Here is a 281,686-nt window from a genome sequence, read left to right as displayed (position 1 = left end):
ATAACACGTGTAGGCATGGAGAAGGCTTTTAGTATCACACCCAAAACGCCTCATTTTGGTAAGTATCTGAAGGCTTGCATTAGCCTTGTGGACGGTTAAATTAATATGGGCACTGAAACTATAGTCACTAGTGAAAGTTACTCCTAAGATTTTTATTTCGTTCACAATCGGGAAAGGGACTAGAGGCATATCTATATTCCGCTTCAGAGGGTTGAAACGAATTATCTTCGACTTGGCTACGTTAATGGTAAGATCATGACTTGAGCATTCGGTCTTTAGCTGATCAAATAACTGGTCTGAAAACTGCTTTGTTATGATAGTGTTTTCGACCAGGTAAGCGAGCACTATGGACAGATCATCTACAAACTTGTAACGGTCGTCGTGATGGTTAAGCAGGGAATTAATTACAGCCAGGAAAATTATTCCAGCTAATTTTGTGCCTTGTGGGGCCCCGCAAGAAGTATCTGACCATGATGAATCCGAATCGTTTTCGTGGAGTGCAAAGACTTTTGGTTTTCGGCCAGTTAAGAAGTCAAATACAAGGCCAAGGGTGCATCGTTTGGCCCCCATTTCCTGGAGATTCATGCCTGCAGTCCGGTGGCGGATTAGGTCAAAGGCCTTTCGGAAATCCACTGCGCAAATGTCGACAAAACAGCTACCTTTTTCAAGCCATTGGAGGACGCAGTCAAACATCCGTACTAGGTAGATTGTAGTACTACACTTGGGGAGTCCACCGTACTGGAATTTATCAATACACCCATGAATCTGTTTCAGAAGAAACTTGAGTATAAAGGCCTCAGTTATTTTCGCCAAACAAGGTGTGAGTGAGATCGGGCGGAGATCGTCGCATGCACTAGGGGCGCGCTTTTTTGTTGACGCAGAGGAATGGTAATACATTAACTTTCCAAACTTAAATAGTTTTCTAATTTCTAAAGAAAATAGAGTTGATCCTTTGCTCTTTTCTAAGTAGTAATATTAGAAAGTATGTCCGGAGCAAGAAAATAAACTGTTCAAACAGGCTAGATTGGTCTTGTCAATGCAAATCAATAGGATCAGATACACCGTCTTAAAACTTTTAAAGAGAGAGAGAAAGATGGGTTTATTAATATAAATAACAAAACAAGCAAATGGCCCGAAGCAAAGCTTGTTTGGGCTTACAACCCCAATACACATACAAATAAAAACAATACGAAAAAGAAGAAGAAAAAAAAGGAAAGATGAAGACAAAAAATTCAATTACCCTGCATTTCAATCGATACGGAATTACACTTCAAAAAAGACAAAACAAAAAGAAACTAAAACCACTTGACCAGTATCGCCTAAAACAAAGCCAACATCTTGGCTCCACTTGAGGTCCACTCAACTATCAAAACAAAAAATATTAAGGCAAAATAGCTTTAATTCCCGCCGAAATTCAAGAAAATTATCCATTTTTCTCAAAGTCGTAGGTAAACAATTCCATGCATAGGGTCCTAGGTGCCGAATAGAAAATCGAGATATACGGGTAATAGCAAGCGGACGACGAATTATATCGGACTGTCTTGTAGAATGTGTATGAATATCACTTCCTAATTCAAACATACTTTTAAAACATATTTGTAAACAATTTTAAAATATTTATATATAAACAGGCTTCGATAAATAGTAATAAGTCCTGCTAAAGGCAAGATTTTGCAATCTATATACGTCGAAACCTCGGGAAGACGGAGATAATGATCTTCAATAAAGGAGGAAGAAGGAATTTAGTCGAGAACGAGAAATTTCGGTTCAAAGGACAAGAGATTAAGGTAGTGGAAAAGGCGAAATATCTGGGATTTACCCTGACACCTAACTGCAGTTGGAAGGAACATGTGAGCGAAATGTCAAAGCGAGGGAAAGCAGCAGTGGGTGCAATATTACGTAATGACCTAGTGAAAAAGTCGAAGTCATTAAAAATGTTTAAGCAAATATTTGATTCGAAAATTAAACCAGCAATCCATTACGGAGCTGAGCAATGGGGCCTGGAGGCCGCGGAGAAGCTAGAATCAGTCCAGTTTAGATACTACAAAAGACTTTTCGGGGTGCACCAGACAACACATAACCAGCTAATCAAAGGAGACTTCGGCATCTTCTCACTGAAATTGCACCGGGTTTATCAAGTATTTAAGTTTTGGCTGATATTAACCCAACTTCCTGAGGACCGATTGGCTAAACAAGCTTATAATGATTTGCTTCGAATTATTAGGAAAACTACTTGGACTCAACAAATCAAGAAATCTCTTGACAAACTAGGCTTCTCTTATTTGTGGATGGAAGGAAACGGACCCGGAAACACACAATGCCTTCCAGAAATTATGCAGAGATTGAAAGACCAAGAGATACAAGAGTGGGGTTGTTTAGTACGTTCGTCGGAAACACTGAAGGAATATAGTAAAGTAAAAGAAATTTTTGGGGAAGAATATTATTTTAAGGTAAATTTACCTTTTAGATATTTAAAATCATGGATCCAGTTGAGGGGAAATTGCCTTCCAGTACATTGGGGACAAAAAAAAATAAAAAAATAAGGGTACAAATGGTAAGTATGGGTATTGCGGAAAAGAGGATAATAATTTAGCCCATTTCCTCATGGAGTGCCAGGAGCTTGAAAGTCTTAGGGATGAAATTTGGGGGGACCATCGGTTGGTGCTGCTTTCTGATATCGTGAGGTCTTCGATGCCTGGAAACATATGCAAAGTGGCATGATATGTGGAAAAGGCGGGAGAGGCTCAGTCGAGCCCGAGTGAATGAAAATAAGTATTGTTTTATATTGAGTGTGTGTTCTGTGCAGTGTTGTATTATTAAATCATGTTGTGTATGGCCGTAGGGCTCAAATAAAATTTCTTTCTTCTTCTTTCTTTCTTTCTATACCTCTTTTGTACCGAGTCTTTAAATCCTACACCACATAACACTCGAAGCGCTTTACTCTGCAAAACTCGAATACGATGGAGATGAGAAGGAAATGTACTACCCCAATCATTACAACAATATAGCAGATAAGGATGAATTAAGGAATAATACAGTGTTCTTAAAATATCGCTTGGGAAAATATGCTTCAACTTACTTGAAATGCCAACATTCCTAGCGAGTTTAAGACTAATATAATCTATATGTTCTCTAAAACTGATAACTTCAGTAGAAAAAGGGTCGATAACTTCAGTGTAGTGGATTACATATCCCAATATGTATATTGGGAAACAAATCTGAAAACTTTTAAGAAAAGGGAGGGACATTCAAGGAACAATTGGTCGTTGTACCATGGTAATGTCCCGTGATGAGGGGTTACATCTTTTACTATCACGAAGAGGAACACACAAACAAAAATGTGTCGTCAGACGAAGGTCGTCTTCAAGGGTAGAAACATGTGAAAATTAGTGCACTCTCGGATATTATTCACCTGAGGGTAAAAAGAAAAACGTATGGCGTCCTTGATCGATAATTTTTCTCCACTCTTAATTTGGTGCAGAATTCTGCATCAGTAAATGATCTATAGGACCATTATCGTGTTTTTTTTTCTGTATTTAGCTCTAAAAGATGATGAGTAGGAGGACTCCTACTTTGGCCACGACTGCCTTTAAATTTGGTACGAATGAGTTAATCCTCCTCAGATTTCGGTTAACAGAGACTCAATGCGATATTTTTGACAAGAGATATGAATCTTTGCTTACAGTTTGATTTCTTTTTAACAGAGACTCAATGCGATATTTTTGACAAGAGATATGAATCTTTGCTTACAGTTTGATTTCTTTTTATTAATCCGTTAAAACTTCTATAGTTAATGTATGAAGTGCATCCATTTGTGGTTCCAGGTCTAGGATTCCTTTCTTTGAATCCATGGATGACTCCAAGGCCTTCTTTGAAGTTGGAGAAGGAAAAATCATTTCTTCAAGTCTTATAAGTCAAAAAAAATCCTCGTCGAGTACAGGTGTTGTTCGCCTTCAGCGTTCCAAAATCTTTAGGAGTCTTTAATATTCTTTGATTCGGAAGGCTATAGGCTACCCCTATACTACATTCAAGAATTTTCGAAGCACGGAAAGGATGCTGGGAAATTTAGCCATTGATAGATCCTGTCCGTAAGTCTTTATCCCCATCTTCATGTAATCCTCCAAGTTTGATAGTGATAGGCGAATCTAATGTTCAAGAAGCATTTACCTTTATTTCGCTAATGTTGGAAAAACAGCTACTTCTTCAGTAAGCTCCTCTCCTTCTAAACCTGATTTTAGATTTTTATCTTACTCCAACTGGCTTGAAGTCGATGGCTCCAAAGCCAGTTTTTGAGATTGAGATAAGTAGACTTGTTAATAGATTCAAAGGTTCAGCGTTCAAGGTAGTGAAATTCTTCCTTCCTTCATCCTTCAATTGTAGCTCCTTGGACAAGCTTTATAAATTCAACTTGTTATCGACCGATATCGACCTTTTTAGAAGTAAAGGGTATTTCAGCATGGATTTCAGTTTAGCTTACGAGTGAAGCACCCAACAGAGCATGTATGTGCTGTACTTAAAGTTTTCTTCATTCGGCTCTTGATTCTGGTCTGATCACTGTCGCTATTTTCAGGATGTCCAAAAAACTTTTGATTCCTTGACCAGTCAAATTCTACTCACCAAATTATCTCATTACGGTGTAACTTAGTTTGGTTCCTATTTGGCTGGAAGGGTTATGTTCACGGATCATCTTTTCCACTCACCCTCTCAAGTTGATTTTGGTGCCCTCTTCTAGGACTAGTTCTGTTCAGAATTTATGTTAATGATAGTAATGTCACCGTTATGAATCAAAACCAACAGTTTTTTATAGTCTGTTTTTACCCCAAATATTTCATTACTCCAAATTTAGAATTCCACCAATTAATCAGGAAACTCTAATTACCTTCGCTGACGACAGTACCACTGGTACTATTATCAGAACGAAGCCCCATACCCATATCAAATTGACTTTTTCGTGTGAGTTTACTTTTACCGAGAGTAATGCTATGGTTCCAAGCCAATCGTCTGGCCCTGAAAGTCTTGCGAAGTCGAGCTTCGTGATTTTCTACGGAATTCCTCGGGCTGACTCTCACCTATCAAAAATTCATCTCTCAAATAATGACCGGTATATCCGGTATCTTTCTTGACAAGAATCTCTCCATCAGTACCATATTATTCTAATTTAAATGTAGATATCAAGGAATCTTGGAATTTCTAGGATATTTAAACACAATTTTCCTGGGTCGGTTCAAAAAATTTTGTTTCATTGTTTAATTCAGTCTTACGTCTCTTATTGTCTCACTGTCGGGGCGCGAATTTTTTCTTACCCCTCTCTAAGGTATACGGTCTTACCCTTGAAACAAACAGATCTGTTTATAAGTCGTTGATTGATTTTAAGTCCTTTTACATTCTTTCATTTTCGTCCATCCTTCTACTTCAGTGATGTCTTTGGGGGCCTAAGAATTAATCCTTCTCTTCCTTATTATCATTACACACCCAATCTTGGGAATTCTGTTAACCTCGAAATTCCATTCAGTTCCTCAGTCCGATTAGACTCCAATCCCTTGACAATTTCTCGTCCTGTTTGGAGTGCTCTGCCTAACTCAACTAAAAAGCATCACTCAATTGCTGCCTTCAGAAAAATTACAAAGACATTTTGATTATTTCTGGATAATTTGTTGTTTTTTTTTGTTTTTTTTAAATGCCCTGTGGGATTGATGTCCTTGGGTCAAGTTAGAATGTTTTTGTTTTCCATTTGTTTATTGTGCATGGCGCTCCGTACCATTTTGTCGGGTACTCAGTTGAGGGAGGCTGCTGATCATTTTCATTTTTGGTGTTGTTTTTTTTTCTCCCTGTATTCGCAATCACAGAGCTTTTTATTGTTTTCTTGTCGTAGCTGAATAAATATCTATCAATCTATCTAAGAAGGCTTCAGAAATGTTGATGAAAAATCATGTGTTTAAGATCCAAGTTTAAAGAAAATCGAAAAAAATAATAATGATAAGTTAGATGTTATTTCCAGAAGTTAAAAGGTGAATACCGTTTACACCGTTTCAATTTCCCTAACCAGATCTACTGATTAGGTGTATGGCACCAAATCAAATATGAAAAGAACCAGCACGTCACTTATGGATATATCGTCTGTAGTTCATAAACAAATTCCGCAAAAAGCATGTTAATAAAACAAAACTGCATTTAGGGTTGATCAACAATAAAAGGTAAAAAAACTATCAAGAAAATTTCTAAAACAAGAAAAAGTAAGGCAATACAACCTGCCCCAATTCTCTTTTGACCATAAATGACTTTCCCTTCAAATTCATCAACAGGTACTTTTATGTCGCTTCCAACTTGAGGAACAGTGACACCCAAGTGATCTTCTATCTCAGCCAAGCACTAAAATAACAAATAATTTTACCTCTAGTTATAAGAAACTACATTTTTATAAATCAATCTCGAATATAAAACACTATGAAACAGTCATACGCGAAAAAGTCACACTTAACTAAGTCTTTCTTCCTGTACAAATGAACGTTTCTGCATTCTAATGTGAAAGAAAAGGAATCTGTGCTCTTTTTCGTATTTCGCAGTATTCAATATAACATAGTTGCCCAATATGCTGCTTGTCCTTTACTCACTTTAATCACTAGGTATTATGCATTGGCTAATCTTTACTTAAGGCTGGACGGACTCGCAAAGAATCTTCCTATACCTCCCATGTTAAACATTTGGAGTTTGCCTGACGTTCCTGAATTAGTGATTTTGGCGGTTTTTATGTCAATAGAAGTAAAAAAATCTGGTGAATATTTTGGCATAACCAAATCTTAAAGCCGACAATTATTTTTTTTATAATTCCAAAATAATCATAAAACCTGTTTCGGGTTTGCATTCTAGATTGCTATGCTTGACATTGTTGTTGTGGGGTATCAAAAAATAGAGCAAAAAATTTTCTATTCATCAATAAGAAGCTTTTTTCTATAATATATACCTCCTGGCCCTTCAAATACTTTACATATTTGTGTTCCGAAATCAAAATTTCCCCTCAAAAGGTTAGATTGAGCTGTAATCGGAGCATCTAAGAATGCAAAAATTACACCAAGGGGCTAACCACTCGGATTGTTCAGGAGCGATTCAGTCAAGCATTATTTAATTCTAACCTGTTTAAACAGAGTCTAGAGAAGAAGTAAGGTGCAGACACCAAACTGCCGGTTAATGAATATATAAGAAAATTGTATTGTATAAATAATTAAGGATAAGCTGCGTCTAATCCTAGAGATAAATTGAACACAGCACAAGGGCCGAATAAGAAGCAATGGTTTTATTTTAAAAAGATTGATCTATCGTTTTGGTTTAATTAAAATAAATTCAGGACAAATTTATGTATTGTAGTATAAGTACAATTTTCCATAATCTTCGTACTGAAATAAGAATTAAAAATATATAAAACAAGCTAATTAATAACTAATGAATGAAATAAAATAACTAACGAACGAAACAAAATGTCCCCAGAATACTTAAATTTGTTATAGCAAAACCCGAGTCTTGCTGTAGAACTACCAAAGCAAACTACAAAAGCAGTCAATGACCAGTCTCAAGTCCAAGGCCTATCCAAGAAACAATCCCACCCCTTGGTAAATAAACCCCAATAAAAATTACCCATACTAAAGCAGTCAAATGACCAGTCTCAAGTCCAAGGCCTTTCCAAGAAACAATTCAACTCTTTAGTAAGTGAACCCCGATAAAAATGGTCAAAACCCTAATAAAGTTCTTATATAGTTCATGTTATTGACCACAGTAACATGGGAAAAAAAAAGAAATATACGAGGGCTCCATTTGCCAAATGTGCAGGCCCATCGTGAAAAGTTGAAATTAAATTATCGGGCTAGAGGCAGACCGCGTTTACCAAAATATATGTTAGAAGACTTAACGGATGCTTCGGTTCACGACGAATCAAGTTCCGAAGGAATTGGAACAAATTCCCCTTTTGTGTTGAAAGTTATCACTTCTGGAAGAAATTTGGGGTCAGACCTTCTAAAAGGCTCATGCTGGATTGTGGATCTGCCTTACCTTTTTGAGAATTATGAAAAGCTCGTGATTCGCCACATGTAAGTTTTTTCTTTGTCTTTCATTTTACGTCATTGATTTACTGCTATCAAAATTATTAGGATGGGGAATTATTCTGGGTTGCAATTAATACAACTTGTACCTTATTAATTCTTATAATTGTCTTTTCTGCTATAGAGAAAGAATGTTCGATAACTTTTAAAGATATTTTCATCCCAAAACAGAAAGTTAAGAAAGTAACACCATCAGATTCAGCGTATCACAGAACCTTATTGTACAAGTTTCAAGCTCCTATCTACAAGAATGTAGAATTTTGTATATTTTGCCAAAACACAAATCCCAGATGCGTGTTTATTTATTTAATTCTTTTTTCCAAGGGTGATTGTACCGACCCATTGGTCTTAAAATTTTGCGAGAGGGCTCATTCAAATGGAAATGAAAAGTTCTAGTGCCATCAAAATCCTGATATAGCCATTTTATTCAGCATAGTTGAAAAACCTTATAACTATGTCTTTCAGGACGACTTACTCCCCCAAAGTCCCCATGGGAGAAGCTGCAAGTTAAAAACTTTGACCAGTGTTTGCACATAGTAATGATTATTGGGAAGTGTACAGACGTTTTCAGTGGGATTTTTTGGTTGGAAGGAGGGGTTGAGAAGAGGAGGTTATGTTGGGGAAACTTTCCATGGAGTAATTTGTCATGGGGAGGAAAATTTTCCATGAATGGGAGGGGGCAGGATTTTCTAGCATGATTTAAAAAACAATGAAAAAATAAATATGAAAAAGTGTTTTCAACTGAAAGTAAGGACCAGCGGTAAAACTTAAAAAGAACAAAAAATATTACACGTATAAGGGGTTCATTTCCTCCTAATCTCTCACTCTTTACGCTAAAGTATTTTTTAGTAATTTCAATTATTTATTCTACGGCCTTTGTGATTCAGGGGTCATTCTTAAGGATTTAGGACAAAATTTAAGCTTTAGTATAATGAGCGAGGTATTGACAAGTGGGCGAGCCCCCCCTTATATACGTAATAGATACCTGCGAATATAGAAGTTCGTTAGGTAAGCTAATTCGTAAGTTACGTATATTTTTACTAATGAAAACAATCGTAAAAAACTAAAAGCTCTAGTTGCCTTTTTAAGTAGCAAAAAATTGGAGAGCAGCTGGGCCTCCTTCCCCGCTCATGTTTCTCAAAATCGTTCGATCAAAATTATGAGAAAGCCGTTTAGCCAAAAAAAAATATTCAAATTTCGTTTTAATTATTCATCTGCGCAGAGCCGAAATCAAAACATGGATTAACTAAAAAAAACATTCAGAAATTAAATAAAAAACGATTTTTTTTAAATGAAAGGAAGGAGTAACATTAAAACTTAAAACGAACCGAAATTACCCAGTATATGAAAGAAGCTGTTCCCTCCTCAACGCCCCGCTCTTTACGCTAAAGTTTTTACAGTATTAAACAGTAGATCTTTTAAATTATATTTTTGGTAAAAAATAAGGAGAGGGGCACATTTGAAGGAAGGCCTAAAAATTCAGAAAAGAACTTAAAACAACCATAAGTAGCTACTTATACTATTCCTAAGAGCAAATGCTTCGCTATACCCCACCCCTCGCCCCTCTTTAAGCGACAGTTTATAGCCCCATTATATATTTCCCCATTACATTTTGAAATAGCCCCACTTTTTACTTCTGTATTAATTTATGACAAAAGCTAATCAATCGGCGGAAAAAATGAGTCGCGCTATTCTGAAATAAATAAAAAAAACAAGTTTTTTTTAACTGAAAGTAAGGAGCAACATTAAAACTTAAAACGAACAGAAATTACTTCGTATATGATAGGGGCTGTTCCCTTCTCAACGCCTTGCTTTCTACGCTAAAGTTTGACTCTGTCTCACAACTCTCCATTTAAAAAAAAAAAAAAACTTGCCAATTTGAAAAATAAAAAAATATACTACGACGTTTAGGGGTGTTTCCCCTTATTTTCCAAACTCGTAACTCGAAGAAGAGGGGGATATGTTGGGGGAACTTTCCTTGGAGGAATTTGTCATGGGGGAAGAAAATTTTCATGAAGGGAGCCCAGGATTTTCTAGTATTATTTAAAAAAAAATAATGAAAAAATAAATATGAAAAAGCTTTTTTCAACTGAAAGTAAGGAGAAGCATTAAAACTTAAAACGAACAGAAATTATTAAGCATACGATAGGCTCACCTCCTCCTAATACCTCGCTCTTTACGCTAAAGTATTTTTAGTAATTTCAACTATTTATTCTACGGCTTTTGTGATTCAGGGGTCATTCTTAAGAAATTGGGACAAAATTTAAGCTTTAATGTAAAGAGCGAGGTACTAACGAGGGGGTGAGCCCCTTCGTATACGTAATAAAAACATGAGAATACAGAAGTTACTTACGTAAGCTAATTTGTAAGTTACGTATATCTTTTACTAATAAAAAGATTCGTAAACAATTAAAATTTTTAGTTGCCTTTTTAAGTAACCAAAAAATCGGACGGCAACTAGGCATCCTCCCCCGCTCCATTTTTTCTCAAAATAATTCGATCAAAACTATGAGAAAGCACTTTAGACAAAAAAATAAATATTAAAATTTCGGTTTAATTATTCATCTGCGGAGAGCGAAAATCAAAACATGCATTGATTCAAAAACGTTCAGAAATTAAATAAAAAAAAACAGTTTTTTTAACAGAAGTAAGGAGCGACATTACAAGGAGCCCCGCTCTTTACGCTAAATTTTTTACTGTTTTAAAAAGTAGAGTTAAGAGAAAGAGTCAAACTTTAGCGTAAAGAGTGGGGCGTTGAGGAGGAAACAGCCTCTTTCATATACGGGATAATTTCTGTTCGTTCTAAGTTTTAGTGTTGCTCCTTGCTTTCATTTAAAATGCTTGTTTTTTTTATCTAATCATTAAAAAGTACGGATAAAGGTTCTGAAAGAATGTCTGCAAAGGCTTTAAAGGATTTGAGAAATAAACTAGCTAATTTGATCCTCCTAACTCATAAAAGCATATTGGTATTTTTAATCGTACTAATAAGAACTTTGTGAATTACTCGAATAAAAGTTTAAATGATAGTTGAGATGCAACTGAATTTGGGGCACGGATTTTTACTTTGAATTTGATTTTAGGGAGTCAAGTGAGACTTAATTTTTCTTGGAATTCGGTTAGTAATTTCCGTTGGAATTTGGTAAATCGACACGGGTCTGTTTAGAGGGCATTTCCTGTCATGCCCCAAAGGATTTTGTATAGTTTTGAAATACTTGGCTTTCCTGATTGGTAGTTCCAGGACAGTTTTTGGCTTGGTTACATACATAAATAAAATTGGGTGGTTTAATCTGACAATGAAATACAACAAACTTTCGGTTAGATCGTATAATTTCCACTTCTCGCCCATTTCTAGCTATATTTTATATTTTATTTCATATTTTAATTACCCTACATCGCTCACTACTCTACATACTACCTATCCTTTTTGAAGCTATAGCACTTTCCTTTCTACCAAAACAATAAAATCGCTACTTTACTATTTTACTTCCTCACAACCAATTAGCATTTTATTTACAGGTGCCAAGACATCAATTTGGTTTCAAATATGATGTTTTCTAAAGAACATAGAGCTGGATTGCGCTCAAGACTCATCTTCAAATGCGAATCATGTCATGAGGAAGCCACAATTCACACAGAAAAACCCCTTGCTCCTAGAAGGCTTAAAAAAAAAAGACTCAACGAAAACCGTAGTCAAAAAACGGAAAAGGACTGATTTTGATAGTGTGAATACTATCAGAAAGAAACACAAAACAGAAACAGGAACAGTAAGTGTCAACAAAGAGGTAGTGGTTGGTGCAATAAATGGTGGAATGACTCACGCCCAGGTTCAAGAACTTTTCTCTACCATTGGAATAAATACCCCGTCTCAAAAAGTCTTTACGAAATTTGAGAAAGAAATTTGCGTAGAATTGGAAAAAGTTTTCTATGACTATCTTATCGAAAATGGGAAAACCGAGCGAAGGATGGCACTGGAAGCAGGTGAGAAAATTCACCCAAATGGAGCTGTAGAGACATGTGTTATAGTTGATGGAAGCTGGTGTACACGAAGTTATGGGAATAGATATCGTGCACTCTCAGGCTGTGGAGTGGTGATAGGTTTCTATTCGAAGAAACTCTTAAATCTAGGAATTAGGAACAAATATTGCTGTACTTGCGTGAAATACAGGCATCAAGTAAATAGATCTGTTCCTGAACATACATGTTTTATGAACTGGCAGGGGCCCAGTACAGGTATGGAGTCAGATATATTAGTTGACGCATTCCGAATAGCAACATCCATGCACAATCTAAGATATACTCGATTTGTTGCCGACGGCGATTCAAGTACCCATTCTGAAATTATAGCAAGGGTACGATATGGCAGAAATGTAGAAAAAATTGGGTGTGCTAATCATGCTTGCAAATGCTTGAAAAACAGACTATATAAGAAGCAGCATGAAAATGCCGAATGCAGAAGATTTCTTAGTGCCGCAATAATAAAGAAAATGTGTGATTTTGCCAGAAATGCAATTGTATGTGCCACCACAGAGAAGAAAAGCGTGAAGGATCTCATCAGTGCGCTGAAGGCAATTCCTCTACATTTTTTCCGTGGCGACCATAGATTTTGTCCTACACGCTGCTCGTTCTCCGGGAAAGTTCTACAGGTCAATCCTGAAGACACCCCTAGCAAGATCTTTCTCCGCCATGTGTATTCAGCCTTTGATACGCTGACCAGAAGGGCTCGTCTACTGATAGGAAACCACACGAGCAACCTGGCAGAATATTTTATGAGCATAGTTGCAAGGCTTATAGGTGGCAAAAACATCATGGTTAGCCAAAGTGCGCTATATACCAACCGTGTTAAAGCAGCAGGAATCCGATTTACGAAAGGTCACTCAGCTCGCCTTGAAATATTTCGAAGAACTGTAGGATCTACACCAAGTAGGCAGTTGAAAAAACGTGCACAACAGCGGGCAATGACTACTGCTCGACGTAAAAAACTGTCTACTAAAAAGCGCCTTTTCACTAATGCTTCCACAAAACTCCCTTCAAAAGAAATCAGGGAGCCAACCAGAGCAGACAAAAACTACGGCTCGAACGCAACTGCTCCGGATTTTGATTGCAGTGCGCTCGAAATTGCAAAAACAGATTTTTTGACTCGTCTCCAATGTACTGCAACAGATGTCCTCAGTATCGAAAAAGCCACTAGGCTTCAGAGAAATTATATCGATAATAGCTGGATAGATTACAGAAAAAACAGAATTACAGCTTCCGTAGCTGGTGCTGTTTGTAAAAGGCGGTTGAAGACTGTGGGCTCATTAGTTCGGCAGCTGCTGTATCCCAGAAACCGCCAAACAAAGGCAATGGAGCATGGTCAGATGTATGAGCCTGTAGCTATTGCAGCTTTTGCAAAGAAAATGGGTTGCATTGTGAACTCTGCTGGGCTTTTCATTCACAAGGAATATGGGTTTCTAGGGGCCAGTCCGGACGGGATAGCAATTTTTCCTTCGGGTGAGAAGACTCTTTTGGAGGTGAAGTGCCCTTTGACAGCAAAAGGGCTTACATTGGAAGAGTGGATAGCGCTTAAAAAAAATACATGTCTAGAAAAGAAAGTTAATAGTGAAATAAAGCTGAAAAGAACACATGACTACTATTACCAAGTTCAAATGCAATTGGAATGTTGTGACATTGATTTTGTATACTTTGTAATATTTTTAGGGGAAGAGGAATTATATTATGAAAAGATTGGTCGTGAACGTGAATTCTGGTCTAACAAAATGCTGCCAAATCTACAAAAATTTTATTTTGAGGCACTGTTACCAGAAATTGTCGACGGAAGGTTGCCAAGAAGTATGGAGATACGAGAACCGTTTATATAAATCCAGCTGTGCTAGGTATGGGTAGTTATCAAGTGTCATTACAGTCTTATCCGAATACAAATTCAGATATACAAATACTCAAGCAACAATCGAACTTTAGAATATTTTTTAATGAACCCGTATGGATAAGCTAAAGAAAAAAAAAACAAGTTTTTTTTTAACTGAAAGTAAGGAGCGACATTAAAACTTAAACGATCAGAAATCACTTCGTATATGAAAGGGGCTGCTCCCTCCTCAACGCCCCGCTTTTTACGCTAAAGTTTTTTACTGTTTTAAAAAGTAGAATTGAGAGAAAGAGTAAAACTTTAGCGTAAAGAGCGGGGCGTTGAGGAGGGAGCAGCCCCTTTCACATACGAATAAATTTATATTCGTTTTAAGTCTTAATGTTGCTCCTTGCTTTCAGTTAAAAACATGTCTTTTTTTTTATTTAATATCTGAAGGTTTTTGAACTAATGTATGTTTTGATTTTGGCTCTCCACAGATGAATAATTAAAACGAAATTTCATATTTATATGGCTTTCTCATAATTTTGATAGAATCAATTTGAGAAAAAAGGAGCAGGGGAGGAGGCTTAGTTGCCCTCCAATGTTTTGGTTACTTAAAAAGGCAACTAGAACTAGAACTTTTAATATTTTACGAACGTTTTTGCTAGTAAAAGATCTACGTAACTTACGAGTTAGCTTACGTAACGAACTTCTTTATTCTGTTAGTGTTAAATTTTAATGCTGCTCCTTACTTTCAGTTGAAAAAACTGTTTCATATTTATTTTTGTATTGTTCTATTTTGAAATAGGGCTAGAAAATCCTGCGCTCCCTTCATGGAAATTTTCTTCCCCATGACAAATTCCTCCATGGAAAGTTCCCCCAACATAAACCCCTGTTCTCAACCCCCCCCCAACCAAAAATCCTCCTGAAAACGTCTGTACATTTCCCAATAACCATTACTATATAAACACTGATCAAAGTTTGTAACTTGTAGCCCCTTCCACGGGGATTCTGGTGGAATAAGTCGTCCCCAAAGACACTGTTATAAGGTTTTTCGACTATGCTGAATAAAATGGCTATCTCACAATTTTAATCGGGTGACTGTGGGAAAATAATTAGCGTGGGAGGAGGCCTAGATGCCCTCCAATTTTTTAGATCACTTAAAAAGGGTACTATATACTTCATTTTTTATATATAATTCACTTGTATATAACTTCATTTCCGTTGGAATGAGCCCGCTCGCAACATTCTATGACAACTGGTTCGATATAATCACCCCTGGAAAAAAAAATCCATATTTTTGCTGATAGAAGCTACACTTCCACGGTAGGGTTCCCTGATAGGCTGATTCGGATGGGTGTAATTTTGGTTTTATTACTTTTATCGGGTGTTTCCCTCTATTTTCTAAAATAAGGCAATTTTTCTTAGACTCGTAATTTTAGATAGGTATCTCATATATTTAAAATCAGCATTAAAATGCGATTTTGTTCATGTAGCTATTGGTATCAAAAATCCGTTTTTTAGAGTTTTGGTTACTATTGAGCCGGGTCGCTCCTTAGTACAGTTCGTTACCACGAACTTTTTGATAAAATGAAATAAATTTGTCACTTCGCTGCGAGCAATTATTTAAATTATATTTTTCTAAATATGTCTGCATGAAGTAAAAACCCGAAAATATGTACTTTTTATTTGTAATTTCCACAATTTTATACCGCGTCTCCTGGCAAATAATGATGACCAGACCACAGGCACACACGCAGGCGAGGGATTCACCCACCTTAAATTTGTATAATGCTTAATTTTGTCAGCGAAATGTTTAATTTTCCTGTGTTTTCCTGGTATTTCTTTCGTAAGAGCTGAACCCCCCTCCTCCAAAAAAAAAAATCTCGAATAATAATTTTTCTAATTTTCTCCTCGAATAATAGTTCTTTTCCAAATAAATATTCCTATTTACTTGTCGAATTACGAAGAATGAATATACATTAGTCGTAATTTTCAGTGAGAAACCCCTTGAGTTTAATGACGGCAGTGAAATCTGATAACCTTGAGTATTTGTGTAATATGCCGCGATTGAAAAAGAACTAACAGGCAGTATAATTTTTGGAGGAGCGTCCGGCCTTAAAGGAATCGTGAGACGACTTTGATAGAATAACCTTTCCCCTTGATACAATCAAATAGTACCCATATGTTTGTTTCGTTTGCGCATCTAAGGGCGAGGGAGAATGTAAATCCGAGGCCCCTGCTTTGTGCAAACTCGATTACGGATCTGAAACTGACTTTGGAGCCAAGCTTTGGATAATAATTTCGTTGAATACCTTTGCTACTATCAACTCATCACCTGAGTCGCGCCAAGCCACCTCGGGCCGACTACTGGCGGACACTCCTCATCTATCTCAGCCTCTTCAAAGCCCATGCCTTGGCTATGTCCCGAAATAACCTCAACGATTAGATTTTTTTTTCTAATGTTAACCAGCTATAAAAAGCAAGTTGCTTTAAAAACTTACTCTCTTGTCTGCCACTCTGCAACCTATCTTTTAAATAAAATATCCAATACTGTGGAAGATCCTTCCAAAATCGCTCCTATCCCCTTCCTCATGTACATGTCTGCAATGCAATCATGTCCTTTATCGCTTATAGTTGAAACTACTTAACTGCCTTGGCAGATAGCAAAAATCTCATCTCTTTTCTTTTCCTTATTTCAGTTCACCTTTTCCGTTATTTACTAGCCCTTTATTTAAAGAAGCAAATACAAAGGTGAAAACAATTTACCTACACAATTGGCAAGTTTCCATAACTCTAGATAAATCTGTTGATAGAAAACTCGATAATGTTTATATTTAATCTCGGAATCTCCAATCTCGGAATAGCGGATTCAGGCTAGGTCCTGACTTGGTGCAAAAACACTAAGCCCAATCTGTGGAAATTTGGTGACAGGGTTCTAAAAAATAGTCTAAATCTTGACATGCCCACCAAGCCAGTCTGCAGCTTATACTTAGCTCATTTCAAACTTAATTAGAACTAATTGAGTTTGTTTTTTCCTAGTATTATTCATTTGACCGATCATACATCAGCAGTAGGTGTGAAAAATTTGGTTCTATCCCGCCTTCTAGAGTTACTATGACAGAAAGGTCAAGATGGATAAGCCACGCTTCCGGATAAAGGATGACAAAGAAGTGAACGCCAAGACACCGATCAGCTTCAAAACTGAGACTCCTGAGAAGGGAGCAATCCTCCCCGATATCAAAATAGGACTGATATCCCAGTGCTTACTAGGATATCAAATCTTCTTTTTGCATCTACCAACCTACCATTTCAACATTGTATCTTCTTTCACCCCATTGACTGTCCAATTCCACAGTTAATGTGACATTTCGGTCAGTCCCAGAAAAAAATACCTAGAGGGTTTACTTGGTTCAAAAATCAGCATACTGATTCAAGAGTTCAACTGTTCATTCAAGAATAGTTTTTCAATCAGATTAGTTAAACCAATTCAGATCAATTAAACCAATTCCTAGACAATTACTTTGAAAAACTTATAACAAAGCTTCTTCAGCCTTCCAAAGCCAAGTTCCGGACTAATACTTGACCATAGTTAGAACCTTCGCTTTCTATACTCTAATTTTGGTTTTCAGAATTATCTTCCTATTCTTCAAAACGCTTCTCAACTGTCAAAAAGCACCCCGCGCTCTGTTATTATACTTTTTACATCTTTATTGCATCCACCATCTTTGCTTGTAATGCTAGCCAGATAAGTGAAGCTATCCACTTGACTGATTTTCTCGTTATCTAGGATTACCTCTTCACCCTCATGTTTTCCTATTCTAAGCGACTAAACAACAAAGTTATTTCCGTTCTTACAAAGCAAAATACTGAGATAAAGCTCTTTTTCTGTAAAAATTCAATTTGTAGTGTGAGTTAACCTGGTAATAAGTCTACCCTGTTTTCATCCCATGGCTAGGGAACCCATTTTCATTTTATTTATTTATTTCCCTCAAATACAAAAGTATAGAAATTAACGTAAATGAAAATACATAAATGAAAATCGCCAATATACTTCAACAAATAGAACAAAGAAACGATTGCTACAGGCTTAGAAACATAACTGCATAAAATATGTGAAGTAAAAAAAAAAATAAAAAATTCCCCAAGGGCTATTTAAATTCTTGAAAAAAGACAAAAAAAAACAAAACAAGAAGTTTATAGACAGAAATAATATTTTCAGATTGACGGCGAAGTTATTTATTCCAATCATAGCTAATTCCAACAAAACTTTTATTATAAATCTCGAAAGTAATTCAATGTTACTAAAAGAAACTGAAAAACCAAGTAAAAAGTAACGATATTTAAAACAGCAAACAAGAATTGATTGAAGTTTTGAAATTTCAAAAAAGAAGGGAAAGAGAAACAATATACGAAAGGGCAGTTGCATTAAAAGGAGAGCCTAAATATCACGACGATAGATACCACATAGCCAGCATCAAATGGAAAGGTAGAGCTTGCCTAGACTTAGACTATCCAGACGGTTTGAGCCTCCAAGATAAAAATATTAGCGAAATGAATAATTCATTGGAGGTTTCGAGAGTTCATTGCGCATTAAATGGGTTTGAAAACTAATTTCAAGAGGAATAAGAAGCTAGAATGTCAAGAAGAGCCAGCACAAAAGAAACACTGATTAAAATTACACAACATGTGAAGTAGTTTTTTCCCCAGGTAACTAATTGTATTCGCCTACTTGACGAATGTAAGAATTTTCGCTTATTTAGTGACTAGCTAGTATTGGATGTGTAATGTCGGATTTTGCTAATCGTAGATATTGTCAAGTAGCTCGGTCTTGGAATTACATTTTTGACCTTTTAAATCTTTATTTCTGCTAATTTTATTCTATTTGTTTGTTATTTTGTTGATTCTCCACGTTGTTTGGTTTTTAGATTTTTAATTCTTCCAATTTTGGTTTTTATTTTATTTTATTTTTCTCCTGGCTTTTGGCGTTATTTGGTTTTATCATTTTGGGTTTTATTGGAGTTGTTTCACTCATATCTTTGCGTTGTCTTCTATTGTCTCTTATAGCACTGATGAAGGGAGGTGGTTATCCACCAAAACATTCGCATTATTCGTCTTATATTTTTGCTGTCTTTATAAAACCCAACTCTGGGTCTTGATTTCTTTGATTTTATTTTTATTAAGTGAATGTTGTCCAAATTTTTGATTTGTTTAATTCTAATAACTGACAATTGGGTTTAATGAGGAAAGTCTCTTGATCTTACTATGACAGTACAAGTTGGGTATTTTTTTCCTTGCTTTTAGGTAACTGTATTATTTTTCTTATCACAACCATCTACAAACTATGAACTTACATTAAGCTCATTATACCAAATGCAACAGCCCCGTTGATCAGTGAGTCTCGTATTGCTGCAGTTCTTTCCTCTTGATGAGCACCACTCTCCATGATACCACACTTTTTCAGGTACAGCAGATACAATAGATATGGCTAGACCCATTCTTTCTGCACGTCCAACACGGCCAATTCTATGAACATAATTAGACTTTTCATCAGGAAGGGTCATATTAATCACTGAAAAAAAATAACATGTTTGAATTTACCAGCTTAAATGATAAGACTGAAATTTATATATCTTAAATTGACGTCCGCGTCAAATTAAGATATATAAATCGCTACAAAAAGTTGGTTTCTTTAAAGAAAATCTGGGACTACAGACTTTTTGAAATCCTTTTAGGAGGAAAAGACGAGAAGAAAGAATGCGCATCAGACAAAATGTGAGAAATACAAGCAAGTTTTCTTGTCCATTCTTTTCTAAAGTCAATATTTATGTTGAAAATCAAAGCTGTAGACAAGGTTGCAATACATTAATTTTGTGATCGAGTCATAATCAAATAAGAAGTACAGATAATATGAAGTAGAATTACGTGTTATGTTCTATACATGAAACAGCATTAATAGCAAGAAATATCAATTTTATATTACTAATTGTGACTGCTTTTCAGTAATATAAATTAATAAGATTCAGTACATTCAGTAATAATAAATAAATAACACACTATACCAACATCGTTATTTACTTCGGCAGCGCTATTGCGCTGCCTATGATATTCCATTCTGATATCAGAAGAAAATTAAAAAAAACAGACATCTTGTTTTGTTATACCTTGTGTTCTGGGAATTGTGCTATAGTACAAATTACTCTACTAGGCCAACTAAATGTGACTTTTCAGGGTTTTTCAATTTTGTTTTGTACACTGTTCTTTTTTTCATGTGTTTTTTTTTTTTTGGGGGGGGGGACTTTTATTTCACAATTGTACTCCGTTATCTCTTCAAACTGAAGCTTGACAGAAGCAGGGAGAAAGAAGAATGCCCCAAAATCTAACATACGTTTTATAACCTTGTTTACACAGAAACCATTATAGAAAATAAAGAAGCACTGTATAAAAAAAGAAGAACTCGCAACCACGAACTGTATCCCATACTGAGTCAATTATATCCATCCCCATAGCAAAACTTATGTTTATTGTTAATGACTGTCTAATGATGGATTGTTTTTCTATGTATGTCTTCTGTTTTCTTTTGCTTGGTCTTGTTTTTTTTTTTCGTAAAATGACACTTTTTTTTCGAGAAAGATCCAATCAAAATTTTAAGAAAATTATTTCGTTCAGAATTATTGAAAGGTCCAGTAATTATGTCTTTGGGGATGTCAACCTCCCAAGTCCTCAGACTAAGGCCTGTAAGTTGGGCTATTTGCTAATTGCTTACATATAGTACATGTTACCGAGAAATGTATTCATGTTTGAACTTCATTTTTCAAAGACACGAAGGGAAGGAAAAGAGGTGAGTCTTTCAGAAAATATTGAGGAGAGTGCTGAACCGAATCGAAACATGTTATGTGTTTACGGATTGTCAAAAGGCCGTAACTCATGAATGTGGGTGTATAAATTTGGAACTTTCAGAAAATGATAAGGGATATGATTAAAAAAGGAATATTTGTATGCTACTACAATTATTAGTTCCTGGCATCATACCTATAAGGAAAGGCCGACGCGATAACTGCTGACCGGAATTTTTTTTTCAGTCTTTCTCAAATCCCATCTTTAATTTACAACAGATTTGGGGTTATTCACGAGTTAAAAACATCACGAGTCGCTGGCTGGACGTTGGTCTTCTCCGTTATTCAGCAAGAGAAGTAGAAATTTGGTAGAAACGAAATGACTGTGGCATTTCATAACCATTGCATAAATTAATCCTAACAAAATTAATTATCAAAATTAGAAGTATTTTTTGTTCGTTGAAAATTACTGTATACAAAACTTCGAATACCGTATCACAAAATTCATCATTTATCATTTAGAGGGAGGGATACCCCCACCCCCTCACAAACCAATCATGCCCTCTACCCCCGAAAAAATTTAGATATGGCCGTAATAGAAAAACTCATAAACAAATATGTTCATTATGATTGTAAAAACTACTTTCACTAATTAAAAATTCATGGCCAATTTAAATATAGCCTAATTTAAATAATGGCCGTATTTGAAAAATCCAAAGATAAATACGTTCATTGTGATTGTAAAAACTACGTTTGATTAACTAATTAAAAATCCATTGCTAATTTTAATATATGCTCTACTTAAAGTACTTTTAGTTTCAATTTATTTCATATAGTTCTAGTTTTCTTGTTTTTTTTCTTTTTTTCAAAATGGAATAAAAACGAACAGAAATTAAATAAAAAAAATTGTTTTGACAATTAAAGAGCGAAAATATGTCTTCCGCAGAGTAAAAATACTAATTGACATTATAATGAACAATCAAATAAAAGTTAAAAGAAACAACTTCATAAAAATGAAACTAATAATGAACTTATAAGTTACAAAAAATAAAACTAATATTAAACTCAAACTCAAAACGAACAGTTCAAGTTCAGGTTCTATTTATTTTCATAAAATAACAATAACAAAAACAATATCCCAAAGGGCTCAATGGCCCGTTATTTGGGAAACGGCATACAATAAATAAAGAATCTTAAACTTATCATAAACATACTAACCAACATCTAAATATAAATATATAAGGAAAAGAAATCAACTCACCGGCAGTCCCCACGAAACAGCGACCCTCACGTCACCCGACAATAAAATACAAATTAAAATTCTCGCGTCATTGAGGATACAACACCAACAAAACAATAACCCAAAAAAGAAAAAATAAATAAATAAACCATAAGAAACATTTAATAAGAAGCCTTTAATAAGAAACTTTTCATATGTCTCTTAAAGGAGCCAAGTGTTCGTGACTGCCGAATCTCAGCGGGAACCAAGTTCCAAGCACGCCCCACAGTCACAGCCAGGCCGAAGTCTGAACGAACCGAGGGACTAGCTGGATCCTCCCCGTTACGAACCATATACAAATTTACTTCCCCTACTAGTTTAAGCACTCCCGAAAAACAACATGGGAGATCTCCCTGGAAGTATTGATATGCCAACGAAGATAGAGATAAAACATAAATATCTTTAATTTTGAGGAGGTCAAGAGGAGTGTGTGTAGCCGACTGAAGAATTCTTGCCGCTTTTTCATAAAGATTGTGAATAGGAGCAAGTACCGAGGGAAATGTGGACATCCACACAGACGAACAGTAACATATATAAGGGTAAATCAGAGAGAAGTATAAAAGACGGAGGATAGGGAAAGGAAATAAACGCTTTAATTTTCGGATGATCCCAAGTCCACGGGAAATTTTCACTCTTATTTGAACATGCCACTTAAATGATAAATTTTCATCCAAAAGAACTCCTAGGAATCGCACATATCGATCCGAGGGACGACTTATGGAGCCTCTTGGTGTATGAAGCTCAGTAATTGTGGGGCAGCTCACACCTTTACGAGAAAAAATAAGAAGGTAGGACTGTTTTACATTTAAAGTTAGTTGATTTATGTCAAACCAAAAGAGTATTTTCTCAGTCATTGCTTGAAGCTTTAGAATAAGGGATGATTCATCCGGAGCTGCAGCACCTAAAGTAGTGTCATCTGCAAATGCTATTAATTCTTCTCGACTATTGGGTGTGAACACCAACGTAGTCTGAGAGTAAGATTTGTGACACAATCTACAGCAAATATTGTTAAATGGGGTGTTAAAAAGTCGGTAGAGATTTTTCACATAGATGAGGAAGAGGGTTGGCCCAAGAATAGAACCTTGGGTACTCCGTATTCAATTGGAACCTTTTCGTCTGTAACTTCCATGGCAATAGATCTGTCAGTTAGGTATGACGAGAACCAAGACAATGCTTCCCCATGGACACCAACATGACAAAGTTTACCAATGAGAATCTTATGTGTTAGGCTGTCAAAAGCTTTCTTTACATCAAGAAAAATGGTTGCAGGAATAAGATTAGAATCTAAAGATCGTCGTATAAACTGAAGAAGTCTATTACAAGCATGTTCTGTAGAATACTTTGCGCGAAACCCAAACTGATGCTGATGGAAAAAAAATTTAGCTTCAAGAAATCTCACCGGACGTTTGAGCATTGCCCTTTCAAATATCTTAGAGAACACTGACAAAAGAGAGATCGGCCTGTAGTTCCCAGGATCCTTTCGGTCAACTCCTTTAAAGAGAGCTATAACACGTGTAAGTTTAAGACGTTGTGGAAATACTCCTAGTTGAAATGACCTATTAATCAAATGGTAAATTAGGTGATAATCGATGGAAGAATACGTTTAATTACTTTAGCAGAAATTTGGTCAAAACCTGCTGAAGAATTCTTGAAAGACAGAACAATATTTCTAATTTCCTCCACCGCAACCTCCCCAAGAATCATTGATTTCAAACACGAGGGACCTAAGAACTGCTTCCAAGACTGTGACACAGAGGAATAAGAAACGCTTTTAGCAGTTTTTTTCCCTATCTCCGCAAAGAATTTATTCATATGATGTCGAATTTGGCCTTTTTCTGTTACAAGTTGATCGTCTACAATGAGAGACTTAGGGAGACCTTTTGGTTTCATGGATGGCCGACTAACTTCCTTAATCACGTCCCACGTCTTTTTTATATTTTTACCGCAACCAACAAATCTCTTTGTAAGATATACTGTTTTAGCTCTGCGAATAATTGATTTCAAAAAATTACGGTACAACTTAAATGCTTCTAACTTGGCCTTATTTGGTCTTTTTTGTACTCCTTCCAAAGGTTCTGCTTCCTTTTTATTGACTTTAGAACTAAAAAGGGATATTAACCAGGGAGCTACAGGTGTTGATCTATTTGACCGAGGATTTTTTAAAGGAGCTTCTAGACAATAAGACGTGAATTTTCCCTTAACAGTGTCATAAAACCGGCCAAATATGTCATTATAATTGCCTAAACTAATATTCTCTGGTAAAGAAAAGTCCCATTTATATGTACCAAGATCTTCTTTCAATCTATCCAGCTCCACTGGTGAGCAACAAAATCTCGGTTTATCCTGGGGGACTAATCTTTGTGGATTTTGGAGGATTTGAAACAGGGCTAAAACTGGCAAATGGTCGGAAATGTCAGAAAGCAGTACTTCATTCTTAATGGAGTGTAGCGATGAAAAAATATTGTCAATTAATGTTGCTGACTGGTTTGAAATCCTTGTCGGTATGTTTATACAAGGAGCCAATCCGTACGAAATTAGTAAAGACAAGAGATTAGAAGACTGCCTAGATGACAATTTCGTAAGGTCAAGGTTAAAGTCACCCATCAATATAACTTCATATTTTTTAGCAAAAACTTTCCTAAGAACGTGTTCTAATGTTTCAAGAAATTCAGTCACAGATACGCTTGGAGAACGATATACTTCGCCAATTATTACCCTTTCCTTAGCGTTAATTGGGATTTCAATAAAAAGTGACTCAAATATTTTTTCATTATTTATGCATAAATCATGTCTTAGTACAGCCTGAAAATTATTTTGGATGTAAAATCCGAGTCCACCTTTTTGCCCATCTTGCGGTTAAAAAAAATCGACATATAACCGGGAATATCCAAAAGTACCTGATTACTCTCATTCAAAAATGTTTCACAGAGACCGATAATTGCTGGGCACGAATCCCTACATAATAATTGAATATCGTCGAATGAAGAATTTAGGCCCTGAACGTTAAGATGCACAACCGGAAAAACATCGCCCCACCGAGCTCCGGAGCCCCAAGAAATTACTAAATAATTGAACGAGGAAGTAATCTGTCTTGTACCCCAATTACAATCTTTAAAAACAGTTATTATAAGAGTTAAAACAGGATAAGAGATAAAAACAGTTAAAAGAAACAGATATTAGACTTAATCGAAAAAATAAACCAATAATGAACTTAGAATGTACACAAAATAAAACTGATATTCTAGTCAAACTTAAAACGAACAGAAATTACTAGATTAGATTAATTTATTTCAAAAACATGTATACAAAACATTTTGCTGCACCTGCTAAGAAAGCCCCGAGGGGCTTGTTGGCAGTCATCTCTACTCTACATATTACTAAGATTCTACTTATGACACTCACGCATTATTACTATACTTTTGCATCATTATCATACTATTCTTTTGCAAGGAAGAATCTCTTAACAACAGCCTTGAAGGAAGCCAAATGACTCGAATTTCTTATTTCAATTGGAATAATATCCCATACAGAGGGGGCAAAATTTCTAATCACGAAAGAAGCTCTAGCCGTATTTCTAAATGGGTGTATCAGATTTGATGCCCCTCGTGTATCGTGGCTATGAAGATCACAATTAATGGAGAAAAAATTTTCGAAAGAAGAGGGAAATATATTATTAATAAATTTATATGTGAAAATACTAACTTGGTAGTCTCTTGTTTTTGAAATATCAAAAAGTTGATTCTTAGTATAAAGTTCATTAATATTATGAGTAAATAAAGTTTTAGGTGATAAAAGTTTAACGGCTTTATTTTGGATTTTTTGGATTTTTTTTATAGCATGATACAAAATTACTAGCCCATAAAGAGCAACCATAGCAAATATACGGTTAAAAAAATAGCAAAATAAAGTAACCGAAGAATTTTATAGGATACTAGGTTTTTAACACGGCGAAGCACACCCAGAGATCTGGACAACTTTGAAGCTATAATATTTGAATGTATTTCCCATGATAGATTTTCATCAATCATAAAACCTAAATACTTTGTTACCTTTACTCTTTTTATTTGATTTCCGTTTATTATTAATTCTAAATTAGTTTCAATACTAGATATCCGAGAAAATAGAATGTAGTTAGTTTTATTAAATTTAATGTCAAAAGATTGAAATTTGCCCACTCAATAAACTCGGTCATTGCCTTTATCTTTTTATCAAAAAGTAGATCAACTGATGGAGCAGCTACAAGTAAAAGAGTATCGTCTGCAAAAAGGATTATACCAGCCTCTGACAAATAATACTTAATCCGATCTATAAATATTAAAAATAAAAGAGGACCTAGTATAGAGCCCTGGGTACTCCGCAAGTTATCGTACTAGTTTCAGAAGTAAAACACCCATTCACCACAACCTGCTTTCGGTCACTTAAATAAGATTCAAACCAAGACAAACTCTTTCCGGTAACACCGATTTTTTCCAGCTCAAGTAATAACTGTTAATAGTCAATCGTGTCAAAAGCCTTTTTCAAATCCAGGAATAAAGCAGCTGGAATCAGACCCGCTTCAAACGACATATTTACCCAGTCAACAATTGAGTATTTATAAGAATTGTATTATTTTCAACGTAATCAGTTAGCCTGGATCCTATCACCTTTTCATATATTTTTGAAAAAAAAAGGGAGGATAGAAATGGGTCTTTTGTTTGAAGGGTCGTCTCTCTTACCTCCTTTGTGCAATGGTATTATTTTAGCCACCTTCAAAACTTCCGGGAAAATTCCTTTTTCCATAGACTTATTAATCAAATTACATACAACTGGTGTTATAACTGATTTAACTGATTTAGCAATCTTAAGAGAAATCCCGTCTACGCCACCTGAGTATGATTGGATTCTACTGATAATTGTACTCACTTCACTTATGCTACAAGCATTAAAAACCAGCTGATTTTCTACTGGAATTTCCGACTGAACTATTTTGGGAGGCCGCTTAATTCTTTTCCGAGCATCGTCAGAAAGTTTCGCTCCCTCACTAGAAAAATAATCACATAAATGATTCGCAACATCATTTGGGGTAGTCAAATTCCCCCTCTCTGTTTGCAATTTATTAATAACTTCTATTTTACCCTTTTGACCCAGGAGTGAATTTACTGTTTTCCATGTTTTTTTCATATCACATTTATGCTTCATAAATGTGAAAAATAGCTTTTCAGCGAAGAAAAAATAGCTTTCAGCTTTTCAGCGGAAAGCTGAAAAATACATTTTTTCAGCTTTCCGTTTTAATCCGTTTAAAGTATTCCGGTAATTTTTAAACTGCTGAAAATTAATGACAGATGGTTCACCAACGTATATTTTATACAATTCATTTTTCCGACTTAGAATGCCCTGTGTAATCCATGGTTTCTTATGGAATTTCGTACTACCTCTTTTAAGTCTTCTTAGAGGACACGTATCATTCAATATCTTTGCAAATATTGCAACAAAAATATCATACGCAACCGACGGGTTATCTTCTTCAAAAACTGGAGTAAAATCTGCATCATCCATTTCTCTCTAAAATTTTTTAAAATTATCATTTCTTAAATCACGAAAATATGTTTTATTTATTTGACCACTCTTATTTATAATCCTGTAAGATTTTTTTATTTTACTAAGAAAAAAAAGATGGTCGGATCCATCCGTGAGTAGAACATCAGCATACGAACTTTCAAGCAGCTTTCCATCCACAAATATATTATCGATAAGAGTCACAGACTTATCAGTTACTCGTGTAGGAATAGTTACCAGGGGGTACTGGAATGATGAAATCATAGAGTTAAGAAAATCTAGGCGGCTTGTACTTTTAAGGAGGTCAATATTGAAATCCCCCATTACTACTTTATATTTATGATCATTACTAAATTTCTCCATTAAATGCTCCATTTCCTCAATAAAAACATCCTCATTAAATGACGGTGTCTTATAAACTAAACCAACAACTATATTTTTATCAGATTTATCTTCTATTTCAATAAAAAGAGTCTCAAGTCTTCCTTCAAGCCAAAGTGAGAGATACTCCCTTGCCCAATACGAAACTCCTTCCTTTATCAACAAAGCCAGACCGCCTCGCTCCATAACCTGTCGTTCTTTTCTTTCACTAACATATCCTGGAAACTGGAAATCCCACACTGAAAAATTATCCCTATTCGATACAAACGTCTCACATAGTCCTATTACTAACGGTGTTTCTTTCATATCACTTAATATGTTACAAAGTGTAGGGTACGCAGTCCTAAGGCCTTGGCAATTCCAAAATGCAAAAATAGTATCTTCTTTGACCGACCATTTCTTCAGCGACTGACTATCAAAAAAATTACTAGCTATCATTGCTTGAGTATTATTTCCTTTACTTAAACTATCATTTGCAATAGGGGTGGATAATAATTGGTCAACAGACAGCCGATTACTTTCTAAGTCTGAAAGCCTGTCGGTCATACTATTCATGATAATACTCTAGTATGCTCAATAGTGCGAACTCTTTGATATCTTAATGACGAAACAAACAAAAAAGTTTTTGACACGAGATTAGCGAAACAAAGCAGCCAACCCCAAATAAACGACAGAACTGAGGATGGATTCAACATGTCAGTACTTGTCACTGATCAGGTGATTCAGCGACCTAATTTTCAAGATGGCTGAACTGTTTTCCGGTTTGGCTAGCACACGGCCACCATCAGTCCAAACATTCCGAGCTCCAAATTTGTCGCGTGCCAGATTCAGCAGTTGCTTACGTTTTGGCGTTAAATACTCAGATATAAATACTTTCTATCGATTTATAAAGTTGGAAATTCCCCCCCCCCCTTTCACTCCAATCATAGCGCGACTGTTATACGCGCTTTACTGAAAGCAATATATATTTTAAGCGATTTTAAAACGAGAGAAATAAATACTTAAAACCGTATCCAGAAATAATTGGTTATCTGGCTGCAGCTCATCCCCTCTCCCCCTGTTACCCGAAAATTAAATTCTACTCAAAAAAGCTATAAAAATGCAAATACACTAATTATGATGTCTTTTGTTATTTTTTTTTTGTAGGCACCCTCAAACAAAACACCCAAAATAATGCATCCGGCCGGAGTGACGGATGTTATTGTATTTCAGCCTCCCCCCCATCCCCACAATCAAAGGTTCAATTTTACTCATATAATAAAAATGCTACAAAAAATCATAATAAATTTTGATACGTTCGGTAAAGTTTTTTTTTTAACGCACCCCTCAAAAATCATAACCTCTCCTGCCAAAATAATCCTATATATAGTCATACAAAAACTAAACTCTTCACAATACATGTTCTTTTCAATAAAATACACTTTAGATTTCATAAAACGAAAGAGAAGCGAAATAAAGCACCATTTTTTTTTGTAATTGAAACTAAAATTTCAATAGCAATCAAGACCATATTAAAGAAAATGTTCAAGTTAAAAGAAACAGTTTTATGTCAATATCCTTCTTTTAGTTTTTTTTTCTGTTTTAAAGATATAGAGCAATGGTGCCTCAATTACCTTCAGAAAATGAATAGTTTTATTTTTTGAAGAAATTTTATTCTTTGAAGTGAAGTTTTACAATAACGAATTTATTCGGCTCTTTTATGCATTTTAAAGAAATATGTTGAGAATGAAGAAATATTAATGGAACTTTAATTTTTTTACTAAGTCTAATATTCATTTCTTTTAACTGTTTTATCTCTTATACTGTTTTAATTCTTATAACCACTGTTTTTAAAAAAAATATAACTGGGGTATAACACAGATAACTTACTCGTTCAATCATTTAGTAATTTCTGTTCGCTGAGTTTAAGTTGAATATTTTTTTTTTTTTTTTTGTAACTTATAAGTTCATTTTTGGTTTCATTTTTATTAAGCCGTTTCTTTTAACTTTTAGTTGATTATTCATTATGATGTCAGTTATTTTTTTACTCTGCTGAAGACTGTTTTTTTTTTATTTAATAACGTAAAACATTCCTTGGAGTAAAATTGATTATATCGTCATACACAAAACAAAAGGGTGTATCTCGGACCTTCTTCCAGATATGAGTTAGAAAGTCATCTAAAAAATTTCCCAAGTGGATCTTTGTCTACTGGTCACGACTGATAACGCGTGTTTATTTTGCATATCAAATAGGGGAAACCTGCCATGATCACAACAAAAGCGTCCCAGTCCCACTCCTGGCTCGAACACCGCTTAAATTGCTTAAAACAGAATACAACCCCGCTATTCAGCTAACTACATTTATTTATGCTAGATTTTATATTTAAAACCTACAGAAAGAATTGTCCTGTGAGAGCATTAATGCTCTTGGCTCCTTCCCCAAAAGTTATAAAAGTATTAGGCACTCCCTTTCGGTTTCGCTTGAACATATTATCTACCAGACAAAAAAAAAAAAAAAAAAAAAAAAAAAAAAAAAAAAACTGATCTTACTGAATGGCAATCCAGTGATATCCAATCCTCTCGCTGCGACATCAGTGCAAATCAAGAATTTGACTTCCCTCTTTTTGAATTTGGCCAAGTTTTCTGCTCTCTCTTGAGGCTTTCTGTCACCATGCAGGCATACACATGTATACTTTGGATTAGGATTGCCTCTACCATCTGTAAAATGATATATAGGTTAATACTAGAGGCGTATTAACTAAGATAGCAACCTACCTGTCAATCTATAGAAGTTCTTTCTAATATTCATGCTGACAAAAGTTAGATCAACGTTCTGTCTAATGAGAAAGGCACCAGATGGGGAATCAAATATGAGAATAAACGCAGTTCTTATTTCAATTAACTTTTAATTTGAGATAGTCTCTCCCTGAGTGAATGAGAAATTGAAATTCATTCAATTTTTCCGATAAAAATACCCCCCCCCCCTTCGTAAAAATTTGTATTTTCAGCGAAAATAGCAAAAAGGTGTTTTTCAAAATATAGGGGTGCAAATGACATTGCTCCCCCAGCTAATGTCACTGGCAATATGGCAGTTACATGGCTCTGTTGTATCAAAAAAATAAGTATTTCTAAATAAGCAATAGGAAAGATTATTGATTATTTTTCTTAATCTATTTTTTAATTGAGAAACCATTCAAATAATCTTGAAAAGGCCAATAGCACAGACTCTATATGGCACAGACATGTGTGTCAATTATTTTGAGTTGTGGCGTATAGCCTGTCTATCCATAAGATTTACGATCCTTGTGAAAGATTTGGTATTTTTGGCCATTTTTCTGCAATCCTATGGTTTTAATGTTTCATTGCAAGACACGAATTTTGCTGACAAAAATTTTGCAGGATAAAAAACAAAAACAAAACAAAAACGCAAGGCAAACTTATGTTTTAGCAAAAAAAAAGATGAAAAAATTAAAGAAAGATAAGTAGTAAGTGTCTAACTAATTGACCCATAACTGGTCTGCGCATAACGTATATACTTTTCTTTCATTTTCCACCCTGTAAAAAACTTAAAAGATAATTCATTTTCTTCAATGCTTGTTTTCTTTTCTTTAATGCTTGATGTCTTATTAAAAAAAAACTATTCCCTTCCATTCCCCATTTTCTATGTTTTATTAAGAAGTTATTCATTCCCTGTCGAATCAACATAAAGAATGAAAATTAATCACTATAGTAGCAAGTTCTTGTCATCCTGTAACTTGGTAACACAGGGAAAGAATCATTCCTTAAAAAAAAAAAAAAATGCTTGCCTATTCCTTTTTCAATAAATTAAAGTTAACATCATTCCCTAATAAAAAGTAGAATGAGGAATAAAGTGGAATAAGGCTTTCTTAGTAAAACAGGCCTTTAGATATCCGCTTCTCACACTTTACCATTGATAAACTGCAGTAAAATAATGACCCTCAAATACTAATTTTAATTTTTGCTTTCCGCCAAAGTAAAGAAGAAACATAATTTACAAATTCAAATTACAGAAAACTGAACTAGGTGCGAGTAAGGAAAAGTGAGTGAACTAGGCAATTATTGAAGGAAAACAGCGTACCAACTGATTTGAAGAAGATTTCCAAGTTATCACAGTCTTGCTTAGTTCTACAAAAAATGAGAGCTTGGTCCATTTTATGTTCGTCAATAGCCCGAATGCAATATTCACCCTTCAACAGCTTTACAGCCTCAGAGAGCATCTCTAAAAGAAGAAAAGTAAAGGGAATTAGTAAAAAAAAAAAAAAAAAAAAAAAAAAAAAAAAAAAAAAAAAAAAAAAAAAAAAAAAAAAAAAAAGAGAAAAGGGCGGCCACCAATAGGTGTGTAAAGTGACAAAGCTGAAAATTTAGACCAATAAAATAATTAGCCTTTTTTTTCAAATACTCCTGCATTAAGTGGGATATTCTGAAGAAAATTATTAAAACACATCACACCATTAGGACAACTAAAGCTGACAAAGTGGCAAACCATTCTCTTTCATCTTACAAAGTTCAAAGCCACTACGTGGCCAACTCCCACGAGCCCCTAGGATCCCGGATCCCTTTTTTTTAATTTGATACCAATCTAATAATGATCGAGCGAGGTTTTATCCAACGAGTTGTCAAGAGTTAAAGGTAAGTTCCAAACAAGGTTGATGTTCCATCAAAATGTAACTTACTATGCCTGTAACAAGCACATAGCCCAACGTTGCAGCCGTTTTCTGAACACAAAAGACTTTCTGATAAATTTAGTTTTGTTGGAACACAACTTGTGACATTCATATCGCCACTATTTGCTTTAGGGAATATGACAATATTTATGATAGACCAACTTTTGGGAGTTCAGCTTGAGCTAAAAATATAAAAAAAAGTCAAAGAGACCAAGACGATATTTATGATAGAGCAGCTTATGGGAGTTCAGCTTGATCTAAAAATATATAAAAAGTCAACGAGACCATGACAATATTTATGATAGAGCAGCTTGATCAAAAATACAAAAAAGTTTACCTTCTTCACAGATATGTAAATCGCCAATGATTTTGGGGGTAGTAATCTCTAATGTCTAATTAACCCCCCTCCCCTCCTTCTGACTAATTTTTAAGGTTAATCTAACATTAAAATATACAATACAATAAAACAAAATGGAAATTTTCAATGCTGGGTTAAAAAAAGAACTTGACTTTCACGTGGCACAACATTACTTTTCATTGCTGAAATAAGTTTTCTTTTGCAAATAACATAAGGCTAAAAAAAAGTTTTAACGTCAAAGGTAATATCTGACAAAACGTCAAGCAATATTTTCTTTTTCCCAAACTATACTACTTTTAGAATAAATACTTTTAGAGTAGGTCATTATTTTTCCATTGACAGATATAGTATATACGTGCTGGCTACAGGCTGTCACAGTCATAATTGCCTCAAGTACCTGAAACTTGATTAAGATACATTCAGCAGTCTATGCAAATATGCAGTCAATTGCAAGTTGTAAGTTATAGTCTCAGCAAAAGCCCTGTTCCAGTCGTACCAAATTTACAATGTTTAGAGCTTCCTTAAAATTAGGCCCTCTTTAAAATTATCTCTGAAAAAAATAAAAAAAAACAGAATAGGGAGGTCACAAATAAGGCGAACAAAGTGATAAAACCGAAAAACATTTTTTGCTAAAAAGCGCTTCTGCCTAACATTACAATATGCTGACAAAAAATAATTACAAACGTACCACGGCACTAGTTCTCCTTAAAATATGGTTCTCTTTGAAAAACCATAGCCCTTTACTTGATTTTATGTCATTATTTAATCAACATAAGAACAAGTTTTGATGATAAGAACAAGATTTTCTTATTTTTTTCAGAATTCTGCATTAATTAGCAAAAAGTTATCTTCATTAACTAGCATTAATCAGTGGAATACTAAGAGGAAAGTATGAAGAAGAAAAAGATTATATGATTAATTATACGAGTCCATAATTATATGAACTTGAATTATGTAAACTTATTCTACAGAATTTTTCCAAGATATGATTTTCAAAGTATCTATGTTTAGTAAGTAGAATATTATCTTGTATTTGGTGTGAATTGATTTGACAATCTTTTGAAATTTCTATAAACAAATAATGACTCGGTACGTGTTGGTTATTATCTGGAATATTGAACCGGTTTTTTTGAAAGTTTTATCTTGATATTATCAAATCTCATAGGAGCCATCTTCTTTCAATTACATCTTTCTTGCAATACCAACAAAGAAAGCAGTTCTTTCCTTTGCTGAGCAACGTACAGACATTGTCTAAGCTTTTTGAATGATGATTCTTGTCTACACTAAGACATACTGTTCTTTTGTTGAATAATGACAATTATTACCTGACAATTAACAGCTAAAACTAATCAACTACTGAAGGCTACTAAAATGGCAATTTGACACCAAACTTGGATTTTTTTTTCTCTTTTACTGGATAGTGATAATTCCTTTCTAATAATAGCCAAAATTAGTATACCGCAAACGTAAATAACCAACTAATACAGCTTGCTGAAAATGGCCTTTCGACAAAAAATAAAAAAATAACTTAATTATTATTCGTTATATTAAATAAGTAATTAACCTGGAGTAAGGTTATTGGGATTTAAGTTGTCAGCTGCATGGACACCATCCGTTCTAATGCGTCTTCTTAAGTTTTGCCACCACTTGTCTTTTCTAGGGTCTACCAAAACGACAACATGATGAACAGTATCAGGCACAGAATCTTGTCCTTTTAGATCAACCCAGGTTGGGAAATGCATCAAACGCTCCTGAAAATTAATATTTGTTTATTCAGTTGAAACAGCAACTGCAAGCACTTGTGTCGTTGCAGAGAAACTAGATCTACGTTGCATGGGCAACGTGAGGTGTTGCGGCAACGTTTGTTCGGCTTCGCCGAGCAAAGTGTTGCGAGAGCAACAATTTGATTTTGTTTTGTAAATTCTTCTTGAACCATTTTACGATCGGCATCTAGGGCCACATGAATGGAATTGTATACCTCCGACTTTAAGAAACATGGATAATTTTAGTGAATTCCGGTGGGGATTAAAGCTATTTTGCCTTAATATTTATATTTTTGATAGTTGAGTGGACCCCAAGTGGAGTCAAGATGTTGGTTTTGTTTTTGGCGATACTGGTCAAGTGATTTTACTTTCTTTGTGTTTTGTCTTTTTTGAAGTGTAATCCCGTATCGATCGAAATGCAGGGTAATTGAACATTTTTTCTTTTTCTTTTCTTTTTTCATTTTCCTCCCCGTTTTCGTATTGTTTTTATTTGTATGTGTGTTAGGGTTGTAAGCCCAAACAAGCTTTGCTTCGGGTCATTTGCTTGTTTTGTTTATTTATATTAATAAACCCATCTTTCTCTTTCTGTCAAATTGGTTTACACAAAAAAAAGATTTTAATTTAAACATGACCTGACAAAGGTAACAACAAAAATATTCTTCTTGGGTTCATTTTTTTTTTTTACTTGAGTTGTCAGAACAATCAATTTGCTCTTAAATACTAACATATAAACTATTAATACAATAGTTTGTATTAAGTTATAAAATACAAATATTAAAATAAATAGGAGTGCCTATACGCAATGTCGAAGTGTCTTGTCGAAAGATTACGCCTTTGAAAAGACTGAAAAAAAATACAAAATAACAATTATGTGTAACCATCAAATTAAACGAATTAAACGTGTCTACACTTTAGATTTAGTGCGTGAAATATCTTAGATTCAAAAAAAAAAAAAAATTACAAAATAACAATTATGTGTAACCATCAAATTAAACGAATTAAACGTGTCTACACTTTAGATTTAGTGCGTGAAATATCTTAGATTCAAAAAAAAAAAAATTACAAAATAACAATTATGTGTAACCATCAAATTAAACGAATTAAACGTGTCTACACTTTAGATTTAGTGCGTGAAATATCTTAGATTCAAAAAAAAAAAAAAATTACAAAATAACAATTATGTGTAACCATCAAATTAAACGAATTAAACGTGTCTACACTTTAGATTTAGTGCGTGAAATATCTTAGATTCAAAAAAAAAAAAAAAATTACAAAATAACAATTATGTGTAACCATCAAATTAAACGAATTAAACGTGTCTACACTTTAGATTTAGTGCGTGAAATATCTTAGATTCAAAAAAAAAAAAAAAACTGCATAAAACTATGTAAAGGCAACTTTAAAAGGATCAGTTTTCTTCCGAAAAAGAATTCAGTTCTGGAATGTATAGACATGAATATGCTAAATACACACACACACACGCACACACACATATATTCGATTAAAGAAAACAGGGAGAAAACACTTAATTCCTTATCGAATGACCATTTACTCCACTTTTTAGACAACAAAAAATACTTAGTACTACACTCATTCCCCCTTCTTCATAGTTCAGGGATAAAAAGTATGCCACATACTGTTTCAACATTAATTATTATAATATTTTGATACTTACTGCCAGTTTTTTAACATCAAAGGAGTGTAGGGTAGCTGAGCAAACGATCATTTGCAGTCGCCTTCCTTCAGACGAAACCTTTGGCATTTTACCGTAGAGCCTATTGACAAGATCCCCATGTCCCTGCTGGAGTAAGCCATCAGCTTCATCAAGAATAAAAAAGCGAACTTGAGAGAGCGACATGCATCCTTGACTAATCAATTCTTCCAAACGCCCAGGAGTAGCAATAACAACATCTACCTAAATAAAAAGTACTTAATAACAGCAAAATTGGAATTACATTCATAAATGATAAGTCTATTTACTAATTTGTCATTATGTGATGATTTCTCTAGCTTCTCAGATAAAGCATATTATTTAATGAATCTAAACACATTGACTCGCGTAATGCATGTTCCATAAAGCCAATTTTGGGATTCTTGCGATGACCAACTATCACGATATGTTTTAAAAATGAGGTACCTTTTGTAAGTCCTCGAGGAGTTATGATTGCTATCATACTCAGGACTTTTTAAAAGAGGTGAAGGATTTTTAGAGCGCAATTTTTTAATCATGTTTCTCAGTTCTAGGGTGTGTTTGTTTAGTTAACAAGTATCGGAATTAATTTTAACATCAAAGTGATTTTCTAAATTACAGCTCTTTGTGAACAAGAAATTTGGGCATAGTATGCTGATTTCCGTATTTCACGTGAGGCATCACGAATGATGCCTCACGTGAAAAGTGACAGCACACAAGCCCCCCCCTAAAAAAAGTTTTACTTATCAGTTCTTGTTTTTCCTCAGTACATCACAACAGTATTTACAGTTAACGTGATGCGTTAAGCGAAGCCAAAAAAGTAAATTTCAAAGTCTGGGCCCCTTTATACACACTACCAGATAAACTAAGCACCGAAGCTAGTGTTATAGCACGAGAAATGGTTCCCGGAAGAGTCCGAAGTTTCTTCCAGATTTGGCATATTCCTGCTGGGTATCTGCCCTTCAAGCGAGTTTTCAGCCCGATTCTCAACTCACGGAGTGACTCTATTAGGAGTGATACTTCACGGTTCTTTTTAGGATGTAATTTGCGTAAATTTGCGAAGTAATTTAAAAGATCTTCTCATAAGTAGGAATTTCTACAAAGATCTTAATAACCAACGGAATCAACCCAATAATCCCGTGTCAGAAACGGTCAATAAAAATGATAATGAGTTATTTAGATAAGATTTAGGCAATTTTGAAATTAAATATAAAATTTTAAAAATGATAATTTTAAAAATGTGACAATCACAAGCCAAGATGAGCTGAATTATCATTTCGAAAAAAAAAAAAAAAAAAAAGATTGTGAAGCAAGATAAATAATTTACATTGAAGATTAGATAAATTTAAAGAAAAATTCACATAAAATTTACAAAAGAATACATTAACACATTTGATAATATCAAAGATGCAACTTCCGAAAAACGGGTTCAAAAGAATACATAATAACAACAAATGCAACAACCATTCATTAAATATTAGATAAAACATGCGTTAAAAAAAACATAACACGTCAAAAAGATTACAAACAAATAAAATTAGTTGAATTTATAAAGAAATGAGAATGATTAAAAACACAACGAAGGGTTAAACAAGGATTTAAGATAAACGAGGTGTTTTTTAAAGTATACCGGGTGTTACCGATTTAACGGGAATTTTTCCGAATTTACAAATTAGAAGTATGAGAAGGTATGAGTTTACAAGCCGTTTTAACCCTTATTTAAACCGCAACAGTGAATAGATTAAATTAACAGGGAACATATTGTCATTTTGACATTTATGTCACTTGAGAAAAAAAAGAATTAAAAGGAACGCCAAGATATTTTAGAAATTCTTTAACATATTCTAGAAGGGAGACTTACATTTTAAGAAATTTCTTGGGAGAAATCTATTTTGGAGTTTTGTTGGCCCTTATCCTATGGTTTGATTGTAATAAAGCATGGCTAGCACGTACAAATTAGTCTAAACGAGATATTTTATTACTTTGTTTAAATCCCATAAAATTAAACATCTTGGGATCCAATAGCACATCCTCGTGCCCAAAACGAAAGTACGTGCCTAACACTTTCTTTTTCGAAATGAGATTCAAAGTGACAAACACGACTAGAGAGAATTTTCATCAACACATATTTACTTAACAACTTATAGGGAACACCAGCCGCTGAAGGGGATCGAAATTTGTCAGTTCCTCTAGCTCAGTTACTACATTAAATATTGGGTATAATGTCTAATTTCTAACGAGTATATTCATACACAAATTCTAAAAGAAAAACACTCCCGCGAGATGCTTCAAAACCTTACTTCCCAGTCTCCCTTAGAACAATTAAAAATATGAAACAACCCCTTCTTTTGAACCGTGATGGTTTGACAGAAAATAGATATAAATTGCTGTACTTACTCCATTCTGAAGACTCTGTATTTGATCCTTGACAGGTATCCCACCCACGGCAACCATTGCCCTAACTCTGGGGTTCTCGAGGTATTTGGAAAAGCTATCAATCTCTTTGGCGGTTTGGATGGCTAACTCCCTTGACGGCTGAAAGAAAGAACCCGAGTTGAACGTTTGTACACTGACTTTTAAAGAAGGATATTGACAAAACCCAAAGAATGGGGTCGTCCCTCTTTATGTGTAGCGTGTATATCCCAGTTGTATTCGATTCAGTTGTACAGTCTCAGGTATCCTGAAGCTACTCGAATATGGTCATTCGTAAATGCTCACGTTGTAGCACTTTTATTTCTGTGGTACTCGGCCAGTTTTGGTAAAGTCAGATTGGCAAGGGATTACCTGAGCAGACCGATTAGACTTGTTCGAGGCCTTCGGCAAGGATCTGTGTTAAGCCCTATCCTGTTTAATACCATAACATCCAGAATAACAATAAAAAATTGCTGGAGGATTCAGTATCAATCTATACAACCTCAGCCTGCTTTCTTATGCTGAAGACTTGCTGATGTTAAGCTTAACCTTGCTTTTCTACAAGAGAACATTGACCGCTGGATAACTGGATATGAGTGTATCGGCCAGAGAATCAATGCAATGAAGACGAAGTTCTTGGATTTTTGTCCCTCGGCAAGCAAGTAGCAAAACATCTTACACATACACTCTACGAGAGAAAGACATCCGTTTTAAGATTCCAAGGTCACAAGGCTTCAATGTTTTATTATTTTTCCCTCCAGACTCACTTCACATGGAAGGGGGGGTCGCATAAACTTCGGAGGGAACTCATTTGATTGGAAGTCAAAAGTTCTAGTGCCGAGCCAAAAGTGATCTAAGGGCAACTAGACCCCCCCCCCCGCCCGTTTTTCAACAAATCCATCCAATCAAAATTTTGAGATAGCCATTTTGTTCATGAAAATTCAAACATCAGATAACAAAAATTCCAGGGTTAACACATATAAGGAACACATAAGGTTTTTATGAAAGAAGCAATAGTATAAACTTCAGAAGGGGCTCATTTGATTGGATACTGAAAGTTCTAGTTCCCTTTTTAAGAGTCATTAAAAAAAAAATAAGTTTTTAACTGAAAGTAAGGAGCGATATTAAAACTTAAAACGAACAGCAATTACTTCGTATATGAAAGGGGCTGCTTCCTCATCAACGCCCCGCTCTTTACGCTAAAGTTTAACTCTTTCTCTCAACTCTACTTTCTAAAACAGTAAAAAACTTTAGCGTAAAGAGCGGGGCATTGATGAGGAAGCAGCCCTTTTCATATACGAAGTCATTTCTATTCGTTTTAAGTTTTAATGTCGCTCCTTACTTTCAGTTAAAAAACTTGGTTTTTTATTATTTAATTTATGCATGTTTTGATTTTGGCTCTCCGCAGAGGAATAATTAAAACGAAATTTGCATATTTTTTTTGGCTAAATGGCTTTCTCATAGTTTTGATCGAATGATTTTGAGAAAAAAAGGAGCAGGAGAGGAAGCCTAGTTGCCCTCCAATTTTTTGGTTACTTAAAAAGGCAACTAGAACTTATAATTTTTTACGAATGTTTTTATTAGGAAAAGATATACGTAACTTATAAATTAGCTTACGTAACGAAGTTTTGAATTCTCATGTTTTTATTACATATATGAGGGGGTTCACCCCCTCGTCAGCACCTCGCTCTTTACACTAAATCCTAAATTCCGTCCCAATTCATTAAGAATGACCCCTGAATCAAAAAAGCCGTAGAATAAATAGTTAAAATTACTAAAAATACTTTAGCGTAAAGAGCGAGGCATTAAAAGGAGGTGAGCCCCTCATATGCGTAATAATTTCTGTTCGTTTTAAGTTTTAATGCTGCTCCTCACTTCCAGTTGAAAAAACTTGTTTATATTTATTTTTCATTGTTTTTTTTTTAAATAATGCCTAAAAATCCTGCGCTCCTTTCATGAAAATTTTCTTCCCCCATGACAAATTCCTCGATGGAAAGTTCCCCCAACATATCTCCCTCTTTTCAAACCCTTCCCGTACACTTCCTAATAACCATTACTATATGCAAGCACTGGTCAAAGTTTGTAACTTGTAGCTCCTCCCATGGGGACTGTGGGGGAGTAAGTCGTCCCCAAAGACATAGTTATAAAGTTTTTCGACTACGCTGAATAACATGGCTATCTCAGAATTTTGATCCGTTGGCTTTAGGAAAATAATTAGCGTGGGAGGGGGCCTAGGTGCCCTCCAATTTTTTGGTCACTTAAAAAGGGCAATAGATTTTTTTTTTCCGTTAGAATGAGCCCTCTCGCAACATTCTAGGACCACTGGGTCGATATGATCACCCCTGGGGAAAAAACAAACTAACACGCATCCGTGATCTGCCTTCTGGCAAAAAATACAAAATTCCATATTTTTCTAGATAGGAGCTTGAAACTTCTACAATAGGATTCTCTGATCAAAATTTTGAGATAGCCATTTTGTTCAAAATAGTTCAAAGATCAGAGAAAATAAACTACGGATGGAAACAGCCCCCATAGCCCAGAGGTGAGCGTTGTAAGTTAAGCCCAGGGGCAAATAAGGTTTTGTGTAACAGATGGTCGTATAAACTTCAAAGGGGCTCATTTAACTGGAAATCGAAAGTCTTAGTTTATCTTTTTAAAAGCGATCAATGGGCAACTAAACCCCCTCCCCTGCACTCTTTTCCCCAAACGTCTCTAATTTTTTTTTTTTTAAATAGTCCAAAGATCAGATAAGAACAAGAGCCAAGAGCTCATATGGCACTTGTGACGAGGTCGGAAGAGCCAAGAGATCGGATCTGGTCCGGTTATGTCAATAACGTATCTAAAACATGTGCTTATTCTTCCCATCAAGTTTCATCCCGATCTCTCCACTCTAAGCGCTGTCCAATATTTCCGTTTCCCCTCTCCACCCCCCGATGTTCCCAGATCCAATCCGAATTTAAAATGGAGCATCTGAGATATGACATCTTTCTATATATCAAGTTTCATTAAGATCTGATCACCCATTCGTGAGATAAACGTAACTCATTTTTCAGATTTCCCCTGCCTCCAGCCCCTCCCCAGATGGTCAAATTGGGGAAACGACTATTATCAAGTCAATTTGTGCAGGTCCCTGAAATGCCTACCACTTTTCATCATCCTAGCACATCCAGAATCATCGAGCTCGCTAAAGCCCTGGAAATAGCCCCTCCCCCAAAGAGAGCGGATCTGGTCTGTCAATCACGTATCTAGAACTTGTGCTTATTCTTCCCGCAAGTTTTATCCCGATCCCCCCAATCTAAACATTTTCCAAGATTTCCGGTTTCCCCCTCCAACTCCCCCAAATGTCATCGGATCCGGTCGGTATTTAAAAAAAGAGTTGGTAGTATAGAATTCGGAGAAGACTGATATGATTTTAAACTGAAAGTTTTATTTTCCTTTTTAAGAGTCAAAAGTGGTTAGAGGGCAACTAGACCCCACCCCCCCCGTCACGCCCTCTTTCCCCCAAATACATCCGATCAAAATTTTAAGGTAACCATTTTGTTCAAAATAGTTCAAAGATCAGGTAACAATGCCTTTGGGATGGACACAGCATCCGAGAGCCCAGGGACAAGGGTAAAAAAAAGGTAAAGGATGCGGCACTAGACCCTTAAGGTCCGAACCAGCGGTGCTGATCTCCGTCTCAAGGCCCTTCAGCCAGGAAGTGCAATGGGGAGATGAGGGCCAGTCATCCTGTGCTTTTGCACACACTTCCTGTTTACCTTCCCCAGCTTCATTTAGAGCTGGGTCGACTCTGGCTGAGCTTACAGAGTCACGCCACTGACCCCCGTCACAAACCAAATAATTGGATACACTAGGATTCGAACCCTCGTCCTCTCGGACAAAGGATCCTAAATCCAGCGCACCAATCCGCTTGGCTAGGACGGCTATCAGGGAAAAGACTTGTAAGTTATGCCCCGGGGACATCTAGGGTATTTATGGAAGTTGTATAAACTCTGGAGAAGGTTCATTTGATTGGAAATTGGGAGTTTTAGTTCATTTTTAAGAGTCAAAAGTGATCGGATGGCAACCAGCCCCCCCCCCTCCGCCCTCTTGTCCCCAAATGCAGCCGATCAAAGCTTTGTGACAGCCATTTTGTTCAAAATAGACCAAAGATCAGATAAAAATGCCGTCGGGTTGACACAACCACCGAGGACCCAGGAACAAGAGTTGCAAGTTATGCCCCGGGGGCATGTAAGGATTATATGGAACGAGTGGTCGTAAAAACTTCAGAGGAGGCTCAATTGATTGGAAATTGGAAATTAAGTTCCTTTTTTAAGAGTCAAAAGCAATCGGAGGGCCGCTCCTTTTCCCCAGATGCATCCGATCAAAATTTTTATCATATGAAATGCCTCCGTGGTTGACACAACCCCCAGAGCCCGGGGGTAGAGAGTGTAAGTTATGCTTCGGGGCAAATAGGGTTTTTAAGGAAGGAGTGGCCGCATAATTTTTATGGGAGGCTCATTTGATTGAAATTGAAAGTTCTATTTCTGTTCTATAGTCAAAAATGATCGGAAGGCAAATGGCTCCCCCCAACGCCCTCTTTTCTCGAATGCAGATGATCTAACTTTTGAGATAACCCTTTTGTTCAAAACAGTCGAACGATAGTATAACAATACCTGCAGGATTGACCCCCTCCCCAACAGCCCCGGGGAAAGAGTTTTAGGCCTAAGTTATGCCTCAGGGGCATATCAGGTTTTTATGGAACTGGGGGTCGTATAAACTTTGGAGGAAGCACATTTGATTGGAAAATGAACGTTATAGTTCCTCTTTAAGATTCAAAAGTGATCGGAGGGCAACTATCCCCCCCTCCTACACCCTATTTACCCAAAATGTATTCGATCAAAATTTTTATATAGCCATTTTGTTCTAAATTGTCCAAAGATCATATAGTGATGGCTCCAGGGTTGACAGAGCCCTGTAGACCCCGGGGATATTGGTTACAAGTTACAACCCCGGGGCATATAAGGTTTTCATGAAAAAAGTGGTCGTATAAATATTGGAGGTGGCTCATTTGATTGGAAACAGAAAGTTATAGCTACATTTTTAAAAATCAAGATCAATCGGACGACAGCCAGCCCCCCCCCCACACACGCCTTTTTTTCTAAGGGCTTCTGATCAAAATTTTGAATTAGCCATTTTGTTCAATATAGTCCAATGTCAAATAAATATAGCTACAGGTTTGAAAATCCCCCCCAGCCCGCAGGGATAGGGCTATAAGTTGTGCTAGTTGCCCATCGTTAATATATAAGGTTTTTATAGGAAGTGTGGTCGTATTGGAAGAGGCTCATTCGGTTAGGAATCCAAATTTCTTGTGCCTTTTTTAAGAGTCGAAAGTGATCAGAGGGCAACCAATCCCATTCCCCACCCCTTTTTTCCACAAAGACATCCAGTCAAAATTTTGAGACAGCAATCTTGTTCAAAATAGTCCAAAGACCAAATAACTATGCTTCCAGGGTTGACTCCCGCCCAAGCTCTGGGTAGAGGGCTGTGATATATGCAAGGTGGCTTATTGTTACTTTGATACTTTGCTACTTGTTTGATGAAACTTTGATGTTAAAAAATAACTTTGATGTTGAAATATGGAGTTCTGAAACTTTAGCAATCAAAAACGAACATAAATAAAGAAATTAAATAAACAATCATAGCAAACAAACATACAACAGGTAGTAACATAAGTGAATAAAAATAAATCTTAAGACGAATAAAACTTAAATTGAATATGCAAATCAAATTTAAAACGAACAAAAATCACTACTAACAAGAGTTTGGCTACTGCCCCATTCCCTAACTGTAGAAATATAAAACCTACTATGTCACTGGCGCTTTACAAAAGCTATGCATGTCTTGAATAGGATTAATAAAATTAAACTGATTATTTGATATATAATGATATTAATTGCTGAAAGCTCATCAGTTCAAGATTTATTTCACTGCAATTTTCATTTGGTTTTCAATGTTGTAATAAGAACAAAAGAAAATATTTTTAATATAATTCGTTTTCAATAAAGCACCAATCACGCAGTAATCTTTAGACTTTTACAGTTAGGGAAACGGGCAGCAGTCAAACTCTTGTGGGTAGTGAAAATTATATGTATTTTGAACGGTCTTGGACTAAGTCAGTTTTACTAAGTCAGTTGGACTAAGTTAGTAAACTAAGTCAGTTTTATTAGTCTTGAACATCAGTTCAAGATTTTATTTTACTGTAATTTTCATTTTATTTTCAATGTTGCAATAAGTACAAAAAAATATTTGTAATATAATTCGTTTTTTAATTTATTCTAAAGACGTTCTTAAAAGCTGGAAACAAAAAATAAATACCTCAATGATGATAGCTTGAGGAGCATTGGGCTTTGGTGGAGTTGTTTCTTTTGGTCCACTTGAAACTACCTGATTAGTGATCACATTATTAGATGGTGCTTGCGATATTGGTATATATCCTGTTTTTGGAGGATATTTAAATGGCTTGTCTCCAAAATTGACATGAATTTCTGCATTCTGAAAGACAGGCATAAAGTCTAGAGATTGTTTATGGCAGGATAGGCAATATATACTTCAAGTGAAGTGTATGAGATTCTGCGAAAAACTAAACGGTTTTACGTCATGTCTCATGGTTAATTTCATAAGAGGTTCACAGATGTGTGTCATAACGTCAAAGAATAATTGAACGCGTCAATTACAGAAACCGATCATTATTTGGGTTTAATAGGAGTAAAATGTGAATTAGTGTGTAACTTTTCACATTCTAGAAAAATAGGGGGGATGGGTTACCATTTAATCCTAATCCTTTTCTACTACCACTTTTTTTTAGCTTATATTAAGATGATAATAGTTCACCAGAAACCACAAATCTAGTTTTTCAAAAATACTGGGAAATTACTGTTACTCCCAACCTTGTTTGAACCATAATATTTGTATCCTATTATTGCCTTCTTTCTTGAGGTCAGTGCCAGGCTTTACCCGCAGAAAATTTGGTATATAATTCAAATATACTAAGAAAGAAATTTCTATGATTTTGTCAGTCATGATCTGACAACTGTTAGAAACAATTTTGCTTCTGGCCGCATCCAATTTGTGACTGTTGTGGCTGCGAACAAAACCAGTGTCGCATCTCAGCCGTGGTAAAACGAAATGCATTACGGAAAACTTTATTAAATTGACATTTAGACGTCCTCTACCATACTATAGACGCTTGATTGATTGGTATAGTTAGTTTTTCATTTGGTTCTCCAGAAATTTAGGTTTACTTAATATTCCCGAAAAGAAAGACAAAATGTCAATCAATTCCCTCTTTCTCCCATAATTAATAGAAAAAAGAGGCTCCAACACTATAAATGTTTTAGACGAAGCTTTACAGCAAAAAAAAAAAAAAAAAAAAAAAAAAAAAAAAAAAAAAAAAAAACCTTCCTCGTCCAAGCACTGTTTGTCGAAAGAAGTAAATAGAGAAACAGGTGTTTCTTTTTTGCTGTATTTCAAAACCGATGTGTTATGTCTTAACACCTTTTAAATCACCAGAACCAAGCTATTTCAGTCCAGGTATTTTCGTTTCTTTTGGAGTGACTTTATCTTCTAAAGATTTCAATTTTTTTTTCTCATATTATTTTTGGTTTAACCAGGAAAAAGATTGCATTTTTTCGAGCAGATTTCCTGCTTCTCGATATGAGAACTAAAAACTAAAAGGTTAACGAGATTCTGTAGTTTATTTCTGCGCTAAAAAATCACTAGGATTAGTATATTCAAAGAGTTTACCACATTAAATTACTTTTAATAATGTTTGCAACATCTCGGTTCACTAGAAATAAGAGAACTAGAGAAATAAATTGACAGAGAGAAAACAAAAACTGAAGTTCCTAAATCCAGGGAAATGAAAACGAAAATCAAAGATAGAAATTCCGTACTATTTCCTGAAATCGTCGGAAATTTCAAAAATTATCCACTATCTCATTCCACTGTCTTTTTTTTTTTATTTGTCCGATATGTATCATTGCAACTATATTGGACCGTCTTGAAAAAATTCAAAACCAAAAGAAAGCAAAAATTAAATCCTCTGCAGGCACTTAGACTTAAGCCATTTGACCTGACGAAAAATCTTTATGTACTTTGGCCGTTCCATACCAAAACTTATTTGGCGGTTTAACGCTCAACGCATTACATTTTACTACCGACTGTGCTATTACTATTGACAAGCACATGGAAGGCATAGTCGTGTTCCTTTGAAATTGTATCGGTCAATAACTGAGTAGTTTTTTTCACATAATCTACCTGCATTTAAACTGCAATTTATATTTTCGAAATGTTGCTTGGTTCGGCGATGGGGTAATCCAAACCAACTTCTGCAAAAAAGGGTATATAATTGTGTCAAATTGAATCTTGTCTCGGATGGTACATATATCCAAAATACTTTTACTTGACATAACTAAACTATAATGTATACAAGAGAAATCAAAGTAAAAAATAGAACAATTGAAACTGTTTTTTTTATAAACATATTAGAAATGACTAATCGGAATATCAGGAATTTCCCTGGCTAGTTTTTAAAAATATTTCTTCGTAATTTGAAAACAAAGATGGATCATTACATAAAGTGACGACGAAGAATATTCAGTCTGCTTATAAAAGATTCTGCTTGTAAAGATTCAAGATTCCAAGAAATCTCACTGAGCGGCATTTCTAGCTGCTACGTGGTATGTATACCGTGTTTCTATAGGATACTAGACCACATATACCTATTGGCAAAGTTTAGCTACACTTTCGAAAACCCAAGCTTAGATATCTTCCGGTAAGTCAATGCTAATTATTCAATGACATGAGTCGATCATGCTTGCTTCGAAAATGCTATGGAGCTTTTAGAGCATCCCTTGTACAGAAATTCCATTTTTCGCTCGGATTTTGATTATTCTGATGAGATTATGTGAAAGCGTCTCGATAACAATCCAAACAAGAAGAAGAAAACAGGAATTCCTCTCAACAATCCCCATCAAATTATAATTGTCTTGTATATGTATTTTAATTGCTGTTTGACAATGCATAGTTGCAGTATTTTGATTCCTGTTTATCAACGCAGGCAGTTACTGCAGTTGGATAACCCCCATCCATTAGCAAGTTAAGCAATACTGTTCTGGTCCAGTGAATATTGAGTGAAGTGACACCCAAGCAACCTAGTGATTACAGAAGGCAAATAACAACTGAGTGATACGAACGCACATGAACTATTGGTCGAACACGTCAAACCCCAAACAACAACAACAACAGCCCATCAAATTATTGTTTTTTTTTAATCTCAGGAACTTAAGGACAGAACCATTTGAATAAATGAGAACTTTATCAAGATAGTTACAATTAAACCATTAAATTATGATCAAGAAAAAAAATACAGTTAAAATTGTGTTTCAGCTGTATAACTAGTGTTGTCGTTAGCCAAATAAAGACCATAAAAAACTTTCAATAAAACTAAAAAAAGACTTAAGTGTTATCTCTTCCCGGAAAATCAGCTAAGCTTAGCTCAGCTTGTGTCCTAGCCATAACTGTCTTAGTGGTCGAAAAAAAGAGCACGATTTATAAATAATATATGTTTTTTTTGAAAATTTCAAAATCGCTCTTGTATTACTGAAGCGCAAACAGACAACTTTTGAGAAGCTATTCAACTTTCCAAAGTTGAGAAATTTAAAAGATCGTAAAGGAAGCTGAAGACAGAAGTGTAAGGTGTCTGATGTAAAGAAGTTTGTATGGCTCAAAAAATTCAGTATGATGAATCTGGATAATTTTCTACTATTTTTTAACTGTTCTTTCTGGCATTAGTTCTTATACCTCTCACTTATTTTTTCTGGTCAAGAAAAAAATAAAATAAGATCCAGAAAAGAAGATCAAAGAATGCAGCTGTGATAGATGTAAAATAAAAGATGGACTCTTAGAGAAGTAAAAGCCTTTGAAGAATTGTAGACAGAATGTAATTCAAAGTATACTGATTTGTGGATGGCTACTTTTGGTATTTGTTGCCTATAAAGCTCAACAGTTTGACTATGAATATACTAACTTTGATCCATATGATATCCTTAGTATAGATACTGGAGCCTCAAATGCTGAAATCAAGAAAGCTTATAAGAAAAAAGCCCTGGTCTATCACCCTGACAAAGAAACTGAGGATGAAATGCTATTTATGAAGTTAACAAAAGCTTACGATGCGCTAACTGATGAAAGTGCGAAAAGAAACTGCTGTTTAAAGTTTTCATCTTTTATAATCGTAAGAAATAACTCCTTCAATCTTCACTCTGATTGGCTGATTATAAATGATGTGCTAGGAAATTGAGCGATCTTTAACTCAAGAGATTACGAACGGGATTCATGATTTGGGCTGTAGTCGTAATTAAATTTGATATCTACAAGTGTGACCTAGGCATTACCCTCCAATAGAGGAGAGGTACTACCCACGACTCCTTTTATAAATGAAGTACTAAAACTAAAAACAGTCTTTTTGTTTCAGTTGTAATTACCGACAAAACTTTTTTGAACTTTATTGACTGCTTTAAATACAAACAGGAATATGGCTTTACGTAAATCTACAAATTATAGTTATTTTTGTTCTGTTAAATATCACTACAAATGGTTGTACCCTTCTATTTTTCCACGCAACAAAATTGCCCTCTTCCGAGAAAGAAAGAGGAAGAAATAAGGAGGTAGAACAGATGAAAAAAAAAAATTGGATAAGGTACTCGCAGCAATCAACACAGTTGACTAAGAAATTTTTAGAGGTTCTTTGGAAAATGGATAACCTTTATTTAGAAAAAGATGTTTAAAAAGTTATAATACCCTTACACCTTTCCTCAGTAGAGTCGTGGTAAAATTATGCTTATATTTTTGGCTGCTACTCTAGCAGATGGCAGCATGCTCTAGAAGAAAAGGGAGAAGATTGACTAGCCTACCACTTTCCCTTACTATAAATTTAGCGCCTAACCCCCCACATATAAATGCATCTATCACATTTTCGGATGAATTGGATAAAATGATGGTTTTAAATAATGATTAATGGATGATTTATTGATTCTGTCAATTTAATTTTGCTCTCTTTAGCTATTTTGAAGAGTATTGTTGTTTATAAACTATTTTTGATGTGTGCTTTTTGTGTTTTTTTTTCCCTGAAATACAAATTAGGTCTTTCGGGACTTATGATAGCGATTTAACTAAAATAAATGTCTCACCTCGTATTCCTCACAACATTCTAGCTAAACACTTTTTTTGTTATATAAAAAATAAGAAAGGGGCCTCCCTTTTAGCCTTAAGAGGCAGAACTGTCAGCATAGATTTCCTGAAAATTTAGCACCTTAAGATAATTCCTATCTGTAGCCAGCTAAGAATTTTGGAAGACGCTAACCTTTAGACAAATGGTTGGATAAAAAACATTAATAGATATAGGCTTTGGAATTTTGAAAGCAACACCAAAGTCCTGTCCATTTTTTGAAAAACTGATCTCTCCATCATCGAGATTAAGGTACAGTCCTATGACATCCATCATGCCAAAAGGCTCACCATATGTATCGAATTGTTTACTGTTAGACTTTTTGCCAGTGCCACCGAAGCCAAATCCCAACTTGTCCGTTCCAAGGTCCAATGATGCCTACATTAAAAACAAAGACTTTCATCAGTCACTTCGGTTGCACTAACAAATAAACTTACTTCAATTCAGATAAGTGAGAACAAATCAACTTGTGTTACTAAAGAACCACGAACCAATATTAGGCAAACAGATATCCATGGGATACATTTCTTAATTTATTTTCATGTATTTCAAAATCACCATTTGTTGCTGATGGTCCGTATTCTTTACTTCTTCAAATAAACCGAAAACAGCGTCATTTAAACATAAAGAGAAAAACCAAAGCACTGCTCCTCCAACAAAACTATCTCGTATAGGAGATGGCTAACCATCCCCTTCAAGCCCCCCTTAAAGGAGTCACGCATGTCATTTTCGCTTTACTAATAGAAAATATGTATCTTGGGCAGGTTTTTCATTCTTAGCCGTAAAAAAGAATATAACAATTGGAATTCTAATCAAACTTACTGGAAATCCATGAAAAAGTTTCTTAGAATGTATACACCCGTGATAATCAGCTTAGTTTTACCAAATGGACACATTTTTTCAGCATTGTTTTTCTTTTAATTCAACTGCATTTAAGATTTTAGTCAATTGATGCCTGAAAAGAACTTATGAAAAATACAGCCTGCTCAAACAGGGAATATTTTGAACAAACTTAAAAATACACAGTGAAAAAGCAGTATCTCATAGACTTTTCGCGGTTTATTTTTTACTTTTTACTTTTCTTTGAACCTCACTAGACGCTTTATACAAAAAATATAGCTCTTTTTCTGAGTTTTGAATTTATTCAGCAATGAGCTTAAAATTTCAAAACGATAATTCATTCAGCAACATTAGATAGCAGCCATGAAAATTTGGTCAAAGTCAGTTCCTCAGAGCAAACGTTTCCAAACTTCTTCTTTTCTGTAAAATAGGTGACTCTACGAACACCTACAGCAACAACTTCTTTCATAGAGCTCATTAACTTTTTCTTAGAGTCTGATCTAAACTTACACAAAACAGATTTTTTTTATTTTTTGGGTATTTTTCTGTCTTGTTTTCGACAAGTTTTCCAATCTCAAAAAGCAAAAAAAGGTGCAAAGTACATTTCAAAATCATATTTGAAAGACTGATGAAGTTGAATCTCAGCTATCGAACGGTAGCAAAATTTTCGTTTAACGTTGAAACATTAAAGCATTATTATGAGAATAACCAACCAAAAACTTGAACAGGGGACATAAACTTTAAGATATATCAGTTACTCCAAACTCCTTAACGAAAAACTTTTTTTCGGTCTATTACTACTATCTACATCAGCGCAAAGTAGAAATTTGGGTTTCATACCGTAGCTAAAATTAAGCTTTGGAGAATATACGAGAATAAACTTGTATTGAGACAAAACTTGTGTATGAGGAACCGACTTTTTGAATTATCTAAAAAAAAATACTTAAACCAAGTTTTATATGAAGGCGTGAAAAAAAAAGACCGAGACATTCTTAGCTTTCATCAAAAGTAAAAAATACCATTCATTTATGGGTTCCGATTCTGAAGAGAGTCTCTGTCAATGCTGATATTAGTTAAATTGAACTCAGCTCACTAGCATTGACTATGAAAAGAACAATGTCCCCATTGCGATTTCATCCGGTCAATTATCATAGACAACTTGGGAAAGGGGGCTCTTTCGAAGGCAAATTCAAAGTTCTATCTGCTCTTATATGTACTAAAAGTGTTTGGATGGGGCCCTTAACCTTCCATAGCAACACATCAAAGTTTCAAGATAACCATTTCACTCAGACTGATTGAAAGGTACAACGAATTTGTCTCCAGGAGGGACAAACTCCACGCTGCCCCAAGAGCAACGGTCCCTGGTTATTCAATTGGTCCATTTTTCATTGAAACATTTTAGCAGAAAAGGTGGGCAAGTGACACCTTATTAAGATAGGAATCTTGCAAGCACTTTAGATGATTTAGATGACCCTAGAAAAGCCGCGCAACAGCGTCAAATCAAAATTTAGAAATGGTCATGCCTCCAGGGATGAATTTCTGGAGTCTTGTATTTCTGATAAAAGTTTTCCCGGACTTGTAATATTACAGATCAGCCCAGACCAAAATGAGTTACTAAATATGGAATAAAAGACTATTCTTACACGATTGGCTTGAAACTTAAATAATACGTACCCAACACCTGGGTAACCTCAGCACAGAAACATTTACGAGAGAAAAGGGCTTACGTTTATAAAATGGATATTAACATTAAAATTAACACTCTTTCTTAAAACCGGCACTAGAAGCCAGACTGCCATGATGTGGGCATCATTCGTAAAAAGCAAAAGAAAATGAGACTGATGAAAGGTATGAAACTAGGTATGAAACTTTGAAGTCAGCTAAAGTCTGCCCTGTAAAAGTCAATGGTCTAAAATCTTTTGGAGAGATTTCATTAAGTGTAGGTGACTGTGTACCATATTTCAATTTAACCTCAGTAATTGGGTCTTTCCTATCCCTTTCCACCAACTTGTCGCAAAGGCCATTAATCCTATGTAGAGTAATAAAATAACATTCAAGTCTCAACTTCCTTTCATAATGCTATAGCATACTAACAGTTTGCTCAGAAACTTTGCAATCTCGCAACGCAACCCAGAAATGTTTTTTGATAGCCCGTGTACGTCCTTGTCATTGCTTCTTCTTAAAGTTGTAATGTATAATTAAAAGTATGGATACTCTTAGATTCATCCCCCCCTTTACCCCTACTCCTCCCAATGTCATTTATTGAATAAAGTATTTGTATTAATTGCATTTTTACATCAACAAAGGAGCTCGTGTCGAGAAAGAGAGGGATAAGAATTCAATTCACTTGTAATCATGTAATTACATATCACATTTTCACAAAATAAAATTTCATCCCTCAAACACGTTTAAGATTTCATTAAAAATTATTTATAAGGACAAACTTAACTTTAAATAAAAGTTCAAATAGGGATAAATCCTTTTAGTAGACAGTGACGAGTTCCACAAAAATACTAGATATTTCGGTTACATATGCTGTGACCGTCATAGATAGTAATACTAATGTATTACTAATGACGCAGTAATATATCAGCATTACTATATCACCTTTAGTATTGCGAAATATCTAGTATTTTTTGTAAAATTTTCCACTGTCTACTAAAAGGATTTATACCTACTTGAACTTTTATTTATCACCATGGAAAGGCAGTGTGGTCTTCGAAATTATCTGCAAACATAACTTTTTTGAAAGATGACAACACAGAATTCTTTTTTTATAAATGATCTAGACATGAATCTATTTAAACGTATAAGAAGTTAAAATAAAACACTTCATGAACAAGTCCTTTTAAGGAAATGATGGAATAGTGTATGTCTATATTCAAGGACGTTCACAGGTTGGGGTGTCAGGAGGGCTTCAATTCCACAGCAGACAAAAAATTACCCAGAATTTCTATCCCTATGATTAAAACCTCCCTCACCACCCACCTCAAATTCTTAAGTAAAAATATTCAGAAACCATTATTGCATGACATAACGGCTCACGAAGAATTTTCACTGCATGTCACTGAACCAAACCTAAATCAAAGAGAAATTTGAATGAACAAGGAAGTCAAACTTCGAACGAACAGAAATTATTACAAATAAGAGTTCAATAACCGGCCACCAAACTCCTTTTAATCTGATTTTATTTATAGGATATGTAACAATATTCATTAATGCATTTGTCTTTCTAAATAAATTCCCTTCAGGAGTGTAGAAAATCAATGGGCGAATCTTTTGCTGATTTGTCAATAAAAAATATTACTTCAGGAATTAAACACATTGCTTAAAAAATCACCAATAGATACAGATAGCAAAAGGTTGTACAACGAGGAATTATTTTTAAGGCCGTGAAATCTAGACGAAACTAAACGAACATTTCGGTTCTATGTCTAAGAATCGTCTTCAGCAAAGTGAATAAATACATAAAAAAGTTAATCTTACCTTAAAATACGTGAAATTTAAAACTAAAACTAAGGAAAGTGTTCCAATATCAAGATTTGAAGCAAGTTCAGCTGGGACTGAGTGCACAACAAAAGAATAAACAAAGCATTCAGTCACATTAAAAAAATATAACAAGAAACAAATCAGGAACAAGTTTCTAACGCAACTTCTTCCTTTTTTGGCATCTAGCTTTATCATTTTTTTTTATACGTGCATTGGAATTAACAACTGGTTTGGCCAAATAATGTGTTAAATCAGTTTTTACTAAATGTGCATATAATGTGTTAAGCGTGTATTCTCCAAAATCTCTGTTTAAAGAAGTATTATTATTTAACTTCAGTTTAATTTTTATCGCCTCTTGAACAGTTATTTAAAGCCCAAATCATTACCAATTAGGGTGTGTCACCAAAAAGTATTGAAGACAAGGGTTTATTGAAAATATGCCTCCTCAGGGCTGATTCAAAAGAACTATAGCCGCTATTAGAATTCCGAGCCTTTAATATACTGTCCTTTCGTCTTTCCGAATTTTGGCGGGTTCTACTAACAGAGTAATTACCGTAGTCACATAGCATTTGATACACCTCACTTTGACGAGTAACTGAGGTCTTGAGTTAAGGAAATTCATGGTTTTTAAAGTACTTGTAGAGACCACATACATATTATTTTGTGTAAAAGCAGTTTTTAACTTCGTAGTAATTTTTGGTATAAATTACAATTTAAGGTTTATTGAAAGCATCACACAACAAGAGATCTTTAATTTTTAAGAGAATGTCTTCTAAACCCACGACTATTTGTATTATTAATAAACAGGAAAAGTAATGGTTTCCAATACCGTGCAACTAAATTTTCTATGAATCAGAATCAGGTCTACAGATACACAAACATGTTTATATATATATATATATATATATATATATATATATATATATATATATATATATATATATATATATATATATATATATATAAATATATAAATATATATATCGAGTCTTCATGGCTATATTTTCGTTAAAAACCCTAAATTCACAAAGGTTCTAATCATCCCTCTAAAGAAAAATACCTCAGCTGTCGCCCATCCGACTCTGCACAGCCCTTCATCACAAACGGTAGCTTCGTAATAATAGCGACCTTTCCCAGACACACCACGATTTCCTCTTCCACCATGCCATTCTTTGAAGTCACGTGACTGACAACGTAGTCCATCTGGGGTGACAGCAAGCTTCTCCGTTCGATCAAAAAGACTCATACCCCAAAAAGGGGGAACTATAAACAAAAATCAGTATGAAAAATAAAACTTCTTGGCAATTAAATGATCTTGGATGACGTTAAAAAAAATCAGACCTGCTTCTTATTTCAAGCATGTTTTCAATGAATTGGGACGAGAGTTAACGTTTACATACCGACAGACGCTCACTAAACGATTTTCCCTAGATTGTATTGTAACCCGTCTTTTTGGTAAAATGCTGTGTGGTTATATTGGCTAAAGAGCCAAAAGAGGGGTTGTAAAGTTTAACCAGTCAAAAAAATAGTGCAGTTTCATTGGCTAGACGCCAGGAAAACAGAGTAGTAAATTTAAGTCATAATCTTTCTTGCCTGATTTCTAAACCCTAGTGGAGCATTCGAACATCCCTTATCTGACTTATCTGTTACTGATTTCCCCGGATGTAATCTGTAAAAGATGACAACAAATACTTATCCGGTGATTTGTTAACTGAAACGCTATGGACAACTAGGCGAATAACAGCATAAATTATATGCACTCTACTGTAAACACGGATTATTTACAAATCCCTGTAGGCGCGCCACGTTTCATAATTACTGTTCCTTTTTGTTCTCTGCACATAATTTTTTGTGTTTTCTTTATTTTTGATAGGATTGATTTTTTTTATTATCCCCACTTACTCTAGATTTTCCTGAGTTAGCACATGTAATTTATAAGACAACTAATTCAAACCATTTCAAGTAGTTACCCTCCTACCCTCTGGGGTCATTTATGATTCTAGTAAAGATTAGGATAATCATTCGGGTTTCTCGGATAAGTAATCTTGGTATACTCAATGAGACTGTGATCTTTTCCCCCCTTTTTTTTCTTTGTATCTTATGGTCAGTAACAGGGGCATTGTATCTTATGGTCAGTAACATTTTTAGAAAAAAGAATTCTTAAAAGCTTTACCTAGAAATTTGATATGTTTGTTTTCAAGGCAGGTTATGAAGCAATAAATACCATTTGGTTTTTATTTCCATCAGATGAGCTAGTATATTACAGCTGACAAGAGGCACGATAAATTTCGGAAGCATACTTTAACAAAGAGATTTCTGAACAAAAGAAAAATGAAATTTTAGGGAAAAAATCGCTAGCTTCCAAGGTAGGGATCTCAAATAATGTGGTAAAGCACAACTGATCCCATTTATTTCAGTTGCAAAATATTATTTTATTCCCACGCCATTTTTCGGGTACTATTTTGTTTCCTCAAATTCGAACTTAATCTTTAAAATAAAACCTAGTGTAGCTTTAGAATTTAGCATGTATTATTGCTTTTATCGAATATGATCAAAAGGATTAATGTCGTATATTGTACTTCTTTTAATCTACATTACATTATTTAATTGAAATACATACTACACGACAATCTTGTGTTAAAGAGACGTAAGAACTATACTGTTTGTTCCTAGTGTCCTTTGTCTGTCCCGTTGTCAAGGCTATGTTTTGGGATTCCAAAAATAAAAAATAAGGAAGAAAACAGCAAGTATTTCAAGAAAAGCGACATGCTCTCTCTCTCTCTCTCTCTCTCTCTCTCTCTCTCTCTCAGCGTGAATCTCTCTCTCTAAGCATGAATATATAATTTTAGAACAAATTGACTACTCTGAGCAATAAGAAGAACTGTAATTCAATATGGTCAGTGACCGCACGTATATGCACGATGCAAGTAGTCTATACAAAAAACTGGTTTATCTAGACATTTATTTTAAAGCTACCTGAAGCCTGAAAAAGTGCGATTTTATGATTCCAACTTTATGTGAGCTTTCAAATAACTAATTTCTTTTTTTCAATTTTAAAGCAACTCACAAAGAAATGTAGCAGAGTTAGAAGAGTTTTACCACGTTCTGGTTTCAAGGACTAAATTTTTTGGAACAGGGTGAATTCTCAAAATTTGTTTCTATGCTCTTTACAGCACTATGTTTAAGGAGATGTCTTAAAAAAATTTACGCAATCCGAGTTCTGATTCTAATTAATCCATTTACCGCAAGTTACATTAAACCTACTCTAAAACCTATTCTAGCCTTTGTTATCCTGATAAACAAAGTATTAAAATGGAAGTTAAATGAGGGTAGATCCTTACTTTCTAGTAACATCTTTCAATTTTTTCCAAAGAAACAAGATTAGAGCATTGTAACACATAAATTTTAGATGGAAAACTCAAAAGATAGCACAAGAATAATCAGCACACCTCTGAATTTTCAAACAGTCAATACATCGAAAACAAAGTTTTTCAAATTTTTCTATGTTAAAAAAATCTTCGTAAAAAAATCATTTAACCTTGTAGAGATGTGATATCTTAAGTTCTGATTCTAATTAATCCATTTACCGTAAGTTACATTAAACCTACTCTAAAACCTATTCTAGCCTTTGTTATCCTGATAAACAAAGTATTAAAATGGAAGTTAAATGAGGGTAGATCCTTACTTTCTAGTAACATCTTTCAATATTTTCCAAAGAAACAAGATTAGAGCATTGTAACACATAAATTATAGATGGAAAACTCAATAGATAGCACAAGAATAATCAGCACACCTCTGAATTTTCAAACAGTCAATACATCGAAAACAAAGTTTTTCAAATTTTTCTATGTTAAAAAAATCTTCGTAAAAAAATCATTTAACCTTGTAGAGATGTGATATCTTAAGGTCAATAAATCTCTCCTTCGTTTGTATTTAAAATTAAAATAAACCCATTATCACAACTTTCCTGAATCCTCAAGTAAAACAAATTAAGAACAAGAAAAAAACAGAATAGAAAGATAATATTTAAGCCAAATTCCTTCCTTGCTCCATGAGCCCCTTCTGTGATAAAGCGAAGTTCTTCTTCTAAGAGTGAAATTTTCTATATTGCAAAATGAATTTTTGACGGGGCAGTTAAACTGAACTACGGCCGCTGTAATGAAAGATAACGCGGTACGTAATTTTACTAGAAAAAATCCTAATTATAGAGCAAAAGAAACTGGTGACAACATGATCATGAGAACTTAAGCAAAGAAAAGCTAAATATAACGACCCAACTTGCAGAGAGCGTCCTTAGCTGTAAATAAAACCTACAGTTAAAGATAAGATAATTACCAAACCATAATTCTCTAAAAAAAAAAGCCAGAGAAACAAAAATTGTGGATAACAACTAACCATCTGACTTATCACCGGATTTGGTTCCTTTCCCTTGAAGAATGTCTTTTAGACTTTCCCATACGATCTGAAGTACTGGTAAACAAAAGGCACCAGTTTTTCCACTTCCTGTTTCTGCCGCCATGAGGACGTCACCTCCACCAAGTATGAGTGGAATAGCCTCAGCTTGAACATCCGTTGGAAGCCTTGAAGACAATAAATTGATAATTGGACAAGGTAAATACATAGGAGGCCTCCGACATCCATTACCCATGAACTAAGAAAATTAGAATCCAAAATCAAGTAAACTGCAAAAGTAAAATCCAATTAGAGTTAGCACAATAGCGTTGGCTTACTAAAGAGTGAGATGCCTCACATTAACTTGTATTTTCTTCCCAATCACTTTGTTTAGAGTATTTGGTCTTAAAACTTGGGAGAAGCCTCATTAGACCAGAAACTGAAAGTTATAATGACCTTTTTAGGGTTAGGGTGATCAAAGGGTAATACAACTCCTCCAGCATCACTTTTTGCCCCAAAACACCTCAGTAGCCCCTCTTGGCATTGGGTCAACCTTTAACCAAGAATTAAGGATTTCCAAGCCCAGTGCAAAAATGGGCAGAGTAAAAATGAACAGAGTAAGTCTTGATTCGGCATTAAAAAAGATAAATCCCTATTTAGTGCAAATCCAAGCCAACTCATGAGGAAAAAGAACCAAGTCCTGACTCGGTGCAAAATTGAGCTAAACCCTCAATCACAGCGAAAATGAAGTCCTGATCTGTTGCAAAAACTAGCTAAAGTTTAACTCGGTCAAAAAACAAATTAAGTCTAACCTTGATTCAAAATCGCTTAAGTCCTGCCTGATGTTGTGTAATGATCCGAGTCCAAGCATCAGAACTTTGGTAAAACCATTCAACAGCAGGGTAAATCTTGACTGAAAGGATAAACAACATGTCCGAGCTATGGACTGACTGGGTGCAAATATGAGCATATTATACATACATACACATACCGATTTACACTGAGCTAAATCCTTAATTCCTGTCAAAGCTGCAGAATTTGGACAACGTGGATAAAAACAAGCTAAATCCGGATGCAGTGCAAAGACGAGCTTAGTCCTGATTTGGAGAAAAAAAAAATTAAATTCTGACTCGGTTCAAAAATAGGCTATGTCCTCATTAGGCGCGATAAGGGCCAACTCCAGACTCGATACAAAAGCCAGATAAGGCTTGCTCTTGAAAAGACAATTTAAGTCTAAAATGGGAATTTCGGTGATGCACTATAAAAACGGAGCAAGTACCAACCCAAGGCGAGTACCGTGCTAAGTCAAATCTCTGAAATTTTAGTCACTTGGTGCCAAAACAAGCTGAGTCCAGGCTCAGTATAAAAGCCAGCCAAGTTCCAGCTATGTCCAGGTTTCGTTCAAAAGCGAGCGGATTCTTCCCAGGTACTAGCGCAGAATAAGTTAAGGTTGCAGAATGTTGGTACCTAAGTACAAAAAAGAGGTTAGTCCCGACCAGCTGCTAAAATGAGCAAAATCTAAGCTGTGAAATGTCAGTGAGTGGTACTGATACAAATCCCCAAGTCAGTGCACAAACAAGCTAAGTCATAGACTCAGTCTAAACAAGCAAAGCAAAGTCAAATCTAAACAACAAGCAAAGTCCTGACTTGATACAAGAATAATAAAAGACCAGGCTCGATCTTGAAATAACGTAAGTCGCAGCTGCAGAATCTTGGGGACTAGATACAAAGACGGGATAATTAAGACTCAATTCAAAAAGGGTAAAGTCCTAATTAGGTTTAAAGAGATTTAGGTCCTAATTCGTTGGAAAAACAAAGAAAGAAAAATGGTAATTCATGACTCGGTGAAAACAAGCAAAGTTGACGCGAAAAAAAAAAAGACTAAGCGTACACTCGACGCAAAAGCCAGTAAAAGTCGTGGCTTTGGGTAAAAACGATCGGAAGTAACTTGGTGTAAAACTCCAATCATCTCAATTTTCATGACACAGTGCGAAAAAAGAGGTAAGTCCTGACTCAGTACAGAAAAGAGCTAAGTCCAGACTAGCTGATACAATGTGCTATATCTAAGCTGAAGAACTTTGTTAACATTGGGCTATGATAAGCGAATAGTGCAAAAAGAAGCTAGGTCAAGGTCCGTGTAAAAAAAAGCCACGCACTAGCTTGTTGGGAAACAAGCAACGTCCCTTTTCAGTGTAGAAACCAACCAAGTCTAAACTTGATGCAAATGCTTGCTAAGTCCTCCTGATTCAATGGGAGTTGCAAAACTTCGATGACAAAGTACAAAAACAAGTTGAATATTGACTCAGTGTATGAAAATGCTACAACACAATTCAGTGCAAAAACCAGATAAGTCCGAATCCACTTCAATTTGAGCGGAGTACTGATTCTGCAAAACTATACCAAGATCTGACTCAGCCCAACAGCAACCGAAATAAACGCTTTGGACTAGCTTAGTGTGAAAATGTGCTAAATCCAAGTTCAATTGCTTTATTCTTTGCATGTACACACACACACACACATATATATATATATATATATATATATATATATATATATATATATATATATATATATATATATATATATATATATATATATATACTAGCTGTTGGTGTGGCGCTTCGCGCCACACCAACAACTAGTTGGTGGGGGCTGTTCACGCCCCTCAAGCCCCCCCCCCGCGCGCGTAAGTCGTTACGAGCCATATTAGTTACGCGCCATTGTAGTTGTGTCCCTGTGTCCCACCTGTGAATATAGATAGATATATATATATATATGTTTTTAACTACGTAAAACATGTGAATATACAATATTCTTCACTGTCCCATTGTCTTTGCATATAAATAGATTGTCAGGTTTACCGACTTTTGAACATGCAGCATATAATTGTCCATGGGAAAACAATCCGTATTCAGATCTATACCGCCCTCTTCTAATGATTGCCCTTGGGCTTTGTTGATGATAATTGCTAATCGAATATTCCCTGTGTCCCCGTCGTCATTTATATATCCCCCATGTGCCCTTCCGGCGTCCCCGTTGTAGTTGTGTCCCTGTGTCCCGGTCGTCATTTATATTCCCTGTATCCCAGTCGTCATTTGTGTCCTGGTGTCTTCGTCTGTAATTTCTCTTTGAGTGTCCAAGTCGTCATTTATATTCCTTGTGTCCCGGTCTGTAACATATGATAATAGATCAATTGTGCTGTTACTTTGTTCACGATCCCATTCTACACATGTAGAAATAGAAGCAGTACGATTAGGTGAAGGCATTCCCAAATGCTTGAGAAGTTTGTTTGCAATAGATAAGCAGAAATCTTCAATCATAACTAAAGTGCAGTTATAAATTTCTGTTGTAAAGTCCAAGGTCATATCTGACCTTTCTAGCCTGTATTCGGTGGAGTATATTCTCGCCCATTTGCGATTTGTATTTCTCCCATAACTCTGTAGGAGATGAAGGAGAGCAACTTTTGCCAGAAGACATGGGCTGTAATGTCATGCCTATGAACCGGCGATTGTCCAGGATGTAAAAGCTGTTATATCTAATCCCAAGATGGATTATATATAAATGTAATAAATGATGAATCATTAATCTATAGGCATAATATTTCATTGCGCTGCATTTCTTATCCATTTCTTTGTTGGTGGCTGGATTTATCAATTTAACATTAAAGTGATAGCCGTCAGCTCCATCCCAAAAAATTATAGGATTTTGTAGGGCATCATGGCATCGATGAGTTTAATAAAAACTTCTCTTTGAAACGCCTTCTTATATACTTATAATGACGTCATATACAAAGCCTTTGACGTCATATACAAATCACCGACCATAACGATTGCCACTTCGTTGATAGTTGCGTATCAGTAGGCATCAATTCGATTGCTGTTTTGAACAGAAGCACTAAATTATTATTTATGTGGAAAAGATATTGCAACTGGGAAACAATAGTCCTTTCAACGTCATTTTTTTTTTATCATCGGTATCACTTTCAAGTTGTTTGGTTTGTTTTACCTTGACTTGTCTTTCATCACTATGAAATACATATCGCCGAACCTTTGTTTTTTTTAACTAAAATCTGGTAGGCATTGATGACCTTATCCAAGTCAAAATCCCAAACCCAATAATCATCACTATCATTTTCAGTTTTGATACGTTTTGACTCTTGCTGTCCAGGTTGTTTCAGGTTGCTCTTGTGATTCCTCGGCACTCTCCTAAAAAGCAGTGCATTGTTGATGAAAATTATACAATAAAATTCAACCTGCCTAAATGAATATCTACAGAAATATACAAGTTCTTATTTTTCAAGAGACAAGTGGTGATGCATGCATGTTTTGTCCCAAGAGGTGATTGTAACAAATCAATAGTTGCAACTTATTGACAAAGGGTCCATTTGAATGAAAATTTAAAGGTCCAGTAGACTCTTGAAGTAACAAAAGCTATCATGCTACAGCAAAATTACAATTCCAAGCATTTTTGGCCCAAACAAAGCCGAAATACTGTTAAGCAGCTAAACTTTAATGTAAATAATGGGGGTTAAGAGGTGGCAGCTACCCTCATATTCAGGATAACACTGGATATGGCATTATAAATTGACAAAATTAAATAAAAAGCCATTTTTTTTAAAGTAAAGTAAAGAGCAACATTAAAAATTACAACAAAAAGGAATTATTCTGTATATGAGGGAGGTGTCCCACTCCTCAAAATTTACTACTGAGAGGTAAATAATCTCCTCATACTTTACTATCAAACTACAGCTCATACCGTAAAGTCTGACTTTTTGCCTCTAATACCAAAATTGCAAATGCTCAAACACAAGGGCAGTTGGTATTTGACAAAAAAAAAATATTTTTCAAAATACCTGAAGAGCAGACATACTTACTAATGTGCATATGGTTTATACAACAAAATGACTAATTCAAATATTTGAAAAGGCAATTGATAAACAGAACGCTTGCATTTGGCTACTAACTACATTTGTTGCACTATAAAAATACTTCCAGCAAAGCACTGGTAAAACTTATGCTTAAAGAGCAGTGTGTCAAGAAGAGGGGAAGCCTGCTTCATATACAAATGATTTTTGTTTGCTTGATGTTTTAATATGATCTTAACTTTTATTTGAAAAATTTGTTTTTTATTTAACCTCCAGAAACAATGGCACTTTGTCCAAAAATAGAAAAAAAAAACAATGAACCTTTTGCAATGACAAAAAAAGAAAAAGATACTAAAAGTCAATGACATAGCAACCAGCAACAACAAAATGAATTTGTAGCAAAGTGCCTGGACATCAAAATAATAGCTATAACAAGAGTAGACTACTTACTATGTAATTAATGATAAATGTGTTCCCATTTGAAGAAATAAAAGGTATACTTACATCCATTCTACTTCTTCAGCTCTTTTGGCAATTTCTGTCAACACACCCATTTCTAAAAAAAAAAACATTAGCATGAGCATCTTATATGGCTATCTGACCAGATCTAAAGCATTCATTCTTAAAGTACAGAAAAAGTTAAACTTTAGCAAACAGAGTAGGGACCAGAAGCATCAGCTCTCTTTCCTCAAATACTGTATAAGATAATTTCTGTTTGCTTCTAGTTTTAATATTCTCACTGTTTTCATTTCAAAAAGGATATTGTTTAACAAAATTATGCTTTTTTAATATCATAAGCTACTCAGGATAATATAACTCTACAGATAATAAAGAAAAGAGACATTACCATACTTAAGCACCTCTAATTGACACTAAAGTGTATCTATTTATCAGAATTATGTGAGAATAATCATTCATTTAAATATGTAGTATTTGCTTTACATGATCAAATGGAATTTTCTTAAATTGAATTAAAAAAAACAAGTTTTTTAGCTGAAAGTAAGGAGCAACATTAAAACTTAGAACAAACAGAAATTACTTTGTATATGAAAGGGGCTGCTTCCTCATCAATGCCCCACTCTTTATGCTAAAGTTTGACTCTTTCTCTCAACTCTGCTTTATAAAACAGTAAAAAAATTTAGCGTAAAGAGTGGGGTGTCGATGAGGAAGCAGCCCTTTTCATATACAAAGTAATTTCTGTTTGTTTTAAGTTTTAATGTTACTCCTTACTTTCAGCTAAAAAACTTGTTTTTTTATTTAATTTCTGAACGTTTTTGAATCAATGCATGTTTTTATTTTGGCTCTCCACAGAAAAATAATTAACACAAAATTTGTAAGTTTTTTTTTTGACTAAATGGCTTTCTCATAGTTTTGATTGAATGATTTTGGGAAAAAAAGGAACAGTGGAGGAAGCCTAGTTGCCCTGCAATTTTTTGGTTACTTAGAAAGACACAGTACCTTGCTCTTTACGCTAAAGATTATATTTTGTCCCAATTCATTAAGAATGACCCCTGAATCACAAAAGCTATAGAATAAATAGTTGAAATCCTCTTGTCTCCTCCTCTTGTCAACCCCTCCCCCCAACCAAAAATCCCCCTGAAACCGTCTGTACACTTCCCAATAAGCATTACTATTTGTAAGCACTGGTCAAAGTTTGTAACTTATAGCCCCTCCCATGGGGACTGGGGGAGAGTAAGTTGTCCCCAAAGACATAGTTATAAGGTTTTTCGACAATGCTGAATAAAATGGCTATCTCAGAATTTTGATCCATTGACTTTGGGAAAACAATTAGCATAGCAGGGGGCCTAGGTGCCCTCCAATTTTTTGGTCACTTAAAAAGGGCACTAGAACTTTTCATTTATGTTAGAATGAGCCCTCTTGCAAGATTCTAGGACCACTGGGTCAATACAATCACCCCTGGGGAAAAAAATAAACAAATAAACATGCATCTGTGATCTGCCTTCTGGCAAAAAATACAAAAGTCTACATTTTTGTAGATAGGAGCTTGAAACTTCTGAAACTTCTGGTGTGATTTTTGTTAAGATTCTATGACTCTTAGGGGGTGTTTCCCCCTATTTTCTAAAATAAGGTAAATTTTCTAAGGCTCATAACTTTTGATGGGTAAGACTAAACTTGATGAAACTTATATATTTAAAATCAGCATTAAAATGTAATTCTTTTGATGTAGCTATTGGTATCAAAATTCCATTTTTTAGAGTTTTGGTTACTATTGAGCTGGGTCACTCCTTACTAGAGTTCATTACCACAAACTGTTTGATACAATGGCAGTTGTAGTCCCACTCTTTCAACTAAAGTTGAACTGTTTAGCACAATGATTTTATATTTAAAAGCTAACATTTCATACAGACCAACTGTTCTAGTAATAAGAGTAGGATTACAGCCCTGCTTAGTAAGGGGAGCTGTAACCCACATTACATTACATATTTAGTTCAAGCATTTTCTATAAACAAAGAAAGTTCAGGAGTTTGTTCACCTTTTCATATTTATCTAGAGAGTCATACAAATTTGGGCATAGAAATGTTCTTCTTGAGGCATTAGCCAGCCCTCTTCCATAAAAAAAATTTATAAGCTCTCTCCAATTAGTAGGCAAGGGAGAGTTGGGTAGTCTGACACAGTAGTAGAACTACTGATCTATATATTGTATTTATCTGGGGTGGCAAGAATTCAAAGACATTTATAATAAATGAGAAGAAACAAGTTTTTGAGGAGCAAAAACTACCCAGTCAAGTTTTACAGTAATAAACAAAATTTTTTGACCCTCAAAGTAATCTTTTTTTGTTCAGCTACAAACTTCAGTTAGGATATGGTGGCATGACACAAAACAACCACATCTTACCAGGAATTAAGTTAGGTCTTTAGTCAGTACAAGTAGTTTAGAAATCACTAGATTGGAACACTATCTAGAAAGAAATGTAATTATTATCCAAAGTGGTGGAGTCTGGTACCCTGATGCAGTTTGTGTTGGCTTGTATGACATGTGTCTTAGTGCCTGATGGCTGAACTTTGAAACTAATGTTTTTTTTTTGTTTTTTTTTTATCTGAATGGTTCCATTAATAATTACATGATGTACTTAGTAAGAATAGTAGCAACAAATAAGCTCTCAAACTGATTTATGAATAGTCTCAAAATGATTGTTTGTGTTGAATTACTTTTTCTTTCTTCTCCCTGTTCTCTTCCCTCTCTCTGTTCTTCTTCTTTGTGCTGCAAATAAGATTGTTATGTTTCCAAAAACCCAAATCCAGAAGTAGAAAACATCATCACTACTAAGAATAATTTTAATAACTTCCCAGAAACCAGTCCTACATGTTCAAATGTTGTTTGGCCAGTGCAGCTTTGCCCATGTCAATAGTCTCGTGCTAAACAGGCTAGTAAGAATACCAAGGGTTAGAAAAAGATAAGAGGTAGGTATTGACTGAAACCCCCTGTGAAAGCTGAAATTGGTGCAGAGGATGAGATAAAGAGAGATCACAGGCAAGCAAAGAAAGACTCAAAATCTGTAAGGGGTTACAAGCCAGTATTGCCCAAAATATTCCCAGCTTCAGCAATTTCATTAAAAGCCCTCATCCTCATCTCTTGGAGGAACTGAGCTATTGTTAGAGGATGGTTTGTAACTTTCAGGAGTAGATACCACAAAACTTTCAATGGAATTCAAGAAAAATTGTTAAATTCTAGCAAAGCTGTCATCATTAAAAAGAAAATCAGTAGTGTCTTTTGTTGCCAGAGTAGTTCATCTGCTGTAGCAATGCAAATGTGAAGACTATGCAAGGGGAATTGGTAATTATGTGATTGTTGATATTAATAACTTACCAATAAACTGAACATACCACTTGATACCTTTTTTATGCTCTTTCTGAACATAATAATTGCTTTAGTCACAAATTCAAATTTAAGCACTTTTTGAGCTCTTAAAAATGACAAATTTTCAATTAAATTATGGATTATCAGTCATTTTCTCACAAAATAATACCATGTTTTCTTAGTGCTATTTTCTCAGTTGTTTTTGACAAAATAATAATACATTTTCTCAGTGCTAAAATTATCTATAATAAGGTTAGTTTATGTTAGGGCAAAAAATGCTTAAATTTGAATTTGTAATAGAAGTAATTATTATATTCATAAAGATCATGAAAAAAGGCATCAAATTGTATATTCATTTTATTGGTAAGTCAACAAATGAACAATCATATATTTACCAGGGAATCTAGAAGTTGATTTCTTGAAGAACAATCCTGATAGATTTGTAAAAAGTGGTAAGCCTGCATCATTCCTCAAAAGAGAAGATATTCTACATGTTCTACCTGACCCAACCATCAGTAGTAGAGCTAGTTATGCCAAACCACACCATTATTGGTGGAACCAGCCATCTATCACAGCAGTTTTTCTTTTCCTATTGATATGAATACCTATAACTTAGGATAGTCTAAATTTCCTGCTTTGTTTTAATTCAAAATCTGTTGATGAATATAATATGAAAATCCAAACATATATGTGCCATAGCCTACTGCATTCAGTAGTCTATGTGTCATAAAATGTTCCACTGGGAGGGGTGAGGGGGGTTGTAGTATGACATACTTGATTGTGTCCAGAATTGACCCTAGCCTATACTACTGAAAAACAGTGGCTAAGAAAAACCAGGAAAGATTCTAAAGGGAACCCAGTATATGCTATCAAGATGTGAAGAAGTAAGCTATGTATTCAGGAATAAGCTTATATAATTAGGCCTATTTTAGAATGTTATAAAGTAGGCTAGTTTCCACAGCTTTAAAGTATTTCTTCAAGGAGACTGGGATTATTTAAACAATGTCCTAATAAGCTCAAGAGATTTACTCACCTTGATTCTAAAGAGATGTAAAATTTGAAAATAATACCCATTTGGACTAAAAGGCCCAAAGAGAATAGGGCCTCTGGGAATGCATCCTCTCAACTAGGCTAGTAAGCTCATGTGCTTCAAGTGAAGAGCAACAACAATGTTATTTGTAATACCTTCGAATGCAGCCATTTTTCAGATTAAACAACTTGTGCTGCCTAATTTCCTATAATTCTTTTATTTCTTCTTAGAAATACCATACAAGGTTATGCTAGTGTCAGACGTCGCAAGTTTCGCTTTCGATCATCGGGTCGAAACGACTTTTAAGCGGGTTAAAGGTATGCTCCATACCCCAATGGAGATCGAATGAAGCCACTTTAAATACATATAAAGCCTCGGGTTGTGAGCCCTAGTGATTTATCACTATTTCTTAGGGTTCTTGGATGCCTATTGTTTTTTTGATTAGGGATTTTGCCTTGAAATAGTTTGTTTTACTGAAACTAGTGATTTTCTTATGAAATAGCACATAAATTCAAGTGAATAAATCATCCATGAGGCAGGAAATAAACTTTGAAAGTGAAAAGGGAGTTTTAATAAAAATTTTACAGAACACCAAGGTTCTGTCTCAGAAACCATACTCAATCGAAAATGTGCTAATCCCATTTGACAGAGACCGGGTCGCTAAATTCACATGCACCTACTTGCATTAAGTGGCACTAACTATTGTGTAATAATGTGTACTAACTATAAGTGTAGGGACAAATGAAGGTGAAAAGATGATGTTGGGTATCGAGAAATTGATCGAGCAGACAACTTCACTTACGTATATTGTATTTTCTAAAGACAATGAGTGCAGTGAAGATGCTAGAAGTAGAATAACCAAGACCCAGGATGTTTTTTCGCAGTTGAGAAAAGTATGGAGTAATACAGGGATAAGTCTGCGAACCAAAATCAGAATTTTGGAAGATATAGTGATGACATTAAAGAGTGGTTGCTCCGAAAGAGAGAAGAGGATTTGCTAGATGTTCCCTAAAGAAATTGCCTACGAATTGTTTTGGGTACGCAACTTACTGACCGCATTTCACACCGTAATTCCCACAAAATCGTGGCTCAGTCCTGCTCTCCAGGGCTATAATGGGAGAAAAGTTGTGATGACTAGGATAGCCATATAGGGCCAAACAAAAAGCATGTTGTCCCCGAATGGGGTGGGAAGATGTCAAAAGGAAAGATTTAAGGGAAATGTAAATTTTCTGTGAGGGTGTAAATAGAAAGGCTTTGAACAGATTGAAACGGAGAAAAGTGCGCTTAGCTGTGTTGGCCTCAGATAGCTCAATGCTCTAGTGAGTTGTTAGTAGTAGAAGTGGTATTTTGCGTTTTTTCTTATATCTAGAATCTAGTGATTTTTGTTTCTTCAAAGCACGGCTAGGCTGATTAACCCCATACACATAGTCTTGCCAGATGTAGCATCATTATGCGGAACGTAGCGTAATTAGGAACCAAAGCATCCAAACATAATCTTCCTTAAGGTAGCATAATTGAAGCATAGTTTAAGACGATGTAGAACAACTCATAACGTCACATCAATAAAACGAACACCAAAGATGGTTTATCAAATATTTCGACCGAACTAAAGGAAAATTTTTGGTACAGTGACAGACTACGAACCATCTGGTATTTTTTTGTTCTGATCCTGTGGTCTGTGGTCTATGGAAAAGAAAATCGCAAGCAAAATATTTGAATTTAAAGACATGTGCTGATTAGTTGGATTGGATTGGTGAAGATGATTGTTTGATGAAATTTTGAGATTTAGAGGGGTTTCATGTTGTTGTTGGTGGTGGTGAACGGTGAGAGAATTTTGCTGTGCAATTAGGCCTAGCCCTTTCAACCATAGGCAATGGTTCATGGTTCAAGAACTGGTTGATAGCTACTACGTACTAGGTTACTAGGTGTCGTAGTGAACTGATTTCCAAGTCTCATGCCAAAACTCACAGATATTGACTCTCAGTGGCGCAAGCTGCCATATGCTTTTAACGACTCCGAAAAGATAAATATGAGCAAAATTACTACAGACTTGAGGTGGAGAAAAATACACAAAATGAGAAACTTTACCGACGAAAGAGTTTTTCCAGATCTGGCAGAACTCGCCGAGAGGATGTTCTCCCTACCGCATTTGAATGCAGACTCTGAAAGAATTTTTTCTTGAATCAGTGATGTCAAGACAAAAAACCGGAATAGGTTGAAGAAAAAAAGTATTTAAGCCGTGCTGGTCACAAAATCGCTACTAAGAACAAAAGATACAGTTTGCTACAAATATGTCCTTACAGACAATCAGATCAAGCTCCACTATTCCGAGAATCTTTACGTAGCCATCCCACCCCCTGGTCAAGAAGTCGAATCAAAAGTGAAGATGAAGAAGATCATTGAATAGGAACCGCATTTTTTCCTTCTTTTTTTAATGTATATGAAGTAAAATTTTGATGATGATGTAAGACACTATGTTTTTCAAATGCGGCCCCCCGCTCCGAGAAGAAAGACAACTTGCAAAAAAAGACGAAAAACGTGAGCCAAATTGTAAACCAAGATCCTTCCCCTGGACATAAAAAGAAGGGTTTTTACTTATTTTTTATGCTATTTTACCTTTTTCTATGCCTCGTTTGTTTATACCCCGCTTTTGTTCCATTAGCGGGTTAAAAATAAACTATTAGGCTATTATTATCAGATTGTATTCTATTCAGAACCTTTATTAAGATAAGACAAAATTTGACTTGTCTTAACTGACCAACTTTTTCATGAAACCTGGGAAAGTATAGAAGCGTAGCATAAATCTGGCCAAAAAAGCATAATTTGGGCTCAAGGAAGCATAATCCTCTCTGTTCGATTTGGCAACAGTACATGCACATTTAAAAATATAAAAGATGGACGTGGGAAGTGGTTTTTATGATCTTGCCATTCCTGCCAAAGTGTCTCCTTTTACTACGTTGAAAGAAGTTTTGATCAGAGCTTTAAAGCGTAATTTTTTTATTGTTCTATACGAATTTACTGTCTTGTGTGAGCCTACTGTATGATTTTGAACCAGGTTATCCCAGTGGATTCTTTCCAAATTTTGGTCCAAGTTTTTGCGTTTTGACAGTTTATTGGTATTATAAAGTCTATGAGGTAGCAGTTATAAAGAAATTTTTAATAAAAGCAGTGTCATTAGCTTAGATTTCTCATCTGATGCTTCTTTTCAGTAGCCTATAGCCTAGTAGATGTTAATCTGACAAGTCACCCCATTATTCCCTCCCCCATGATTTAAGAAATGGGGTTAATTTATAACAAACAGTATTGCTGGCTTTCATATAAAGTGAATATACCACTCAATGCCTTTTTTATGCTCTTTACAAATATAATAATCACTTCTACTGGAAATTCAGTTTTAAGCACTTTTTGACCTCTTAAAAATAACCTAAATATGGGGTATAAAAAAGGCTTAAAACATTGGACTCAAGCTTACCATTTCATTATAGGCTAAATCCATTTTTTTAATGTTATATTATCCACAAGCAGTGATTTTCCATGATTAAATTGGATAAATAAATTTTACCAATGTTATAGCATTTTCCTCTTCCTTGACATAGGTAAGTAGATATATGGACTTTTGCGCAAATACAAACCCTCATAGGTTTTCCCCAGCCCAAAAAGTATTATATTTTATTTATTTAGGCCTATTTGTGAATGTTGAAATAAAAAACTTAAACTTGAAAAAACTTGAACATCAAATTTTAAATAAAAGCATGCATTTTTGGTTGAATATATGAAAGCCAGCTATTACAAATGCCAGTTATACTGTTTGCTATAAATTTAACCATATTAAATACAGCAATGGTTAGTTTATGTATTTAATATATGCTATGCTTTACCCCCACCCCCTGATATGCAAATATATATCCCAAATTTGTTTCTAAACTATTACAGATTTGCAATTTCAAATATCCTATTATTCTGTAAAAAATGACCAAAAATACATGCTTCATTTGAAATTTCAGCAACAAGGAAGAAGAAAATGCCATAACATTTATAAAGTTTATTTATCCAATTTAATTGTGGAAAATCAGTGCTTGTGGATAATATAACATTAAAAAAATGGATTTATAATGAAACAGTAAGTTTGAGTCCAATCTTATTAAGTTTGACACCAATGTTTTAAGCCTTTTTTATACCCCATATTTAGGTCATTTTTAAGAGGTCAAAAAGTGCTTAAATCTGAATTTCTTGTAGAAGCAATTATTATATTTGTAAAGAGCATAAAAAAGGCATCAAGTGGTATATTCACTTTATACAAAAGCCAGTAATACTGTTTGCTATAAATTTACCAGAAATGGTTTATAGAATTTTATAGTGTTATCTTTTTATTTTATCTTCACTAGCATACATCTTTATTAATTAGATTATCATAGTTGCTTCCCATTTAATTGCATCCTAGCCCCTTCCCAACTATTGTGTGTGTATAGCCCAAAGCTATATACAAAATATACTAATTTCATTTGTTTGTATCATTTTTTTTTACTTGCTTTTAATTAACAATTGGTTCAAAATCCCAGATAATGCCAAATTGAATTTTGAATAAAAATCATCTTTTGTTTCATATATATATATATATATATACAATATTGTTGACTCTTTACACATTTTGACTCTTTACCTTAAATGACCTTAAATTGCACCTCTTGCTGTTGCTTATCTTCTAACCACATTTTTCTTTCTTCTTCATTTTGGATTTTGATTAATTCAGAAAAATTGTCAATGTACTTTTTTTTTAGCTGCCCATATTAGTCTTGTCTCATTTGGTGATCTAGGTTTTTGATTTTCACTCATTGTGAATATAATTTGTTCAGGTTTTCTCTTGGCTTTATCATGCTCAATAGTTCAGGTGATTCCATAGAATCATCATTTGTAACAATTGCAAGTTCTCATTTTTTGGTCCTCCTATAGACAATATATAATATTATATGACAATATGTATATTGTCATATAACTGGTTGCATTGAAAACTGTAAGCTTATTGGTGTTTATTCTGCTGTATTGTTCTTCTTATGCTATAAGTAGATTTTACCTAATAGAAAATGATGCTTTTCTAAAATTTTGAGGTATTTCTTTAGGTTCAATTAAAAATTATGATTTTTCAAGAGACATCATAGATATTTTTGCAGTTTACAAAATAGCTTTAAGGATTCTTGACTGAGAACTGAGATAAAATAACATTTATTAAGAACACAAATGAAGATACTCTTTTGTTTTGTCCAATTCCAAATTATGTTTGTACATGATGTTATTGCAATACTTATAATATATATATATATATATATATATATATATATATATATATATATATATATATATATATATATATATATATATATATATATATATATATATATATATATATATATATACATATATATATATATATATATATATATATATATATATATATATATATATATAAGCTTGTTTTGGTGTTACTTGGCTGTTCTACATTTGCTTGTTTTTTCATAGGCATATATTTTGTGGGTGATACCTAACACAGGATACCATAGGGAATTTATGGTAGGCACTCCACTTGCCTGGGTAGAGAATTTAAAGTGCCAAAACCCTATAGGCAAGTGTGTATTCTGTTGAGCCCTTGTGTTGGGTTGTTGCCTCTGAATTATTTGTCTTTTTTTTAATGTTTGGTAAATGACAACTTATACTTACTGACAACATGACTGCCTGTCCATGGATTATTCTTTATGGTTGATTTTGTATGGCTATGCTATTTGACCTATGTGATTGTATGGATGAGTAGGGTTAAGGCCTCATTCAAGTGCTGATCTATATTAATCACTAATGTAGGAAAACAGTCTTCCTTTTCTCCTTTTGTCTTTATTTTTTATATGTTTGTGCTGTTGCACTGGTGATTTCTCTTTTCATTATATATATATATATATATATATATATATATATATATATATATATATATATATATATATATATATATATATATATATATATATATATATATATATATATATATACATATATATATACATATATATATATATATATATATATATATATATATATATATATATATATATATATATATATATATATATATATACATATATTTATATATATATATAAACTGGAAACAAGTCCAACATTCTGATAAATGTATACTTCTTAATGTAATGAAGTATGAATTTGGTTTTTATAGAGTTTAGTTCAGAAGAGAGTATTATCAAGACTGTTAGCCTAAATTATGTTCCTATTACTTTAAGGTATTATGCCAGTTACCATACTGTAAAGATCATGTTTTTTGACTATAAATAAACATAGGTTAACTCATAGTCTACTAAATAAAAAAAAATATACCATTTCAGAAGTCATAATAAAAGGTCTGTTTCTGAAAATATCTGTCACAAGCTCTGATGACACAAATTTACTGTTTTGGGCCAAGCAGCACACACACACAAAAAAAAAACTAATAAAATATGGCTTGTTAGGAAAAAAAAGAAAGAAGAAAATTAAAAGCATAACATTGAAAAACAATTCATAGATTTAAAAGGATTAAAAATAAATATGGTTAGTTGAAAGTATGTTATTTTTTGCAGGTCACTTAATGACTTATTAGCTTTTAAAACATCATTCTTGTTGTTGGCCTGGATTTTGTGTTGTCATTCAAGTGTTGGTATCAGTCCTAACAGTGTTGAAAATATTTGCTATCAGTTTATTTATGCTGATTTTAGAGATTTATGTTGCAAAGCATAAGAAGCTATAGTTTAATTATTCCAAGTGTAAATTTTTGATTGAATTTTTTTGAAAAATCTTGGTCAGACTGGCTTTATCAGGTTTAAACCCTGTAATGCTGTGTGCCAGTAATTTTTGAAACGAATGATTCAGTATTCTTTCTAATATTCTCACTATTCTCTCCTCTGGAGTATATGTGTATATTCTTGTTTTCTGCTTCTCAATGAGCTCAGTTTTATTTAGACTTTGATCCAAAGAAGCCTCAAATGTCCAAGTATTTTATAGGCCTTCTTTCTTCTAGCTAATATGATGAACTAATGCAAGTTTGCTTTGGTACCTATTTTTTAGTTTGTAATTTGTTTCTCCAATTTTTGTACCTCTTTTCACCATCCCTCAAGACACTGAGATGTATCTTTCCCCATCACCAGTTTTAGAGGAACAATTCATGATGATAAAATTGCTGATAACTGTGAAATTACATTTCCCTTTTGAGTCTAAATATTATTCAGTATTCTTATCTAAATTAAACACTGTTTTTGTTACCTAGTCTTCATCTCAGCCCATCTTCCAGATTTGGATGCCCATCTTTCATCTTTCAGATTTTGTTCTGCAGACTGTAAAAGCATATTCTTTGCACATTGCATTGTTTTAAAATGTTTAGCAGGTGTATATATTCCCCTCTGTCCCATACTGTTTGTAGAGATCACATATTTGAATTTTGAGATGTGTACTGTTGTCTGTAACTAGTAGCAAGGGAAATTCTCTTGCTTGTGTCCAGGGTAGCCCTCCCTGGACACTCTTTTGGAGCCCTTAGATGAGCTAGCTAGGCATGTTATTTTGAACCTTTATGCCACACCTTGGGACTTTCATTGCATTTTTTTTCATTGTAAATTACAACTGTAAGTAATCTCCCATGATTTCTGTATCAAACATTTGGCTTTTAGTTGGGACAGCTCTTAGAGTGTGATCAGTTATTTGTGTGGATACAGATGTCTATTTAAAATTGGATGAAGTTTTCATTATTGTGGTGAAATCTTAGTTCATTTTGTGTGACCCATTGTAGAATGTACATTCTCTAGCATTAATAATTTAATACAGGTTTTAGTTTGAAAACAGAAGTTATTTTATTTTTTTGCTCTGTCATTTTAAAATAGTAAATTTGTTTTGTTGATGTAGTGGGATATTCAACTGTTGCAATTGAAACAGTCCTCGATGAAGACTTTTTCACAGAATTATTGAAACCAAAAAGAAGGAAGAAAAATAAGTCAAAAGGTGATCAAACAAAGCTTGAAATGGATAAACCAAGGCCATCTGTTCCCATTGCAACGAAGTCTCCTATTCCATTGGAGGAACTTGCAAATTATACTGTAAGTATTTGACATTACAGTAGTGATTTAAAAGAAAGGAATCCCCATTATCATTAATTTCTAGATTATTTTGTACTTGAGGGGGTAAGAGGTGTGAGTTGCTTTAAAAGGTGACTTACAGGCCCACTATACCACCAACTGAAAAGTTTTTGATTGGATTTGACTGTAATATAAACTCTTTTATTGCACATTTATTTCTACTGCAAACTTGTCACATCACGGAACTGTCCAAGACCAACACATTTGTGAATATGTCCCTTTTATCTCACCCTCTTCAAGGCCTCATATTTGAATCCCCCTCCCCCTATTTTTTTTTATTAATCCTTGTCTAATTTAGATGATCTTTGTTTTCTTGTATTGCATATTAATTCAATTTGTACTTAACTTGATATATTAACTTGGAACAAACAGCAAATGCTAAGACTTTGGGAAATGGTTAACTTGCAACAAACAACAAATGCACAGACTTTGGAAAGCTCAAATGACTGCAAAGCCTTCAATTTTCATAAGCCAATGTGGGTCCTCTAAGAATTGTTCTGTCTTGTCCATTATAAACTTTTTTATTTTAAATGGCCAAGCAATTTAGAATCGATTAAGTGGTCTTGCCATAGCTTGTAGAGCTTGGAGCAGAGATCTGAATCAAAAACAGAAAACTAACTATAGAATGGGATTTGCATCCATAGTTTTTGATATAAATAATTCAAATTATAAGTTTATGGTTGTAGTAATTCATAGACCTCTGCCAGGTAATGTTGAGGAGCTTAAAGAACTGCTAAAAAATTTTTTTTGGCAACATTGCCTTGTTCAAGAATGCCATGTTTTATTTGTGGAGATTTTAACCTTTATTTAGATATGGCTGGTTGAGAAAGCCAGGCAATGCATTTTTTTTACTACAATGTAAAGTTTTGGTTTTTATTCTGCAGTTACATTAATTATCTAAATGGACATCTCAAACAGGTGTCAATGCTAATGTACAATGAAGGCCAGGTAGAGGGGATACTTGCAAGTTTTCTGGCAATACTTAGTTTAAAATGGCTGCAAAACAGGAGCTGACTTGAGAATGGCATGAAACAAGGAATGGTGATAATGATAATTGAGTGAACAAACTGCTTGTTAATCAGAAGAAAACAATGTTCATGTTTTATTGCAGAATTGCAAATTACTATCCCTGGGTGGAAGAAATTAAGGTAGAAACTTAATGTATAAAATGGATGGGTATTCTAAAGTATTTAAGTAACATGGTAAATGAGTGGCTAAGTTCAAAAGGTCAGATTGCATTTATAAGTACTAAAGTGGCTAAAATGTTTGTATTCTATGAAAGTTGAGGAACTTTTTTCCCAAAAGGTTGATTAGAATATTGTATTTTTCTCTTATTTATTCATATTTGTTGTATTATGTTATATTTTTGCTATCAACATTCACTAGCCATTTATACTTATTATGTTTGTCACAAAATAAAGCTCTAAGAGTTTTAACCAGTGATTTGTGCCAGAATTTGATAAAGTCTAGGTTTCATGAGTTAAAGGTTTTACCTTTTTTGGTTTGGTTACGTCTTATATAAAGTTATTTATGTATGATTTTTTGGATTTGTACAAAGAAAGAGGAATAGTTATGAAACTAGAAATTTCGAATGCCGGTTCTCATATCTAAATTTCTTGTTGGGTATATAAGCCCTGAAGTCCAGAACAGGTTTCCAGCAGAAGTTGAAGGTAAGAAGGCCCTTGACGAATTCATTAATGTTTTTCAAATTTTTCAACATTCCAGAGGAGAATGAATAAAACTCTTCTAATGAGTCAAGATGCTCTCAAGACCTGACTTTTAAAACTCCTTTTTTGTGCTGAAAGACGGTAATTAGTAACTTTTACCACTTCTTTCTCATGGCTATTGAATTTCTGATGCACATAAAAGTTAACAACAAGGTCACACATATTCTCTCTTCATGAAATGTCGCCTCTGACTGAACAAAAAGGCCCAAACAGCTTTATTGGAGCACTTCACTCAAAGCATTGGTTTAAGAGAATGACTTCTTGCTAAGTCTCACTTTTTTCTGCTTGCCTTGACAATTATAAGTAACAATAAAAAAAAAATGTCATCCTACATTTAAAAATAAACATTTCTTACCAGAAGAGGTAAACATTCTCGAGAAGTCAATAAGATAGATAAGGCTTATTCATAATGCAACACACATACAGTAATTTACCGTATTACCCCCCCCCCCCCCCCAAGACTCCTTGGCCTGTAAAGTAGGAGGAATATAAAACAGTCATAAGTTAGATGTATATCAGCAAATCAGCAAATTGGGTATTTTTGATAATCCCAAGAAATGGTATGCTACAAGATCTTTTGTTTACTATTGCCCCCTTCATAATGTCATTTTACTAATATAAAGATTCAGCTAGCATTAATCTTAGCCAATCTGAATTTTTTATGGAAAATTTGTTGATTTTCTCAAGCTACCGCATACTAAATCTCGTCATTTGTAGAATCTCATCGTGAATGGGCCTTAACTTTGACTACTTGTACTAGTATATCCCTGCTACTAATAGTACTACTACGGGGCAGGTGGTCTGTAGCTCCCTGATGTGTTGCACTATTCTTAGTAAGGCTTTGTTATTGTTGTTTGGGGTTTAATTCGTTCAACCAATAGGTCATCTGAGTTCGTATCACTTGTAGTAAGGCTTTACTAACTATTGTTGATCGAGTGATTTTGAGGAGCTTGGAGCTCTCTGAAGGAGTATACTGTGTGGGACTATAGCAATGATCATTGTAGGAGAGATCTTTTCGGGAACATTTTATTGTGGAAAACGATTGTGAAGACATCATGGGTAATATTGTTGAAAATTATTTGTGGGAGACATCTTGGAGGTTTTTTTGTTGTATAATAGCATCAAGGATATGTACCCCCTCCCTTTTGTTTGCGGTAATCTCATTTATGTATACATCAAATACACTGAAGTAAAGCTTGTACATAAAAAAGTTAAGTTTTAGCTGAAAAAGCATTGGGTTAAGGTGGTTTGCAGCTCTCTTGTATTCTGGACAACCTAAGTAGGATCATAGGCAGAGTGAAGAGTGATGTGGGCACAATTTATTATTATTTTATTATTATTTTTTATTATTCTTTTCCCACCAAGGCAATTTGTATGGAAGAAATTTTTGTAGAGACTTTGGAAGTGATTCGTTTGATTGAAAATTGAAAGTTCTATTGCCCTTTTTAAGAGTCAAAGGTAATTGGAGTGCAGCCAGTCCCCTCCCCATATACCTCCTTTCCCCAACTTCGTTGGATCAAAATTATAAGATTACCATTTTGTTCACAATAGTGTAAAGGTCATTGCCTTTGGGGACATCCCCCCCACAGACATCAGAATTGTGAAATTCGTCCATTCACAGATATTGCATCTGTTGTTGGAAGAGGGGGGCGTGTTTGGTCTTTGGTATTCAAAATGGCCAAGGGCCTACAGGTGAAGCTTTCAGGGACTCTTGAGGGGAGTGTTTGTGTCAGGGAAGCTCCTGAATGTTGGAGTATTCTTAGAAATACATTTTAAATGTTTTCTCTCTCTTAAATTCAAGAAATCCAAAATCCTTATGAGTTTCAAAAATGAATATCAGCATATATATTAAATTGTCAATCCATATTCATTTGTTTCTTTTCGTTATTCTAAGGAATAAAGATACAGAGCTAGAAATAAGGATTGTTTTGATTAAAGTGCGAAGCATATTCTGGGCTTTAGAAAGCACGGAGGGTGAAAGTCCCACTCCTCTTAGTTTGTGCTCGTTTTTAGTTTTATTCGGTTATTTATTGTAATTTTGTGTGCGTTTTGGATAAGATATATTCTTCGTTAAATACACATACCATATGACATGTTACTATTCCCCCAAAGGCTCATCGGCCTGTAAAGAAGGGGGAAGACAAATGAGCTACTTACTCAGAGAAGAAAAACAAAAGAAAATTTAAAATGATAACTTACTCACAGAGAGAAGAGCAAAAAGGAGAAGAACAAAGAGAAGAATAAACAAACCGAATGAATGGCACCCTCGAGTTAATTCAGGCAACTTATTCCAAACAATATGATTCGCCGTTAGAGGATTAAATCTGACCTTATACAAGGAATAAATGGAACCTGAATATAATAACAATAATTATAATTTATTTATCACCCACACGATACATAAAGTAAATATGGTGGAGTAAGAATAAATGCAAAAACACAAAGAAAAATACAAAATATACACACAAAATCAATGAAAGAAACAGATAAGTCGGTGGTGAGGGGATAGGCGCGCATAAGCTGTACTGGAGAGTTTTCTGTGTAGAATCTTCAGCTTCAAAGTTATATTAGGAACTGAAAATTTGCTAACAAGAATCCTGTTTTTTGTCCAAGGTGGAAGATACAGAAGAAATTTGCAAAATTTGGAATAATTTATCCGGATTATTTTGAAATTACCTTTCTTAAGAAGGGGGGAAAGACCTGAACATAAAGGACAGAATGATCATAGTAAGTAGAATAAAGTTTGGCCAGCGCATGTCTATTATGCTTTCATCTGGTTGCAACAATCTTTGCATAGCCAATCTGGATCTTTTTACTTATATCACAAACAGTACGCTGACGCAGGTTCGAAAGAGTGTTAGTAATATGATTTTCTGTATTGTGAAGAGCATAATTATTTTTATCAGATGTAAAAGATAGCGGAAAGGGGCCAGGAGAGGCCACCATGAAGCTGAGAAAAAGTAAAACATGCACACGAAAGAAAGTACAGTGACTCAAGATCAAGTAATGGGATAACTCTTGAATGATTAGTTTCCTGAGTGAGGTTTCTAGCTTTATTGTAAACCTTAGAAAGTGGTTTTAACAGTGAAGGAAGGGTTGACATTCATACTATTGGAGAGTAAAAAACGTAAGATTGGATCAAGCAATGAAGAAGGATTTTCAAAATTAATCCTGGAAAAGTATGTTTAAGTTTCCTTAAAATACCGAGACTCCTGTATATCTTCATTTTAATCAAATCAATGTGACGTTTGAAACATAGGGTTTCATCAACAAGAATGCCCAAGAAACGAACATATTGGTCTTTAGATCAATGAATTATCCCATTGTGTTGGTGAATTTCAGATAACTGGGGTTAAACCTGAGGAACACGCAAACAAATAAAAAAAACTCGACCTAAAAATTTAGGGTAAGATAATTAGCATCAAGCCACGATATTACTCTCTCAAACAAATTTTTTGAATTTAACCGAAGCTCTGATTCGCAGTTTCCCGACGTGCCTAGTGTGCTGTCATCAGGAAAAAAACAAGGACATCAGAAGAAGGCGAACTATAGTTGCTACCATGGGCAAGGGAAAGCTTAGGATGACAAAGTCTACAGGAAATACCAGGTTTCTGCTTTTTTACTACACAAAAAAGATTATTTACATAAATCAAAAATAGCACAGGCCCTAAAACTGATCCCTGGGGGATGCTCAGGGATTGTGAGGATGACCGGAAAAGTTGATCAACAGACATTACTTCTCAGTCGAAGCCGGACAAAAGAAGGCTTTGAGACTTGTATTTAAGGAATAACTATTGCCTTAGGCCCGAGGGATAGTTTGCGTTTTTATTTTACCCAGTGTTTTTTTTTTTTGCCGTTGCTACTCCAGCGCGCCCACAGTGGGCGCAACATTTTACCGTCACATCTACTTCAATTGATGCAATTCTTATGGTAAGGTTTTTAAAGCAGTTGTCTGTTAGAGCATAAGTAAGTTTAGGACTAAGTATTACGTATTTATTCATTGAACAAAACTTTTTGTATTTTCATTGAAATTAATTGGTGTAAAACAAAAATGTCCCCCCATACGCATTAAAAATACGTTATATGCCCCCCTTGATCCGTATTAATTTATTACACGTTCAGATATTGGGGGGGGGCAGTTAAACTAGAATTTATATTGAAAACCAATACTTAGAAGTTTTCTTAATCTAAATAAATTCAAATTTTACTAAAATAGTACGGTATTTAGTTTAGGGGACTTTCACAGATTAACACTCACTAATTTAGTTATGATAAATAAGCTTTGATTTGCTTAAGGTCGAAGGCAAGGGTTAATGCGGGTCCAGCCTCCTGGCACTTTAAGCTTTTTTGAATTCCTCGACACTTCTTAATCAAATTATCTAGTTTTTTTTTGTTTACTCTCGCTTGCTAGGAAAAGAAGCTCATTTATGACTTCCAATTTAGTTTTTTATGATCTTCTTCAAAGGCACTTTCATCAGCAGTCGTCAGCGATAAGAACGCCGAGTGTGTGCGCTTCTTTCTAGTTCTATAGGTTACCATCTCGGCGTAGGCGTTAAGATAGAGGACTGTTTATTTTTTCGTTCGTTTATTGTAGTGACAGTGGACGGCTGCATTGCTGGTATGGATGCTTGTTTTGCTGAGTTTTTTTTTTTTTTTTTTTTTTTTTTTTTTTTTTTTTTTTTTTTTTTTTTTTTTTTTTTTTTTTTACGCCCAATGTTTACATCTCAATACTCTCCTATACACCCATTAGAAAAGCTCGGTAAAAAACGCCAAGTACGTCTCGGGCCTTAATACATATTTTCTACATGAGAGGTAAATGTTCAAATCCTGACTTGAGTGCGAAATCTTTTCTGTTCTTGCTTGGGCCAGAAGACCATAGCAAATCCAAGAACAGGCAATATCTTACTGCCCATCTATAATTCTTTTTAGCCTTATGGTAAGAAATTGTTTGCCTTGTGGCGGGGAATAATAACAATTATTATTTTTTACTTTCAAGACAAAAAATAATTTTACTGTGATGATTCGATTTCAATAGTTACGAAAGCCATTTTTCGTAATATATTTTATTTTATTTAAATTCTTTTATTAATTATTTTTTCTTTTTAGGCTGACAAGCGCCAGCCCTCGGTTTTCACTCGGCTCACTGTCTACTTAGGTGAAAAGCCCACTTCGAGGTGGTTGACAGTGGTAAGTGAACTATGGTCATTGCATGAAACCCAAGAGCGTATCTCTTATTTCCATAATTTTATAACAGAACGAAATTAATGGTTTTGAGCTCTTCATGAGAGTGTTTTTTTTTTTAGCAAATCTGAGAAGATTTGCTAAAATTATTGTGCATAGCTGAATAACCTGGTGTGAACGTATAAGACGCACTATTCAAACACGTATCAGACCTAGCAGAGGATGGAAGTCCACAATACTGATCTATCTAACCCTTAGGTAAGTAGAGGTAAAGGATACGTCACTAGATCCTTGAAGTCAAAACCGGCCGTGCTGATCTCCGTTTCAAGGCACTTCAGCCAGGAAGTGCAGTGGGGGGCTGGGACCAGTGTTTTCGTTGAGAGGAAGGGGAGGGCAAGTAGGGGCAGTTGCCCGTCCCCAATAATTTGGACAAAAACTATAATTTGTTAAGTAGCTTTAAAACTGTTCCTCATTTTAAGTGTCAAATTTGCTCCTTACTTTTGAAAAGATATATTTTTTTTAATTAATCCATGCTCATTTTTAACATAAGGAAAACAAGAAAAATAGGGGTCCATTAGACTTCTTAATATGTTCAACATTTATATCTTTTCAAATATAATGACTTTGAACCGTCATCATCAAGTAAAATGTGAGGCTAGTTAATTGAAAAATTAAAAAAAAAAATTATGCTTTCTGTTTCGCCACATTTGCTCTGGTCAATTTTTTTCCCTGATATCTAAGGTGCTTTTACTTTCTAAAATCTATCAATTCAAGATTAGATTCTCTTGTTTTAAAACTTTCAAAATTGGAAATGAATACACCCTTTACATCTGCAAATAGGACAGAAATGGAATCATTAAAGAATAAGAAGATTGATATACAGTGAATATTATTTCCTGAATGAAAAGTACATCATTGAAAAAGAAAATAAGACTTAGTACTTTATATAATGATATCCGTACTATAACTAGATAGGTCAAATCGGTTGACGTTTGGCCATGGAAATTGTTAGAGGGCAATCTGCTCCAGAAATCATTTAATTGTTTTAATTTTTCTTTCCAGTATTTAATTGAAACTCTGATTCTCTTATTTGTCATTGAAATGCCTAAAAAGGGCTGATAACGTCCTATTCCTTACGTTCCGGATTGACATCCTAACCCATAAACGTAGAACTGTCTCTATGTATAATACTGTGCTGACTTCTTTCTATTTCCGTCTTTCTAAAATTTTTATTTTTAACCTGCTCCAAAAAAAGAATTGACTTAAATGTGCTAAGAAACATGACTGAAATTAGTTACATTTCATACACCGCCTTTGTATTAGCATGCTATACGAAATTTCTGCAGACAATAGATCAAAGTGAATTTAAACAAAATTTGATGTTTTTCTCACAATTTAGAAATTTTGTGGCGGTATCAACCCATTCTCTTTTTCTAACGTTATCAGTTTTATCATATATCACTAGGAGACCGAGTTTTGCTTGTGAAAGGAATTATAGACATAAAAACGATATTAAGTCTCACCTCCTTCTGGAAATGTATGCCCCTCAAGCCCTGATTTATATAAGAATAACTTATGTGTAATCTTTAGAGATTTCATTTTTTTTAAACAAAGATACAAAGGGGAAGGTAATTTTTAAACTCTAGGACTCAATTTTCCCTTCCGATTGGCATCCCTGGCAATTTTTAATTAATCAAAAGTTTCTGCCACAATGATGCCAAGAACTACTCAGATTCTCTGGATATTCTTTTTCAAACAATGCCCAACAGATAAGTTAATAATTATAACGTTCATTTTTCGAATAATTTCAAGTTTGAAATTTTGGTCGCTATGTAAATGTGGGGAATATGTCACAATATAATGTGTCACAATCTGTGGTAATACTTTGACTCATCCTGTATCTTTACTTTGACAGCGCTACTGTGATGTCTATGATTTTTGTTTCGGCTTTTTGTGGCCCGCTGATATCAATGCTATTTATTAATTTAAATTGGCGAACCCACAAATAAATCAATTTAACAAAAAATCTTGGATAATATCTCAATAAATCGCGCTTATTAAAAGTTTAGTACAACAGATTAAATCTTACAGAGTTGAAATCCATTCAGAATTACGATTAAATGAACAGCGTGATACCCGAGGTTATTTGAATTGAGTTTGGTTCAATTATGAGATTGAGCATCCCCTGCTTGGTGTGGGGGCTGGGGGAAGTGGAGGCTGATATGTACCGCTGCATTTTGGGTGAATGTTTCTGAAAAAGCCGAATGTATACGACATTTACCTTGGCCTACCCGAAAGCTTGTTAACGCCATACTACTGTCGTCTGAAGCAGCTCATTGCTGACAATTTTAGCAAAAGATAAGCACCGGCACTATATATATATATATATATATATATATATATATATATATATATATATATATATATATATATATATATATATATATATATATATATATATATATATATATATATATATATATATATGATTGTTTAATGTGTGTTTATAGTTTATAATGTATCACGTAATGTTTTTAAATTCACTGAGTAGTGTGTTTGTTAAACAGTTGCTTTTCGTCCATTGCTTCAATACCACCCCCTCTTACCCCCAATAAAAATACGGTAGTTACGCCCTTGCTGGGGGCAAACCCTTCCTGTGATTTCGCACACTCTTCCTGCTTACCTTCCCCAGATCTCTCTAGGTACCCATTTTAATACTGGGTAGACTCTGGCTGAGCTTACAAGAGTCACACAACTGACCCCCGTTTCAAACAAAATAACTGGCCACGCCAGGAATTGATCAACGATCTTAGCCAATTTAGGAGCTAATTAACTGTAAATACATCTTTGGGCTGACTCTGATTTAATAGCAGCAGGCCTATTTCGGCTTTTGACTAAACGGAAAGCTGTAGGATCCTTTTTTACTGCTAGTTTTGAATGCCATAGCTCCAAAATGAAATAATTAAGTATTAGTATTTGCTTATCTTAAAAACTTCCTTGCTTTAAAAGTTATTAATCTTGTAAATTGTATCGGGATATCAAGTGGCTCTGCTACACCCCTGTAGGTTAAAGTGTTTGCCATCCTGACTTTTGTAGAATTAAATTTTAAAGTAAAAAAAGACTTAGTGAAAAATTGTCTAGTTTCTGACAAATCGAAATATACAGTATTCATTTATATCAGCATTATATCTAAAGAATAATTGAAGGGAAAACACTAAGAAACTGATTTTCTCTCTTTAATTGTGCACAAGTTTCGCTGGAGCCTAGTCTTGATAAGTTTTTGCTTTTTTGATTAGATATAATGATTCAGTGAAAAATGGCGGTTTTTACACTGCTTGTTTTGTCAGATTTGAAGCTTTGGTTAATTTAGGCTAAACTGGGTCATCATTGTGGTCATTTTGTGAAGACACAGCGTCCCAATTTGGTGTGTGAACTACTTTTGAAGATACAAAGAAATTTTTAAGATTAACGAAGCCTACTTCTTTTAGATTAGTTGTGGATCCGAGATTAATCATGGCCTCATGAATAAAAACAAAATGAATAATACCCTCTGAACCTCTGAACTTCCTAGAAGAAAACCTCTGAACTATTTTAGAAGAAAACCTCTGGAACCATCCTGGAAGCAAGCTTCTGAATTACCCTAGAATTTCGTGACCATGCAGGGAATTGTAGCAGGTATTTAGTGAACCTGAAGAAACATGAAAAGATTTTTCTCATATCGGACTTGGTAAAAATCTTCCAAAAGGGGGCAACATACAGAATGTGGGGAATGGCAAATGAATTAAAAATTATTGTCAAAATGTGTCTGCTGAGGCGCAAGTAATTATGGATGCATATGCAGTGGCAATTATATGAAAAGTATGACTTATGACTACTCTTTTGTTGACAGCGTATTGATTGCTGATTTGCTCAAAGGGCAGTTTACACTGAAACAATGAGGACCTTGCGTCTTGCAGTTGACGCAGAACATAGATGTGGCTCATGCGGTATCTTTGTTAGACTTGTGGGCGGAGGAGCCGCATACAGTAAAAGAAAGTTTGGAACTCTCGGGAAGAGCCAAACTGGCTAACTTTGCAGCCTTAAAAAGATAACTCTCTCAATGAGTCTTCGTCTAGAGAGCTCCTGTGAACAGGGGCTTTTTTATATTTGCCATGGTGTTAGTTTTCATTTTTGAAACATTCTCAGCAAGTCCAACAGCAGCAGTGAATAAGGAGCTTCCATTCTTTCTGACTGTTTCTTAGCTCAGTTATTTCATTGGTGGGACTCCTTATACATATTTTCAATGAAGGGTTTACGTTCAACTTGATTTGGAATGCTTGTAGGGTAGTTTGTCAACACAACTGCATACGATCGATTGGGAATTGGAAAAACTGGAACTGTATGTGAGGATGCAGCGCAAGTGTGGTAGTGGTCCATAAACCCATCTAGCTTACGTGACATTTCATTTATTTCTTTAGTCACTTTAGCAGCAACAGCATCACCGATAGCAGGAGTTTCACACCGGCCTAAAATCACAAATTTTGGAATCACTTTCTTTCTCTTCTTTGGCCGATGTAACTAGAATTGTACACATTTCGGATACATTATCACCATCTTTCACGTTGGAGATGAGCCCAGTTGTTTATGTCAAGCTCACCAAATAAGTCATTTTGGCTGTGATTATCCCCCCACGATCGAAAAATCTGACTGCTTGCGATATAAACTGGATGTACATCCCATATAATGGTGCAGAAAGGTGTTTTCAACGTCATACCTTCATTACTTCCCCAAAATATTATATGTCTTAAGTTTACTCGGTATCAGTCAGAAGTCGAATTGCTGACTTGAATAACAAAAAGATGTTTTGATTTCAGCTAACCAAATAAGCTTTAACATTATCGTAAACTGTACCTACCTTGGACAAAACACTACAGGCTCTGAGATAAAAAATTACTTTACTTGAGAAATAAGAAAGGTGTGTTATTTACGAGCTACAAGCTTAAAGGCAAATTTGGCTTGTTTAAAATACGCAAGACGGAAGGCTAGATTGTTGCTGTTTCTTAGGTAAGGAAAAAGTAGAATTACATTTAAATTCTACGAGATGATTAATACTTACCCACTAATAAACGAATGAACAAATACAACTTCATTCAAGTGAAACGTTTATAATTGAAAATTAAAATAAATACATCTTTCAAATATCATTGAATTAATTCTTGTTGATTTAAATGTGGATTGAGCTGCATCAGGAAGAGTTGAGTTGACTAATGGAACTTGATCTACATGGAGTTCAGTTCAATGCGGACTAGGTTAAATAAGATTGCGTTGGAGTAAATAGTCTTGGGTTAAGTAGGGTTACATTGAATTAGAGTTGAGATGTATTGGATTTGAGTTATATGGGGCTGAATTAAACAGGATTGAGTTAAAGAGGACCAGCTATGGCTTCAATTGGGTTAACTTGAGCTACAATGGAGTCCCCACTTTCATGGAAAATCAGTTTTCTCAATGGAAAAGGGGCAGAAATGGGAACTTCCAAGATCTTACAGAATGGTGACATCGCAGTAACTGGTGGTAGTTTCTGTTCCGTTTGAACTTTGAATGTATTGCAGTTGATGTTCATTTTTGCTTCGGTTTCTTTATCTGCAGTAACGTTTGGTCATTAGAAGCTGTTCATTTAGAAATTTGTCCATTTGTTCATGTAATGTGAACTTACTTATGATTTAATTTCAATATTTACTTTTCTTAAAAGATTGTGTTTTTTCATGTATTATGAATTGAGATAGATCTGTAGGCCCTAAGGGGAGGTGACATTCCCAGCCCTGCCCTCTCCCGGTATAAGCAGATATAGATTCAAACTACTAAAATGTGATATGACGTAGATGTAGTGCTGAAGGACTGCCCTCAGTATATTCTAGCATACATTCTTTAAGTAAAAAAATTCTAGTGAAGCTGGTAATTTTTATCTTTATGCAACTTCTTTTGATATGATAGTATGAACAAAGTATTATTTTTTATTATTACTATTTAATGATAAGCCCCACTGACTTTTTTTATATAATAACCTCCACCCCCCTGAGGGAGGGTCCACAAAAACATCAAAAAATCTGTTTATTTGCATTTTTGCTGCATTTTTACGAATGGGACAGGATTTTTTCTTTTTTTTTGGGGGGGGGGGGTCAAACCCCCTATCCCCCCTAGATGCGGCCTTATTTCCTTAATCCGTCAAGCTTTGAATCGAGCAAAAATGTTCGAATATCAGCCTTAAATGTGGTCTTGATCAGGATCTTCAGTGTATTCAAGATACTACTCAAGAAAATTGAGCGAAGTATTGAAACACCCATTGAGCAAAGGATTGTTCCCAGGTTACCAGGTGACTTAAAATACATCGAGTTTGTCATGGTATTGTGCTATGTAAGGAAGTCCCTGGCAAGTGCCAATAAATATTTGTTTTATAGTCACAAATGTACAATAGCTATGTGTAAGTTTTGGAGTCAAACCTTAATAGTATGTGTTATGGTTTTGGTTTTAAAGACAACAAATAATTTACATTCAATGATTTGTTCACGTGTGGTAAGATATTTGTAAGATTTTCCTATTGGATAAGTCTGATACACAGTGGCAAAAAAATTGGTTTAATCTTTGGTCAGATAGGTATAAAAACTGTTTTTTACGGACATTTAGTGACTCTTCCTTCTCTGTCAGATGATGAAGTCATATTATTTTTGGCATACCAGGGGAAATAGCTTGTGGAGGATGTCGCCCCTCCCCCATAGCCAGTGCAAGTTAAAAATAGCAGACTGCAACTTTGAGACCTAGTGATGGATTACCTGCGCAGTATCTTTGAAATTCATTAATTACATTATATAGGAAAATTCTGAAAAAGAACTCTATAGAAGCTAATATCAGTTACTGTTAGAAAACAGTTTGTTAGATTCAATTTAGTAGGAAATGAATATTATGTGGTATCAGACTTTCCCCACGTTTCTATAAGTTTTCATAAATCGATCTCTTTTTTTGAAATTCTAGTTTTGATTGTATAGAACTCTGTTGAATTTGTAATGAAACTGTTTTTATCAGCAACCTATTTAAGATGTTACTACCTAATTGGTAACCTGTTATGACGCATGGACTTCTATCAAAAAACAGAATAGATTTGACACAAATATAAAAAAAACGTGTTTAATCAAGTACCAACGCAGCATTGTGAATTCAGGGAATTTCGTTATTTCAAATAATAGTTTTTACCCTTTTAATACTTTTTTAAATATGGTGAAAATATAATGGATGTCTTAATTTTTTTGTAAGTTTTCCCAAGAATGTTTTCTTTTTCAGATTCAAAAGCCAGAATTTAAGAGCTATGATATCCTCTCTGTGATTCCCACAACGATAGAAGCCATGAAGGTATAGTATGACGTGATCAAAATAATTATGTTCAACGAGTAAATTCAAAATACATTTATTCAAAATAGGTTGAAAACATGAGCTGTTGTGTTACACAACAGAGAGATAAAGGTATAAATCTATTGTTTTTTTTTACGACAATTTGGATTGCAAAACGAAGTTCTTGATTGTTAAAATAGATAGTTTATCAGCTACCTAAATTTATGAAAGGACGTTTCCCTTGATAGGTTCAATTTGCATTTTAGCTATCACCCTTTCTCCTGCAGGCCCTACAATCAGAATAAAAGCACGAAGAATGTAAAACTTAGCTTTAACTGCGTAGTGTTCAGCAAATTCAAGTTATCGAAGCAGAGGTTTATTTCTAATCAAACAGTTCTTGGTAACGAAATTTTTCCCGCTCCTGTAGTAAGGAGCGACCCGGCTCAATAGTAACCGAAACCCTAAAAAATGGAATTTTGACATCAATAGTAACATCAAAAGAATCGCATTTTAATGCTGATTTCAAATATATAAGTTCCATCAAGATTAGTCTTACCCATCAAAAGTTACGAGCCTGAGAAAATTTGCCTCATTTTAGAAAATAGGGGTAAACACCCTCTAAAAGTCATACGATCTTAACGAAAATCGACGAAGTTGTTGAAGTTTCAAGCCCCTATCTACAAAAATGTGGAATTTCGCATTTTTTGCCAGAAGACAAATCACGGATGCGTGTTTATTTGTTGTTTTTTTTGTTGTTGTTGTTTTTTTCCCCAGGGGTGATCATATCGGCTCAGTGGTCCTAGAATGTCGCGAAAGGGCTCATTCTAACGGAAATTCAAATTTCTAGCGCCCCTTTTAAGTGACCAAAAAAATTGGAGGGCACCTAGGTCCCCTCCCACGCTCATTTTTTCCCCAAAATTACCGGATCAAAATTCTGAGATAGCCATTTTATTCATCATAGTCGAAAAACCTAATAACTATGTCTTTGGGGACGACTTACTCCCCCGCAGTCCCCGTGGGAGGGGCTGCAAGTTACAAAATTCGACCTGTGTTTACATATAGTAATGGTTACTGGGAAGTGTACATAAGTTTTCAGGGGGATTTTTTTGGTTTGGGGGGGGGGTTGAGGGGAGGGGTTACATGGGAGGAACTTCCCATGGGGGAAGAGACTTTCAATGGAGGGGGCGCAGGATTTTCTAGCATTATTTAAAAAAACAATGAAAAAATAAATATGAAAAGTTTTTTCTACTGAAAGTGAGGAGCAGCATTAAAACTGAAAACAAACAGACATTATAACGCATATGAGGGGTTTACCTCCTCGTAATACCTCGCTCTTTACGCTAAAGTATTTTTAGCAGTTACAACTAGTTATTCCACGGCCTTTGTGATTCAGGGGTCATTCTTAAGGAATTGGGACAAAATTTAAGCTTTAGTGTTAAGAGCGAGGTATCGACGTGGGGTGAGCCCCCTCATATACGCAATAAAAACATACGATTACAGAAGTTCGCTACGTAAGCTAATTCGTAAGTTACTTATATTTTTTACTCATAAAAATGTTCGTAAAAAATTACAAGTTATAGTTGCCTTTTTAAGTAATAAAAAAATTGGAGGGCAACTAGGCCTCCTCCCTCGCTCCTTTTTTCCTCAAAATCTTCCGATTAAAACTATGAAAAGCCATTTAGCCAAAAAAAAAGTTAATATGCAAATTTCTTTTTAATTATTTATGTGCGGAAAGCCAAGAACAAAACATGCATTAATTCAAAAACGTCCAGAAAAAAAAAAAAAAACAGAACAAGTTTTTTACTGTTTTAAAAGTAGAGTTAAGAGAAAGAGTCAAACTTTAGCGTAAAGAGCGGGGCGTTGAGGAGGAAAAGCCCCTTTCATATACGGAGTAAATTAGTTCGTTTTAAGTTTTAATGTCGCTCCTTACTTTCATTTAAAAAAACTTGTTTTTTTTTTGTTTTACCCGAAACAGACAGGTTTGGTTGGCAGATTGGGATACTACCAAATGTTTAAAGATTTAGCCAATATCAATACAAATTTTTACCAATCTAAATATTTGTTCTGAATGCTACATGCTACATATATATATATATATATATACTAGCTGTTGGGGTGGCGCTTCGCGCCACCCCAACACCTAGTTGGTGGGGCGCTTCGCGCCCCCCCAAGCCCCCCCGCGCGCGTAAGTCGTTACGCGCCATATTAGTTACGCGCCATTGTAGTTGTGTCCCTGTGTCCCACCTGTGAATATAGATAGATTTATATATGTGTTTCAAACTACGTAAAAATTGCGAATATACAACATTCTTGGCTTTCCCATTGTCTGTGCATATACAAAGCCGTATGTACTAATAATGACGTCATATGCAAACGCTCTTTTTACAAACAAACAAACATGCATACACACAACTCGTTTTTATATAGATAGATAGATAGATAGATACAATACAAATTAACTGCGTAAAACTTGCGAATATACAACATTCTTCGCTGTCCAATTGTCGCTGCATATAAATTGATTGTCAGGTTTACCGACCCTCGAACATGCAACGTACAATTGTCCATGGGAAAGACAATCAGTATTAAGATCTATACCACATTTTTCTAATGATTGACCTTGAGCTTTGTTAATGGTGATTGCAAATGCTAATCGAATTGGGAATTGCAATCTTTTAAATTGAAAAGGCAGATCCGTTGGAATCATGAGAATGCGAGGAATAAGAACAGCCTCACCCTCAAAAGGCCCTGTCAAGATTGTGGCCTCTATTAGGCTTTCCATTGTTTTTTTACGGCAAGTCGCGTGCCATTGCAAAGCTTTGGTGGGTTGATATTTCTTAAAAGTATTATTGGTACGTCTATTTTTAGTTGTAGCACGTGTGGTGGAAACCCTGAAAGTTTTATGGAATTTAAAAATTCAGATGGATAATTAACCGCTTCATTTGGTTCCAAAACTGTGTCGACTGACTTGTAAAGGACTGCCTGGTCTCGAATCTTGGTCAAAACAATATTGTTGATTTCGTGGACGTCTATATTTTTGGGTGCGAGAATCGCTCTTTCACTTAGCCATTTATTATTTTTATAATTTTTTAGAATATTCGGAAATGCTTTTTCAATCAATTCATTTTTGGACGTCACTAAATTACAGAAATCAGCAGGTAGTTGTATACGTCCTGAAATTGAGTCTACTGGGAGCTTTCCGTTTCCAATTGCCAGCAATTGATCTGAAAATGTTTGACCAGAGTCATCGTTTTGCATTCGGACACGCATATTTGTAGTTAATTTTAATATTTTTACGTGTGCCCATAAATTAGAATTTTTCAGGCAAGCATTCATTTCGTCTGCAGGAGTTGATCTAGGTATTATAGATAATGTTTGCCTGAAATCTCCCGCAAGCAATATTAATGTGCTGCCAAAGGGTTTCGACTTCCCTCTCAAATCTTTCAAGCATTGATCCAGAGCCTCGAGCGATTTTTTGTGTGCCATTGTGCACTCATCCCAAATAATAAGTTTGCATTGCTGCAATACTTTACCCATCCCAGATGATTTGGAAATATTGCACGTGGGAGTTTCTGTAGAATGCAAATTCAGAGGCAATTTCAAAGCGGAATGAGCAGTTCTTCCACCAGGCAGTAATGTTGCGGCTATTCCGGACGACGCAATTGCCAACGCTATATCATTTTTTGATCGAATTTTCTTCTATATTGTGGGTAACCATCATTGCCAGTAATTATGTTTGATACTAAAAGTCGAGGATATTGCTTTGTGCACCTTCCTTTGGCCATGCATGGTGAATTTTCGTTCAGTGCACCGCAAGGTCCATGTATCATATTTTTTACAATAATATCATGTGACCCCTTATCGACATTTTTATCAGGTATTTCAGCGGAAATCACATCATCAATTTCGTACGAAGTAATTTTTTATGTAGCCAGATTAGTATATGTGCGTGTGGCAAACCTCGTTTTTGCCATTCCACTGAGTACATCCAGCATCGCAATGACCCAAACACTTCAAGTTTTACTTTGTAGTGATTGTATCAGTGATTTCACTTTTGCCGGAAGACACGGGCCGTAATGTCCTGCCTATGAACCGCCGATTGTCCTTGAAGTAAAAGCTGCAGTATCTCGTCCCAAGATTTATTACATGTAAATGTAATAAATAAATCTGGACGACCATAGAGACGAACATACGCAATAGCATCTTGAGCATATTCATGCATATGACGGGGACTGCCAGCATATGACGAAGGTAAAATTGTTAATCTTCCAACGTTTGTGGTATTACCGTCATTTATAACTGCAATTCGCAAATGGATGTATTGTTCAGAGTGGAGCTTGGTCTGATTCAGGCGGATATATAGCAAACGTTCTGATTCAATTTTAGCATGCATATCAACGACAAATTGGTGAAACAATTCACGGCATTTTAAAATATAATTTTCTTCATCCTGCCGAATCATTAGTCTATAGGAATAATAATGCATTGCACTGCATTTCTTATTAATTGCTTTGTTAGTGGCTGGATTCATCAATTTAATATTAAAGTGATAGCCGACGGCTCCATCCCAAAAAATGATAGGATATTGTAGGGCATCGTAGCATCGATGAGTTTCAGCAATTCTTAACAACTGAGCCTTTCGCTTATGAAGAATAATATCTCGAGGTAAAAACTGATCACCGACCATAACGATTGCCACTTCGTCGATAGTTGGAGCATTGTATCTACGCACATGTTGGCCAGGAGGCGTTTTGTCAGCGGAAATAACAATTTTATGCGTATCAGTAGGCATCAAATCGATGGCTGTTTTGAACAGACGCACTAAATTATTATTTTCGTGGAAAAGATGTTGCAATTGGGAAACGATTGTCCTTTCAACCTTGGGAGAAATTTCGCAACGTGCATTCAATTCAGAATTTCTATCACTGATGAAGAACAATTGTAAAAATTTATGATTCTCGCCTGAGAATGGTAGAAGGGACCCTGCTCTATGATAAATTTGCCCTTTTACTTTGAAAGTAGACATAAATTGATCTGGATTTTCGATTTGGGCTCCAAACGACGTCATTTGGAAACATGAGTTGTATTTTCTGATTTTTGACAAAAAACGCTTAGATTCTGACGTAGTTCCAGTAAGGAAAGTCTTCAATGGCTCTGGTGGTGCAGCCAATAGAGGAAGTTTAACTTTTCCTGTGGCGCAACACATTCTCATTGTTTCACCATTGAATTTCAAGGCCTTGCAATAGGGACAAATTTTAGACATTGTCCCGATTTGAACACATCTACTCAAGCTATAATCATCGACTGTGCTGTACCTGAATGCCAGGTGATAACTTTCAGGTTGCTCTGATTCCTCGGCACGCTTTCTTTTCTTACTTTCTCTATCAGCAGCAAGCCTGATTTCTTGCTGTTCTTGTGATTCCTCGGCACGCTTTCTTTTCTTACTTTCTCTATCAGCAGCAAGCCTGATTTCTTGCTGTTCTTGTGATTCCTCGGCACGCCTTCTTTTTTCACTTTCTCTTTTAGCAGCAAGCCTGCTTTCGCGTTGCTCTGGTAGTGCCTCGGCACGCTTTCTGTTCTTCCTTTCTCTATCAGCCTCAAGCCTGTTTCCATGCTGTTCTTTTGATTCCTCGGCACGCTTTCTGTTCTTTCTTTCTCTATCAGCCTCAAGCCTGTTTCCTTGCTGTTCTTTTGATTCCTCGGCACGCTTTCTTTTCTGACTTTCTCTATCAGCAGCAAGTTTTTTGGCATAGACTCTTTGAGCATCTTCATCGGCTTTTGCCATTGTAAGTTCATCAGTCATTTTAAACTTAAACATTAATAGATTTCTACGTGAACATATATGTCTTAAATATCTTTAATGACGTCACCGTCATAGCAAAAATGACGACAACTAACTTCATGATTAAATATCTTTAATGACGTCACCGTCATAGCAAAAATGACGACAACTAACTTCATGACGTCAGTCGACACAGAAACATGACGTCACCTGACAGACAGACAGACACACAGACAGACAACTTATTTTTATATATATAGATAGATATATATATATATATATATATATATATATATATATATATATATATATATATATATATATATATATATATATATATATATATATATATATATATGTAGCATTCAGAACAAATATACTTTTGCTATACTTTTATATAGTCCTTACTTTTGCTGTTTGTGTGGCCTTGTGGATAAAATTATGGGTCATATACTTATATAATGAGTGAGTTGAAGAGTTGAGTAAATTGCGGAAGGATGTGTGTATGGAGAGTGCAGGTTTGATGAAAGATAACTGGCGTGTATAGTGAGTGATGAGTGTTTTGTAAGCAAAATTTTTGTTCGAGTGTTAGGGCGATTTCTCAGGTTAGCAATGGAGCATAGAAGTATATTTTTGTAATTTGTTTCATTTTTTTTCATGTACAGAAAAAAAAAGCATGGCTGCATCCCGGCATTTTTTTTATTTATTTTTTTTCAAAACTTGATTTTTTTTTTGTGTAGCGTTGAGTTTTATTATCGTCTGAATATTAATCTCGGCAATGGTTTTAAAGCATTGTTTCTTTTTTCAGTTTGCGTGTGGACATGCCGACATTGACATAGTTTCATTTGATTTTTCTCAACAAGTACCGTACCTTTCAAGACATTCGTATGCTCAAGCCCGTGCAAGAGAGGTCCATTTTGAGCTTCGTTACTTCAACCTGATTAGACAGACTAATTTGCGGCAAGATTTAATATGCCAGTCTCATAGACTCAAAACCCTAGGAAGATCAAAGGTGCGGTAATTGAACTAAATGCTCAGTGTGTTTATTTTTATTCAAACTTAGACTGAGGGGTGTAGAGTTGTACAGCTGCTCGTCTATGCCTGTTAAGCAGTGTTGCAAGATCATAAGGAGAGGATTGTGCTTTTTTAGCCCAAAATTATGTTCTTTTGGACATAATTATGCTACGCTTTTTGTTCTTTTCCAGAATTCATGAACACGTTAATCAGTTGTATGGTTGGTATTTTTTTTCTGATGAAAAACAAGTCTGAATCTGTCTTCATACAAGCTCTGAATAGAATATAATCTGACAATAATATTAATCTATTTCTAACTTACTAAGGAAGCAAAAGCATGGTAAGGAAACCTCTTGGCTAGTTCTGCGATATCTGAAAAAAAATACTCTTTGGTCAGTGAAGTTTCTCGTTTCACGTGTTTTTGTCAAATGTGTGGTCATTTTGCTTGAGTCTTTCTTTTTAGGGTCGCTAAAAACATATGGCAGCTTTCACCACCAGAAGTCTGTATCTGTAAAGTTTCTCCATGAGATTTGGAAATCCGTTCATTTAGTGTGGGAAATCCCACACTTAATGATAGAAGACTTTTTCTTTTGGTTCTCGGAGCCATCTTGGTATTTAAAAACTTAAAAGAAATTAAAAAGGATCACCGTTCTCACAACCATCATCGCAAATTCTTCGACAATCTTTGGTTTCTCAGCTGTAGCAGGAGCAGTACATAGATGGACCGAATTTTGGAGCGAAATTTGGGGGAAAGAGGTGGAGGGAGGAATAGTTTGACCTGAGCCAGTGAAAGGGGGGAGACTTTGTACTATGAACACAAGATGCAGGTTCAAATCGTTGGCTATCTTGTAAGGGGGCTCAGGGAGATGAAAATTAACTTCAACAGGGTTTTTTCCGCAAATATCTTTAATTTTCCTGTACCGTTGTTTGGGTTTGTTAGAATACAAATCCTTAACCTTACTATTGTAATACTCAGAAGCTGCCTTTCTCAATTTTCTCTTCAGGAACTTTCTTAGATCATTAGCCTGTGTCATATGTCCTTGCTTGAACAAATTGATTTTTTTCATTATTAGTTTTTTATTAGTTTTTTTCCTTATTAGTTTATCGGTAGAGCATATTTTAATTTTTTTCACCGGAAAATGGGCTTCATAATTACTCCTCAATAAATTTTAGAGGGACAAAGCCTTGAAGTCGACATCATTTGTTTGGTACACAGGGGACCAATTTTCACTAGTGATCCAAGAGCCAAAATTGTCCTGGGTCAATTAGAGGTCTAAAGACGGTTTCAGTAATAGTAAAGGAATGTTTAACTGTAGCTAGTGGAGATAGGAGTAGGCTAAAGTGGTAACTACCTCCGAGAGGGGGAAGAATGGTGGCGGGTCTGTAGAAATGTGACATATTGGTGCATATTAAATCAAGAGTAGAATTGCCTTTGGTAGTAGGGACTTTTACAATTTGTTTTAGACTAAAAGTATTACATGTAGACTCAAGTTTTAATTCATTTGCATCACCTAAAAGGAAAATTCCAGCATTTGGGTATTTAGATAGTACATAGTCAGCACTGCCATGCAATTTTTCAATAAAATTAATTTTTTCAGTCGCTCTCTGCCCAGGAGAGCAGTAAAAAAACACAGGACAATCAAATTGAAAGGACGTGGTAAGACCTTAGGTCGAACATAAACCCACAAAATTTCATCAAAGGGAGTAAGACAAGGAACTAATATTTCTGAAGGATAAAAATCATTACGGACAAAGAAAAGAATTCCACCCCATTGCTTACCCAGAGGGTGGGTTTCGGGTCTGAGTTTAATAAACTGGGTGAAATTATTCATTTTTAACATGTGTGTATTTTGAGCGTGTACTTCAGTAATAGCGATTATGTCTGATCTATATATTCTAGAAAAGGAGTTTAATTCATTAAGTTTTTCAAAATTAAGACTTTCAGCGTTGCTTAACAAAAGTGTGGGAAATTTCAAACGACCTGCAAAGGTACCATTTTTACACTTAACTTTATTTAAAATACAAATGAGTACAGGGGGTGTGTGGGATTCTTAGCGGGGGCCATATTAATGTAGTCAGAACAAGGGACCGAGGGAGCACATTTGACTTTTATGGGATGACTATTAGAGTCAACATCGATAGATGAATTATTAGAGTAAGAGAAGGATTTGTCTTGGGGATTTGGTGGTGGGGGACGGGCAATGATATGGTTGAAGCACGAGGAGAACAATTAGGATTTATTACAAGACAATTATTGAATGCAAAAAGTCTCAGACCTGAGTCACGTTGACAGGGTAGGCACGAGGGATATCTGGCAACACTGCTGATAAGGTTAACCCATCATCCTTGATAATTCAACCGAAATTCTTTTTCTTTTTGAGCATCTCCCGAGAACTGGCGGGGATGTAGCTGCCCCTTTGACCAAATAGCAAGTTTTTATCAGCAGTAGGCCAAAAATCAAACAGCAACACTGAAGTTTTATAAATGAATTAGTTTCCTCTAAAGAGATTCTACAATATACTCTAACGGATTTGAAATTTAACTGATCGTATGTTTTTTTTTTATCTGCCATAAGGACAACAACGAAAATTCCGGATTTTATACCAATGAGCTTTTGATCTTTGAAACAAGTTATAGATTGTTTCCATGATTGTACCATGAAAAGAAGTTGTTAGCCAATTGGAATCGGTTGTCACCGGAAAATGTATCGTCTGGATTACTTAAAAACTGAAATATAAAACGTCATACGTCGTAGCATCATTCAACATCAAATATCATAACGCCATTCAGTTCAAACATCTTAAAACATCATAACATCAATCAGTTGCTCTGACAAGGATAGACTGAGTATAAAAGGTTGAAGTTATTCGGGTGGTGTTAGGTGGTTTGTGGTCTCCCCTCCATCATAAGTTCCTTTCTTCGTCCCTATCCCGGACAGGGAAGTCCTTGCTTGCGTGACCTCATAGTAGCATCAGGGTTGATCGATCGCTAGTTTTCTTAACCAAAACTGTATCTGCTAATAGCGCTGCAGGGTAACTCTGAGGAGTAGCGCCCTTCAAAGAAATTGTAGCTTAGTAAACGACAGCATTTGCACTGGATTCTTAATAGAGGTTTAGTCTATTTTTATGGGCTTTTTACGGCTGAAAAACCTCTTCCTATCAAATTAGTCTTTTATGAGTAGCATAACTTTTATAGGCATGAATATATAATGAGTTGGAGGTAATAGGCTTGAGATTGTCTGTGCAGGATTTCGTCTCATTTTGATAGAAGAACATCGCCAAGTGCGGGGAACCAAACCAGGATGGGCTCAGGATTGCACAAAGCCTCCATTCAACTGGAGGTCCAAGAGATTTCTTGCTGGTCGGCTCTAAGCTGGCTGAAGCGCTTCATGTAGACTGGATAAGATGTGTTTAGTTCTCGTCCTACACTGGTTCTGGGACAATTGCTTTTCCTGAGGCCAAAGTAATTTCAATGATCTAAAGAATATAAAAAATTACAACTTGGAATAATACAAAACTAAAAAGTAGCTATCGTGTCGGCATTTTGATTGACGAATCTAGACCCTTCGAACTGGACTTTTTAGGAGTCTCAGAAACTAATATCTCAGGGACAGGAAGCATGAAATTAGGTGATACAGAATTTATTTATTCAGGCAGGAAGCATAGGGTACATAAACAGGGAGTGATGAAAAGTGAAGCTGCTATTCGTGCTATATAGTGATGCATGAATAGTGAAGTCTTGTTTAGGTTGAAAAGGTATTGATAATAGAATGCTTGTCGGTCATTTTATGAATAAAAAGTGCAGAGTATCAGTCAGAGTAATATATGCCCCTGTTAAACCAACTGACGGAGATAGCAGTGACTTAGATGAACTTTACTTACAATTACAGGAACAAATAAACCGGGTCCCTAGATAAGGTGTTTTTTAAGGAAATTTGAACACCCTGGTCAGTAGAAATAGGGATAGATCGTATCCTAGTCTAGGTAAATCTGATGTAAGAAAAGAAAAGAATAATGGTTAAAAACTGCTGCAACTTTGTAGGTATAACAATCTAGTTTTAACCAATGCAGTATTTGGTCATAAAATGGGCCATAAATTAACATGGTAGCTAATCTTATTGATTATGTTATTGCAAACCGAAGACTGGCAGGATCAATACAAGATACTAGGGTATAAAATAGTGCTGTTATTGATGTTCAAAGTAAAGATCACCATTTAGTGGTGTCTAGGATTAATTTAAACCTGAAATTTTAGAAGGGAAACTACCTTCCAGGAAGCCATGATGCTGGTAGACTCCAGAGTGAGAATTTGGAAGAAACCTTCGAGGAACAGTTGAACACTAAACTGGAGAGCTTAAAATTTGACAATGTAGAAGATGGATTGAATAATCTTAGGAAAATAGTTTTTGAAGTTGCTGTTGGCGTCTTAGGGAAGAAAGTTAGGAACGCAGCTAAGACTATTAGTGAAAATGCTTTATGTTTAATAGAGAGAAGGAGGGACTTCTACAAAAATTATTTAAGTGGTAGATCATGTGAAAATAAGAGGACTGTTATGAAGATAGAGAAAGAACTAAAATATGAACTAAGATTGGGAATTGAGACCATGGATAAATCAGGAGTTAAGCAGAGTTACATTCTATCCCCATTTATGTAGACTATTTTGATGGACTTTGTTTTAAGGAGCATAACAAAGGTAATAGGAGAACACGGAATCAAAGGCGGGAGTAAAATTCTCCTAGACTTAGGCTATGCTGATGATTTAAGCGTCCTAGATGAAAGTGTTAGCAAAATGAATGATCTTTTAGAGATTTTTCGAGTTCAGGGTGTAGGAATAGGTTTGAAAATTAATGTTAAGAAGACTTAAGTTGCTAAGGCTAGAAATAAGATAAGACGAAAAGTTGATTGCCAAAGCTGATTCTTTATCTAGATTCTGATTCTTTATCTGATTCTTTAGCTGATTCTTTATTTAGAACCATCTAGGGCCTAGCGAAAAGTAGGTTGTCCCTAGTTGGGGTTGGAGGGTGTTGTAAAAAAAAAAAGATTTAAGAGAAATGAGAACTTCCTGGAAGGATTTAAAGAGAGTAGCTTGCTTGGCTCTGTTAGCCTCAGGCGGCTTGGTGTGCGGTGAGTTGTTGGTAAGGGGTAGAGTATTCAGTGGGAATTTCTTGAGGAAAAGTTTATTTATTATCTAATATAAAAGTAAGTAAATAAACAGTGACACCTATCTTCACACGCTTTGTTTGTAATTTTTCCTTGATGAGACATTCGTTTAATTGGATTTGTTTTCATTATCGTCTTGAAATCAAAGTTGATTGGGGCAAACGCGGATTCTTCCTGATTAACTCTTTTACCACACTGTGTAATTTTACGTCCCCCCTTTCTCCTCACTCTCTTTTCTCCCTATTCCTCTCTCTTCATCCCTCTCCTACAAAAAGAGAGGATGATTTTTCTTCTGAAAAATCTATGAATTTCTCCTTAATTTCATAGACTGACTTCAGGCTTTCCGTGTCTTCTTATCTGAACCATCTGCAAAAAAAAAGCTTTAGGAAGATCTAGTCCTGTGTGGACCATTTTTTTGTGGGGGGGGGGCTAAAGTTTGGTGAAAGAAAAAAAAACAATTTGTCTAAAGAATTAAAAACATTGTGTGAAAATTTGTAAATATTATGAAATTTCGGAGAGACTGAACCCCTAACACCCCTCCCCCTACTAATGCGCTGCTTTGTCCCACATTATTTGGTATTGTGTATCCTTTCTCGGTCCCATGCTATTTTGAATATAAATATTAATATTGTGCCTCTTTTTGCTCAAAGTAAAAAAGCATAGGTCAGCTGTCCGAAAGTCAGTATTCATTGATCCTTTTCTGTAAAAAGAAAAGAAAAAAAAAGAAAAAAAGAAATGTAACGGAAGCGATTACAGATCAAGTCGGGTCTGTTGGTGTACAAAAACAGCAAGAAAATTAGTTTTTCTTAGTATTGCTGAAATAAAACTGTGGTTTCAGAAAATATTTACAAAAAGTGTTGTTATTCTTTCCTCTTTCTTTATTATTTATTTGTAAGGTTAGGCTGTTCTTGTTGTTTCGAGAAATAGTTTTTAGTTATATTTTATTACAATTCTTTCAGAATATTATATTGTCAAGTGGATCGGATACCCCTTGGGATCTTCGAAGTCCTATAGATGTTCATCACATGTGTGCACTCCTTAATTTATCAGAAGAACAGGCAAAAGCTTCCAATACAAAGATTACACAGAAGGTCATTGCAAATTCTCATTTAAGAAAAACTGTCAAAGGATTTTGCTTTGTAAGAGCAATTCCTTGTGGAGATACTGAAGATACTGTCGAACCTCAAGGGAAAAGGCTGAAAGTGTCATAATATTTTTGTTTTATTCCCAATTTAAGCCAGTAACTTTAAAAAAAAAAACGGTTAAAAAGTTTTCTTTTACTGCGTTAAAGTAGGGTGCTGCGGTATATCGAAGTTATTATACAAAAAATCGAAGTCTAATAATTGTTTATTTTGCATGTTTTATTTAAAAATGCAAGATTCCACAAATAAATAACTCCTTTATTCTCTATAATCTAGGCAGCGGAAAGAGTAAAGAGCGAAATGGGCTCTATGTGTTATTAATTAAAAAAAACTTTCCGAAAAAGAAGTTTTTCAAAGAAAAATAAAGAGAGCCATTTTAACTGAAGACCAGCAGAAATAAATTCCTATAATAATTCCAACTCAAAACGATGAAACCCAAGACGAACAGAAATTAAAATAAGCGATCGTAAAGCCGAAAACGCCCGTCAAAACAGACCAAGTCTAAAAGAATTATCTATTAATCAGAATCCTGTGCAAATGCTGTATCGGTTACTAGGCTAATATTTCCCTGAGGGGCGCCATTCCTCCAGTGGGAATAGAGTTGACCGCAAGGTCTCCAGTCTTGCAGGTACCCCAAAAGGGTCGAGAGAGTCCTTTGCAGAGGTCGTTGTCCATAGATCTTGATATTACACCCTGCCGCTGTTGCCCTTCTATAGAGGATCTTCCCACGATAGTGTTCTGCATCACCATGTAATTTAACTTATTATTGGGAGAAGGTTTGTAAATCACCGGCCGTGTAGACACGCTATGCGAGGGTACCACAGTCTCCCAGGGACAAGTTCCCCCCTTTTGGGGCGTTCCCATAAGCACATGCTGAATGGCCTGGGCGGGGGGCCCTAGAGAGCAGTAGACTCCTTTTTTTTGAATAGAGAAAATTACAAAAATATCGTTGACATTATTTTTAGCTTTTTGTCTTTATGTTTATTATTTTCTTATCTTTTCCTATTTCACTATGACTTTTGCTAACATCTCCCTTTTCTTTAATCTCGAAGAATCAAAGAGGCATATTTCCAGAGCATCTACTGCACTATTTATTCCCAAGTTCTTGACAATCCTTTTATAAGAATCACATAGATCCGTTCCCATAGCAAAAGGATATACATTTTTTTTTTCAAGAACTTTTAGTAAAGAAAAAACCATTTCACAAAAATCAATCAGAATATTTTACTGAAAAATTCATAAGCGGCAACATAATAAATAATGTCAAGAATAAATGCTAAAGAATAAATGAAACCCAAAACAAGCAGAAATTAAATAAACAATACTAGCAAAAACATGCAACAAGTACCAATATAAAGGAACAAACTACAAAAAACAATCATTAAAGAATAAATGAGACCCAAAACGAACAGAAACCAAACAAACATTCATAGGAAACAAACATACAATAGGTACTAAGAAAAATGAATAAAAAAGTCTAAAAACGAGTTCAACTCAAACTGAATATGCAAATCAAACCCGATACGCACAAAAAACACCGCAAACAAGAGTTTGAGCCTTGCCTCCCCCTCTCACTGTATAAGTCCGAAACCTGCTACGTCAATGGCGCCTCTCTGAAAATTATATTTGTCTTGAACAGTCATTTGATATATAATGATATTAAAAAAAACTTTTCAATAAAACAAGTTTTTCAAAGAAAAGTAAAGAGCTTCTTTAACCCAAGAATGTGCAAAAATAAAGTTAAAAAGCTTCCAAGCATAAAACTACCACAAATCACTATCAATAAATAAATGAAATCATCACGAACAGAAATTACAATGAATTGCCAAGTCAACCTCAAAACGAGGAAAAATTAACATGAGCTGGGCTGATAACCCCCATGGCTTCTTAAGACCAGAACAAACTTGTGCTTTACTGAAAAAAAAAAACAAATGACCGTGGATTGTCAGATTAATTGACGTATACTGTTCGTATAAGTTTTGGTAATTTTTTATTTGTGAAAGTAAGAAAAGAGAAAACATTTAAAACATATTTGTTTTCAGTAAAGTGCAAATTGTGTTCTGGTCTTGAGAGGCCATGGGGGTTTTCAGCCCTACTCATGTTAATTTTTGCTTGTTTTGAGTTGTACCTGGTTTATTTATTGATAGTGATTTGTGGTGGTTTTACGCTTGGAAGCTTCTTGAATTTATTTTTGCTCATTCGTGGCCTAATGGAGCTTTTTACTTTTCTTTGAAAAACTTGTTTTGTGAAACAAGTTTTTAAATTAATTTCTCTTCGTTTTTTATTGACATTCCTGAAAAAAATAACATTTTATATCTTTTTAAATTTTTCCTGTAAGAATCCATAGTATGGGTTGCTATTTCTTTGTTGGAGAAACTTTTTCAACCATTTTTAATCCCAACACAAATAGCGTTTCTTAATTTTATAGATCGAAATTGACCTTAAAAATAAAACTGAATATCACTCTCAATAGGTTCTATCTATGCTTTTTGACAACCTGTATACACTTACACTCTCTTTATTTATTTAGATTGGAAGAGCAGAGGTAGTAAAAGTAATATCCCCAAAAGTTTCAACTTATTATCCCCAGTCGTTCTTGATATATTGCTGAGGTCTTATTGGCAACCATAAATACAATGCCTTTTGATTTATTTTAAAGTAACATTTAGCTTTAAAGCATAATGGGCCAATTAAGTAATTGTGGGGGGCAGGGTCGTTACTATCCAAAATGTTTGGGGAGGGGGGAGTAAGAGAATTTTCCGACTGGCTGGTCATTTTATCGACAGTTTTTTTTTTTCAAAATTAGCATAGTGTTTGTTTCAAATACAAAACGTAAAAAAAAACCACACGAGTCGGTAAAACCGTTGCATTTACCAACCGAGATTCAGATTTCGATACAAAATCGTGGTACCATCTGTAAATCCACAGCAGGAGTCGGTAAAACTGCTCCGCTTACCGACCAAGTTTGGATTTTATGTGGATGACATGTCAGTGTTTTCCTGGTCTTTATTGAACCGAACAAAGAATTTTAGCGGCGCCGGAAAAATCGACAAGATTTTACCGACTTCTTTTTCTTACCGAGTGACTAAAAACCTTGGCGGGGGCTTCTCACTCCTCCCCCCATGCGTAACGACCCTGGAGGAGGGGGTTGACATGCCTAATATCCATAAAGACATAGTTGCTGGACTGTTCTATATGCTGAACAAAATGACTGCCTCAAAATTTTGGCTTGGTGCGGTTGGGAAATGAAGGGACTTGAGAAAAGGGCTGCTTGTCCTCCAATCTGTGGCTACTCTTAAAAGCGGCACAAGAACTTTTAATTTTGAGTTGAATTAGCTCCTGTAAAAGTTTCCATGATGATTTTTAGCTTATATAGAGCGGTGCTGCCTATGATATTGCTTATATGCCCTTTTGAAAATCTGCTTGCATACAGTCTTTTCATTTAATTGAAACTCCTAAAGTTTCATCTTAATACTTTGGTGTCATTAGTTACATTGCCTTCTGGCTAGTTTAAAATTCGCACAACTTACCCTTAAACCTTAACTTATATACTTATATACTTTTTGTGGTTTTCATCGCAAGGCTCTTAGCCCTACAAGTAGTTGCAATAGAAGTAGTACTAGTAGTAGTAGTAAATGAAGAAGTAACACTAGTATTAGCAGTAGTGACATATTGTCTTTTGGTGACATGATCATTCCCTTTAAGTATTCTCTGAAAGTTTAAACTTAATACCCAAATCAATTCTTGAGATACATTATTTTGACAATGAGCATGCACATGGTGTCTTAATTTAGTTGAAATTTCACCTTAATATTGTGACTTAAAAGGGGCGCTAAAACTTCCAATTTACAATCAAATGAGCTTCATCCGATCCAAAGTTTATTCAACTACCTGTTCAATAAAAACCTTATATACCCTGGGCATAACTTACGACCCCTGTCCATGGGCTCTGGGGGATTTTGTTCACCCTAAAGACATTGTTATATGATTTTTTGACTTTTGGTAACAAAATGGCTACATCAGAATTTCAATTGAATGTGTTTTGGGAAAAGAGGATGTCAGGGAGAGGGGCTAGTTGCTCTTCATCATGTTTGACTTTTAAAAGGAAACTATCCATCTCAGATCAAATGACCCTCTTTTAAACTTAACACGACCACTCCTTCCATAAAAACCTAATATATCCATGAGGCATAACTTACAACCCTTACCCCCAGACTCTGGAGGATTCTGTTCACCTCAAAGGGCTTATTATATGATCTTTGGACTATTTTTGAACGAATGGTTATCTAATATTTTCATCGGATGTATTTGTGGAAAATAAAGCGTAGAGGGAGAGGGGTGGCTGCCCACGATCACTTTGACTGTTAAAAGGGAACTAGAACATCTGATTTCCAATCAAATAAACCCCCTCCAGAATTTATGGGACCGATCTTTCCATAAAAATATTACATGTCCTCGGGGCATAGCTTATAACCCTTGTGCTGAGGCCTCTGAGGGGTGGTGGTAGAGACATAATTTCCAGATCTGTCAACTAAGGTGAACAAAATGGCTACCTCAAAATTTTGATTAGATGTGTTTTGGGAATTTATAGAGATGGGGGAGGCTTGTTGCCTTGCAATCACTTTTGACTATTAAAAAAGGTCCTTTAAATTTCCAACTAAATGAGCCTTTTTTTGAAGTTTCTACGACAACAGATAGCGATCTCAAGATTTCTATCAGATGTATTTTGGGAAAATATGTGCTGTCGGGGAGTATCCACCCTCCGATCAATTTGAATCTTTAAAAGGGTACTAGGACTTCTGATTAACAGTCCAATGAGCCCCTCCGAAGTTCATACGACCACCGTTTTTGTAAAAACTTTATATACCCCCAGAGCATAACTTACAAACCTTGTCCTGAGGGGTTGTCATCCTCAAAGACATAATTTCCGGAACTATCAATCATGTTGAACAAAATAGCTATCTAAAAATTTTGATTGAATGTGTTCGGAAAATTGGTGGGTGTGGGAGGGGGTTAGTTGCCCTCTGATCACTTTAAACTATTAAAAAGGGCTCTAGCCCTTTCAATTGTTAATCGAATAAGCCTTTTTCGAAGTTTTTACGTTAACGAATAGCCATCTCAAAATTTCTATTAGATGCATTTAGGGAAAATACAAGGTAAGTGGGGGGTATCTACCTTCCCATCACCCTTAATCTCAAAAATGGCATTAAAACTTCTGATTAGCAATCCAATAAGTCCCCTTCAAAGCTAATACGATCACCCTTTCTATATAAACATTTTATGCCCCCAGGACATAACTTGCAATTCTTGCCCTGAGGGCTGTAGGAGGGTTGTTATCCTTAAATACATAACTTTAGGACTTTTCAACTAAGTTGAATAAAATGGCTGTCAAAAATTCTGAAAACGTTGAGGGACTGTCCCCCTCTCAACGTCCCGCTCTTTACACTTCAGTTTTTTATTGTTTTAAAAAGTAGAGATGTGAGAAAGAGTCAAACTTTAGCGTAAAGAGCGGTGTGTTGAGGGGGAGGGGACAGCCCCTTTCATATACGGAATAATTACTGTTCGTTTAAGTTGTAATGTTGCTCCTTACTCTCAGTAAAAAAAAGTCTTTTTTTTAATTTCTGAACGGTTTTGGATTAATGCAGGTGTCGATTCTGGCTCACCGTACATGAATCATTAAAACGAAATTTGTATATTAATTTTACTTTTTTTGGGCTAAATGGCTTTCAAAATATTTATTGGACGATTTAAAAAAAAATGGGGTGGGGAATGGGCCTAGTTGCCCCCCAATTTTTGGCTACTTAAAAAGTCCACTAGAGCTTTCAGTTTTATTTATGAACGTTTTTATTAGCAATGAATATACGTAACCTACGAATTAACTTACGTAACAAACTTATATATTCGTATGTTTTATTACGCATATGAGGGGGCTCGTCCCCTCGTAAATATCTCGCTCTTTACGCTAAGGTTCGAATTCTTCAAAAAAGACCCCAGAATCATAAAGTCCGTGTAATTAGTATAAATAGCTTTTTTGGAATTACTAAAATACTTTAGCGTAAAGAGCAAGGTATTGAGGAGGGTAAAACCCCCTGATATACGTCATAATTTTTGTGCGTTTTAAGTTTAAATGCTGCTCCTTACTTTCAGTTAAAAAAACTTTTTTTATTTAAGTTCTCATTGTTTTTTTTTTTAAATCATGTTGAAAAATCCAGCGCCCCCTTCATGGGAATTCTCTTCCCCCATGGAAAATTCCTCTATGGAAAGATCCTTCCACGTAACCCCCATCCCCCAGACCAGACCTACCCCTACCAGAAAAAAATCCTCCTGAAAGTGTCTTTTTACTTCCCAATAACCAATGCAGTAATTAAACAATGGGCAAAGTTCATAACTTGCAGCCCTTCCCCCAGGGACTGTGGGGGATATAGTCGTCATAAAGGACATAGTCATTAGATTTTTCGACTATGTTGAACAAAATGACTATCTCAAAATTTTGATCTGGTGACTGGGAAAAGAATGTGCGTCGGAGGGGGCCTAGTTGCCCTCCAATGTTTTGGTCACTTGATAAGGGCATTACAACTTTTAATTTCTTTTCGCATGAGCCCTCTTGCAACATTCTAGGAACACTGGCTCGATACGATCACCCCTGGGAAAAAACTAAAAAAAAAAACAAATTACTGATGGTGTGATTTTCGTTAAGGTTCTATGATTTTTGATGGGTGTTTTTCAATATTTTCTAAAAAAAAGGCAAATTTTGATCAGCATTTTGAAAAGCAGCATAAAAATATGATTCTTTTTATGTAGCTATTGGTATCAAAATTCCATTTTTTAGAGTTTTGGTTACTATTGAGCCGGGTCGCTCCTTACTACAGTTCGTTACCACGAACTGTTTGACAAGTCATAAAACACCTTAAGCTTTTACTTACCAGCAGTTATATGCTTGCGTCAATTTTTTATAAAAAAAAACTTTTTCTAAACTCTCTTGAGCCAGTCATATTTTTCACCACGTTTGAATTTTCGCGCTTTTGAAAAGGAAAGTAGTGCGGATACGATACAAAATTTCCTAAGACGAAACTACTACTACTACTACTAATAACTCACTGCAGCACCAAGCCGCCTGAGGCCAACACAGCTACGCACGCTCCTCCTCCAACCTAATCTATTTAAAGCCTCCCTCTTTACACCCTCCCAGGAAGTTCCCATTTCCTTTAAATCTTTATTTATGACATCCTCCCAACCCAGACAAGGACGACCTGCTTTCCGTATAGCCCCAGATGGTTGGCCAAAAAGGACAATCTTCGGTAATCTGTCATCCTTCATCCGTAGAACGTGGCCTAGCCATCTCAACCTTTCTTTCATCATAGCCCCAGAAAGTGGGATTGAACCACACTTTTCGTACAACCTACTGTTTGAAATACGGTCAGTCAGCCGGGTACCCAGAACAATCCGTAGGCAATTTCTTTGGAAAACATCTAGTAAATTTTCATCTGCTTTTCGGAGTGCCCATGCTTCAGAGCCATATTTGATCACTGTCATCACTGTAGCTTCCCATATTCTAATCCTGGTTTGTAGACTTATCTTTCTATTCTTCCAAACTTTTTTTAACTTTGAAAAAACACTCTGAGCCTTAGCTATTCTACTTTTAACATCTTCACTGCTCCCACCATCTTTACTAATAATACTACCAAGGTAACTGAAGCTCCCAACCTGATCAATCTTTTCGTTACCTAATGTCACCTGTTCATCTTCACTTATTCCTAGCCTTAGTGACTTAGTCTTCTTAACATTAATTTTCAAGCCTATTTTAGCACCCTGAACTCGTAAAACCTCTAAAAGTTCATTCATTTTGCTCACACTTTCAACTAATATGCTTAAATCATCAGCATAATCTAAGTCCAGGAGCGTTCTTCCTCCCCATTTGATTCCATGGTCTGCAATTGCCTTTCCTGTGCTCCTTAAGACGAAGTCCATCAAAATGATCCATATAAAGGGGGGGTAGAACACAACCCTGCTTAACTCCTGATTTAATACAAAACCAGTTGCTAACCTCATTTCCTACCTTAACCGCAGCAGTATTATTCTCGTACATAGCGCAAATCACTTTAATGTATTTTTCAGGTATACCATATAACGACAAGACCTTTGTTAACACTGTTCTATCAACAGAATCGAAAGCTTGCTCATAATCGATAAAACTGAGGACCAAAGGTGTTTGACAACGAAGGGACTTCTCAATTATTAACCTAAGAGTGAAAACATGGTCGACACATCCTCTACCTTTTATAAAACCGCATTGTTCTTCCCTTAAAACTTTGTCTACAGCATGTCTCAGTCTAAAAAGTATCATATTACTCAGTAATTTGCTACCTACAGAGACCAGACTAATGCCTGGATAATTACGACACTCACTCTTGTCACCTTTCTTATACAGTAGTTTAATTAAGGGCTTTCCTAAAATCATTGGGTACTTCCCCTTTTTCAAAAATCATGTTCATAATCTTCAGTAGCTTATTCCTAACCTCAGAGCCACCGTATTTAAGAAACTCATCAATCATACTATCAGCACCTGGGGCCTTACTATTTTTTAATCCTTTTAGTACTGTCGCTAATTCTTCCTCACTAAACAAATCTTCCTTCATATCCAAGGTATCACAAACTTTTTCATTTTCATCTATATCTTTTCCTGCAACTGTATCTCGGTTTAGCACATTCTCAAAATGTTCCACCCATCTTTCTTTAACTCTTTCCTTATAACTAATTGTGGCCCCATTTCTATCTTTAACTGGGACTAGTCCGGATCGGCTACTCCCTTTCAATTTATTAACATGGCAGTATAATATTTTACTATTATGCCGTCTAGCCGCATCTTCCAGATCCTCAGCAATTTTATCCATCGCTTCCACTTCACATCTCCTCAGTTTATATTTTAATGCTTTCTCCACTTTCTTTACATTCCTTTTGTTTTCATACGACCTATCACTCAGATAGTTATTATACAAACCCCTTCTACTCTCTATTAAACCTAAAGCTTTTTCACTAATATTCCTAGTTGCAGTCTTAGCAATCTTCCCTAGGACATCATCAGCAACTTCACAAATCGTTTTTCTGAAATTATTCCATCCATCTTCCACATTGTCAAATTTTAAAATCTCAAGTTTAGTACTCAACTGTTCCTGGAATTTTTAAAATTTTCATCCTGAACTCTACCAACATCATAACTTTTCGGGAGGGAGTTACCCTTCCGAAATTTCAGCTTTAAATTAACCTTAGACACTACTAGATGGTGGTCTTTACTTTGAACATCAATAACAGCACTCCTATACACCCTAGTATCTTGTATTGATCCTGCTAGTCTTCTGTTTACAATAACATAATCAATAAGGTTTGCTGTCTTACCATCACGTGAATACCATGTCAACTTATGGGCTATTTTGTGACCAAATACCGTCTTTGTTATAACTAGGTTGTTATACCTACAAAATTGCAAAAGCCTATAGCCATTACTGTTTTCTTTTCCTACGCCAAATTTACCTAGGCTAGGATAACATCTATCCCTATTTCTACCAACCTGGGCATTAAAATCTCCTAGCAAAAACACCATATTTCTACCTGGTACCCTGTCTATTTGCTCCTGTAACTGTAAGTAAAATTCATCTGAGTCACTAGTAAACCAACCTGAAAAGCACAAAGCACAAATTAAAAGCAGTTGCAGTTAAGAAAAAATTGAAAAGCACAATTTGTGCTTTGTGCTGAAAAGCACAAAGCACAAATTAAAAGCAGTTGCAGTTAAGAAAAAAATTGAAAATAAATACATACATATGGCATTGATTTTGAAAAAATGCCAAAAAGTTTCCTTTTTTTCAAAGAGTTGCCCTTTTTCACCCAATAGTGGCACGGTGTCACCCAGCGTGAAAAACCGTCAAAAAAGCACTAAAAGTGTCCCTTTGGCAACCATGGTTAAACATGACTGTTTGAAAGATAAACTGAATATATAGCAAAATTGTATGGATAATACCTTCCACTGATGGATTTATAAGACATAAATACGCAGTAAACAAAAATTATTACTGAATATATTCAAGAATCCGAGTTTTTTCCACTCAGTAAGTCCCATTTTTCACATTTCAGTAAATCTCACGCTTTGCGGTGTGTGTCGCGTGCAGTGATTATGTGAAATCTGAAATTGAGAACTTTTTGGTCACAGTTTTTGGACTCAAAACTAACTCAACCATAAAGTCAATCTACTATGCATCTGACAGTTTACTCTTCTTAATACAGATGGTAATATTCCTATAATGTCACCTGAGACTTTTATTCATTCACTGTATGGATACTGAAGAACAAATTGAGCATGGGCAAATTAAAGTATGCTAAAACTCTTTGCTGTGCAGCTTTTGGGTTAATTGGTAGTCTTTTTGCGTATTGTGATGACTTTTAGAAATGGTGATAGTCGTATCCAGACCTATTCCTGAACAATGACACTTTTTGATTTCCAGTATCTTGAGGCTTTGCTTTGATTTTATCAAACAGTTCGTAGTAACGAATCAAACAGTTCGTGGTAACGAACTGTAGTAAGGAGCGACCCAGCTCAATAGTAACCAAAACTCTAAAAAACGGAATTTTATACCAATAGTTATATCAAAAGAATCGAATTTTAATCCTGATTTTAAATATATAAGTTTCATCAAGTTTAGTCTTACCCATCAAAAGTTACGAGCCTGAGAAAATCTGCCCTATTTTAGAAAATAGGGTGAAACACCCTCTAAAAGTCACAGAGTCTTAATGAAAATCACACCATCAAATTCAGCGTTTCAGAGAACCCTATTGTACAAGTTTCAAGATCCTATCTGCAAAAATGTGGAATTTTGTATTTTTTGCCAGAAGATAAATCACGGATGCGTGTTTATTTGTTTTTTTTTTTTTTTCCTAGGGGTGATCGTATCGACCCAGTGGTCGTAGAATTTTGCGAGAGGGCTCATTCGAACGGAAATGAAAAGTTCTAGTGCCCTTTTTAAGTGACCAAAAAAATCGGAGGGCACCTAGGCCCCCTCCCACGCTCATTTTTTTCCAAAGTAGTCGGATCAAAATTCTGAGATAGTTATTTTATTTAGCATAGTAGAAAAACCTTATAACTATGTCTTTGGGGACGACTTACTCGCCCACAGTCCCCGTGGGAGGGGCTGCAAGTTGCAAATTCTGACTAGTGTTTACATATATTAATGGTTATTGGGAAATGTAGAGACATTTTCAGGGGGATTTTTTGGTTGGAAGGGGGGGCTGAGAAGAGGGGGCTATGTGGGGGAAATTTTCCATGGAGGAATTTGTCATGGGGGAAGAAGATTTCCATAAAGGGGGCGCAGCATTTTCTAGCATTATTTAAAAAAACAATGAGAAAATAAATATGAAAAAGTTTTTTTCAACTGGAAGTATGGAGTAGCATTAAAACTTAAAACGAACAGAAAATATTACGCATATAAGGGGTTCACCTCCTCCTAATACCTCACTCTTTACGCTAAAGGATTTTTAGTAATTTCAACTATTTATTCTACGGCCTTTGTGATTCAGGGGACAAAATTTAAGCTTTAATGCAAAGAGTTATTGACGAGTGGGCGAACCTTCTCATATACGTAATAAAAACATACGAACATAGAAGTTTGTTACGTAAGCTAATTCGTAAGTTACGTATATCTTTTACTAATGAAAACGTTCGTAAAAACTAAAAGTTCTAGTTGCCTTTTTAAGTACCCAAAAAATTGGAGAGCAACTGGGTCTCCTTCCCCTCCTTTTTCGCAAAATCATTCAATCAAAACTATGGGAAAGCCATTTAGCCAAATAAATAAATATGCGAATTTCGCTTTAATTATTCATCTGCGGAGAGCCGAAATCAAAACATGGATTAACTAAAAAACGTTCAGAAATTAAATAAAAAAAAACAAGTTTTTTAACTGAAAGTAAGGAGCGACATTAAAACTTAAAACGAACAGAAATTACCCCGTATATGAAAGGGGCTGCTCCTTCTTCAACGCCCTGCTCTTTGCGCTAAGGTTTTTACTGTTTTAGAAAGTAGAGTTGAGAGAAAGAGTCAAACTTTAGTGCAAAGAGCAAGGCGTTGAAGAAGGAGCAGCCCCTTTCATATACGGGGTAATTTCTGTTCGTTTTAAGTTTTAATGTCGCTCCTTACTTTCAGTTAAAAAAACTTGTTTTTTTTTATTTAATTGTAGTAGGGAGCGACCCGGCTCAATAGTAACCGAATCACTAAAAATGGAATTTCGATACCAATAGTTACATCAGAAGAATCGTATTTTTTATGCTGATTTTAAAAATATAACTTTCTTCAAGTTTAGTCTTACCCATCCAAAGTTACAAGGCTGAGAAAATTTGCCTTATTTTACAAAATAGGGAGAAACACCCCCTAAAAGTCGTAGAATCTTAATACAAAATCACATCAACAGATTCAGTGCATTAGAGAACCCTACTTTAGAAGTTTCAAGCTCCTATCTACAAAAATGTATAACTTTGTAAATGAAATGAGAAAATAAGTAAAAAATAGTTTTTAGTAAGGAGCAGCATTGAAACCTAAAATGAACAGAAATTATTACGTCTATAAGGGGTTTCGTCTCCTCCACAATACCTCGCTATTTTCGATAAAGTATTCTTAGTAATTTCAACTTTTATTCTACGGCCTTTGCGATTCAGGGGTCATGCTTAAAGAATTGGGACAAAATTCAAGCTTTATAGTGTAAAGAGCGAGGTACTGACGAGGGGGCAAACCCCCTCATATACGTAATAAAAATATACAAATATAGAAGTTCTTTATGTAAGTTAATTTGTAACTTACGTATATTTACAACTAATAAAAACGTTCGTAAAAAAATAAAAAGTTCTAGTTGCCTTTCTTAAGTAACCAAAAATTGGAGGGCAACTAGGCCTCCTTCCCAGCCCATTTTTTATCAAAATTGTCTGATCAATTGTCTCAAACCATGAGAAAGCCATTTAGCCAAAAAAAAAAACACAAATTTTGCTTTAAATATTCATGTGCGGTGAGCCAAAATCAAAACATGTATTAATTCAAAAATGTTCAGAAAAAATCGTTTATAGTGGGTTGAGGGGTTGATAACCATGGCTGTTCGCTTTGGGTTCTGTTTATTCATTTATTACTCGTTTGAAGTTCAACTTGATTATTCTTTTTTATATTTTTCGCTTTTAGTTTTATTTATTCGTTTCATTTTACTTTGTTTTAATGTTACATGCATAAATCGAGCTTGAACAGACCTTTTTACTTCTAGAGACCTTTTGATTCGCTTTTTTCATTTCTTTGTTTTCTTTACTTTTTTTTCTCTGTATTCATCGTTTCCATTTTAACGTGCAACTTGCAAAACCTAAAGGGTTTAAGAACCTTAAATGTTCTATTAAATTTTTGAATGAAGTAGTTCTGTCGTTTTTGTTCTCGCCCTCCACGTGAATTGTTAAGTTTCTGAAAAATAACGGGTCTGAATAAATCCTAGTTCATTTTGGCAATTTTAAACTAAGTTAAATAAAACGAACGATTTTTTGAACAAAAAGTAAGGAACAACATTAAAACTTAAAACGAACAGAATATATTCTGTATATGTAGGGGGCTACCCCCCCTACATTTTATGCAGAATTTCAATATTTACTCAAAATTTTCAATGAACTGCAGTTTTATTGAGCATATCTTTAGTAATATTTCTACAGAATATCGGATGGACGGGAAGAGGTATTATAGTTGGTATGAATAGAAATTCCGCGTAATTTTTATCTTCTTCGTGGCTGAAGCCATCAAAACCTTCATAATAGGGTTTTCTGATATTTGAATACACTGTATACATCGTCTCAAATACACTGAAACAGTGCCTGTAAATAGGAAAAGAGAAATATTGCCATTTAAAACCGCTAAAAACGAAACTCCTGTTAGCGCCAGCACGTCCCATCCCCCGCTAGAGATTTTTCGGTGAGTCTCATGATATCCCGCCTTGCCTTTTTGCTGGTAGCCAACGTTAATATAATATATTACCCTACACAGAAGAAAAATCGTAATGGGAAGGACATTGTGAACCCCCCACCTAATAATACCAATAATACAGCCGAAGGCAAAAAATAATCTCGGGAATCAAGAGGAATCAGATCTCAATTCCTTCTCCCCGCATGTACTATAACCCACTGCCCTTCCTTCACTGTATCTGATGCACAATCATGCCTCACTAAGCATAATTTTTTATGAAAAACCAAGTGAGTCAACTCAGTTAAATCTAGCAAGTGAAAAAAATGGTCATACAAACAATTAACCTGCATTGACTACGTGACTTTTCAGAAGTGAATGTGCCATCGTGTGGCATTACTATCTCTGCAACTGCGAAGCTCAATATATAGTTTTTTTAATACTTTTAAATTGATTTGCTGTCTCCAAATTTTCGATCGATGGCAGTTTGGTACTATTGGGGGCTAATTGAAGCTTGGCGTCACATAATAGCATCACTCCCCCACGGAGAAATCTTTTTGGTCACTTAAAAAGGGCACTAGAACTTTTAATTTCAGTCCAAATGAGTGCTATCCTGACCTTCTATAGGTGTTAGCTCGATACGATCATCCCTGAGAAAAAAAAAACAACAAAACAGCAAACAAACAAACATATAAACATGCATCCGTGATCTCTCTTCTGGGAAAAAATTCAAAATTCTACGTTTTAGTAGATATTAGCTTGAAACGTCTGCAGTAGAGTTCTCTGATATCTTAAATTGAATGGTGTGATTTTCATTAAGATCGCTTGAACTTTTGGGGCATTCTCCTCTTTTTAGAAAAACAGGCAACATTTCTCAAGCTTGTAGCTTTTGATGGGTGACATTAAACTTAATGAATTTCATACATTTAGAATTGGCAAATAAGGCTAATTTCTTTGATATGTCAATAGCTTTGAGATCTTTTTGATCTTTTTGATCTTTATATCAGAGATCTTTTTCTATAGCTTTGGTTACAATTAGTTGGAATCGCTCCTTACTTATAGTTCGTTATCACAAACTGTTGAATAGAGACATCACGAAGACTTTTGACAAAATTAAAATTTCGCTGCCGAATTGCGAAAGCTTATAAAAGATAATGAAGAAAATACTTTTCTCTTTCCCCTGAATTAAAAAAAAATTTAGAATCAAAATATTGACATAAATGACTGCAAGAAAAGCATATTGCGGACAATGATTTATCATATCGTCTTTATGGGGCCTCTCCGCCAAACTAAGAATCTCACAAGAACATACAATCTGAGAGATGACGGATTCATAATTTTTTACTTGGACTCTTGCACAGGCAGAGGTAACGGAGGAGAGTGGGCTTTAGATCTGCAGCCCTCCTCTAAAAATTCTTAGATTTCACAATTCTACCTATATTTTTTTTGGTATAATTTCCATGTGCGTCTAATTCAATCCCCTTTATTATTATTTTTAATTTCCCTCTCATCCAAAATGAACTCTTGTGTATATGTCTAAGGTATTGATGGACAGGGTTGTCGTTGAGCTATGGCCGTGGGTGGAGGGGAAATTACCCCCCCCCACATAAGAAAATTGGAGAAAAACTATTATATAGCCATTCGCCCATTTCCCTTGACTATCCAGATATGGAACTCTCTTCCCCCCCCCCAAATAAAAATTCTAGAGCTACTCCCCTATAGATGGCCTCTGAAACAAACTCTATTTTAATCAAATTTTTGTTCAATAGTTACAATTGAAAAAATACTGCCAATCATTTTTGTGAATCTGATGGATCAAGTTTTGCCTGATCAAAATTGGGTAATGTTTCCTGTGTTGAATTTGGAGTGATCTAAGCGTTGAGCAAAATTTTGCGGCTAAGATATCGGAAGGTAAAGCTTTTTCATTTTGGTGTATTTATAGGAAAGTCAGAATTCATTCTACTTTCAATCTCTTTTAAATTGTCACAAAAAGTCACAAAACATTTGTCATGAATAATGTATACATTTTCTCTATTTGTATATATGAAGTAAATCTATCCAATCATTTGCTAATCAATCGCTAATCGAAGAGGGCAAAGGATCGTCTTTAGGAAAACTACTTGGCCATGCAAATAAACTATTGCTTGAGGTATTCCCGGAATGCTGGGACCGATCTAATTGGGATGTTTTAATGAGGGTTTCTCAGATACAAAATTCCCTTCTTATCTCGTAAAGCAGTTGAAATTAGGTCAATTAAGGATTTGATATGGATGCAAAACAACACCAATCTCTAACATTTAATACATACAAGTTTTGTTGCTAATGAAAGTATCAAGCCACGTTACAACTTAAACTAAACAAAAAGGATTTTGTTTTGAAGAACTGGTGTCACTCCCTCACCCCCCCACTTTTTGCAAAAAAAATTACTAGTGATTTAAGGAATGCATTTTAGGGGGCTATATACATAGTCAACTGATAATTTCGGGGTAACTCTGAGTCACGCTGAAAATAAGTTAAATTTATTATAACATTGTTCGGTCCTAGAGCATTTATTCTTGAAGCGTTGGGAGAGGGGTGGGGGAATTTTAGGGAGAAAAGCGAGGGAGAGGCATTTTTTGGGACAAAACGCAATAGCGCACTAGTATCGACATTGTAACTAAGAAGATATTTAAAAAGTCCTTTTAAATCTTAAGCTGATCTTAACCAATCAGCTTACCTAATGATACCTTACTTGAGAAGTTTTGTTGACAATATTTTGGAAGAAATTGAGGCCAAAATTGGTGTTTTGGGGGATAAAATGGCAGAAACCGTTACTAGGCTGTTGCATGATTTCTTTCATTACTTTAAAAGTGTACTATAATTTTAACTTTCCATTTGCCTAAACCCTCTCCCTATAATCTAGGATCACTGATTCGACAGGCCACTTCTAGAATAAAGGGCATTGTGGCCATGCTTCGTGGGAAAAATAGAATAGCTAATATTTTTGTTGATTGATGTTACGAACTATTTCATCCAAGACCCTCTTAAAATGGAGGAGGTAGATGCTTACACCTCACAATCCCTTGTGCGGCGTTCAAGTTTATTGTTTGGATGAAAAGTTTCAAGGAATACTTTTATCTTTAAAAAACACATTCAAGTTTTTTTGGGGGGGAGTGGATTTGAACATGAAAATTGGTTTTTAGATTCTGTTGATTTCTTTATAATGAGTTTAAAAAAAATCATCTCTAAGGCTAATATCCTTTTAAAAATACCTGGTTCCCTACTCCCCCCTTGTGAAAGTCCACATATGTGGACACTGGTCCCTATAGAAATAAGATCTGGCATTAAAAAAGGTTTGTCATATAAAAGCTCACTCTTCATGAAACTTCTTAAAGCGATTGCTGTCCCTTTTGGAAGCACATCCATCTTGACTTTTCACGATATCCTGGTCGTCTGCACTGACCGGCATTTTTCAAGTCATGTAATTCCGGCAAGTGCAGTGCTGCTCTTGCTTGTGGTGGAGTGATTTGTCTATTTTTCACACTCAAGATACGATTATAAGTTTAATCTTGGACTTCTTCCTCTTGTTTTCTTAACTCTGAGCTTTCAGAATTGAAAAAAAAAACTCTGCAACAGTGAAACAAAAGTCGATGAGCTGTTTAATATTACCAGATACTCCTGACCCTTCAAAATTTGGAACATATTTTCTAGTGCAACATCTACAAAATAATGAAACAGTTACATAGTCTACTTTTTTGTACGCGTCTCGAAACGATAATAGCTAACCACGCAGTACGCGAGGTTGACACCAACCATGTAGGTGTTACAACGTGAAAATACTCGTGGTGATTTGACCTGCACGTATGACCCCTGCGCTTGTCACACCATCTGACCTCTGTCTCATTTCTTATGCCTTTGCAGTTGCAAGCTAGCAGATCTAGTATGTTACATACCATCGTTGCATACCTTTGTTATATACATCGCAGAAGCTCCTCTGTCATTCTTTTTCATTTTTCTTTCAATTAAAAGTATTGGGCCGTTGGAACCCATCTGGTTTTTCATTTTGGTTCTAGTGGATCTTTTTTTTTCATCCACCATGGCCAGGAGCTTGATAGAAGAGAACAATATATTAAAATGGAGATATGTAACTTCCGGCAGTGCCTGAGACAAGCATAGTAAATTCCCCCTGACGAACCATGTACCGACAGATTGTCTCCCAGAGTAGCAGATCCCTGGTAGACTTGGAACTCAAGACTAAGCCCTCAGGAGCTGACAAGAAATTTTTTTTGTTCTGACAGGATTAGGCTTGTTGAGGATGTAGTGCCTTAGAGTTGATATCCCTTGATATATCAAGTCGATATCATCTGCTTTTCAATCATCAGGTTACCCAGCTGATATCGCCTGCACATTTGATATCTCCCACCTTTACCTGTAATATACTTATTAACCAATGAATCAATTATAAAATCTGATCTACAACAGAATAATTTTTCCTAAATCCCTCCTATATTTCACTTAATTGTCTCCGTTTATCCACTCAAACATCTAATCCTCTATATAGAATTTTTTTTTACAATCGCAAAGGTCAATTAGGCTTTTAAAAGTAACAGAACATATTTTAGATATTAAGGAAGGGGTCTAAGTCCTGTTCCATGTCCAGAGACCAGTGGGAATAGTATCTCTTCTAGGTGTAGAAGATGCCTTTGTGTTGTTCAACTCCTCCAGATTTCCTTCTTAGAGATATAATGAGATATATAGCTCCAGATTGTATGGGTTAAGCGGTGCTTGAAGGGTTTCACGTACCTCCAGTATTTGTCGAATCCCACTTCAACATATTTTGTACCGGTGGTACTAAGTGTGCTGGCTTCTGGTTTTCTTACTTTTCTTGAGAAGCTGCCAAAATTTCCGAATATTGCTGGCATAGAAAGCTTTCCTATGTTAATTTAATTCCAGCTTTTGAAATGCTGTCCTTTTCCTTTTAATCAATCTTTGGTGCTTTTTTCTCATTCTTTTAAAATCACAGTATAGCTTATTATTTTCTTCCAGGCAGCAAACTTTGAGATTTTCCGCTGCGAGTTCCTATCGCTTTCTCTAGAGTGAAGAAGTAAATTCTTCGTCACAGAGAAAAAACCTGTGTTCCTCAGTCCGTCTTTTTGTCTTTTTCTCACCTCCAACATACTTTATTCTACCAATCCTCTCCAGCGAACCTTGTTTTTTCTTTCCTCTGCTATTGGTATTCGTCTGTTCCGTTCTGTTCTGTCTTCAACGCCTCATTCACCACCCCCTTCTGCACCGTGGGATCAACAATCCTAATATGCATTTTTGTCTTCTGAATATTATTATTCCTACTATATAGCCTTTATGAGGTCCTAATGGATATACGATAAGACCACCTCAAAGACTGTAAAACGTCAAAACAGATATTATCTACTAAAACAAACCAAAGATCTCTCTTAAAAACATATAAATCTCCCCAAAAACTCATTCTTTCCAGCCTCCCATTCTACATTAAAAAATCTCCTTATCACAAAAGTCCAGTAAATGCCTGCACCATTTTTTTTTGTTTAAGAAAGTGGTCCTTACTTGTCCAGTGTGATTACTTAATCAAAAAATTCAAGCCCGATTCTGGCTGTCCATCCTCCAAGGCACACTGATCCAAAAGGGCCTACCCCCCCCCCCCCAAAAAAAAACAGTGTAGTCTATGAAGTCACCTAAAAATAAATATATATTCGCGGGAAAACGTTTCTTAAATGCAAAACTCTCTTGAAAAAGGAAACTGCATGTATTGTATTTCGAGAATGAACCACTTTCAGGAGGAAGATAAACTGAAGAAGAAAAAATATAAATTGTTATATTTTTACTTTAAACCCAGACCAAGTTAACACGCATACTTCTGAGTCGTCAAATAAATTTCTCCTTCTTTACTGCTAGCTATGAAACTAAAATACATACATCTCCACAAAACCGGCCATTTTTTTACCTGTTTTTCTGTAACCCAAAATAAAAATATCCATCAACTATTACAAAATTATTCAACCAAATCTCTAACTAAAGACACAATAAGGGGTTTTCTTTTCTCAAAGAAGGCGTTGGACTTTGTCATGAGAAAACTTTTGAACGTTCCAGCGAGCCGACTTAAGTTCTTGGAAGCCATGGCCATGAAAATATTCGCCTAGTTGCCAATTTCCCATTAGACTAAGTTAAGGTAAATCTTTATTAATATAATAGTCATAACAAAATTTCCACTTTAGCCGGACACGGACTTTAGCCGGGAACGGAAAGCACAGCTCCGTATGTCAGCTTATTACATAGAACATAATAATAAAAATTAACCCTTCAAAGTAATACATGTTCAGACAAAAATAAGAATAGATCAAGAAAACCAGCAGCAAAAGGCAAAAAAGAAGAAGAAGGATGGACAGGCAAAAATAGTAGAGACCATCCCTGCGCGAGTATAAGCTAAAGGAAGATAAACATGAATCTAACATTCCCAAGTCCCCGCATCCCAACAACGAATAATCCTCCAAACACATTTTTTTCATTGATCAACGATTCTTTGAAATTATTTCAGCCAGATTAAATTAAAGATTTATTAACTTATTTTCGTATTTCACCTTTGCTATGACGGGCATTTTTTTAGAGTTGCTGAGAACTATCATTTAGGCTACATACTTCGGTACTATTACGTTTTGTCTGATATCCTAAAACGCCTGAAAAAAAACTGCCTAATAACTCATTTGCTTACTTTTGTAACATTTTGAAATGGTATATTGTGACTGTGGTTTGCTTTCTCTTATCACTTTTAAACGAGGCCACTGATGAGGTAGAACCTGACCTTGGTCTCGCAATTTCAACAAGTCTTGGGGATTTTCTAATCGTGGCAGTTATAAAGGGTGAAACAGGGTTAGTTACTGCATGAACATAACCAGAACCTCTAGTTAAAAGTGCTTGCTTGACGTTTATAGCTAAATCAAAACCCGTGGACCTGTTTTGGGTCTATTTTCTATTTTTCTATAAAATTGTTTTAAAGTCAAATATTTTTCTCGAACGTGTAAAAAGATCCTTACGTATACAGTCTATATCAGATTTAAATTCCACGTTCGAATTCACCAGAATTGCCACTTTTCTTTCAATATTGGCGGATAATATATTAAATTTCATCTGTATTTCTTTCGAATCATATGCAGTCAAATCCACAATATCTAATTTTGCAAGCTTAAATTCAATGTGCGCCAAAACTTCTTGGTTGTCTCCTATTTCTCACTCAAAAACTTGAATAAATGTGGATTAAGTGAGAAAACTTATTTCTTAATATTACTGATGAATGATTCCTGCAAATTATCTATTGTATTTATTCCCCGATTCAACTATAGTTATTATATAATTGTAATTATAATCAGTGGCATAGCTCCAGCATTTTTATTGGGGAGGGCAAGAGGGGTCGGGAGAGTCAAGGGGAATGGGTTATGTAATAATTTTTCTGCAAATTAGGGGGGGGGGGTAACTACCCCCACGACCCCCCCCCCCCTCCCAACCGAAGCCACTGATATAATTATGGATAATTATCTATTCAGTATATATATAATTGTTCAAATATTCAAAACTCACATTGGAGTACAAGCATTTGCAGACGAAATGAATCAGTTCGCATTGAATGAATCCCAAGACAATATGGGCTTCGGAATGAGAGAACACTAGCTATTCCTGTTGAATGCAAATTCACTACTTTCAGTGATATTCAGTCGCATACGTCCATAATTCGAAGAAAAGTCGATTTTGTCTTAATTCATATCTATAAAGTCGATACGAGGGTACCTGTGTATTTCAAATCCTTTGATTAAATCATATTTATCTACTTTGATAAAAATAAGGGTTCTTATTTAGTGGTTCGACATTCCTGAATGTCATTGATTCTCAGGTGCAGCGAAATTATGTAGTAGTTAAAATACGAAGAACACTGATCTTGAAAACGTGACTGTCTTACAATTGATGTCCAGCAATTGTGCTGTAAGAAAACTAAGAAAAAAATTAATAAAATTTACGTATCGAATAGTTGCATAGCTTATGCAGTCAAAGTTGAAACGCTGATAGCATCATGTCAACCTCAGTTATCAGTACATTAGGCACAGAGGGTCGGCTATCTGTCATAGGGAGATTGACTCTAACTATTTGAGCCAAGGGTGGCATTCAAGAACAGCAGGAAGCCAAGATTTTTGTAGTAGGAACCTTATAATTGATCTTAGTTATGTCATTTTTATCTGTGAAATCAGGCTTAAATATAGGATGTGGTTTTGCGTTGTGATGATAATGATAAAGAATTATTATATACATCAGGGGTGACGATTGCCGCAAATTTACTTTACTTGGTGAAAAATGTCTTCGTAAAACAAATATGCTTTTTCCTCTGAAATATTCCTTATCTCTCTATTTTTGGAAAATATCTGGAGTTGTAGTTTATTTTGAACCCACAAGGACAGAATCTAAATCAGTCCAAATGTCTTGCGAATGGATTTACACTATTTAAAATGTAAACTAAGCGCAACAAATGTATAGAAATCAATGCAATTCATGGCAACAAACTACAAGTAAAAAGCGATCGAGGCTAATAGTAAGGGAAATTCTAAGAAATGGAGTTCTGGTAACAATATATTCATCAAGAGAATCTGATTTCGTGGTGATTCCAAAACAATAAAGTGCATCAAGTGTGAAGTAACTTGTCAAGACTCAAGAGCTACGAGCTGGAGAAACTTAGCCTGATTTTCGAAAATGAGGGAAAACAGCCCCAACAGACAAGTGATCCTTATGAAAGTTACATTGTCAAATTCAGCACATCAGAAGACACATCAGTCGAAGCTTCAAACCCCTGTCTAGAAAAAGGGGGAATTTTCAATTTTTATTTTCCGAGAAAGAAGATCACAAATACGTGTTTAGTCGTTTATTTGTTGTCCTGTAAAATCGAGAGACGGCTCATTCAAAATTAAACTGAAAGTTCTAGTGTTCTTTTTGAGTAGTCAAAAGATTATGTTTCAGTAAAGTGGCGTTTTTTGGAAAGGTCCAGTAAAAAATTACACTGTTTGATGTTAATTAAAACATTTTTATTTTATCTATATCTAGAGGGAGTAATATGCAGAACAACCAATTGATCGTTTTCCCCTTTAACAAGTGTAACCACCCTGAAGGATTTTAGTTATATTTTACCATTAAATCTGTAATTTGCTATTTGCTTCGTTCTTTTTTTCAGAATGGGTCATAATCAGAAAAAAAAAATCTTGACAAAATTACTCTTCTTTAACCAAACCTCTGTAAGTCGATAAATCATTGTGGAAAACCGCTATCATCGAAGTTTAAACAATCCCAAACTTTTGTCTAACACCTGTAGCCTACCCTTTAAACTTCTTTTAGTTTTCTTGTATTTTTGCATGGAAGGTGCACAGAGTCGTATCAAGGACATTTTTTTTTGGGGGGGGGATAATTAAAAAAAATGGATCAAAAATTTGTTTATATTCATTTTCGTTACATTTTACGAGTCGGACAAACACTTTAGGGAGGGGTCAAACCCCCTAGTCGCCCCGGATAATGCCTTAAACGTGCATTAAGTAAAATGGATTTACAAACGGCGAAAGTTCCACAAAACAAAAAAGAAAGTCAAATCTGTCAGAAGCAAATCACCAACCATCTATATTTAAATGTTTTCTGTTTTATAATGTAAATCCAACTGGCTGAAAACTCATACAGATCCAAAATGGCTGAAAATTCCTGCAATGAATGTCATTATATATAAAACAGTCTGTCTACTTTCATTAGTTCTTTTCAGTAATCTTGGATATTATGGTTATTTTATTTTTATTGTGCTGATGTTATGACAAATAAAAACATGCTGCTCGAAACAAAATCATTTTTAGTAAAGCGCAAATGATGATCTGGCACAGGAAGAGGCGGTTTTAGAGGAGGGACAGAAGAGGCACTCGCCCTTGGCGCAAATTTTCAAATAAATAATTTCAGAGTTATAATCATTTTTTAATTTTAAAAATCTATGTTTATCAATAAAAAGTAGAGGGTGCAGTTAATAAATAAAAATAATTAGTAAACTATTAATTAATTAATAAAACAAAAATAAATTAAAAAATGAAATACTAAACTGAAAATTAATAAAAAAAAAAACTATTAATAAGTTAACAAACTGGAAATAGTTATGTTAATAAATGAAAAAATTGTCAAAATTTAGCCTGAAAATTTTGTGGGAGACAGGGAGGGAGGGGTGCTAATCAAAATTTTTCCACACAAGTGAGGTCAAAACCATCACTGTGCACTGACCTTTAGAAGGCTTAAGGGGTTGCTTGCCCTATTCCTGTTTTTGGTAATTATTGTTCGTTTCAATTTCTGTATGTTTTGGGTCTCTCTTATTCATTGATAGTGAGTTCTGGTCAAACTTATAAAGTTTGAAATGTTTGACTTCCTTTCTGCTTGTTTTTAGTTTGATTAAATAATACAAAACAAGTTTTTTCAACTGGAAGTAATGAGGAACATTAAGACGAATAGAAATTGTTAAGTATATGGGAGGGTTTGCTCCTCCTAAAAACCTCGTTCTTTGCGCTAAAGTTTTTAGAAGCTTCTTATTGTTCTAATTAAACGAACAATGTTTCGGGAGTCGTTCTTAAAGAATTGGGACAGAATTCAAGCTTTAGCGTAAAGAGCGAGGTGTTGAGGAAGAGCAACAGCCTTCATATTTCTACGAGAATAATATAGCTGTGATTAAGGTAGGAAATGAGGCAAGCAGCTGGTTTTGCATTAAACCAGGAGTTAGGCCGGGTTGTATTCTACCCCCCCCCCTTTATATGGATCATTTTTATGGACTTTGTCTCAAGGAGCACAGGAGAGGCAATGGGAGACCACGGAAGCAAATGGGGAGGAAGAACTCTTCAAGACTTAAATTATCCTGATAATTTAAGCATCCTAGATGAAAGTGTGAGAAAACTGAATGAACTTCTAGAGGTTTTGCGAGTTCAGGGTGCTAGAATAGGTTTGAAAATTAATGTTAAGAAGACTAAGTCACTAAGGCTAGTGAAGATGAAAAGGTGACGTTTGGTAACGAAAAGATTGATCAATTGGACAGCTTCACTTACCTTGGTAGTATCAAACAGTTCGTGGTAACGAACTGTAGTAAGGAGCGACCCGGCTCAATAGAAACCAAAACTCTAAAAAATGGAATTTTGATACCAATAGCTACATCAAAAGAATCGCATTTTAATGCTGATTTTAAGTATATAAGTTTCATCAAGTTTAGTACTACGCATCAAAAGTTACGAGCCTGAGAAAATTTGTGCTATTTTAGAAAATAGGGGGAAACACCCCCTAAAAGTAATAGAATCTTAATGAAAATTACACCATCAGATTCAGCAAATCAGAAAACCCTACTGTAGAAGTTTCAAGCTCCTATCCACAAAAATGTGGAATTTTGTATTTTTTGCCAGAAGGCAGATCACGGATGCGTGTTTATTCATTTATTTTTTTTTTCCCAGGGGTGATCGTATCGACCCAGTTGTCCTAGAATGTTGCGAGAGGGCTCATTCTAACGGAAATGATAAGTTCTAGTGCCCTTTTTAAGTGACCAAAAAAATTGGAGGGCACCTAGGCCCCCTCCCAAGCTAATTATTTTCCCAAAGTCAACGGATCAAAATTCTGAGATAGCCATTTTATTCAACGTAGTCGATAAACCTTATAACTATGTCTTTGGGGACGACTTACTCCTCCACAGTCACCGTGAGAGGGGCTACAAGTTACAAACTTTGACCAGTGCTTACATATAGTAATGGTTATTGGGAAGCGTACATGTGTTTTCAGGAGGATTTTTGGTTGGGGGAGGGGTTTAAAAGAGGGGGATATACTGGGGGAACTTTCCATCGCGGAATTTGTCATGGGGGAAGAAAATTTCCATGAAGGGAGCGCATGATTTACTAGCATTATTAAAAAAAAAACAATGAAAAAATAAATATGAAAAAGTTTTTTTCAGCTGGAGTAAGGAGCAGCATTAAAACTTAAATCGAACAGAAATTAATACCCATATGAGGGTCTCATCTCCTCCTAATACCTCGCTCTTTACGCTAAAGTATTTTTAGTAATGTCAACTATTTATTCTACGGCTTTTGTGATTCAGGGCTCATTCTTAATGAATTGGGCTAAAATTTAAGATTTAGTGTAAAGAGAGAGGTACTGACGAGGGGGCGAACCCTCTCAATTGTGTAATAAAAACATGAGAATAAAATTTTTTTACGTAAGCTAGTTTATAAGTTACGTATATCTTTTACTAATAAAAAGATTCGTAAAAAATTAGAAGTTCTAGTTGCCTTTTTTATTAACCAAAAAATTGGAGGGCAACTAGGCTTCCTCGCCCCTCTTTTTTTTTATCAAAATCATTCGATCAAAATTATGAGAAAGCCATTCAGCCAAAAAAAAAAAAAAAAAAAAAATGCAAATTTCGTTTTAATTATTTCTCTGCGGAGAGCCAAAATCAAAACATGCATTGATTCAAAAACGTTCAGAAATTAAATAAAAAAAAACCAGTTTTTTCAACTGAAAGTAAGGAACGGCATTGAAACTTAAAACGAACAGAAATCACTTCGTATATGAGAGGGGCTGCTTCCTCATCAACGCCCCGCTCTTTACGCTAAAGTTTTTTACTGTTTTAAAAAGAAGAGTTGAGAGAAAGCGTCAAACTTTAGCGTAAAGAGCGGGGCGTTGATGAGGAAGCAGCCCCTTTCATATACGAAGTAATTTCTGTTCGTTTTAAGTTTTAATGTCGCTCCTTACTTTCAGTTGAAAAAACTTGTTTTTTTATTTAATTATTAGTAAAGTCCTTGGAGGCAGTGAAGATGTCAAAAGTAGAATAGCCAAGGCTCAGGGTGTTCAATTTTTGAATTAAAATTGAATAGTTGTGGGCATTAAGTCATGGCTAATAGTAGAAAAAGTTAAGGCAGATAGTCCAATTGAGTGAGAGGAAATACTGGCATTGATCTTCCCCTTATTAGGATTGTATAAAAATGACGTTAGTTCATTTGTTAATAGATATGTGTGCTCTTTCACAATTAAAAAAAAGTTTGTAAGAATAGGAAGATAAGTCTGCAAACCAAAATTAGAATATTGGAAGGTACAGTGATGAAAGTGGTCAAATACGACTCTGAAGCATGGGTGCTCCGAAAAGCGGATGAAGATTTACAAGATGTTTTCCAGAGAAATTGCCTGCGGATTGTTCGGACCCGGCTGACTGATCGTTGGCTGTACGAAAAGTGTGATTCAACCCCACTTTCTAGGGCTAAAATGAAAGAAAGGTTGACATGGTTAGAGCAAATTCTGCGGATGAAGGATGACAGATTGCCGAAGATTGTTGTTCTCAGCCAACCGTCTAGGGCTAAACGGAAAGCAGGTCGTCCTCGTCTGGGGTGGGAGGATATCATAGAGAAAGATTTAAAGGAAACGGGAACTTCTTGGGAGGGTGTAAAATGGAGGCTCTGAATAAATTGGAATGGAGGAGGAGTGTGCGTAGTTGTGTTGGCCTCAGGTGGCTTGGTGCTGAGGTGAGTTGTTAGTAGTAGTAGTAGCGGATGAAGGATGACAGATTGCCGAAGATTGTTGTTCTCAGCCAACCGTCTAGGGCTAAACAGAAAGCAGGTCGTCCTCGTCTGGGGTGGGAGGATATCATAGAGAAAGATTTAAAGGAAATGGGAACTTCCCGGGAGGGTGTAAAGAAGGAGGCTCTGAATAAATTGGGATGGAGGAGGAGTGTGCGTAGTTGTGTTGGCCTCAGGTGGCTTGGTGCTGAGGTGAGTTGTTAGTAATAGTAGTATTAAGGTTTAATGTTGCTCCTTGCTTTCAGTTCAAAAACCTTTTGTTTCTTTAATTTTTGATCGTCCTTAAGTAATACCAGGAAATCTGGCTACATCTCAAAGGATAAATCACTTCTCTCCACGGATTTATTCTCTAGATAATTCAATCCTTGTGAAAATTTGCTCCGGACAATTATCCTTATTTTTGAGACTATCATCTCCACGCGTAAAATTATTCGGTAATGAGAAAGAAAAGAATTTCGTATAAGAATTTGGGCAAATTCCCCTAGTGTAAAATTTCTTCTGAAAATTTCATCTCCTGGAAAGTTCGCTCTCCATGGAAAATTATCCCCGTGACAATCCCACTCGCACAAAATACGCCCCCCCTAAAAATGTATGCATGCTTCCCAATAACAAATATGTAATATAGGTTATATGTAAACAATGGGCAAATTTTCTAACTTAAAGATCTTTCCCACGGACTATGGGGAGGGGGGATGATATCTCCAAAGGCATATTTATTCGACCTTTTAACTATACTGAAAAAAATGGTTATCTCAAAATTTTATGAGACCATGTGAGAAAAAAGGAGTGTGGGTGGTTGCGCTCAAATTTTTGGTCATCTGAAAACGGCAATAAAACTTTTGATTTCCGTTCAAATGAGCCCTATCACCATATTCTATTACCACTGAGTTGATACGATCACCCCTGGGGAAAAAAACAAACAAAACAAACTAACAAATAAACAAGCATCCGTGATCTTTCTTCTGGCAAAAAAAAAATGCAAAATTCCATGTTTTTCCAGATAAAAGCTTGAAGCCTCCACAGAAAGGTTCTCTGATATGCTGAATCTAATGGTGTGATTTTCATTAAGGTTCCATGACTTTTAGAGGGTTTTCCCCTGTTTTTAGAAAATCAGGGAAATTTTTTCAGCCTCGTAACCTTTGATGGGCAAGACTGAACTTAATGAAATTTGTATATTTGCTGTCAGTATACAAATTTGATTCTTAGTTCGTTGCCGCAAATTGTTTGATGTAGTTCTATAATTTTCTTTGAGAAACTTATTTATTGGATTTTTTTTAATTGTTATACATTAAAGAATTTTAAGGTTTAAAGAACATTGCTAGAACTCAAAATAGTAGAGATTCATCCGAATCCATGGAAGAGGGGGGGGGGTGAAGAAATTCTGGTGGTAAAATAGAGTTTGTGTGCCGTAAAGCGCGAAAAGCTAACCTCTAAAGCAAAAAATTACTAAATCAAATAGTTTTCTATTTAAGTCACCAAATGCCATAGGGGAAAGATGATAACCAAACTTTTAGGATGGACGACTCCTACCCCTCCATGGAATGTTGTTTGTTTTGAGTCTACTTAAAGAACGTTTTAGTAATTAATAGAAAGCCTTAGTAATTAATAGAAGCTCTTCTTGAAGTACAGTAGCGCACACCAGAGAGACAAGGGTATCAATTGTGGGAGGGGCATTTGTTCTTCGAGATGTTTTGTCCCTCCTCCCCCAAATCTTAGAAAAATACTTTCTTATGGGATGTTTTTATTGAAAAGTATTTTTTTTTGTATTTTCATATAATAAAAAAAAGAATAGCCCATGTTGTTTTTATAAATAAGGTAAAACGACCATAGACTACTATGAATAAATAAAAAAAATGAAGCCTGAAAAGAATACAGATTAAAATCAAAAGTCAAATTAAACCTAAAATGAACAGAAATTGCCAGAAATAAAATCTAAATTTTGCCCTCTCACCATCTCAAGGTTATAGTGATGTTTACGCTTTACTGAAAACAAAATACATTTGATGAATTTTTATTTTATTTCTATGCTAATGACATATCCAAAGCTACTTGAGAATTTAGGAATATTTTTTTTTCTATATCAATTATCTTTTAAACAATTAATATAGTATTCTTGGTCTGATTATTTTCGTCACGGTTTTTTCCTTTTAAATATATTTCTTCAAATGTAAAGAAAACCAATTGGTGAACCATTTATTGAATAGTACATTCAAAGTATTCCTTCAAGAAACTGAGCTGATAAACTGAAAAAATAACCTTCAAATATATTGTTTAAGCATCAATTTCCTACAATTTTACATTAAATAGAATCAAAAGAAAATGTCTTGAAAAAAACAACCGTCCTTTTCAGATGGCAAATTGAAATTGAAAGTCACAAATGTTTTTTTCCTTAACCTTGAATAGTATCGCAATTTCTTTTGTTGTTGTTGATGTTTGGATAAATAAAAAGTCAATGGTCAAAATGCATCTCATTTTCGGTAAAGTGAAGCTCTCACTCGTCTTCTATAGCGTTTCTCTGGGCGTTAGCCCCAATCTATTTGTTCTAGCTCTTATTGTAAATATTTATTAATGGTTTGGTTTTGTTGTTGTTTTATTGATCTTAGAAAAAACAACAACAAGAAAAAACTGGCTTAAAACGTTTTCAGTAAAGGGTAAATGACATTCAAACCTTTAGATTGCTTAAAATGGGCAGTTGCCCTACTTATCAAACAGTTCGTGGTAACGAACTGTATGTAAGGAGCGACCCGGCTCAATAGTAAACGAAACTATAAAAAACGAAATTTCGATGCTAAAAGATCTATCAAAAGAAACGGAATTTTATGCTGATTTTAAATATATAAGTTTCATCAAATTTAGTCTTTGTCATCAAAAGTTACGAGCCTGAGAAAATTTGCCTTATTTTGGAAAATAGGGGGTAACACCCCCTAAAAGTCATAGGATCTTAACGAACCCATGGAGGCTTTTCCTCCTCGACACCCCGCTCCTTGCGCTAAAGTTTGATTCTTTCTAGCAACTCTACTTTTTAAAACAATAAAAAACTTTAGCGTAAGGAGCGGGGTGTCGAGGGGAAAAGCCCCTTTCATATACGGAGTAATTTCTGTTCGTTTTAAGTTTTAATGTCGCTCCTTACTTTCATTTCAAAAAACTTGTTTTTTTTATTTAATATTTGTAATAGCTTGTGTTGGTTTTAAATTTGACACGATTACCCATTTCAATTTCTATTTTTATAAGTTTTATTTAGTCATTCATAGTTAATTCTGCTTGTTTCAGCGTTGGCTCGTTATACGACTTTAGTTCTGCTCTTCCTTTGTTTTAATATCGCTCTTTAAATATTATCTTTTAAATTTTAATATCGCTCTTTATAATATCCATATAGGCAATATTAAGAAAAAGTACCTAACGAGTTGTAGGCTTATCGCCCTCGAAGAGGAGGTAAGCCATGCTTAAGACCTTTATGCCTTCATAAGGATTTTGATGGAGGCCGTGAAGATTCCGTTGATCAATGCTCATGATGCCTAATAAACAAAATGAAGTCCTTCAGCTGAAAAAGAGCCGAATTCACTATGGGAAGCAAGGTTTCAACGTTAACAATCATAGGTATATTCAGAATAATGCTGGCGTAATCGGTCTAGCTCCCACAGATATTTCACACACTAATATTGTAGGTCAGGGGGCAATACCATCGACAAATGACAGGTTTTCACGACGCCCGCCAATTTCCTTTCCTCGTGTAAGTATGACCCAGAGGTCTTATTGTACTATAAAGGTTGGTTAAACCATCAATTTAAGCCAGCATTTATCATTATGGATTTATTTGTGAGCTAAGCTCTGTTAGCACAGGCACGGGAACTTAACAGGACTGCGGGAACTCCCGTTCGGTCGAAATAAATTTTATAATATCAAATTATCTTATCATTGACAAAGAAGATAAATTTTGAAACATTTTTGCTAGTTTAGAAACTAATGGATTCATTTTGCTCCATTCTTGTGTACTGGAAGGGAAAGTCTATAAAATTGAAAGTTTGTTTGTCACTCCTTTTATGATGAGTTTGACATTTTTTCAGGGATCTTGGATGGATAAAGGACATCTTGCCGAGATTTTAAAATGAAAAAAAGGGATCATTTGGTGATTGACATTTGCTTTTGATAGACCAGTCGGGGACACATGTTTTTAATTCAGTTAGAGTACTGAAACTTGATATAATTGAAATTATCTTGGTAAATGGTAGTTTAGACGAGGGGGTTTCAATGTGGTACATACATCCCACGGAAAGGTGATTTTAAAAAGAATTTGATTGAGACTAATTAGGATAAGATTATTGTCTATTTGGCCTCCTTCAGGAATGGACATAGCAAGAGAGCAAGGATATGCGGTGCTCCCCGGAAAACGCATCATCCACAGTAGAAATCTTCAAAAGCGATATATATATATATATATATATATATATATATATATATATATATATATATATATATATATATATATATATATATATATATATATATATATATATATATATGTGCTATAAACTATTGCTACTACTAACTACTCGCTTAAGAAAAAAACAATTAGAACCTGATTGGTATATTTCGTCGGATATACTGAGAGAAATACTGTTAACTAGAATGGCTAATTCGATGGTATTTAATATTTCTCTTTTCTGTCATGTTATGAAATCTAACAGAATGATATCCTTATGAGATCTTTTATTAGCTTAGATAAATAGACCATCAAGACTTTTTTTAATGCATGCTCATTGCACGATTATTACACTGGTTTTCGATTAAGATAGTTCTAAATATAGTAAACGGGTTATTATGATCCAGATTAATTGGAATCTAGACTCATCTCACTTTGCAAAAGAATTCTGCTATAATTAGCTGAAATTTATGGTTCCTATGCTCACACATCTGAGTTACAGAAACAAAGGGCTGACGTTTTTACGAAATTTAGGTAAAAAGAGGTGTTTAAAACATCAATCTGCCTGCTGTGTTTTTGAGAATGTTGCTAATTGTTAATTAGGTGAATTAAGGCTTATTGGATACTTGTTAAGTGAGTTAGTGAGAAAGTATCAAAAGGCGGTGTTATTAAAATAGATTGCGGTATGCTTTATCATAAAAGATTGGATGAAATTTGAAAGATATTGAAGTAATTCTGTCTTCCAAAACAAATTGAACTAACATGCAAGGAAGGATTTGCCAGATTGGGTGATGAGAAATGCAGGTTCTTATATTTTCGACATCATTAAAGTCGAAGGTGCTACATTGAAAATGTTAAAAATAGAGTAGCCAAGGCCCAGGGTGTTTATGATGGCTCATTCGAAGTTTTCTAAGACACTCTAATTTACCAGAAAATGGGTATGCGGAGCAATGACAGTAGTCTCATTCTATAAGTTCATCGGGTAAATGTGTATTATTCAGAACACATTCAATAAGTGAAGTTAGGTTCTTTCGTGAAACAAACTACGATGCAGGTACATTTTTTAAGAAAGTCTGGTTTCATAGCCACAAAGACAAAATGAAAGGTTAGGCTAGGTTAGAATTCTAAGTTGGAATTTACAATTTTCTAATAAGTATTATATTTTCATCATATTTTGTTTTATTTCACTAGCTTTGTCAAAAGTTTGGGCTAAATATTTGCACATTACCGCGGTGGGGTGCATTATATCAAATACCTAACTTGACCTAACCACCTCTATATATAAAATATTTAATTCAAATGTACCTGCATCGTAGCTTGTTTCAGGAAAGAACCTAACTTCGCTCATTGGGTGTATTTTGAATAATACACAAGTACCGTGCACCGTACACCAGAATTTCATCTACCATTTCTCAAGAAAGCTTCCTAAGGAAAATATTGACGAAAGAAATTATTCGATCTTAGTTTTAGATAATATTAAATCAAAAATTATCTAACAGTTTATTTATGATTAAAATACATTTTTGCCAGTAAAACAGCACATTGAAACCAAACAGTTCGTGATAATGAACAGGATATAAAGACCGACCCCTGTCAATAGTGACTGGAATTCTAAAAAAGACAAGTTTCGAAACCGTATATGGCCCATATCAAAAGAGTTTTAATTCTGTGCTGTTCGCTACAATTTGAGCTAATTAAGTTGAAAGGTATCAATAAAAATTTACAACCAATAGTGATTTTGTATAATTGAGAAGAAGGGGCGAAACACACGGCAAAGATGAGTTGATCTTGATGAAAACAGAATCGGGTGCCCGTACAAATTTGGGGAGGGGAGGGGCCGTCTTTCCCTTAGCTCCTAATCTTTACGGTATATAATCACTTGTTCACTAATGCTTCAACAAAAAAAGCTCTAATGCGAGAGAAATGTGACAAAAGTTGTGTTTTTTTTCACAGTAGCTCGAAAATGGAAAAGATTATTTACCCATGTTTGTTTTAAGCATCAAAATTCTCAGTTCAGACGTATCAAAACACAATGAAACAGTCCGTGGTAAATGAATTGTAAATAAGGAGTGACGAGGCTCAATAGTAAACAGAATTCTAAAAAACTGTATTTTTTATATCCAAAGAGACGGCTTATTATACTGATCCTAAATATAGTCCTATATAGTCCTAGAATGTCGGAAAAAGGCTCATTCGAATAAAATTCAAAGCTCTAGAGCCCTTTTAATGCATGCTCATTGCACGATTATTACACTGGTAGTCCTATATAGTCCTAGGTAAAGGTAAAGGATACGGCATTAGACTTTACAGTCCATACCGGCGGTGCTGATCTCCGTTTCTTGGCCCTTCAGCCAGGAAGTGCAATGGGGGGTTGGGGGCCAGCCATCCTGTGCTTTCACACACCCCTTCCTGTTTACCTTCCCCAGATTTCTCCAGGTACCCATATAGAGCTGGGTCGACTCTGGCTAAGCTTACAGAGTCACGCCACTGACCCCCGATAGTATCGGAAAACGGCTCATTCGAACAAAAATTAAAAGCTCTAGAGCCCTTTTAATGCATGCTCTAGAGCCCTTTTTAATAAAAATCACACCATCAGATTCAGCTTATCCGAGTACTTTACTGTAGAAGTTTCAAGCTCCCATTCCTATCTACAAATTCCTATTCCTATCTACAAGTTCCCATTCCTATCTGCGGAATTTTGAATTTTTTGCCAGAAGAAAGAACACGGATCCATGTTAATTATTTTTTTTCCCAGGGATGATCGTATCGAAACTGTAGTCCTAGAATATCGGGAAACGACTCATTCGAACGAAAATTAAACGTTCTAGAATCTTTCATAAATGAGAAAAAGATTGAAGGGGAACTAGCCCCCTCTTACCCCATTTTTCTTCAAACTGGTACGATCGAAATTTTGAGATACCCATTTTATTCAGCATAGTTGGAAAGCTCAGTAACTATGCCTTTGGGGAAAACTTACCTCCCTCCCCCTACACACAGCCCTTGGGGAAAGGTCTGTGTCATCAAATATTTTCTTTGTTTACGTATAGTATTTATTATTTGTAAGTATACAGGCATTTCAGGGGGGGGGGGGGTGAATTTTCTACGGGTTTGATTTTCCAAGGAGATAGTTTTCTGTTGGGAGAGAAATTCCTGGGGTTGAACTTTCCAAAGAATTTTTTACACTGGGGGTATTTACAGAGTTCCTGCACGAAATTCTTTTTATTTGTCTTACTTTCTCTTTGCCAACTCAATTTTTTATTTGGAGATGTTCCGAGTGAATCTCCCGAGGGCTATTTTCAGCATGTCTGAATTGCCCGGAAAAATTTCAAAGGAAGAGGGGATTTCCGGAGTGATCCAGAAAACCAATACGAATTAAATTCTCTTTCAAATGAAAGTATGCTAAGAAGAATTGTTCTTCTTAGAAAATGTATGCTAAGGCTGAATCGTCCGCAAGAACTTTTACGGGAGGAAGATTTTCAGTGAGGATAGAATTGTCTGGAGGGAATTCTACAGGAGGAGGGGGTGTATTTTAAGTAGGTGACAATTTTCACGGGGTAGTTTCCCGTGAGGGGAGGGAATTTTTCATGGAGGGTGAGCCAGATTTACTGGCATGATTTGAAAAACGATTAGAAATTAAATAAAAACACTAGTTTTTTAATTGAAAGTAAGGAGCAACATTAAAAGTCAAAACGAACAGAAATTTTTCCGTAAATAATGACGAAGACCATTACGAAGACACAATTTTTCCGTATATGAAAGGTAGCCCCCCTCCTCGATGCCTTACTCTTTCGGCTAAAGTTTGAGTGTTTGTTCAAATCTTTCAAGAATGGTTCCGAAACACAAGGGCCATTGAATTAGAATAGGAAGCTTTTTTAAAAGTGCTGAACGCGTTATCACGAAGGGCAAGGTATAGAGGAGGGGGGCTACCCGTTCCTATACAGAATAAATTCTCTTCGTTTTGAGTTTTAATGTTGATCCTTACTTTTAGTTAACAATTTTTTATTTAATCGATTGATCAGCAAAAATCTTGCAACCGCTAACAAGGCTATATTTTTACACTCTAAAATGCTTTCAGTTAAACACTAGTTAAACCTTCAAGTAAAAACGGTGAAGTTGCGGAGGGTGGAGGCCTTCTTCATACTCTTGATAATCGATATTTGATTAGAGTTCTAATGCCGATTATGACTTTTATTTCAATTTTTTGGTTTTAATTTCATATTAAAATGTACTAATGGTCGTGAAACCAGAATTCAGTTTCTAATTTTTAATAGCTGGGAGCAGGGAATGAAAATTAGAACAAATAGGAATGAAATAACAATTTGGAAAGATAAATTCGAACTAAAGAGTTTTGACTACGAAAATCATTCACTAAATCATTTTAAGACAATTGTTGGTGTGAAACATTTTCTGTTGACTAAGGAAATCCAAACAATAAATGAAGAGTTGTTGCTTGTAATCAAGGTACCATATAATTTAGTCCAGGTAATCTATTTATCAGTATGAAACTGATTCGGTTTTTTATTGTAAATTCTGTTCGTTTTGGGTTTCATTTATTTATTGATGGTGATTTGTGGTAGTTTTATGCTTGGGAGGCTATTTGAATTTATTTATGTTCATTCTTGGCTTAATGGAGCTCTTTACTTTTCTTTAAAAAGTTGTCTTGTGGAAAAGTTTTTAAATTAACTTCTGTTCGTTTTGTGTTGTCACAGTCTTTTTCAGTTAAAAAAATATTTTATATTAACTCGTTTTTTTTTCTATAAGAATACATAGTATGGGATGCTATTGGTATGTTGGAGAAACTTTTTCAACAATTTTTAATTCTGACACAAACAATATTTTTTAGTTTAACTTTGTAGCTTCTGAGGTTGATCTGAAAAACAAATGTAAATACCATTCCCAAAAGATTCTATCTATGCTCTTTGAAAATCTGGATACACTTACACTCTTTTTGTTTATCTGAATTGTAGGAGCAGAGGTAGTAATAGTAGTATCCCCGAAAGTTTCAACTTAATATTCAAAGTCGTTCTCGATATATTACTGAGGCGTCTTATTGGCAACCATAAACAATATGCCTTTTGATTTATTTTTAAGTAGCATTTAGCTTTAAAACCATAATGGGCTAATTGCATAATTTGCGGGGGGTTAGTAGTATAGGGGGCATTACGCTGGCCACAGCCCTATCCCGGTATGCTATTGGAGTTGCTAGCCCCTTGTATCCACTTATACTCCACTCGCAGCCCTGTATAAGTTTTTGACGACACACAAGCGTTATATGAGCTTCCGGTAAAAAGAACATTTCCTGGAAACATCGCTTGCCAGGTGTTACCAGATGGGCCTATACTCTGACTGCTTCGAATGTCAAAATATTGATATAAAAGGGGAATTGGCTCAAGTTATTATCATTAGATGAATTCAAATTGATCAATGAACACGTATAATAAAATTAATTTTGACGAGGACTGTTATATACAAGAGGTTCGTCATCTATATATTTTTAGTTGTATGCTTAGTAGATGGGGACTGTTTTACTTACAGTTTTGCTTTATCAAAAGACATTTACAACTCCTTTAGTTTCCGAATTGTATGTATATCATCTTTAGCTTTAAAGTCACCCCTCCCTACTAGCCATTTTTGGGCTATTGAGTTCAATCCGTGGAATATTTTGAACTTGGATCTTCATGGGTCCCACCATTCCTGTCAAACATAAATCACACAATTCTGATTGCACAAACGTATCTCATCATTCCAGTCACACACATAGGGGCTATACAAGAGCAAAATGAAATTAGTAATCCCTCGCACATGTTCATTGAGACAAATATGTTCAAATAATGAGTTTAAAATAATATGTAAATTCCGAGACATTCATTTGGTGACTGAGTATCAAAAATTAAATAAAAACATTTTTGCATACAAAAAAGTCAGCTAGTAGGTAAATTCGGAATGTTATAGTCGCTGACAGAGTATTAAAAATTTAATAAAACCACATTTGATTACAACATTTGAGTGACAACATTCATCACAACAAATGAATCAAAGCACTTTTGACTACAACAAACTCAAATAGTTAGTAAATTCAAAGTGTTTTAGTTACCGACCGCATATAAAAAAATTAAAATAATCAGTATTAAGTACGACAAACTCCGCTACTTTGTAAATTCTGAGTCTCTTAATTGGTGGCTATAAGAAAATGAACGAGAGCACTTTTGACTACCACAAACTCAGCTAGCTGGTAAATTCTAGCTGTTTTAGTTACCGATTACATATCCAAAAACTCTAATAAAAGCACATATGAGTAAAAAAAACTCAGCTACTTGGTAAATTTCGAGTATTTTAATTGGTGACTATCAAAAAATAAAACAAAATCAATCTTGCATACAACAAACGCTGCTAGTAGGTAAAATCGGAGTGTATTATTCACTGATTGAGTGTCAAAATTTGCTTAAAGTACTTTGGACTACAATAAAATCAGATAGTTAATGAATTCCGAATAATTCCAGCTGTTCATTCTAGAGCTATGTTCGTTTGGGTTCCGTAATTGTGCCCACAGGCTTACTGAACCTAAAGAAACCTAGGTTCAGCTCAGGGCTGAACCTCGGTCTAGCTCAGCTCGAAGCTAGGTCTAGCTCAGGGTCTGATATATGTAACCTAGGCAAAAACTCAGTTGTGATACCATATAGTGCTTCCTGTAGTGGAATAAATGTCAGCGCATGGCGTTGTATAAAATAATGCCATCTATGACTGTAAATGAATAGATGAAAGCAGTAGATATGTGACAAAAAATATTACTTCTGATGTTACAAAAATTCATTTGATATTATCAAGTATTGGTCATTTTTTCTTTATCATGAAAATGTGAAAGGGTTTTATTTTTTCTAAGCAAAATCTAAAAGTAATATCCTTTCCGTATTTTCGTTGTTCTTGGGATCTTTACCGATCAATCAAAATGATTGTGAATTTATTAAATTTTTGATACTCAGCTAGCAAGCATGGCATTTGGAATTTAAATGTACTTTTATTGGATTGTATATACTTAGTCAGTAAATAAGACACTCGGAATTTACCTAGTAGCTGAGTTTGTTGTATGCAAACGTGCTTTTATTTAAAGTTTGTAATAATCACCAATTAAAAGACTCAGAATTTACAATGTAGCTGAGTCTACTGTATTCAAATGTGCTTTTATTACATTTTTTGATAGGAAGTCCGTAACGGAAACACTTGGAATTTACCAGCTAGCTGAGTTTGTTGCGGTAAAAAGTGCTTTTGTTAGTTTTTGGTACTCAGCCAATAACTAAAACAATCGGAATGTATCAACTACCTGAGTTTTTTTTTCCTAGTCACCAATTAAAAGACTGGGAATTTATAAAGTAGCAGAGTTTTTGTACTCAAATGTGCTTCTATAAAAATTTTGATTTGTAGTCGGCAACTTAAACAGGCAGAATTTACCAGTTAGCTGAGTCTATCGTAGTCAAAAGTACATTTATTTTTTTTATTACTGAGGCAGCAACTAAAAACACTCGAAAGTATCAACTACCTGGGTCTATTGTAGTCAAAAGTGCTTTAGTAAAATTTTTGATACTAAGTCAGTAACTATCACATTCGGAATTTACATACTAGAGGATTTTTTTGTTTGCAAAAGTGCTTTTATTTAACTTTTTTGATAGTCACGAATTAAAAGACTCGGAATTTTTCAAGTAGCTAAGTTTGTTGTACTCGAAAGTGCCTTTGCTGTTATTTCATATACAGTCGGTAGCTAAAACACTCGGATTTATCCGCTAGATGGGTTTGTTGTAGTCAAAAGTGCTTTCAATATTTTTTGAGAGTCAGTCAGCAACTAAAACACTTGAAATTTATCAACAACCTAAGCTTATTGATCTCAAAATTTAGTTTTATTAAATTTTTGATGCTTAGTCAGCAATTATGAAATTCAGATTTTACCCACTAGCTGACTTTGTTGTATGCAAAAGTGACTTTATTTAATGTTTTATCCTCAGTCACCAATTAAATGACTCGGAACTTACATATTATTTTGAAAACTCATTATTTAGTGAACATTTTTATGTCAATGAATATGAGCGAAAGATTTGTAGTTTCGTTTGGCTCTAGTACACCCTCTATTTGTGTGACTAGAACGGTGGGATATTTGTGTGAGACCGGAATGGTGGGATGTATGTGTAACAGAAATGGTGGAACAAGTTCAAAAAATTCTATTTTGCAAAGAAAAATTTGAAGTTCCAAAAAAATCTGTCCTAAAGAAAATTCTAAGTTAAAAAAAAAATTCCAAAATTTTCCAAGTCCTCCCCGCCCAAAATAATTCTACATTTAAAACAATTCTAACTTGAAAATGAAACTATAAACAATTAATAGTTAATAATCAATAATCTATGATTAATAATCAATAATCGCTAATGAGTGGTCAGTAATCAAAAATCAATAATGAAAAACAAATCAATATTCAAAAATCAATAATAAAAAAATTCAAAAATAATTTATGGATAGATTTCAAATGTTTGAGAATGGCTAGTAGGGAGGGGCATTTAAGAACTATATACAATTAATAGACAATCACTATAAACAATTAATAGTTAATAATCAATAATCTATGATTAATAATCAATAATCGCTAATGAATAGTCAGTAATCAAAAATCAATAATGAAAAAAAACAAAACAAAAATCAAAAATCAATAATAAAAAGAAAATCAAAATAATCTATGGATAATTTCAAATGTTTGAGAATGGCTAGTAGAGAGGGGTATTTTAAAACTAATACTGATACGTGATAAAAAAAATACGATTCGCTAATGCTTCCATGAATGTCCTTATCACCGGACGCTTGAATAACGCTATGTGTGTCACAGGAATGGTGAGAGTACTGGCTGGTCGGAGTACAGGCCTATCTGGTAATACCTGGCAAGCGATGTTTTCAGGAAATGTTCTTATCATCGAAAGCTGAGATAACCATATGTGTGTCGTCTGAAATCAGGAATATAGCTGTGGTTATAGCATAGGCGGATACAAGTTGATTGCATCTCCAGTAGTACACCGAGATAGCGCTGCGGTCGGCGTATTGCTTCCTTTACTACTGGGGTTGAGATGACTAATATCCCTAAGGACATAGCTGCTGGACCTTTCTACGATGCTGAACAAAATGCGTGTCTCAAAATTTTGACTGGATGCGTTTGGAAAGTGAAGAGACTTGAGAGACGGGCTGCTTACACCCCAATCTCTTCTCACTCTTAAAAAGCGCACCAGAACTTTTAATTTTGAATCAAAGTAGCTCCTTTAAAAGTTTTAATGACAATTCTCGATATTATAGTGTGGACCTTTAGTTAGTATACATATACATACAGGACCTTTTAGTTATTTTAAAACCCCCCACAACTTACCCTTAAAGGTCTAAATTAATAACATAATTTGTTCTTCCTATATAACTTTTGTCACCTTTTTGAAAGTCCAAATGCTCGTAGTTTGTTTTGATCTAGTTCAACCGTCCATCGACCATATATGAAGAAATTTTGGATGCCTCAGCTTGATTACCTTTGTGGGCATACTGTGTTTCGAATTAGTTCCGTACAGATTCTATATATCCCAAATCTTTGGTCTTAATATATTTAGTTTTAATAGCAGTAGTAGTAGTAGCAGTAGAAATTATTGTAATAGCCGAAGCTTTAGTGGCGGTAGTAGTAATAAAAGTAGTAATAACAATAACAGTAGCAGTAGTATGAGTAGAAGCAGTAGCATTAGGATGCAAATATTTTCCTTTGGATAGTTCATAAACCCTCACAACAAGCCCTGTTAGTTTCAACTTCACAAACCAAAGTGTTCCTTAGACAATATTGTTACACCCTTTTTACAACTTGCATACAGAGGGTGTTTTCTGATCCTAATCACCTTCCCACCCCAAAATTTCATGAAAATTTCACCTTCATAACCTTAGGCATAGTTGTAATAGTAGTCACAGTAGTTAAATTGATATTACTAGTAATTGTGTTGAATAGTGGTAGTACTACTAGCAGCAGTAGTATTAACCCATTGTCTTTTGATCAGTAGAACATCCCTTTCATCGATTCCTACAAGTTTCAACTTAATACAATGAGCCTTTGCTATGACATGGCTTATATATCCTTTTGATAACCTGTATGTTAATGTACTTCTTGATATTTTCATCTTAATGCTCTTAACCTTACAAGTAGCTTCAATAGAAGTAGTAGTAGTAGTAATATTATTAGTAGTAAAAGTAACAGTAACAGTAGTATTAGCAGTAGTGAGCACATTTTGCCTTTTATTGAGATGATCTTCCCCTTTAAGTATTATCTGAAAGTTCTAACTTAATATTCAAATCAATTCTTGAGATACACTAATTTGACAATGTGCATATAAATACCGTCTTTCAACTTTCCCCTTAACACTGTAAATCGAGTAGTGTAGTAGTAGTAGTGGTGGTAGTTGTAGTTGTATTGGTAGCTTTTTGATCATCTCCCTTATCGTTTTCTGAATTTTCCAAATTAATAAACTCAGTTATTCCTGTGTTACACCCATTTGACAATCCGTATGCACATAATGTGTTTTGATCTAGTTCAACAATCCCCCTGAAAATTCTCTGAAAGGCTCACTTGAATATCCCTCGTTTTCTTGGAAAGTAAAGTTCAAACCTGCATACCTTTCTCAATAACATATACTATGTTAGGTTGCGAATGAATTGCCTAACTTACAGTCCTTGTACTGAGGACTGTGGGGAGGTTGCCTTTCCAAAAGAAATAATTACTCGACCTTTCAACAATGCTGACAAAATAGCTCTTTAAAAATTTCGATTGGATATGTTTTGGGGAATGATAGGCTTGAGGGGGGGGCTGATTGTCCTCCATTCGCTTTTGACTCTTAAAAGGGCACAAAAACTTCCAACTTCCAATCAAATGAGCTTCATCCGATGCCCCAGGTAAAATTTACAACCCTTGTCCATGGGCTCTGAGGGATTGTATCAACCCTTAAGACATTGTTTTATGATTTTCGGACAATGGGAAACACAATGATTATCTCACGATTTCAACTGAATACGTTTTGAGAAAAGAGGATGTCAGGGAAGGGGGCTAGTTGCTCTCCATCATGTTTGACTCTTAAAAGAGAACTAGAACTATATATTTCAAATCAAATGAGCTTCTTCTAAAGTTCACACGACCACCCCTTCCATAAGAACCTTACATGCCCCTTGGGCATAACTTACAACCCTTACCCCCAGACTCTGGGGGATTCTGTCCGCTCCAAAGGTCTCATTATATGATCTTTGGACTATTTTTGAACAAACTACTATCTCAAAATTTTATAGGATGTATTTATGGAAAATTAAACTTGGAGGAGGGGTGACTGCCTTCGATCACTATGATTCATAAAAGGGGAACTAGAATATCTGATTTCCAATCCAATGAGTCTCCTTTGTAGTCTATATGACCACTGTTTCCATAAAAAAAAAAAAACTTTTTATGCACTCGAGGCATAACCTACAATTCTTGTGCTGAGGTCTGTGGGGGGGAGGCTGTAATCCTCCTCAAAGACGTAATTTCCAGGCCTTTCAACTACGCTGAATAAAATGGCTATCTCAAAATTTTGATTAGACATGTTTTGGGAATTGATGGACGTGGGGTGGGGGAGGATTTTTACCCTCCAATCACTTTGACTATTAAAAAGGGCCCTTTCAATTCCCAATAGAGGTCTGGTGGAGGGGTATTTGCCCTCCGATCACTTTGAATCTCAAAAAGGGTACTATAACTTCTAATTACTAATCCAGTGTGTCCCCTTCAAAGTTTATATGACCACCCTTTCTATAAAAACCTTGTATTCCCCAGGGCATAACTTACAGCTTTTGCCCTGAAGGCTGGGAAGGGGGGCGGTCATCCTCAGAGACATAATTTCTGGATCTTTTTTATCTACACTAAACAAAATGGCTATCTCAAAATATTGATTGGATGCGTTTGGGCAAATAATAGGCGTAGGAGGGGGGTTAGTTTCCCTCCAATCACTTTCAACTACTATAAGGGGCACTAGACCCTTCAGTTTCCAATCCAATGAGCTTTTTTCGAAGTTTCTGCGATAACAAATGGCCATCTCAAAATTCCTATCAGATGTTTTTCGGGAAATTACGAGGTGGAGGGGGGTATCCACCCTATGAGCACTCTGAATCCTAAAAAAGCCACTAAGACATCTGATTACCAATCCAATAAGCTCCCTACAAAGTTCATACGATCACCCTTTCTATATAAGCCTTATATGCCCCAAGGCATGTCATACATCCCTTGCCTTGGGGGCTGGGGAGGGGTGGTGTTACACGCAAAGACCTAATTTCCCAACTTTTCATACACTTAGAACAAAATGACAATCTCGTAATTTTGATTGGATGTGTTTGGGGAAATGGTGGGCTTGGGAGGGGGGTTAGTTGCCCTTCAATCAATTTCGACTATCAAACAGGGTACTAGCCCTTTCAATGTCCGATTCAACGAGCCATTTTTGAAGTTCCTACCACAACTCCTTCGATACGAAGTGCCCTGGTGTAAAAAAAAAAATGAACAAATAAATAATACATTGTGCACAAATCGCTCTTTACTTAGGCAGCGCTGCCTATGATATTGGCTTCCGTGTAGCTGAAATGCTGTCTGGCCTAGTCAGACTTTCTTTTCGACTTTACCTTTTTATGTTTGACGCATTATAGTTCGTATTGCTTTTAATGCTGCAATTATTTCCTTAAGCTGATGAAAAAATGTCAACAATAGCTATGATTTCCTTTTTTTTATACTACCAAAGACCCTTATTTCAGGCATCACTTACCGTGGTGTAAGAAATTATATATTATTTTATTTGTAAAACTGTTGGTTTCGTATATAGTTAGATTTTAGCATGTTTTATGAGCCTTGAAACCACAGGACGAGTGTTGGTGGGCAAGACTGGTTAGAAGTCACGCACAAAAAAAAAGAAAATTACATCCATCTTCAGGTAATCAGTTTATTTACCATATAGGGGTACAGATGAAGCAACTGCATTAAACAGTTTCCACCTACTTTACCTGTCACAAGCGATGAATTCAGTTGGGCGTAGGTTATCCCGACCACCAGGGTAGTGTAACAGCAGAGTTTTTGGTAGGAATGAAATATACCGCATTTGAGTTATTCCTGGTACTTATGCTTTTTAAACTTTAGGAATTTCATTTCAATGAATCAGCTCTGTGAGTTTTAGGGTGATCCCCCTCGAAAAATTCCCCAGGAAAACCCCCTCCCCTCTCTGGACAATTCTCTGTGGAAAATTTCCTCAGGAAGGTATTTCCTCGTAGGCCGTTATTAACAGAAATCCCCCCCCCAAATGTAAAATTTAAAGAATAAAAGATGAAAAAAGAAAGAATAATAGAATACTTTACCTGTGTTCCAAAATATGGGCAAAATATATGATGTGGGATATCCTATTATTTTATTTCTTTGATTTCTTTTTTCATGTTATAGGGTTTGGGGGTTTAGCAGGGTAATATCTGGTTAAAGAAAATAATTTGAAAATACGAAATCAGTGGCAGCTGGGAAGGAGGTACCCCATGATGTAAGTACACAAAGATAAAGACTGGGAATAAGAAGTACAATTCCTGTGAACTCGGTCTGGCAACGATATCTCCCTTTAATGATACCAGTTCATCCCTTCCGATGGAAAACCCGTCTAATAGGCATTAATTCGAAGGTCTTTTTGCCTGCAGTGCCTTTAAGCGGTGTTTATTTTTCTAGTTTAGTGTAAATAGCACGAAGTCAAACTCCAAGTCCAAATCATGTAAATCAAACAGTTCGTGGTTACGAACTGTAGTAAGGAGCGACCCGGCTCAATAGTAACCAAAACGTAACCAAGTAACATCAAAAGAATCGCATTTTAATGCTGATTTTAAATATATAAGTTTAATCAAGTTTAGTCTTACCCATCAAAAGTTACGAGCCTGAGAAAATTTGCCTTATTTTAGAAAATAGGGGGAAACACCCCCTAAAAGTCATAGAATCTTAACGATTCTAATGACTTTTAGATTTTATCTAAAATTTTACCTTATTAGATGTAATTAGAAAATTACACCATCAGATTCAGCGTATCAGAGAACCCTACTGTAGAAGTTTCAAGCTCCTATCTACAAAAATGTGGAATTTTGTATTTTTTGCCAGAAGGCAGATCACGGATGCGTGTTTATTTGTTTGTTTGTTTTTTGTTTGTTTTTTGTATTTTTTCCCCAGGGGTGATCATATCGACCCATTTGTCCTAGAATGTTGCGAGAGGGCTCATTCTAACGGAAATGAAAAGTTCCAGTGCCCTTTTTAAGTGACCAAAAATATTGGAGGGCATCTAGGCCCCCTCCCACGCTAATTATTTTCCCAAAGTCAACTGATCAAAATTCTGAGATAGCCATTTAATTCAGCGTAGTCGAAAAACCTTATAACTATGTCTTTGGAGACGACTTACTCCCCCAGAGTCCCCGTGGGAGGGGCTACAAGTTACAAACTTTGACCGGTGCTTACATATAGTAATGGTTATTGGGAAGTGAACAGGCGTTTTCAGGAGGATTTTTTGGTTGGGGGAGGGGTTGAGAAGAGAGGGATATTCTGGGGGAGCTTTCCATCGAGGAATTTGTCATGGGGGAAGAAAATTTCCATGAAGGGAGCGCAGGATTTACTAGCATTACTTAAAAAAAACAATGAAAAAGTAAATATAAAAAAGTTTTTTCAGCTGGAAGTAGGGATCAGCATTAAAACTTAAAACGAACAGAAATTATTACCCATATGAGGGGCTCACCTCCTCCTAATACCTCGCTCTTTATGCTAAAGTATTTTTAGTAATGTCAACTATTTATTCTACGGCTTTTGTGATTCAGGGGTCATTCTTAATGAATTGGGACAAAATTATATCTTTTACTAATAAAAAGATTCGTAAAAAATTAAAAGTTCTAGTTGCCTTTTTAATTAACCAAAAAATTGGAGGGCAACTAGGGTTCCTCCCCCGCTCTTTTTTTATCAAAATCATTCGATTAAAATTATGAGAAATCCATTTAGCCAAAAAAAAAAAAAAAAAAAAAAATATGCAAATTTCGTTTTAATTTTTTCTCTGTGGAGAGCCAAAATCAAAACATGCATTGATACAAAAACGTTCAGAAATTAAATAAAAAAAACAACTTTTTCAACTGAAAGTAAGGAGCGACATTAAAATTTAAAGCGAACAGAAATCACTTCGTATATGAAAGGGGCTGCTTCCTCATCAACGCCCCGCTCTTTACGCTAAAGTTTTTTACTGTTTTAAAAGGAAGAGTTGAGAGAAAGAGTCAAACCTTAGTGTAAAGAACGGGGCGTTGATGAGGAAGCAGCCCCTTCCATATACGAAGTAATTTCTGTTCGTTTAAAATTTTTAATGTCGCTCCTTACTTTCAGTTGAAAAAACTTGTTTGTTTTTTATTTAATTCAAGATAGACTGAACTCCTTATTTCAACTAAACAAACTAATTGTTTCCTTTAACCCACATCTTACCCTGCTATGAAAGGACAATTAAAAGATATAAAAATAAATACTACAGAATGTTTTACATCATGTTTTATTACTCATATTCAGGAATATAGGTAAAATATACCCAAATCCCTTCTTTTATCCATTCTTATTATTTGTCTTACTTTTCGTCTGGATGCTCATTTTAGCTACTACTCATTCTACATTGGCTGATTTTACCAGGGGGAGCTTTCTGTGGGAAACTGCCTACGGGGGAAATAGTCAAAAGGCGAGGGGGTGTATTTCTGGGGGGATTGTCTGTGGAAAAAATTATTTGGGTTGTATTGTCAGCGTCAGAATTTTTCCTAGAAATAACGACGAAGACCACATTGCCTTTCCATAACAAACCAACACAAAGTAGAAACTAAAGAAAAATCTTTTTATGAGAGTGGAAATCAATTCAGTGGATATTTCGGCCCTATGTCCAAGGGCCGTATTCAGAACAATACGAGAAAGAGAAAAAATGTATATATATATATATATATATATATATATATATATATATATATATATATATATATATATATATATATATATATATATATATATATATATATATATATATAAACTTGCACTAAAATACTAATTTTTGTTACTCTTTTGTTCATCTCAGTTTAATATAGTATAAATAATATAAGTATAATATAAGTATAAATAGCTTTTCTTTTTAAGCTTTTACCATCTTAGATACGTTACGGAGTCAATCAACCCTTTGCATTGAATGAAAGGCCATAATTCATCTCGAAATAATCACTGAAATGTGTAAGTATTCTAGTGAAATATACTTGTCATTAAATAATTGATACTGAGTGTCATAAAACCGTAAAACCACAAAACTTGTGCTGATATATGCACCACTAAACTTTAAACCACAGCTCGGATTCGATTTGGGATTTTACAAATAAACTATTGATAAAGTTTGATTTATAAGAAGATTTTTGTAGCACAAAACATATTTTCAGATATATTTCGATTACAAATCCGTTTACCATTATAATCAGGAATCCTTTTGTTCAATGGGTTGGGCTGGCATTTGCAGGTAATCCATTTCAAAATACCTAAGTACTTAACTAAACAATTTTTTTTTACAAACCTGCTTATAACAACACAAGAAAAAAGCGAAGCATAAGAAAAACAAGAGCTAAGAGCTCATATGGCACTTGGGACGAGGTCGGAAGAGCCAAGAGCTCATATGGTATGAGCTCTAGCAAAATTCTAAAAATCAATAGATTGCTTTAAAAGGAAAATCAGAGGCTTAATGCCGGTCGGGATTTAAAATAAGAGCTCTGAGTCACGAGATCCTTCTAAAAATCAAAATTCATTAAGATTTGATCACCCACTCGTAAATTAAAAATACATCTATTTTTCTAATTTTTCCTCTCCCTACAACCCCCCAGATGGTCGAATCGGCGAAAACGACTTTATCAAGTCAATTTGTACAGCTCTCTGACACGCCTACTAATTTTCATCGTCCTAGCACGTCCAGAAGCACCAAACTCGCCAAAGCACTGAGCCCCACCACCTAACTCCTCCAAAGAGAGCGGATCCAGTCAGGTTACGTCAATCACCTATCTACGACATTTATAAGCGTTTTTCAAGATTTCAGATTTCCCCCTTCAACTCCCCCCAGTGTCAACAGATTTGATCGGGATTTGAAATAAGAGCTCTGAGACATGAGTTCCTTCTAAATATCAAATTTAATTAAGATCCGGTCACCCGTTCTTAAGTTAAAAATACCTCAATTTCTCTAACTTTTCCAAGTTAACAACCCCCAGCTCTCCCAAAGAGAACGGATCCGTACCAATTATGTCAATCTCGTATCTATAGCTTGTGCTTATTCTTCCCATCAAGTTTCATCCCGATCTCTCCACTCTAAGCGTTTCCCAAGATTTCCGGTTTCCATGATTTCTGTTTCCCCCCCCCTCCAACCCTCTATATCCCCGGATCCGATTCGAATTGAAAATTGAGCATCTGAGACATAATATTCTTCTATATTTCAAGTTTCATTAAGATCCGATCACCCATTCGTAAGATACCTCGATTTTCACGTTTTCCAAGAATTCCGGTTTCCCCCTCCAACTCCCTTCAATGTCATCGGATCTGGTGGGGATTTAAAATGAGAGTTCTAAAGCACAAGATCCTTCTAGATATCAAATTCCATTAAGATCTGATCACCAATTCGTAAGTTACAAATGCCTCATTTTTCTAATTTTTCCAAATTACTCCCTCCCCCCCCCCGCCAATCCACCAAAGAGAGCGGATCTGGTCCGGTTATGTCAAGTCACCTATCTTGGACTTTTTAAAAACAGGCCTTTTTAGAAAATGGCTTAGAAGTCGAAAATGGATTAGCCTAAAACTAGTCAGCCTGCCTAAACCAAAGGTTTCTCTATAAATCGAAATTCGACTGACTTGCAAAAATATATTATTTTTCCTTTCCAATCCATTTTCACACTAGAAATGACAAATAGGGTAGTGTCTTGTCTTAGTTTTCAACCGTGTAAAATGCATACTTGTCACAGCACAGTCAGTATTACTACAGTTCAAAGTCCGTATTCACAATTTGTTCCATTACTTGAGCACACATAATGAAAATGATTACACCGATAGCATAGATTAGATTAAGATTTTTATTTTCACACTCAAAATAAATAAGTGAACCAAACAGCACTTTCTTGCTGGAGAAAACCTATGAGGGTTTGCGGTCGCACGAAAGTTCACGTAACTACTTACCTATTAACACAACAATTTAAAAAATAATGAAATAAAATCCTCAACTATTTAAATACATTTATTACAAATAAACCGAAAAATAAATCAGCTATAAACTATATATTGAACAAAAACGAAAATAAAAAAATAACCAAATTGCAGATACCCCAAAAAATAAATTCTTAAATTTTTTTTTTAAACTGATGCACGTGTTCAGCCGCCCTAATGCTCAACGGTGGTTCATTCCACACAGATGGACCCAGGTGTTTTATTGAATGACCATTCACAAGGGGGTTTAGACGTAGTTGCGACTACGATTACGACTTGGCAAAAACCTCCCGTTCACACAGGTCTCAGAGTCTCATTCCTAGGCGTAATAATAATTCAGTTTGGATCAACTCACCAGCAACTAAGACTGGGTTTCCAACAGCAAAATCAAGGTTTAGTCATAAGAAATTTGAGAGGAATGGAGGGTGAGCAAGTGGTCCAGACATGAAATGGCGTAAGAGTTGATTGTCTTGAGAACTTATTGTGCATGTGGAGAACAGAAGGCTTCTGTGTAATCAGACAGAGAAAATTACAACAATACTTCGATGAAGCAAAATGCATGGGTTCCTTGAAGATTTCCCTTTTGCATATCCTTCACTCTCTTTTGTTTTGCCAGCTTGCCTTGTCATAAGCATATATAGTCCCAATCCAGACAAAACTCCACACAAAAACACCAAGTCCTGATCCATATTTTTCAGCTTTCAATTCTCGAGCCAAATTCCTATTCCACGATTGGTCAGTCTCATAGAACCAGGCTCAAGAAAAAACGCTCCATGTTAACACAGAAGCTTGTAACCTAAGTGCAACTACAACTACACCTAAACACCATGTACATGGCCACTGAAAATGCAGATCTGGCACCACGACACGAATCAACAACTAAATTATCACTTTGCCTAGTTCCTTTATTATGTAGGTCACTATTAATTTGGTAAAAACTCTTAAAATATCAGGGGTTAAGCCATTCATACACTGAAACACAAATACTGCAGCTTGGTAATCTTTTATCTGACTTTCATTAAGGAGCTTCAGGGATCTAAAACAAGCACAGGTGCCATGTACATCCTGAACATGCCTATCGATGGTTCTAAAAGCTTTATTTTGTAGAACTTGCACTCTTATGTAGTTGCAAAAGAAGTTAATGCTCCATAGGAGGCAACCGTAGAAAGTAAATGGATAAACCAACGAATAAAATATAGTTCGAAGTATCCTTTGAGGAAGAAAGTACATAGACCTCAGTGAGCGCAGGATTTATAAAGAATTTTTTCGTTAATTAGCTACTTTGATGGTAAAGCAGTTGTTCACTTCGTTTCTGATTTAAACAAAAATGCAACATATTTTTCAGTGAAATGTAAAAGTGGTATTGGAACTTCAGAAAGACATAAAGTATTCTGTATACGACAGGGGCTGGCATCCTCGACCTCCACTCTTTACTATAAAGTTTAACTAGTGCTTACCTGAGTATAACTATTCTGTGTATGAAGAGGTCTGCCCCTTATGCCCCCTCCCCGCTTATGATAAATTTTGACTTTTTCAGGTATAATAAGTATTTTTCACAATGCCTCAAGAACAGAAGAGCTTATTGAAGCACTTTCTTTTAAATAATGAATTTTCTTATTGAAGTGTTGAAAAACCAATCAATAAATTAAACACATGCAGTTATTCGTTAACTACATTTTTGCTCTCATATATGGTTTCATTAAAGTACTATAAAACTTTAAAGTAAAGATCAAGGATTAAGGGAGCTTTCCACACACACGGAACAATTTCTATTGTGTTTTGCACAAGAAAAACTTTTCCGTACTGGGTGATGGATGTTAAAAAGACGACGATCCCCTTGCGTTTGGTATAATGTCTGTTTTTATAACTGTCAATGTTGCTCTTTATATCCAAAATTTTGAGTTGCGACACAAAACAATTTTGAGTTGAGTTTTTTTTTAATTATTGTTAGCCTTTATTTATTTATATTCTGGTATTAAGGAGTAATTGAGTGAGAGTGTTTTGTCCTTCTTTAGTTTCCGTTTTTTTTAGTTTCTGTTTTTTTTTTTCTTATTAAATTAGGTTGAGAATCAGAGGATTGCAGCCGTCCAACATCAGGCTCTTTGAGCCTTCCCCATGGCGGTTGTGTGTATTTATAGTTTTTGTAATTAGTAGTTGATAAAGATAGATCTAATCTAATCGAAACGGTAGAAACTGGCACTTTCTTGCGATATGATCTCTTTTGTTGCTTCAGACGGGCACTAGAACTTTTGATTTCCGTTTGCTATTATTTCTTGTACAGCCAAGTAATACTGCTAAGGTTTAGCTTCTTCTTTTTTCTTAGCTTCCCATATACGTCTTTTTTCTAACAGCTCTAGATGGGATACTCTTTTTAGAACTGATTATAATTTTAAGACTGAAACAATAATTTTAAGGCTTCAGTTGTCATAGATGTTAAATAGAAAGAAAACCATTCACCGTTTTAGACCACTGTCTTTCTTGTTTCATTTTAGTTTTGAACACAACAATGGAATTAATTGGAAAAAATAAGTTGCGAGCCAACTTTTCAAGAAGTTGCGATGCCCGAAACTGGAGCGAGACAACCCATTTCAATTTACAATTTTTGGGACCGCCTCGTTTTTCTCAATCCTCACAAATCTTTGGAAGTCTTAACTTTGTTATAAGACAGTGTATATCGTATCTGTGATGTGGGTAGTGGTACTCTAGACACTTGTATTGTGCGAAAAATACAAGGATAACTAGGAAATAGAAGACTTATTCTCCGGTTAAAAGGTACTTAAATTTAACACCTATAATTTAATAATAACTCTATTTGAGTCGTTATTAAAGAAGATAGATGTGAACCTTATACATTATCATAATTAAAATTATATTTAATGAATACTTAGAAAAGTTAAAGACTTTTGGGCTACTTTATTTTATACGAACTTTAGCTAGAATTGTTAAGGAAAAGCTTCGGATATTGTCAGTTCAAATCTCAAAGCCTGAGTGAAGATAATCGACTTACTCAGATCGGAATTAGTTAGTACTTCAACTCTCCTCCAGGAAACAATATAGAATTCCAAAAACTACTTTAGAACATTCTTAAACACTTTACTTTTATTATCCCTTAATGCTGACCGTTAAACTTTACCTCCTGTCCCTAACGGACATACATAGAGCCCGAATTATGTATATATATATATATACTAGCTGTTGGGGTGGCGCTTCGCGCCACCCCAACACCTAGTTGGTGGGGGCGCTTCGCGCCCCCCCCAAGCCCCCCCCGCGCGCGTAAGTCGTTACGCGCCATAATAGTTACGCGCCATTGTAGTTTTGTCCCTATGTCCCACCTGTGAATATAGATAGATATATATATATATGGTTTTAACTACGTAAAACTTGCGAATATACAACATTCTTTGCTGTCCCATTGTCTTTGCATATAAATAGATTGTCAGGTTTACCGACTCTTGAACATGCAACATATAATGGTCCATGGGAAAACAATCTGTATTCAGATCTATACCTCATGATTCTAATGATTGCCCTTGAGCTTTGTTGATGGTGATTGCTAATCGACCATTCCCTGTCCCGGTGTCCCGGTCGTCATTTACATCCCCCTGTTTCCTCCGGTGTCCCCGTTGTAGTTGTGTCCCTGTGTCCCGGTCGTCATTTATATTCCCTGTGTCCCGGTCGTCATTTGTATCCCGGTGTCCCGGTCTGTATATACATTCGTTTTTTAGTTTTGTTTTTCTCCTTTATTTTTTTCCTTTTTTTTTCTTTTTTAGCTTATTTAGATTTTTAGATTTTTTAGTTTTTTTATTAGTTTTTAGTTTTTTTTTCTTTTTAGTTTTTTTGTCCCGGTCGTCATTTATATCCCCCTGTTTCCCCCGGTGTCCCCGTTGTAGTTGTGTCCCTGTGTCCCGGTCGTCATTTATATTCCCTGTGTCCCGGTCGTCATTTGTATCCCGGTGTACCGGTCTGTATATACATTCGTTTTTTAGTTTTGTTTTTCTCCTTTATTTTTTTCCTTTTTTTTTCTTTTTTAGTTTATTTAGATTTTTAGATTTTTTAGTTTTTTTATTAGTTTTTAGTTTTTTTTTCTTTTTAGTTTTTTTGTAGTTTTTACCTTCTTTTTAGTTTTGTTAATTTTTTTTTACTTATGTCCTGGTCGTCATTTATACTCCCTATGTCCCGGTGCTTTGTCCTGGTCGTCATTTATACTCCCTGTGTCCCGGTGCTTTGTTGATTGCTAATCGAACATTCCTTTTGTCCTGGTCGCTTTCTCTTTGAGTGTCGTCATTTATTAGTTTTTTCCTTTTTTTCTTTTTAGTTTTTTATTGGTTTTTACCTTTATTTTAGCTTATTTTTCAGTTTTTTCCTTTTTTTTAGTTTTTTTTTATTTTTTATTTTTTTTAGTTTTTTACCTTTTTTTAGTTTTTTTAGTTTTTTTAGTTTTTTAGCTTTTTTACTTTTTTTATTAGTTTTTAGTTTTTTTTTGTAGTTTTTGCCTTTTTTTAGTTTTTTCAGTTTTTTTTTTAGTTTTTTATTGGTTTTTACCTTTATAGTTTTTTTAGTTTTTTAGCTTTTTTATTTTTTTTATTAGTTTTTAGTTTTTTTTGTAGTTTTTGCCTTTTTTTAGTTTTTTCAGTTTTGACGTCACCTGATCCAGTTTTTTCAGGTGACGTCACCTGACACATCCATCCACACATCCACAGACAGACAACTTATTTTTATATATATAGATATATTCAACGAATTTCCAATTGTGTAACTATTTTTTCCCGATGCTTGTTTATCGTCTCCCGTTAATCAAGTTAATTCGCGTCAATTCAAGTTAAGTTTTCTTAATATTAAGAAAAGAGTCGCATTATCTAATTTTTTTTCGAGAATTCTTAATTTGAGCTATATATATATTTGTTCACTAAGGGTGGGGGGTAAAGTTTAGTCGGGCGCCTTTAGGAATGATATAAGCGAGTATTTTATAATGTTTTAAAGTGGTTTCCAGAATTTTCCACTGGTTCCAGATAGAAAGGGGGACCACTGAACTGATATCCATATATCCTAAAATATACAAAGGTCCTGTGTAGTAGCCTAGAGCTTTTTTCGAAATGGTTCACATTAAATACCGACGCCACTTAAAAAAAAGTACGGAAAAACAGTACGCGTTTGATGCAATGAATGGACGATCGAGAAAGCTTCGTTTGGTTGAAAACTAGAATAAAATCGTTAGTGTGAAAAATATAGTCGTTTTGCCGTGAAAAATGCCGCGCAAAAATATTTTTTTTACCTTCTTCATCAGCGTTTTTCCGAACTGATGAGCAATCAAGCCGCAATATTTTAACTATTATTATATATTTAATATTTAATATTTTAACTATTAAGGAAGGGCCACAGTCAAGACTAGATAAGCGAAGGGAGAGACAGGAAACGATCTGGAAAAATATGTATTTTGGAATTTTGAAAATAAGGATTAAAACTGTGCAGTTATTAAGAAAACCGGGTAAATTTTCGTTGTTCATATTATTGACAGCGTTTTCGATAAAATATCAAAAATAGGAAAGCCGACGGAAGAAGGTGTAGAATGGTTAGGTTAGGCTATGCTATTTTGAGCCTTTTTTATACCCCAAAATTAGAAACATTTCGGTCATTTTCAAGAGCTGAAAATGGGCTTAAATTTGAATTTGCGATAGACACGATTATTATATTCGTAAAGAGCTTAAAAAAAGGCATCGAGTGGTATTTTCACTTTATTCGTAAGTGAACAAACATTTACCGAAAACCGTTTTAAATCGTTTTTCACAATTTAACAAGTAGTCTAAAACACCTATTTTAAAACCAATTCTTAGCGGGGCAGTCTCTTTTACCATCAGCTTTCTAAAACTCAAATTAGCCTAGTTTATAATTCAGGAATCAACTACAGGAACATGGAAGAGTATTTAAGTCGAACGTCTTGCCGCAGTTTCCGGCTCTACGAGTAGATCGATGGCTTTGCTTTATTCAAATCTTGCCATGTCACTTCTTTCTTACCAGGTTATGTCTAACAGATATACCACAATTTCTTTTTTAATTCTTTTTCTTACGTGAAAAAGAATATTAAATCTTCTCTAATCTCTTTAAATCATATTTTGAAAAACTTATTAAGTTTGAAAAATAATCCCAGAAACATGGTAAATTCTTAAGATCTTCAGGAGATTGATTGCAAGGAAGATATATTGCTTTTTCTCACCCATCGGTAATATTTGAAAAATATATTTACATACATTTTTTGTTATACGTATTGCCGCAGATTTATCCATACCGACGCTGTCTAAATAGCACTTCCATCGTAGGTTTAGGTTGATAAGAAGCTCTACTATAAATACTTGAGCTTGGAATAACATGAGCTCGTCAACATTTGTGTATTACAACTATTGAAGGCATCCAGGAACCCATTGTTATAAGCCTAGCAGTACTTCCATGGTTTACATTGCTTAATAATAATCAGAGAGTAGCTGTTCCCTCCCTCCAAAGCCCGTTTTCCAGATTGCATTGATATATTTAGGGGCTGTATTAATGTAGGGTAAATTCAGAAAACAGACCGATATTCAACGCAAAAAGAAGAAGCATTTTTCCTATGACCCGAATATGGCAGACTCAACAACTGAGATCTGAAACGCTGAACTTTTTGTAACTCAGAAGCAATTTCACGGTATAAGCTGCGACCAAAGCTAATATTTTTGTTAGTAACTAGACTTAAATAAAACGCCTGATCACTTGATAGTTTTACTCACAGCAATTGGCTAATGAAAAGCGGTATGTTAGACTGTGACGACTTCATAGGAGAGCGGAAAGCGTTTTCCAACACTTTTCACGGTTTTGATGAACCAGTTGTGCATACAAAAAGGCGTAAGCTAGGAGGGCGGATATAGAGCAAAATTTTTGGAGGGCCAGCGTGACAAGGGTGCCAATAAATAACATCTTGATGGGGGGTAATGTGACAAGGAAGCCAATAATTGACCAAATTGACCAAATTGACAAATTTATTTTAAAAAGAGTGAAAAAAAAAACAAGGAACGAATGTGCCAGGAAAAATCTTACGGGGAAGGTTGGGTCCCCTTGGCCACCCTGAATCCGTCAGTGAGCTAGGCTATGGTGCGGCATGAGCAATTTTGATAACAAAGCCTCCATTTTCAAACTATTTTCGTGACCGAAAAAGAGAAGATTTTTAGAAAAAAAAGACATCCATGTCCTTGGAATCAAATAAGGTAGAAAAAACAGGATCAAACCAATCGATAGAACTTGTTTAGTTCGAGAAAGTGGCCATAAATCCTAGTTTGAAAAAAATTAATTTAGCGCCTTTTGAATTACTGCAGCCGACGTAAGGTATTCGGAAGGAAATCAGGTTATAATTCCTGACAGCGTAACGGAAAGAAACTTATAGATACAAATTGACCCTACCTGCATACTCCAAAGAACAAAAATATTGCTTAAAATGGCAGGCTATTTTTTTCTCTCTTTTGTTTACAATTAAAGCTGAGTATAACAGTGTGACATGTAGAGTGAAAAATGGCCGTTTATAGTATGGAAGTTTTCGCCTCTTGCGCTGTTATTAAAACCTTAGAGAGAAATGGATTTCGCACGTGAGTAAATACCCTTTCAAATTTTCGAATAGAGCATTTGAATACTTACAATAAAAGCTATCTCCCTCCTTATGAACTTTCTATCCCCCTTAGAAGTGTTAGAAGTTTAAGCATATTAGTATTACGAATTCAAGAGGATAGTGAAGTTAAACTCATAACCCTTAGAGGTAAGAGAAGCTGTTTAGTTGGTACTAAACAGGTACACACCGTTGATACACAAAAGTTAGTAGGCATAGAAATCTGGTTCCCAAAAGCATTATGACTTCGTTAAAATTCCAAATGGGATCGTTAGGGGTAGCAGCCTTGAGATAGGATAGTTTAAGCTACTAGCTAATTAAATTTTAAGATAAGAGTAGATTCTGGTAAATGTGCATATTTATTTAAGAATGACACCACGTCTCCTAAGAGTGTAAAGAGAATCTTCAGAGTTGGCTTTCATGACATAAGATCGTCCAACCTTAAAACATAGAAGAATACTATAGTGGATAGTGCTTTTATACGTGCATTTACCTATGCTTGGGGGAAAAGAAAAAATAGTATCCAATTGGTTATATTGAAGATTGACTGAAAATACTTAGGCGGACCATAACTAAAAAAGAATCAATAAAGACGTATCTAACCCAGGGGCGTATCTTGGCAAGGGGCAGGGGACAAATGCATCCCCAAACCCCAGTTGGACCCCTTAAGGGGGAATTTAGTTTCTTCGAAAGTCTTATCAAAACTGAGGTAAGTCTGCATGGTTCAAGCATCAAGAAAAACGGGTCAGTTTTCTTCAGTATTTCTTTGTTATTACGGCACTATATGGCTCGTATTTCATTTTTTACTGTCATTTTACTTGATTTGGAAAAATCCACCCAGGATTTTGATGAAATTACGCCAGTGTATTTTAACCAATAAAGAGTCTAAATAATCCTGCATTGCAAATATTAGTGTGTGTTTATTGCTTCCGATTAATATATCGCGACTCTGTTTGGTCGATGGATAGCTACAAATTTGCGTCAGTTGGGCAAGTTTTCTACTAGTTAATTTAAAATCATGCAAAACAAACTCATTTTTGACACAGTTACTTGAATTAGTTGTTTTTATATTCAGATTAAAAAAATATAGCCTTTAAGTATGTTAAGATCAAATTGTAAATGTGGTAAATGGTAATTATGAAAATTGTGGTTTAAGCCAACTTGGACAAAACGATTATGAAAATAAATGAAGAGTAAGGCCATGTTGTTTATTTTAGTCTGTTTAATACAAATCCAGTTCGAAAGATACTTTACCAAACAAAAAGCTTTTTGTAGTAACATAAACTAAAAAACATCTTTCACGCGCCAACACTATTGCTAACAAAACACATTCAATTAATGCTAACAATTATTTACGAGAGGAACCTTTCCCGTTCTTCTCGGGATTAAATAAAAAAAAACAAGTTTTTTTAATGAAAGTAGGAGCAACATTAAAACTTAAAACGAACAGAAATTACTCCGTATATGAAAGGGGCTTTTAGCGTAAACAGTAAGAAACTTTAGCGTAAAGAGCGGGGCGTTGAGGAGGAAAAGCCCCTTTCATATACGGAGTAATTTCTGTTCGTTTTAAGTTTTAATGTTGCTCCTTACTTTCATTTAATTTCTGGACGTTTTTGAATTAATGCATGTTTTGATCTTGGCTCTCCGCACATAAATAATTAAAACAACATTTGCATATTAATTAATTGCAATTATCGGAAGACTTTGAGAAAAAAGGAGTGAAGTAGGAGGCCAAGTTCCCCTCCAATTTTTTGATTACTTAAAAAGGCAAGTTGAACTTTTAATTTTTTACAAATGTTTTCATTGGTAAAAATTATACGTAACTTACGAATTAACTTACGTAACGAACTTCTATATTTGTATGTTTTTATTGCGTATATGAGGGGGTTCAACCCTCGTCGATACCTCGCTCTTTACACTAAAGCTTAAATGTCCCATTTAAGCTTTAGTGACTTTGAGCTTTAAGCTTTAGAACTTAAATCACACTCTGAATCACAAAGGCCGTAGAATAAATAGTTGAAATTACTAAAAATACTTTAGCGTAAAGAGTGAGGTATAACGAGGAGGTAAACCCCTCATATGCGTAATAATTTTTGTTCGTTTTAAGTTTTAATGCTGCTCCTTACTTTAAGTAGAAAAAACTTTTCATATTTATTTTTTCATTGTTTTTTCAAATAATACTAGAAAATCCCGCGCCCCCTTCATTGAAATTCTATTCCCCCATGAAAGGTTCCTCCTTGGAAATATCATCCCACGTAACCCCCCTTTCCCCTCAACTTTTCCCCCCCCCTGAAAACGTCTGTACACTTCCCAGTAACCATTACTATATGTAAACACAGGTCTAAGTTTGTAACTTGCAGCCCCTCCCACGGGGACTGCGGGGGAGTAAGTCGTCCCTAAAGACATAGTTATTAGGTTTTTCGACTATGATGAATAAAATGGCTATCTTGGAATTTTGATCCGGTGACTTTTGGGAAAAAATGAGCGTTGGAGGGGGTCTAGGTGCCCTCCAATGTTTTTGGTCGCTTAAAAAGGGCACTAGAACTTTTCATTTCCGTTAGAATGAACCCTCTCGCGACATTCTAGGACCAATCAGTCGATACAATCACCCTTGGGGAAAAAAAAACAAAAAAAAAAAAACGAAAAAAACAATAAACACGCATCCGTGATCTTTCTTCTGGCAAAAAAGGCGAAATTCCACATTTTTGTATATAGCAGCTTGAAACTTCTACAATAAGGTTCTCTGATACGCTGAATCTGATGGTGTGATTTTCGTTAAGATTGTATGACTTTTAGGGGGTCTTTCCCCCTATTTTCTAAAATGAGGCAAATTTTCTCAGGCTCTTAACTTTCAATGGGTATAAGTGATCTTGATGAAACTTATATATTTAAAATCAGCATAAAAATGTGATTCTTTTGATGTAACTATTGGTATCAAAATTCCATTTTTTAGAGTTTCGGTTACTATTGAGCCGGGTCGCTCCTTACTACAGTTCGTTACCACGAACTGTTTGAAAGAAAATATTCCCGAGTTTTGTTTCTCATTTTAAACTCGAAACTATAGCCATTTGAATTGGTTAGCTTACAGAAGAAAGAAAATTGTGGTCCCGCTTTTAAGTTTGGCGATGAATTTGAATTTCTCCTGCGTTTCATTACATAAAAGAGAATTTAAAATGAAAGCAAAAATTAGAACTAAAACTTAAAGCGACGAACTTTGTATTTCTTAACAGCCTTTACGTTAAAGTTTGACAAGTTCTTAACTGAAAGCATTTTAAAAGTGCAAAAATAAAGCTTCTTGGTGCTTGAAAGTGTTTATTTTCTGATCGCTTTCAAGTTTAAGAAAGAAGGACCAAATTTTTGTCGTTAAAAGCATATGCAAATAAATTAACTGTGACTAGCCACTTATGCCACTCATTTATTAAGGACTGTATAGATGTCTAGGAACGAATGCACCACCGCACTCCAATATGACCTCTGACTGCCAGGTCCAGGTCATTTAAGAAGTCTTTTGTTATGTCTAAGGAAATAGTAGAATGCGTGCTTTGTAAGGTTTAGGGCCTATTTTGGTTAAAATCGCTGTTTTACTGAACAAAATGACAGAAATTGACGCTTTACTGTGGCATAATCTCTTTTTATGGCACTTGGTGTTTACCAAGTGACATATAGTGATCGCAATTTCTGTCTGTCTGTCGGTCCCGGTTTTGCCAGTCTGGGCACTTCCAGATAAGCTAGGACGATGAAAGTTGGTAGATGTATCAGGGACCAGACCAGATTAAATTAGAAATACTCGCTTCCCTGATTTGACCATCTGGGGGGGGGATGGAAGGACGATTAATTCGGAAAAATTAGAAAAAATGAGATATTTTTAACTTACGAACGGGCGGTCGAATCTTAATGAAATTCGATATTTGGAAGGACCTTGGGTCTCAGATTTTAAATCCCGACCAGATCCGGCGACATTGGCGGAAGTTGGAGGGGGAAACCGGAAATCTTGGAAAACGCCTTGAGTGGAGAAGTCGGGATGAAATTTGGTGGGAAGAATAAGCACAAGTCCTAGATACGTGATTGACATAACCGGACAGGATCTGCTCTCTTTGGGGGAGTTGGTGGGGGGGATTTCCAGAGCTTTGGCGAGTTCGTTGCTTCTGGACGTGCTAGGACGATGGACGAAGAGCTTCGGCGGGGGCTGGAGGGAGGGGAAACCGTGAAAAATGAGGTATGTTTATCTCACGAGTGGGTGATCGGATCTTAATGAAACTTAATATATAGAAAGATGGCATGTCTCAAATTCTCCATTTTCAATTCGGATCGGATCCGGGGGCATTCAGGGGTGGAGGGGGGAACGTAAATATTGGAAACCGGAATACCGAGTCAAATTATAGGTTTTGACCTCGTCATAAGTGCCATATGAGCTCTTGGCTCTTGCTTTTATTTAAAGAATGCTAGAACTAAACCGCTACTTGAACGAGTCCTCGCATGATAATTTACGGCCAATAATTAGACCCAATCACCCCCAGAAAAAAAACGATAACAACATCAAACAAATTTGCATCCTTGACCATCCTTGTCGGGACGCGATCGAAAACTCACACTTCTGCAGATATTAGCTTGGAATCTCTGTTCTATGGTCCTCAAACATGAAGCATTTCGTGGTACAATTTGCATCTGAATTCCACCTCTATTTTGCATTTGAGAAATCAGCATTAACATATATTCCTTATGTGTGCATAATACTGTTATACAAATTATCTTTGCACAATTTTGGCTTCTATTGATAAGGGTTTATTTTTATTCACAGATCGCTACCACGAACTGTTTTGTATATGAAGTTATTGCGCCTGTCCTTAAGAATCTCCTATCAGTTTGTAGACATTCACCAAAAAAACTTACTATATGTAAAGGCACTAGCAAAAATTCCATATAGGAGTAGTATGGGGTGCAATCCTTCAAAATATTTTAGTGCGGTTTGAGTAAGTAATTGAGTAAATGCTCATTTTGTAAGAAAATCTTCATCATCCTTTTACGTAATTAGATTCTACATTATGTCCGTTTTCGGTCATCCAAAGATGGATGAGGAGGGAGGGGTCCATTCTTCTGTTGGATTTGTATGAATATGTTTGTCGTTGACATTGGCCTTTTTTAATGGAATTTAATGTAAGTTCTGCTCCCTCAAGTCCGAGTATTGTTGTTTTATGGAGGTATTAACCCAATTGATATTGACATTTTTTTTTTTATTTTCCTAAGCAATTTGAACAGGAGATCGGTAGATAGACCAGTATCAACTTGGAAAAAAGGAACTGTTTTCGGACAAGCCTCGAGAAGTTCCTTATTTGTTATTGACATGATTTCAACGACAAAAATTTGACAGTCGTTCCTAGAAAATACTCATGAACAATGAAATGCTCTGTGGGTGTTTTACCTTTTTCTTATTTTTTTTTATAAATAGAAATTAACGCCAATTATCTGAGACATGGAAGATTGACTAAACTGAATTTAACCATTATTTCCTCGTAAGTTTAACTTGAATAGACCATTATACGCGTAAGCATTACAATTATAGATCACTAGGAGTTAGTCTCCAAGACCTAGATTATGCTGATGATTTAAGCATCTTAGATGAAAATAGTAGCAAAAAGAACAAATTTTTAGAGATTTTTCGAGTTCAAGGGGCTAGAATAACTTCGGAAAATCAATATTCAGAAAACCAAGTCGCTAAGAATAGTAACAAGTGAAGGTGAAGTGGTGATGTTGGGTAATGCGAAGATTGATCAAGTGAAGAGCCTCACTTGCCTAGGTAGCAATATTAGTAAAGACAGTGGGCGCAGTGAAGTTGTTAAAAGTGAAGCAATCCAAGATTAGGGTATTGGAAGTTACAGTGACAACAATGGTCAAGTATGGTCCATGAAGTCTGGACGCTCCAAAAAATGGAGGAGGATTTTCAAGATATTTCCAGAGAAGTTGCCTAAAGATTCTTTTGAGTACTCGACTGACTGACCGTATCTCAAACAGTAAGCTGAACGAAAAATGTCGTTCAATCACGCTTTCTAGGACTATAATGCGACAAAAGATGAGATGGCTTAGATATCTTCTACGGATGAAGGATGACAGATATCCAAAGATTGTCCTTGTCAGCCAATCGTCTGGGTCAAAACGAAAAGTAAGGCGTCCCGCATTGGGAAAGAGAATTTAAGAAAGATTTAAGGGAAATGGTAACTTCTTTTAAGGCTGTAAAGAAGGAGGCTACGAATAGATTGGAATGGAGAAGGGGCATGCGGAGCTGTGCTGGCCTCAGGTGGCTTGCTGCTGCAATGAGTTATTAGTAGTTGTAGTAGGAGTCTTCGAAAGCAGGGCTTTACTGATAATAACTGCTGCAGGTACAATACTAGTGACTACAACCAGTAATTCTTTATGACATTATATAAAAAAAACAAGTTTTTTGAAATGAAAGTAAAGAGCAATATTAAAACTGACAACGATTTTTTTTGTCGTATTTAGGGGTGACTGCCTCCTCTTCAACCCCGTACTGTTTACGCTGAAGTTTTACTAAAGTTTTCTGTTTTTAAAGTTTTAGTTCCTTTTGTATTTGTGTTGCTCTTTACCTACCTTCAATTGCTGTGAGCTTTTACCGATGTCCTCTTTGAAAACCTTCTTCTCAACCCATACCGTAATGATAACCAGGTTCGTAGGAGGGGGAGCCTAGAAGCTTTTGCCTCTCCCAGAAATATTGAGATTTACGGTCTTTCATATAATCTCTTATGTTTCAACTACATTTCGCCTATTTAAGGCTCTTTTTCCGAAGGTTTGCCCTTCCCATCTTGTGTTCCTACTTGCTTATCCAACAGTTACTAGGAGGCGGAGGGGCAAAAATGTATTTTTCGAAATCTAGGGCTTGCACTTATGTTGCCAACCCTCAACGAAAGTGCACAAAAAGCCATTTTTCAATGAAAATACAAAAAAAAATTCAATCTAGGGTGGGGGAATATTGGGTATTTTCCCCCTTCAATCGGTGCTACTGTTTGTTGAAGTACCAGTTCTCTTATTTGTATATTTACAAGCTCAATCACAGGAACTCTAGATTTTATCTTAGAAAACCAATTCAATTTAACAAGTTCTGATTCTGTCACTTCAGAAAGACAGGTTAGCAAACGAGAAGGTGTCTCGTGGTGGATCCTAACATTTTCACTATTTGATGAATTTCGATCCCTGTAGCCAGTGAGACTAATTTCTTTAAAAATCTTGCGTGACTGCAAAAAGCAACCTCCTGTGTAATTCATAGCCGACGGGAGCTCATGCCAGGCTTTGTAGTGAGCAAGTTTGGTAAAACCTTAAAATATTTAGGTATACACGAAAATTGTGCCCTCCCCCCATCTAAACAGAAGCTTTTTAGAATTTTCTCAATATTATCCAGAATCCTGAAAAAATTTACCTGTTTTTTTTTGTATGGCTCAAATTTTATAGCCCACCATTCCAAGAATGGAGGGGCTCTTTGAAATACAATACTCCATAAATACCTGCCTCTAAAAATGAGGTTTTCTGTGTCCACTCTGAGATAATCAGCTTAGCCTGGGCGAGATAAACGTTATCTATGCTGGTATATCTTAATTAAATATTTGATATATATATATATATATATATATATATATATATATATATATATATATATATATATATATATATAAGGGTGACTAGATTAGGTGTTTAAAATAATGCGTTTTGGATGGCCTGCTTTTAATAATTCTCTGTTGCAGTTTCTATAATTCTGTTACTAAAGTATTACATTTTCATCATATTTTGGTATATTTCATTTTGATTAACCTCGGTTAACTTCTTTGTTGCGGTCGCAATGACACGTAAGTACCGATACTTGTTTTATTTGGGGCTTTTGGACACGTGCCTCTTATATATGAAGATTGTTTGTACTGACTATGTTGCTGGTTGTGCTTTTGTTCATTTAAGGTAATACTGCTGTTTCTTTTTAGTTCAATAATGGACAACAATCTAAATTTTTTACCATCACCAACTACGGCTTATTATTCCTCTTCAGCACCCTTGCATCAGCAAATCGGATTTTTGTATAATGCTCGTCAATCTTCAGTCAATCAATCTTACTCAGAGAACCCATGGATGGCGTCACAATATCCTTATGGTACAAATGGACGAGTCGGTTATAACGCAATGCAAGAAGAAAGACGTACTGCCAAAGAGCAAAGAGTCCGTCGACCCATGAACGCTTTCATGGTTTGGTCCAAAGAAGAGAGGAAACGGCTGGCGAATGAAAATCCAGATCTCCACAATGCCGACCTTAGTAAGATGCTTGGTAAGTCGTTCAGCTTTTACCGAATTTCTCATTTAGTCATTTTCTTACTTATGGTCGGGGATCTTGCTTGACAAAAAAAAAATTAAAGTAATTATCGGTTATATAATAGACACTCGGGAAGTGAAGTTCGATTAATCCTAATGAAATGAAGCAAAATATGATGAATATATAATAGTTTAGAGAAATTTGGGCTATATATTTGTGCATTTCTTTTGGGGGGGACGTTAAAGCATAGAATATATTAAATACGTAAACTAATCATTACTGTATTTAATACATGCTATGCTTCACCCCCACAACCTAATGTGCAAATATATAGCCCAAATTTGTTTGCCTAAATCAAACCAAAACACAAACTAAATACTTAAATAAAATATAGCTACAATTTATGTTTCAACCCAGCCAAAGTTACTTGTATTATTTGTAAAAAAAGAAGTTGCTTGACCAGTTTCTTGTGTCATGCTCGCATCATCCGCGATCGAAATTGTATACTGTCTATTATATAACCTACAAGTACAAAAAATAATTATGGAATAGGGTTTAATTTTGAAATACCGACGCCACCTTGTGTGCTTAGGGTGGTTTCAGCCCATTCAGTATTAGGATTGAGATTCTGAAGTGGGTTTGGCTTGTAGTTGGGATTGTAGTATTCATATAAAATTTTTCAAAAGTATCCAGCGAATAGAAAAGCAGAATGCACCAGATTCGGATAATAACTGGATGAGCTTATGAATCGAGGTCCTATTTTTTTTGCCAGGTCCTCTAGGCGCTGGTGAGTCTGCTTACTCAGCTTGCTTGAATGTAGCACTTGCCGTGATATACCGGCTCCAAACCTTTTTTTGGTCATTGCCATCTTTATTGAGGATGAGTTCTCTTAATAGTTTTCGTCCATTTGATGGATATATCACCTTGTAATTGATATTGCCACTAACATTGCTAAAAGAAAGTATCTAAACTTCAATGAGAATTTCATAGAAGGTGGCCAAGATAGAATCCCTTGACAGAGAAACACTAGCTTGTGGACGATGAGCGTTCGCCAGCTTGTCAATAATGACAATTTTATCATTATTGACAAATAATGACAAAATTGCACTGACAAAATGACATTACCAGCAGTAATTTTGTAAAACAGATGATTTGGAGATATCCAATGGGGCAGTCAAAATACCATATATGCAGGTATTATGAGAAAAAAAGAAAAGAATTATGCGTGTTAACATTTAAGTGGTTTCTTTACTAGGAACAACTTATTTTTGTTGTTGCTTTGAATATGCAAAAACTAATGAAAAGCATAATTTTAATAAGGGTTAGGGTAGAAATAGAGGCTGGAACTCTGACAACAACAAAATTTGCCACTGCCAGCAAAATAGTTGAAGACAAAGACCAAAGTACTTCTCAAAGATAATAATTGATCAGACGTTCGGTAATATCACCTTCTTTTCATTAAGAACAAGTTAAGCTCTACCAAATCGATTTCTGCTATCTAACCAATTACTGAAGTAACAGCGTAATTAATTTCGGGGCTTAAAATGTGTCACATAGTGATTTTGCCCAGGGGAATCAGACAAAATAATCGCACCGTTCAGCTAGATAATTGCCTAATATTTTCTCGCCTGATTTGACATAAATTGGTATTGCTTTAGGCCCAAAGAAAACCACAAGTAAACCAAGCCAAAAACAGCAAGGTCTCTCCTCTCTAACCTAAATTATTCCAGTATATAAAGTTCAACTTCGGAATATAATGTCTTGCCATGTTTATTTTTTGCTAAAGAGGGTAGTTTTCGCCTTTTGACCTCCTATGGATATCTTATTCCAGTTATTGCGTTCAGTTCCTCGGAGTCAACTGGCTTGCTATCAAACACTTGTGAATACCACACATTTCTGTATAATATAATAGGCTAATTGTGTTTCAAATTAGATTCTAGGCTGTGACCAAAGTTGAGCTTTTTCAGCGTTACCACATATCAAGAAAATAATAATAATTAGGTTTACATTTTGTAAAGGGGGCAGTATTTTTGGTCCACAAAAAAAACGAAAAAAGCGCTAAGATTGGAACATAATTTTAAAAATGTATGAAATTGGGAAATCCTTGGGTTGAAATCTAGTCCAGGACAAGGCTATACAAATGAAGTAGTCTGCTTTTTCAAGTTTTTGTTATACTAAAACTTTAATTAAAAAAAACGTTTTGTAAAACTATAAATTGTAAGGCATTCTATCAGATATTTAATGAGTTCACGGGTAATATGTGAATGAACATAGGATTTGCTTTTACGGACGGTTGCTTGTCACCTAGACAGCCTCTTCGTCTCACAATCAAACTTTAGTCCGCGCAAAATGATAGGCAATTATTAGTTTTAAGTTCTTTTCTCACTTAAATAAGGGATACTTTAAAACGCTGAACCGTTGGAGATACTCTTCAAACATTTTCATTGAAAGCTCTTAAAATTCTATTGTCTGAGAATGAAGTTTTTTGAAGAATTTTATTGCTAAAAAGCATGCATGTGATATTGAACGTCAGAAGAGGTAATAATATTTTTTTGTTGTTATATATTGTTTCGGTATCCTTTGACAATGTATTTGAAATATATCGTTACTTAGCATCATGTAAGTCTTTTCTAAGGCGGCGTCTTCAGAAGAAGTATTAAAGTGCCAAGATCTTTGTGGGCTACCATCTTTTCTCGTGTTAGAGTAACAAGTTTTTTGCAAAAAAAAGTATTTTAAGTGGATAACATATTTGTCTGCCTTTATCTTTTATTAAAGGTATTCGATACCTTAAAATCATTTTGCTAGCTACATCGTTGACTGACCGTCTGAAAGAAAAGGGGCAAACTCTCCTAGAGGAATAACCACCATCGAGAGATATTTGTAATCTGTGGTTTAGCTATGAAAGTTAATTAAAGCGACAAATAAAACTTACGTCCACTGTATCGGCATGGTTTTAAGTCAAGGCTTGTAGCTTATCAGGGAACCTTGTATGTCAAAAGCCTTGTATGTCAAATCAAGCCTTAAATGTCAAAATTTAATATTTGGGAATTGAACTTTCGAAGTTTGTTTTCTCGAAATCTAGAAATATTATTTTGAGATGTTGCAAAGGTAGTTCCATGTTGTTGTTTTTTTTCGGGGGGGGGGGGGGTATCAACTCGTATTTTTCTGAAAATCAGAGAAAATTTCTTTTTTGTCCACGATCCCCATATCCTGAAAAAATTTCGATTTATTCCGACTCTTCCTTTCCGAGCTACATTTACAAGAAAATTATGCAATAGGAGTGGTGGCGCCCCGTAACACAATTGCAGAATTTACAACTTCTTTTTAGCATTATCACTGCTTGTTTCATAGGACTTCTAAACCACAAAATCTTTAAAAGCGCAATGCGTGGTGAAAGTTGTAGCCACCAATAAAAGACAAGATAAGAATTTCATGCACATCATGCCAAAGACATTTAAATGGGCATCAATCAAGCAGTAAGTGGTAAATTTTGTTGCTGTCGTCCTGATGATGGATGTTAGATAGTGGATGCAGTTCATTGGCTGATCCTACTTTAGTCTCATTGCTTTGATTAGTGGGTGGAGTCGGTGAAATGCTTTACGATTTAGGAAATCATTTCTAATTTTGGATGCGTTCTAAGGGAAAATGGAAATAGACCAAACAGGTAGTTGATGAGTTTTATTTTCGCCTAAAATTGGGGCTATTGAGAAGTAGACATGCTAAGAAAACAATTCTTACGGTACTTGTCCTTTAAATAAAACACTTGAGAAGTGAAGTTTGGTAACAATAAAATATGATGAAAATAGAATACTTAACTAGTAAAATTGTGAAGGTCATTTGTGAATTATTAAATTGGGAGCTTCGGCGTCAGCTGACCGTCTCAAAGACAAAAAAAGTTCATTATTAGCGCCATTCTTGACCTAGTTCATTTTAGTTCGTTATTAACACAATTCTTGAGGGCACCGGTTAGTTTGCTTTGACTAGTGATAGACTATAGTGTCTCATCATGGATGTTCAAATTAATATTTGGGATTCGCCAAGGACCGAAGAACAAGTAATTATATTTTTCCAGAATAAGGGGTTGTTGCTCAAACAAAACACTGCGTCAATGGACACACCATGCCTTTGTGCCCTTACGAGAAGCAACATTTTTGGTAGTGTAATACTGCGTTCTGGGATCATATTTCCAAGTTGTAGCTTTCACAACTTTGCTAATAAAGTATTCTATTTTCATCATTTTTTTTTTCATTGGCATTAACCAAACTTCACTTCTCGAGTGTGTTTTATGTAATAGACAAATACCATTCTTACGTCATAGTGTTCCAAAAAATGGTTATTAGCACATTTTGAAGGCATTTCCACTATACTATACATCCCCCCCTTCGTAATATGGAACTATATAGACCAAATTATATATTTCCCATGTGTTTTTCTGTTTCTTGATTTCGTCAGCATTGATTTAATTTACAGGTGCACGGGTTGAAACAAGAGTGACGCATGCATACATGCATGGGAAATATTAAGTTGGGGTAGCAACCCCTTCCTCTGTCGACTCTATAAATCTAGTTCAAACGTTTCGTGTTCTATGGTTATTACTGATTTAGTGTGGTGTATCTTGTCGGATTTAATCACGTGAAAGAATATTAGAAGTGTAGCATTGATAATAAAAAAAACAAAAAACTTGGTTGTCTTTAAGTGAAATAAGCATAAAATGGTAACTGGGGGAATCCACCTCCCGAAAATCTTTTAAAAAGGGTTGCCTAGGAAAATTTATTTAGATCTTACTGCTACCTCTAGCAATTCATTGCAGCACCAAGCCGTCTGAAACCGACATAGCTACGCACGCTCCTCCTCTATCCCAGTCTATTCATAGCCTCCCTCTTTAAACCCTCCCAAGAAGTGCCCATTTCCCTTAAATCTTCATTATGACATCTTCCCACCCTATTCGGGGACGAACTGTTTTTTATGGTTGACTGGCAATTCCTCTGAATTTAATATTAAAACTTGTAAAGAAAAAATTTCATATATTCTCATATCAGACGAAGCAAAAATTTCCAAGACATAGGAGCCAGTAATGTAGCAGCTGTTTGGTTTTAGGTGACTCGGACACCCCCCCCCCTTCTTAAAGTTAAAAGAATACTCTTGGTTGCATTTATAACTTTTAATTAGATAGAATAAATGCCAAAAAGCCGATTCCATTACCAAACTTTCCTTGAAATGAGTTTGACCCTTGCCGAAACAGAATCATAGCCACTGGTAAAATGTTTTGATTGCTTGATTTGAATTTTGAATAAGATTTACAGTTGAATTTTGGGCTCATCACTTTCATGCTTGCTTTTTTTTATGTAGTAAAATAAGGGAATATGGATCACAAATTCCGTTAATCTTAAGACCAGTTTAAAATACGGTCAGTTTAAAATTAATTTAAAATTGCAAATTTTGTTTCGAACTTGAGCAGTTTACTCAGTATAAACAATGGTGATATTGGGGAGGGAGGATATCTGGACCGACCTCCTAGAATCTTTTCCTTCCCACTTGATATCAAAAATAATTTTTAGGCATTTCCATTAAAAAATCCCTGTTTTTGGTATTTGTATAAGAAAAACCGAAAGCAAGCAAAATTACTTGCCTCCCCCTCCTATGTTTTGAAGAATACTTTTGCCTTCCTCCAATATATTCGTGAATTGGTGGCACTGAATATGGAGTAAAAACTTTTAGAATCAAAACAAGCACTAATGCTGAAACTGAGACTATGACTTAAAATACGACTTGTGTCTTTCCTCAAAAATTAGGGTGGACATATCACCTCCTTCCCAAGCCAAGCCACTTGTAATGCATAAACAATATCAAATCTTCACAGTTAGAAAAAAAATCTAATTGGCAGTCTCATTTTCTTTAAACATATTTATTGGAGCAATACACTTTAAAATACCAATTTTTGTCTCTGAAAATTCAAGAGCACGGGCTTCCGTTGATTTTCAAACGGAAGCGCAGGGACAAAGGGTCGTGATCTTGCGTCGAGGACTCGGAATCAAAGTCTTGAGAGAAACATAAAAGGACTGAGCTTAGAATATTCATACTGTATTGCATGATGTAATTTGGTTTTTATATTCTAATCCCTAAGAATAAGTAATTGCTTTTTCCAACTCAATTTTCCAACAATACGGATCTTATGCATCGAAGTTATCGGGTTTCCAATGTGGAAAGAAGTAAGAAGGGACTACGCCGTAGATGGCTTCATGTGCACCAGAGACGCTGCTGTGAACTAGATGAAGCCTTGGAGATACATTGAAAGTAATTCTGCACTAGCCCCCTACCAAATACTGTTTACTTAGTTCCAATATTTCAATGACATCACAAAGATTATCACTGGTTTGGTTCACTGTAGATTGTGTTTTAGGCTATAAGGTTCTAAGCCGTTATGAGGAATTCTATAATAGCAATAAACTATTTTGGCTGGGCTGGACTGTTCACCATGTCGTTTTCAAGCGTAGGCATAAGGGTCGTTTTCAAGCCATTTTCCACCCTGCCTAAAAGAGCTAATATGAAATCTCTTAGAAAGGAAAGATGTTTGAAAAATATTGACCGAAAATATTTTACTTTATAATTAGTTGCATTTGTCTAGGTTTGACCCAATGATCTTTTCAGAATTCCTGTTGGCTGAATTTCTGATCTTGATCAATTCCAACTTCTGTTAAAAATGGATTATACGGATAATGTTTTTGCTCGTTGCTTTACTTAAGAACCACTCATTATAATATTTTACATACACCGATATTTATCTAGCGCTAAATTGAGTCAATCAGAATTTTTTATACTATTTTCCAACCAAATAGAAAATTCTATGAAAAAAATTGATTGGCACAAATTTGCGCTATTTAAACTCTTCATTTGTGAATGGGCTTGTATTTGGTCTAATTTTGCGTCAAACAACAATTCCCTCTGCTATTGATACATATAAACCAGGAAAACCTGTCAAATTTAGGCATTAAAAAACAATAAAAAAAACGTGTTGCTGATCCATGGCATAGTTTTGTTACGGTCTACATTTTCTCAAAAGATTTTTGCACTGACAGCTCAACTAGGCCTAAAATATGAGCCTCTTAACATCTTGTTTGTAAGTGTAACAAATAATTCATTAATCCGCTGATAAATTAAGAAGTACTAAAAATAGAACCAACACTAGAAGCAGAATTACTATTCAGGACTAAGAATAAATGGTTTCAATAAACTGCCTTGGCAGAAGAATTTGATCCCGTAGAACAACTGAATAGTCCATTAATTTGTCATATTTACTGGTTTCATTACTGAAAATTTTCTAGGTCATTTTCAAAGCGAAAATCAATGTTACTGAATAGACTAAAAGACTGATTATTTGCAGTCGAGTTGCGTAAACATTAGCTTTTGTCCAAATGAAATAGACCTCTAATCTTAGAATACAAGTTTTGTGAAATAGCTCGCTTGTTTTCTTTCTTTGTTCGATTAACTTTTCCGGTTAATGCTCTTATCCTTGGACTTCAAGTTACTTTTTATTTTTGCCAATGTTTCTTCTAATATACTGTGACAAGAGATCTCAGAAAGGGGAGGTATAATTTTCACCTCGCTAAACTCTTCTTCAAAGCCCTCTTCTGTTCAAGCATGGTAAAAGCCAACCAACATTTTTATGTTGTTCATAACTTAGAAAACTTTGAAAGTTGAAGAGCTAAGTTTTGTCGCTTCAATACTTGTTGATATAAAGAAAACGTGTCCGTAGTGGTGACCGGTTGGCGAAGAGTCATTTGTCAGTAAAAATGAAACTTTAAAAATTGAAATTCTGATAAGAAGAGAAAAATTGAATTTTTTTGTCAATTCTGGATAATTTAAATTCCTCAAGTTGGAAACTACATTTCAATAGTTATCAACAGGAGAAGATTTGCATAGTTTTTGGAAAAAAAAGGAAAACATATCTTCAATTTTAAAAAATGTAAATGAAGGTATGAAGTGAGGTAAAGAATTTAAAATGTAGTGAACTTCTTTGAATTAAAGGTAAAAGAACCTATCATAACCAGGAATAATTTTTTATAATGGGAAAAACTGCCGCTCCTTCAATGCTTCACTCTCTATGCTATAATTAACTTTTTTTTAATGCTTCTTATGTTTCAAGAATGAAGGGTCTAACACAAAAGCCAATCATAACTATGCTTTAAGATAGAAAACTCTCATTTAGTTGTATTTGCTTAGCAACATAAAATTGCCAGTCCAATGTTTTCAAAGACAATCGGCAAAAAGTTGCAATTAACTACTGTCTTATATTGGTTGCATTCCAAAATCTTCCAGGTAAGGCTAGACGAGCTTTAGTGTAAGCGGCGGAGATGTTGAGGGAAGAGCAGTTTCCATCATATATAGGATAATTTCTGTTTATTGTAAGCTTTTATGTTGCTCCTTTCTTTTATTAAATAAAAAAAGTTTTTTTAACTGCAAGTAAGGAGCGATAGTAAAACTTCGAACGAACAGAAATTTTTCCGTATATGAAAGGGGTTGCCCCTCCTTAACGCCTCGCTCTTTGCGCTAAAGTTTGACTCTTTTTTCATAGCTCTACTTTATAAAACAATAAAAAACTTTAGCGTAAAGAGCGGGGCGTTGAGGAGGGGACAACCTCTTTCAAGTACGGAACGATTTCTGTCCGTTTTAAGTTTTAATATCGCTCCTTACTTGCAGTTAAAAGAACTTGTTTTTTTATATTTAATTTCTGAACGTTTTTGAATTAATGCATGTTTTAATTTTGGCTCACCGTACACGAACAATTATAAGGAAATTGGCAGTTAAATAGCTTTCAGCTAAATATTCAGCTAAATAGCTTTCTCATAGTTTTGATCGGAGGGTATTGATAAAACAAAGGGGAGGGGGAGGAGGCCTAGTTGTCCTCAAGTTTTTGGCTACTTAAAAATGCAACTAGAATTTTATATTTTTTTACGTTTTTGTTAGTAATAAATATACGTAACTTATGAATTAACTTACGTATTGAACTTCTATATTTGTGTATTTTTATGACGTATATGAGGGGGTTCGCCCCCTCGTCAATACCTCGCTTTTTACCCTAGAGCTTGAATTTTGTCCCAATTCTTTAAGAATAACCCCTGAATCACAAAGGCCGTAGACTAAATAGTGGAAATTGCTAAAAATACTTTAGCGTAAAGAGCAAGGTATTGTGGAGGAGACGAACTCCCTTATATACGTAATATTTTCTGTTCGTTTTAAGTTTTAATGCTGCTCATTACTTCCAGCTGAAAATTTTTTTTATTTATTTTCTCATTGTTTTATTTAGATAATGTTAGAAAATCCTGCACCCCTTCATGGAAATTCTCTTCCCTAATGATAAATTCCTCTATGGAAATATCCTCCCACATAACCCCCTACCCCGACCCACCCCCACCCCAACGCGAAAAATTCCCCTCAAAACGTCTGTACACTTCATAATAACCATTACTGTATGTAAACAATGGTCAAAGTTTATAACTTGCAGCCCCTCCCCCGGGGACTGTGGGGGATGAAGTTGTTCCCCAAGAAATATTTATTAGTTTTTCGACTAAGCTGAATAGAATGGCTATCTCAAAATTTTGATTCGGTGACTTTTGGGAAAAAATGTGCGTGCGAGGGGGCCTATGTGCCCTCCAATTTTCGGTCAATTAAAAAGGGCACTGGAACTTTCAATTTCCGTTAAAATGAGCCCACTCGCGACATTATAGGACCAATGGGTCGATATGATCACCCCTGGGAAACCCAAATAAACAGGCATCCGTGATCATCTGGCAAAAAAATACAAAATTCCACATTTTTGTAAATAGCAGCTTGAAATTTCTACGGTAGGGTTCTCTGATACGCTGTGTTTCCGTTAAAATTCTATGACTTTTAGGGAGTGTTTCCCCCTATTTTCTAAAATAAGGCATTTCTTTCAGGCTCGCTACTTTTGATGGGTAAAACTAAACTTGATGAAACTTATATATTTAAAATCAGCATTAAAATGCGGTTCTTTTGATGTAACTATTCGTATCAAGTTCCGTTTTTTAGAGTTTCAGTTACTTTTGGGCCGGGTTGCTCCTTACTACATTTAGTTACCACGAACTGTTTGATTTAAAAGAAAAGTATTTTTTTTGCAATTTGATATTAAGAATACAGTAAGTTAAGTCAAATGGAACAGGTATGACGGTTTATCTTAGATTTATTGCTTCGTATGTCTTTTTGTGGTTCTTTCAAAGCACCAAAACACTCTGGTGAATGACTGAATGATATTAAAGGTCCAAAACGTTCCATTCATTGCAAAGACCTCCAAATATTCCTGCCATCAACGTCCATGGTAGCCAGAAAAATCTAGAGTTCATTACTTTTTGTATTAATTTAAATGGTTTCTAATCGGGGCAACTGTTTTTTCTTCATTTCTGATCCTTTGTCGTGGGCAGGTATTACCACACTTTAATGGGTGCTCCAAGTCCAGGCCGGGCTTAGTTTATGCTTATGCCATTATTCCTGAGCTAGTCCTGTGGATGCCTACTTGGGGAAGCTCCTCCAAAATCACCAGCTGGTTTCTCTTTCAAGCCCCGCGCAGAATAGCTTCATTCGTTGCCTGCAATTTCGAGTTGTTCACCTACCGAGAGCTATTTTCGATAGTTCCCGCTTGAGGTAAGCTATTTGGGTGGCTATTAAATACCCTCTCAAGTTTAATTGAACGCAGGTTTTTTATTATAATTTATTAGGAATTTGCTTGATTCTGAAGCCCGTGCGAATAAGCGGTGAACCACGTAATTACCAGTTTCACTCTGGTATTATTTGCTCGAAGGTAAATAATTTTAAAAACAAGAAATTTACGATATTTAACATGATTACAGGTGATATTTTGTAACATTTTTTATTAAAAGTAGAAAACAAAATGTTTGTAAAAGTAAATTTTACCGCTCTTTTTAAATAGACCAGCTTCTCTAAGGTAAGTTTTCTAAATTCTCGAGAAATCAGAATAGCAATTCTATTTGCCCAATACGTTGATCGATTTTGACTATTAAATAGCAAGCTTTTTCGAATGCATGTAAATAGTGGCATTAAAACTTACAATGGACAGAAATTGTCCCTTATATGAGGGGATTTGTTCGTCTTTAAACCTCCCCTCTTAAAGCTTAAGTTTTATGGTTCTTTTGCTGTGAGCATTAAAAAGTGCAACAAATGAAGTTAATTGATAATTGAAAGCAGGCACGTACGCAGGAATTTTTTTCGGGGGGGGGGGCAAAACCTTAGAAACAGCAGATATAAAGTAGCACTCTTTTTTTATCTAGTAACTAAATAAGTGCAAAAAGCACGTATATCGGAAAATACAGATTAACTTTAATCTGTAGTATTGTAGGGGATGGGTGGAAGAAGACTGAAGCCTCAAAAGTACGTTTTAGGCTCAGGTTATGCTCATAGCGATTTAGAACCAGTGATTGATCTATTATATCCCACTTAAAAGGGAAATGTTTGGGTTAACAGTGTAATATGGGTGCTGTGGGGGGTAGTTCTTCTATTGCGAAAACGTTGATTTTAATGAAAAATGATAGTTTCCAAAATTGATCCATTAAAAGCTGTACTTTATCCTGAAAAGGGGGGATAAACGCCCTAATATCAAGGATAATTCTATTTTGCTGTGGAAAGCAAACTCTCTTTACAAAAAAATAACAGTACAATTGCTAATTACTTAAGAAGGGGAAAAAGTTAGACAGAAAATGGGTTACTAATTGGGCAGTGACTTGACCGGATAATTGCATGCTGTAAAATCCCCCAAAAAAAGTTTCACACATGTATCTAGATTCTTAATAAATGTCCTACTTTTGCCAGAAATCCCAAGAAACCATGAGGAAATTAAACATTTCTCAAAATTTCCGGGAGGGGGACCCGGGCCCGAAGCCCGCCCCCTACGTACGTGCCAGATTGAAAGCATTTTACTTGCTAATTGTCTTTTGAAAATTTAACAAAAAATTTTATTGTTAAAAGCAAATACACATCAATGAGCTGTTCCATTCTTGAGCTTTTCAAAATCATTCCAATTGTTCTTCTATTTGAAAATTGGTTCTTAAAACATTGAGAACAAAGAGTAATGATTGGAAAAAGTCAGAAATGTTTTTTGTTTTCTCTTGCAAAACGCAAACTTGCAGGGATTGGAGGTCTTTGTTCCTAATGTCTTGTCTAAATGTCGAGATTATGAATTCAATTTTTCATAGTATTCATCTATATATGGTGGTTTCGACAGTTCCATCAAAATAAATTGCTGCCTAAATGCCCGCTTCTAGCCATTGTTACCCCTCCAGCTATGGATTTGAGCTCTGAAAATATAAAACTTGGTCTAATGTCATGTCAATGCTCCTTGTTCGGGTATCCATTTTCATTTAAGTTATGCTGTCGGGATGTTTTCTATCCCATTTTGTCTGATACAGTATAATATGACTTAGACCACCTTTTTATTTTATTTGAAGTTTTTTTTTTTAATTTAATTTAGAAAGTTACTTAATTTAGATTACTTTGAGAAAGTAATCTCCAACCAAAGTGAGGCTATTCTTTAGAGCTTACTTCTCCATCCTTCAATTACCTTTGAGCTACTACCGCCTTCTCAAGGAATTACACTTACAATGATGAAATGTATATAGCGCTGATATAAAATCAATAGCAGTTTGGCTATGATTCCAAAATGGAGGCTGAGTAACTGAAACATGTTTCTAATTTCCTAGGTACACGACACGTCCGTTCCCCACTATTGGCTAATATGGTAGTATATAGTACTCAAGCTTAGGGCATATTAGGAATTTTCGCTCGGGGGATTTTTTTTTAGGGGGGGGGGCTACAGAAACACTGTAAAAAAACATTCAAAATTTGATTACATGCATTTTTTTCACGCTTTTAAGAGTTGGACAATTATTTTTTGGGGGTGGGGGATTTAAACTGCCCTATCCAGCGCATACGGCCATGCTTCAAGGATTTCAGGCCTGAACTGTGGTTTAATTCCCCCTTCTCAAAAGTAAGTCGGCAAAGGCCTTTCCCTGCGAGTCAAATTAATTTAGCCCAAGACCTTGCGATAAATTTGAAAATTTGGGCCTAAGTACGCAGTCTTTGGGCTTTCAGGTTCACCGTTCACAGAACACTCAACTGACTTTCCTCTTGTTGGCTGGTACGCAGCAACTCAATACTGTGCGTAGATGATCAAAACTACAAATCAATCAATCCATTCAAAGAAACTTTAAACAGTCTTCTAAAAGCCCATCCAGTCAAGCTCGACTGCAATAGCCTATATGGACTGCACTCACCTGCTTAGAAAGTGGAATTTTTTAGTAAGGTTTTCTGTCCCAAGAAGGAATAAAAGAAAAAAATATTGAAAGATCGGGAGAGCTTAAAGACAAACACAAAGAGGAAGAAGATAATACCAGAAGAGGGAAAAACGCATACTTTAAGCATTACAAGGGGAAGGAAGAGAACTCTTAGAAACACAAAAAAACATCAAGAGGTAGAAACAGAAGATGGAACGGAAACTAAGAAAGATTTTTTTTTTTTTTTTTAAGTGTAGGATTCACATAAACGCTGTTTCAGTTTTTTTAAAGTAGTAATATTAGTACCAATAAAAGAAAAAAATGTGAGATTAAAAAAGAAAAGTAAATGAAGGTTTTAAGTTTTGTAAGTTATAAACCTCTTGGCTTTATCACAATTTCCATCAGTGGCATTTTCGTTCTCTCTGGGCCAGTTAGTCTAAAAATCTTGGTTTGACGTTCAAACCAGCCTCAAATGAAATTCGATCATTGAGTATTATCTATTACTGCTATCGTTTCACGAAGGATAATGTATAATGTTTGTTTTAGTAAATCTATTTCAAATTTTGTCAATATAACGTTAAACATACTTTCCAGGGCTCTTAGATATGTTAAATAGCATAAGTTTCCTGGAACCTTTCTTGGAACTACATCCTTCCTGGGTGTGTTTCCCTCCCCTTTTGTAAAGTCACTAATCTTCTTGTAGTCATAATTGTTGATATGTATGCGAAAATTGCCACTGATGAATTTATATCGGGAATGGGGTAGGGGGGGTTTTGGATGAATCATATGAATCAAGAAAAAATAAAGTTGTATTAGCTTTACATATGTCGGTTGTACAATACCAGGGTCATAAAAATAATTTTTCGTCACTATGCCTCTTTATTTTTTCTATTGAAGATCGATAGTAACTCGAATGTTAATAGGCAAATAAAAAAGATGCAGTTTTACAAACCCTATCAATTAAAAATACCAGTCTACATTCCATATATCTTACTAAACAGCTGTTTAATTACAATATTGTTAATGATCTCCATCAGAAATTAATAAATAAATTTGAAAAGTGAATAGTGCAACCCCTTTAGGCCCGTAACGAAACTCATAAATATGACACTAGATTTCTCGTTATCAAAGTCATTAGATCGAATTTATCTTTGAAATGTGCTTTGGAGGTCGGTCTAGACCAGCAGGTTAGGTATGAGAGTCAATTACATTCAGATAATTCATTTTTCTTGGACTGTCCCCCTTCTTGAATATAATTGGCGAAATAGTTATTCGAACCTTGACCTGAGAGCAATAACACTCCCACTTTGCTTGGTACCATTGGGTAATTTTATTTTACGCTTTAGTCCTAAATAAGCTCTAATTTAGTCTAATCTGGTTTGAGTCCCCTACGATTACTAAACGTATAAAAGAGTCTCACGACTTTTCATACTTTTTGCAATTCTGCCTACATTTGTATGTTTATTTATCACTATCTCTTAGTAGCCACACCAGTGAACTTTGATGCTTATGAACACGTATGTGGCTTAATATATACATTCTCAAAAATGGCCGGAGATTTTTTTCTTAAAATTGGAGATTTTTCCTTAAAATTTCTTAAAATAAAACTAACCTTTCCCGGTGTGAAAAAACAACCTAGATAGGTCACGACTTTGGGAAAATTCGTTTCCCCTTCACAGCACCCTTAAAATATTTTTCTCAAATCCTCTTCTAATTGAAATTAGACAGTCAATAACCGGAAAAAAAACTGTCAAAATAAAATCTGAAAGTTGGACAAGGGTAACTGAATATCATTCATTTCATTACTATTCTTCGAACGTTCTGATCTCCGTTAATTTTGTATTGTTTTCTATCTCCGATTTGTATCATATGCAGAAATTGTTTTGATTAATTAGCCTCGTTGTAGTTCACTTTAACCTTGAAGTTTGACAAGATAGTTCAATTGAACTTTGAGAGTGATATTTGAAAGATATTCAATTAAAAATATTGTAATTTTGAACTGGATTCTTAGGAGAGTAAGTTTGTTTTTCCCTTGTATAGTCCAGGGGTAGCAATTCACAAATTGACTAGTTAAAAATAATAAAGTGAATCTCGATACAGCTTAACCTAGAAAAATTAATCATGAACATTTATTTTTCTGTTAATCAGGGTATGGGCGGATTGAATTTCTGCCGGGGGAAAATTCTGTGGAGAATACGCCAGACACTATTTTGCGTCTAAAATTAACTTCAGACTGGTTTTGCTAGATTCCCTTGTCCTACACACTCACACACATATATACATATACATATATATCTCTATGAGTAAGGGTTTCTTGCTCAACTTCAAATCAGGTAGGAAATTGAAGAAACACTGTTAATGCTTTCTGTATTTTGACATGTCTAAATTTCTTGCCAAGGTCGCTCAAAATCACGTTTTTTAGTTAACATCATGTTTTTTAGAGGTCTGGGCGAGATTGCTCAATCTGCCCTCTCCATGCCCGATTGCAGACATTTTGAGGTGCACAAAATTACAGGCTGTAATCGTAAAATTTTGTTTCAAGGTCTCAAAATCCTGCTAAAAACAGTAGCCCAACTTGCTGAAGAGATGGTCACTACCAGGTTTGCAGCACAACTGAAAACAAATCCGTGGCATTTCTTTGCGGAAATCTTATAAACGGCCCAGAATAATATTTATCATGAATTATTTTATCACGACAGTTAGTACTGTTTGCATTTGTCGCGCTTTTTTCGCCAGTATCAATAAACGCACATCTACCCTTAGTTTTGCAGTATTGATTCAAGTTTAATGCTCAGATCTCTCTAGCCCACCTTTAGCTCATTGCAAAATTAGGATAAGTATTGCTGTATATTAGCGTTAGCATACTACCATTTATCCTCTCACTATTTGAAAGAAAAAACTGTCGATTTGCTTACAAACTCTTGCTGACAAAACTACCAAGAAGTATCTGCCCTGTTTTAGCATGCGCAACAAACACTGTAGAAACTACCTACGACTTCAGCAGCACCTTTATTCTCTTCTTAGGAAACAAATTGTAATGATTCCGTTCAGAAGCAGATCATTAAACATGGAGTACTATGGAACAAACCGTCATTCAGTTGTCCTTAATTAAAAACTTTATGGTATGAAGAGGTCGCTTCATTTTTCAATATCTTTCACGTCTGCGAAAAGCCATTCAACAGATTGGTTTGATTGTCATTCCATCTCACCGCAAAGAAAACAACTTATATTTTCTATTACTAAAAACCAATATATACAGCTTTAGTCTCGACAGCAGCATTCCAAGCGAAATTGAAAAGTAGATTTTTCAAAAGGCCATTGAGTTCTTATGAGAAATTTGAGTTTAAATACAATCAAACAGTTCGTTGTAACGAACTGTAAATAAGGAGCGATGCGGCTCAATAGTAACCATAACTCTAAGAATTTCTTGATAGCAATAGAAACATAAAAAGGATCGAATTTTGATACTTATTCAGAATGTGTAAGGTTCATCAAATTTAATGTTACCCTTCAAAAGTTACGAGCCTGGGAAAATTTAGCCAATTTTTGAAATAGGGGGGAAACATTCCCGAAACGTTAAGACATCTTAATCAAAATAACACTATCAGATTCAGCATACCAGAGAACCCTACTGTAGACGTTTTAAGATCCTATGTACAAAAATGTGGAATTTTGCTTTTTTTGCCGGAAGAAAGATCACGGACGCGTATGAATTTTTTTTCCCCGAGGGGTGATCGTATCAAACCAGTCATCGTACGAGAGGGCTCATTTGATTGGAAATCAAAAGTTCTAGTGCCTTTTTCAAGTGACCAAAAATACTGGAGGGCAGTTAGCCCCCTTCCCACGCTCATTTTTTTCCGAAGTCACCTGATCAAAATTTTGAGATAGCTATTTTTTGGCGTAGTCGAAAAATCTAATAACTTTGCATTGAGGATGACTTAACGCCCCACAGTGTCGGGGAAAGGGTTGCAAGCTATGAACTTTGCCCATTGTTTACATATAGAATTGGTTGTTGGGAAGTATATCGACGTTTTCACGGGGGATTTTCTGTTGGAGGGGGGGGGGGGGTACGTGGGAGTATATTTCCATGGAGGAAATTTTCTTAGGAGAAGAGAATTTTCCATGGAGGGAGGTGGGTTTTCCAGTATTATTTAAAAAACAATCAAAAATTAAATAAAAAAAAAACAATTTTTTTAACTGAAAGTAAGGAGCAATATTAAAACTTTAAACGAACAGAAACTATTACATCAATGAAGGAGGTCATCCTCACCTCAATATCTCACTCTTACGCTAATTTTTTTTAGAACTGATAAAAGAGCTGATCATTCTAATTAAACAGCCTTTGTGATTCAGGAGTTATTCTTAAATAGCTGGAAAAAAACCAAACTTCAACGTAAAAAGCTAGGTATTGAGAAGAGGGTGACCCCCCCCCCTATTTATGTAACAATTTATTTTCGTTTTAAATTTTGATGTTGCCCCTTATTTTAATTGAAAAAATTGTTTTTTTTAACCCTACAAGAAGGTGTATGCAGTTTCGACTGCCAAAATGGAGAAGTCTGGAAGGACAAGTGCATCTCAAAGACTCTAACCACTGAAAAAGAAGAAGATGAATGAAATGTGAAAGAACTCCTTTTTTACTTGAACTTTTGGTGATCTTTAGGAGCTTTAACATACTAAGATATCACGAGTATAAGTGCAGATCAGGCACAAAGAATTCCAACTGATATTTCGGCTGACTACTATAGTAAATTGTCCCAAGTCCTGAATTATTGCTGAAGTCAGCAATAGATTCAGAATAAGCCTGAAAATCCCGAAAAAAATCTTTACAAAGGCGAAATAACTGTGATTTCAGGATGAATCTTGTAAAGCAGAAGCACCGGCAAAACAAAGGCAGTACCCTCAAGTGAGGAGTGACCAAGAGAATAAAAACAGATCTTGTAAACGGATCTCGTCTAAGATGGATCTTGTAATGTGTAACGGAGAACAAGATTTGTAAAGAAGAGAAATTTGCTGCTGTAAGACAAAGGGTGAAGTTTGAATAGAGGAGCTTGCACAGCCATAAACGGAGGGAAGAGGGGAGGGCAGCTGCCCCCCTAGAACTTCACATTTACACTAGATATTAATGAGAACTTTTGTATGTTGGAATGTTTCTATCGGATGTTCACTGGTAGATGGTTGAAAAGGCTGGATATAAACAGAAATTTCCAAATAGCGTTTCTGATATCGATATTAACCTTTCTATATTCAATATTGATTTTCGGTCCGATATCTAGATTCATCAATTTGGATATTTAACATCGCCCAACTTTAAACCTGTGAATTGAATTTTAGTACAAGAAGCTGTTATCTAACTGTAATGTGATTTGTGTCAAATGGCTTTTATGATTTTTATGTTCTCTGGAAATTGGAAGTAGCGTATACCTTAATAAGCTTTGCATGCTCTAACTCCTCTGAGAGCCCCCACTACAGAGCCAGTTCAAGTCCTCTCAGTCAATGGGTAATGGGTTTATTATATTATAGTGTTGCAAGAAGATGACAAGAGTATAGTAATCCAAGAATATTAATGCTGAAGCTAATTGATGATTTATGATTTTTGATGAACAATGAATAAAGACAAATAGGCAAAATTTCAAAAGGCAAAATAGAACTTGCTGGCGATGTGAGTTTTTGTTAACCGCCAACATAACTTTAGCTCTCCCCCATTCCATCACAGAATTGGCTGCCCCCCCTGAAAAGATACTGCTTACGCCCATGTTGCAGCTGTGTTGGCCTATAGTGCACCCGGAAATTTAGAAAAAAATTCGTAAGTTTATCAGAATAGACTTTAATTTAGGAAAGTGAACAGCCCACAAAATGTGTAATATTTCTTTGATTATATCTTTTCAATAGAACCAACTAGGATAAGTATACTAAAAACTACAACAATGATAGTTTTGAAGCATTTTTTTTTTAATCTTGGCTTAAAAAAATTGAGGAAAATACGCCACATGAATTCCAGTGGAACCGTCTAAGGATAGTTTTAGTTGACTATCCTTACACCAAAAATGTGATTCTGTCACACTGATGCTAGGATCAAATTGAAATAAAAAAAAAATCAGATTGCTAGAACCTATTTTAAAGATGAATGATGATAGGTTATCAGAAATTTCGCTTTTTGGCCGTTCTTGGCAATGCGTCGGAGACCAAAGGAAAAGCAATAATCCCGAAATAGGATGGGGAATGGTTTTCAGAAAAGATTTGAAGGAAGTAAAGCTATACATGTATTTGGTATTCAGGTGGCCTTTGACTGTGATGGGTTGCTGTCAGTAGTAGTATTTATGGAAGGGGTCTGGATACGAATATCGAAAACAGGCAAGCTAAATGTCCCAAAAAAATAAAAGTTTTTTATAATGGCTTGGCACAAGATTTTATTATTGACAGGTTATAGAATTTCTAGTAAGTAGTTTTTTCCCTAATTAAACCAGCTTAACCATGAATAATTAAGCAGGTAAATTAAAATTATATAGGTGTGATAAAACTATAGTCACCTTGGGCAAATATATTTTGTGTCACGTATACTTCCTTTTTAACTTCCTTTCTGGTAATGAGTCATTTAAACGATGCAATTTTCACTTGTAGCCTTATGACCTGCAATGGGAAAGTATCTACTTGGCTTCTCACAGTATGTTACTCTTTTTGTGAATTACTGTTATTTATATCATGTCAAAAAGTACGAAAATTCGTATGTCTGCCAAACTGTGCTTGTTATAGTGACTTTAGACTCCTGAAAGATTGAACGAAATACTTTAGTAGCTTATTGGTGTCGTTAGTCTTTTTGTGCGCATTTTATTTCAAATGAATTACGATTTATAGGTGGGGACACTATCCAGGGTTAAAAAATATCTAATGAAATGTGATGAGTTCTTGATAATATGCATTTGGAACCCTAGTATATGGCTCGAAAGACCAGTAGCCTGCACTCAAACTACAGCCTGTTATGAAGCTGTCCTTTTAAACTCCTTTCAATATCTTGCCCGGATAACAAAATCTAATAATATAGAAAACAGAATACTTCGTAAGACACTTGTTTCTAATGATAATTACATTTCTGAATGTGGAGGTTGTAGATAGCAGTAAGCTTTTAAATGAGCCATTAAACATCTCGGATGTCTAACAATTTATAATGTCGCTAGAGGGCTCATTCTAACGGAAATGAAAAGATCTAGTGCCCTTTTTAAGTGACAAAAAAAAATTGGAGGGCACCTAGGCCCCCTCCCACGCTCATTTTCCCCCAAAAATCACCGGATAAAAATTCTGAGATAGCCATTTTATTCACCATAGTCGAAAAACATAATAACTATGTCTTTGGGGACGACTTACTCCCCCGCAGTCCCCGTGGGATAGGCTGCAAGTTACAAACTTTGACCTGTGTTTACATATAGTAATGGTTACTGGGGAGTGTACAGACGTTTTCAGGGGGATTTTTTTTTGGGGGGTACGTGGGAGGATCTTTCCATGGAGGAACTTCTCATTTGGGAAGAGACTTTCAATGGAGGGGGCGCAGGATTTTCTAGCATTATTTAAAAAAACAATGAAAAAATGAATATGAAAAGTTTTTTCTACTGAAAGTGAGGAGCAGCATTAATACTTGAAACGAAAAGAAATTATTACGCATACGAGGGGTTTACCTCCTCGTAATACCTCGCTCTTTACGCTAAATTATTTTTAGTAATTTCAACTATTTATTCTACGGCCTTTGTGATTCAGGGGTCATTCTTAAGGAATTGGGACAAAATTTAAGCTTTAGTGTAAAGAGCGAGGTATTGACGAGGGGTGAGCTGCCTCATATACGCAATAAAACATACGGATATAGAAGTTCGCTACGTAAGTTAATTCGTAAGTTACGTATATTTTTTACTTAGAAAAACGTTCGTAAAAAATTAAAAGTTATAGTTGCCTTTTTATGTAATCAAAAAATGTGAGGGCAACTAGGCATCCTCTCTCGCTCCTTTTTCTCAAAATCTTCCAATTATAACTATGAAAAACCCATTTAGCCCCCCAAAAATTAATATGCAAATTTTGTTCTAATTATTTATGCGCGGAGAGCCAAGATCAAAAAATGCATTAATTTAAAAACGTCCACTAATTAAACAAAAAAAAGTTTTTTTAAATGAAAGTAAGGAGCGACATTAAAACTTAAAACGAACAGAAATTACTCCGTATATGAAAGGGGCTCTTCGTCCTCAACGCCTCGCTCTTTACGCTAAAGTTTTTAAAATTTTTAAGAAGTAGAGTTAAGAGAAAGAGTCAAACTTTAGCGTGAAGAGCGAGGCGTTGAGTACGAAAACCCCTTTCATATACGGACTAATTTCTGTTCGTTTTAAGTTTTAATGTCGCTCCTTACTTTCATTTAAAATAAACTTGTTTTTTTTTGTTTAATTACATACAGTAATGGTAATTGGGAACCGTAGAGACGTTTTCAGTGGGATTTTTTTTTGGGTTTGGGGGTGGGGTTGAGGGGAGGGGGGTATGTGGGAGGATCTCTCCTTGGAGGAATATGTCATGGGGGAAGAAAAATTCAATGAAAAGGGCGCGGGATTTTCTAGCATTACTATAAAAAAAAACAATGAAAAAATAAACATGAAAGAGTATTTCAATTGAAAGTAAGGAGTAGCATTAAAACTTAAAACGAGCAGAGATTATTACGCATATGAGGGGTTCTAAAAATACTTTAGCATAAAGAGCGAGGTATTTAGGAGAAGATAAATACCTCGCTTTTATGCTAAAGTATTTTTAGCAATTTAAACTATTAATTCTACGGCCTTTCTGATTCATGGGTTATTCTTAAAGAATTGGGACAAAACTTAAGATTTAGTGTAAACAACGAGGTATTAACGAGGGGACAAACCCCTTCATATACATAATAAAGTAAGAATATAAAAGTTTGTTACGTAAGTTAATTCTTAAGTTACGTACATTTTTACTAATAAAAACGTTCGTTAGAAATTAAAAGTTCTAGTTGCCTTTTTAAGTAACCGACAAATTGGAGGGCAACAGGGCTCCTTCCCCACCCCTTATTTCTTAAAATCGTCTAAGAGAAACCTAAAATCAAAACTAAGAGAAAGCCGTTTAGCCAAAAAAAAGAAATATGCAAATTTCATTTTAATAATTAATGTGCGGAGAGCCAAAATCAAACATGCATTAATTCAAAAACGTTCAGAAATTAAATAAAAAAATTAGTTTTTTTAACTGAAAATAAGGAGCGATATTAAAACTTAAAACGAACAGAAATTATCCCGTATATGAAATGGGTTGCCCCTCCGCAATCCCTCGCTCTTTACGCTAAAGTTTTTAATTGTTTTAAAAATTAGAATTCTGGCAAAGAGTCAAACCTTAGCGTAAAGAGCGAGGGATTGCGGAGGGGCAACCCATTTCATATACGGGGTAATTTCTGTTCGTTTTAAGTTTTAATGTCGCTCCTTACTTTCAGTTAGAAAAACTAGTTTTTTTATTTAATGTAGTCATGAAACCGGTTTTCTGATATGTAACCTAAGCGTGATTCTTGAATGTGCTTCCAATAACCGACAAGTACAAAAAAAAAATGAAAAGATGAAAGTGAAGTTAGCTTGAAACCTGAAAGAATTATTCTTCAAAAGGCTACTTCTCTCTCTTGGCCCTCTTCCCAACAAATAATTGTTTTCGAAGAAAAAAACAACAGCTGAATTTTCTTATGGCTTATGTTGTTTTTCTGTTTGTCTCGTATTTCCAGCAAAGCGGCAATTTCTTGGCAAATATGTAATGGTAGGATTCTTTTGATAACCTCGTCTGTGTTCTAATACACAAATATTACCCGCTATAACAACGAATCCTGACAATATGTCATTATAACCCTTAACTACCCCTAAGCAAGAAAGGTAAAAGGATGAAAAAAAATCTTCCAAAAGTGCTGCTCTAATAGTTTGGGAAAATTCTCAAATTATTTTTTTCTTGCAAATGGTTAATATTACACCTTGGATTTATTTGTCATTTAAAATAACGAATTATTCTTCCAAATAATTCACCTGCAACCAAAGATCGGCGCCTGATCTTGATAAAGTCAAGCTTAAATTCCCATGACTTTGGTCACGACAAGATCAATTTGATTATTACTGACACAGGCATGGTTCATCGCTCAGAATCACGAACGCCGCCATGCTGTCTATTATGGGTGGCCCCATCACCACAGTGAAGGCTTACTTTTGAAAATGGTTTTCTCTCTTTAATTTTCTTGGGATTTTTAATAGTCATTAAAGACAAATTCAATTAGTCTATGTTGAAAATACTTTAGCACGGTTAATGCAGTTATGTGGAAAGCATTCAACCCATGTGAATCTCGAACTAAGAATATTTACTTACATATATCTACGATAAAAGATAAAACGTTTATAGTCGTTATAGGTACCACATTATATCGGTACAGATATTCCAGATTATAAAAAAAGCTGTTGCAGTTTAATGAATACCCGAATACCTTTTTCAATCTGAGACAATATTTGAACAACTAATTAGTAAACGTAGACAGATTGACTGAGAAGATAGTGGGACAATGTCTATTATTGAAACTGGGCGCAGATCAGCTAATATCCTACCAGTTTTATTTCGACGTGTCTCATATTTTAATTTGCCATTCATATTTTTCTCCCGCATATCACATTTTTCTGTCTGCATACCTCATTCAAGGATCCCTATTCTTTACGAGTTACAACGATTCAAAGTTAATGTGACTCGATTCTGACATTACTATAGCAGGCTAGCATTAAAACTACAGTAGACGCCTTTATTGTAAAATTTAATCGGTTCGGTGGTTGATAGGCCTAGTGTTATAAATTATTTTTACTCAATTCTGGCAAATGAGGATGCAATAAAATCTCTACTCCGAGGGCTAGTTGATGGGACCCCTGTTATTTTAATCTTTAAGTCATTTGTTATTCCACTTTCTATCGCTAGTAATATCTGCGACATGAATTATTAAGGCCACATTTTTTGTTTTATACGCTTAAAATTAGCTTGAGTAAATACGATAAATTTTATAGTGAATGTTTTACAACTAGAGCCTTAGTTTTTTGTTGGAAATAAATAGGAAAATAAAATCTAGGGGGATATTGCATATAACCTTTGTCGTCCAAAATTGGTTATAAACCCTATTGTGCTATGAATGAAGACATTTGATATTATGCATAATATTTGGATTGTTGGGGAACGCTAGTTTTTAAGGTCTAGTTTTAAATTGAGAATCTTCCTACGGCCATTCATGCTTGCAAAAGTTCAAACAAATCGTAGTAACAAACTGTATATAAGGAGTGACTTGGTTTAATAGTAACCAAAACTATTAAAAAAGGTAGTTTTGATAACTTGTATACATCAAAGAGTGACTCAGGCATCTTTTCATGGTGACTCAAAATATATCAGATTTATCAACTTTAAATCTACCCATCTAAAGCTACGAGACTGAGAAAATTTGCCGGATTTCTGACAAAAGGAGGAACACCTCGAAAACACAAGTAATTTTGATGATAATTACACCATGAAGTTTAGCATAATAGAGAACTTCATCAAGAGATTTCAAGCTCCTATCTACAAAAGGTGGAGATTTGCTTTTTTTTAGAAAGAAGATAATGGGATGCGTGTTCATTTTTTTTTTCAAAAAATAAGGCTCCAAAAAGAATATATTTTGTTTCGTCTGGCTTGAGATTTATACCTTCAAGTCCTTCAGGTCCCAATATCTGTTAGCTCATGGGAACCCCAGTGCGGAAGAATAATTGAATAGAAAATTAGGATCCCTGAAAATGGGGCCTGAAAAAGGATGAAGATTTTTTATTGTTGGGATATGGACCCCCTAATATGGGGCCGAAAACGACCCATTTTTGGGGGGTTTCCGATTAGCTTGAAACTGTCAAGAATGGTTGCCTGGGCTAAGGAGACGATTCATTTTGTTGGGAAGTAGAAGGGAAGTTGGGGGTCAAGAAATGGGCCCAAAAATCGTTGTCTCTTATTTGCTTGAAGTTTACAGCTGCAAATCCCTGGGTAAAGTACAACCTAGTGTAAAAGAGCTGGGACTCAGCCCCTCTCCCCCATAAAAAAGTGTCAAAAAGGGAGCAAAAGCTTCTTTCTGATCTGTTTAAAACTTATCAAACAGTTCGTGGTAACGAACTGTAGTAAGGAGCGACCCGGCTCAATAGTAACCAAAACTGTAAAAAATGGAATTTTGATACCAATAGCTACATCAAAAGAATCGCATTTTAATGCTGGTTTTAAATATATGAGTTTCATCAAGTTTAGTCTTACCCATCAAAAGTTACGAGCCTGAGAAAATTTGCGTTATTTTAGAAAATAGGGGGAAACGCCCCCTAAAAGTCATAGAATCTTAACGAAAATCACACCATAAGATTCAGCGTATCAGAGAACCCTACTGTAGAAGTTTCAAGCTCCTATCTACAAAAATGTGGAATTTTGTATTTTTTGCCAGAAGGCAGATCACGGATGCGTGTTTATTTGTTTTTTTTTTGTTTTTTTGTTTGTTTTTTTTTTCCCAGGGGTGATCGCATCGACCCAGTTGTCCTAGAATGTTGCAAGAGGGCTCATTCTAACGGAAATGAAAAGTTCTAGTGCCCTTTTTAAGTGACCAAAAAAATTGGAGGGCACCTAGGCCCCCTCCCACGCTAATTATTTTCCCAAAGTCCATTGATCAAAATTCTGAGATAGCCATTTTATTCAGCGTAGTCGAAAAACCTTTTAACTATGTCTTTGGGGACGCCTTACTCCCCCACAGTCCCCGTGGGAGGGGCAACAAGTTACAAACTTTGACCTGTTCTTACATATAGTAATGGTTATTGGGAAGTATACAGGCGTTTTCAGGAGGATTTTTTTTTGGTTTGGGGGAGGGGTTGAGAAGAGGGGGATATGCTGGGGGAACTTTCCTTCGAGAATTTGTAATGGGAGAAGAAAATTTCCATGAAGGGAGAGCAGGATTTACTAGCATTATTTAAAAAAAACAATTAAAAAATAAAAGTGAAAAAGCTTTTTCAGCTGGAAGTAAGGAACAGCAATAAAACTTAAAACAAACAGAAATTATTACCCATGTGAGGGGCTCACCTCCTAATACCTCGCTCTTTACGCTAAAGTATTTTCAGTAATTTCAACTACTTATTCTACGGCTTTTGTTATTCAGGGGGTCATTTTTAATGAATTGGGATAAAATTTAAGCTTTAGTGTAAAGAGCGAGGTACTGACGATTGGGCGAATCCCCTCATATATGTAATAAAAACATGAGAATACAAAAGTTCTTTACGTAAGCTAATTTATAAGTTACGTAAATCTTTTACCAATAAAAAGATTCGTAAAAAATTAAAAGTTCTAGTTGCCTTTTTAATTAACCAAAAAATCGGGGGGCAACTAGGCTTCGTCCCCCGCTCTTTTTTTCTCAAAATTATGAGAAAGCCATTGAGCCAAAAAAAAAAATATGCAAATTTCGTTTTGATTATTCCTCTGCGGAGAGCCAAAATCAAAACATGCATTGATTCAAAAACGTTCAGAAATTAAATAAAAAAAACAAGTTTTTTTTAACTGAAAGTAAGGAGCGACATTAAAACTTAAAACGCACAGAAATTACTTTGTATATGAAAGAGGCTGCTTCCTCATCAACGCCCCGCTCTTTACGCTAAAGTTTTTTACTGTTTTAAAAAGAAGAATTGAGAGAAAGAGTCAAACTTTAGCGTAAAGAGCGGGGCGTTGATGACGAAGCAGCCTCTTTCATATACGAAGTAATTTCTGTGCGTTTTAAGTTTTAATGTCGCTCCTTACTTTCAGTTAAAAAAAACTTGTTTTTTTTAATTTAATACTCTTAAGTCCGTGAGTCAAGAGGAGCCCAATACACAATATAAGCAGAAAAATACTGCTTGCTCCAGAAAAGGGCCAAAAAGTTTTTTCCTTGTCCAAACGACCTGAAGCTCTCACCCGTAAGTTCTCGATCCGAAGGAGCCCACAAGAACAAAAATTATGTTGGGACAACGGCCCTTAAAACTAGGGCCCATTTTGATTGGTTTGACACTTGTACCTTAGGGTCCATGGTACAATTCACAAAAAAAACTAAGAATATTGGTTGGACTAAAAATTGAGCCCTAAAAAATGGCAATAAATTTTATTTTTCTGAACAACTTGAAAACTGAAACCATAAATCCTGGCCAGGTGGGAGTTATTTTCAAAAAAAGAAAAAGTTGGACCTCTAGTTTCATAAATCTCTATAAGCCCAAAAAACGAAATGTGATTTCTTAAGTTTTAATAATCAGTTTATTGCACTAATTTCAAAATTATGAATGTTAGCCACGAAATCATTTGCGGTGCCTAAGTAAAATTTGAAGTAAGCTCTATAATTTCCTTACTTTTTTTTCACCAAGCCACTTCATATGGAAGGAGCTGTCGTAGAAACTTCGAAAGGGACTCATTCTATTTGAAAATGAAAGTTCTAGTGCTCTTTTTAAGAGTCAAAAGTGATTGGAGGGCAACCACCTCTTATGTCTTTTATACTGCCCTTCCCTCAAAGACATCGGGACAAAATTTTTAGATAGCCATTTTGTTTGGCATAATAACTATGCCCCTAGTGATGGCATGACCCCCATATCCCTTGGGGCAATGGATGTAAGTTATGCAATTTGTCCATTGTTTACATGTATGATTTGTTTTTGGGAAAAGGGGGCATTGCCGATTTGGGGTCTCCTAAAGGCTATTAAGGTGAAGTGTACTAAGATGACACTTTCAGGGAAAATTGAGAGAAGTGCTGAGATGAATTAAGGTAAATTATGTGCACGAAGATTGTCAAAAGGGCGTATCAGTGTTATCTCACTAACTGCTTAGGGTATTAAGTTGCAACTTTCAGGGCATGATGAGGGGGATGTTGAACTAACCAAAAGGCAATATGCGTACACTACTACTTCTAAGTCTTAGGGTATTAATGTGAAACTTTATCGAATTATGAGGGGGATGTTGAGCCAAACAAAATACACTATTTACATGTAGGATTTCAAAACAGCGTATCAGCAATATGTCAGAAACGGCTTAGGCTATTAAGCTGAAACGTAAAGGGTTCAGGGCATAATGAGTGGGATTTTGAACTAACCAAAACCCAATATTTTTATACTACTGCTACTATTGTTACTAATGCTAACACCACTGGCACTATTGCTACTGCTTGCGCTAAGGATATTAAGATCAAACTTTCACGTAATGCTGGGGGTATGTTTAACTAAATCAAAGCGGACTATGTGCACAAAGTTGGTGAAAGGGTGTATATCTTTGGTACGCCTTAGAGTACTAAGTTGAAGCTTTCGGTGCATGTTAAGGGGCATGTTGAACTAAAAAAGAGGTACTGTCTGGAACCTGCTAATACTACCAATAAAACTACTACCACTACTATTACTGCTACTACTGCTACTACAACTACTAAGGCTAAGCGTTTTAGTTGAAACTTTCATGGAATCTTGAGCGGGATTTTGAACTAAATCAAAACACACGATATGTATGCAGGTTGTTAAATGAGCGTATCAGCAATATCTCAGGAACGGCTTAGAGTATTAAGTTGAATTTTTCAGGATATGTTTAGGGGAATGTTGAGCTATCCAAAAAGCACTATTTGTATAGCACTACTAGTATTATCACTACTACTATTACTACTACCGCACCTTCTACTATTCTGCTAAAGTTATAAGGTTGAAACTTGCAGGGAATGTTGAGGGAGCTGTTCACCTAAATCAAAACACTCCATATAAATGCAGCTTGTCAAAAAGGCATGCCAGCAATATATCAGGAACGGCTTAGGGTACGAAGTAAAACTTACTGGGCACGTTGATGGGAATGTTGAACTAACCAAAAGCCACTATGTGCATAGTACTATTACTACTGCTACTACTTCTAAGGTTAAGGATATTAAGTTGAAATTTTCCAGGAAGTTTGAGAGGATGGTTGACTAAATCATAACACACTATGTGCATCCAGGGTATTAAAAGGGTGAATCAGCTATATCTCTGAAACGGTTTAGGGCAATAAGCTGAAACTTTCAAGCAATGTCATATCCTGGGGAAGGAAGTCAGGGGGTTTGACCCCCCCACCAAATGTTTGTTCGACTCGTAAAAACGTGGCAAAAATGAATATTCACAAATTTTTTATGCGTTTTTAGTTCTTTTTGTGTAACCTCCCTCCACCAAAAAATAGTTTTATAGAGCCCCCCCCCCCTCACCAAAAAAAAAATCCGGGATACGGCCCTGCTTTCAAGGCATGATGAGGGAGGTGACGCACTAATCAGAAGGTAATTTGAGCATGCTACTACTACTACTGTTACTAATACTACTACTTCCACTACTACTGCTGCTACTACTACTTTTAAGGTTACTAGGGTGAATAATTAAGGGAATGTTGAGGTGGATGTTGAACTAAATCAAAATATATTACTTGCATGTAGATTGTCAAAAGGGTATATTAGTAGTATCTTAGGAACGGCTTAGGGAATTAGTCTGAAACTTTCAGGACATGTGGAAAGGGATGTTGAACTAATCGAAGGTTACTGAGTATACTACTGCTGCTTATAATACTACTAATACTGCTAGGCCACTCCGAGTAGTAGTACCAGGACTGCTTCTAGAACTACTGCAACCCTAATTACTTCCAACTGCGACAACGGCTACTTATCCCTTCAACAGTGACTGTACCTACATGTTACTGCGAGTACTCACGACTGTGACAACTTGCATCTGCAACTGCTTGCAATTGTAACAACTTACGGTTGCTACTACTTGCGACTGTGACTATTTGTGGTTGGAGCTACTTGCGACTGTGATTCCTTGCTATTGTGACTGCTTGCGAGTACGACCACCACCACTTGTGAACGCAACGGTGTCTAGATAGAAGCCCAAAGATTATGTAGATATTCAATCCATTTATTTGAATAATACTCCACTAACCCGTCCACCCAAAGTCCTATAGTGCAGTTATTATCAAAATCTGTTGCAAAATTATGTTCAATATATAAATAGTATGCCAAAATTTTGATTCTTAAGGAGGAAAACTGGAAAAAGCTTTATAAATATAGCTTTTATAAGCCAATAAAAAAGTATATCAACTAAAAACGAACACAAACTAATTTTAAAAAGATTTTTCCGCCAAAGAAGTAATCCAAAGAAATGTAAAGAGCTAAATTATACCTAAGAGAGTGAAAATAAAGTCAAGTAGTAATTCAACTATAAAACGAACATAAATAACTATGAGTAAATATGTAAAATTAAAAACCAACAGAAACTAACCACCCATAGGGACAGGGCTTACGAACCCTTTGCCTTGTAAAGATGAGAGCATCATTTGTACTTTTTGCACTTGACTGAAAACAAAATACACTTTTCACCATTTTCTGTTTTACGGCGTTAATAAATACAAAATTGCTGAGACTTTCGGAAAAGAATATCAATATATATATATAATCAATATATATATATATATATATTGAACAGTCAAGCTACATTTCATCAGTTCTTTTCAGTAGCCTTGGTTAATATGATTACTTTTTTTTTGTGTGTCATCACAAATGAAAACTCACAGCTCGAAAAAAATAATGGGTTTCAGCAAAGCCCAAAGGATTTTTCTGATGTGTACAAGACAAAGCAGGTGTAAACCATGCTCCAATGTGCAGTATTTTTTGTTCGTTCCAAGTTTAACTTACTAATGATTTTAAATTTGATGTCATTTCGATAAAACAAAGGATAAAAGTTCTGTACTCAAAATATGAAATTGGAACTTTTCAAATAGCATTGCAGTGCTTGGCTCTCTTTTGAACATCAAAATTGTTGTTAGGGCTGTTGAAAATTTTGGCCGTCTGACATACGACTTGTCATAGTCAGTACTATGACTAGTTTTTAGTCTGTTTTTATTCGGTTTCGTACTCGAATGCTGCAAAATATAGTTTATTCGAATCAAAAACATTAAAGGGCAAATTCGCTATTTTACTACCAAGTTAAATGTATTTAGAACCCTGGTTCATTTTGTTCATCATAAGTAAAAAAAAAGACGGAAGACCATATAGTAATCGATCATGTCAAGAAAAGTAAGATAAATTCTCTGTGTCCAAAATTTAGACTTTAATAAATTAGTTGGACACGTCTCATTGGAAATTGGATTGCTTTTCGGTTCTTTCACCGCCCTGTCATACTTGCCGCTACAGATAAAGAAAACTGGAATAAAAGTATTACAGAAGTATGCGGCTCAGTGAGAAAAAGGAACTTTGAATTTCGGACAGGTGATCAATATTGATCGAATGTTTTTTATCTCCTTTTCTTTTTAAATAGATAAATTGCTGCTTATTCCAAAAACGCTTGTGTGCAATTATGTCGAGCCACCTGCAAATATTTTGCAGTATTTCACTTTTGGTAAAGAAGTAAGTGTATCCTAAGCTAGCTCTTCTTTAAGAAAAAGGAATAACATCAGCTAAACTCAGTCTCAGTGGTACATAGAAGAGATTTGAAAAAGACGATCAGGCTTCCTTCAGAAAGGAATTAAAATGGTGTTGGGTAAACTGCAAAATCTCTTTTGTCGCAGATTTAGCCCTCTTTCTCCCTATATGTAGGATAATTTCTGTTCCTTTAAATTTTAATGCCACACTTCACTTACTTTCGGAAAAAAACATCTTTTTTTATTTAATCTGAATTGGCACAATATAAGTTTTGTAGTCTATATAATGGGAAGTTTTTCAAAATGCGGCTAAACTCTGAGTTTGACAAACCAATTCTTTCTTGTTAAATAACTTTTCGGACTAAAGGAAATTTATTGCAGACTTTGTCGAAACTAATTCCTGTGTTTCTGTTGCTGCCAGAGGCCATTTCCAGAACCGAATTCTGCGTTCGCTATTAGTGAGAACTCTAAAGCATTTACCTTGATATCAAATATGAACATTTAAAGCCACCTGAGAATCCCTAACCCTCAATTTCACACGTAGGGACATATTGTATCTCTGTTGATTTCTTATTGTCCATCGATTACGTAGGAAATTGTCCTAGGACCCTGAATGCTAACCTAGAAATATTGGTTACATACAGTAAATTACAGTCAATCTATATATATAAAAATAAGTTGTCTGTCTGTGTGTCTGTCTGTCAGGTGACGTCATGTTTCTGTGTCGACTGACGTCATGAAGTTAGTTGTCGTCATTTTTGCTATGACGGTGACGTCATTAAAGATATTTAATCATGAAGTTAGTTGTCGTCATTTTTGCTATGACGGTGACGTCATTAAAGATATTTAAGACATATATGTTCACGTAGAAATCTATTAATGTTTAAGTTTAAAATGACTGATGAACTTACAATGGCAAAAGCCGATGAAGATGCTCAAAGAGTCTATGCCAAAAAACTTGCTGCTGATAGAGAAAGTCAGAAAAGAAAGCGTGCCGAGGAATCAAAAGAACAGCAAGGAAACAGGCTTGAGGCTGATAGAGAAAGAAAGAACAGAAAGCGTGCCGAGGAATCAAAAGAACAGCAAGGAAACAGGCTTGAGGCTGATAGAGAAAGAAAGAACAGAAAGCGTGCCGAGGAACTACCAGAGCAACGCGAAAGCAGACTTGCTGCTAAAAGAGAAAGTGAAAAAAGAAGGCGTGCCGAGGAATCACAAGAACAGCAAGAAATCAGGCTTGCTGCTGATAGAGAAAGTAAGAAAAGAAAGCGTGCCGAGGAATCACAAGAACAGCAAGAAATCAGGCTTGCTGCTGATAGAGAAAGTAAGAAAAGAAAGCGTTCCGAGGAATCAGAGCAACCTGAAAGTTATCGCCTGGCATTCAGGTACAGCCCAGTCGATGATTATAGCTTGAGTAGATGTGTTCAAATCGGGACAATGTCTAAAATTTGTCCCTATTGCAAGGCCTTGAAATTCAATGGTGAAACAATTGGAATGTGTTGCGCCTCAGGAAAAGTTAAACTTCCTCTATTAGCTGCACCACAAGAGCCATTGAAGACTTTCCTTACTGGAACTACGTCAGAATCTAAGCGTTTTTTGTCAAAAATCAGAAAATACAACTCTTGTTTCCAAATGACGTCGTTTGGAGCCCAAATCGAAAATCCAGATCAATTTATGTCTACTTTTAAAGTAAAAGGGCAAATTTATCATAGAGCAGGGACCCTTCTACCATTCTCAGGTGAGAAATCATAAATTTTTACAATTGTACTTCATCAGTGATAGAAATTCTGAATTGAATGCACGTTGCGAAATTTCTCCCAACGTTGAAAGGACAATCGTTTCCCAATTGCAACATCTTTTCCACGAAAATAATAATTTAGTTCGTCTGTTCAAAACAGCCATCGATTTGATGCCTACTGATACGCATAAAATTGTTATTTCCGCTGACAAAACGCCTCCTGGCCAACATGTGCGTAGATACAATGCTCCAACTATCGACGAAGTGGCAATCGTTATGGTCGGTGATCAGTTTTTACCTCGAGATATTATTCTTCATAAGCGAAACGCTCAGTTGTTAAGAATAGCTGAAACTCATCGATGCTACGATGCCCTACAATAACCTATCATTTTTTGGGATGGAGCCGACGGCTATCACTTTAATATGAAATTGATGAATCCAGCCACTAACAAAGAAATGTAGTGCAATGCATTATTATTCCTATAGACTAATGATTCGGCAGGATGAAGAAAATTATATTTTAAAATGCCGTGAATTGTTTCACCAATTTGTCGTTGATATGAATGCTAAAATTGAATCAGAACGTTTGCTATATATCCGCCTGAATCAGACCAAGCTCCGCTCTGAACAATACATTCATTTCCGAGATGCAGTTATAAATGACGGTAATACCACAAATGTTGGAAGATTAACAAATTTACCTTCGTCATATGCTGGCAGTCCCCGTCATATGCATGAATATGCTCAAGATGCTATTGCGTATGTTCGTCTCTATGGTCGTCCAGATTTATTTATTACATTTACATGTAATCAATCTTGGGACGAGATACTGCAGCTTTTACTTCAAGGACAATCGGCGGTTCATAGGCATGACATTACGGCCCGTGTCTTCTGGCAAAAGTTGAAATCACTGATAAACTACATAGTAAAACTTGAAGTGTTTGGGTCAGTGCGATGCTGGATGTACTCAGTGGAATGGCAAAAACAAGGTTTGCCACACGCACATATACTAATCTGGCTACATAAAAAAATTACTTCGAACGAAATTGATGATGTGATTTCCGCTGAAATACCTGATAAAAATGTCGATAAGGGGTTACATGATATTATTGTAAAAAATATGATACATGGACCTTGCGGTGCACTGAACAAAAATTCACCATGCATGGCCAAAGGAAGGTGCACAAAGCAATATCCTCGACTTTTAGTATCAAACACAATTACTGGCAATGATGGTTACCCACAATATAGAAGAAGATCTACTGAAGATGGCGGTAAAACAGCAATAATAAAGAAGCGTAACGGTACCACCATCGAAGTAGATAACCAGTGGGTTGTTCCATATTCCCCATTATTATCAAAAACATTTAATGCACACATAAACGTTGAATACTGTAATACCGTAAAGGCAATCAAATACATATGTAAATACGTCAACAAAGGCAGTGACATGGTAGTTTTTGGCTTGCAGCCCGAAATCAAAGATTTCGACGAAATTGTACAATATCAGGCTGGAAGATACTTAAGCAGTAATAAATTCTTTTCAGTTTGGCGAATTCTTTCATTTCCGATACATGAACGTAGTCCAGCTGTTGTTCACTTAGCGGTACATATACAGAATGGTCAACGTGTTTATTTCACGGAAACCAACGTGCAACAAAGAGCCCTGAATCCACCGGATACAACATTAACAGCTTTTTTTTCGCTTTGCAAAAATGATTCTTTTGCAAAAAAACTGCTGTATACTGAAGTGCCTTCGTATTACACGTGGAATACTAAAAATAAAGTATTTGAACGTCGAAAACAGGGTAAGTCAGTCGACGGCCAACCTACCATCTTCAAAGATACCACGATAGGAAGACTCTACACCGTTCACCCCACTCAACATGAATGCTTCTTTCTACGCTTGCTTTTGGTGAATGTACCCGGTCCGACATCCTTTGAGTATTTGAGAACTGTAAACGGTACTATACATGACACTTACCGTAGTGCATGCCAAGCTCTGAATTTATTGGAGAATGACCAACACTGGGATAACTGCATCAATGACGCGTGCGAAACGTCAACCCCAAGTCAAATTCGTGCATTGTTTGGCATCATTTTAACAACTTGCTCTCCATCAGCTCCTACAGAGTTATGGGAAAAATATAAGTCAAAAATATCCGAAGATATACTCCATCGAAAACAGTTAGAGACGTCAGATATGACTTTTGATTTTACATCAGAAATTTATAACTACACTTTAGTTATTATAGAAGATTTGTGCGTACGTATGGCAGACAAACCTCTTCAGGATTTGGGAATGCCTTCACCTAACCGTATCGCTGCTGTTTCGACATGTGTAGAATTGGATCGTGAACAAAGTTACAGTACGAGTGATCTATTGTCGTATGTACAAAATAACATTTCCAAGTTAACGTCGGAACAAAAAGACATTTATGATACGATAATGCATTGTGTCGATAACAACGTTGGAGAAATTTTCTTTTTGGATGCGCCAGGAGGTACTGGTAAAACGTTTGTGATAAAACTGATTCTGGCATCAATTTGATCAAAAAATGATATAGCGTTGTCCAGAATAGCCGCAACATTGCTGCCTGGTGGAAGAACTGCTCATTCCGCTTTGAAATTGCTTCTGAATTTGCATTCTACAGAAACTCCCACGTGCAATATTTCCAAATCATCTGGGATGGGTAAAGTATTGCAGCAATGCAAACTTATTATTTGGGATGAGTGCACAATGGCACACAAAAAATCGCTCGAGGCTCTGGATCAATGCTTGAAAGATTTGACAGGGAAGTCGAAACCCTTTGGCAGCACATTAATATGCTTGCCGGAGATTTCAGGCAAACATTACCTATAATACCTAGATCAACTCCTGCAGACAAAATGAATGCTTGCCTGAAAAATTCTAATTTATGGGCACACGTAAAAATATTAAAATTAACTACAAATATGCGTGTCCGATTGCAAAACGATGACTCTGGTCAAACATTTTCAGATCAATTGCTGGCAATTGGAAACGGAAAGCTCCCAGTAGACTCAATTTCAGGACGTATACAACTACCTGCTGATTTCTGTAATTTAGTGACGTCCAAAAATGAATTGATTGAAAATGTATTTCCGAATATTCTAAACAATTATAAAAATAATAAATGGCTAAGTGAAAGAGCGATTCTCGCACCCAAAAATATAGACGTCCACAAAATCAACAATATTGTTTTGACCAAGATTCGAGACCAGGCAGTCCTTTACAAGTCAGTCGACACAGTTTTGGAACCAAATGAAGCGGTTAATTATCCATCTGAATTTTTAAATTCCATAGATCTTTCAGGGTTTCCACTACACGTGCTACAACTAAAAATAGGCGTACCAATAATACTTTTAAGAAATATCAACCCACCAAAGCTTTGCAATGGCACGCGACTTGCCGTAAAAAAAAAACAATGGAAAACCTAATAGAGGCCACAATCTTGACAGGGCCTTTTGAGGGTGAGGCTGTTCTTATTCCTCGCATTCCCATGATTCCAACGGATCTGCCTTTTCAATTTAAAAGGTTGCAATTCCCAATTCGATTAGCATTTGCAATCACCATTAACAAAGCTCAAGGTCAATCATTAGAAAAATGTGGTATAGATCTTAATACTGATTGTTTTTCCCGTGGACAATTGTACGTTGCATGTTCGAGGGTCGGTAAACCTGACAAAAAAGACCGAAGCACCCCACCAACTAGGTGTTGGGGTGGCGCGAAGTGCCACCCCAACAGCTAGTAACAAACAAATTTGTAATTTGAAATCCAGTTATATTTAGCTATGTAGTGCAGAATGCATTTAACCTACAATATCAATGATACAGAATGTTGGCTCTGTGGAAATCTGTCCTACTATTACTTGAATTTCTCACCCCACCCCTTCGACAATGACAGTTTTTACCACAATATTCTCTACATCGACTACTCCCGACTCAAAATTTTTCATAAAGACTGCTCCTTCGACTACTACTCTGGTCAAGACTTCTCATAAGACAGCTTTTTTTTAATAGAAATTATGATAATAAAACAAAATTATTTTACATAGATCTTAAAATTGAAACCTAAAATGAGCAGAAATTAGGTTATAAAATATTTCAAACCTAAACGGACAGAATTCAACATGAATGATGAAGTCAAAATTAAAACGAACAGAAAGCACCCCAAATAGTTAAGATATTATGTCTCCCCCCTCACCTCAAATATTAAAAAAGCTAGAAGTAGTACGTGTGTTCAAAATAAATGAAAGCTTCCTGCTTATTCACATTTATTTTCTTTTTTGAGAAGTTATTGTAAAAATATTTTTAGAAGTTTTCTTAAAAACTACAGGGACTGTAGTTTTTCTCATTTCTGAGAAAAACTCAAAAATTTAAGTATCGCCCCTTTCCCGGGCGGAACGTAAACAGCTATTTCACTAAAATGTTGATCAATATTAAGTCTCAGTATTCTTGTCTTGTCTAGTCTTGATCACTGGATGACAAAATATCTAAACTAAGGGTCGTATCAGCAAAAATATATTATAAAAAAGGCCATAGTAAATACAATAAGAACTAATCCTCCAAGCTTCGACAAGCATGGTCACAGTAACTCGAAAGGGGTTAAGTAACGTTAATTATCTTAATAACAGTGTCGTCAATTCATGAAGATTAGCAGAGGGATATTTTTCAATTTTTGCAATGGAAATATCATAAAGGCATTTTTCAATGAAAATATTACGTAATTTAATTTCCCCGGGGTTCGATCCCCGCCATAACAAGGTTAGGTGACAAGAATTTTAGTATCAAGGGTTACCATGCTTGAACATCCTCCTCCTCCTCTCCCCTCCTAAATTTTATTTTATCAAAGGTTACCATTCTTGAGCCTCCTCCTCCTCCTCTCCCCTCCTGAATTTTGTCTGAATAAAGGCTGGCCGACAATAACTAAATTCCCATTTTAGTACTACTAGCAACTTACTGCAGCATCAAGCTGCGTGAGGCTAGCACAGCTATGAGCGCACCTCATCCACCCTGGTCAATTCAATGCTTCACTCTTTACATTTACAGGAAGTTACTTTCCGTTAGATTTTTCTTTATGACCTTTTCCTACCTCTGTTGGGGACGACCTGCTTTTCATTGGCCCAAGATGGATTGCCAGAAGCGGCAGAGCCATGTTCTGGCGGATTGCCAGAACATGGCCTAGCCATCTTAGCCTTTATGTCATTATGTCCCTAGAGGGTGAGATCGAACCACATGTGTTATTTTTGCGCGAAAAAATTTACCATCTTCAGTCAAAGCATACCTTTAAGGAACTTGGTCGGTTGTCTTTGTTATAATATCGCTTATCCTCTGACCACAGACACAGTCTTGTGTCATTGCTCTTCATTTTATTTTTAACTCGCTCAGATTCTAGGTGTCGCATGTCTTCTAATCACATTTGTCTTTCTTCTTAATTTTGGCTTTTGATTACTTCAAACAATTTAGCAATGTCCTTTGTTTTAGCGGCCCTTATTGGTCTTGTCTCATTTGACGGTCCAGGTTGATTTTCACTCATAGTGAATTTAATTTGTTTGGGCTGTTCGCTTGGTCTTTTCAGGTTTGATAGTTCAAGTGATACCAAAGAATCATCATTTGTAATAAATGCAAATTTTCGTTTTTGGTTCTTCCTTAATGCATTATATAGCTGGTGACGTTCAAACCTCTAAGCCTAAATTTATTCAGCATAAATGTTTTTACAGCTTACGTAAATCTTTAGCTATTCTCAACTGAACTAGAAAAAAAAATTTAACTTTTATGTATATGATTTTTTTTTTCAACTGGCATGATTATTGAAGCAAGTCCAATTATTAACACTGATTGTCTATTTAGCTTCAAACTTATGGTTTTCTTTTTTAGGGTTTTTGAATTGTTGTAATTCCTTGTTAAAATATAGACAAATATTTGTGCAATTACTAGTTTTTTGCTTTATAAATAGTTTAATGTCTTTTCAAACTGATTCCTTTCAAAAATATTTGATTATTCCAAGCTCTAACAACCATTTCTACTAAACTTTAAACTTTTAGTTTTCTTTTTTTTAGGTTTTTGAATTGTTGTAATTCTTTTTCAAAATATATACACTTGCGGTAAGCAGTTTTTTTTTTAAATCAATTTAATTTAAACTTTCTTCTGCATAAAAATCTTCAATTTTTCCACATAAATGTGACAAGTTTGGCAATGTCATTGCAATACCGATGTATATCGGTATTTATTGTTGTTTTTTTTTCATTTTTAGTTTAATCTTTGCAAAAGCTTTTTATATTATCTAAAATAAAATATTGGCTCCTTTTTTTGTTTTAGTTTCTCTGAGTCTTGAATTCTGAAAATTTAATAAACACAGTTTCCTTTATGGAATTTGTAATTATGAATTTGTATCAAATATAGTTTTTTTTTAATTAATCAGGGACACAACTACAATTCTCGGCTAATTCCTAATACAGAAACTTATGTCAACGTCAAAGTTACAAATGAGAAATAATTTACTGATAAGGCATGTCTCATTTTTAAATTTTCCATCCAAAAGGAATGAGAAAACATCCGGGATATGGTACTTTTCAGCAAAACAACTGTTGTTTTTTTTTGTGCAACCTAATGGTCTTAAATAAAATTATAACTGGTAAAGGAACAATTGTCTTAATTTTGGTTTTATTTTCTTTTCCCTTGTTTTATCTACTTTGGCCTTATTTTGTTATGATGCAATTTTGCAACTTTTCAGGTGCAAAATGGAAAAGCTTGGCACCTCAAGATCGCCGTCCTTTTGTAGAAGAAGCTGAACATTTAAGAATTACACATTTGCAGAAGTACCCAAACTATAAATACAGACCTAGACGAAAAAAGCCCTCTGCTAAACGAGGCATTGCTGTAACCGTTCAGCAACAGCAGAAAAGGAAAAAAACAGAAGAGAAAGCGCAAAAGCAAGCACAAACGGATGATGACTTCAATTATGGTGGTAATGGCACCTATAAAGAAACTAGTAATAACACCTTTAATTACAATCAAAACATAAACAGCCAGCAGAATTTTTTTGTGAACTTTCATATTTACCAAGGGCCTAAAACTGAGGCCAATACACCGGAAACAACACCAAATTGCAGTCCTGAACCTGGACATGGAGGGTATCAAGCATCTTCGGCAGTTCCAATGAAAGGAGCTGATATTGTGTGCGAAAGAACGTCTGAAAGAGAAGATGAAGATTTGAACTCTCTTCCTACACCGCAAATATCCCCCAAGACCGAACCCATTGAACATTCTGAAATGGACCAAAACAGGTAACAATTTTCGGTCAAATTGTTCACTCTAATTATAGCTAGTGAAGATCTATTGTCAATTAGAATCACAAGTCGAGAAGAATTACTTCTCAATCTTATTTCAAATACGTAAAATTCATTTATTTTAAGATTACATATAATAAGTTTTAAGCCAAAGAAGATGTATGGAATTTTAAAACAAAAAACAGGAAAAAAACAAAAGTGGGATTTTTCCTTAAAGCGGATATTACGAACTGCTTTTGTTCAGCTGTGCTCGAGATGAGTCATAGATGAGTTGTTGTTGTTGTTTTGTCCTTTCTTGTTATGGGTTAATCATATTCAACCGACGGTGGTAGGATTTCAGAAAAAGCTCTTTGGACTGACATTTTGAGTTCTCGTATCCATTTTAAGAAAAAAAATATCAAACTTGAGAAAGTGTCGAATTTAGCTATTTTGTTTAAAATAACGTCAGTTTGGGGGTTCAAATAGTATCAAAAGGCTTTCCATCGATATTTCTTAGTTTGTCCATTGGTTTAGAACTGTTAAAAAGCTAATTTTAGAGCCTCTCAGTTTAATAGGCCATACTGCACGATTTATGCAAATTTTGTAGGTACCCTAGGGCTATGTCTAAGAATTAGTGGGAGAGGGGTTTGGGATCCAAAAAGCATCTGAACATAATGAAGCGAAAATTCAGCTATTGTATTATTTAGTTCAGAAAGCAACAGAAACTTCACTGTTGCCGAAAGACATTATTGTATTCATTTACTCCATGTCGCATCTTCCGTGATAAATTACTACTAGTCGTTGGGCATGGTCTAGTAACATGGTCTTCAAATACGGTTATTGAAGAGGCCTTCACTTCTGAAAGACTAGCAATTGAGTCCTTTGGTCGCCAATGGGTCCATATTCTCAAATTGGTTTCTTTTCTTCTTTTATTTACTGCATTATACGTAGAATTTTCTATTTAGATTTTGGCATTCAAAGTTTTTTAGAGTTCGTCTAGTGAGCTTTAATGGATAAAATCTACATAGAATAATACAAAATAGTGAAAATATGAAAATAAACTACTGTCGCTTGAATTTTGTGTGATTTTGCGAACATGCTTTCGTCATTTCCATTTCAAAGATTTTGTGTTTAGTTTTCATTTGTAAAGTTTTTTAGATATACTAGTTTAACTTTTAGTTAAAGTTGAAATTCAATATGTCAATGGATTCGTCGCAAACGACCAAATATAATTGACTTACAATTTCAAAGAGTTAAATTTGGAAACGACCTAGTAGCTGGTATAGCAAAACGATTACTCGCCTAAAACATACAAAAAAGTGACAGGTACGGAACACGCCTGTAAGACATTTATCAGATGATTTAACTGATCCTTTTTGTGATTTTCTTCAATATTCGGTTACCGTTAAGACGCTTTATGGTGAGTAAAGCCACCTACGACGATTCTATATTTTATGCCCTCCTCCACATTTTCAGATTCTGTCGAAAAGCCGGAAAAAAACGTCTAATAGCGGTCGTTAACTATTATTCAAATTTTCATAACCATGACTGTGCAGTGGTCGGCAGTCATTTCAACAGTTTATTGTTTCAAAGCCAAATTCAGCTTAAAGTGGTTTTTGCCAAATGGGTTAAACTTCTCATATTTAGTTAATTGCTCTTTTTCTAATTACATTTGGTGTTGCTCATAATAAATTTGTTCTTTATGTAGTCATCGCTTTGTAAGCGTGTACTTAAAGCACCGTAGGGTTCTAAGACTACTTCAAATAGTAAAATTGCACTAGTATCTAATTTGTTTTCTGCAGTATGTTAAAACACTAGAGTCTAAAATTTTACTTTATTTTATTCCAAAATAACACAAAATATATAAATATTTAATATTTACATTATCACTCTGTAATTCTAGCATTTCAAAACAGTCAAAATAATCACTTGTTCATGTGTGGGTTGAGAGATTTATATTCACAGTCAAAAGAGCAGTCCAAATGAGATAAACTGATAACTTTCTTAAATTTAAGCATAGCTCATAGAAAATAATAGCTTCCCCTCCCCTGCCCTTCAAAATCTATCACCAGTCTGAATTTTGTTGTTGAAAGATGTTCTTTGTATTCATAATAGACTGTTTTAAGATTGGGAGGGAGGTAGTCAAAATTTGTTTAAACACAGTGTAGTAAGATTCCGTCTAACAATTGTTTTTTTTTTTGGTGTTTTTCCTGTTGGAATATAAATTTTTCTTGGCTAGGTTCTTCCACTGAAAGCTTAGTACCACGATTTCTGTTAAACGATTTCACTTAGAAGACAGTAGCTATGAAACTTTACTGATCTAGCTTCAGCATCCTGCGCATAGCATTTACTCTGTTCGTTTCAGAATTTGAATTAGCTTAATTTTATTTGCATGTTACTATTTTAGCAGGTAAACGTTAAACTTTTTTTTATATGAAAGTAGTTTAAAAATAATTTTAGATAATTTTAAATGATTTTTAAATAAATATGTTATTCTGATCAGTTCTAGAAAACCCTATTTCGATTAATTTGATTAGATAGGACGAACAAGAAAAATTTATTCCACATACCATGCAATGGGTCTATGAAGAACGTTAGAAATTAGTCTATGATGAACGTAAGAAATTATTTGAAAAATCGAAGGGTTAGAACCAATACTACGCGCTTGTCTGATGAGATGCATGCAAAAATTCCAATTAGCCTAAATTACGCTTAAGCCTTGCTTGTTAAACAGACACATATGCAGGACTCTTTCAGGGGTGGGGGGAGGCAGTAATGATAACAATTTCTCTTTGTGATTTGAATATAACGTTCGCGGAAAATTTGGGAAAAATTTAGGATTTTGATGGGAGGAGGGGTCTAAGCCGTGTGTACGTTCCGGTATTGCAGTATTTATAAAGGCAGATTCTGAATATGCACCAAAACCTGCATCGGGGTTCACGTAACACATGTATACTGTAAAATAAATATTTGCACATGTTATTTTTTATTTTTAGGACAGGCCGCTTATCAACAGAATCACCTGTGTTTTGCCAATGGGATCGGAATGCATTCAACTCCAGAACTACAAATGGATGGAGTAACAGCTATAGCGACTGTTCCTTTCAAAATTTCAACTACCAAGGGTATGCACCCACGGAAACACGTTTCGTGCCTACTTTTTACACATCCTTCCCAACTAATCTACAAGCTGCGAGGACTTGGGTGCCAACGGCAGAAGGGTCAAACAGCTCCCCTATGTCTAGTCTCCCAAACAATGGTGAGCTCATAGTGTAGTTACTCACCATTTAATTAGGTCTGTCATGGTTGCAGGGGTAGCTGCAACCTAGTAAAGAGCGAACCACTACCCATAGTAAGCAAAAGTCCAAAAACGCGTCTAGAGAAAACTACCTAGTGAAAAATAATTATTATCTGACACTGATTCATGAATAGTGACTTTATTTCGGTTCGTCTTAAAAGCCAAAGTTTATTGTGAAAATTAATTTATGGTGATTTCAAAAAAAGCCTGGAATCTCTTGAAAATAGCGTTAGATCAAAATTAAAATTATACTATTGGAATCAGCATTGTCAAAAACCTTGTACAGGAAAATTACAGTCCCCCTTCTTGAACAACAAGGAAAATCACTTTTTTGCATGGGTAGCACTGATCTATCTCCCGTTTTTTTCGTTTTTTTTTTTTACAGGGCACATTCGAATACGAATTAAATTTTCTAGTTCCCTTTTTAAGTAACCAAAAGATGGGAGGGCAAATAGCCCCCTCTCCTTAGAGGCCCCTTCCCACAAAATCATTCAATCAAAATTTTGAAATAGCTATTTTGTTCAACATAGTTTATTGGTCCAATATCTATGGTTTTTGTGATGGTATGACCCTCCATAGTCCCTGGGGAAATGGCTGTACGCTGTATTGGTAGCGGACGTATCGAAATCAAGCGTAACGGTATGGCTGTATTGTTATTGGGCGTATTGGTATTAGGCAGGTATCAGGATCGGACATATCAGTACCGGGTGTTTTTTTTTTCGATCATTGTTTTTCAACGTCTTCTATGGTTTCCTAATATTTGAAAGCAAATGTGCCCATGACCCCATAAGAAATAGCATGAGATTAAACTAAAAGTGGACAATTGGAATTAGCAAGGCCGGAAACCATGTATAAGAGGATCCAGGGGGTCCCCGGGTCACCCAAAGATTTTTTTGGCACCCTACATCCGTTTTTCTTTTTGAATAAACTTGTCAATTTAGTCAATTATTTGTGCCCAGACCCAAGATTTTACTCTAGATCTGTCTTTGTAGAGAAGAATTACCGTCCTTCATCTTGAACAATTAAAATCACTTTGGCTTTCATAGCTTAGCTGTTTGTTTACCCTTAAGCAAAGGCGCTAGCCTCTTGAGACAAAGGAGAAAAAAAAATCTGATATGGAATCTTCGATACAGCTTATAACAGTTTATGCCTATCTTATAAACAATAGGACGTAATTTAACAAAACTGTACTTGGAGAAAATACTACAATGAGAGACTTAGGGAGACCTTCTTGTTTCATGAACGGCCGACTAACTTCCCTAATCACGTCCCACGTCTTTTTTATATTTTTACCGCAATCAACAAATCTCTTTGTAAAATATACTGTTTTAGCTCTGCGAATAATTGATTTAAGAAAATTACGGTACAACTTAAATGCTTCTAGGTTAGCTTTATTTGGTCTTTTTTGTACTCTTTCCAAAGGTTCTGCTTCCTTTTTATTGACTTTAGGACTCCAGATGTTAATCAGGGAGCTACAGATGTTGATCTTTTTGATCGAGGATTTTTTAAAGGAGCTTCAAGACAATCAGACGTAAATTTTTCATTAACGCTGTCATAAAACCGGCCAAATATGTCGTTATAATTGCCTAAACTAATATTTTCTGGTAAAGAAAAGTCCCATTTATAAGTACCAAGATCTTCTTTCAATCTATCCAGCTCCACTGGTGAGCAACAGAATCTCGGTTTATCCTGGGGGATTAATCTTTGTGGATTTTGGAGGATTTGAAACAGGGCTGAAACTGGCAAATGGTCAGAAATGTCAGAAAGCAGTACTTCATTCTTAAGGGAGTTTAGCGATGAAAAAATATTGCCAATTAATGTTGCTGACTGGTTTGAAATCCTTGTCGGTATGTTTATACAAGGAGCCAATCCGTACGAAATTAGTAAAGAGAAGAGATTAGAAGCCTGCCTAGATGACGATTTCGCAAGTTCAAGGTTAAAGGCAGCCATCAATATAACTTCATATTTTTCAGCACAAACTTTCCTAAGAACGTCTTCTAATGTTTCAAGAAATTCAGTTGCAGACCCCCTTGGAGAACGATATACTTCGCCAATTATTACCATTTCCTTAGCGTTAATTGGGATTTCAATAGAAAGTGACTCAAATACCTTTTCATTATTTATGCATAAATCATGTCTTAGTACAGCCTGAAAATTATTTTGGATTTAAAATCCGAGTCCACCTTTTTTGCCCATCTTGCAGTTAAGAAAAATCGACATATAACCGGGAATATCCAAAAGTACCTGATTATTCTCATTCAAAAATGTTTCACAGAGACCGATAATTGCTGGGCACGAATCCCTACATAATAATTGAATATCGTCGAATGAAGAATTTAGGCCCTAAACGTTAAGATGCACAACCGGAAAAACATCACCCCACCGAGAAAGGTGCAGAAGGGAAAATCGATTACTAAAAATTGCTTTACATGTCAATTAATGCTTTAGAGAGTGTTATCAGATAAAATTGCTATCAGAGATGAAATAAAAGCGAGAGTTCTGTTATGACTAGAATATGCTACACCTTCATACATAATCAATAGCTTTTTTCCTCCTTTAGTACGCAGAATTTTACACTTATATTAATTGCAGTCTTAAACGAGCATACCTATGTGCATAGGCTACAAGATGCCTAAATTGCATTAGTGAAATGTATTGAAATTTTATGCTGGATCAATAAATCTAAATGATACAAACATTGTACATACAAATTTTATTAATAAAATCAAATTTACAAAGCATTATTAGAACACCGAAAAATCAGTTAAAACTCAACAACAGAAAAAACAAAACTTGAAAAAAGCATGGCATAGAATAAAGTATAATAAAAAGAACCATGAATTAAAGAAAGATGTGTCCTACCAACCAATTTCAGAAGGGAGGGTTGATATTAGAGGTAAATTTTAAGCCCTATTAAAAACTATTTCTGAGAGCCTTCAATGAAAATGACGAGTTTCTTTGAGCCAAGGCTATGCAGCCCTGGTTGACAACCGCACATTTGAATAATATTTTCTCTTATAATTTCATACAATCTCGTTAAAGGTAAATTTAAGACACACTAAGATATTTTTGAGGGCTTATGAAAATTAAAAGTTTAAGTTTAAAGAAACGATTCTATTGTAGACGAATATTTTTGTAGGAAAATGCCCAAAAAATACCATGTGTGCGATAGTGCCTCTAGAGGTTGTCATATGTTAACCAGTCTGTGTCACAGGTTGGAAATTACCATAGAACTTTGCAATCTAGCTAGGAAATGTAAGTTTTCGCTGCTCAAATAAAAAAAAAAACAATGGTCATTTTTAGTTTATAAAGTTATTTTTGTGTTAAAAAAAGTTGAAAAACCCATAGGGGTGATCATGTGTGCCAGAGGGGTGCCATTTGCCTACCAAAGATTACCAAGGAGGTAGCCGCGTACAAAATCTTGGAATTGACGGAACGTAGAGCGGAATTGGCGTAATCGGAATTGTAGAATTTGGGGGGCAGGAAGAAGTGGAGAATCCGGAACTGACGGAACCGGAGCTGGATTCGGAGTTTAGATTGGAGGGGGCATAGTGGGAGTTGGAATCGGTTGAACCGGAGTGAAAGCCAGCAGAAGCGATGGCAGAACCGTTGTAACCGGGGGTGACAAGGGGGGAAGCCGAGTTGGTTATCACCTTATTAAAAAAAAAATCTAGTAATGTCTTAGGAATTATGAGGGATGCTATAGGATAAGTAATAGTGTGGCACGGTGGTGGGAATGGACGTGTATAACGGAGGGTTGGGTTGTAAAAATACGAAGCAATGGATTCAATGCATGAATTTAAAATGAAAATATCTCAAAAATGTCTTAGGAATGATGAGGGGGTGGTAGAAGGTACCATTGGGTTAGTAATAGTGTGGCACGGTGATGTGAATTGACATGGTGTATCACGCTCAATTCCATTTGATGGATATGCCCTTTCGAATCCTAATGGGGGTAAAAATCCTTAGAATATAAAGGTTCCCTTAGAAAAATCCATTGAAAAAAATGATATCTCTTAAAGTATTATGTATCATCCCATGTGTGCAATGTCATTACGTAACACCCAAGTGTGTGCTCTACTCAGTTACAAGCGGGGACCCCACATGGGGGCCAGAAGAAATAAGTCGCGTGTGAATGCGTAATCCTTAACATAAGTAAACATTCCTCTATTACGTAAGAACAAAAGAAATTATGAACAAAACGGCTTGAAGACAAAATGTCTTACAAAACGTCTCGGGATGTCTTGAAACGTCTGGTAAAACATCTTAAAGAAAAATGTCTTGGGATGTCTTGAAAATTAGTCTTAAAAAACGTCTTGGGATGCCTTGAAACTTCTTGAAAAAACATCTTGAAGAAAAATGTCTTTAAAAAACTTCCTTCTCTGCTTCACTAGTGGACTCTAACAGGTGCTATTACGTAACACTCCAAACCCTAGTATGTAACAACCGCGGTAATCTTGGAGTAAAGAAGCCCTGACCCTTGTAGGTTTTTAAAGACTGTCTATGACGTAAAAACCATGGTAATCTTGGAGTAAGAAAGTCCTCGTTGGTTTTTTAAAGCATAACAATCAGTTGCACCTCTGAGAAAACATTCCCTATGGTGTAAGAGACATCTGCATCCCTTAAAAAAAACATTCCCTCTGACGTAACATGCACCTTCCCCTGAGGGATAGGCCGTAAAACCTAAATCATTAAAGGAAGAAAGGAGTAGTGGATATGGGTCCCTTTAAATAGATTAACTCATCACTACTGACGAGACGGAAATGTTGTTCCCAGAACACAATTAAGGCATAAAATGAGTCTTGTTTTTTTTTATCTACTCCCATCTTTTTTTTTTTTTTTTTTTTTTTTTTTTTTTTTTTTTTTTTTTTTTTTTTTTTTTTATGGTGAAGATTTTGGTTTAGTCCGAATAAGCTGTAAGGGGCTTACGGTCGGAATGCTATATTTCAATATGGAAGTAAAAAACAGCCACATACAAACCGTTTTGTTTGAAGTAATCATCGTCTAAGTCGCCTTACGACCTTAAAGTGGTAGCCCATTCCCAGAACCAGGAGGTTTAGAGGTTAGACTATAATCTCAGCAGTTTTGACAGAAAATTTGGACTATAGGCCAACTTTTTTAAAAACGAGTATAAAATTTAAATTTCAATAGAATGTGCGAAGACCAATAAGATCCCCAATGGACTTAATATTACTTGAATAAAATTCATATGTCGTACCTATACTAATTGAAATTCGGCTATTTCTTTATGTTCCTTTAATTATTTCGGGACGTTTATTTTGTTACATACCCCTTCCCAGTTACTACTCTGATCTTAATCGGTGCTTTTTCTCCGCGGGGTGCAATAAAATTGTCAATTTAAACTAGATCCTTTTTCACACGTACCGACCCCACAATTACCGATCTTCTAATTTAATACGATACCTATTATCAAACTCTAGAACTGATTTATTGGACTTTTATTGCCTTATTAATAGTTAGCTAACGAAAATCTTAAAGTGGGCTGAAAAGCATGATTCTTTTCGTCGATTAAGCTAGGAAGATATGTGAGATCTACGTTTTTTTTTCTAGAACTATTCATTGGTGTTTAATGCTAGGCTGTCGAATAGCCATAATTTACATTACAGAATATTTTGATTGAACTGAATTGCGCAAATTGCCATCCAGTGTACACAAAAAAAGATCATTAGCAAATTGAAAAACATTATGATAATGCTTCATTTTATTTTATTTTGTCTTGAAACTTCAGCTTAAATTGAAAGCTTAAAACCCTATCTTAAAGTAGTGTTTTTTTTGCATCTACTTACTTTATTTCAATGAATTTGACGAATTACGTATTTCGTACGTTTGACAGAATTAAAAAAAAAAGGTTAGGTTGATGCTGGTCTAGTGGTATATAGGCAAGATCAGGTACGGATCCAGGAATTGTTTGGGGGTGGGGTGATTAAAAAGAGTTTCTTAGTGGGAATATATATATATATATATCATAATTTAAACAAGAAGGGCCTAGAAACTCAAGAAATCCCCCTCTCTTTCTGCGATCGTCCTCGGGTAAGACTATATTCATATGACGAGATATGCCTAAGTAAACAGTTATCTCTTTAATTTTCTCACATAGAGAAATTTTGCCGTTTTGTTGAAAACAATATGCTATAAAACAAAGTTTTGTCTATTAACAGTAGGAGGAATAGTAATTATATTCAGAATTTCAGCCTCTTCTCTTTTATGACTATTCCGTTGTTGTTTTTTTTTGTGAGGTTGCGACGGATCATTAGCGCTACCATTGGTATAAAAATTTGCCCCAAATTTAGCAAAATACAAAACAAGAGTAGTAAATCGACCAAGATTATTTTGTAATATTCTAGTTAATCTAGGAATAAAATTGAGAAGAAATTGGTAAATTTGGCATAAATTATCTTGTGTATTTGATAAATTGGGTCAATTCATAAGTAAACTATTAAAAAAATTCAAATTTTAAAGAATATTTGATAAAATTAAGTGCCGATTTGGCAAATCCGATTAATTTACAACGAACTTTAAAATAGCGAAACTATGTAAATTCCTTTAATCATTTAAATACTTTCTAAGACCATCTGGCTCTAGTTGACGTACAAGGACAAAAAAATTTTCAGTCAGTAAATGAAATAAGAGATTCTGGCTGAAAATCATCCTCGTTCTTGTTTTGTCTTTCTGTTCCTCCATTCCATTTCGTCTTCGCTGTCCGTACTAAACTATTTTGTAAAAAAAGGACAAATGTGCTTTGAAGTATATGTAAAATAACTTATTAAATTGGTAAGATTTTGTTGTACCCTTGGACACAGGCAACCTGCTTTTTATAAGGTTTTTCCATAAAAGTATTTTTACCATGTACCGTAATGGAAAACCATTCAAAAAACGGTTCCATAAATTTCTGCTGTCTTCTTTATCCGGTGTGTCAATCAAAAGACACTTCCCTTGAGGGCTTAGAAGATTTGCAGAATCTGCTATTATGTCTGTATCATTTTTTAAATTGTCATCTGTGTTATAGAGGATACTAGGATTTTTGACTGAGTTAACAGGAACATTCGCAAGACGGACTTCAAGGCCGCCGTAACATGGGTCTGGAAAAAAAATTGAATCTAGAACTGAGCTCAAGGTGTAAAAGGGGAAGATTTTTGAGGCTGAAACCTACCAATTTATCAATTTTATTTGTGGTTTTAATTAACAATTTTTGGAGATAGAATTTGAGACCGTGTTAGCTCATGCTCAATACTATATACCATATTATATGATAAAAATGGTATATAGTTTGTGTAAGAGATTCACGCAAAAATTCTCTTGCGGGAAAAAGCTTTCCCACAAGATTCTTGGGTTATAATCGATAGCATATGTAACAGGGGATCTTTGGAAAAAGAAGACTCCGCTTTGAATTACTAAAACAACTACAATTTCCTCATACAATCATTCGGACAGTTTTTAAATATTAAATAGACTGTGTGCACCATCAGCGTGAGCTACAATTGAAACTACAATTTCCTCATACAATCACTCGGGCAGTTTTTAAATATTAAATAGACTGTGTGCACCATCAGCTTGAGCTTAAATGACCATATATTCAGCGAAAACCCAACAACAACACTAGTGCTAAAGATATAAATATATCTACAAAGTTAAAATTTAAGCTATAAAAACACTAGATCATAATAATATTCACAATTAAAAATCGGACATGCTAAAAATTTTAAGCAACATATAATTGGAAGACTTAAGCAGCATGAATTTATACGAATGACACTATTTCAAATGTCTTACCAGTATTGCAGCTTGTGATGTAGACAATAATAACAATTCATTTATAGCCCACTATAAAATGCAAGTAAAAGTGGAGTAGACCAATATAAATTATTATATAATATAAATTAAAGGAAAAATTAAAATGAAAAAAGAATAGAATAAATTAGGTAAAAAAAAATAGGAGAAGACCGTGGAATAAGTTAAACTTCGAAACAGCAGACTCGGACAGCCCCTCATCTTGCAAGGCCAGCATTGGCGCATTATATCCCCCATGACATTTTCCTTGTGTCATGGGTGCGAATACAGTAACAAGTTTAAATATCGAAAACATGTTGAATTGTTACACTCTTGATTGTTCCATTATCATTTAACAATATTGATAACGGTCAAATGGCAAAACTGTTCAAATATTCATTTTAATCCCTCTATTCTTTATGATGGCTTTTTACTCGATTTTTATGTTATTAGCTATATTTTCAGATTACGGCTACTATAACAATGGCACTACATCTGAGCCATTTTTCTCTGTCAATCAACAATTGTCACATAATTTAACATACGACAGGAATGATGAAATGCTTGAAGAAAAAGACAAGGAGATGACCAGCCTTTCTGAATGTCGTTTTGGAAACTTCCGATGGGACGTAAATGATGAGCAGGGTGATTCCACGATGATTTCTGCTTTAACTGGAGTTCGATACTTTGATGGATGAATGATGATAATATGTATCTGCTGTGTCTTCTGTCTTTCCATTGAAATTAGTTTAACTCGCAATAGAAAGGGATTATTATATATACCCTGCTAAGTGAAAACTTGATGTTACCAAGTTTTGTTGTCGGTCGTTTCAGTGAAGTATAGCGGAATTTTGACGACGGATTTTTTTTTTATCTTTGAATCTTCTACCTCTGTAGCTTGAATTCGAAATGACTGCTTGAACTGAAATAGTGCCAAGCCCAGATCGGTGTCAAGATCCATCCAAAAGGTCCAACCCAGTCCTAGCCATTCCAGAAATGTTGATACCGAAGTGACGCATTTTACCTAGAAAAATCACTCATTTAGTATTGAGTGAGCACAGAAATATGTTTCTCATGTACGAAATGAGACTTGATGTTGAAAAAAATGTCCCAACAAAATGGGCAAAGCTATGTATTTATAAGATACTGTAGAAAAATCATAAAATCTCTTGATTTTGAGGCGAGCTCGTGGGTGTGAATCCCCTTCCCTTGTAAAATTTCCCGTGTTAGTATATATTGACCCCTTCACCGTCTCCCTTCCTCCAAAAATCTGAACGTGTCATTGCTCAGAATTCAGGGTGCTTAAGAGCTTTTTACACTGTTATATTGACTTTCAATAAAATTAGGACAGTTTTCCCCTCCTAAAGTTAATTAATCGACCATTCCGAATTTATGGCGATAAAATAAAACATTTAAAAAGTATGCAGTTCCGATAAGCATGATCAACTTGGAAACTTAGGTTCAACGAAGTTTATCATCTATGAAGATAATTTTGTTGTTATTATACGGATTTTGCACCAAATTTGGTGTAGATTTTTTAAGTTTGGCGCTTAAATAAAAGCTGAAGACTATTTTAAAATTATTGGAGCTTGAATAAGCTAAAAGAAGGCTATAAAGTTCTTTAAATTTCTTGTAGAAAGTTGGTTTGATAAAGTAAATGACGGTTTGGTGTTTTCTTCGCTTCTGCAGTTAATTTATGAAGTTAGATTTTGCTCGTAAATAATCTATTTCTTCTACTTTTGTCAATTGAATGATTTCTAGACACCTACAGCTGATTAAACCTCTTGCCCCACCAAAAGATTTTTCTAGTACCCTCAGTTTTTTTCGTAGTCTATTTTTTCATTAAACTTATCGATTTGGTCGATTATCGGCGCCTTAGTCACCCCCCTCCATGATTTTGCTCTAGAACCGCCTTTGTCTGTAAGTATGTTATTTTTATGTGATTTCTTTACGTATGTGTAACCATGCTACGTAGCTTTATCAAATAATTGTTATTTTCTAGATTTGCTAGCGATAAATTGATGTAAATATACTAAAATATATTGTATAGTATGTTACATTGTTTAATAAATTGAATATTATGATGGTCCAGTGATTAGGTTGTTTTACGATTGATGGTGCAGGTACAACAGATAAGATTACTTTAAACATTAGAATTTATTTCAGTTTGTTTCTTAACTTCGAAGATACCATGTACCACCTTTTCCTTTTTGATTTCCTTTTATTACCACCCCCCTGATTTTGTGATCTTAATTGCTTGTTCGTCACTAATGAAAACTTTCCAAACAGTTTGAAGGTCTAATTTATAATGGACTATGCTCAGAAACGTAACTTTCGATGCGTATAACATCGAAGTTTCGTAAATCGGTTACTTTCAATTCGAAGTTTTCAAGATTTCTTTTAAGTAGTGTTTTTCTTAACAAATGCATCTAAATGTTGTACTCTGACATGTATTTAGATTTTAACTTATGATCCACGCTAGATGATAATGGTGCTATGCTGCTTCATCTATACTTAAAGTTGAAGAACTTTATTTTTGCATTGATTTCAGAACTGAGTTTTATTTAAGCATTTATTTGCTATTTCGATTCTTTCATTCCCGTTTTAGCCGTCCAATTACTGTATTTGTATTAGATGTTAATAACTCATTTGTGAATGTTTTTGAATGAAAATAAAATTATCTATCATTAAGTACTATAGTAACTTAGGTACCCATGAACAAACATGTACGCAAAAAATTTCCTGGGTGGGCGGAAATTACCAAAATAGCTGTCAACAGGCCAAGTGTGCAAAAGTTACAGGAAACTTTGGACACAGCCACTGAAGCAACTTTCCATATTTTGCAGCACACAATAGTTTCAACATTTCTAAGAATTGGAATCCAATCGGACATTTGAAAATGTCATGTCCATGATTTTAGTGAGGAAGCATTAGTTAAGCATTATTTTTTCGAAAAAATGTCAGATAATTTATCAGAATTAAATGAAAACGAAGCACAATATTTTTTTTTCTAGTGAAAGCATTGAGTGACAATAGAACTTAAGAGAAATGGCTCATTTTCAACCTCCTGCTCTTAACGCTAGAGCTTTTTGATGCTTTAAGAATACTTCTTGTTCCAAATCAACTTGTCTTGCATTTGAGCAGTCGTTCTTAAAGGCTTGGGAGAAAAAGAAAAGTTTAGCTGGTTGGATGTTAGCCCCTTTTTGGCACAAAATTATTGCCGTTAAAGTTTTAATGTCGCTCTTTACTTTTATTTAAAAAAACGTCATTTTTGCTATTTTGTTCGTCTCAAATAGCACAGCCAGGTTTATTCTGAGTGCAAGGATTGCTTACTTCCCATAAAAGGTCTTTTTGTTTTGTTTTTGTACGTCTTAAATAGCATAGCCAGGGCTGTTCTGAGTGCAAGGATTGCTACTTCAGCATAAAACGTCTTTTTTCTTTCTGTTCGTCTTAAATAGAATAATGAGGACTATTCTGAGTGTAAAGATTGCTACCTCCCCATAAAAGATTTTTTTGGGGTTTCTGTTGGTTTTAAATATTATAGCCAGGGCTGTTCGAAGTGCACAAATTGCTACCTCCCCATAAAACGTCTTTGTTGTTTCTGTTCGTCTTCATTAGCATAGCCAGGACTATTCTGAGTGTAAGGATTGTATCTCCCCATAAAACGTCTTTTTTGTTTCTGTTCGTCTTCATTAGCATAGCCAGACTATTCTGAGTGTAAGGATTGCTACCTCCCCATAAAACGTCTTTTTTGTTTCTGTTCGTCTTAATTAGCATAGCCAGAACTATTCTGAGTGTAAGGATTGCTACCTCCCCATAAAACGTCTTTGTTGTTTCTGTTCGTCTTCATTAGCATAGCCAGGACTATTCTGAGTGTAAGCATTGCTACCTCCCCATAAAACGTCTTTGTTGTTTCTGTTCGTCTTCATTAGCATAGCCAGGACTATTCTGAGTGTAAGGATTGCTACCTCCCCATAAAACGTCTTTGTTGTTTCTGTTCGTCCTAAATAGAATAGTCAGGACTATTCTGAATGTAAGGATTGCTTCCTCCCCATAAAAGATTTTTTTTTTAGTTTCTGTTGGTCTTAAATATTATAGCCAGGGCTGTTCTAAGTGCACGGATTGCTACCTCCCCATAAAACGTCTTTGTTGTTTCTGTTCGTCTTCATTAGCATAGCCAGGACTATTCTGAGTGTAAGGATTGCTACCTCCCCATAAAACGTCTTTGTTGTTTCTGTTCGTCTTCATTAGCATAGCCAGGACTATTCTGAGTGTAAGGATTGCTACCTCCCCATAAAACGTCTTTGTTGTTTCTGTTCGTCTTCATTAGCATAGCCAGGACTATTCTGAGTGTAAGGATTGCTACCTCCCCATAAAACGTCTTTGTTGTTTCTGTTCGTCTTCATTAGCATAGTCAGGACTATTCTGAGTGTAAGGATTGCTACCTCCCCATAAAACGTCTTTTTTGTTTCTGTTCGTCTTAATTAGCATAGCCAGGACTATTCTGAGTGTAAGGATTGCTACCTCCCCATAAAACGTCTTTGTTGTTTCTGTTCGTCTTCATTAGCATAGCCAGGACTATTCTGAGTGTAAGGATTGCTACCTCCCCATAAAACGTCTTTGTTGTTTCTGTTCGTCTTCATTAGCATAGCCAGGACTATTCTGAGTGTAAGGATTGCTACCTCCCCATAAAACGTCTTTGTTGTTTCTGTTCGTCTTCATTAGCATAGCCAGGACTATTCTGAGTGTAAGGATTGCTACCTCCCCATAAAACGTCTTTTTTGTTTCTGTTCGTCTTAATTAGCATAGCCAGGACTATTCTGAGTGTAAGGATTGCTACCTCCCCATAAAACGTCTTTGTTGTTTCTGTTCGTCTTCATTAGCATAGCCAGGACTATTCTGAGTGTAAGGATTGCTACCTCCCCATAAAACGTCTTTGTTGTTTCTGTTCGTCTTAATTAGCATAGCCAGGACTATTCTGAGTGTAAGGATTGCTGCCTCCCCATAAAACGTCTTTGTTGTTTCTGTTCGTCTTCATTAGCATAGCCAGGACTATTCCGAGTGTAAGGATTGCTACCTCCCCATAAAACGTCTTTGTTGTTTCTGTTCGTCTTAATTAGCATAGCCAGGACTATTCTGAGTGTAAGGATTGCTACCTCCCCATAAAACGTCTTTGTTGTTTCTGTTCGTCTTCATTAGCATAGCCAGGACTATTCTGAGTGTAAGGATTGCTACCTCCCCATAAAACGTCTTTGTTGTTTCTGTTCGTCTTAATTAGCATAGCCAGGACTATTCTGAGTGTAAGGATTGCTAACTCCCCATAAAACGTCTTTGTTGTTTCTGTTCGTCTTCATTAGCATAGCCAGGACTATTCTGAGTGTAAGGATTGCTACCTCCCCATAAAACGTCTTTGTTGTTTCTGTTCGTCTTCATTAGCATAGCCAGGACTATTCTGAGTGTAAGGATTGCTACCTCCCCATAAAACGTCTTTTTTGTTTCTGTTCGTCTTAATTAGCATAGCCAGGACTATTCTGAGTGTAAGGATTGCTACCTCCCCGTAAAACGTCTTTTTTGTTTCTGTTCGTCTTCATTAGCATAGCCAGACTATTCTGAGTGTAAGGATTGCTACCTCCCCATAAAACGTCTTTGTTGTTTCTGTTCGTCTTAATTAGCATAGCCAGGACTATTCTGAGTGTAAGGATTGCTGCCTCCCCATAAAACGTCTTTGTTGTTTCTGTTCGTCTTCATTAGCATAGCCAGGACTATTCTGAGTGTAAGGATTGCTACCTCCCCATAAAACGTCTTTGTTGTTTCTGTTCGTCCCAAATAGCATATTCAGGACTATTCTGAGTGTAAGGATTGCTACCTCCCCATAAAAGATTTTTTTTTTGGTTTCTGTTGGTCTTAAATATTAAAGTGCATATTCTAAGTGCACCGATTGCTACTTCCCCATAAATCGTCTTTTTCTTTCTCTTCGTCTTAATTAGCATAGCCTGGGCTGTTCTAAGTGTACGGATTGCCACCTTCCCATAAAACGTCTTTTTTCTTTCTCTTCTTCTTAAATAGAATAATGAGGACTATTCTGAGTTTAAAGATTGCTACCTCCCCATAAAAGATTTTTTGGGGGGTTTCTGTTGGTTTTAAATATTATAGCCAGGGCTGTTCGAAGTGCACGGATTGCTACCTCCCCAAAAAACGTCTTTGTTGTTTCTGTTCGTCTTCATTAGCATAGCCAGGACTATTCTGAGTGTAAGGATTGCTACCTCCCCATAAAACGTCTTCTTTGTTTCTGTTCGTCTTCATTAGCATAGCCAGGACTATTCTGAGTGTAAGGATTGCTAACTCCCCATAAAACGTCTTTGTTGTTTCTGTTCGTCTTCATTAGCATAGCCAGGACTATTCTGAGTGTAAGGATTGCTACCTCCCCATAAAACGTCTTTTTTGTTTCTGTTCGTCTTAATTAGCATAGCCAGGACTATTCTGAGTGTAAGGATTGCTACCTCCCCATAAAACGTCTTTGTTGTTTCTGTTCGTCTTCATTAGCATAGCCAGGACTATTCTGAGTGTAAGGATTGCTACCTCCCCATAAAACGTCTTTGTTGTTTCTGTTCGTCCTAAATAGAATAGTCAGGACTATTCTGAATGTAAGGATTGCTACCTCCCCATAAAAGTTTTTTTTTTTAGTTTCTGTTGGTCTTAAATATTATAGCCAGGGCTGTTCTAAGTGCACGGATTGCTACCTCCCCATAAAACGTCTTTGTTGTTTCTGTTCGTCTTCATTAGCATAGCCAGGACTATTCTGAGTGTAAGGATTGCTACCTCCCCATAAAACGTCTTTGTTGTTTCTGTTCGTCTTCATTAGCATAGCCAGGACTATTCTGAGTGTAAGGATTGCTACCTCCCCATAAAACGTCTTTGTTGTTTCTGTTCGTCTTCATTAGCATAGCCAGGACTATTCTGAGTGTAAGGATTGCTACCTCCCCATAAAACGTCTTTTTTGTTTCTGTTCGTCTTAATTAGCATAGCCAGGACTATTCTGAGTGTAAGGATTGCTACCTCCCCATAAAACGTCTTTGTTGTTTCTGTTCGTCTTCATTAGCATAGCCAGGACTATTCTGAGTGTAAGGATTGCTACCTCCCCATAAAACGTCTTTGTTGTTTCTGTTCGTCTTCATTAGCATAGCCAGGACTATTCTGAGTGTAAGGATTGTATCTCCCCATAAAACGTCTTTTTTGTTTCTGTTCGTCTTCATTAGCATAGCCAGACTATTCTGAGTGTAAGGATTGCTAACTCCCCATAAAACGTCTTTGTTGTTTCTGTTCGTCTTCATTAGCATAGCCAGGACTATTCTGAGTGTAAGGATTACTACCTCCCCATAAAACGTCTTTTTTGTTTCTGTTCGTCTTCATTAGCATAGCCAGGACTATTCTGAGTGTAAGCATTGCTACCTCCCCATAAAACGTCTGTTTTGTTTCTGTTCGTCTTAATTAGCATAGCCAGGACTATTCTGAGTGTAAGGATTGCTACCTCCCCATAAAACGTCTTTGTTGTTTCTGTTCGTCTTCATTAGCATAGCCAGGACTATTCTGAGTGTAAGGATTGCTACCTCCCCATAAAACGTCTTTGTTGTTTCTGTTCGTCCTAAATAGAATAGTCAGGACTATTCTGAATGTAAGGATTGCTACCTCCCCATAAAAGTTTTTTTTTTTAGTTTCTGTTGGTCTTAAATATTATAGCCAGGGCTGTTCTAAGTGCACGGATTGCTACCTCCCCATAAATCGTCTTTGTTGTTTCTGTTCGTCTTCATTAGCATAGCCAGGACTATTCTGAGTGTAAGGATTGCTACCTCCCCATAAAACGTCTTTGTTGTTTCTGTTCGTCTTCATTAGCATAGCCAGGACTATTCTGAGTGTAAGGATTGCTACCTCCCCATAAAACGTCTTTGTTGTTTCTGTTCGTCTTCATTAGCATAGCCAGGACTATTCTGAGTGTAAGGATTGCTACCTCCCCATAAAACGTCTTTTTTGTTTCTGTTCGTCTTAATTAGCATAGCCAGGACTATTCTGAGTGTAAGGATTGCTACCTCCCCATAAAACGTCTTTGTTGTTTCTGTTCGTCTTCATTAGCATAGTCAGGACTATTCTGAGTGTAAGGATTGCTACCTCCCCATAAAACGTCTTTGTTGTTTCTGTTCGTCTTAATTAGCATAGCCAGGACTATTCTGAGTGTAAGGATTGCTACCTCCCCATAAAACGTCTTTGTTGTTTCTGTTCGTCCCAAATAGAATATTCAGGACTATTCTGAGTGTAAGGATTGCTACCTCCCCATAAAAGATTTTTTTTTTGGTTTCTGTTGGTCTTAAATATTAAAGTGCATATTCTAAGTGCACCGATTGCTACTTCCCCATAAATCGTCTTTTTCTTTCTCTTCGTCTTAATTAGCATAGCCAGGGCTATTCTAAGTGTAAGGATTGCTACCTCCCCATAAAAGATTTTTTTTTTGGTTTCTGTTGGTCTTAAATATTATAGCCAGGGCTGTTCTAAGTGTACGGATTGCCACCTTCCCATAAAACGTCTTTTTTCTTTCTCTTCTTCTTAATTAGCATAGCCAGGGCTATTCTGAGTGTAAGGATTGCTACCTCCCCATAAAAGATTTTTTTTTTCTGTTGGTCTTAAATATTATAGCCAAGGCTGTTCTGAGTGCACGGATTGCTACCTCCTCACCTCCCCATAAAACGTCATTTTTCTTTCTCTTCGTCTTAACTAGAATAGTCAGGACTAATCTGAGTGAAAGGATTGCTACCTCCCCATAAAAGATTTTTTTTTGGTTTCTGTTGGTCTGAAATATTATAGCCAGGGCTGTTCTAAGCGCACGGATTGCTACCTCCCCATAAAAGAATTTTTTGGTTTCTGTTGGTCTAAGATATTATAGCCAGGACTGTTCTAAGCGTGCGTATTGCTACCTCCCCATAAAACCCGGCTCTTTAAATCAAAGTTTAGCGCTTCTATAGTAATGCTTCGAGAAACAAGCTTATTCAGAATATTTGGTTTTCTAAGTAAAGTATAATTCTCAGGTTATGCACATAGCCATGACATAGTATTGCAGCACTTGGCACTGCTCCACCGTGCTTGGTACGCTTTCGTCACGCTTGCGTTGTATCCCCTATTACATGATTTCTAAAAATCAACAACACCTCGAGTCCAGCTACAAAATAGCACGTATCACTATGGATGAATAAATGATACCTAAAACAAACAGAATTAATAATCAAATGAATATTCAAGAATAATCGAGTCCAGCTACAAAATAGCACGTATCACTATGGATGAATAAATGATACCTAAAACAAACAGAATTAATAATCAAATGAATATTCAAGAATAATCTTGAATAATCAAGTCAAATTTAAAACGAACAGGAATTACAACTGATAGGAAAGATAGCATTACCCATTCAAACTCCAAATGCCCTTGTGGTTGGAATTTAATGGTCAATTCCTTACTCCTTTTGTCCAAGATTACTATTGTTCTTCTTGCTGTTGAATAATTGAACTCTAAATTTGTTGTTATTTCCCTTAGAAAAATATTATGGTAAGGACCACCTTTTTATGGCAATTTGTATTTATTAAGTGACATACAGCGATCGCAATTTCTGTCGGTCTGTCTGTCCCCGTTTTGCCAGTTTGGCCACTAACAGATAACCTAGGAAGGTGAAATTATGGCAGGAATATCAGAGACCAGAAGAGATTAACTTTGAAATAGTCTCTTCCCCGATTCGACCATCTGGGAGGGAGTGGGGGGACGGTTAATTCGGAAAAATAAGAAAAATTGAGCATTTTTAACATACGAATGGGTGATCGGATATTAATGAAATTTGATATTCAGAAGGATATCGTGTCTCAGAGCTCTTATATTAAATATGGGCCGGATCTGGTGATATTAGGGGAGGGTTGGGGGTTGGAAGGGGAAACCTGATATCTTGGAAAACGCTTAGAGTGGAGAGATCGGGATGAAACTTCGTGGGAAAAATAATCACAAATCCTAGATACGTGATTGATTGACATAACAAGAATGGATCCGCTCTCTTTGGGGGAGTTGGGGTAGGGGGTTGATTTGGAAAAATTAGAAAAATGAGGTATTTTTAACTTACGAACGAATGATCAGATCATAATGAAATTCGATATTTAGAAGGACCTTGTAGCTCAGAGCTATTTTTTAAATCCCGAGTGGATCCGGTGACAATGCGGGCAATTGGGGGGTGCGGAAATCTTGGAAAACGCTTAGAGTGGAGAAATTGGGATGAAACTTGGTGGGAAGAATAAGCACAAGTCCTAGATACGTGATTGACATGACCGGAACAGATCCGATCTCTTTGGGGGAGTTAGGGAGGGGGCTTAATTCGGTAATTTGGAAAAATTAGAAAAAAATGTGGTATTTTTAACTTACGAAGGGGTGATCAGATCTTAATGAAATTTGATATTTAGAAGGGCCTCGTGTCTCAGAGCTCTTATTTTAAATCCCGACCGGATCCGGTGACATTGGGAGGAGTTGGAGGGGAAAACCGGAAACCCTGGGAAAACCTTGAAATAGGGGAAAACCGGAAAACGCTTAGAGTGTAGAGATCGGGACGAAACCAGGTGGGAAGAATAAGCATGTGTCCTAGATATGTTATTGACATAACTGGAACGGTCCATTCTCTTTGGGGGGTTGGGAGGGGGGCTAATAAAAATTATAAAAAATGATATATTTTTATTTTACGGACATATGATCGGATTTTGCTTAAATTTGTTATTAAGAAGGACCTCGTGTCTGAGAGCTCTTATTTTCAATCCCAACCGTAAACCTGAAAAACGCTTGGAATGGAGACATCGGGATGAAACTTGTTGGGAAGAATAAGCACAAGTTCTAGAGTCCTAGATTGCAATTTGAATTTCTTTCGTTCTGTCTGTCTGTCTGTCGGTCCCAGTTTTGCTAGTTCGGGCACTTCCAGATAAGGTAGGACGATGAAAGTTGGCAGGCATATCAGGGACCCGACCAGATTAAATTAGAAATAGTCACTTTCCTGATTCGACCATCTGGATTGGAAGGACGGTTAATTCGGAAAAATTAGGAAAAAATTATGTATTTTTAATTACGAACGGGTTATCGGATCTTAATGAATTTCGATTTAGAAGGACCTCGTGTCTCAGAGGACCTCGTGTCTCAGAGCTCTTATTTGAAATCCCGACCGGATCCGGTAATAATAGCGGGGGGTTGAGTAAGAGGGGGAAACCGTAAATCTTGGAAAATGCTTAGAATGGAGAGATCGTAATGAAACTTGGTGGGAAGAAGCTCTTGGCTCTTGTGTCTTCCGACCTCGTCACAAGTGCCATATGTGCTTTTGGCTCTTGTTATGTAAACTAGAACGCTGAATTGGTAAGAACCAGAATTTCATATTAAAAAACGACGTGCTTCTAAAACAACTTTGTTCCTTATTTTCTATTGCGGGTATTTATATTCTAAAGTTTAAATATAATTTGCAAAACAAATGGCTGAAACAGACACTCACGCCACATTTCTTTTTCTTAAAAAGAATCATAAGTTATAATTCTTGAAGTAAATAAATTCTAGGTTTCATTTTCAAAATGTATTCAATTTCAAAATTTGCAAGGCTTTAAGAAGTTTGGAAACCGTGTCATTTTTTTTTCACCCAATTGTGATATTCCATTAGAAACATTTAACCAAACGATATACTTTCTTAGGATGATCATCAGAGCCAACGCTCTAGCGTCGCCTATAGTAAAGAGCCATAAGGCTTCAATATTTTTTTTTTCCAGAGTCACTTCATATAGAGGGGACGATCGTATAAACTTAGAAGGAAGCTCATTCAATTTGAAATTTCTGGTGCCTTTTTTTAAGAACCAAAAGTGATTGGAGGACAACCATCCTCCCTTTGCCATTTTAAGATGTTCCTTCCCTTCACCACAGACCAAATTTTGAAAGTGTTTTATTCAGAATAGTCAACAGGTCTAATAACTGTGCTTTCATGGATGCCATGCTTCCCATGCTCCATGCAAGGATTATAAAAGATTTACTTTGCAAATGATTGTAAATGATTCAAATGTTCACATGCAGGATTTGTCATTAGGAAAAGAAAGAAATGTCTGATTCTTAGTGCGGCCAGGAAAGCTAAGGGTATTAAGGTGAAGCTTCGAGGAATATTATGGTTATGATAAACTAAATGAAAAAACGTTGTATGTGCATCCCATTTATCAAAAAGACCTATCTGTAATATCTTAAAAACAGCTGAGGGTATTAATTTGAAACCTTCAGAGCATGCTGAGGTGGATGTTTAAAAGTGGTTAAAGGGCAACCAGTCTTCCTCCCATTCCCTTTTTTGCTGCCCTCCCCAAAAGACATCTGATCAAAATATTCAAATAACCATCTTGATTAATATAGTCTAATGTCAAATAACTATGCCTTAGGGATGATATTAACAACCTCCACCTCTAGCCCCCAAGGCAAAGGTTTTAAGTTATACGAGTTTACCCACTGTTTATATATAAGACTGGTTATTAGAAAAAGGAATTTTTTATCCTGAGTCTTCAAAAATGCTTAGGGTATTAATGTGAAACTCTCACAAAATATCGAGGGGGATATTGAACAAAATTAAAGCACAATGTGTGGAGGATAGTTGTCAAAACGGTGCAAGTATCTATGGAACGGCTGGGGGTATTTAAACAAAACTTTCAAGGCGTGTTGAACTGTGATTGGAGGACAACTTTCTCCCTTGCTCTTTTAGATGCCCCCTTAACACTGATAGATATTTTTGAAGACATTTTGTCAGAATATTCATAAGGTATAATATATGCATCCACGGATATTATGCCTTCCAAATTCCCAGGGACGAGGAATGTAAATTATGCCACTTGTCTATTTTTTACATGCAGGGTTTATCATTGTGAAAGGGGACAATGTTTGGTCCTGTATTTGTTCGCAAATACTAACGGTATTGAGCGGAAGCTCTAGGGGAATGTTTAGGGGCATGTTGACCTAACCAAAAGAGACAATGCACATTCAAGTTATTTGGAAGTTGTATCGCACACACAACAGCTCAATAAGGATAAATCCTTTTATTTGACAGTGAAACAATAACAAAAATCTCTGGACATTTCGGTCGCATACACAGTGGTCGTCATTAGCAGGCCGTGTAAACCTGTAAAGAAACCTGCGAGAAACATTTAAAGGTTTTTAAGAAACCAGCTGTTGTAAAAAAGTCAAACCAGCAAAGAAATCAACGCTCAACAAGGCGTCATCAATCAAGAAAGCTCCTTCCGAGAAAGTGGTCTCTAAAAAGTCGATAGCTAAGAAACCAGCTAAAAAATAATTTCTGTAATAGGTTATCCTACTCTATTAAATTTGGGATAGCCTACCTCATTGGGCAGTGATAGACGGGAGAACTCCCTATTTGGAGCCAGTTTATCTGCTGATGACGGCCACTGCATGTGTGACTTAAATATCCAGAGGTTCTGTTGCTCTTTTACTGTCAAACAAAAGGATTCGTCCCTATTGAACTGTTATTTGTACGCAAAGAAAAGGCAGTGTTGTCTTCGGAAATACTTAAATAGTCGTTTCTGCAATATATTAGGAACGCGTAAAGGTTTCCTTTTAAAACTTTCGGAGCCACCGAACTGCAACTGCTACTATGACTGCAACTGTAATAACTTGTTTTATTTACGAGTACTTTCAGAAAACTTCTAGCAGAACACGGAAAAAAAAAAAATCAAAACACACTATTCAAAAAATCAAAGCAAAGAATTTCTGACCACTGTTGGAAGTCTTAAGAAGGATATTGAACAAAATCAACAATCTATGTGCATGCTGATTGTCAAAAGGGCGTGTCTGCAATATCTAAGGGGCAGCTAAGCTTATGAACTTTAACTTTCCGGACAACTATTGCTGCTGCTACTGTGCTGCTACAGCTGCGACTACTTGAAACTGTGACTGTTTGAAGCTGTGACCACTCAAGACGGAGACTGTGACAAGGTTATTAGGTTACCAATAAGGGTGAAATCACGATTGCTGTAAATCTGGACATTATTTTATTCTTTTAAGTTTTTGTATGACGTCATTTATGGTTGTTAACATTACCATATATAATGTCATTCTTGTATTATATCATCTCGTATATGTAGATTCAGTTTAAAGGAAAAAAAAAACTAAAAAATCTCTCTATGATGTTTGGCGCCCCAATTTTGGCTACTGAAAAAAGGGAGAGAGAAACGGGAGACACGACACCGCATCCCATTTGAAAAAAGTGATTTTCCTTGTTGCTCAGGGTAGGGAACTGTAGTATTCTTAAATGAGGTTTTTAGCTAAGGTGATTCCAATGGTGAAGTATTCTGTTTCGATTTGATACCATTTTGGGAGGTATCAGATTACTTTTCAAAATTCCCATAAGTTTGTTTTTGCAAGAAACTAATATTACTAAATTTAATATAAATAGTATTTACCATTCCTGAATCAACTTCAAATGTGCCCTTCCTCTGTAGAAATTTTTTTTTTTTTAAAGTGCTTTTTCCATTTTTCGGTTGAAACTGGCTAGAGTTCACTCTGTACTAAGGTACCCCAAAAGGGGTAACCATAATAGATTCTTTATAGATGTATGACAGGTTGCTTTATAAGTGACCAATTGATGGTCTAAATAGTTTTATTTAGGCAACAATTTTATATATTTTATACCTAAATAAAATCAAAAAGTAAGTGTTGACTGAAAAAAGCGTCCTTTTAAAATAGCAAAAACTGAATTGGAATGAACGGTATAAAATGATATATAAACATCATTTCTTAATGATATTCCGTCATGCCTTTAGATACAATCGTCCACATGTTTGCGAAATTACTTTAAAAACGTAAAAGCTAAATTTCGTCGTAATATATGAGGTTTAAAGAGGGATAGCCCCTGGTATATGGCAAAACTTGTGTAGATTTAAGGTCTCAAAGTAATTATTGCAGAAAATTCTTAAATTCTAGGATTCAGAATTTCTACTATTCTGTTTTCTACTTTCACATTTCTAAAATCTTTTACTTTGTACTATTTAGAATTTATACTATTCTATTAATTTCTAAATTCTAGGACTGTTATTTTGAACTTGCCACCTCAACCCCCGATGTAGAGACGTTTCGAAGCACTTTGTAAGTTGCGGAGATTACACGGCTAATATAAGCTTGAGCACCCTTTTAAAAACACGGCGTCGCATCCCCCCCTTCCCCCCTGCTAAAGTAACATAGTAGTATCATGAATGTCCTGAAAAAGACGTCTAATACAGGACAACAGTTTGAAAATTCTCTTAGAAACTGTACAGTACTTTGAGATAAGTCCAGTTTGTACAAGAGTACTTCATTTCATGTTAATGCTAGCCAGAAACTCTGGACTTTCGAACAAAAACCGTTTGAAACGACTCATTTTTACTATTTACCATTTTTCATGGTATCTAGGAGACAAATCCTTTGAATCGACTACTACAAAAATTGCTAATACCATTTTTTTTAACTAGTGAGGTGCACTCAGCATTGGTAGTGGTCTAGTCAGTTTGATTTATGTATGTGTTCTATGAGCATGAAACCCGGAAGCTAGAACAAACAGGTCGGTTTTAGGGTCTATAAATTAACCTTCAGTCTTAATTATAGATATACTACATAAGCACAAAATGAAAAATTACCAGATTTCAGAGGTGGATACGTGTGAAAACGGATCTTGTGGGTAATGTTGACTTTAAAATCCTCTTTGGAGATTGAAAAGGTTAGACAAGGGGCATCCCACTGAAGGCTTCTAGATCCCGCCAACTCTGTTGTGAAAGTATATTAAATTTAAATGTTTGTAGTCATGATTCGTTTCAAATTACATTACGAGAACACAAATTGCAGCTAAAACTGATAAAAAAGCCAAATGACAAATTAAACTCCATTAAAGGAATTCTTTTTTCAAACTGTTTGTAGGAATGAACGGAATTTTGCATAGAGTAAGCAAAAAATAAGTTAAAATATTATTCTTCCGCTAATTCAAAATACTTAACAAAAGTTAAGCTCAGAGTTATACCAAAAATTATTAAGTGTAATGAAATTTACATAATTGTTGGAAATGTGATTCCAACAAAAGTAAAGTAATACCATCGAATTGAGAAACTAGAAGTGGAATTTTAAGGCCCATATCTAAACAGATGTGAAATCTCGTAAATTTCATGAAAGGCCAAAACAGATCTCCGTCCTTGTTTCCATTGAAAAATAATGTGGTACTTGTGTATTATAGCAACCACACTGTTGGCTCTTGGCCTGTTGTAAAACCGGTTTCTCTGTGTGCACTCGGAGATAAAGAGCTTAGCCAAGTGAGATAAACTACTATGCAGGTCTATTTTAGTTAAATATTTAATATACAGAGTTGGTTAGGTTAGGCATTTAAAATAATGCATTATGGGCGGCCTGCTTTCCATAATTCTCTGTTGTAGTTTCCATAGTGTTGCTGATGAAGCATTATATTTCTATCATATTTTGGTAAATTTCATATGCTAATTATCTCCGAGTGCACACAGAGAAACCGGTTTTTAACAGGTCAAGAACAACAGCGTGGTTGCTATAATACACAAGACCTGATAATTCCATATGTAAATCCTAAACATTTGGCATCTATTTGTATCTTTATTTAACTGCCTTAACTTAATTTTGAATATAGTTTTTTCTTTTAATTTGTGGCTTAGAAGACATGCCGTAAGTGTAAGTTTATTCTGGTCTTCTCTCAATTTGTCTGGCTCAGATTTTCTGATTTTTCTTAAAATGCCCTTTATAACAATTAAAAAGAGAAATTGGACTTGTTCTGACGAAAGTAGAAAATTTAATTTAATCTTAAAATGAATAGAAATTTTTGTTTCTAACGGTTTGAAACCTCAGCTATAATGATTCACGAAAATGTAGGGGTGCCAATTCACGCCAAATATAGGGGGTGGGACAAGTTTTTTCAGTCCTATGAGAGGGAGAGAGTTTTTTTCATTTTTTTAATTACAATACAATAAGGTATTATTCAGAATGTTGGAGGGCCGTCGTCACAACTGATTGTTTACATTTCCCTGTATTTGTTGGATAATCTAAAAATCATTGTCCTTTTTCTTTTTTTCAAAGACTTCGTGGTGAACGAACTGTAAGTAAGGAGCGACTCGGCTCAATAGAAACCGAAACTCTAAAAAGCGGAATTTTAATATCAAAAGATGCATCAAAAGAATCATTTTATTATGCTGATTCCAAAGATATAAGATTCATTAAGTTCAGTGTGACCTATCAAAAGCTACGAGCCTGAGAAAATTTGCCTGATTTTTGAAATAAGAAGGACACTCCCTAATATTAAAGGAATCTTAATGAAAATCACACCATCCGATTAAGCGCACCAGAGAGCCCCACCGTAGAAGTTTCAAGCTTCTATCTCCAAAAATGTGGAATTTTGCTATTTTTACCAGAAGACAGATCACGGATGCGTGTTTATTTGTTGTTGTTTTTTTCCATGAGTGGTTGTATCGAAGTAATGGTCCTAGAAGATCGGGAGAGGGTACATTTGAAGTAAAATTATAAGTTCTAGTGCCCTTTTTGAGTGACCAAAAAGATCGGACGGCAAATTGGCCCCCTTCCATGCCGATTTCCCCCCAAAATTTACCTGATAAAAATTTTGAGACAACAATTTTGTCCAGTATAGTTGAACGATCAAATAATTATGTCTTTTGGTGTAAAATCCCCCCCCCACAGTTTGTGAGGCGAGGTAAGCTATGAAATGCGCCCATTGTTTAGGCATGGTATTTGTTATTGGGAAGTATACAGACACTTTTTGGGGGGGGGATTGTACTTGGGATGGATTTTTATAGAGAAAATCTTCTTTGGAGAGGGAATTACTGGGGGCTGAATATTCCAAAGGAAATGTCACAGTGGGGGATTTGACAGAATTACTATACGAAATTCTTTTCAATTGTCCTACATTTTCTTTGCCAAATTTTTAATATGGAGATGTTCCGGGTGAGTCATTCAGGGGCTTTTTTCCGTGTGTTTTGATTTCTGGGTAATAATTTCCACGGAAAGGAGCATTTCTAGAGTGATCGAGAAACTGGTTAGAGATTAGAGTCTTATTCAAATGAATGAATGCGTACGAGGATTTTTTAGGCTGAATCGTCCACAAGCAATTTTACAATAAGGGGGGATTCTCAGCGAGGATGGAACTGTCTGGAAGGAATCTGACAGGCGGGGGTGCTCTTTACGCTGAAGAAGTACGCGGAATACGTTAAAGTTCGACTGTTTGTCCCAATTTTTTTTTAATCTGAAACACGGGGGCCGTTCAACTAGAATATGAAGCTTTTTCAAAAGTGCTGACAGTTTTAGTGTAAAGAGCAAGGTATTGAAGAGGGGGCAACCCTTCATATATGGTATAAATCTACCAAGATTAATATGCAAATTTGTTTTAATATTTCATGTACACTGAGCCAAATTCGAACCGTTATTAGTTGAAAAACTTTCAGAAATCAAATTTAAAGAAAATAGTTTTTTTAACTGAATGTAAGGAGCGACATTAAAACTTAAGACAAACAGAAATTATTAAGTATATGAGCCCCTCCTCAACGCCTCGCTTATTATGCTAAATTTGTTATTGTTTTAAAAAGTGGAGATGTGACAAAGAGTCAAACTTTAGCTTAAAGAGTGAGGCTTTGAGCAGGGTACAGCCCCTAGCTTTAATGTCGCTCCTTACTCTCAATTAAAAAAGCTTGTTCTTTCTATTTAATTGTGTCAAAGGTGATGTTGAGCAAGTAGTCGTAAAATACCAAATACAGCTGTTGAAAACCAAAATATGTAGTTTTAATTCCTTTTTCAAATATCCAACAGTTCGTGGTAATAGACTGTAGGTAGTGATTCAGGCCAATACTAACCGAAACTCCACAAAAGGGTATTTTGATAATAGTTAATGCATAAAAAAGTATATTTTTCTGCTGACTGAAAATATATAAAACTTATTGAGTTTATTTGCATTCATCACAAGCTACGAGCCTGACAAAATTTGCCTGACTTTTGAAAAGGGGCGGAAACCCCCCCCCCCCAAAAAAAAAGTGGTCGTGCTAAAAATCTCACGACTAAATTTGGCATAACACAGTACCGTTACTAAGATTTTAAGCTTCTTTCTACGAAAAGACGGAAATTTGCAGTTTTTATCCCAGGCAAAATATCACTGAAGATTTTTGAACCGACGGTCCTAACAGATCGGGGGAGGGATTTATTGAACTGAGGTTAAAAGTTACAGTGACCAAAAAGATTGTGCCACGGGAAAGTTGTTTTTTTTGCAATTTTATGGCACTAAGCTATTATTTTACTACTATAATATCATCTGAAATTTCTAAGATAGCCAATCGACTTAAGACATGAAAAAAGGAGATTCTCCAGTGCAGAAGACGTTATGTCGCACAGTGGCTCATTTGTTCCTGAAAAGTCAAGGAGTCCGTACCAGATAAATGGTGAATATGGGACGTTTATCTTGACGCTTAAATTAGCTCAGTAGATTAACTTGATATTTCATGAAATTTGGCTCAGTGGTGTGTAATTGCACATCAACTATTATGAAAGAGGGGGTGCGTCATCATGTAGGCAGGGGGGTACCATATACCTAAAAGATTTTATTTCAATGCCTAAATTATCCAACTCCATGAGCCTTCGCATAAACATAGGGTAATAGTGCCCTTACTATTGCAATATAGCCCTCCCTTTTCTATGGAGGCATATTTCTCTCGACATAGCCCTCATCTTTATAACTATCTCTCCTGTTTCTACGGAGTATAGAATATACATTTGCCGTCATAGAGGGGAAAAAACAAACAATATTTTCAACTGAGAGTCAGGAGCAATATTAAAAATCAAAACGAACACACATATTTCTGTATGGGGGGCTTCCCCGTCCTGCGCCCTTCACTTTTTACGCTAAAGTTTGACTCTTTTGTCTCAACTCTTTAAGAACAACTGCTGAAACGAAAAGACCGTTGAATTGAAATGAGAAGCTCTTTTAAAGCACTGAAAAACTTTAGCGTAATGAGCTTTTGATTGACGAGGGAGCAGCCCCCCCCCATATAAACAGAGCATTTTGTTTGTTTTCAGTTCTAATGTTGCTTCATACTTTGAGCTGAAAAAAACTTGTCTTTTATTGAATTAAAAAATGGATCAGTTCACAGAAAAGTGCTAATTTTTGGAATTGTCTACTCAAAAACAAAACTTTGGTATACAGCCAAAACCGTATCAAGTAAAAATTTTATAATAACTGATGTTTTTAGGACTATCAAAAGCTATATGTATAACTTCCCAGCTTCAGAAGTCAGGCTACAGCGTTGTCGCTCAGTCGTTCTTGATCGTATATGCAGTCAATCAAAATGAACGTTGATTACACAGAACATATACAGGGATATGCAACATTGCTTAATTGTAATACAGCAATTGGTGGCAGGTTGTATCCATCATTATTATTTTTCTTTTTTTTTGGGGTGAGGGTGGGGGTTAAAAAATGATTTTTTTTTGTAGGGGATTTAAAATAAAACTTTTAAAAAACGTATCAAAATTTGTTTATATTCATTTTCGCTACGTTTATACGAATCAGACAAACAATTCGGGGGATCTAAACCCACAATCCTCCCTCCTTCCTACAAGAAAGTACCCGGGCGTTTTAGGTGGTCTGGCCCCACCTGAAATGTCTTTCTGACTCGTAAAAACGTAACGAAAATGGATATAAACAAAGTTTGGATGTGTTTTTTTAGTTTTCTGTGCCCCCCCCCCCTCCGAAAAAATCGTTGAGTAAAACAACCCCAAAAAATCCTTGATATGGCCCTGCTTTGATACGACATTGATTGGTGGTATGTGGGAAGTGATCGAATTCCTTTCTAAAGGAAAGGTTTCTGAAGCCCCAAAAGTGCATCCCTACACCAGCGTTCTCCATTGTTTTGAGAGAAGTCCCTCATGCCAGGACAGATTGGAACTTGCCCTCCATTCATTTGGAAGGCTATAATTGGATTAAGCACGTATGGATATTATAACAAGAGTAGTTCTATCTTACTTTTCTTCCTACTAGCCGCAAACCCGTTGCGTCCATTTGGTTTTGTCATGGAAGGCCAGCTTCGGCTTTATAGTTTTCATTTCAGCATAAATCACTATTTATAACTAAAAAATATGTGAACAAAAAATTCAATCACCAATGAAGCGTAACTTGAAATAAACAGAAGTTACTAGAAGAAGGTTGGTGTTGCCACGCTTGACCCCTTTCCTCCCTTCATAAATACAACGGAGGTAAGCTTATGAACTATTGGAAATGCTAAATGTCTTTTAATTATTTTTCTTTTATTATGAAATAAAAAACTAAGTATCGGAATAAGACTTATGAATTCTTTTTCTCAATATCAGGGTATTTGTAGATATCAATATTGATTTTGTTAAGCTAATGTGAAATACATTCTCAGCAAGGTCTTCTTTCGAGCACTGACTAAAATGACTGCAACTCACATCAGCATAAAATTCCTTAGCGTTAAATTCATATATATATCTATCCCTTCATACAGTCATAACTTTCTGGACTATTTACGACTTTGATTATTTAACTGATTTTCAGATTTCAATGGATTAAATGAACAATAAATCTTTGAAGTTATTTGGTGGTATTGATTTAATATTCATCAACTTTTTATCCCGTTTATTCGATAAAATATTACCTTTTCATTGCTTTTTTCAATAGTTTTAATTGATTTTGGACAAATGCTAAATCAGTGGTATTTTTAACGGGATTTGTTTTATATTTTATATATAAAAAAGATGGCCAGACGTTGTATCAGTGATCAAATAGTTCGTGGTAACGAACTGTAAGTAGGGAACAAGTCGGCACAATAGTAATCAAAACTCTAAAAAACGTACTTTGATAACAATAGATAAATAATAAAAATAGAATTGTATAATTAATAAATATATAAGTTTATTGAGTTCAATATTACCATTCAAAGGCTAAGAGCCTCAGAAAATTTGCCTGATCTTCGAAAAAGGGGGGAAACACCCCAAAAAAATCAAGATATCTAAAAAAACAGATATTAGATTCAGTATACCAGAGAACCCTACTGTAGAGGTTTCATGCTCTTATCTACAAAAATGCGAAATTTTGTGTTTCTGTAATTTGTATTATATTTTGCACATAGTCCCCACCAACGTCAATTTTCCCCCCAAAGACATTCAATCCAAATTTTAAAATAGAAATTTAATTAAAAATAGCCGAAAGGTCTAATAACTACTTTTGATGATGACGAGACCTTCAATATTCCCTGGGGAAGTTACGCAATTTGCCCACATTGTTCCACGGGAAGAATCTTCCTTGGGGAGGAAAGTTTCCGGGGAAAACTTTATATTGGAGAGGGAAGGAGATTTCCGGGTATGGTTTTAAAATCAGTCAGTAAATTATTCAGAATTTATCGCATATGTAAAGGGGGCTGCCTCTTCCTCAACCCTTGCTGTTTACACTAAAGATTGACTTTTTGATTCTGATTCTTTGAAGAAGACTACTCAAACACTTGATTGTCTCTTGTAAAAATACCATGTCCATTACGGGATTCTTCTTACGCAATTCATTGAAACTGTTGCATGAAATTAAAAGCAGTATTTTTTTTACTTAAAAAAAAAACTCTTTACCTCAATTTGTAAATAAAAAAAATGCATGTCAGGTAAAGGTTATCTTTTGTTATTCCTCCTGTATACCATATCTATACCGTTGGAAAGAATTCTGATAACACAGTACTTTCGGTTCAGACTTGATACTATTAGACATTTGAATTATTTCTGCATTAAGAACTATAAGGGTTACTAACTATTTTTCTTTTTTTGTTACTGTATTAAGTGGTTTAATTGTTAATTTACAAAAAGGCATAAAAAATGGACACAGGTGTGAAAGGGGAACTGAGCCCTGCTGGTCAATTAATGTCGGCTCATTTTTCATAATCTCGAATTTGGAATTTTCAAATAATTGTCATTGATTATTAAAATTCTTACCACAGCCGGTGTCTGGGTCATTTTTCACAATAAGCGAAAATGAAGTCATCGCACTCAAAGCCGCCTTCCAGCCTTAATCTAACAGTGATGCAACATTTATCAACCCCCATGACGTCGGTATGTCAGCGCCCTTAACGGCAGCCAATCTCTATGTATTAGTCATCTATCATTTAACAATCACTTTTTTGGTCCGAGGTCAGAGGTGGCTTGTCAAGCCAGGAACAGAGCTTGGGAGGCCTTCGCACTTTATTATCTTATTGTTTTCTGATTTAGACTCGGTAATGAAAAGATGAAGCTCAGGTTAAAGTCACCTCCTTCTGGTTTCCGTGCTGTTCTAACATTAATTACTCTCACTGACTCGTATTATGTTGAATCATGTTCAGTGTTTAAATATTGACTGATTTTAATGCATTTATTGATAGTTTATGGCAACATTTTTTTCTATTAAAGAACAAGGAAATCAGTAAACATAATTTATGGGTAAAGGTATAAATTGTTATGTTATTCGTCATATTATCTAACTGTAAATCTATCTATCTATATATATAAAAATAAGTTGTTTGTCTGTCTGTCGACTGACGTCAGACTAGGAAAAAAACTGCACCAATTTCATCATATACCAATTCAAAAATGAATGTATTCAAGCCGAAGTAGCTGAGTTGGTAAAGCGTTATGTTCCAGGTTCTAGGTCCGAGAGGTTCCAGGTTCGAACCTTGGCTTTAGCATTAATACAAAAGAAGAAAAAAAACTACAAAAACTAAAAGAAACTAAAAAAGAAAAAAACTAAAAAAACTAAAAAAAGGTAAAAACTACAAAAAAAGAAAAAAAACTAATAAAAAAAACCTAAAAAACCAAAAACTGAAAAAAGAAAAAAAAACTAAAAAAAGGAAAAAACTGAAAAATAAAGAAGAAAAAGAAAACTAAAAAAAAAATAAAAATAAAAAAACTAAAAAGGTAAATGTATTCAAGCCGAAGTAGCTGAGTTGGTAAAGCGTTATGTTCCAGGTTCTAGGTCCGAGAGGTTCCAGGTTCGAAACTTGGCTTTAGTATTAATACAAAAGACTGAAAAAGAAAAAAAACTAAAAAAAGGAAAAAAACTGAAAAATAAATGAGAAAAAGAAAACAAAAAAAAATAAAAATAGAAAAAACTAAAAAAGGTAAAAACTACAAAAAAAACTAAAAAGAAAAAAGAAAAAAAACTAAAAAAGCTAAAAAAAAACCGTAAAAACCAAAAAAACTAAAAAGAAAAAAAAAACAAAAATTTATTTCATCATATACCAATTCAAAAACGAATGTATATACAGACCGGGACACAGGGAATATAAATGACGACCGGGACACTCAAAGAGAAATTACAGACTGGGACACAAATGACGACTGGGACGTGTGTGTCGACTGACGTCATGTTTGTCGACTATAAATGACGACTGGGACACAGGGACACAACTACAACGGGGACGCCGGGGGCACAGGGGGGATGTATAAATGATGATGGGGACACAGGGAATGTTTGATTAGCAATCACAATCAACAAAGCTCAAGGGCAATCATTAGAATAATGAGGTACAGATCTGAATACGAATTGTTTTCCCGACTTGCGGCTGATAGAGAAAGTAAGAAAAGAAATCGTGCCGAGGAATCACAAGAACAGCATGAAAACAGGGTTGCGGCTGATAGAGAAAGTAAGAAAAGAAAGCGTGCCGAGGAATCACAAGAACAGCATAAAAACAGGCTTGCGGCTAAAGAACGCAAAACCGCGCAGTTAGATGAAAATCCACCTGGACAGCGATAGTAAAAACATATCCAAACTGAAAATGCTAGCGATGATGATTGGGTTTGGGATTTTGACTTGGATAAGGTCATCAATGCCTACCAGATTTTAGTTAAAAAAACAAAGGTTCGGCGATATGTATTTCATAGTGACGCTGAAGAATAAAGAAGAAAAAGAAAACTGAAAAAAGAAAAAACGTAAAAAACTAAAAAAAGACTAAAAAGAAAAAAACTAAAAAATAGAAAAAATAAAAAAATAAAAGTAATTCGAAAACCTTAAAACAGATACCAAAAATTTGAGGTTTAGATTTTTCCAAGTGTCAATGCTAGAATGAACATTGACAAATTGAAGAAAACAAATCAATAAAAAGAAGAAACTAAAAAAAAAGAAAAACTAGAAAAGAAAAAATCTAAGAAAAGAAAAAAACTAAAAAAGAAAAAAAAACAAAAAAGAAACTGTATCTATATATATATATATATATATATATATATATATATATATATATATATATATATATATATATATATATATATATATATATATATATATATAAATAAGTTGTATATATGCATGTTTGCTTGTTTGTGGGTTTGCATTTGACGTCATTATAAGTATATAAGGCTTTGTATATGACGTCATTATAAGATGGCACTACAGACCGGGACACCAGGACACAGGGAATATAAATGACGACTGGGACACTCAAAGAGAAATTACAGACCGGGACACAAATGACGACCGGGACAGAAGGAATATAAATGACGACCGGGACACTCAAAGAGAAATTACAGACTGGGATACCGGGACACAAATGACGACCGGGACACGGAATAAAAATGACGATCAGGACACATGGACACAACTACAACGGGGACGCCGGGGGCACAGAGGGATATATATATGACGACGGGGACCCAGGGAATGTTCGATTAGCAATCACCATCAACAAAGCTCAAGGGCAATCATTAGAAAAATGCGGTATAGATCTGAATACGGATTGTTTTCCCATGCACAATTATTATGTTGCATGTTCAAGAGTTGGTAAACCTGACAATCTATTTATATGGACAGACAATGTGACAGCAAAGAATGTTGTATATTCGCAAGTTTTACGTAGTTAAAATATGTATATATCTATCTATATTCACAGGTGGGACACAGGGACACAACTACAATGGTGCGTAGCTAATACGGCGCGTAACGACTTACGCGCGCGGGGGGGAATTGGGGGGGAGGTGAAGCCCCCCACCAACTAGGTGTTGGGGTGGCGTGCAGCTCCACCCCAACAGCTAGTATATATATATATATATATATATATATATATATATATATATATATATATATATATATATATATATATATATATATATATATATATATATATATATATATATATATATATATATATATATATATATATAAGTTGTCTGTCTGTGTGTCTGTCTGTCTGTCTGTCAGGTGACGTCATGTTTCTGTGTTGACTGACGTCATGTTTTCGACTGACGAAATTACGAAATTGCATTGGGACACAAATGACGACCAGGACACCGGCACATAGGGAATATAAATGACGACCGGGACACTCAAAGAGAAAGCGACTGGGACACAAGGAATGTTCAATTAGCAATCACCATCAACAAAGCACCGGGACACAAATGACGACCGGGACACAGGGAGTATAAATGACGACCAGGAAATAAGTAAAAAAAAACTAAAAAAAAAGGTAAAAACTACAAAAAAACTAAAAAGAAAAAAACAAACTAAAAACTAATAAAAAAAACTAAAAAAGCTAAAAAACTAAAAAAACTAAAAAATAAAACAAAATAAAAAAAGGAAACAAAATGAAAAATAAAGGAGAAAAAAAAAAACTAAAAAAATAAAAATAAAAAAAAAAAATAAAAAAACTAAAAAAATGTAAAAACCAAAAAAAAACTAAAAAGAAAAAAAGGGGAAAAATACAAAAATTTATTTCATCATTTACCATTTCAAAAACGAATGTATATACAGACTGGGACACCGGAATACAAATGACGACCGGGACACAGGGAATATAAATGACGACCGGGACACAGGGACACAACTACAACGGGGATGCCGGGGGCACAGGGGGATATATAAATGACGATGGGGACACAGAGAATGTTCGATTAGCAATCACCATCAACAAAGCTCAAGGGCAATCATTAGAATCATGAGGTATAACTAAAAAACTAAAAAAAAGGCAGAAAACTAAAACCTAAAAAAAAGACCAATTCAAAAACGAATGTATATACAGACCGGGACACCGGGACACGAATGACGACCGAGACACCGGGAATATAAATGACGACCGGGACACAGGGACACAACTACAACGGGGACGCCGGGGGGCACAGGGGGATATATAAATGACGATGGGGACACAGAAAATGTTCGACTAGCAATCACCATCAACAAATCTCAAGGGCAATCATTAGAATCATGAGGTATAACTAAAAAAACTAAAAAAAAGGCAGAAAACTAAAACCTAAAAAAAAGACCAATTCAAAAACGAATGTATATACAGGGACACGAATGACGACCGGGACACCGGGACACAAGGAATATCAATGACGCCCGGGACCCTTAAAGAGAATTCACAGACTGGGACACCGGGACATAAATGACGACCGGAACACATGGAATATAAATGACGACCGGGACACCGGGGGGCACACGGGGATATATAAATGACGACGGCGACACAGGGAATCGTCGATTAGCAATCACCATCAACAAAGCACAAGGGCAATCATTAGAATCATGAGGTATAGATCTGAATACGGATTGTTTTCCCATGGACCATTATATGTTGCATGTTCAAGAGTCGGTAAACCTGACAATCTATTTATATGCACAGACAATGGGACAGCAAAGAATGTTGTATATTCGCAAGTTTTACGTAGTTAAAAACATATATATATATATATATATATATATATATATATATATATATATATATATATATATATATATATATATATATATATATATATATATATATATATATATATATATATCTATCTATATTCACAGGTGGGACATAGGGACACAACTACAATGGCGCGTAACTAATATGGCGCGTAACGACTTACGTGCGCGGGGGGGCTTGGGGGGAGTCGGTAAACCTGACAATCTATTTATATGCACAGACAATGGGACAGCAAAGAATGTTGTATATTCGCAAGTTTTACGTAGTTAAAAACATATATCATATATATATATATATATATATATATATATATATATATATATATATATATATATATATATATATATATATATATATATATATATATATATATATATATATATATATATATATATATATATATATATATATATATATATATATATATCTATATTCACAGGTGGGACATAGGGACACAACTACAATGGCGCGTAACTAATATGGTGCGTAACGACTTACGCGCGCGGGGGGGCTTGGGGGGGTGGCGCGAAGCGCCACCCCAACAGCTAGTATATATATATATATATATATATATATATATATATATATATATATATATATATATATATATATATATATATATATATATATATATATATATATATATATATTGTTGGTGTTGTGCTGAGGACAGCCCTTGGACAGAGGGTCGAAATGTCCACTGAATTAAATTCCGCTGTCTTGAGAACCTGTTTGACACCCGCTTGCCAATCCAAATCTAAAGCCCAAAATATTCTTCTGGATGCATACAAATATTCGTGAAATCACGGCCTCATTTCATCAAATTGTACCGTTTCAACCAGTTCATGGTAACGAACTGTAGTAAGGAGCGACCCAGCTCAATAGTAACCGAAACTCTAAAAAACGGATTTCTTATAACAATAGTTACATAAAAAAATCGTATATTAATACTGATTGTAAATATATAAGTTTTATTAAGTTTAGAATTGCCCATCATAAGTTACGAGCCTGAGAAAATTTGCCTTATTTTAGAAAATAGGGGGAAACACCCCTTAAAAGTCCTTGAATCTTAACGAAAATCACACCATCAGATTCAGCGTATCAGAGAACTCCATAGTAGAGGTTTCAAGCTCCTATCTACAAAAATGTGGAATTTGCACTTTTTGCCACAAGACAGATCACGGATGTGTGTTTATTTGTTTTGTTTTTTTGTTTTTTTTCCCCAGGGGTGATCGTATCAACCCAGTGGTCCTAGAATGTCGTGAGAGGGCTTATTCGAACGGAACTGAAAAGTTCTAGTGCCCTTTTTAAGTGACCGAAAAAATTGGAGGGCACCTAGGCTCCCTCCCATGCTCATTTTTTCCCAAAGTCACCGGATCAAAATTCTGAGATAGCCATTTTATTCAGCATAGTCGAAAAACATAATAACTATGTCTTTGGGGACGACTTACTCCCCCACTGTACCCGTGGGAGGGGCTGCAAGTTACAAACTTGGACCAGTGTTTACATATAGTAATGGTTATTGGAAAGTGTACAGACGCCTTCAGGGGGGTTTTTTTTGGTTGTGGGGGAGGGGTTGAGGGGAAGGGGTTATGCGGGGGAACTTTCCATCGAAAAATTTGTAATAGGGGAAGAAAATTTCCATGAAGGGGTGCAGAATTTTCTAGCATTCTTCTTAAAGAACAATGAAAAAGTAAATATGAAAAGTTTTTTCAACTGAAAGTAAGGAGCAGCAGTAAAACTTTAAACGAACAAAAATTATATTGCATTAACATATGAGGGGTTCTCCTCCTCCTAATAACTCACTCTTTCCGCTAAAGTAGTTTTATTAATTTCAACTATTTATTCTACTGCCTTTGTGATTCAGGGGTCATTCTTTAGGAATTAGGACAAAATTTGAGCTTTTATAAAGAGTAAGGTATTAACGAGAGGGTGAACCTCCTCATATACGTAATAAAAACATACGAATTTAGAAGTTTGTTACGTAAGTTAATTCGTAAGTTACGTATATTTTTTTTACTAATAAAAATGTTCGTAAAAAAATAAAAAGTTCTAGTTGCCTTTTTAAATAGCCACAAATTGGAGGGTAAATAGGCCTACTCCCCCGCACCTTTTTTCTCAAAATTTTCCGAACAAACTATGAAAAAGCCATTTAGCCATAAAAATGAATTAATATGTAAATTTTGTTATAATTATTCATGTGCGGAGAGCCAAAATCAAAACATGCATTAATTCAAAAACGTTCAGAAATTGAATAAGAAAAAACAAGTTTTTTCAAATGAAAGTAAGGAGCAACATTAAAACTTAAAACGAACAGAAATTACTCTGTATATGAAAGGGGCTGTTCCCCCCTCAACGCCCAGCTCTTTACGCTAAAGTTTTTCATTGTTTTTAAAAGTAGAGTTGAAAGAAAGAGTCAAACTTTAGCGTAAAGAGTGGGGCGTTGATGGGGGAACAGCCCCTTTCATATACGGAGTAATTTCTGTTCGTTTTAAATTTTAATATCGCTCCTTACTTTGAGTTAAAAAAAAACTTGTTTTTTATTTAATCTAAGAGTAAAGACTAATCGGTGTCATTCAGGCGTTATTATTTGTATGTCGCAATGAAATGATGCTAAATGTCAGCAAACATAATACTTGAGTAAAGAGAATTATGGCATCAATCTATTATTTATATATTTTTCCCAGGCCACTTCGTATGGAAAGAGTTTATCATACAAACTTTGGAAGGGGCTCAATCAATCATAATTTTAAAGTTCTAGTTTCCTTTTAAGAGTCTAAGAGATTGGAAGGGATCCAGCCCTCCTTTCATGCCCCTTTAAGCTGCCCCCATCAACCCAAAAAGATATATGATCATAATTCGTAGATAGTCATTTTGTTCCAAATAGCCAACAGGTCCAATAATAATGCCTCTGGGGCACCCTCAAACCCCTGAAAAATAGGCTGTAAATTTTGCAATTTGCACATTGCTTACACATATTTTTTTATTATTGGTAGACCCTGGGTATCTGAAGAGAATAAGGGTTTAAAGCAAAACGTTCAGAGAACGCTGTGGGAAATGGTTGAACTACATCTAAAGCTTACTGTGTGTATCCAGGTTGTCAAAAGTATCTGCAATGTCTCAGGACTATCTAAGGGTATTAGATAGAAACTTTCAGGGACCGTTGTGGAAAATTTTCAACTAAATAAAAAAAAATACGGTGTGCATTCAGGTTGTCAAACGTATCTGCAATATCTCAGGACTGGCTAGGTGTATTACCTTGAAACTTTCAGGGAACTTTGTGGGAAATGTTGAACTAAGTCAAAAGATAATGTGTACATCCAGGTCGTCAAACGTGTCCGCAACATCTCAGGATTTTCACTTGAAACTAACTTGAAACTTTGTTGTCAAGTTGAAACTAACCTGAAATTAACTTGAAACTTTCAGCGGACGTTTTGGGAAATGTTGAAGTAAATTAAAAGATACTGTGTGCATCCATGTTTTCAAACGTATCTGCAATATCTCAGGACTGGCCAGGAGAATTTACTTGAATTTTTCAGGGAAAAGTTGGGGACGAACTAAATCAAAAGATACTGTGTGTATCCAGGTTGTCAAACGTATATGCAATATCTCAGGACTGGCTAAGGATATTAACTGGAAACTTTCAGGAATTATTGTAGGAAATGTTGAACTAAATCAAAAAATAGTAAGTACATCCAGGTTGTCAAACATATTTGCAGTATCTCAGGACTGGCTAAGGGTATTAACTAAAAACTTTTAGGGAACGTTGTAGGAAATGTTGAATTAAATCAAAGTTAATGTGTGAATCCAGATTGTGAAATGTATTTGCAATATTTTAAGACTGGCTAACAGTATTAACTTGAAACTTTCAGGGAACTTTGTGGGAAATGTTGAACTAAATCAGAAGATACTGTGCGCATCCAGGTTGTCAAATGTATCTGGAATATCTCAGGAGTTGCTAAAAGCATCAACTAGAAACTTTCAAGGAAAAGTTGTGGGAAATGTTGAACTAAATCAAAAGATACTGTGTGCATCCAGTTTGTTGCACGTATCTGCAATATATCAGGATTGGCTAAGGGTATTAACTTGAAACTTTCAGGAAATGTTGTGGAAATGTTGAACTGAATCAAAAAATAGTGCGTGCATCCATGTTTTCAAACATCTGCAATATCTCAGTGCTGGTAATGGGTACTAACTTGAAACTTTTAGCGAACGTTGTGGGAAATGTTGAGCTAAATTAAGAGATGCTGTGCGCATCCAAATTGTCAAATGTATCTGCAATATGTCAGAACTGGCTAAGGGTATTAACGTGAAAACTGTGGAGGACAACAGGAATGTTGTGGAGGACAACAGGAACATTCCACAACAGGAATGTTGTGGTAAATATTGAACTAAATACAAAGATAGTGTGAGTATCCAGGTTGTCAAACGTGTCTGCCATATCTCAAGACTGGCTAAGAGTATTAACTAGAAGCTTTCAGGGAACGCTGTGGGAAATGTTGAATTAAATCAAAAGTTACTGTGTGCATCCAAATCGTGAATTATATTTGTAATATCTTAAGACTGGCTAAATCAAAAGATACTGTGTGCATCCAGTTTGTTATACGTATCTGCAATATCTCAGGATTGGCTAAGGGTATTAACTTGAAACTTTCAGGAAATGTTGAACTAAATCAGAAGATACAGTATGAATCCAGGTGGTCCAGCATATCTGCAATATCTCAGGACTGGTTAAGGGTATTGACTAGAAACTTTCAGAGAACGTTGCGGGAAATGTTGAATTAAATCAAAAGCTGCTGTGGGCATCCAGATTGTGAAACGTATTTGTAAAATCTTAAGACTGGCTAAGAGTATTAACTTGAAACTTTCAGGGAACGTTGTGAGAAATGATGAACTAAATCAAAATATACTGTGTGCATCCAGCCTGTCAAACTTATCTGCAATATCGCAGGACTGGCTAAGGGTATTAACTTGAAACTTTCAGATAAAGTTTTGGGAAATGTTGAACTATATTAAAAGATACTATAGCGTCCAGCTTGACAAAAGGGCGTATCTGCAATATTTCAGGTGAATATATTGGTATTCACCTTAAACATTCAGGAAGTGTTGCGCTGAATCACATGGAAAATTTGGAGCTTCAATCACTGACTGTTAAATTTTGACTTCTGAGGACCAAAGGGACTTCTGAAGGGCAATAAATTTTGAAGGAAAATTGTGGTTGTATTGATTCTTAGTAAAAAATATTATTTTTTTCATGCTGATTTGCACAGAATTACAGGTTTTGAAGACATCCTAAATTAAAGTTTCAAAAAGAAGGGAACCTTAATTATAAACAAACCTAGTGGCATCGATAATGACGGCCTACTTTCATTTTAAAACTACAAATCAGAAGTTTTTTCAGCACATGAACTAAAATTCATCTATTTAAACAAACAAGCAGTTAAACAATATATTGCACATTAAGATTCTTGCAATAAAATGATCAATTAAAATTATTTATATTTTAGTAACAGGATGTAGATCAGAACAGCTTCACCCTATCAAACAGTTCGTGGTAACGAACTGTAGTAAGGAGCGACCCGGCTCAATAGTAACCGAAGCTCTAAAAAATGGAGCTTTGATACCAATAATTACTTCAAAAGAATCGCATTTTAATGCTGCTTTTAAATATGTAAGTTTCATCAGGTTTAGTCAAACCCATAAAATGGTACAAGCCTGAGAAAATTTGTCTTATTTTAGAAAATAAGGGGAACATCCTAAAAAGTCATAGAATATTAACGAAAATCGCATCGTCAGATTCAGCGTATCAGAGAACCATACTGTAGAAGTTTTAAGCTTCTATCAACAAAACTGTGAAATTTTGTATTTTTGCCAGAAGACAAATCACGAATGCGTGTTTATATGTTTTTTTCCCTGATCGTATCGACCCAGTTGTCCTAGAATGTCACGAGAGGGCTCATTCTGAAGGATACTGAAAGTTCTAGTGCCCTTTTTAAGGGAGCAAAAAATTGGAGGGCACCTAGTCCCCTTCCCAAGCACATTTTTCCCCAAAATCACCAGATCAAAATTTTGAAATAGCCATTCTGTTCAACTTAGTCGAAAACCTAATAAATATGTCTTTGGAGATGGCTTATCCCCCCAGTCCCCGAGGAAGGGGCTGCAAGCTACAAAACTTTGACCATTGCTTTCATATAGCAATTATTAATTGTGAAGTGTACAGACGTTTTCGAGGGGCATTTTCGCGTTGGGGTGGGGGTGGGTCGCGGGAAGGAGGTTACGTGGGAGGATCTTTCCATGGAGGAATTTATCACGAGTGAAGAAAATTTCCATGAAAGGAGCGCAGGATTTTCTAGTATTATTAAAAAAAAACAATGAGAAAATGATTTTTTTTTTCAATTGCAAGTAAAGAGCAGCATTAAAACTTAAAACGAACATAAAATACTACGTATATAAGGGTGTTCGTTTCCTCCACCATACCTAGCTCTTTACGCTAACGTATTTTTAGGAATTTCAACCATTTATTCTAAGGCCTTTATGATTCAGGGGTCATTCTTAAAGATTTGGGACAAAATTCAAGCTTTAGTGTCACGAACGAGGTATTGACGAGGGGGTGAACATCCTCATATACGTAATAAAAATACACAAATATAGAAATTCATTACGTAAGTTAATTCGCAAGGTACATATGTTTATTATTAACAAAAACATTCGTAAAAAAATAAAAAAATTTAGTTGCACTTTTAAGCAGCCGAAAATTGGAGGGCAACTAGGCCTCCTCGCCCACCCCTTTTCTTTATCAAAATCGTCCGATAAAAACTATGAGAAATCCATTTAGCCAAAAACAAAATAATATGTAAATTTCGTTTTAATTACGCATGTGCGGTGAGCCAAAATCAAAACATGCATTAATTAAAAAACGTTCAGAAATTAAATAAAAAAACAAGTTTGCTAAACTACAATTAAGGAGCGACATTAAAACTTAAAACGAACAGCGATTATTCCGTATATAAAAGTGATTGACCCCTCCTCAACGCCTTGCTCTTTACGCTAAAGTTTTTTATTGTTTTAAAAAGTAGAGTTGAGAGAAAGAGTCAAACTTTAGCGTAAAGAGGTTTTGAGGAGGGGTCAACCCCTTTTATATACGGAATAATTTCTGTTCGTTTTAAGTTTTAATGTCGCTCCTTACTTGCAGTTTAAAAAACTTGTTTTTTTCATATTTAATTTAAGGCACAAGATTAAACAGATTTCCAGCACATTTGCTCCCATTTCCTATCCAGTCACAACTCTATGGTTGAACTATTATAAAAATTGGTTGCAAAATCGTATCGGAAATATAAATTGCAAGCAAAAAATCTTAATTCTTAAGCTGAAACACTGACAAAAATTTTACAATTCTTTTTTTTCTTAGCCTAAACAAAAAAGTAATATTAATTTAAAAAAACACGTAATTCATTAATTTCTCTTTTTCAAAAATGAGTATTTCAAAGAAAACAAAGGAGTTACATTAAACCAGAGACGAGCAAATATAGGGTCGAATGATAATTCAAATTTAAAATGAACAGAAATCACTATTTCAAACAGTTTGTAGTAATGAACAGTGAGAAAGGAACGACAAGGCTCAATAGTAGCCGAAACCTAAGAAACGGAGTCTTGATAACAATAAATACATCAAAAGAATCGAAAATTGATGCTGATCTAAAATATTTAAAATTTATTAAGTTTTAAGTTACCAGTAGTGCTTCTAGTATCTCTCACGCTCTGAGCGAAATCTTGATTTTCTTACTTTAGCCTCCACAAAATTATTCATTATTTTGTCCCATTTGATTGCTTCTAATTCTTGTCGTTCATTCCTCATTAATGCCAAATCATTTAGTCGCTCCAGACCCATCGTTGATACGACCTTTTATACTAGTTGATTTAAGTACTGACTCCCCCCCCCTCAGTAAAAAAGAAGTGACGACAGCAGTGAAAAAGTTGAAAAATGGATGTGGCTCTGGATTCGATGGGATCACGGCAGAATGGATTCGGTGGGATCTTCTGGTGGTCATCAACAATAAAGAGGCAGTCCTAAAGGATTGGACCAGGGGCATACTGGTCAAACTCTTCTTGAAGGGCTACGTGCTAGTCAATGACAACTGGAGGAAATCAACTTTCGCCCTAATAGGTCTTGCTTTGACCTTGTTTTCATTCTTAGACTAATGGTTAAAGAGTTTGGGAAATGATACAAAAATGGACAAGCTTTATTGATTTTGAATAGACATTTAATCATGTTTATCTAAGGATTTTATGGAAGATTTTGAATTATTGTGGATAACCTGATTAACCTATCTTCAAGATAATATCTGGTATTAAACAGGAATGTGCCCTATCCCCAAACCGGTTTGTTGTTGTTATGGACTACATTCTAAGGCAGTTTTCAAAGTATGGGGTGAAGTTTTGCAGCTGACAGATCCCTTACTTTGACTCCGCTGACAACATTCGTCTTCTTGAAGAGGCGCAACAGCGACTGCAGAAGCTGCTTGACGCATAAGAGACAAAACTGAAATAGTAGGGCTTACAGTGAATGTCAGTAAGACGAAGATCATGGCTAAATCTGACTCTCTGCTGACACTGGACAGCAAAGAGAACTTGGATTGGCCAAGGAATTTAAGTACCTTGGGAGATGGATTGGTTATAATGGTGAATTAACCAACGAAATTGAAAAAGAAAGAAAGAAAAGACAAATGACAGTGGATTGTCAGTTTGATACACACAATTATACTTAATATTAATTTTCTTAAAGTTATATTATTTTTCATTTACTTAAGTAACAGAAGTGAAGACAATTGAAACGTAGATAACTTCGAAGACCACACTGCCTTTCCATGACTAAGTATAACAGTTCAAAATAGGGATGAAACCTTTTAATCGACAGTGAACATATATAAAATTTTAACTGGATATTTCGAACACATATACAGTGTTCATCATCAGCAGTAAAACTGATGATGATGAGTAAAACTGTTGATGAACACTGTATATGTGTTCGAGATATCCAGTTAAAAAGTTTATATCTGTTCACTGTCGATTAAAAGGTTTCATCCCTATTTTGAACTGTTATACATCCGACAATTACAACATATTTGTTTTCAGTAAAATGCAAATTCTGTTCTCGTCTGAAGAAGACTTGGGCGTTGTTAGCCCTACTTATTTTAATTTGTGCGCGTTTTGAGTTTTACTCGGTTATTCATTTCAATTTCTGCTCGTTTTGAATTGTATTTATTTAGTGATAGTGATTTGTGGTAGTTTTATACTTGGAAGATTATTTGACTTTATCTCGGCTCCTTTTTGGCTTAATAGAGATCTTTACTTTTCTTTGAAAAACTTAGTCTGTGGAAAAAGTTTTTAAAATTACTTTCTGTTCGTTGTTTATTGACACGGTCTTTTTCATGGGAATAAATATAACAAGTTATAGCTTTTGTCTTTTTAAACAGTTCGAGGTAACTTTTTTCAAACAATGTAAAGAGCGAGGTGTTGATGAGGAGCAAATGCCCTTTATATACGGAATAGTTTCTGTTCATTTTAAGTTTTAACGTTGCTAATTATTTTTAATTGAAAAACTTGTTTTTTCTAGGACGACTGGGTCAATGCGATCACCCCTGGAAAAATAAGAACAAATAAACAAGCCTCCATGATCTTTCTTCTGGCAAAAAATTCAAAATTCCCCAAACACATCCAATCAAAATTTTCAAATAGTTTTTTTTCAACGTAATTAAAGGTCCAAAAATTATGTCTTTGAGGATGACAACCCCTCACAGCCCTCAAGCTAAGGGATATAGTGTAAGCAACCCTGCGGGCATATAGGGGTTTACATAGAAAGGGTGATCGCATGAATTTTGGAAGGGGCTCATTGGACTGGTAATTAGAAGTTTTAGTGCCTCTTTTAAGATTCAAAGTGATCAGAAGGAGGATACCCCCCATACCTCGTTTTTTCCTGAAATTTATGTGACAAAAACTTTGAGATGGTCATTTGTTGAAGTAAAAACTTCGAAAAAAGCTCAATCGATCAGAAATTGAACGGGCTTGTGCGGATTTCTATAGTCGAAAGTGATTGGAGGTCTGAAATAGATGAACCGGGATTTTACCGAAGTCTGAGAGAGGTTAATCAAACTTTTTTAGGGTTAGAGACATATGGAGTGGGAGATTATCAAGGTTCAGTCAAACACAGACACTACTATCAGGTCACAAATGGTATACTAGAGTTTGAAATAAATGAATTAAGTTTTAACCATAGTCTGGGAGATGAGCTGAATTCTTTTTAGAGTTAGAGACCTATGTAGCGAAAATTTATCAAGATTCAGTCAAACACAGACACTACTATCAGGTCACAAATGGTATACTAGAGTTTGAAATAAATGAATTAAGTTTTAACCATAGTCTGGGAGATGAGCTGAATTCTTTTTAGAGTTAGAGACCTATGTAGCGAAAATTTATCAGCCAAACACAGACACTACAATAAGCTTGTAAGTGGTACCCTAGAATCTGAAATATATGAATTAGGTTTTTACCGTGTTCTGACAAGGGAATCAAATTCTTAGAGTTAGATACAAAGAGTTAGATACATATGTAGTGGGAATTAATCAAGATTCAATTTTGCAATAGAAATGTTGTTTATAATAGTCAAAAACTCAAATAACTATGCCTATGGAAAATACATGACCCCCCAAAGCTTTGGAAAGGTATGCTCAATATAATATATCACACTGTGTGCGTCCTGATTGTAAGAAGGACATATCGTCAATATCTAAGGAATTTCCGCGGGTATCAACTTTAAAACTTCATAGAATGTCGAGGGGGAGGCTGAAGAGTTATCGAAGGGTAAACTGAGCTCCCCACTTTTTCAGATGCTCCCTCCCCTCATCACTGATCAAACTTGTGAAAAAGCAATTTTGTTCAAAATAGTCGAAAGGTCTGGTAACTATGCCTCCTGGGATGCAATACCCCACAGTGTAAAAATTGGAAATTATGCAATTTGCCCTTTTTTTGAATGCTCGATTTATCATTAGGAAAAGGAAGGATTTTTATTTTAGGTGTGTAAAGTGAAAGTTCAAGAAACAATAAGGGACACCATAAAAAAAAAAGAAAGATGCCATGTGCATCCTGTTTATCAAAAAAGAATATCTACAACACCACAAGAACAACTAAGGGTATTAGGTTTAAACTTTCAGAGTGTGTTGAGGAAGATTTTAAAAAGTAGATAGAGGGCAACCAGTACTCATCCGATTCCCTTTTTAGCTTCTGTCTCTCCAAAGATACCCAATAAAAATTTTGTAATATCCATCTTATTCAAAATATTCGATAAAGTCAAAGAACTATGCCTCCGGGGAATCGAGGATGACTTAACCCTACAGCCCCGGGGCAAGTGTTGTAGCTTATATAAGTTGCCCATTGTTTATATACAAGGTTGGTGATAGGGGGAAGGTGGGATGTTTGATCCCGAGTCTTCAAAAAGGCTAAGAATAATTAAGGTGCAACTTTTAGAAAATGTCAAGGAGATATCAAACAAAATCAAAGCACACTATTTACAGGGAGGTATTTCCGAAGGACACTACAGGAACATCTTAGGAAGTAGTGCCCTTTTTCAGTAACCAAAAAATTGGAGGGCACCTAGGTCCCCTCCAACGCTAATTATTTTCTTAAAGTCACCAGATCAAAATTCTGAGATAGCCATTTTATTCAGCGTAGTCGAAAAACCTTATAACTATGTCTTTCGGGACGACTTACACCCCCACAGTCCCCGTGGGAGGGGCTACAAGTTACAACCTTTGACCAGTGCTTACATATATTAAGGGTTATTTGGAAGTATACAGACGTTTTCAGGGGGATTTTTTGGTTTGGGGAGGGGGGGGGGTTGAAAAGAGGGGGATATGTTAGGGGAACTTTTCTTTGAGGAAGTTATCACGGGGGAAGAAAATTTCCCTGAAGGGAGCGCAGGATTTTATAGCATTATTTAAAAAAAACAATGAAAAAGTTTTTTCAACTGAAAGTAAGGAGCAGAATTAAAACCACTTAAAACGAACAGAAATTATTACGGTTATGATGGGCTCACCTCCTCCTAATACCTTGCTCTTTACGCTAAAGTATTTTTAGTAATTTCAACTATTTATTCTACGGCTTTTGTGATTCAGGGGTTATTCTTAAGAAATTGGGACAAAATTTAAGCTTTAGTGTAAAGAGCGAGGTACTGACGAGGTGGTGAACCCCCTCATATACGTAATAAAAACATGAGAATACAGAAGATTGTTACGTAAGCTAATTTATAAGTTACTTATATCTTTTACTAATAAAAACATTCGTAAAAAATTAGAAGTTCTAGTTGCCTTTCTAAGTAACCAAAAAACCGGAGGGCAACTAGGCCTCCTCCCCCGCTCCTTTTTTTCTCGAAATCGTTCGATAAAAACTATGAGAAAGCCATTTATCCAAAAAAATAAATATGCAAATTTCGTTTTAATTATTCATCTGCGGAGAGCCAAAATCAAAACATGCATTGATTCAAAAACGTTCAGAAATTAAATAAAAAAACAACAAGTTTTTTAATGGAAAGTAAGGAGCGACATTAAAACTTAAAACGAACAGAAATTACTTAGTGTGTGAAAGGGGCTGCTTCCTCATCAACGTCCCGCTCTTTACGCTAAAGTTTTTTACTGTTTTAAAAAGTAGAGTTAAGAAAAAGAGTCAAACTTTAACGTAAAGAGCGGGGCGTTAATGAGGAAGCAGCCCCTTTCACATACCAAGTAATTTCTGTTCGTTTAAGTTTTAATGTCGCTCCTTACTTTCCGTTAAAAAACTTGTTTTTTTATATATTTAACCTACATATAAAGTCCGTCAGAGACAACGCTCTAGCGCTTCCTATGTTAAAAGGTAATAAGATTTGAACATAATCTTAGCATTTTTCGATTACTTTTCCCCTGAGCCACTCATATGGAAGGAGTGGCCTCGCAAACTTTTAAGGGGGTGCATTCGATTAGAAATGAAAGTTCAACTGGACTTTCTTTGAGTCAAAAGTGATTATAGTTTCAACACCCGTCCTCCAAGCTCAATTTCCCCTTAAAAATCCGATCAAAATTAGATATAGCCATTTTGTTCAAAATAATCAAAGGGTCATTCAGGGAAGGGGGGCTCCAGGTCTGGGGACCCCGAAATCCCACAATTTTTTATTTCCCATAGTTTTCTGATACTTCTCACCAAATATGGGTTTTGTGGGACTGGTTCCCTCCTCCCAAAACAAATTCCTGCGTACGTATATTGGGTCAAATAACTATTCCTCTAGAGTTGACTTGACCCCCATAGCCCTTGGGGGCTGTAAGTTATGCAAGTTGCTTATGATTTATAAAGAAAACTTTTTATCGGGAAAGGGGGTACTTTTGATCATGGGGCTCCATAAAGGCTTATGATATTAAGGTGAAATCTTAAGGAAATGTTGAGAGGATTGTCGAAAAAATCAAAGCACAATATGTGCATGCTGGTTGTCCAAATGTTTATCAGTGATATCTAAGGAACGCCTGAGGTTATTAGGTTATAACTTTTAAGGTATATTGTGGGTGATGTTGAAGAGTGACTGGAGGGCAACCAGTCCCCTTATAATTTTAGATACCCCTCCCTTCAACACCAACCAAAATTTTGAAAAAGTTATTTCTTTCATAATAGTTAAAAGGTCTAGTAACTATGCCTCTGGGGATGTCCTACCCCCACAGTCTTGGAGCAAAGATTGCAAATTGCGTGATTTTTCCATTATTTACATGCAGGATTTATTATTGGGGAAAGGAGAGATATTTGATTCTAAGCGTTTTTGAAAAGACTAAGAACACTAACGTAAAGCTTTGGGTAATGTTGATGCGTATTTTAAACTAAATCCAAAAACACTATGTAAACCCAGTTTATTAAAAAGTGTATATGCAATATCTTAATAGTGGCTGAGGGTATTAAGTTGAAACTTTTAGAGCATGCCGAGGGGTTTGTCAAAAGTGGTCGGAGGGTAACCAGCCCCCACCCATGCCCATTTAGCATCCTCTCCCAATGACTTGCGATCAAAATTTTGAAATAGCCTTCTTGTTCAAAAGCGGTCAAATAACTATGCCTTTGGAGATAAAAAAAAAACCTACACAGTCTTTGGAGCCAGGGATATTAGCTATACAAGCTGCCCAGTGCTTTTATATATAGCCTAAGGCCTTTTGTTGGGGAAATTTGCCATGTTTGATCCTGGGTCACCAAAAAAGCCTAAAATTTTAGTTTGAATCTTTCAAGAAAAGTTGAGGGGGACGTCAAATAAAATCAGAACACATTATAGGCAGGATGGTTGCCAGAAGGACGTATAAACAATATTCAAGGAATGACTGAGGGTAATAGGCTAAGACTTTATAGGCATGTTGCAGGGGATATTCCAGAGTGATCGGTGGGAATCCAACCCCCCCCCCCCTTATTTCCTAGTACTAGTTGAAATTCGAAGACCCATTAGTTCAAAATCGTCAAAAGGTCTAATAGCTATGCCTCCTGGGACACCATGCCCCCCAGAGCCCCCAGGGGCAAGAAATGTCAATCATGCAGTTCGTCTATTTTTCGCAGGTGGGGTTTGTGACTGGGAAAGTGGGGAATTTTTGTTCCTGGGTCAATCCAACAAGGCTTATGGTATTTAGATGAAATTTTGGGGAATGTTAAGGGTAACGTTGAACTATCCAAACTATCAAAAAGTCGTATGTGCAATATATTACTACCGGATAAGGGTATTAAGTTTGTAACTTTCAGGGCCACAATTGCTTCTACTTCTATCATGACTGCAACTGCGACTACTTTTGATTGTGAGTAATTGTTTCTGTTACTACGATGACTTACGCCTGTGACAAAGAATGCTTGTAATGGCAACTACTTACAGTTACGACTTACTTGCGACTTCTCCTACGACTACTTGGAGACTGTAACTTACGCCTGTGACTAAGAATGCTTGTAATGGCAACTACTTACAGTTGCGACTTACTTGCGACTTCTCCTGCGACTACTTGGAGACTGTGACTTATGCCTGTGACTAAGAATCCTTGTAATGGCAACTACTTACAGTTGCGACTTACTCGCGACTTCTCCTACGACTACTTGGAGACTGTGACTTACGCCAGTGACTAAGATTGCTTGTAATGGCAACTACTTACTTGCGACTTCTCCTGCGACTACTTGGAGACTGTGACTACTTGCAGCTGTGGTTACTGGGGACTTTGACTGCAGCTACTGGTATTTGGAAACTTCCATTTTTGATTTTGTTTTAATTAAGTAAAAACAAGACAAAGCTTTGTTACTCGAGTAGTGTTATCAGAAGTAGCGCTCTAGCATCGCCTATAATAAGAATTGATCAGGCTCAAATCTATTTTTTTCATAATGAAGCTGGTTGTAAAAATTGCGGGAGGGGGGACTCATTCAATTGGAAGTTAAAAGTTCTAGTGCCCTTTTTAGAGTCAAAAGTGGTTGTGAGGAAGACACGTAGATCGTACAGGTGGTATGACAACTAACCCTCTTTCTCCCCTTTGTAGTCCCCTCCCCCAAAGACATATGATCAAAATTATGAACTATCTATTTTATTCAATATAGTCTAAGAGTAAGATAAATTAGCCATGGGAAATGACAAGACCCTCCAGAGCCCCTGCTGTAACGGCTGTAAGTCATGTTTTACCAATGGTTTAAACGTAGGATTCGATATTAGGAAAGCGAGCATGTTTAATTCCTGGTCTCTAAAACTTGAAAATATTAGGGCTGCTGCCTCTACTTCTACTTCAACAAAATTAGTTTCGGGTTGTTGGCTTACATTCATCACGGAGAATAAAAATTTTCAAATGTGCCCATGCGCGTACATTTTAATTTATTTTGAAATGATCCAGTATTTCAGGAATAGGGCACAAATAAAAAAAGCAAATGATATGGGAAACAGAACAAATTACCAGAGTAACTTTTAAACAATCAAGTTACGATTATAGGTCCAAGGGCCTCCCCTGAGTTCATGACTGGCTCAAGCAGTCAAAAGTAGTAACTCATTGTAATATAAAATCATATATACATCCAGGCACGTGCAAAGTGTGTTCTTCCCACGCACGTTCATGACGCATTTCCTCAGATGTGCCGCCCATGTTTCATCTTACAGCAAATCTAAGCGGGCGGTAAACCTTAAAATTTTCAATTAATTCTTGCATGCTTTAAGTGAGGATGGAAAGACGCACCTTGCAATGACCCATCTCCTCCTCAGAGTTCTTTGATTCCTACCATTTTCGAAGTTGTTTTTTGTATATATCTTATTGTTCGTCTTTTTGGGTATTTGCAACCCAAACCTCCTCGGAGTTATTTCCTTAAGTAGGTCCTGTTTTAGTGTTTTTAGTCTAAAGTATGGAAAAAACTCTAACACAACACTGCCGAAGGACAATTTTTTCGCGATTTATACTTATTAAGATTCAGTGCCTTAAGCGTCGAAAATCAGATATTGTTTGTTACGTTTTTAGATTTAACAAACATTGAATATGGATAATGGAATCTCTTTTCAATTTATATTTTTTCTATTGTTTTTTTTTTTTTATAAATGTGAAGCTATTAGAGATTTATTCTTGGATTAAATGAAGTTGCCTACCCGGACAGAAAATAAGACATGTTCTGTTTCGTGACCATTTATATATAAGAAGATTCAAATTTCCAAGCCTAACACAATTCGTTTTTTCTTTCTTCTCTGTTTGATTTTCAACTGACTTTGTATTACTTATATCTGTTCACTTGTGTAAATGATTATTTAGTTATTATTATGTTTCATAATTGGGTTACTATGCAACCGTGCATCAAATACAACTTTTTTTCTGCAAATTCTTTTCTTGGACATAAAGCAGCATCAAGGCAAGGGAAGGGGGTACGTGACAGCCCTACATTTTTTCCCGTTCTCCTTAGAATTTGAAAAATACGTATTTTGGGGGTAGGCTGCTTTCACCTGAAAATCAATTTGTTGGTAAATGCATTGAGAAAATTTAAGAAAATTACAAGTTTTGCCGTAAAATCCCTTTCAAAAAATGCCTTTTGCCCTCTTTTTCACCTAAATTTGTGTGTGTTGACGCCACTGTGGATATAATTCTTCATTTTTCTAGCAGTGAACAGGCAACCGGCTAATCATTATTTCTTTTCTACTCACTATGCCTTCATCCCACTTCATTCTTTTTCTCTTGTTTTAAAATAGTGGCTAGAAAAGGCACACCCTTATTGTCAAAGCCAAGTTGTTTGACTGGGCAAAATCGGTCATATTGATCCATATCTTCTACCCATGCATAGTATGCGTCAGTTTCTTGATTAATTTGCATACTAAAACACTGCGCTAATAATCGACCACCAAAGCAAAACTTTCCTCATCTCGCAGCAAACGTAAGCGGGCGGTAAACCTTCAAATTTTCAATTAAATCTTGCATGCTTTAAGTAAGGCTGGAAAGACGCACCTTGCACCCGCCCTTTAACCTTAGTTGTGTAAAATGCTGTTTATCGACAAAGTCCCCTGATGAGTCCCAATTTAATTGAGGGCTTAGCGTTCATTAGAGATTGGCGATTTAGGACCCCCTCAAGAGCAGACGAGGATTTATGAAGAGCGAAATGTCGTCCAACTTAATATGCATACTTATGAGGCTCAAGTCGTGATTAATACGAAATTGTAATGGCTGTCGAAAATGTCAGATTTTATTTTTGCCTTTTCGATGACTTTATAGAAATGCTGAAGCACGTACCGGAAGTTCACTGTTATGCGCTCAATCCTGTGCACCTTGAATTAGTTAAAACAAATCTCTATTTAATGATATAACAAAGCGTCGTTGACAATATAACTAATCTGATCTATCGAAATTACTTTTCGCAGAAATCAGAATAGCTTACTCTAGTATGATTTATACGACCGATTGGGATTACTTGCTTACTTTCCTTTCTTTTTATTGATATTCTTAGGAATCTTGGGTAAAAACTAAATCTGTTTTGTTAAATGGAATAATCATTCCTAATTTATTTCAGAATTAAATTACTTTAGCTGTGTCTCAGGTACGTACATGAGCAGAGGATGGTAGGATTTGGACCTGTCCCTTTTATGGAATATTCAGATAGTTGTCATTTTCTCTATAGCTTTTATGTATTTTCATATTATATGTCTGTTTTTATTACTTTTTTTATTTACTATTTGCTCTGCCAAAATGTCTTACTATTCCTATCAAATTTTATTGTAGGTACGAAATCCCAGGATTTCATATGAGTGGGACATCCTACCGCTTATAGTCTATATGTTTTATCTTTATTTTTATTATAAATGTGTTTCCAAATAATATTTTTGTAGAGTGTAAACAAGAGTTTTAGGTCTCTGGAATTACATACACTTTAAATTTATATTTTCTGGACTATATTCTTGCTTTTTGAAATTGGATATCCAACAAAATAGATGAGCATAGTATTTTCATGTAGTGTTTTTACGAAGGATTGGTCTGTTTGAAAATTATATGTAGGCTACAGGCACGCACACATCACGCTTGGCTGAAGTGCGTCATACGTTGTGCAAAGTGCACGGTATGGGGTGTGGCAGGGCTCTTGGTGGTGGTAGTATGTCATACATGGATTGCAAAATTGCTCCAGGACAAGGTTGTATCCTGGGGGCAAGGGGATTTGAATCCCCCTCCAAAATACTTGTCCGAATAATAAAAACGTAACATAAATACAAATTAACAATTTTGATGTGTTCTTTGAAGTTTTTTCCAACTCCCCTAACCCCGAAAAAAATATCCCCTCTCCCCAAACAAAATCCTGGATAGGACACTGCTCCCTGGTGTGATCCAGTTAGAATGCACAGCCCATTACCTTTACATGTCAGAATAGCAATTATATTCCACCTGTCTCATGGTAATCTCAAAATTGGAGCACTCTGATTTCACTATTTTGGGCCTGTATACCATGGAAGAGGCCCAACAATTTGTGCCAAATGCACTAATGTAAGAAACTGGGCAAACGTCTCAAATTCAAACTTTTAGTTCCATTGAATTTTAAAACTGGCAGAGAAAAGTAAGAAAAATTGTCTTCGTTTATTCTGGAAACCAAAATCTATGTAATACATGGCTAGAAACTGAGAATAGCCGTTCCTGTTTTTGAGACTTTTTTCTTCAAAAAATTATGAGACTCGTTTGTTACGTAAACAAGACGGATGAATTCCATTTTCCATTCTGTATGCTCACAAATTAAGTTAAAATGTAGAAAAAGAAAGGGTAGTTTCAAATGAAATAGAAGGCGACACTAATTATTAAAAGAACAGAAATCATTCGGTACATTAGGTGGGTGCTACCTCCTCAATCCCCTTTCTTATGCTGAAGTTTTATAGTGATATATTCAAAGTATCTGTAAATGCATTTGTGCTTGAGTAGTCGTTGCTTAGACATTAAAGACAAAAGTCAACCTTTCCCCAAAGAGCAGTGGGTTGAAAAGAGGGCAGCCCCCATAGTTTGTAGAATAATATCCACTCTTTCAAGTTTTAATGTCACTTCAATTTTAAGGAAAAGTGAATAGCAACATTAAACCGAGAATGAGGAGAAATAAAATCAAATAATAACTCAAGCATAAAACACAAAACGGACAGAAATTACAATAGATAAAAATTCCAAACTTAAAACAAATATAAATTACCAAAAAACATGAGTATGCCTTCCAAAGACAAGAACATCATTTGCACTTTACTGATTTCTTTCTTTTATTTTGAGGTATTTGTTTTTATTTGTCTTAACATCAACGTAAAACCTAAAAATCACCATAATAGATTACTGAAAAGAGGAAATGAATCAAGAATAACGGTTTAATAAATTAATAGTAATTCCTGAAAGCTCCAACAATTCTGGACTTATTAACGCTATAAGAGAGAAAATATTTAAATTGTGTTCAGGGCCGAATTTACAGGTTTGGACCTCCTAGGCCCAAGAGTTTTTGCCACTTCGTTTTTATGAAGTATTTGGGGAAATCCCTGAAAATTGCGGGATAGAGGAAGCACTGAACAGATCACAACTGATGAGCCAAAAGTAATAAAATAGAGGTGATACTGAACTCTCACCTGTCATTCTTGGGAGACATTTGACAGTTTATAAGTAGCCACGGAATTCCTGTGTTGTTTTGAAATCACTTTTCTGTGAGTAGGCAGCGCAGCGGTGGAGCAAGCCTGGCAATTTGACAAAAAAAAATCATGTCAGTTCAGTTTTAACTAAGAAAAAAAGTAACTCAGTGATTATTTATTGTGCCCCTTGGCCCGGCCTAATGGGCCTATTGGTAAATCCAGGTCTGATTGTGTTTTGTTTTAACTAAATTGGAAAAAATATTCTGATCCTTTGAGCATGAAGGGTGTCACTCTAATCCTGTCTGTTGATTTTGGTTGTATGCTTGAATTATTATTTTAGTTTATTTCTCCTCGTCTTTGGTTTAACGTAGCTCTTTACTTTTCTTTGAATAACATCTTTTGTCGAAAGAAATTTTTAGGTTAATATCTGTTCATTTTTAATTGAAATATTTTTTTTTAAATTAGTTACTGTAGTAACATTATTAAATAATATTTGGGTTTATCTGCTTAAGAATCAAGGCTTTGGTTTGCTGCTTCAACTAAATTCCCTTAGCCATTCCTGAGATGTGGTAGATACACCCTTTTGACAAGCTTAGATGCGTATAGCGATTCAGTTCGAAATCCCCTCAACATACTTTGGAAGTTTTAACTTCATACGCTTAACCGTTCCTGTTATATCACAGATACCACATTTTGACAAACTCGGATGTACATGGTGTTTTGTTCTAGATTTATATACCCCTCACCTTACTCTGAAAATTTACCATAGCACCCTATTCCGTTCCTGAAATTTTGCATATTATGTCATTTTGACCACCTCGATGTCCTTGAACTCTTTTGATTTAGCTCACTAGTAGTAATATTATTTGAAGCAGCGGCTATAGAGGTAGTAGTTACAACAGAGAGTAGTAGTAGTAGTAGAAGTAGCAGTAGTAACAATTGCAAATTGTCAGAGTCGCAGTTGCAATCAGTTGCAATCGCAAGTTGTCAAACTCACACTCGCAAATAGTTGCAGGTGCAAGTTGTCGCAGTAGTAGTAATTGTAGTAGTAATACTATCAAACAGTTCGTGGTAACGAACTGTAGTAAGGAGCGACCCGGCTCAATAGTAACCAAAACTCTAAAAAACGGAATTTTGATACCAATAGTTACATCAAAAGAATCGTATTTTAATGCTGATACAAGTTTCATCAAGTTTAGTCTTACCCATCAAAAGTTACAAGCCTGAGAAAATCTGCCCTATTTTAGAAAATAGGGTGAAACACCCCCTAAAAGTCATAGAATCTAAATGAAAATCACACCATCAGATTCAGCGTATCAGAGAACCCTATTGTACAAGTTCCAAGATCCTATCTACAAAAACGTGGAATTTTGTATTTTTTGCCAGAAGACAAATCACGTGATGCGTGTTTATTTTTTTTTTATTTTTCCAAGGGATGATCATATCGACCCAGTGGTCCTAGGGTCTTGCGAGAGGGCTCATTCGAACGGAAATGAAAATTTCTAGTGCCCTTTTTAAGTGACCAAAAAAATCGGAGGGCACCTAGGCCCCCTCCCACGCTCATTTTTTCCCAAAGTAGTCGGATCAAAATTCTGAGATAGCCATTTTATTCAACATAGTCGAAAAACTTTATAACTATGTCTTTGGGGACGACTTACTCCCCCACAGTCCCCGTGGGAGGGGCTGCAAGTTGCAAATTTTGACCAATGTTTACATATATTAATGGTTATTGGGAAATGTAGAGGCGTTTTCAGGGGGATTTTTTTGGTTGGGAGGGGGGGGGGTTGAGAAGAGGGGGCTATGTGGGGAAATTTTCCATGGGGGAAGAAGATTTCCGTAAAGGGGGCGCAGCATTTTCTAGCATTATTTTAAAAAAAATGAGAAAATAAATATGAAAAAGTTTTTTTCAACTGGAAAGATGGAGTAGCATTAAAACTTAAAAGGAACAGAAAATATTATGCATATAAGGGGTTCACCTCCTCCTAATACCTCACTCTTTACGCTAAAGGATTTTTAGTAATTTCAACTATTTATTCTACGGCCTTTGTGATTCAGGGGACAAAATTTAAGCTTTAATGCAAAGAGTTATTGACGAGGTGGTGACGAGTGGGCGAACCTTCTCATATACGTAATAAAAACATACGAACATAGAAGTTTGTTACGTAAGCTAATTCCTAAGTTACGTATATCTCTTACTAATGAAAACGTTCGTAAAAACTAAAAGTTCTAGTTGCCTTTTTAAGTACCCAAAAAATTGGAGAGCAACTGGGCCTCCTTCCCCTCCTTTTTTCGCGAAATCATTCGATCAAAACTATGGGAAAGCCATTTAGCCAAATAAATAAATCTGCAAATTTCGCTTTAATTATTCATATGCGGAGAGCCGAAATCAAAACATGAATTAACTAAAAAATATTCAGAAATTAAATAAAAAAAAACAAGTTTTTTTAACTGAAAGTAAGGAGCGACATTAAAACTCAAAACGAACAGAAATTACCCCGTATATGAAAGGGGCTGCTCCTTCTTCAACGCCCTGCTTTTTACGCTAAAGTTTTTACTGTTTTAAAAAGTTATTTTTATTTTTGTTATCCAGCCGATGGACCAAGCTTCAATGTGATTTAATCTGGGACGTGAATTTTGCAAGAAAAATTATATAAAAGGGGTTGCTTCCTCATCAACGCCCCGCTCTTTACGCTAAATTTTTTTACTGTTTTAAAAAGAAGAGTTAAGTGAAAGAGTCAAACTTAGCGTAAAGAGCGGGGCGTTGATGAGGAAGCAGCCCCTTTCATATACGAAGTAATTCCTGTTCGTTTTAAGTTTTAATGTAGCTCCTTACTTTCAGTTGAAAAAACTTGTTTTTTTATTTAATCTAACAAAAAGAATAAAAACAAAGGCCTTGTGTGTAAAGCAAAAAAACCTAGGCAAATAGGCTATGATCAATTTGCTCTATGTCCCTACGTAGGAGGGCCCCTGAAGGTTTTTCTCCTACGCCCTTATATTTTTAAAGAATCAGCGAAAGAAGTCTGACGCAACGCCCATCTTTGCATATGGATTTGGCTAGCCCTAAAGGTTTTTTCCTGGCACTCGCGGGTTTTTAAACATTTAACATAACGACTAAAAAAAAATTGTGAAGAAAGAATTTGTACAAGTAAACAAATATTCCCTATTACTTAGCAATCAGGTGTACTATAACATTACATAACAATAACACCTGTTGGCTGACGTCGGAATGGTGGGATATGTGTGTCGTCGGAATGGTGGGATATGTGTGCCATGAAATGGTAGAATATGTGCGTGATGGAATCCAAAAGGCCTCACTACTATTATAGGCAGCAGAATAGCGCTAACTAAGTAAAGAGCTATATGGGCACAATGTATTTTTATTTTTTCTGACCAAGGTATTTCTTATAGAAAGAGTTGTGGTAGAAACTTCGAAAAGGGCTTATTTGACTGGAAATTTAAAGTTCTAGTGCCCTTTATAAGAGTCAAGAGTGATTGGAGGCAAAAAACGCCCTCACACCCATCATTTGCCCAAAAGGCTCCAATCGAAATTTCGAGACATAAACTTTGTTTACCGTATATATAAGGTTCTTATGAAAGAGGTGGTCGTATAGATTTTGTAGGAACTCATTTGACTGGAAATTTAGAATAGAATAGAATAGAATAGGTTTTATTTGCACAATCTCTCGTAGTCATAAAACTAAATGGCGCTTGTGCTTACAAAAAAGAAAAAAGGATTAAATCAAACGACAAAAAAAATCAGAAGACAAATAGTTTAAAATCAACAATTGTTATACTTTGATACAAAGAAAGGGATGAATGAGTTGGAAAAACGATTTGTGCGTGAAGGAGGTGCTGCTAATCTGTCAAATTTCTTCAACCTAGTACTTCGATGTTTCACTAAAACTGGTGGTAGTATCGATCTGTATTTATCACTTCTGAGAAGATATTGGCCAAATTCAAGGATCAAACTGAGACGACGCTCTTGAAGAGAGGGAATGTGTAAAGTGGATAATGCTAACTTATATTCGGTAAAAGCATCGCACAATATTACTTTGACTGCTCTTTTTTGTATTGACTCAAGCTGGTCACTTAGGTAAATAGTGTTATTGACTTGTGGGCCCCATACGGGACATGCATACTCTAAAATTGGTCGAATGTAAGTAAGATAGGCTATCCTTAGTTGTGTCACTGAAAAACCAAATCGACGCATTAGTATAAGTGTCCGCATCGCACTATTTGCCTTTTTGATAATTGTATCGACATGGAGGCTGAAAGAGCAGTCGATGCTAAACTTGACACCAAGCACTACTGCCGAAGATTCACTAGGATAAGGAGGAGGAGGGCACACAAAGTCTCTCTTCAGGGGATTAAAGCGAAGGATTTTAGTCTTTCCTTCGTTGATTTGGAGGCTGTTCGCAGTACATTCATCTTTGAAGTTGTTGATTATTTCGTTACAGAATTGGGGGACAGCCTCAGACTTCTCAACAATGTACTTCAGTAGGACTGACAAGTCGTCTACATACTTAAATCTTTCTTCATAGCCGGAAAGGATGAAATTTATCACTGCCAAAAACAGTAGACTAGCGAGCTTAGTACCTTGTGGGGCTCCGCATGTAAGCTCGACCCATTCGGAGTCAAAAGTGCTCCTCTTAAGAGTCAAAAGTAATCGGAGGGTAGCTAGCTCCTCACACTATCCCCTTTTCCCCGAACACATTCAATAGAATTTTTTAGAGAGCCAATTTGTTCAAGATAGTCTAAAAATCATATAACAAGGCCTTCAGGTTTGAAACAATCCCCTCCCAGAGCCCGGGGGTTAGAATTTTAGGCCATACCCCTGGTTATGTATGGTTTTGTGGTCATATAAACTTTTTCAGGAGGGTCATTTGATTGGAAATGGAAAGTTCTAGTTCCCTTTCAAGAATCAAAAGTGATAGAGGGCATGGCTTACCCCCCTCTTTTCCCATATGAATCTGATCAAATTTGTGAGATATCCATTTTGTTCAATATAGTCAAAAGAGCATATAGCGATGCCTCCAGTGTTGACGACACCTCGCAGAGCAAAAGGGGAAGAACTGTAAGTTATGGCTGGCGGCATTTAGGGTTTTTATGAGATGGGCGGTCATATAAATTTAAGATGGGGCTCATTTGAGAGAAAATTGAGAGTTCTAGTGCCCCTTTTTAAAATTCAAAAGTGATTGGAGGCAACCAGCCCCCCTCCATGCCTGTAATTTCCCAAAACAAATGCAATCAAAATTTTTGAGACAGCTATTTTGTTCAGCAAAGTTGAAAATTCCAGTAATTATGCCTTTAGGGATCTCAACCCTCCCACAACCCTCAAGGAAAGGGCTTCAAGTTAGGCAACCATTTCTATTCCAACTACTTCTTAGGCTAAGAGCATTAAGATGAAAATTTTAAGAAGCATACGAATATACAGGTTATCAAAAGGACATATCGGCAATGGCATAAGAATGGCTAATAGTATTAAGCTGAAACTTCCAGGAGTTAATGAGAGGGATGTTCAACTGACCAATAGGCAATATGTTAATACTACTTCTGCTGCTAGTACTAGTGTTATTACTATTAATGCTACAGCTTGTACTACTAATACTACTACTCTGACTACTATTACAATCACGCCTAATGGTATGAAGGTGAAAGTTTCGCGGAATTTTGAGGAGGGAGGATGACTGAACCACAAAACTACATTTGTATGCAGATTGTCAAAAAGGCGTATCAGCAATATATTTGGAACAGTTTGGTGTATGAAGTTGAAACTTACAGGGCCTGTTGGGGGGGGGATGTTAAACTAACCAAGAGACAATATTTGCATCCTAATGCTATTGCTTCCGCTCATACTACTGCTAATACTTCTGCTACTACTACTACTGCTACTGCTATTACTACTGCTGCTACAATTATTACTGTTACTACTTCTACTGCTGCTAAAACTATGGGCATCAAAGTGAAAAATTCGGAGAATATTGAACTGAACTAAGCTGTAACACGCTATGCCCAAACAGGCTGTCAAGAGACCCAACAGCAATGCTTCAGGAACGGTTATTCTTGTTGAAACTTTCAACGTCTGTTGAAGGGGATTTTGCGGAAAACCAAAGGTGCTATACACATATTGTAAGAAATGCTACTAAAATTATTACTGTGACGTATACTAATGCGTTAGGGATAATGCGTTCAATTAGATTATTCCCGTTTAGCTTTTGAAGAGGAAAAACTTGGACTTTTTTCTTTAATGTCATTCATTCTACTTTAGGCACCTAAGTGTCAGCATTTAAATCAACTTATCAGTCAATCTTTAACACTTTTATCATCCACAAATGAGTTTTGGATGAAAGACTTGAGTATTCAAAACATTCAATTAAGTTTCAATATTGCAAATCTGTATTTGTGAACAATGGACTAAAGAAACCACAAATCATTTTCTGGAGCAATTTATTATGTCATTTCGAATATTTAAAATTCCTCATTATGAAACCATACACTACTCGGAAAATCATAAAAGTTAATTATTTTTCGGTACCTTGAGAACACAAATATTCCATTGCAATATTCAAATTTTTTGGTAATGAGTGGGATAAATTTTTTTCAACTTACTAATGGCTGAGACGAGTTAAATAATATGTCTATTAGTGACTTGCGAATGGAAATATGAGATAATTAACTTCTGAAGGTGCATTTTATATGAAAAATTGGGCAAACTTTGGGGTCCTAGTCCTTGCCTTTGCCTGGCAGATATTTTTTTAAAAGTGGATAAATCTACAGGCTGATATTTGAACCATAAATGTTTATGATTTTCTACTTTTAGGCAAAACTCCTCACGCAAATAATATATAATAACGTTTGCAGTTCTAATTGAGAGTAGTACTTCCAACTAGAAGCCTAGAAAAAAGTTTCTAGCTTAATCCAGATAGCGCTACTATGACAAGGTAGCACTATAATGTTTATTTCAATTCTCTTAATTTTTTCATTCTTATTTTAAAGCCATCTCTCCTACTGATATTAATTTCACCGTGCTTCCCTACGTGAAATAAATTGCGAAGGAATTTTTATTTACTTTTATTTCAATTTAATTATCACAATCTTATTCCAATTCTTTATTCGTGTTTGGAAGCAGCCCCTCCCTTCCTCCGAAAAAAATTTATAGGTGCTTGCCTATGCACATAGCTAATTTACTGAGAATTACAAATAAAAGTTTATTAGATGTAAAATTAAATCTGTATTAGAATCATTATTAAGCCTTTTTTAAAAGTTAGAAAGTATTTAGAGGGTATAAGTAACAATTACAAAAAATATTTCCAAGTAAAGAATATCTTTCAAAAAAAATTAAAGAGGCGCTTTATTCAAAGACGAGCCAACATAGAGTCATGAAGTAATTCAATCTTACAACGAGCAGAAACTACTATAGACTACATGAACAAGTAAGACCCAAACGAACAGAAAATACAATGAATAATGAATTCAAACTTCAAAGCAACAAAAATTACCACAAACAGCATTAGGACTAAGCCTTCTGAAGATCAGATCGGTACTTCCCTTTGCTTTTAAAACGTTAATAAATCCAAAATTGCCAGGACTTCCAGCCGTGAATATAATTTTTTGCTGAATGTAAAGTATGTAAAAAAATTCTTACTGGCACATCTATTTTTGTGGAAATGTTATTTTAAACATTTTATTATGGGCAAAGCTCTAGTCTTGCCTATAATAAAGTACTTCAATGCATTTTTTTTCCAGGGACACTTCATATGGAAGGGGCGTTGTATAAATTTCGGAGGGGTTTATTCGCTTGAAAATCAGAAGTTCTAGTGTCCTTTTCAAAAGTCAAAAGTGATCAGAAGGCAACCAGCCCCCCTCAAACCCCTTTTTTCTGAGATACAGCTAATCAAAATTTCGAGACAGCCAGTTGGTTCAAAATAGTCTGAGGTCAAATAACTATTCCTCCAGGATTGACAAACCCCTCAAAGCCCCTGGGGCAAGGGCAGTAAGTTATGCAAATTGCCCATTGTTAACATGTAAGGTTTTTATGGAAAGACTGGTCGTAAAAACTTTAAAGACGAATCATTCGACTGGAAATCGAAAGTTCTAGTGTCCTTTTTAAGATTCAAAAGTAATTGAAGGTTAAGCAGGCCTCCCTGGGCATTTTTACCTAAACACATATGACGAAAATCTTGAGATAGTCGTTTTGTAAAAATAGTCCGAAGTTCAAATAGCATACCTCTGGGGTTGGCAAATCCCTTCCCCTTCCCTTTCTCCCAAATGTTTCCAATCGAGATTTTTAGATATCCATTTTGCTCAAAATAGTCCAAAGGTCAAATAACTATGCCTTTGGGGTGGACACCTCCCTCAGCCCCCGTAAGTTTTAGCCAGCCCCGTCAGCCCCGGCTGTAAGTTTTGTAAGTTGCCCGTTTTTACCATACAAATTTGCAAAACCAATGATATAGGATTTAATACATATCTTTGAATGAGTCAAATACATTAAGGTTAGACAAAATTTGTTGTACAGAAAAATAGATGCAAAGTTGAAGACTTTTTTTGCGAAAAACCAAATGATAATCCAGTTTCTCTGGAGTACCTCTAATTAAAACATCAAAAAACATTTTAATGGTCTGATACCAGTTTCTTTAGCCTTGCGTTTCAGTTTTTACATACTTTGTCATATCATGCATAATTATTCTTGATCCTAAATGCCAGATAATTAAATCAGCATCTTCGAAAATTCAGATTTACTGCAAAGAAATACATAATTGGATTTTGTGTGTATTCACTTCTATATTTTTTTACAGATTTTTTTTTTGAGAAAAAAGGCATAATTATCGTCCTTAAGAGGAACCAATTCAAAATGGAAGATGAATGACCTTGTCGAAAAGAATGAAGTAGCGTTTTACTATAGTTCCCTCACTTTAATGTTGACAGTTGTTGATTATACATCTAACCTTAGGGTCGGCCCCTAGTGAAATGTGTTTTTTTAAGTTTAAATTTTGCCCCTGTGAGAAGAGATATGGGCACTGAGTTGGTCACCCCCTTCCCTTTAGATTCAAATTTTTCCGAGTTTCTGGGCTATTTGCATTTTAATTATAAAATAAAATAAACTTTTTAATGATTGCTTCCCCTCTCGAAAAATTTCTTTGTACAAGCCTCAATTTAAGCTCTTGTATAACAGAGACAACATCACCACGCTCTGTATGTAATAAATGCTTAACCTCTATTTCTCTTTTCCCTACCTGTGCTTACCCTTCAAATGGTTTCAGGGAATATAAATTGCCAAAAAAAGTGTGTTTTCATGCTACAGTTTTCAAAGAGAGTATCCATTCTTTAGATCAATCTTGATATTTAGGGGAACACCTTGGCCTTGATATTTAGGGGAAAGCTCTTAACACTTGGTCTGTTCATAATCCCTTAAGTAAAGAGGGGTAAAACGGAGGGATGCATATTTTACTCCTACTAGGTTTTTTTCTGAAGGAGGATTCAGAATAGATTTGGAAACATGGGTGTAAAAGCATACTTTTTGAGATTTCAGGTACCTCCCTGCAAAAAGAAGATCGTATATCAGTAGATCGTAAAAAGAGACCGTACTACTGCATACCGTACGCCAGTCTAAAAATATCAACTCTCTCGAAATAAGCTTTTAAACTTATTGACAATAAAACTAACCCTTAAACATGGAAAGGCTCTTTGATAATGTTGAATTAATCAGCAAATATACAAGATTATTTTATTTTGGCCCTATCCGTGTTGAAATTGCTTTTCAACGGCACAAAGCAGCTCTCTGAGAAAAATGAGGTCTTTGGATTAAAAATTCCTTTTCAAAGAAGCTCTTTTTTAGTTTACTGCAGTCATTGGCTTATAATAAACTACTCGTGGTAGAAAAACAAGCATCCTTAATTCCTCAGGAAAAGCACATTTTTCTTTGTAATGCAAGGCCTAAATTCCATTTTTAGTATCTCAGAAATGTTGAACTTGATGGTACAATCTTCGTCAGAGCAATATCTCTTTTGCTGTGACACTCGTTTTCTGGATATTCACAAGAAGCTTGTTTGTAGTTTCGTATTTTTGATGCTATTAAAGTGGGTAAGAAAACATTGACATATTTTAGAACCTTTTAAGGCCGGAAGTTCAAAACGTTCTTCGTTATTCATTCCTTTTTTATTAAAGAAAAAATCCAAGTCTGTTTCCCACCCACGAGGCTCGCTAAGACGCTATGAATTTTTTCTTTTCTGCTATTATAGCGGTTTTATTACCTCCTCTGACGTTTAAGAACAAGCAATTATGTTGTAGGAATCAAACAGAACATTAGACTAAAGGATTCCATGTTTATATAGCCTTCTTTGGTTTCAAACCATGATGAATAATTATGATATTTGTGACGACTTGACGATTAATTGCAATCGGGAGAGGAAAACGGACAAATTTTTGCTCTTTCCTAAAATAATTCCAACATTGAATTTTTTTTTTATTTTATAGAATGTTAATTATTACAACACTTTTTCTATTATTATTTTCTGTTTACTTAGTTTATCATAAGTCGCATTGTAAAGGTATCCCCCTAATTTGAATTTTGACAGACTCTCACTGAGGATTATTGGATTTATCAGTTGCACGTCATTACAAAATATCATGTTAAAATTGTGAAGTAGACCAACCACAAAATAGAGAAATAGAAATAGTTATTAATGGAGATTGAAGGAGATTATTAATAGAATGGAGACTATTAATGGTGATTGAAGGGCAATCATCCTTCTCCCCCATGTCCTTTTGAGTTACTTGTACCTCTCTAAGCCCAAAAGACATCCTGTAAAAAAAATTGATAAAGCAGTTTCGTTCAAAATTGTCGAAAGGGGCAATAACTATTTCTCCAAAATTCATTCTTAATGAATTTTGAAGAGACTCTCACTGAGGATAACCGGATTTTCTTGTGTTTTTAATGATTACTGGTTGAGTTGCAGGTCATTACAAAAAATCATGTTAAATAGTGAAGTAGACCAGCCACCAAACAAGAGGCTGAAAGAAAAGGCTGTCCCCTGCTTTCGAACTTGCTGTATAATTCATCCCTATATGGCTTTCTTAGTGATTAATAAAAAAAGACTTACTTTCTATATCTCACTTCTAAATCGCATGGCCCAACAACCGATTGCAACACGAAGGCCTAAAACACCTATTGCTTTTTTAATTGATTTAAGGGTTCCAGAAGCAAATTTTTTTTGGTCCCGGAAGCAAATTTTCCCTAGTCTCCAATGCATATATTAAACACACAATCGGTATTTAGCGCAATTATCTAACCCATCACTCTGAAGATGAAAATGATCTACAATTCCTCCTGACAAGTCATTTTATGTAACAGAGATGGACGCGAATTCTTATTTTACTCAAATCCATATAAGACAAGAAAAATAGGTGGGTAAGCCAGCAAAGGCTGCAAGCCCCTAATCATCAAAAATAACCACGTTCTAACAGCTGATTATTACTTCTCAGTCTTCCACTTAGCTCATACTTATACTTCAAATTATTTTTCTTCCTTGTGTACTTAAACGCTGAATGTGTTATTGCCTCAAAATTTAGTAAATGGGAATACTAATGAATAATTAATACCTTCTGATACCTAGAAATAAATTGATACCTACATTTTCGTCACCTGATCAAAAGCTATCTCTCAGTGTGGAAACGAAATTCCG

The 281,686-nt window shown here is 35.4% G+C and overlaps 3 protein-coding genes and 1 long non-coding RNA gene across 7 annotated transcripts; 2 read left to right on the top strand and 2 right to left on the bottom strand.

Moving 5' to 3' along the window:
* Positions 1–6,248: 6,248 nt before the first annotated feature.
* Positions 6,249–68,798, bottom strand: LOC136040910 (ATP-dependent RNA helicase Ddx1-like; the record flags this gene model as incomplete). Of its 2 annotated transcripts, none has more annotated exon segments than XM_065725328.1 (13): positions 6,249–6,369; positions 19,287–19,504; positions 30,493–30,660; positions 32,042–32,182; positions 34,550–34,736; positions 36,424–36,663; positions 38,836–38,973; positions 45,208–45,384; positions 50,255–50,497; positions 55,509–55,711; positions 58,844–59,028; positions 64,209–64,260; positions 68,710–68,798. In XM_065725328.1, coding segments are annotated over 13 exon segments (2,089 nt in total), but the record flags the coding sequence as incomplete, so codon positions are not given.
* Positions 68,799–71,417: 2,619 nt separating this feature from the next.
* Positions 71,418–104,200, top strand: LOC136040908 (uncharacterized). 2 transcript variants are annotated; one of them, XM_065725324.1, is made up of 6 exons: positions 71,418–71,542; positions 76,478–76,668; positions 83,541–83,621; positions 90,927–90,995; positions 97,565–97,768; positions 103,889–104,200. In XM_065725324.1, exons 1-6 carry the CDS (start codon positions 71,449–71,451, stop codon positions 104,138–104,140), a joined length of 891 nt encoding a protein of 296 aa, XP_065581396.1. In that variant the 5' UTR covers positions 71,418–71,448; the 3' UTR covers positions 104,141–104,200. The 2 variants fall into 2 exon arrangements, with proteins under 2 accessions (XP_065581396.1, XP_065581398.1); XM_065725326.1 differs by lacking the exon at positions 71,418–71,542 and adding an exon at positions 71,671–71,689.
* A 52,784-nt stretch (positions 104,201–156,984) lies between these two features.
* On the top strand, positions 156,985–224,810 carry LOC136040906 (uncharacterized). 2 transcript variants are annotated; one of them, XM_065725322.1, is made up of 5 exons: positions 156,985–157,119; positions 169,948–170,285; positions 210,502–211,054; positions 214,033–214,295; positions 222,588–224,810. In XM_065725322.1, the coding sequence occupies exons 2-5, from the start codon at positions 169,955–169,957 to the stop codon at positions 222,818–222,820; spliced, it is 1,380 nt and encodes a 459-aa protein (XP_065581394.1). In that variant the 5' UTR covers positions 156,985–157,119; positions 169,948–169,954; the 3' UTR covers positions 222,821–224,810. The 2 variants fall into 2 exon arrangements, with proteins under 2 accessions (XP_065581394.1, XP_065581395.1); XM_065725323.1 differs by lacking the exons at positions 156,985–157,119; positions 169,948–170,285 and adding an exon at positions 173,825–173,934 and having other exon boundaries at positions 222,588–224,804.
* On the bottom strand, positions 221,923–270,113 carry LOC136040907 (uncharacterized). The gene is made up of 2 exons (XR_010620913.1): positions 270,006–270,113; positions 221,923–223,146 (listed from the first exon to the last, which is right to left on the bottom strand). It is a non-coding gene; the product is annotated as an uncharacterized LOC136040907 (long non-coding RNA).
* Positions 270,114–281,686: the final 11,573 nt, after the last annotated feature.

This window comes from Artemia franciscana, chromosome 21 (genome assembly GCF_032884065.1).
Source record: "Artemia franciscana chromosome 21, ASM3288406v1, whole genome shotgun sequence".
Taxonomy (NCBI): domain Eukaryota; kingdom Metazoa; phylum Arthropoda; class Branchiopoda; order Anostraca; family Artemiidae; genus Artemia; species Artemia franciscana.
This window is presented reverse-complemented; position numbering and strand designations above follow the sequence as displayed.

Coding starts and splice junctions, on each gene's coding strand:
- LOC136040906 (XM_065725322.1), top strand. CDS start 169,955: ATGGACAACAATCTAAATTTTTTACCATCACCAACTACGGCTTATTAT. Junction 170,286..210,501: donor CGACCTTAGTAAGATGCTTG/GTAAGTCGTTCA, acceptor GCAACTTTTCAG/GTGCAAAATGGAAAAGCTTG. Junction 211,055..214,032: donor TCTGAAATGGACCAAAACAG/GTAACAATTTTC, acceptor TTTTATTTTTAG/GACAGGCCGCTTATCAACAG.
- LOC136040908 (XM_065725324.1), top strand. CDS start 71,449: ATGGACGTGGGAAGTGGTTTTTATGATCTTGCCATTCCTGCCAAAGTG. Junction 71,543..76,477: donor TTTGATCAGAGCTTTAAAGC/GTAATTTTTTTA, acceptor TTGTTGATGTAG/TGGGATATTCAACTGTTGCA. Junction 83,622..90,926: donor CTTCGAGGTGGTTGACAGTG/GTAAGTGAACTA, acceptor TTTCTTTTTCAG/ATTCAAAAGCCAGAATTTAA.